Source organism: Triturus cristatus, chromosome 3_2 (genome assembly GCF_964204655.1).
Source record: "Triturus cristatus chromosome 3_2, aTriCri1.1, whole genome shotgun sequence".
Taxonomy (NCBI): Eukaryota; Metazoa; Chordata; class Amphibia; order Caudata; family Salamandridae; genus Triturus; species Triturus cristatus.
In genome coordinates, this window is record NC_140584.1 from 1,214,461,731 (window position 1) to 1,214,750,088 (window position 288,358).

Sequence of the window (288,358 nt, forward strand, 5' to 3'; positions counted from 1 at the left end):
CACTATCTTTCCTTTGGGGAGGCTTTGTAACCCCTTTCTTTTGGTCACCCCCAGTGGACGTCCTAGTTACCCTTGTGTTGACCCAGTGGTCTGCCTTCTTTCCCAACTCTTGGGAAGAAAGTGGACCTAGGTCTACCAGGTACTGATGTAACTTCTCATCAATGCAGTTACTCAATATGTGTTCCTTCATAAACAGTTTGTAAATTCCATTAAAGTCATGCACATTGTTTCCAGTTATCCATCCACCTAGTGTTTTTACTGAGTAGTCTACAAAATCAATCCAGGATTGGTTCTGGGTTTTGTGAGCACCCCTGAATCTAATTCTGTACTCCTCAGTTGGGAGCCCAAACCCTCAATCAGAGTTCTCTTCATGAGGTCATAAGACCCAGCATCTGTCCCAGAAAGGGTCAGCAGTCTGTCTCTGCAGTTAGCAGAGAACAGTTCCCAAACAAGTGCTTCCCAGAAAGTCTTCTTCACCCTTCTGGCTTCACAGGCCCTCTCAAAAGCTGTGAACCACTTGGTGATATCATCACCCTCCTCATATTTAGGGACAATCAATCCCTTTGGAGATTTTAGGATAATAAGATTCCTCTCTATCCTGATTATTTTGATTGCTGCCACCATTGATGGGTGATAAACCCATCTCCTTTCTTTCTTTTTCTAGAGCCAGGAGTCTGGACTCTAGATCCAATCTTTTGTCCAGCCTTGCTAAGAGGCTGTCCTCCACATTGAGGCTGTCCGTAAGGCCCTCACTGGAGCCTGTACCACCTGTGTGGCTTCTAGGTCCCCAGGGGTTGATTCTTGGAGTTAGGGGTATGGAGACCCTTTCCTCCCTATGGATTATTGGGGGTGGGTTACCAGTCCTGTCCTCCTCATCCCTTTTCTCATCTAACTAGTCATCACCATTTTCAGATGGGTGGGCCTGTGCATACTCAGCCAGGAGCTCCTGGAGCTCTTGTTTGGTTGGATGCTGGCCCATTGGTATATTTTTAATTTTACATAAGAACCTTAACTCCTTGAAAGACAAGTGAAGGTAAGGGGTGAGGTCGAGCTTCTCAACCATGTCCTGTATGTCAGGGTTATTTTCACTAATAGCTGGGTTCTGTTTTTGAGACATTCTAACAAAACCTTCTACCCCCTCTACCCTTAGCTAAAGTGACTTTTTATTTTCTAAAATTCTAAAGGTACATAAGCAAGGCCCTAACAAGACTTTTAGTAGTTTGGAAAAAAAATGCCAATTTGAAAAATCAGAATTCTAAAGACAATTTAAGAGTTCTGTTGTGTGATCAGGTGGTAACCAAGTGGTCCAACAAATGCAGTTGTGTATCCCACCGCTGATCCACCAATGTAAGAAACTGGCTCTATATATACTGCACCAAAGTGAGGTACAGTGTGTATAGAGTCCAAGGGTCTCCAGAGATAGGCAGAGGTTAAAGTTAGATAGAACCTTACTCTCTAAAGTGGTAGCTTGGTCGAGCAGTAAGGCAGTATCAGAGGACAGTGTAAAGCATTTGATGTACCCACTCAGTCAACAATTGAATTCACACACTCAGACTGAACTCTGGGCCAATTGTTTTTGTATAAAAATATACTGTTGTTTTATTTCTCGAACCAAGCAAGCCTGGCACAGGTAAGCATATAAATACTATTCAGCTACAAGATGCTGTTGTTGAATACTTTCAAAATACAGTAGAACTTTGTACCAATGCGAGTTTACAGGGGTTGCAATGCAATGCACAAACTTAGTAGACTCAATACATAGGAATCAATAGGCTTTTTCAGAAAAATGCAATTAAATTACTTTTCGGATTACTTTTATTAACACAGTGCTGGATCCTAGATTCAGCACCAGTGCATTTCCTGAAAACAGTTGAGTAAATGCGTTTTAGTTAGTTGTGCGATTTTTAAAGAATATTCTTAGTTTTCAAAAGTCGACATTTCAAAACTTTTTGAGAGAAAAAGTGTCAATGTTATTCTATGAGGAAAAACAGGCTGTCGGTTTCGAGGTAAGTAATCGGTCTTTGGAGTTAGGGTTTTGGGGTTAGATTCAGGGGTCTCCCAGGGTTAGTGATGCACTGTTGTTGCACCCCCCAGTGGCACTAGGGCGGCCGGGTGCAGAGTGTTGAGGCCCAATGTTATCCTATGGAGGATAGGGGGGCTCCGGTTGGTGGCTGCTGGCAAGCAGGCCACGGGGTTGTGGGAGCAAAGCTCCTAGGGTTAAGCTCAGGGCAAGTTGTCGCCCAAGTTAGCACCAAAGGGGCACCCTCAGCGGCACTAGGGCGGCCGGGTGCAGGGTGCTGTTTTGAGGTCGGGTGCCCTGTTGATTTCAATGGAGATTCTCTGGGAAAAAGAAACACTGCAGGCTCGGGGACGAGGATCTTCCAGGAGTGACCACCACTTTGAGGGGTAAGTTGGGATGTTGAGGGTTGGTTAGGCACCGCTGGGTTTGAGCACACAAGGCCGTGGGGTGTCGGGTGCAGGGGTGCCTTGGGACGTCGGATTTTCTTACCCACTCTGGTCGCGGTAGGGGGGTCCTCTGGAATGAGGCTGCCGTCGTCGTCAGGAGGCTTGAGGCAGGTCAGGGGTTGCCGGATCTCGGGTCAGGATCGCCGGGGGGACCTCCTTGTGGTATTTGTCCACTCGAGCTCGGGCCAGATTCGGCGGGTGCAGAGTGTGCGGGATTCGCGGTTCCTGGCTGGCACCAGAAGCTGCAGTTCAAACACGTCCTGTGTTCACGGGAGAAACAACTTGGAAAGTGAAGGCAGGTAGGTCCTCCGGGGTTTTTGAGGTTGCTGTCCGCTGGACACCCGGGGTTATGCAGGAGCAGGTTCGAGGGGAGACAGGCCTGTAGGGCTGGGGCCAAGTCAGTGGGCGTCGTCCTCTTGTTATCTCTGCAAGGCTTCTCGTCCTTCTTCTTCTCTTCTTTTTCTTGTAGTTGCTGGATCTGAGGAAGGAAGGTTGAGGGTGCCCCCTAAATACTAAATTTAGGGGCGTTACAGCTAGGTAAAGGGCAGGGACCACTGGGTCCCTTCCCTGGGGTGGGTACACCCCCTATTCTGCCACTCTCCAGTGGGAGGGGGGCAGGAGCCTGTCCCTGGTTGGCTGAGTCCCCTCATCCTCAAGATGGCGGGGACTCGAGGTTGTGCTTCACCTCGCTTCCCCCACCTGAGGGGTGGAGTTGGCAGAGGTGGGCACACCTTTTATCCTCACTTGTTTTTCCCGCTGGTTCTCCCACCCAAAGTGGGGGGGGGTAGAACCAGTGGGACCAGTTGCTGAAAGCAGCAAATGGTCTGGAGAGGCTCACAAAGGCGGCAGGCCATTGAAGTCTCTCCTTCGTGAACCCTGCCCATCCTGGGGGAGGAGGCTTGGCACCTCGACCCAGGATGTGCATTGTTTCAGGCCCCCGAGAGCAGCGAGCTCTTGACTCAGGGGTCCAGAAAGATATCTGGTGGTGGCAGCCTAAGCAGCCACTCAGTCAGGTCACTAGTAGTTGGTAGAATTTCAGGGGACATCTCTAAGATGCCATCTGTTGTGCATTTTACATTAAATTGTTTAATGTGCTGGGAAGTTTGATACCAAACTTCCCAGTCTTCAGTGTAGCCATTATGGTGCTGTGGAGTTCGTAATGACAAACTCCCAGCACCATATACTCTTAATGGCAGCCCTACACTCACAGTGCCCAGGAATGGACTTGGGCACTGTAGGGGTACAGGGCTCATGCACCTGTACCCTCACCACTGGCATAGGGCACCCAGCTAGAGAGGTGACTGATGTATGCCAGGGCAATGGTTTGTGGGAATGGCACACAGGGATGTGTGCCATGTCGACTCTTCACTTTGTTCTGCACCAAGGCACTCAGTCTGCAAAGGCAGTGTGTGAGTGTCAGGGTGGCACAATAAGTGCTGCAGCCCTTAGAGGCCTTATCTGGTAACAGTGCCCTGGGTACCATTTACCAGGGGCTGACATGTGGCCAGAGATGCCAATTGGGTTTGTTTTTGGGGAAAGAACACAGGCCCTGGGAACCTGATTGGCAGGGACTCAGGGCACACCAAGGAAAAGTGCATCAGTAGTCTGGAAAAAAGTGTGGGGGGTTACTGCAACAGAAACCAACTTTCCTACACACCCCCAAGCAAAACCTCCGGGGATTCCTCCCACAGCTGACACTAGCAGCACATGATGTGAGCAGAGTGCACAGAGGACACAGCAGAGTGGCCCAAATCCATTCACAGTGGTGGAGACACGATCCAAGTAGTGATGGAGAAACAACAAGATGACCCAAATAGCGGCTGCAGCAGACAGGCAAATGGTCAACAGGGGAACAGCTAGACACACTAGACCTCCAGTCCATAGGCACAGACACGGCAAGAACTGGCACACGTGTTTGGGCCGACCGATCTTAAGGTCACTGGTGGGGCTTTGGGTTGCCAGCTTGCTGTACTGTAGATGCTTCTTCAAGTTCTTCTTTAATTTTCAGTTATGTAATGCTTAATAGTTAAAGTCCATTCAGGTAGCACACGCAGGTTCTTCTCATTAAATTTGTCACTAAAATATGTAGTGAATAAAAATGATGATCTGGTTCCAGGTAAATTGGTTAAGTAGATTTATTCAGGATCAGATGTTAAGATGTAAAGCAGAGCCCCACCAGGAGCAGCCTTCCTGCTGCTCAGCCCACCCACCAACTGACTCACACACTCACCAACATTCCACTCACCAACATTCTGTCACCACAGTCACACTGGCTGAGCAGCAGGTATAACAGAGGGCTTTCCAAGCCACTCTAGGCAAAGCCTATGCTTATTATTACCACCCTGTTGAAGCTAGACGAACAGGGCGTCAGAGGGAGCAGCCACGAGGTTCCGGTATGCTTGGGGCAGTTATACGCGGCTCCCGTGTTCAACTAAAGCCTTCTGCCTCCTGAAGGCACTCTAAAATGGCTGCTGAGCATGCGTGGTGTCGATCACTCGTGAGAGATAGAAAGAGGACCACACATCAGTCAGACGTGCATCCTTGTTCCCATCTTCCTCTCCATTGATTGTAGTCGTGGGCGCAGGGCACCCCGTAGGGAGGCAATGCACTCATAGGTCTCTGCGAGCGCCGCTCATCAAATGGAAATGTGCGAGCCGTGCGAACTCTGCGAACACAGAGCCACAAACTAACAATTATCTAAAACATTTAAACAATTCAACCAATGTTTAAACAACACGTTAGGCGTGGGAGTCGCATACATGCAAACATTTTAGGACAGGAACGTGGGAGATTTAAAGTAAAAAATCGGGAGAATGAAAATTCCCCATTGACTTCTATTGTGGAAAATGCAATTTCAGGCGGGAGACAGCTGAAATAAAGCCATTTTTGGCTTGAAAAATCGTTAGTCTCCCACCTGAATCGGGTCTATTGGCCTGTATGTAGTCGCGCAACAACCAGCTATAATCAACAAAAGTCATTAGCATATTTTATTTTATTTGTTGAATTTGTAAGGCACAACAGCTACCCACAGATGGGTTTCCCGGCGCCAGAGAGTACTGGGTGGAATATAAGCAGCTTGGGGAGGTTAATGGTTAAATAGCCAGGTCTTCAGGGATTTGTGGAAGCGGGTGTAGACTGTTTCAGTCTGTATGGCTGGGGGGAGTGAGTTCCAAAGAGAGGGGCCAAGATAGACAAAAGATCTGCTTCCCATCCTTGATAGTTTGAATCTGGGTACAAAGAAGTTCTCATGAGTTGATGAGCGGAGGTGTCGAGCAGGCACGTAGGGGCTGACCAGGGATTGTAGGTACTGTGGGGCCATGCCGGTTTTAATTTTGAACATGTAGCTCAGGGCTTTGAATTTGATACGGTTCGCTAACCTGAGCCAATGTAGGTCCCGTATGTGGCTGAAGATGGAGGTAGCTCTGGGGACCCTGCAAAGGAGTCTTGTCGCAGAGTTTTGTACCATCTGCAACCTTCGAGTCACAGCCTTGATGGACCCAAGGTATAGTATATTTCCATAGTCCAGCCTTGAGGTGACAAGTGCTTGGACCACTGTTCTCTGGGTAGGCTCCGGCAACATCCAGATGATTTTTCAGAGCCACTTCAGAACAGTGAAGCATGTGGCAGTGACCTTGACTGCCTGGTGGTGCATAGTTAGTGAGTGGTCAATGGTTATGCCTAGATTACGGACGTAATCCGACAGCCGCGGTAGTGCTCCCATCTCACTGGGTCAGTAGAGTGGGCCCCATAGATCTTTATTTTTACCAAGGATCAAAACTTCGTTTTTTTCACCGTTTCGTTTTAGATAGTTGGTGCGCATCCATGAGGCTATTTTCCCTAATCCAAGCTGAAGGGGGGATGAAACACCAGTGTTTGCTTTAGAGAGAGAAAAAAATAATCTAGGAGTCGTCAGCGTAGGAAAAGAGAGTTAACCCAGCCCCTTCTGCAATGCCAGCTAAGGGTTTGACATATAAGTTAAAAAGCAAGGGGCTAAGGATGGAGCCCTGGGGCACCCCATAGGGTGAACGATGATTGTCTGAGCTGGTGGTTGTCGAGAAAATTTGGAAGGTACGGTTATCCAAAAAGGAAATGAACCATTTTAAAGCTGTGCCGCAGATGCCGAGTGACTTCAGTGTTTTGACGAGTATTGGGTGAGATACTGTGTCGAACGCCGCCCTTAGGTCTAACAGTATAAGCGCGACAGCATCACCATCATCCAAGTGATGCCGCAGCCGTTCAGTGACCCCCAGTTAAGTAGTTTCTGTGGAGAAACCCGCTTGGAAACCACATTTAGACGGATGGAGAATTGTATTGGTTTCTATGAATTTGAGAAGCATAATCTGAGCCTCCGCAACCTTCCTTCCTGCTATTGAATATAAACCAAGCCCCCCAGATAAATTCAAAATTTGAAAGCACTTCTAGTGAACAAAATCCCGCGCTCTACGCATGCGCCGTGGTCACGGCGCCGACCCATGTAGGAGTTACGAAAGTGATGAACGCATGCGCAGAGTACAGTCACACCCTCATGCGCATGCTCAGTACAGAGTTAGTTCACTGCTCCCCGGTCCACGGCCGAGGGGGCGGGGCGGAGTTGTTTGTACCTGTGAATGCAGAGTGCAGACAGGATGCGGAGAAACACTTCCGGGTCACCTGTGGTTCATGTCCTGTGCATGCGCGGTGGTCATCTTTGTCCCCCTAGGAGCCCGGCAACGCTCTTTTCCCGGCCCTGGCACCGCTCGTGGTCCCGCCCCTGGTACAGCTCGTGGCCCCGCCTCTAGTACAGCTCGTAGCCCCCCCCCCACAGCTCGTGGCCCCGCCCCCGCTCGTGGCCTCCTCTCTGGTACACTTGGCACTCCGTCCTTAGCACAGCTCGTGGCCCCGCCCCCGGCACAGCTCTTGCCTATTGCTTTCTCTTATCTCGGTCCTGCTCGCGGCTTGTCCTGTCTCGGCCACTGAGAGGGGCTCCTGGATCAGCAGAAGGATGCCTCCGCAGTGTCCACAAAAGGTGAGAGATGGCCTGGTCCTGGGCTTTGTGTTTGTAGCCTGAACCCACATATCTGCGGCACAGTGCCCCATCACTGGTCTTTAATTCGACAGAGCTCTCAACTCCAGGGGGTATGACTCAACCTCTAAGATTATACGGTGAGAGATGCTCTGGTCCTGGGGGTTGTAGCGGGCACTCACTAGCATGCAGTCTCAATATTTAAGGGCATCTTGGGTGCTGGAGACTCATAACCTTGGGGTGCTTTGATTAGTAGGAACTTGGTTACTGCTGCCACCGCACATCTGTGCATTATCTCCTCCCCCATCTCCCAGGCCCCACCTTCACCCCTCTCTCCAACAGAACCCCCAATACAGGGTTACATGTGCTGCAGAATGGGCCGTTGTTTCAATTAGTGTCGATTCTGTAAGCTAGAGTGCTTTGATGCCATCTGTGAGCTCGGTGTGTATGAAAACCCAGGCATCAAATAACTAATTTTAATGTCTCTACAGGAAAGAGCTGCTTGCTAGAAGTTGTCTTCACTTTTACTCATGCTATGCTGCACTTCCTGCTGTATTTGCTCCTTAACAACATCTGCATTTGAGGGAACATTTATGATTGTTCATTCCCTAACAAACAAGCCGGGTAAATGAACTTGTCCCACAAAAACACATTCTCACCATTTCAGTGATCGGTGCCAGTCTGTCTGCATCCTAATTAATTTGCATTAATGTATGCATTTTGCCCGTGCTGCATGCTCAACCTGGATTTTTGCCTTTTGCTGGATCCCATATTTTTGCTGCCAGTAGAACTCTGTGCACTTTACCCCTCTTCACCAGAGATAAAGTGCCTGTGCTCCCCCTTTCAGCATCGTGAAATTGGCATTACCCCGATTGATATATCTAACTTACCTATAAGTCCCTAGTTTATGATACAAATGGTGTACTCAGGGCCTGTAAGTTAAATGTCACTAGTGAAGATGCAACACCTCTTGTGCCATCCACTACACTAGTAGTGGAGACCTACTATTTGTAGCCTGGCTGTTGCAGTTTTAAGCATCAAATTTGACCTGTCAAAATAACCCCTTTTGACGCATGAAACCTTTCCTTTTAAATATTTATAAGTCACCCCCAGGTAGGCCTTATTACCCATAAGGCAGGGAACAAGGTATTTAAAGTAGGACATGTAGGAATTTAATGTTAAACATAAGCTCACAGCGAAAAAGCCCCTAAATCTATTTTCCCTGTAGTATGGCTGGCTGTTCCATAGGAAAACACTGGGCTACATTATTACATAGAATAATGCTAATTTCAGCTATGGAGCATCTAGAAAAATAATCAAAACTATTTTTTTATAGTTATTAAAATCCCATTTATTAGTTAAGATTTTTATAAATTTTAAAGAAAAGGTACTTTTTGATAGTTACATTTCCCCCTGCCTAAAACATGTAGAGGCCCGAGCTGCATTTGCTGTCTCACTTCTACCAGCCAGTAATTAGGAGCCAGCAATAGGCTGAACTGATTGGGCTGAGGTGAGCCCTCTGAACCTTACAAAATATGTAGGGTGGGGTTGTGACCATCCTTTATGACATTAAAGTGTCAAATCCTTCTTGTCTGCTGGGGTTTTACATATAACACTTGGGCGCATTTTAAGGAGGCCTCTCCTGTCACAGACAAATGTTCGCAGACATCTGGGCAGGGTCCGTCCTTTGTGCAGCAAACCAGGCAGGCTCCAATCACAGTGGGCTTCTTTTTGATATTATGGTGTCAAATCCTGCTGGAGTGTCAAATCCTGCTTAACAGGTCTGTGGTTTTACATATAACATTTGTATCGCCCATAGGGCACTATTTGACCAAGGACCTTCGATCTCCCGCACTCTGCTATCCCCCTACCACCCTGTGAGAACTTTCTGATCCTCTATTGCCCCTCAGGCCTCAGTACCGAGGATCAGAAAGGTAGACTATGGAGGTCTCTCCTTTGCCTACAATGCGGCTAAACTTAAGAACATCTATCCCCACTCTCTGTGATCAGTCAATTTCAATTTCAAGTCTTTATTGCGATTTTCATCATTAAAGACAACAATTACAATATAACAATTAATGAGGAAAAAAATAAAAATAAAAGAAAATTAGAAATAAACAATAATAAATAATAATAAGGAACCAGATTTGCAGAGATGACATGCACAGCAGTGACACAATAAATATTGAGTTAAAATAACCATTAATCAATAAAATAACAACATAATAAATAGGTATTTCATATTTAAAAATTCATCAGTAATAAAATAGCCATATTATCACATGAGGCGTAATTTATATGCACGTATAATCCATAACCAGTGGAGAAATTTTGCTACAGCAATAATCACAGGTTGTGTGGTGTTAGTTTTGAGACACCGCAAAGCCTCAACACCCGTCTTAAGACCTAAAAGTAAACAGATTGGTTTCAACCAGACCCGTCTAGGAGTTCTGCACTCCGGGCAGATAAATAGGACATGAGCAATACTTTCCCTTTGAGCAGTACAAAAAGGGCAGTCAGGTTTAAGGCCTAGTCGCCATTTGGCTACAAAGCAGTTGATAGGAAGGGATCCCACCCTAAATTGATGATATCGCTTCCTATCTTCTGGAACGATAATGCAGTCCCAGTAGATCTCAAAAGAGGGACTATCCTTTTGGTCCAGAAAGTCCGAGGTTAAAGACGGACCAATACTTGAGCCAAATCTACTTTCCGTAACTACTCGCCAATAAGATTCTTTTAGAATTTTCTTGGGGGGAAAAATATGTAATGTAGGTTCATCCCATAAGCTTGCTAAGCCCATAGCTCGATATAGTAACCTGACTTCGCTCACCCAGGCAATCTTATGCGCCTTATCAACCCCCCTAACATCCAATAATGCACGGCCATATTCACAAAGTTCGGGAGTCACCCAGAGCCGCCTCCAATATGCCACTGGACGATAACGTGCAATATCCTCTAAAAACAAGACCCACAAATCATAATAAAGGGGTATAATGGGGGTGGATGCTGGGAGGCCAGTAATGATACGCAGAAACTTGCTTTGGGCCCGGGTTAATTGGGTAAGATTACTATGACCCCACAGTTCTGCCCCATAAAGAATTGCCAAGCTTATCTTGGCATCATATATTTTAAGGGCTGGTAAGATAGGTCTGGTGTGAGACAGGTGGAGCTCTTTAATTAAAGCGCCCGTTAGTTGGGCATGCTTAGTTAGTACTTGATCTAAATGCGGTTTCCAATTTAGCTTAGACTCAAGAGTGATACCCAGATATGAAAAAACCTCTGTCTGATCTAATTTAACTTTGTTCATAAACACGGTCCCGCCGACGTGTTTAGATTTGTGCAAGACCATGAATTTGGTTTTAGATACATTTACAATAAGCCCATGATCCTTGCAGAAAACTTCAAACACATCAATGGCTTTTTTGAAGGCCCTGTTGAGTTTTAGAAATTAACAAAGTATCATCTGCAAACATCAACAGGGGGATCAACTTGCCATCCAACTTGGGGGCATCAGTAGGAGTATCCTTAAAATAGTTGATCACCCCGTTGATGTATAGGGAAAATAAGGTTGGGGCTAGAACGCACCCTTGGCAAACACCCCTAGCAATTGGAAAATTATCTGTGACATTACCCATATCATTCCACCTAACTTGGGCAAAATTGTCCTCATGTAATTTCATTAAAAGGTTTAAAATATCTAGAGGCATGCCTTGATCTATAAAAACTGACCACATTTTTGCTCAGGGGACTAAATCAAAAGCTGATTTAAGATCAACAAAGGCTGCAAATGTTGCGTCCATTCCGGAGTCTTCCCCCCTGGAGGACAGAGTGCTGGATGGCCATGTCCCAGACAGCACGATCTCCCTTATATATAAAAAACTGATCAACGACAGATCGTGCCTGCTGACTAGTCTCCGCGAGGCCTGGGTTGCCGACGGGCTGGAACTGGACGACGAGGACTGGATTTCCGCGGTGGCCTCTCCGAAGGAGGTGGCCATCCCGGCTCGCCTTCGCTTCGTCCAGCTTAAAATCCTCCACCGGGTTTACGTGACGGGGCCAAGGCTTCTACGTATGGGCTTTGCTGGTGACGGATTGTGTAAGCGTGGCTGTGGTGCCTTGGCAACTTTCATGCATATTCTGTGGGAGTGCCCAAAGGTGGAGCGATTCTGGCGTGGTGTGCATGAGGTCCTGCGTGTGGTGACGCGTGTTGCGCTGTTGCCTGAAGCGAGGAGATGCTTGCTGAATGTGTGGGAACCAAATGACTACTCGGTCCCGCAGACGCGGTGGGTGACTCTGGGATACATGATAGCTAAGCGTGACATTGCCCAATTGTGGGGATCCCAGAGGCCCCCGGCGGTGTTGGCCTGGAAAGAACATATGGATTGGTGTATGTTTCGTGAAAAGGTAGTGTATGTGGCGAGGGGTAAGCCTGGGGCGTGGGTGAAAATCTGGGGCCCCTGGAACGCCTATCGCGGGGGTATTTGTGAGCCGCCACTGCTACCGGCTGCCTCACCAGCTCCGTCCCCCTAGCCGACCCCCTCCCTCAGCCACGGGCACGTGGTTCCCCAGTCCCTGATCTATTCCCATTCCCCTCTTCAGAGTTTGGCTGCTGGTTGGGATCCCCCACTTAAGGAGTACGTGCCGTCACTTTGGCTGCCGGGTTGCCTTGCGGGTGTGGTTTTTTGTGTTGTTCTGTTTTGAAAAAAGGAAACCGTATTGTGGGCTTGGAGTTATGTGGCCTGCGCTATTGATATCTCCTGACTTACCAACCTGCACCGCCAAGAGACTCTTACTGTAGGTATGTCATATGCTTCTGCAACTCTAGCGGCCGGCCGGATGGTTGTAGGCCCATACTTGTAACCTTTTTAAAATGTAATAAACGGTTTCAAAAAAAACAAAGGCTGCAAAAAGCAAACCATCACCCAATAAGACCACCCTCCAGTAAATTAACAAAAACATAAGTACCTGGTCAGTGGTACTAGTGTGACTGCGAAAACCGGCCTGGAGAGGTGAAAGGACTTCCTCCTCTTCGATCCAGCCTTGGATCCTTAGTATAACAAGCCTAGCTATCACCTTCTGTATGCAGTCAATCAGGCTTATAGGTCTGTAGTTACCTGGATCAGAACGTTCACCCTTCTTAAGATCGGAATGGTCTGAGCTCCCTTCCAGGTAAAATGTATGGGTGTGCCTTTGGATATGCAATTTGCTAGGCACAAGATGTACGGTGCCCATAATTCCTTGTCGTGCATAAACAATTCGGCCGGGACCGAGTCTAAACCAGGCGCTCTGCCTTTGGGGAGGGATTTCAAGACATTATTCGACTCATTTAAAGTAAAAACCAGAGGAACTACATCATTAGTTAAAACAGTAATTGATGGACAGCAGTCCTCCGGTACTTCATGAGACGCAAATTGAGATGCGTAATGTGAAACCCACAGATTGGGTGGCACAAAGTTGGTGGGTTCTTCTCTCTTTGAACCCCTTCCCCACCTAATCAAGTCCCAGAAGGAACACATGGAACGTTCTTTGCTGGCAGAGTGGAGGTCCCTCCAGTATTCCTCATCCCATGCTCGTTTGGCTTCGTATTGTGCTTTTTTATAAAATGCACGAGCATTCCTGATCAAGACAATATCTTTAGTTTTTACAGCATCTGACAAGGACCAATATGCACTCCTACAGGATTTCCCATACCACTGGTTCTCCTTTCTGGTTGGTCTGTTGGGTTTAACATGAGTCTGCTTTGTAAAGAAGACACTGAGTTGATTAAAGAATTGGGTATGGATAATATTTATATTACCCAAATCTTCCTCCTGAGCGATAGAATTTTGTAGTGCATAAATAGCCTCGATAGTTAATTTCTTAATAGTTAAAATCTGCTTCTCATTCCCCAAACAATGTACCCATTTAACACGCCTTGAGTCGTTGGTTATAGCTACTTCAACCTTCTTGGAAGGAGGCTCCTGGCATTTGGTTTTTGATAATTGGAAGAAAAGTAGTAGAGGATCATGATCGCTCTCTGCTCTTGCCACCACTTCCATATCCTTAATTCTAGACCAATGTTCTTTGTTAGTCAGTATGTAGTCAATACGACTTTTACGAAGGCCAGTGTTAAATGTAAAGGCCCCTTGCTTATCGGAAACTGATGTGCCATTTATAGCGCGGAGCCCATGGCCAATACAAAGAACCTTAAGCTGTAATGCAGCCTCTGTCCACTTCTTAATTGGCGGTAATGTCAAATGGGGAATATTCCAGGCACTATCCTCATCATACGTGAGGTCAATGTCGTTGGTGTCCAGGGGCTCGAAGCAGGAATTAAAATTACCCGCTACTATGACATAACCATCTCTGCAATACAAGTCTAGGAGCTGGTCCAACTCCTCCACAACCCTTGATGATTTACCGCCGGGTAGTACGTTAAAAACATAAAGATCTTTTTGACCAGGGCACTGGACCAGTACAAGCAAAATATCATTACTTTTGGAATCCAGCTGGGTCAAATGGTATCCGCTGTCCTGTTTAATCCACATTAAAAGACCCCCCTTAGCCCTTCCATGTAGACTAGGAACAGCAGGAACTTAGAAACTAAGATAACCAGGTCTATAATCCAAGCTGGTCGACCATGTTTCCAGCAATAGTATAAAATCCCTATTGTTAAGAAAATTGGACCAATCAGTGGATGCTACCTTATTCCCGAGCCCTGCCACATTCCAAGAAATTAGGGATGAGAGGCCCTTGGACACATCGTAACCTTGGATGGAACTTGGCAAGACTTGTATATCTCCATTGACTTGGACCCCAGATTGGAGTGAACAAGAATCACAATGTGGGTCAGCTCGCGGCGAGACAAACTCACCGGGAGGATCAACAATATGTGTTCCTCGTGGATCTGAGGCTGGACTGTGACCAAGTCAATCGTTGCAGTCTAGTGAGCTCAATACCTCAAATCTATTGCTAGTTGGGATAGGTCTGACATAATTGTCAGGACAAGCGGCTAAATCTCTCCTAATTATTGGAACCTTGGGACAGGAAGGATAGAAATATCCTAGGGGAAGGATATTAACACGATCATGGTGAATAATCAGAGAGCCTGCCTGTCTTAAGATATGTTCAATGAGTATAGGGGATGCGAAATTGACTACTACACAGTCTCCCTCCAGACTCTTTTTGGTACCTCCTATCCAATCCACCCTACGGACCATCTTAAAATTTGTATACAAAGCACCACCCAGCACTGTTCTGGTCTTTAAATGATGTAATACTTTGTTTTTTAGTGAAGACCAGTGTTCCTCCTTCCCATCTGGTATTTTGGGGACATTAGCGAGAATTATAGAATACGGGCACGCCTCTGGGGGGAGATGAAATTTGGGTGTTTCGTAGTGATACAGTGAGTATCTTTTGTAATGGTCCTGGGGATCTCTCTAGCAGAGATAGAATCTCTTTGCTGGGTAGGGTTTGTAGGGACAATAGTTGTCTGAAGTACAATCTGTGCTCCAGATGTATGTACACCAATATCCAAACGATTTACTAAAGGCAATTGCACTGGCACACTATCAAGACATGATGTTGTTTCTTTAGACCCTAGGAGGGAACCCTGTTGGGTTAATATTTGTTTCTCCAAATCTAGTAGTCTAGAATCAATTATCTCAAGTTTGGCCAAAACCGGAGTGATCAAAGCCGTAACGCGCTCCTCCAAGACTACCGCTAATCTAGACACGAAGTCACCCTCTCTAGATATATCAACAGAAGGGATAATCTGAAGGCTTTCTAGTAGGTTGGTAGTAGGATTATCCTGAGGCAAGTGGCTTCTTATTGGTGGACCTTGATCAGTGGTTGTAGCGCTTTTCCTAGCTTGCTTAGCTTTAGATTTGTTACTCATGCTAGCACTAACAGCCTTTCGCTTCCTTTGGGGCTGTTTAGCTCTAGTAGCTGGCTCACCACGTGCCTGCCTAGTACGTGTATTAGGAGGGGAAGGAGACTGGCTAATAGTAGGTGGGCATGAAGTGTGAGTGGAAGTAGCTCTCCTAGGGAGAACCTCATTTGACAGGACAGCTGAACCATAAGACAAGTCAGGCAGCATTAGGACTACTCATGGAGGAAGTAGGAGGGGCACTATGCAAAGTGGTTGAAATGTTGCACATAGGGTCAAGGGAGAGTCTCCTCTCGACCAGTTCAATCTCTTTGGCAACTGCCGTTTCAGCCCGTTTAAGGAAAGCGTCTAAAGTACCAGAACCTCCTTTCGTATTCCTTATGACTTTAGCCATGTTGCAATAGTAATGCACAAAATGCAAAGAGTCTCAGTGTCCAGATAGACAAAACACGCAATCAGGACAGATAAATCCCACTGTATCACACGTTCACATACACGTCAGGGAAAAATCAGAGGATGACTTATCTGAACACAACCGGAGAGTTAAGGCGTCCAATGACAAGAGAGTAGATGTTAATAAGGGGCCCCAGCCCAGCCTCAATCGGCCTCGGACGGCCACAGACGGTCCCGCCCTTGTCCCGGGCTTAACCCGGCGCCACCCGCGCGCGTCCCGCGAGGCGGGAGTTCAGGCTCAATTTTATGCTCCACCGGGCGCGAGATGACGATATGCGGCGTCTGGTGTAACGGGGCTGCGGCGGCGGGGGAGACCGGCAAGATATGTCCCCACAGGTCCCCAACCAACACAGGGATTCAGCAGGAAGTCCACAGCGAAACAGCAAGCAAACAGGTAATGGCCCCATGCTGCTCACAAGGCTACAAGTAGAACTCCCTTTTCGAAAACTACCAAAGACTTGGCTTTTCCAGAATAGATCTCTCTAGTCCCCTCTCTCTGGTCTTGGCTGCACTATCAGCACTGATGCCTCTGGGTAGCTATACACTCCATAAGTGCTGTATAGAATTAAATACAACTCTTTCAAAAAAAGATAGGAACCCTTGGACACCCAAAAGACTAGAGTTAAGACAAAAGGTTAAAAATTGCGTCCTCTGGGATTATTTTTAGTATATTGTTTCGTTCACACCTTCTTTCATATGCCAAACCCCGACTTCATACACACACTCACCATTCATAAAGGTCACCGCTCAACTGGTGGCTACAATGTATTGGCAGAAACACTTATTGCTTAAAGGACGGGAGTACATAATATGACGGTCTTGATAAAGAAGGCGGAATACGATAAAGCCTTCGAAACGCGTCAACGCCTTTTTCTGTTGCCAGAAATGCATCTATACGAACATCACCCTAGATATTGATGATACACGAGGCATCAGGGTGTTTGCATATAAGTTGAACTTTGGATTATGGCGATTTATGACAAAGATTACTGTCTGTTTTAACTCTTGTGTTATGATTTTCTGAAGCATTGTGAATGTGATTAATTGTTTTTAGTATTGTTACATATTTTTCATGATGATTCTATGGACAAAAATGCTTTTAAATTGAAACAAATTCCTTTTTTCTTTTTAATCTTGTATTAACTAATAAATGGTTTTAATAAATTACAATCATTACCTTATGAACAATAGGTGTTTGTGCCAATACATTGTAGCCACAAGGAGAGCGGTGACCTTTATGAATGGTGAGTGTGTGTATGAAGTCGGGGTTTGGCATATGAAAGAAGGTGTGAACGAAACAATATACTAAAAATAATCCCAGAGGACACAATTTTTAAACTTAAGAATTAAATACAACACAATAGAGTTTGGAGTGCACTTCAATGGTCAGGAACAGAATTAAAGATAATGTTTGTATATCCACTGTCTGGTTCCTGGAAAATCGTGATTTTTTCTACCAGACTTCTGTTTTTACATTTATTGGGGTACAGTGACTGCCCCATGTTATGTTTTATTGTTGGATGTGGGAGGACACTAGGATTACCATAGTACACTCTCCACGGCCCCCAGCCCTTAGAGCCCAAGTTTAGTGTGGCGGAAGACTTCTGCCCTCTTGAAAATGCCCAAAGTTGGTAGGATTGACCCCAAGAACCTTTACACCATTGGTTAGTGCATACCCACGAGTAATTCGCACCCACTAGCTCGTAATATGCATAAATGTGGCACCTGCAGCAACCCACTAATAAACACTCCTGTACCTAAGGAAGATCAGAAGAGGACTGAACCTGCTGTGTGAGACCTGAGAAGTGCCTTGGAGAGTTGGATCTGCTCTCTCTTGTATTCAGGACAAAGAAAAGGACTCCAAGGGTCATAAGGTTGACCTCTTATTAAGCCTACAGGGACACAACAATCTGCAAGAGGCCTTTTCTGGCAACAGCTCAGCTGACCAGTGACAATTTGACCTGGTGTTTGCCATCTGCCTGACACCCTGTGAGCCTCCTAGTCCATTCCCTTCGGTCCTTGGGTGGAGGGGCGTAAAAATGCGCTATTGTAGATTAAGACTTAAAGGACTAAAGTCAGATGGTAAAATCTTTGACCAGGACGAGCCTGGTTGGTGTATTGGAGCCGCTCTCCATCTTGGTAAGCGTCAAATAGCGTCTATCTCCCGGTCTACTACAACCATTAATTCTCATTGGCACCTTGTGCTTCTTGGCTCTATTCCAACCTAAAACTTTTAAAATTAATGTCTCCGGTTCCTCTTTATTGGACTTTTGTCGTTTTTGGTGTCTTTTTATTAATTACATTTTACTCTATTTTTCTAATTTTGTTTGGGATTTTTATTGTATACCATTCCAACTCTATTGCTGTTTTGGTATTGCATAAATACTTAACACATTGCCTTAAGTTAAGCCAGTCTGCTCTGTGCCATATATACCACAGGTCTGAGTTTAGGCTAATTGAGTGACTTTAAAGGTTCGTGAATCACACAAAAGGTCATGGGAGGAGTGCGTGCAATAAGTTTAGAGGGTGAGAAATTCTAAGAGTGTGCAGAAAGAAAATGCAGTGCTCATATAGCTTAATGTTGTATTCAAGTGGGGAAGCACTATGTGGTGCTGGAACTTGCGTTGTGTTGGAATGAAGGGGGATTGAATAAACTGGAGAATTTTGTGTTTGGGTGTGTTGTGTAGACTGGCATGGGGGCAAGGAAGACTGTGGTACCGAAGGGTGGAGAGGGGTGATTGCAGGGAAACAAAGAGGACGAAGGAAAAGAGTAATTGTCCCCTGGAAAGGAGGTTTCAGATGCATGAACCTTGTCCCATAGTATATACAGGTGAGCATAGGTTTTTGGTCTGATTTGTATAATACCAGCTGATTTTTTTAAATCCGATCATATTTTATGGGGCTGCTATATCACTTTAGGTTGAGTCCGAGCTCCCGTGTCCCGGCTAGAAGCCGACATAGTTCCTGTACGCAAGAAGGTGAAAGAAATGACCCAGGAACCTATCGATAAGCCTCTTAGATAACAACCAAAAATCTTTGCATGCGCTTTAGTGTCTAGAATAGAGAAATGGGCCAAGGACAAGAGGAGTCTCATACTTAGGCAAGTGTCAGAAGATAAACTGTATATTTGACCAGGCGTTCAGGTTTTATCTACTGCTGGAGAATGTGGAGCTTGGAATACACCACTTTGTGTGATATTTTTGAAACTACATTGTACCTTTTTAGTTTTAAATCTGTTTTATTTGTGTCGTAAGTAGACTCAAATACCTAGGACAGGTAAATTCAGTCACTTCGTTCTGGTTGTGTATGTATGTATGTATGTATGTATGTATGTGTCTTGTAAAGCGCACTGCTGCCCTGAGGCGTCCTGGCGCTGTAGACCGCTGGGGAACCCGTCCTGGCTATCCCTGTGAGATGGTCCCTCCAGGGTATCTCCAAGGTGAAACCAGGCATCCCCGGCGAATGTGGGGGGCCGTTGTGGAGATGAGGCAAGCTAATGCCCAGAGTTGCCGAGTGTGTTCCTGGTTAGAGTAGGTACCGAGGCGAGAATTATCGAGTCCGTTTTGACCCTGGTCCACGACCCTGCCGCGTCGGGAATTGAACCCTGGTCCCTGGCCGATTCTCTGCTTACGGATCTGCCGCCTCTAACCAGTGAGCCACACCTCTCCACACTACACTGTCCGGTGTAATCTCTCAGTTCTGTAATCAGGTCCCGGTCTGTGGCTTTGCGAATCAGCCATTTGTCCAATGGAGTGAAAAATTGTCTAGCAATCGCGACAAAGAAGTTTCAATTCTATTAAGGACACGGAGGCGAGGATTATGCTTCCCAATCTTTACTGACAAAATACAGCAGCCAATAAACAAACTTTAAACTTGCATGACCCCCGGAAGGTCAACCCCCTCCAGTGTCTGCACCAATCGCCATCAAGTCCTTCACATAATTGTCCATGTAAACGCCGCGACGTCCTCTTTTTTTGCGATCCCTTTTAACAGTCCAACCATAACTGGAAATACCACGTGACGTAGAACCTTGTCACAACTGAAGCTGTGCGCAACATCCAATGAACTCCGCACTACATGTGTATTACTCTTTCAGATTCAGGTCTGCTTGCTCTGGTCACCTGAAATAGAAAGGAACACCGTAAAATCCATCCCAAAACGATGGACATGCCACAACCATGAATTAAGGCTAGGGTGGGTATAATGCATTATAATATACACAATATTATCATTGCGCTGTAACCTGAATAGTAAAGGTATAAGAAACGTATAACAATCCACCAAAACATATTCACTGACATTATAGCCTGGGTGGGATAATCCTCGCCTCCGTGTCCATAATAGAATTGAAAATTCTTTGTTGCGATTGCTAGACAATTTTTCATTCTATGTCGGTCCATGGAGGCTCCGATTATGCTAGTTTAAAGTTGTTCCACCACAACCGAAGCCACATCCACAAGAGGTTTATGATAAAAGGTCTTAAACGTAGAATCAGTAGACCAATCCGCCACAGTCATGATGTCCTGCAGCCGAGAGCCGGCACCAAAAGACTTGGAGGCCATGGCCCCTCTAACTGAATGAGCTCCAAATTTAGAGGTATCCACACCTGCAAGTCCCAGTAACCACATGACCCACCTCGCCAGAGTCGCAGACGTGACTGGGCGAAAAGGTTTCTGAAGAGCAATCAACAATTGTCCCAACAAATCATTTCTAAATTCTCTAGTACAATCCTCATAAACTTTTAAGCATTTGACCACACATAATTTGCTGTGATGAGGAAAAGCAGGGTAAGAAATACAGTGAGAATGTGTCTTCGTATGTCTTGAAATCGTGAATGAAACTCCAGAAGGAGTAAATACTCTACCTGCCAAATCCAAGGCCAGTATGTCAGACACTCGACTGCATGAGATCAGGCACAGTAAAATCGTCAATTTTGCCGATAGTTGTTTCCTTGACAGACCTTCCTTATTGGGCCAGTTCATCAAAAAACATAGGACCACAGTAACATCCCAGAGAGTCAAATACTTAGGCTGGGGAGGATTCACCAACCGAATACCTCTCACCACCTTGCAAACCAAAGGATGCTCTCCCTCCGGTTTGCCTTCCACATGCGGATGTCCCGCTGAGATCGCAGATCTGAAATTGTTCACTGTCCTATACGCTAGCCCCGATCTGGCGAGCTCGGACAAGAAATTTACAATCATATGTATGTCGGATCCCATAGGATCGCTCTGTCTTTCAGTACACCAACTAACCCATCGTCTCCAAGCAGATTCATACTGCTTGTGAGTGGAGGGTGCCCAGGCCTGGGATAGAAAAAAGAGAGTGTCCTGTGAAACTCCCGGCATTTGCCAACGACGCCTGAAAGTCTCCAGGCCATGAGGACTAACTGGTGTTGTAGGATCAAAGGATGTTGAAGCCCTTGAGGGTCCAGGAGGAGATCCGGAAATGACTGAATTCGAACCGGAGGCGTGCAAGTCAACTCCAGCGCGCTCGGAAACCACTCTTGTGCTTTCCAACAGGGTGATACGAGAATAACCTCCGCCTTCTGTCTGCGGATTTGCGCCAACACTCTGGGTATCATGACAAATGGTGGGAATGCATATAGAATGCCCATCGTCCATGATTGAAGGAATGCATCCGAGCTGAGCGCTAGAGATCCGGGCGCCAGCTGTAAAACAGGGGAACCTGACGATTGAGTCTGGACGCAAAGAGGTCCATCGTACAAGGACCCCACTTGAGGTCTAAGGCCCTGAAGACTCTGGGGTGGAGTCTCCAATCGCTGGCGTCCCTCAAATATCGAGAGTTCCAGTCGGCTACCACATTGGTCGACCCGGGAATATACTCCGCTGTCACCACAATGTGATGGTCGAGACAATAATGCCAGAAGTCCTTTGCTATTTCCGCCAAAAGGCGAGATCTGGTGCCTCCCAGGCGATTTATATAACTGACCGTGGACACATTGTCCATGCGGAGGAGAATGCAGCAAGAGACCTTTTGAGGAGCTAGCGTACAAATCGCAAATGAGCCTGCTAGAAGCTCCAAGCAATTGATATGCAGATTCAACTCCTCCCGGGACCATCGCCCTCCTGTCTCTAGAATCCCACAACGTGCTCCCCAGCCCCAACGACTGGCGTCCGACTCTATTACCACATCCATGGAATCGTCCATGCTAGGTGGACTAACAGAAGGTCTCTGGACTGAGCCATGATCAAAATGTCGTCGAGGTAAATGATCAGGCGTACTCCCCTTTCTCTTAACCATTGTACCACCGGCTTCATCAACTTGGTGAAACACCAAGGGGCGGACGAAAGGCCGAACGGCATGGCGGAAAACTCGAACCATTGATCTCGCCAACGAAATTGAAGGAAACACCTGTGTGGAGGGAATATAGGAACTGCGAGATAGGCATCTTTTAGGTCCAAGCGAACCAGCCAATCGCCCTCTAGAAGGATGTCCCGAAGGAGGTGTATGCCTTCCATTTTGAAGTGCCGATACACGACCCAAGCATTGAACTCCTTGAGATTTAACACCAGGCGAAAACCCCGCTCTTTTTTGGGGACCAAGAAGATGGTACTTACAAAACCCAGCGTGTGAGGAACGGTCTCTACTATAGCCCCTTTCTGGCGCAATGACTCCACCTCTTTGTCGATGAAATTCTGCTCTAGTAGGGAAAAATGAAGAGGGCTGGGCACGCGTGTCTGCTGTGGAGAGGCATAAAACTCTATGTGAAAGCCCTGCACAGTCTGTAAAATCCAGGGGTCGGTTGTGAGACTTTGCCATCTGTGGAAAAACAGAGTTATCCGACCACCCACCATGCACTCCCTGGGACTTAGGACTCGTACCTGATTCGGAGGCATCTCCTGTTGTGTGCTGTTGTCCTCGATAGACCCCTCTCTGGCCTCTGCCTCTTCCCCCTCTATTACGAGAGGGGTAGAATTGTGGTCTCTGATAGCCTCTGCCTCGTTGCTCTGCTCCTCGTGAGGTCTGACTAAAACCTCGGCCGGACCCTCGACCTCTTGAACGGCCGGCCTTGTCAAAAACACCCGTGTGAAACACTTTTTTAATGTTAGCTTGAGCCTTGTCCAACGCCGAAAAGGTGGCCACATATTTCCCCATCTCTTTAACGAACTTGTCCCCAAACAGCATGCCATTGGCGAGGGAACCTGGTTCGGTAGTGGCCATCTCCGCTAACTGGGAGTCGATCCGCATTAAGAAGGATCTTCGCCTCTCCGTAGAGAGAGCCACATTGGCATTTCCCAGAAAGCATAGAGCCCGTTGGGCCCATTCCATGATATCCGATGTATTCAGTGGGGCGTTCTGATCGTTTGCATTAACTGCCGCCTCTAGAATTTTCGTGAGGGGTCCAGAGACGTCCAATAACTTATCCTGGCATCCCCTCCAAGCCCTATCTAAACCTTTCTTAGGGTCTTTCACAAACTTCCTCATGAACGTCGCCATATTGGGGTCTAGTTCTGGCGTATCCGCCACCTTCCCTATCAAAGAAGGCCTCTGGCATTCCGAACGTAAGGTGGCCCGAACTTCTTTCTCAAAACCCTGGCGCAAATTATTAGCGACCTATTGAGCCACTTTGGGACCCGGTACCCACTCGGTAGACTGAGGATGAACCAAACTTTGAGGGTCAAATAAAAGGTTCTTAGGCGCTTGACTATCATCTGCTTTATAAGCTGTATGTTTAGTTTTCTGGGATTTCTTTTTTGGCAACACCGATTCAACCTCAGAATCTGAGGTAGCCGACGTAGACTGGGAAGACTCCTCAGTAGTATAATGAGCCATGAAGCCATGGTCCTTCATAACATTCTTAGCCATGCGCGCTAAAATTTTGGCCGATGACTGTGAGTGGCCCGCGCTACTATGAGAAGATTTTACCTTCCTTTTACCAGAGCTATGAAGGGGTTTAGTAAAAGGCTTCAAAGCCTTGATCAGGGCTTTATTTACCGAACCTTGAACGTGGGTGTCCAAGACTTCTACCAGATTTTCCTCCTCATCAGGCTCCTGATACTCCTCAAACTGGTTACACTCAACCCACTGATCTTCCTCTTTGGCGTAGTACGCCATTGCCACTCACAGAGAGGATTTGGAGGAACTTTCCAAAAGGGGGGAACAACCCTGGGGCACCTCAGACCCTTCTGCAGTCACAAATGTAAGCAAAAACACAATAAAGATGGTCTTTTGAGGCGAAATCTAATGGTGGAAGGAGACCCCTACACTCCCTTAGAGCAAAGCTCTCATCCGGATACTGCCCCGGTAGGCGTTCACAAGGCCAGGGATTTATGCAGTCCTGCACGCGTTTAAAACGATGAGTCAGTCACTCAAATTTCACACGCGTAAAGAAACGAAGAGTCAGTCACTGAAATTCAAACAGAAACTGCCCCTCCCGTTCGCGCGCAGTGTTTGGGCCAGAACTCGACTGCTCCCTCTGCGCGAGAGTCTCGCGTCTGCCTTCTCCTGCTCCACCGCCCCCTAACGTTAGAATGCGCGCGTCGCGGAAACCCGATACCCGCTAACGCGCTGAGAAACACCCGACACTCGTCAGCGCTCGTGAACGAGTCGGTGCCAACAACACATCATTCGACAATAAAAATCATTTAAAACCATTAAAATACCGTTAACCAACCTCCCCTAACATATATCCCACAGAGAGAAGAAAGGAAAGGCACTTATCTGCTGCTGCAGCAACAAAGAAAGAGGACGTTGCGGCGTTTACATGGACAATTATGTGAAGGACTTGATGGTGATTGGTGCAGACACTGGAGGGGGTTGACCTTCCGGGGGTCATGCAAGTTTAAAGTTTGTTTATTGGCTGCTGTATTTTGTCAGTAAAGATTGGAAAGCAAAATCGGAGCCTCTGTGGACTGACATAGAATTAAGGGACTTTGTGCCAACTCCTATATCGATGGCTGCCTCAGCGTCCCAAGCCCGCATTGTGAGGGACGTAATCATAAACAGGTTGAGATTGGTCGGATGATGGGGGAGTGTCAAAATGGGGTCTGTACCCGCTAGAGTCTTACCCATAAAAAGCCACCGCTTCTGGACTCCGGTCTCGACCACTCCACCTGATAGTTGGGCCGCTCGGTAATATTGAAGCAAACACGGGACACTCAGACCTCTCCTTGACATGGGCTCCCAGCTGCGATCTCGGCTCATTCTGGTCGCTTACCCGCCTAAATAAACTGTTGCAATTCTCTCTGCAGTTGACATAGCATTCCCTTTGGGTGCTGTATTGGGAGGGTCTGAAACAGATATAATATTTTGGGTAATATTGTCATTTTAGCTGCTGTGATCCTCCCAAGCCAAGACAGCGGGTACAATTTCCAGTGCGGCAGGTCACCCCTCACTCTCCGCAATAGGTCTTGTAGTTTAGTCTCAATACCTCCTCTATTGTCGGGGCAATCTGTAAACCCAGATAGGAAATTGCTTGCGAGGCCCATGTAATGGGGAATGCCTCAGATATACTCTCCCGGGTTTCAGGAGCGACCGTCACGTCTAGCGCCTGGGATTTAGAGATATTTATATGAAATCCCGAAACTTCTCCACATTGGTGTGCTTCCTCGGCTGTGATGTTCCCGGTTCCCCTAGCGCTACCAGTACGTCATCTGCATAGAGAGTGATTAGGTGCTCTTCTCCTGCAAAGCTCTCCCCCCTTCACCCCTCGATTATCCCTCACCTTCAGCGCAAATGGCTCCATATAGAAGGCAAACAGGAGTGGGGACAGAGGGCATCCCTGGCAAGTGCCAAGCCTAATCGGGAGGCGTTATGATCTGTGTACATTTACCCTGACCAAGGCCACTGGAGAATCATAACCACTCGGCACCCAAGCTCGAAATCTCCCTCCAAAGCGAAATGAGCTAACGTCTCCATAAGATATGGCCAATGGACCCGGTCAAAGGCCTTCTCTGCATCTATAGAGAGCAGTATGACTTCCCCCTTCTTACGAGTGACCTTATCTATCAGTTGTAGGACCGTTTTCGTGTTGTCTGCACACTGCCTGGGCAGAATAAACTCCGCTTGATCTGGCTCAACTAATCCTGGCATCAGCGGACTTAAATTAGCTGCTTATATCCCGGTTAGCAATTTCCAGTCAACGTTCAGTAGAGAGATGGGTCTATAAGACCCGCATAGGTGTTTATCTTTCCCCGGCTTAGCCGGGCAAAAGAAACAATTGATGGACGGAATGCTGGACAATGCAAGCATTCGCCCCCAGTCACAAAGATCTGGGTTAATCCATCATTATTTTGCTCACCACACCACCCCAGTTTGGACCCATCCATATGCAAATCAGTCTTGACCATGTTCCTTGTGGGAACAGTCCAGCCCGAACTGCCAAGCCAGGTCCTCCCTGGACCGGAAACAAGCATCCTGGGACCGGTTTCAGGGCCTCACCCTTCTTCAGCCAGGCTAGCTTGAATCCAGTGGTGTAGTGAGCACGGGACCCACGTCTGGGCATACCCTTCCCACTTAGGGTGACAAATGCAAAAGAAACAATTGATGGAATGCTGGACAGTGCAAGCATTCTCCCCCAGTCACAAAGATCTGGGATAAATCCATCATTCTTTTGCTCACCAGGGCATCACCCTTCTTCAGCCAGGCTAGGACCTCAATTGAATTAAAGACTGTGGTTAAAATCTGAGCCAGTTCCTTACAGAATGTTTTATAAAAGGCCAAAAAGGCCACCGGGAAGCCATCTGGCCAAGGGGTCTTGCGTAATTTTAATCGGAATATCAGAGATATAACTTCCTCTATCCCTATGGGTGCATCAAGAGCCTCTGATTGCTTTTTCAATAGGGTCGCGACCTTGGCACCCCCAAATAGCGTTGAATAGTGGAAAATGAGCAGTAGGATCTAAACTTCTCCGCCATCTGCTTATCCCCAGTTAGTAAAGTGCCGTTCTCTTCTTTCAGGGCAGTAATCATATAGGATGGCCTTTGGCCCTTGAGTTAATTCGCTAATAACCTGCTACACTTGTTACCCCCAACATAGAAGAAGTGCTTGAGGCGTAGAAGGGCATATTCTGCATAATCTAAGTCCAGTCCTGCAAGTTATTTTCTAGCTGATTTCATTACAAGACCGGAGGCTACCATTATGCAAATACTTTTATTTGCTGCCCAACATGCAACCCTTTAAAGAATGTTAATACATCACAATAAATAGAACTTTAACAATAATATAACAGGACTGTGTACACTCTAATCTTCCTCTTTTATTCGCTGCTCCTGACACAGCTAAGTACTCCCTTTTATTGTGACAGTTACTTTACTTAATTATATACTTTGACAATACTATTATCATTATTTTATACTTAATTCTATAGATATTGTTTTTTCAGTAATGTTTTACTTGATTTCTTTATGTATTTCGCATTGTTAATTAACCTTTCTTCCAGGTCCCATCTCCCCTGTCCAATTTATGGCGGGGAATGGTTTATTCATGTTTGCCCTCTCGATCGCTATCCGATCGAGTCACTCCCTCCTACGCGCTGATATTAATTGCATAAACGAAGCGCATTTTACCTCTTTTCATAAAGGCTCGCCCATCCGATCCTTGAATTAATCCGAGCGTAAGAGAAAACGGTACGCTCAGGGAAGTCACGTCCCCCAATCAACAGGAAGTTATTTTTGGTAAATATTACGCCCCTTGCCCCTCTCTCGCGTCTCCTAGCAACCGGATAGCAACCGGACTGGACCGGAGACGCGAGAGCGAGGCTTTATTTCCAAACGCGTGTCCCTGACAACGCGTCTTTTCCTTCCGACTCGGCAGGTTACCATGGTTACAAATTGAATCGCGTAACGGTGCCTGTCGAGCCGGGGCCTCTCCTGCTTCTTCTTTTTAACTTTCAAGAGTTTACTTGAGATTACTACACCACCCGGTGGCCCCTTTACATATCACAGGCAATATTTCTTTAAAGAGAGCTTTCAACACTCGCTCGGATATTAATTTAAACTTACCAGTGAACGTGAGTAGAATGACATTATATCTGACTGCATTTACATTTATATACTTTTTATTAGATATATATATTGAAAGATCCTCATTATAAAATAGAGATTGATCCTTCACTTCCACAACAGCCCCCTAAGGAGCTAATGGGTGAAACCTTGAAGAAATTTTTGGGGCAAGAACTTAAGTCTTCTGTCAAAGAAGCTGTCAATGCCGCACTAGCTAAAAGAAAGAGGACTTTTCCTGTAGAAGAGATTTATTTCTCTCTTTCAGATGGCGATTCACCCTCTAACTCTAGACATAAAAAAGTTTCACAAAAAAGAAAACATACGAATGAAGCATTAACTCATGCCAATGTGTATGGTAGCCCTCGCGCTACAGTAGATCTGGGTGTTCTTAGCAACACAAAAGAGAGATCCCATTATCTTGTGACAGAGAGAAGAGTTGCCCATAGCGGAATGAGAGATTTGGGTAACCTTTATGGTACAAATGATTTTGACAATCCTCAAATTACTCACTATAATTTTCACGATGTCGAAAAACTCAGAGTTTGATGAATTTATTTTTGATCCTCAAGATAACTTGGAGGATCTTGATGAGGATCTGGAACAGCCCTCTAGGTCATCTTGCATTGTTAAAGACCCCCTTGGAGGAGAGATGTTTAACCCATCTTCTATTCGCCATCCCCTGAGCACTGAATGGTGGCCTATGGACCACATGGGGAGATATTTGTCTCAAAGAGTTAAAAAACCCTTAGATAGGGAAACTCGTAATTTATTACGTAACGAATGTCCTCACCCCTCTTCGGAGGATAAAGTTTGCAACACCCCCAACCTGGATCCAGAGTTGATTACCTTCCTATTAAAATCTGGAAGGGACCCAAGGAAAGGGATCGAAAAATGCCTGAAACAATGCCAGGACAAATTGCTGGACGTACTTGGACCTCTGTCCAAGATCCCGAACATGACGGAAGAGGCTAGGACCAACAATACTCCAGTGAACATCAAAATACTTAGAGGATGGTCACAAAGAGCAATCTGCTTCGTAGGCAATGCGAATGCCAACCTCATCGCTGAACGTAAAATAGCGGTTCTTCTAAAAATGAATCCTAAACTTGCAGACTTATCTGCTGAGGAAGATTTGAGTGATACCAAGGGCCTCCTCTTTGGAGACAATTTTGTAAAATCATTGGGCAATTACGTTTCAACCTTGAACGCTTTTAGCAGAGTTCAGTCTAACATACGCAGAGTCTTCGGAGGACGACCACTTTTTGGAAGGGCTGACAGAAGGGGACAGTCTGTCGGCCGTGGCTTCTATCGGTCCCAATTCTATCCCCAAGATGACAGAGGCTCTTTTCGTTCAAGAGGCTTCCGCTATAATTCAAACTTTTACCTCCAGAGAACAAGGGGTGCAAGATCTCGTGGCAGATCCAGAGCTTCTAACCAAACCTTGCAAGGTAAGTTCAATGCCTTCTCTCCCCTTAAAAGTGTCCGGAAGACTAAAACACTTTGCTCACAATTGGATGAGGTTTACTCAAGATCCCTGGGTCCTAGAAACTATTGTTGGGTTCAAGATAGATTTCTGGCAACAACCATCCCAAAAAAGAATTCCAAGAGAATTATCACTAGACTCGGAGAATACCAAAATGATAGAGTTAGAGATTTGCCAAATGCTAGACAAACGCGCCATCCTGAAGATCCCCTCTTCCGATATCACAGAAGGGTTTTTAAGCAATATCTTTCTGGTCAAAAAGAAAGAGTAAAAAGAGTAAGGTTGGAGACACGTAATAAACCTGAAATATCTGAACAACTTCCTAACCTACAGACATTTCAAGATGGAGGGCATCCATCTCTTAAGAGACATTTTACAAACCAAGGATTGGCTAGTAATATTGGACCCAAAGGACACTTATTTTACTATTCCTATGCACGTAGACTCTCAAAAATACCTTCGCTTTACTTGGAAAGGACTCTCTATCAGTTCCAATGTCTCCCCTTCGGCCTGTCCTCAGTTCCCTGGTGTTTCACCAAGGTCCTCAGACTAGTGGTCACTTATCTCAGGGAAAGAGGGGTTCGTCTGATTATTTACCTAGACGATATCCTCATTATGTCTCAAGACAAAGTAGAGATTTTGAATCATCTCCAAATGACCGTAGACCTCTTACAGGATCTAGGGTTTATCATAAATGCAGAGAAATCTCTCATGGTCCCCACTCAAGAACTGGAATTTCTTGGCTTTCAAGTAAATACATTCTTACCAACCTAATCCTCCCTCACAAAAAAGTTACAAAGATAAAGAAACTTGTCTCTCTTATTTTATCAAAGGATCTAATTTGCCTGAAAGACCTGGCCAGGGTTTTAGGTCTGCTATCTTCTTCTATCCAGGCTATTTCTCCCGGTCCTCTCCACTACAGAGGCCTTCAGAGATTGAAAGCTCATGGGTTGAGAAAAGGTCTCTGGTACGAGGACTCCATTCCCCTATCGAAAGACGCTCGAGAGGATCTTTTCTGGTGGTTGAAGAACCTCCAGTCATGGAATGGGAAAGCTATTTTCTGGAACATCCCAGATTTTACTGTAGAATTTTGGGTTTGGGAGTATTTGTTTATTTAAGTATATTTATCGATGTTGTTATTTGAATCATTGTTCTTGCAAATCTTTATAGTTCTTTCTTTTTTCACTATACAGTTTTTCTTTTGATTCTTTCTCAGATAACAACGTCTAAGAAAAAGTGGAATTTATCGTTTTATTCCTGTGTCATCGCAGCCTAATAGGAAGATTAGAGTGTACACAGTCCTGTTATCTTATTGTTAAAGTTCTATTTATTGTGATGTATTAACATTCTTTAAAGGGCTGCATGTTGGGCAGCAAATAAAATGATTTGCATAATGTTAGCCTCCGTATGTCTTTAATGAAATCAAGATTCTCTCTGCATGAAAATTGGAGAATCGTCATTCTAACTGCCTCCAAATTCTAGGTGCTCCTGCACAGTCATGGTCTCGCTCCAGCTCCCTTACTTGCTGTGGGAGCTGTGCCCATTTTTCATGTCTTATCTTATTATCTCCTGCCGAAATGCTAATCAACTCCACCCGTATGACTGCCTTTAATGCTTCCCACACTGTAGCTAGGTTTCCCCTCAGGGGTATCATTCATTTGCATGTACGTTTCAATAGCCACTCTAATCTGCTCCACTACTTCAAGTTTCAAGTTTAAGTTTATTATGTTTTGGCTCTCAAAGAGGGCCACATAAAATAAAGACACAATTATACAACAATACTTACAATAAAATCACAGACAAACAGATGAGAAGGAGATACATCATATACACTGGTCAGACAATTGACAGATATTTCTCTATATATCATTCAATAAATATTTAAGAAACCTTTAAAAAAGTTAAAAACTTTAAAACAGAACATTTCATTTGGAGGACAGTAAAGTGCATGAAAAAAGGTGTTTACATTTAAAATTCCTAATTGTAAACAAATAGGTTTCAACCATTTGTAACGCAATGAGCGTAAAGCAGGACAGATAAACAAAACGTGATTACGATCCTGTGCAGCATTATGACAAAGATTACATATAGGAGATACACCATACCATTTAGCTAAAAGTGGATTTAGTGGAAGCAAATCTTGTCTTAAAAGGTACCATAACCTACGGACTCTGTGGGGGCTATTCCATGTGAGGTATTGTTGTGGCAGCTTTAATGTATATGTATTTAAAAGAAGTTGCCTTTCCGATTTTCCTTGTTGGGCAATCATATCCAATTTATAACTGAGCTCCCAAGATGCACTTTTTAATTTAGATTTTAGTTCGGAGGGAGTAAGTAGGAACAGAGTACTTACATCCAACTCTAACAGAGTTACTGCTTCTCTAAAGTTTTTTACTAACAGGGAAAACTCATTGAAATTGCCCAGAAGCTCCTTTTTTATGGCTTCCCATAAGGAATCCTTTTTACCTCTAGCTAAGCAAGCTACCCACCTTACCAGGGCTATCAGCCCCTGTACCCAACAACTTCAGAGTCCGAATTCCAATCTACATGAGGATACAGAACAAGCTGTATTAATGGAAGTAATTCTTCTTAATATCTTTCCTTCCATTCTATGTAAAAATCCCCAGTGTTTTAACTCCACTAATTCCAACCCATACAATAAAGTTGCAGGGATCTTTGCCCTAAATACATCCATAAATAGTGTAAGGTGTCTCTTCCCTGTAGCCTTGTACAAGGAGCATAATCCCATACCATGGGCTAATGCTTTACGCGAGTTATGATCTGTATGGAGTTTCTCACTTAAGTTTGCCGAGATTATTTTACCCAAAAAGGTGTATATTTTTACCACCTCTAAATTATGTCCGCCTATTGCCCATCCATAATTTACAGACCTACATTTTTTCTTTCCAAAAATACACATGATTTTACTTTTCGAAGCATTAATCTTCATGAAATCTGCTTCTGCGAATTGATTTAATGCATATAAGCGGTTAGACAAGCCCTTCGGAGTTAAATCTAATATGAGGATATCATCTGCATACATTAAAATTGATACAGGAGATCCTCCAATTATCGGGGCTATCCCACCGCACACTGAAATGGAAGAAGGAAGGTCTGCCGTATAGAGAGAAAACAATATAGGGGCCAATATGCACCCTTGTTTCAGCCCATTAGGTGAGGGAATAGATTGAGACAAACCTCTTTCTCCACCTTGTAATACCTTACACCACGTGTTCGAGTGAAGGGCTTTTACAAGTTCGAGTAAATGTAACGGCATCCCTAGAATAGCGAGCTTTCTCCACAGGGTTGGTCGGTCGACCTTATCAAACGCTGTGGAGAAATCAATGAATGCCGCATATATTCCACCACCGCGAACACGTACGTATTTATCGACAATCACCTGTAATGCTGTTAAGTTATCAAGTGTACCATGCTCTTTACGGAATCCAGTTTGTTCCAAAGGTAGGATGTCATTCGATTCCATCCATTCAGAAATTAAAATCAAAAGACATATTGCAAAAATTTTCCCTATCGAGTCTAAAAGAGCAATTAAACGATAGTTCCCAGGACTATCCCTCTCTCCTTTTTTGAATATCGGGATTAATATACTTCCCCTCCAAGAGTTAGGGACTGATCTCAGTAAAAAGCACGCACGGAATACTGGAAGGAGAATCCTACTCCAGGATGTAACGTCTTGCTTTATTATAGACATGGGCAGCTCATCCGGACCCATAGCTCCGGACGCACTCATACTCTTTATCACCGAAGCGATGGTTTTCTCAGATGGAAGCTCTATATTAGGCTGACTATTTAGGGCTGAATCCCAGCTGTCCCCCTCTACATTATTAGAGGCATACAAACTGGATATAAATGATATCCAGACATTTTCAGCAATAGAGATAGGGATAGGGGAAGTTCTTACCCCACATCCTTTCCCTATTAGGGTCCAGAATTCTCTAGATTTATTAAAGGCCGATGCCTCTCTTAACCTGATCCAGAGAGAATCTTCTTTTTCTCTTTTTAATTTTATTCTAAGTCTAGCTCTCCTTCTTCTTAATAAGGCTATCTTATACTCATTTTCCTTAGTTCTGCTAATGAACTGTTGCCTTACGAGTTTATTTATTTCCTTATTTAGGGGTAGTAATAAACTAGGAGGGAGATATGGCTTCTTAGGTTTACTTAATTTCCTAGCTCTCGTGGTAAGGGTTTCCTTAAGAATTTCAAAATTTGAAAATTCCCTACCCTGCCAATCATCTAGTACAAGTAAGGTTTGGGCAAGAATATTTTGTACATCTTTCATAGTGGAAGGGTCCCAGAAACACCTTCCAGACTTGCAATGAATAGAAACACCTTTATTAATTATAGACCATGATTCAGTATCTGGGGTTTGTATTGAAACTATTATATTAATCACATTATGATCGCTCAAACAAGATTGAGAGATCACCATGTCCTGAACATAAGAAAATGAATCATAATCCGTAATTACATAGTCCAAGATAGATTCACCCCTAAAAGAATTATGTGTAAACTTAGCCGGAGTGTCAGAAGGCATCCTACCATTTACAATTAACCCCTCTACATAACTGAGTTCTTCAAGTAATATCTTTCCTCTTTTGTTAGTTTTCATTTTACTAGGAAAGATTGCTTGGGGTATATTGTATGCTTCTTCCTTAAATTTACTTCTAAACATGTCTATACTCGAAGTGGACACTTTACTATTTAGGTCACCCATAATTAAAATATATGGGGGGTGATCGAGCTCTAGTAGTTGTTTGACATAAGAAAACATTTGCTTCAGAACGGTATTAAAAATCTCTTCAGGTGGGATATATGCATTAAGAATTACAAGAGAGGACCGTCTACCTGTGGACGCTAGGTTATTAATAGTTATTGATTGAAAGAGATTACTAGTGTCCTTATAATGGGAAAATTGCCATTGTAATGAATTTGATAAAAAACAGGCTATTCCTCCTTTCGCGTGCCCTTTTTTTGAGGGTGTGGCAGCGGCCTCAAATACAAAATAATTTTTCCCCCCATAAAGAGAATCTTTGCACCATGTTTCCTGAATACATAGCACATCTGCATTCAGAGAGAACAGATAATCAAACTTCTGAGGACAATTATGTAATCCAGCAGCATTCCAGGATATAATTTTTAATTGTCTGTTAAAGATGAAAAAGCGGTCTTAAGTTGTTCGATGTGTTACTGGATAAAACTCCAGGGAGCCAATTCCAGTGTTGATTATCTTCTGTCATGATTCTTTCTCAGATAACAACGTCTAAGAAAAAGTGGAATTTATCGTTTTATTCCTGTGTCATCGCAGCCTAATAGGAAGATTAGAGTGTACACAGTCCTGTTATCTTATTGTTAAAGTTCTATTTATTGTGATGTATTAACATTCTTTAAAGGGCTGCATGTTGGGCAGCAAATAAAATGATTTGCATAATGTTAGCCTCCGTATGTCTTTAATGAAATCAAGATTCTCTCTGCATGAAAATTGGAGAATCGTCATTCTAACTGCCTCCAAATTCTAGGTGCTCCTGTACAGTCATGGTCTCGCTCCAGCTCCCTTACTTGCTGTGGGAGCTGTGCCCATTTTTCATGTCTTATCTTATTATCTCCTGCCGAAATGCTAATCAACTCCACCCGTATGACTGCCTTTAATGCTTCCCACACTGTAGCTAGGTTTCCCCTCAGGGGTATCATTCATTTGCATGTACGTTTCAATAGCCACTCTAATCTGCTCCACTACTTCTTTCCTGCTAAGCAAAGTTTCCCTCAATCTCTACGAACGTGATCTGTCTCCTACCCTATCGAGAGATAATGGCATGAGAATCGCTGAGTGATCAGACAGGGCCCGTGGTTCTATCTCTGTCATCTCTAGGACATCCAGGACAACCCGTGTCCCCAGTTGATAATCTGGCATAAGATGTATGCACATGAGAGATAAATGTGTAGTCTCTCGTGTCTGGATGCTTAACCCTCCATAATTCATGTAGTCCCAATTCCTGTAGCCATTGGACCCCTTCCAGGGATAGTGCCCCGTGCCGTCCTGTCTCTGTACTGAGCGATCCAACTCGCTGTGCATTACCAGATTGAGATCTCCCCCGAGGAGCACCTCCTGGTCTTTTGTGGCCATAATATCAGTTTTAGCGCCCTGTTGAAACTTTTCCTGCCCTTCATTTGGAGCATACATCGAACCTACCACCACCAACTGTGCGCCTACCTGCACCTGTTATCCCAACAGACGGCCCTTTATTTCTGCTATCTTCGCTCCTAATTTCCTGTAAATGTGCGTGCAAAGAGTATAACTACCCCCACAGCTTTACATGGCATAGAAGAGAACAACTGTTGGGGTAAGGCCCTGGTCCTCAACCTATGCCAATCTCTGGGGCGTAAATGCCTTTCTTGAAGTAGGCAAATATCTGCCTGAGACTTTTCTAGATGAGAAATAATGGCCCTTCTCCTCACCGGGTTATTAAGCCCTTTCATGTTGAGAGTTAACACTTTCAGCCCTTTTAACATAAAAGACTTAAAATGAACATGCTACTTCATACCCTTTCCCCAACCTAAACAAAGGTCCCATTGTTTCCACATGTAGTGTTATCAACAACTAAAGGCAAGGTCAGTACCCGGAAACATCCCCCCAAAAAAACAATAAGTGTCCCTGAAGAGCGGGAAGGGCCAACAGCTCCGACCCCAGTCCAGTGGATAGATTTCATCGGGAGATTTGACCATCACCCTCAGTTCGGTCTCCCCCACCCGAGCCACTTAACATCCTCATCAACCTTATGCCATTAGGTGGGACCCTGTGAGCTTGAGTCTTCCGAGAGTCTTTCCAGCAAAGCTCTTCTTTCCAATGCAATGCACCTCGACTCCGGCCTGGAGCCAGTCTCCTCCAGTGCATGTACCCCTCTGCAATGGGATTCTCCTGCATCTTCACTATCCTATCTGGGTGCATTTGACGTCACGGTGAAACGCACCAGTAAGAATGTATGATTGTGCGATGTCATAATAGCCAAGAAGCTCTAAATGCCTTTCTGTCCTATTATAATGTTTGACTATATGACGTCACAACTTGATCTCCTGCATCTTAAGTATACTGTCTGAGTGTTTGTGACGTCACAGTGAAACGCTCCTCTGCTTTCACTATCCTGACTATGTTCATGTGACGTCACACTGATCGCCAATCCTCCCCGTCTTCCCTATCCTGACTGAGTGCTTGATTGTGTGATGTCATAATACACTAGAGACCAAGCCTTCACGGCCTATCAGAATGTTTGAGTGTGTGACGTCACAATGGGATCCTCCTACTTCTTCACTATGCTATCTGATTGCTTATATGAAACGCTCCTGTGCCTTCGCTATCTTGGCTGTGTTTATGTGACGTCACAATGAGGTGACGTCTCCTCACGACATCTTGAGCGTGTGACGCCATAATGCAGGTGACAGAGAAGGGACTCGGGAAGGTGGGAATGGGGATAACTTCCCCTTTCGTAGCCAATCAGAATGCGTGATACTGTGACATCACAATAAATGGGTGGCCCCCCTGCCTTCACTGACTTAATACAGCGTTTGATTGTTTAATGTCGCCAGCATCGCTGTAGGTGTCATCAGTTGCAGGGAGTCCTTCTAGCCACCCCATTCCATGTGAGGCTCCTCTGACACGGAATCTGTAATCCATTTTTATAATGTGCGTGTTTTCCTGCTGGTCCTAGAAAGAATTCCGTGTGTTGTGAAGCATCTTTGTGGCGCTGCGCACTTTCAGAGTCACACCGGCACCTCTATCACACGCCTCCGCAAACGTGATGGTCTCAAGTGCTAATGAACCAGGATCACACAATGCGGTCAAGTTACTCAGCCAGGATTATGAGACTGGTTTTATGGCTCCGGCCAAGCCTATAATTTAGCCAAAGAGTAGTCTCAGACCTTTCACTGAAGAGGCCCGCGTGGATTTAACGGCAGGAAGCCAAATGTGTGAGTCTTAAAAGAGAGCTGTGGTACCTGGAGCAAGGAGCTGTGGTACCTGGAGCAAAAAGAACAATTGATGGATGGAATGCTGAACAAATTGAACCTTCACCCCCAGTCAAAGATCTGGGTTAAATCCATCATTCTTTTGCTCACCACACCAGTTTGGACCCAACCATATGCAAATCAGTCTTGACCCTGTGCCTCATGGGGACAGTCCAGACTAAACTGCCAGGTCCCTGGACCTGTAACAAGCATACTGGGCCCGGTTTCGGGGTGACTTTCTTGAATCCAGTGGCATGGAGAGCACGGGACCCACGTCTCACTCGGGGTGACAAATGCAACAAGCATTGGCATAGCCAATAGGTCTCGCCTTTGGGACCTTATAAGTGTTTAGCCATGCAACAGTTGATGTTGTTGCACCAATGATATTGTGCTGCATAACTAAACACGTAAAAGGTCCCAAAAGTGAGACCTATTGGCTATGCCAATGCTTGTTAATGTAGGAGGCGGTTTAGAGGGAGACAAAGCGCGTGAGTGGGAGTGGTGAGAGTGGAGGGGCATGGGGACCCTCGTTTCGGTGGCTTAGGCAGGGTCAGCAAAGGGTTTAATTATAAGGGTAAGGCGGGGGAACCAGGCGGCTCGGGAGGAGGTTTTTGCAGATAACAATGGAGTGGGTCGGATAGAGTACATTGCCCCCATGTGTCTGCAATTATGGTCAGCGTGGGGTACTCCGATGAGGCGATGCAGTAAGTTCGCTTACACTTAACATTAAAAAGCCAATAGGTCTCGCCTTTGGAACATTACAAGTGTTCAGCCAGAGCTGTTGGCTTAGCTAATGAGTTTTAGCTCTGCTCTAGAATAGTGTGGTGTGTGCAGCACATTGCAAAGTTATAAGAAAAAAAGTGTTAAAAACATTTTGTTACCCTCTCTATAGTTAAGATGAGATGATGTCTAAGTGAATTACCTAATTAAAAAAAAAATCATATAAAAAAAATGTTCAGTGTTTTTTTGGGGGAATATTAGCAACTTTTTCTTGCCTGTTCTAATGGTTGTTCTAGGTTTTTGTTGTTGTTTTGGATGGGGGAGGATATAAATAGCAGGAGGGTAGAGGTTGGGAAATAGTATGTGAATTATAATTTGAGCAACCGACGGATATTAGGGGAGAATCAACAGATGTCAGATTTTGAGGGCACTATGGAGCTATAGCAAGAGGCAGCAGTTACTCGCGCTACGAGGCCATAACAATCCCAGAAGTGTGTTATGCAAAAACTGAGTAACATAGGAAGCAGCGCAATTTTACCCCTTCTTTACTCTTTTATAGACCCGCCCTCTTATTTGTATGCAACTTAGACCACCGTCATCACCATTGAAAATAAGGAGGGAAAATAAAGAGCAGGGCAAAGAAGGAAGGAGAGAACGCAAGGATTAGTAAGAACAGAGGATGAGAAAAGAAAAAATGAAAAACTGACAAGAGCCAGTAACGGCAGGAAAACGGAAAGGAGATTAAAAGAGTTCAAGTGTAAGAATAAATAAATGAGAAAGGTGGGCAGAAGAGAAGAGAAAGGCGGAAATAAAAAGTTTAAGATGAAAGGAAACAGTGAATACAGACCAAAGGGAACACAGATAAACGGAGCGGAAAGAATGCAGGAAAAAGACTAAGGAGGTAGGATCAGCGAGCACCACGTGGGTGAAGGGGTCCTGCTCCTGGTAAGTATCAGGGGTGTTATCTGCAGGTTACTGGTTCCCACTCTTGCACAAAGACGCAGATGGCCAATATAGTGACATGTGTAGCCTGCTGGTCACTGGTTCTACTGCAGGTCACTGGTTCCCACTCTTGCACAAAGACGCAGATGGTCAATATAGTGACATGTGTAGCCTGCTGGTCACTGGTTCTACTGCAGGTCACTGGTTCCCACTCTTGCACAAAGACGCAGATGGTCAATATAGTGACATATGCAGCCTGCTGGTCACTGGTTCTACTGCAGGTCACTGGTTCCCACTCTTGCACAAAGACGCAGATGGTCAATATAGTGACATGTGTAGCCTGCTGGTCACTGGTTCTACTGCAGGTCACTGGTTCCCACTCTTGCACAAAGACGCAGATGGTCAATATAGTGACATGTGTAGCCTGCTGGTCACCGGTTCTACTGCAGGTCACTGGTTCCCACTCTTGCACAAAGACGCAGATGGTCAATATAGTGACATGTGAAGCCTGCTGGTCACTGGTTCTAAACCCAGCCACACAACTAGGTGGGTAAGTGCACCTACTGCAGAAATCTTGTGACTCCTGCAGGACACAGATTAAAATACCAGAAAGCTCAGTGGGTTAATGCAGCGGACGTTAGTGTGGAACATACTGGTCACCAGTTCCATTGATTTTGAGGCAGCTAGCTCACAGCAGTACACTAGCTACGAAGGCGCTACAGCAGTAGAGTCCGACGAATCTGATGCACCGCTACTGCTTGGCAACTTCTACACCCTGTCGATCCTACCTACAGTACCTTTCATTAAACTGAATGGGCATATGTGTGTGCCTGGGGAAAGCGTGCACTGACGGCTGGTGGTGTGTGCCCGGTGGAAGCGTGCACTGACGGCTGGTGGTGTGTGTGCCCGGTGAAAGCGTGCACTGACACGAGGGAGAGAGCAAGAAAACACAAACTCTCAGGAAGTTGTTGAATTAAACAGAAACAAGCTTTGGCAAAACCAATAGCTCAACATTTGGACCTACTGGCTCCGACAGTTTTGTAAAACAAACAAAAAAACAAAGGTGGGATTGCATGGATTTCCGGTTGCATCATTCAGATTTTTCTGCACATGCATTACCAAGCTTGCGTATACCTATCTACTGACAAATGCAACATTTTCTATTCCTTTAATTGACCAATATAAGATAGCGGACGCAACTTCAGTAAACTGGGGAAAAAAAACTAAAATGTTAGGTGCATTAAAACACCTTTGTTTTGTTTTTTTTTGTAGTGGGGAGCCCAGAAGCAAATGACAGCTGCCAGGACTTCAAAAAGTAAAACGAAAAAGTAAAAAAAAATGTCAATGCCCACAAGGGGTGGGGAAGCAACGGATGAGTGGATGGGGAGGGGGAGAAACTACAAAAAACTACAGACAGGAGAGTGAAGAAGGATAAAAGCAGTATACGAGAGGGAGATCAACATCGAGCACGGGGACAGAAGCACTCCAGAGAGCAGCACACGAGGAAGAAAGCTACCTGGAGCCCGCAGGGACATGGGGAGAAATACACAAACGAGAGCAACAAACAAGACAGAACCACGTGGAGAGTGCAGGAGGGGATCAGGAGGTTAGGGAAAGGAATCAATACACAAAGGAGAGGGATATAATGCACGTGCACACTCATGGAGAGTAGAAAGTAAAAAATTGAGCAGTGGAAGAATCCAAGTCTTCCAAGCAAAATGATGCTAAAAAGGCAATGCTCTTGGAGAGGGTCAACACGATGGATAAGGCAACCACTGAAGAAGAAGCAAGCAAATGAGAGTGACAAAGTCACCCAATGTTAAGCAAAGGGTGGGAAATAAGGCCACGGTAACTTACTGAAGGCGGTGAATGCAAAGCTCTCCAAGTAAAGCATAGCTTCAGAACAGTTGCACGGATGAATTACCAGCTCCTCGATATGTTGTGGAGCTTGGACAAGGCTTAACTTGTTGGATGACACAATTAGAAGTCATTCAGATGAGACAATTTAACATCATTTAAAAATAAATTGTCTCAAATATGCTTTTGTTTTCATAAACAGAATATTTTGTTTATGTTACCAATCATCTGAATCCCCAGGCTCTGTAAGAGATTATGAAGCAACTGTACATACAATTTAAACAGCAACCGGGGCAGACAGGAGCTCACATCTAACCAATGTTTAATAGGAGGAGGAGTTTTATAAAAAGCATGGAGCCTATCACAAACATCTCACCTTGGTATCCAAGAAGACCCAATGCGCTGCAGCAACATACATCTCATAAACGCTCGTAAAATACACGTCGGCTTGCAACTTGAGAGCGACATTGTAACTGTGAAGCCACATGGGCACCTCGTAGAGATAGGCGTCATCCTGCAAAGGCCTCCACCAATGTGCGGGCTATCACCACTCTCCTATCGTTCAAGCGAGCCCTAAAACATACCTCCTGACGTCACTGAACGCCTGAAGAACTGAAGACTACAGAGGCAGTGACGGAAGAGACTTGGCGTCTGCCTTCTGCTGTGTACTGAGAAATCCACAGCTGATCTTCTGCTCGGAGGATGGGGAAGGGCTTCTAACATGAGGAGGGAGGGGGAAAGTCAAAATCATAAAGAGGCAGCGACGGAAGAGAAATTTAAGGTGGGCGTGATATTGCCTGACGGAGATACACCCACTGAGAGAATCCCGAACGCATGTAAGCGCGAAGGCGGGGGAGGGGCGGAGGCAGGGAGCAAGCGAGAGGAAACACAGATGGCGCTGAAGGCTGGCAGTTCACGCGTGCACGCTTGCGTGAACGCAAGCTCAAGGCCAGCCTGCAGCACTTTGAAAACTAACCTACTAAATGCCTCTCCGAGCAGGGCATGCGCGCTGACTCAGCGAGACCTAACTAGCAAGCAAGAACATTGATTAGCCACCTAAAGTATGATCCTTTGCGAGACTGCGTTGCTTGTTTCTACAAAAACATATTTTTCCAAATAACGGTCTCCCCCGCCTCCTTACTTATTACAGTCTAATGTAGATGGTAAAAAGTCCCTCTCTGAGCTAGACACCACAAGGGGGAGTATTACCACTGTGCTGTGACTAATGCTTTCTGGAAGTGCTGCTGGTTGATAAATCAGACATTGATGACATCAATATTGGATAAATCCCAAAGTATGTGTCTTTGCATTTTAGCTTTATTAGTTTGACTTCTCACCCCTGCACTTGGCTCCTCTTGATTTGTTTTGCATTGCATCTCTGTTGACCAACCCCCTAGGTAATTTGATAATACAGTGTTCAAATATAGCTTACTTCTGATGCCGTATGTGATCTCTGGAGCATGTTTTAATGCCCCATTCTTTGACCTGTTAAGGTCAAAGAATGGGGTCAGTTAGGAAACTGGTGTTACTTTGTGAAATGTTTTATTTATTTGTGGTTTTATGCTTTGGGGAGTACAGGATTCCCACTACTGTATAATTTGTTTATCAATGTCGTATATCACGTAGTCCTTAATATGAGCACAAACACGTTGTTGTGTGTGTGGAACTCTGCAGAGGGGTTTGATAGACACAGAAGAGTAAGTAGGTAGTCTAACTGATTTTGAACATGTAGTGCTACAGTAAAGAATAATGTATTTGTTCTTGTGTTCTTAAAAGAACTGCAGGCCATGTTTCTCCTTTCATGTAATGCTTTGGAGGGTGTGGGGTCCTGGTTTGTATGTGCGTGCACAAATAAAGAAAGCAGCTCCATATGAAATGTAGGTAGGTATCACATACTCTTTATAACTAAGGCTCCCAGTTTTCTGTTTTTACTGATTTTTACAGATAAATACAGACAGAAAACAATGTGTTTGTAGTCTGTATTTATTTTTAAAAGCGGAAAAATACAGAAAATTGTGCTCTCCATGAGGTCCTTCATGAATTTTAGGCCAACAGTTGAGCAGATAGACATCGTGGAGAGTAAAAAAAACAAATGATTACATTTCCTTAAATTTCCTTAAATATTTGAATATAATGCTAATATTTACCTATGGGTGTAGTGTTTTGCTATAGTTGGCTGCTTAATTAGCTAAAATGTGACAGGAATCGAAAGCATGACTGCACGTTTATTCAGTTAAATAAATGCGGAAATATACCATTTTACATCTCCATTTATTCTCAAAACACAAAATAAATATGGAAAAATACAGACAGAAATGTTAAAAAAAATAGATACCATAAAACCGGGAGCCCTATTTATAACCTAGTTCTGCCTACCGCTTTCTGCACTACAGTTAGAGGGCACCTCTAATTCTTTTACAGAGCACAGCTTCTCTGCACGTCCTGTACTGCATACAGCTTATATGGTAGGCCTCTATGCTGCCCAGCATTGGAGCTGCTCATTAGTAAACAACAAATCACACTTCTGCATAGGTAATGGCTGCACCGTTCAAAACACCACTCACCAATTCATACATGTTCCTGTGTGCTTCAGAGCCAAACAATTGGTAGCAATGCTCGAAATGCTGTGACTTGCTCTTGAATAATTAATTTTGTTGGAATGTGCGAGAACGTTTATGCCAAATCCTTTAAAGTAGAAGACTGAAATTTGGAATACGTAAAAAAGTGGTGAATATAGTCCTTGGTAATATAATCATATGCCCAGATAGTTGGTAGTCAGAAGGCTCTGTTTGCTTATGTGTGTGTCAGCAATCTTGAAGTTTGGTCGGTAGCAAGATATGTGTCGGTACTTTCGATGAATAAAAGCTGATAGGACAGCTTGGGCTGTGTGAGTCCCAAAGCATGAGAGCCCTAAATGCAAATAAAGGAAAATTCAGACAGGAAAACTCACTCAGGACACGATTCAAAGACCAGCCATGAAAATTAAAAAATATTCTAATTATAAGAGTCAAATCGCAATCTGTCATACAGACTGCACAGTAATAATGAGAAGAAGCTCTGGCAAACATCCTAAAAACAGCAGCACTTTATAGTTTCACACAAATAGTGAATCCCTGCCCTCCATGTAACTTGAGGTGGTAAGATGGGCTACACTATAAAAGTTACATGACCGAAACTAATCGGCATTCCAGAAATAATGTTACATAACACAGGCTGCTCTAGAAAACCTCCCAAAATTAATGATCTATGAGTCCCTTTTCTATACATACCAGAGGCGACCAGAATTTGTATCATCTCCTACTATACATTAATGGAGTGGGCTTAGGCTCCACCCACATGAATAGGACCCTCTCACCTCAAGCTGTTGGGTGTTTGTTGTATCATCCGCCTCCTGTGTGTGGGGTGATTGATTACAAAGCACGATGGACTATCTTACTATTTAAAGTACACTGAATCATCGCACGCACGTTATATTCATTATTTCATAGATGCGTTGTATGCAGAAAACAATCAAGGGTTTTCTTTAATGTTTTAGAACACAAGGTACAGGTCCGGCCTATCGGCTTTGCCAGTGCTTGTTTTGAGTTTGCTTCTCTGACTGAGAAGAAGGAATGTTTAGAAGCACGCATTAACAATAAGAACTCCAAGGATGCGAAGTCACCGAGCCGACCCTGCTTGCAGAAATCTTGTATTGTGTTTTGTCCTGATGGCTATACCGGACCCTCCTCAGGGAGATGACTTGAGATAATAAACAGAAAAGAAGGAAAAAAAGGATCCGGTCGTGATGGTGACAGCTGCTTTCAATGTTTCCCTTTGCCTCTAGCTGCCATCCCCTTGCTTCCCCCAGCTGGCCTCAATTACAAATATTTGTGATTGTGTTGAAGAGCCTGAGGGCTGGGGGCAGGTGGGCGTGTCCGGTTGCTGTCTGCGGTTTTATGGAGGCGCACCAGTTGTTTGGAGGCCCTAGGGAAATGCTAGCAATCTTGCCTGCAGTTTGTGCTCTGCAAGTAACAGAGGCCTGCTCTCGGTAGCCATTGACTCTTAGGTATGTTAATTAGGCCTACTGGACTAGCATTTTGAGAGTGCACGGGTAAAAAAAAAGCCCATTAAAAGCTGAGTGTGGTTTACTGTTGCCGGAGTTATTTATATAGCGCTTAGAACTGGCGGTTTACTGGTTTGCAATTTCGCATTGAGCTTTTCTAATGGTTAATATATGTTTTGCACATGTTCACACACCATGTGCAGTCTTCCTTTTTTGTACCTTCTAGGTCTGGTCCCCATTTTTTAGTCCACAATGCCTATATTTGCATGCGTTAGTAAATGAAACCCAGATCTATTGGCTTTGCAAATACTTCTTGTCAGCGTGTATGAAGATAAAATAGTGGGAGAATCCCGAACGCTTGTAAGCGCGAAGGCAGGAGAGGGGCGGAGGCAGGGCGAAAGCGTGTGGAAAGACAGATGGCGATGAAGGCTGGCGGTTCGCGCGTGCACGCTCGCGTGAACGCAAGCGCTAGGCCAGCCAGCAGCACTTTGAAAACTCACCTACTAAATGTCTCTCCGAGCAGCGCATGCGCGCTGACTCAGCGAGACCTAAAAAGTACAAGTATTGAAAATGGAATAGGTCTCTCCTTTGATTAAGTTAAAGCCATTAGCTTTGCTAATGGTATTGTATAGCAAAGCAAATGGCTTTAACTTATTAAAAGGAGTGACCATTGCATTTTTAATGCTTGTCTATAACTGCGAGTTTTGCGCTGTCAGTTTTTTCCTGCTAGAGCCATGAACTTCAAGAATTTCCCGCTTAGCACTAGGTCCCATCCTTGGAGGCCAGTTATTACAGCCCGCCGACAGATATGTCTTTTCTTATGAAATAGTACTCCAGTGAGCATTTTCTCTCTTCCATCAGTGCTGGACACGTGCATACGATGTGCCTTATATCCTCAGGTACATATTGGCATAGGCGACATGCAGGTGCAGGTACTGGTCTTAACCAGGCAGGTGAGTTCCTAAGGTGTTAATACTGCCCAATCGGTAATGTGGTAACTTCGGCTTAACCATCAGCTTAGAAGTTCTCCCAGATAGACGTGAGGCTTCAGGAAGCTGTAGGATCCATTTGTCATCCTTGCATGTGGTCTTTTTGCCAACAGGGCCTTCTCTTTATTATATTATTGAATCAACCTCCATTCGCTTGTTTCAATTTGCTATAGATTTAAGATCTGCACCCAAAGTAGCCAAACCCTGCCCCCGTAGCCCGACCCTAATCTTATTTGCGCTGGTGATGTATGTCACAGCACACAAAACACCCGCTGGTGGGAGCCAACAATTGCGCTATTGATTGCTATTGATTGCTCTGTGTGCCCTCCCCTTTAGCGCTGCTGATTCGTACGCTAGGGAGGGAGCAAGTTTTGCAGCAATGACTTGAACTCGTGGTTGTAGAGAGAATCCTTAATGGGCAGAAGGCGGCTGGACAGGTGTTACTTTTTCTTATTATTGACCGATTGTGCGTTGTAAAGGAGCCTCTTGTGTCAAACATTACCCCTAGATATGTGTGCACTGGCGCTGATTCCAGAGCAGCGCTTTCCAAATGATGTGTTGACTCCGAGGGTCTTCTTGTGCTGGTTAGCATTGTTTTTATTGCATTGAGATGAACGATTGGACTGTGCGCTTGCCGGTACCTCACTGGGGCCTTTTCTAAGCCTCTGCCGCCCAACCTTTGTATGGCTTCGGAGCACTCGTCGTCGGCATACCTCACGTGTGAGGCAGTAAAGCCCGATGGCTTGGGGGCTAAAGAATATACTTTACTGAGAGCTGTGCTCCGTTCTGCTAGATACAGATTTTAAAGGAACGGGTGAGGACGCAGCCTTGTTTCAAGCCGTTCCTGGTGGATATTTCCCTTGAGCAGTTGTTACGGATCCAAGTCTATCTCAATCCAAGTATTGATGTATTCGAACTGGAAAGCACGCAGCAGGAATCCCCACTTCTGAAGTTTACACCATAGTAAATTGCGCTGAATGGCATCAAAAGCAGAGCGAAAATGCGCAAAGCATAGGTGTCAATTCTGGGAGCAAGATCTTGCCTTACCTATAATTAGGGAGAGCGTTAAGATGATCGTGATTGTCCCCGTAAAGCCAATTTCGTTCAGCGTATCTAGTGAATACTCTGCCCATTCCAATCACTCTGTCAGCAATATTTTAGCAAAGTATTCTGCCTCCTTGTCTAGCATTCCAATCAGTCTGTAGTTTGACATCAGTATCGCATTCCCTGCTTTATAAATCGAAGCTATTATCGATCCCCTCCAGCAGTCGGAGATGACCTGCTGAAAGAGGTCATGGTTGTAAAGTTGTCACAGATGTTTTGACCAGTATTGCGGATTTTATTTAAAGATTGCCTGTGGGAGGCCTTTGGGACTAGGAGCTCTGTCCTGATGCTCAGAAGTTATATCACCAAGGGGAATACCTTCCTGTGCTAAATCCAATTGCATTGCAGGTCGATTGGCTAACTTGTTAGTGAACCTTCTTTCTGGTTTCAACTATATCCTCTTGATGTCCACAAACATTTCCTGCAGACACACGGCCCATACTTCTGATATGTTGGATGAAGTTGGTAGTGGCCTGGGTCCTACTGCTCCAAAGCCTCCAACATTCTCTTGCATCTTTTCTTCTTGTGACTGCTAACTGCTTGTGCTAGTACTAGTCTGTCTCCTTCTTAACTGACTCCAATATTGCTCTCTTGAATGAACTTCTCAGCTTAGTCAGGGTGGCCTTCTGTGGTAGTGAGCTCCTAAGAACATGGTTTAGCTTCTTTTTTGCTGCTGCAAGCTCGACTGAAGCCTTCTTGGTTAGTCGACTAATTATAAATTTGATCCTCGTAGGCCGTGCACTTTATTGGCCAAAAGGACCACAGAAAACTGTCTGTAGTTAGCTTAATTCTACGTTCCCATTGCAACCTTCCATTGAATTTGATACAAACATTTAACTTGTTGTCTTGTATAGCCTCCTATAGTTCATGATGGTGACTGTTACAGGTTCTTTCTGCGCTTGGGCATGCAGTCGACAAAATAGACTTAGATGGATACCTTATGGTTGGTGAACGCTTTCCAACCTGATTCATAGCATGAAGAAATTGACCATTTGGAAAAGGGGGGACACTAAGGTATAGTCTAGGATCGATTGAGCCTTTGCCAAATGGAGAGTAGATTGTGAAGGGACATCGGTACTTATTCGCCCATTAGGCTCTCAACCCGAAGCGCTCGAGGTCTTCCATCACGGTCAAGCCCCGATTATCCTTCCTTTGTGTCTGGGAGTTTGACAGCGGTATTTGCCAGATTTGATTTTGTATTTCCAGAGTTTGTTCTGTTACGACTTGCTGAAGCAGGTTCATGGTAAAGTCCCCTGTCAAGAGAAAATGCAGCGGAGGGTAGGGTTGTTTGACATTTGAGTAACAACGAAGACTTTTAAAGATTCTACAGTTACCAACTTCTTTTTGGTTGAAGGGTGGATGTAGATGTTTATTATTAATAGTGGATTTTCGTTATCATGAAAGCATTCTGTTAGCTCCACGACTTGCAGGTTAGGATGGTCTGTTTGTATCTCTTCTGTTTTGCCTTAATGTCACCCCTCACATAAATAGCTAGGCCCCCAGCAGGATGGCCTAGCACGTGTGTTTTTTACATTCAATTTACTAATTCCAAGATATGCTGTAATATCCAGCGGAACTAATGCCTAAGTTTCCTGTAATGCTACAAGGATAAAAAATGTTGATCCACAATTTTATTTTCTAGGCCCTCCCCGTTCCATGAGCAGATTTAAAATTTTTCCCTTAGTTGCCGACCGGAGTTTGGTTTTCTTGTCAGAGTTTATCGAAGCTGTTTTCAGTTGGCTGCAGTGCACCCGGAAGCCATTCCCAGTCTGTTGGAACTTGACTTAATATACGCTTCACCTCTCTGTTTCTGCTGCTAGTGTTAGCCTCAGTGCTTGATGTCGACACTTAGTGACTTGTTGCCCATTGAAGCACCGAAGATGTCTGGGCCCATTTGTGCCTTAAGGTTGAGACCAATTTCTCTTGTTTCACCTCGCTCTCGGTGATGATGTGAGCAGACATCTCTATTCCGTATGGTCTGGGAACTAAAAATTAAGGGTATGCCGTGTCCTCATGTCGTGAGATTTTAGTCCCCCATTTTTAAAGTGTCAATTTCTTCTTCCAGACCTGCTGGGCAAGTAGTTGATTTGCCAAGGTAGTAACTGTTGACTCCTTGCATACTGCGGCAAGATGCAACTGAGTGAATAACTGTGGTGGTAGTGTGATGCAATGTTGAGATTTCTTGAACCATACGCAGCTTTGTGCCTTTGTTGATTATGTCAAGCTGCCCCAGAGACTTGTATTTTGGCGTAAAGGTTAGTTTTTTTTAGCAACTTGCAATTGTTAGGGTGCTTCAGCTCCTTTTGCATGCCTGTTAAGGGGCTAATCTCAGAGAGTAGAGTAAACTGAATGGTCAGCTCTTATGATGGTATCTGTTGGCTCTGTAGAACCGGAGAGGCGTAGGTTGGAGGACTGCCAGTAGGGAACCTTTCTACACTGTTGTATGTTTGATCTTTTTTTTTTTTTGTAAACAAATTTTATTTGTCAAATACACATTTAGCGAAGCTCTGTAACCCAGAGACTTCCGTAGCATCAAGAAACAACATACCGGCTTTGACATTTTTCTCATGAGATACCAAATACAAAATACATAAGATACGTGCATAAACAATGCAACCCCCCCAATTAAATGAACATAGAACTGCCCCCCCTCCCCCCCCCATCGTACCGCCAATCCATTCAAGGCAGTAAATATATTCGCAGCTACGATTCTGTCCTCACTATGAACCGTGTCCATATAACACAGCTGCGCCCAATACCCAAATGTTGCATGTCCCCCAAAAACGAGGAAGAAAGCGTCGGCCACCCACACAATCATTCCACTGGAATGGGTTCCAGTTCCAGTCCCCTGTAGTCTGCCCACCGGATCTGGGACCATTTAAGTCGTTGTTTGCCATCAATTGGTCTAAGTATACCCTTGCTTGTTACCTCGCCAATTCGTGCTGATAATGGGCCCTGCATATAGACTCAAAGAGGGTTATGGTCACTATATTTGCTCTCAACAATGTTAAAACCATGAAATAAGGTTTGTAGGGAAGAAGAAATTAAGATAAAATCTATGAACGACCCCCCTACCACTCCCTTTAAAATTTGGCACAGAAAAAATATTGTGCGGGCAGTTAAGGACATCAAGGCTATCATATCCAATTCATTTAACAAATTATTCAGCAATTCCCCCTGGACATGATGATCAAAATGAAAACCCCTTCATACGGGGACAGCCCAACTCAGATATACAGGATAATATTGGATTTCCACATGGATGGATGTTGAAATCACTAAAAACCATAAGGTTATGTAGAATAGAACCAAAAGACTGTCTAATAAATGTTCCCAGGGTGGTGATGTTACAGGCACCATATGGACAGGCCACAGAGATGTAAAAATTAATAAGTCCCCATCTAGTTTCTCCCTTTTTGGCTATCAGTGCCAGAATTCCTGGGTTTGTGGTCGGCACAACCTGAATCTGACCATTGACCGCCAAAGATATATATACAACTAGACCTCCTTTGGGTCTTCCACTCGCCGAAGGAGTAGCTGGGACAAAGAAAGCCTTGTAACCTTCCAAAAATAGATCACAATCCACCGACCATGTTTCTTGGAGGCTAATTACAGGGAATGGCTTCACAAATTGCACCCATAATGGGTCTCGGAGCTTAATTGCCAACCCTGCAATGTTCCAAGATATAAAATTATTGGATATTTCTCCTATGGTCCTCTCATCTACCTCTATTGGGAGCTGAGTATGTGCAACAAGCTCATTATCTGAGAGTGTGGGGATCCTTAGTCAGTCACACTCCTCCAACCCTGTTAAAGCAGAGAATCTGTTATTTAATTCCAACGAAGGGCAGGCGCCAAACTGACCATCTGTTGCAAATGATGGATAAACCATGGGAATAGGCTGCAGCCTAGGTATTGTTAATTTGGCCACCCACCTCGAAGCGCTGCCATAGGGACATTATGATACATTTCCCTAGAAGAAACGGGTTTATAAAAAAAAAAAACAATGGAGGGTCCCTGATGACAGATCCAGAATTAGCAGGAGCATAAAAAGTGTCCCTGGATAAGATCCTGCCCTCAGTATGGGGATTATGAAAGTTTACAATGACACAGACACCTGTGCCCGTTTTACGCGAACTCCCAATCCAGCTCACCCTGCGTGCCATAAGAATGTTTTTAGCCACCCAGGCACCCAGAATGGTGTTATGTGCAAACCAATGAGTTGATTTATTTTTCAGCTGCCCAAAGTCCTCACTAGCCCCTTGGGAAGAGAAGGAACACTCCCCAAAACCACTACGTAAGGAGTAGATTCCGATGGCAGATCTATTACTGGGAGACTCGTTGACTGTATCTCCCTTTTCTCCAGCCTCCCAACCCTTGGAATCACAGAACCTGTTCTTGAAGGGGACTGACCAGTACAGGCCGGGATGTCAACACTACTAAGAACAATGTTATTAAAACTACTCTTGTCTGAAGCCTGTCTGTTTGCAGTAGAACTTACAGATAAGCCCTAACCCGTACCTGTCCCCATGATATTTGATGGTTCTGCGCTAGACTTCAAGCAAGCTGCCAGTATAGCTGGGGGTTTGCAGCTAACCAACTCCTCCAACTTTAATAATCTGGCTTCTACGATACTTATTTTTTGCAGGATAGGTTCCAGTAAGGTTGACATCATGGTTTCAAGCCTGCCCCAGAAATTCCCCTGCTGTGTGCTATCGGCGAGCTGCCCTGATGCCATGTGAACCATGGGGATAGGGGTGCCCTTGTTAGGTTCACTTGCAGTAATAATGGGCAGTACTTTCTTCCCAATTATTCTCTGGGCAAGTTTACTTTGTTTTAATATTCCTCGACTCTTCCTTTATTTAGGGAGGGGTTCATTAATGCGATCCTACCTAAGTTTGGCTTTCTGCCCTCTGGTCGTAACTTTAGGTCTAACAGGGCTGGTTTCTGGGTCAGTAGATGAAAAGTAGACAATATCTGTCACTGGATCCAAAACAACATGTGGAGACTGACTAGTCCGGGATGGAGATACAAAAGATTCAGGGATTGCAGGAGTTAAGGAAAGTCTACTCTGCGAAGGTAGGGGCTCAGGGGATAGCCTTCACTCAGTAAGCTTTATCTCGTTAATGAGGGCTGATTCTGCCCTCAATAGGAAAGCATCTCAGGTCCCTGCCACGCCCCCACCTGTGCTAGACTTACGCTTACTCATGTTAACCGTATATAATCACACTATTGTATTATATTATATTAGCCAAGCAATACAATACTGTTCCCAGGAAAAAAAACCCGTAACCAAGTTCTTTAGAAGGTAGCCAGGCCGTCCTCTTGCGGGCACACACTGACGATGGTCGCTCCTCACTCCACGGCAGCTGATTGAGATTGGGGTGATGCAGTGCTGAGCACCCTGGGACGCCGAGTCCCACCAGGGTCTCGTAAGGGCTGTGGTCCGTGCCCCGGTTAGTCCCACTGGCAGAGAGTCAAATAAGTAGCCCACAGCACAAACCGCCTCGGCTCCCGCTTTTAATTGGCTCCTCATGCCGGTTAACATCCTCAGACCTGGGGGTTAGTGGGGTGGCTCTGCCCTGTCTCTTCCTGGCAATGATGGGCAAGGACGGGCCCGCTCTTGGCCCAGGCACGCCCGCGCGCGTGCGTCCCACGCTGCGGGAGGTGAGCGTGACTTTTATGGCGCCTCTGGGCGCGAGTGCAGCGTCAGGGTGGCACAGGGCTGCTGGGGGATGTAGTTTCAGCCGTTCGCCTCACGGAGCGGTGATGGTAATGGTGGCCGTTCCTCTCACGGCAAAAGGTACCAGGTAAGAGCCGTTCTCCTCACAGCAGTGGTTAGAGCAAAGCCTGGCGGCAATACAACTTTTAAAACATCCCCTAATAAGAATGAGTTTATCAAGAGAGTTCTTTGTCAAGTCCCCGAACTTTAAATTAATTTCTCCTATATCACTGTTTGTTTCGGGGATGGAATGAAAAATTTCCTAGCTATCGTAAAGGAAAGTTCAATTCTATTAAGGACACAGAGGTGAGGATTAGGCTTTTCTTTCTTCACTTTATTGCCAGCAGCCTTTCAAAGAAACCATTTTCATGCACATAAACTACGTTTCCCATGAGACATTGGGAAATAAAACTACAAACAGACTGTTCAGTCAGAGTGCTGCTGTCTGTATAACGGTCCTCGCATACTCTCTAGTTTCCTCTTTCTTCCTGCAACTTCCTCCTCATCTACTGGCACTATTCCTGTCTGTTGGAATCCGTCCCTATGAAACAACAACGCTATTCGTGAGTTTTGTCATCTCCAGGTTGATGCATAATTCATCAACACAGCGCAACAGAGAGAAAATGCAAATCAACATTGTACATAGACACTAAAACAACAATGGCATGCATCTGAATCCACTGTAAAATCAAACAGCATAATGACCCTGCATCTCAGTTAGGGTAGAACTTCTAGACGCTAGAAGTCCAGGGTGGGCTAAACCTCGCCTCTGTGTCCTTAATAGAATTTAAACTTTCCTTACGATAGCTAGGACACTTTTCATTTTATGGCACGACCCGGAGGCGTATATTAGGTTAGTTTATAACTGATTCACCACCATGTTTGCCAGCGAGGTGACTGGTTTAAAATAAAAGGTCTCAAAGGTGGCATCAGATGACCAGACAGCCGTGTTGAGAGTATCTTCAAGTCTTACACCTAAGACAAAAGCCGCTCTCACTGAGTGGGCTCCAAAATGGCAAGTGTCCTTCCCCGCTTCCTGTTTCCTGCATGACCCATCTGGCAATCGTAGGGGAAGAAAGCGCTTTTAAAGATTTTGTGAGTGCAATCAATAGTTGCCATTCTTATAGTCTTATCTCATCAGCGACTACCTCATACCTTTTAAGGGTGTGGACTACACACAATTTAGGAATGTGTGAAGAGGCTGGATATGACACCAATTTAGAAGGACATTTTGTTCATCGAGCAATATGAAAAGTCACCCGTTAGGGGATAAAACCTCTACCTGTATAGTCCAAGGCACGGACATCTGAGACCCGGTGGCAAGAGATTAAGCATTACAACATTGTCAGTTTCGCCTCTAGCTGTTTTCTCAACAGGTATTTATTAGAGGGCCAAGATTGAAACAAAGAAAGGACTTTATTGACATCCCATAGTACTGAATACCGTGGTTCAGGGGATACTGACAACCTCATACCCCTCAGCAGCTTACAGACCAACGGATGTTCCCCAACTGTGTGACAGTCCACTAGAAGGTGACCCGGGGATATTGCCGATCTGAAGGTATTAATTGATCTGTAAGCAAAACCTTGGAAAGCCAAGCTCGCCAGGAAGTTAAAAACCTGGACAAAATCTTCTCCCATGGGATCCACCTGGTGTTGGAGACACCAACCCAACCATCTAGACCATGCAGTACAGTATCGTTTGTTTGTACTGTCTGCCCAGGCTTTGGCGAGCAGAGACGCAGCCTCTAGCGAAATTCCCGGAACTTTCTAGGGTTCCCAGTAACCCTCCAGTACATAAGACGAAGAGAACCCGCTAGGACCAGCGGGTAAGGGTTGCTCTCAGGATCCCGGAGAAGATCCGGAAACAGGGGTAGAGGGATTGTAAAATTCCAGGAAAGTTCCCTCATCGCTGGAATAGAGACTTGCGATCTCCATATTCGTGTAATCATAACTAGGTTCACATGCTGTCTGCGATAAAAATGCAACTGGCGCCTCAGTTATGCAAACAGATGTAAGGCATAGGACAGCTACTTGCTCCAGTCCTGAATAAAGGCGTCTGTGGCCGCTGCCTGGAGGTCCAGTCTCCAGCAGAAGTACTTGTCAAGCTGGAAGTTCAGACGAGATCCAAAAGAGTCCATGGAAAACGGACCCCATCGGTCCTGAAGTTGCCGAAAAAAGTTAGGGTGCACCTTCCAGAGGCTGACATCCCTCCAATCGTGAGAATGCCAATCCACCACTTGATTGGAGCGACCCGGAAGGTACAATGGAGATCTGGTTGGCTAAGCAGTATTCCTATATGCTCCTAGTGAGGTACAACTAGGCCTTTGACCAAGTTCCCCCAGATGATTGATGTAGCGAACCGCTGCTACATTGCCCATCTTCTAAAGGACCGAGCACCGTACCCTCTATTTGGTTCAACACTAGAGGGCGAAAGATCTCGATTTCAACTCTAGACAGTTGGTATGTAAAGGCTTCTCTGCGGAGCACTAGTTTCCTCCATTGGAGAACTCTCCATGGCGCGCTCTCCATCCGGAGCTGCTGCTATCGTATTCTATCACCAGATCAGGTTGGGAGCCAAAGATCGTTCAGCCATTCCACGCCTCCATATGGGTCATCCACCACCCCATTTCCTCCTTCACTTCGACGGAGAGCGGAACCAGCTGAGTGTACGAGAGGCCCTACCGAAGGTGAGAGATTTGTAGGCGTTGCAGTGGCCGGTAATAGCGCGGGCCCGGGAAAATAGCCTGGATGGACGACGAGAGGAGTCACATGATCTGTGCCAGTTGGTGAAGAGAGATTTGCGCTTTGGAAATCGTCCTACTGAGCTCATGTCTGATCCTGGTCAGCTCCGAGCCAGGAAACTGAGGGTTGCTGAGTCCGAGTTTATCAAGAGCCCCAGAAATTGCACTGATTGGGTTGGGGTTAACGCTTACTTCTCTGTGTTGATCATGAAGTCCAATGGCTCTAGAAGGTCAACGGCCATCTGCAAGTGTAAGAAGAGGCACTCTGGGCATTGATCCATGATCAGAATATCGTTGAGATAGACGATCAGTCTCACCATGTGTGCCTGCAATTGTTCGACCGGGCTCATCAGCTTGGTGAAGCACCAAGGCGCTGATGATTGACCAAAAGGAAGGGATACAAACTTGAACAGCTCTGAGCCCCAACGGAACTGCAAAAATGTGTCTGTAAGGTGGAAAAACAGGGACCGCCAAGTGGGCGTTCTTCAGGTCCAGCCGAACCATCTACTCTGAAACCTGGAGGAGATCACTCAGAAGATGGATACCGTCCATCTTGAAATGGCGGTACAGGAGCCATGCATTGAACTCCATAGAGATTGATATCCGGACGTTGTCCGCCGCTCCTTTTCTCCACCAGGAAGAGATTGCTGAGGAAGCCGTTGAGGTGAATTGTTGTGCGAACTATCACACCCTTTTCTAACACGTTGGTTATCCACTAGGGCTGCCTGTTCCTGTGGAAAGACTAGAGGTCTGGGAGGTTGAGGTTGAATTGGACACCCGTAAAACTCTATGTGAAAGCCTCCTACCATCCGAGAGACACAGGTATCTGAGGAGAGTTTTTCCCAGTTCATCATAAATGAGGCCAGGCGACCCCCAGTTTGGATCCCCATCGAGTCTTGTATCCTTACCTTGAACATTGTTGAGGTTACCGCCTCTAGACCTGCCAGTGCCTCCGCGACGGCGGGGATATGGTCTGGTTGGGTAGAAGTTCCCAAAATTGCTGGAATCCTGCCATAGGCCTCGGCGAGAGTCACCACCTATGGAGGCTTGATGGAAGGGACGGCCGGTTGAGCGCCCCCTACCTCGACCGACTGCTGCAAAAACATGGGGGTAAATATCATCTTAATGGAGGTATGAGCTTTATCCAGTGAATTAAAGGTGTTGACAAATTTGCCCACTCACAAATAAAGGGATCCCCGAAAAGGTTGCCCTCTGTTATTGTACCGGCCTCAGAGGTGGAAAGTTCCCCTAACTTGGGGTCAATCTTAATCAGCAGCAATCTGCGCCGTCCGGTAGAAATCAGGCAATTCGCGTTCCACAGAAAAATAAAGGGTTGTTGAGCTCAGCTGGAGGGAGGATCGGGAAATATGAGGGACCCAGAGGCTTTTACTTCCTCCGCCATGTCCATGATCTTCGTCAGGGGCCCTGCAACATCCAGGAGTTTATCTTGGCATGAGCGCCATGACCTGTCAAAGGCCTTTTTGGTGTCTATCTCTTGTGTGAGGGCCACCTTCCCCTCTAAAGATGGCTTAGGGCACCCCACCTTGAGGCTGCTCCCCACCTTGAGGCTGCTCCTCACCTCCTTTTCGAGAGGTTTCCACAACCTGCCCGTAATGCAGGCGGCTACTTTGGGCGCAGGGCACCACTCCGCTGAATACTGGTGTAGCAGGGCATCAGAGTCTAGCAGATCTGCTTCCTGGGGCTGTACTATGCCCGTGGGGAGGTCCTTGTCAGTTAGGGGAGTAGCAGTTGGGTGCCAAGGTCTGTTCTCCAGGCTGTGGCTCGCTGAGCAAACAGTAATAAATGCCCTTAGGGAACTAATGTTTTCAAAGAAACTGTCTTGTTTTATTCGAGCGGTAACTGACAAAAGTAAACTCCTCCCCTGTGATTATTACCGCAGCCGGAGCACTTTGCTACAAGCTGTCAGTGAAACTGACGTGCTCCGGCTGCTGGGGGGTCAAGACGTGCAGAACGCATAGCGTGAATGCGTGGGGCCCCCTGGCGGTCGGAAGACAACACCGCCCATGCAAGCCTGTCACAGTGGAAGGTGACCGCATAGGAACGAGAACGTCGAGTGGTCCTTGAACCAGGTTTTTGTCAGGAAGGCGATGTCAATGTCTTCGCGGAGTATAGCTTCGGATAATTTGGTTGCGTTTCGGACCGCCGAGCGGCAGTTTACCAGCATGCAGGAGAGGGGATTTGGGCTGTCTGAGGTAGGATTGCATTGGATGGTCGTGAGTTGAACAGGCGGTCGGGGGGAAGGGCGTGCGGATGGGATTCTGTTGATACCCGTTGTGAGAAGTTGGCCTGGCATATGCTGGTCACTAGTTATAGTGGCCACCTTGCACCAGAACAATTCGACTCTTATGGTAGATAGGTTTAAGACAACCTTTTAAAGAAAGCTATCCTAGTGGTAGCTGTGGAGAGCAGCCTTCAGGCTAAGTCTCGGAGGAATGTAAAACAGCTTGTTTTACCTTATAATCTCTTGAATTACCAAATGAAAGGACACCACACAGGTATATATATCAAATATATATGTATTTATTTCTAGACACACTCAACTAATCTCTTTATGAGATTAGAAGTCAGGAACACATTCAAATATCAACGTTTCACAATAAGTTAAGCACATATATGGCTGGGGCACTAGGGGCGTACCAGACCATATACTAAAAAAGAGGTTTAGGAAAGTCGACTTGCAGAATCACAAGGCCTAGGGCCTGTAGAATCGCTGGGGCTTCACTACTGCAGTGAAAGCAGGTAAGTAACAGACCCACGGGAGACGCATGCAGTGTGTGAACACAGCCGCGGGTTCCCTATTGATTACAATGGAGCAAGTCGCGGTTTGATTTTTAAAGTTTTAGGGTACTTCGAGGAAGTCTGCAAGCAAGCCACTTACAAGGTAAGTAATTCGAGGGCCAACACACACTAGGGCACTGGAGTGCATGAGTTACCTCACCCAGGCAAGCCGGGTGCATAGGTGTCTTTTGGTGTCGGGTCGCGTCGCTGTTTTCTATGGAGACCAAAGAAGACTTGCTGCTTGCAGCGGTTGAAGAAGTGTCTGGTGGAATCCAAGGCTGGATTCTAGATGCAGATGAACTGAAAATTGAAGGGACAGTGTTCACAGTCACTTGCCAGTGACCCGGAGCCAGGAAGATGGATGCCCACGGATGTCGGGTGATTTCAGGTGATCAAGGGTGTTTTGACTCTTCGCTCACGAGGTCCAGGAAAGATCGACGATGACCAGCAGCTGGATTCTGAGTGTCCCACGACGTCTGCAGCTGACTGCGGTGTCGGCAACCGGATTGGAGCCAACAAGCCTTGGCAACCGCAAGTCTTGTGTAGAGTGAAGAAAGTCGATGGTGCAGACCAGCAAGGTCTGAGGGACTCACTCAGCAAGGGTAAGTGAGGGCAGGCCTGGAGCAACCAGGGGAGCCCTTTGAGTCGCTAAAAAGTCTTCGGGGGACCCACAAGCCAACGGGCAAGGGATCGCGAAGACTCCTCTTGAGGAAATGCTTCACAGGAGCCCACGGTCACTCGGGACGGGGTAGGCCTCTGACTTTCGCTGCAAAACCTGCTGGAGGCTTGGGCCACAAGTGGTCCAAAGCACAAGTTTGTTGAACGTCGTGAAGGGGTTGCACTCGACAATTGTGCACGGTACCCGAGTATTGCTGTTCCTCGTCACTCGTGGGGTCCACTTGCCTCAGCTCTGCTGGGGACTCACAATGGCCGTCGAGAAGTCAGGAAATCCACTTCCGGGGCTGCAGGGACTTCGGACTCCGGCGGGAGCGGGAAAGTTTGCGACCGTTGATTAGAGTTTCTGGTGCCTGCCAAGCAGGGGAGTCACTCCTTGACTCCAAGGGAGATTCTTCTGTCTTCCAAAGGTAGTGGAACGTCGAAGGGCCAGGATTCTTCTTTGTAGAGCGTCGTCCAGGGTTATCTCCTTTGCAATGGCAAGGTTTGCTATCTTATACTGAAGATAGGGGAGGGACTAGCTCTATGACCACTCCTCTGGGAGGGTCAGGGTAGGGGGTGGTTACACCCACTTCCTATTGTCCAGTTTCACGCCAGAGCAGGGACAGGTAGCCCCTGAACCGGTTTGAGCTGGCATATGCACAGAGGAGCCTACTGCTCCCCCAGTGCAGGACTTCAAAGCACTCTAGAAGTGCACCACCCAGCCCCAATTCACTAAATCCTGTCTGGAAGGTGGTGACACCTCCCTGTGACAGGATGCCTATTGTTGGTCCTCCTCCACTGCGAGTTTCAGTCAGCAGCAGGAGGGCAGCCCAGTGTCTGTGCTGGTGGCATCCATTTTGTGAGGCCAGGGCTCTTTCAGATTTCTACAGTGTTACCACAGTAGGTACATGTCGTCCCCTCTAGAAAGGTGGGATCATACTTCCACACCAGTTACTGGTGTGGGGGTATGATTCTAAGTTGTTTGACACCAAACACAACATGTTTTGATGCAGTCATTCCAAAGTTAGCATTAACCAGGAGGTTATAATGCACTTAAGAGTATATGGTTTAACCGCATCCACAGCCACAAGGAATAGACCCTGCCAGCTGCAGAGGGGCCCTGCTCAGGCAGAGGCACCTCCCTCACATTGTAAACCAAGCACCCTGCCCTCAGGATTGATAGGGCCTGCCATAGGGGTGGCTGATAGGTTTATATGTGTGTGTATGGTGAGATATAGGAACCTATACCTCAGTGAGGAGTGCTAACACTACCTCACCCAGGCTGCAGTAGCAGGCCTGTGGTGTCAGATTGTGAATGCTTCCCAGGGGTGGCATAATACATGCTGCAGCCCCTGGTAGGCCTGTGAAGTACCAATGCCCTAGGTACCTAAGGTACCATATACTTGGGGCTCATAAAGTACCACAGTATCCAATCACTAGTGCATCTATATGTACACTGTAGGAGAGTGGCATCGACTGCATAGTTGCCCCCAACTTTTTGCTGATGATTTGACTGTTTTTATGACTTTAGCCAGGCTGTGGCCCTGCTATCCAGGACCCCAGCCTATCGGCTTCCTCTGTTAAACGATGTGAGTACCCTAGGTACCAACCAATTGGATGCTGAGGGTGCCCTGACAGTCCCTTGTAGATGGTACCCTAGGTACCCAGGGCATGGGTCCCTCAGTAGGCCTACCAGGGCTGCAGCACTTATTGTGCCACCCTGGGACAGCCATACAAACTGACACCACCAGACCACTACTGTAGTCTGGGTAAGGTGGTGCTAGCACCCCTTACAGGGATATAGGTACCCTATATCCCACCCCATTACAACACATGTACTCTCATAGGTCACCCCTATAGCAGGCCTTGCTAATCCTACAGGGCAGGGTGCTGAGGTATGTGTGAGGGGGGACCCCTACCTGAGTAGGGCCTCTCTGCAGCCTTCGTAAAATCGTTACTGGGTTGTTTGTAGTGTAGCCATACCATATACTCTTAACCGCATTCTAAGTATATCACGATACCAAGATAACTTGAGAATGGCTACACAGAACCATATCGTGTTTGGTGTCAAACATGTAGGAATCATACCCCCAGTCCAGCCATGGGCATGAGGGTACGATTCCCCCCTGCTAGAGGGGCGATATGGGAAAAGCGGTAGAATTTAGACACCAATTTAAAAGTGCACAAGTTTCACAAAATGGCTACTGCCCGCCACCTACACGACCCTGGCTGGCTGTTGCTGGTGAAAACCCCAGCCTCGCCAGCTGGACAATAGGGCTCCTGTGGCAGGGAGGTGCTAGCATCTCCCCAGACAGGATAATGTGGATTGGAACAGGGTGGGTGCACCAAATGTCCTTTCAGAGTTGCACGTAGGCAGCTGCAGAGACCTAATTCTGCATACACCGCTTGGAACCAGTTCAGGGGCATCCTGCCCCTCGCCCAGGCGGGAAACACACAAAGGGGAGAGGGTGTAGCCACCCTTTCCCGCCTCACCACTCATTGGTGGACACTACTCTGGACACTCCCCTAATCTTGGGGATAAAGGTGAATATTGTGGCCCCAGAGCCTCAGATTAATCTTGAACTTTACAGTCTTGACCTTCGACTTGCTGCTGCCCAGCTGACGGAAGAAATCTCCCTTGGGATAAAGGAGTTATCCCCCTGCTTGGCAGGCACCTGAAACACTGCAAGTGACCCGGTTGGAACTTCGCTGCTCTGTCGGACTTCGACGACCTCCAGCACCCTTGAGGTGGGTTTCCAGCGCATCCCAGAGGCCAGTGAGTGTGCTCAACGAGTTTGGGCACCGTGGACCGCGTGGGTGCCGAGATCCCCAATACCCCAGGACACCGGCCACCTCTTGCGTAGCACACGACCCTGACCAGTGGGGAAGTTGTGCTTTGGCCCGTTTTCGAGCCAACCACTCTGCAGCAATTGTGCCAAAGACCAGCACCCTAGCCCCCTCCATTGGCCCGTGGGTGCCCTTTTATGCACGCCAAATTGCCGCCTCCCGCGGTCCCTTGTCTCTCGACTTGTGGGCTCTAGCGGAGGTCTATTTCTACAATCAAGAGTTCCCCTGGTTGCTCCAGGCCTGCTCTACAGTCTCTCCAAAGGAGACCTCTCCCAGACCTCGTGGGTCTGCACTGTAGCTGATTTGTTTATTCGTGGGTTGCGGTTGCCAAGGCTTAGTGGATCCAATCCGGACACTAACACCGCAGCGACCCTCATCCGACGTGGGACAGTCGCCCTCCGGAAGCTGGCCGTCCTTGAAGCCTCCCGGAGCCCGTGGCTGCAGATCCAAGCGACAGCACCTCTCACCTGAAGCACCCGACATCGAAGGGCTCCTTGCTTTGAGCCTCCTGGTCACTGTGCCGTGACCCAGACTCTGTCCCCTCTGCTTTCAGGTTCTTCTCTACAATCTTCACATCTTTGATCTTCACGGCATCATCGACGCTTTTGGCTAGCAGCACTTTTGAACATTTTTCTATAGAAAATCAGCCCGCGACCCGACACCAGAATCGACCTATGCACCCGGCTTCCCTGGGGCAGGTAACAGTGGTACCTCGGTACTCTCGTGGTAGTGGGCTCCTCAAAAGCTTAAGTCTAAAGTTTTAACTTTGTACTCCTGCTAGAAGTGACTTTAATCTGTATAATTTAAACCGCGACATTCTCCATAGGCTAACATTGAGATCCCGATAGCAGCTCTTTGCACTGCACGCGTCTCCCGTGGGTCCCCTTCCTCATAACTGTGGGTGGATTCTAAAGGGGCAAGCGATCCTGAATGCCCTAGGCATTGTCTGTAGAATTGTCGTGGTTCTTATACCACTTTTTTTATATATGGTTTGGTCCCCCCCTGGGGCCCATTGATTTCTGTGCTATTTATTGTGTTTATAAATGCTTGTTTTAAGTGTATCTTTGCCACTAGTCTCATAAAGCGACTGTGGGATTCTGTCTAGAATAAATACATATATTTTATATGTATACCTGTGTGGGCTACTCTTTCATTTGGTTATTCAAGAGGTTATTATGGTAAAACAATAAGCTTAACACTCCTTCAAGACTTAGCCTGAAGGCTGCTCTCCACAGCTACCACTAGGATAGCTTTCTTTAAAGGTTGTCTTAAACCTATCATCAATAAGAGTCGAATTGGACTGGTGCAAGGTGGCCACTATAACTAGTGACCAGCATATGCCAGGCCAACTTCTCACATACACCAAGTCGTTTAGAGAGAACAGAGAGACTGGGGCCCTAATTAGCAGGGACCCAGCCAGACTATAGCCAGAAACCAGTGTATACATCAGAAAAAAAGTGGGGGCAACATAAGTGCAGATCCTACTCTCCTACACCCGTGATCACAGGAATATTGGCATGTTGGGTGGGAGGTCGGGATCCGACAGATTGGGAAGGTAGGCATTAGAGAGGTCCCTGAGGTCAGAAGAGGATAAGTCGCTCACAGTGCGAAGAGGCCTACGAGCTCGGTCACAGGAGGGAGTAGTTTTCCACTTATTGGGTAGGTGTATGCCTTGGGCACAGGAACAGGGGAAGTCCTTGTAGATAGGATGAACCAAGGATTTGAGGGTGTTGTAGTCCTTTCTGAGCCGTGAAAGTTCAGAGGTCAAAATGGAGAGATTTCGCTCGATGTTGGTAAGCTTCTGTGTTAGTAGAGTAGGTGGGGGTTCGGTTGTAAGGGTGTGGGGGATGCATTGGGTTTCGTTCTTGTCTTGGGAGGACGTCTAGTGTGTGGAGGGAGAGGGGGGTCCGGGGGGCAGTTGGAAAGCCCATCCGGCTGTTTTGCAGGATGTTAGGCATGTATAGAGAACGTTAGTAGTAGAGTCATTCAGGACAGAGGAAGGTGGTGAGTAGGGATTGGGGGTGATGGGAATGGTTACTTCCGAAAGAGGGGGGAGCCATTCAGGGCGGGAGAGATTAGCAGAGGGAGTGGTGGGGCAGGAGGTACGAGTTGTAGGGGAGGGGTGGGAGGAGTGAGGTTAGGGGAGGGGAGAAAGGTAGGTGAAGGTTGGTCATGGGTGAGAGGGAGAGTAGGCATTACAGTCTGTACTGGGTTGGTGTGTAGGGGAGGGAGGGGGAGAGCTAGTGGGGGAGGGGACCGGGTGAGGTCGTTGGGTAGTTGGGTCTGGGTGACGTTTAGAGAAGGTAGAGAGAGTTGGTGTGTCAAGGTACTAAATTGTTTCTCAAAGAGGGTGAGAGTGCTGGTCTGAGGCTTGTATGATGATGTTGCCAGTTTTGAAGATAGAAATGTCAATTCCACCGGGAAAGAATGGGGATGGGGAGGTAGAAAGTTTAAAGCCTTATGTAATGTTAGTGGATTTCGAGATTTTAACCCCTTCAGTGCCCGCCCCTTTCCCCGCCCTGTGCCGGCCGTTGCATTAGCGGGCGGGGTTTATGACGAGCTGGTCTCGTCATGGGCACAGCGCAACCGCGGCCCATGACGAGACCAGCTCGTCATGGGCATTGAAGAGGTTAAGGTGGCGGAGGATAGTGCTTTTCCATTTAGAGGGGCATTTGTTAAAGAAAATGTAATTCGATTTAATGGGAGAGGTGAGACTAAGATAGGTATCGGCTATTAAGGTTTCTGGGTGACGAGTAAGTAATTTATAACCTATATATATTTTAGACATGCCCCGGGGGAGCGGTCGTGAGACAGAAAGAAATCGGGCGGAACGCTAAGCTGCTGCATACTGAAATACTGACAATTAGAAAAGCAGAATCAAACAGTAAAGCAGAAGGAGACAGTGCACTTATCTGAAATGTTGCTGGAGCAGCGAAGAAAGAGGAAACTAGAGAGACTGCGAGGACCGTTATACAGGCAGCAGCCCTCCGATTGGACACACTGTTTGTAGTTTTTTTCCCAATGTCTCATGGGAAACATAGTTTAGGTTCAAGAAAATTGTTTCTTTGAAAGGCTGCTGGCAATAAAGTGAAGAAAGAAAAACGTAATCCTCGTCTCCGGGTCCTGCCATAGAATTTAAGAGGGTGGATTCCTAACTAGCTGCAGTTAATTTCGACCGACAGCGACCTCATCTTGACTGTTGTACAGGTGGAATTTTCTTTCCTTCTCTGTAAAGGTAGAACGGAACAACAGAGGGGGCGCTAGGTGGCGCACGAGCGGAATGAGTGAGGCTCTCGCTGTCCGATGTGATTATCCGTCAATAATTCTACACAATGGGGCCAAACTGATGCGAAATTGGTCCGCATCGGCTACTGATCTCCGTGGGCTTCATCAGACAGAATTTGAAGGGTGGGGGCCACTCCAATCCTACTCTCCTAGCGGCCTGGAGCAACGACCGCACAGGAACTCGAAGAGGGACACGCACGGCCTGCGGCGCTGGCAGTTACGTGAGCGCCGTGGCTTCACACGTGGTGTCCAGGCCCACATCGAAGTGCCTCAGCGGAACCGCCGAAGCGGTGAGTACAGCCGGATGTGCGAGAGGCCAGATTCTAGGCTGTGTGAAGGTGCACAGATTTCTCCCAGCTGGAACGCGAGGCAGCCGGATGGACTGACGGCAGGTGTGTCCGCGAGACCAGGAGGGGGCACGCCGTGCGGGTGGCAGATTGGCCATTAGCGGCGGCGCCATTATCCTACATTTAAGTGCCGGGACTGTCGGCTGCCACACCAAAAAGAAAAAAGAAAAATAAAGCGTCCGCAATGTAGTGGGAAGTTACCCTGAATTATTGCAAAGTCTGTTCCTCATTGGAAGTGCTGTGGAGGGAGCGATATTGCTGCGCTGGACGGAGCGCGTTGTGAACAATATTGATACATGCGGGTGCCATTGACTTCATCATTGTTACCACCCAGGGTGTTGACAATCACCGGGCTAGCACACAATAATAAGCAGATTGTACGGCCGGCGCGCCGCGCGGGTGGCGGGTCGGCCATTAGCGGCGGCGCCATCTTCCTGCATTAAATTCCGGGACTGTCGGCTGCCACACAAAACGCAGCGGGAGTTCATTCTGCTCGAGTACTGGGAGTGCAATGGAGGGAGCGATGTTGCTACACTAGACGGAGCGCTTTATAAATCCCTAGCGCACGTGCGGGTGCCACTGTCTTCTCCAGTGTTGCTACTCAGTGTGCTGAAAGCCACTGGGTTGCCGTACTAATAAACAGTGACAGGCAGATTGTAAGGTCGGTGCGCCGCGTGGGTGGCGGATCGGCCATTAGTGGCGGCGCAACCGTTCTACCCCTGGGTGTCGGGCTGGCAGGCTGCCCCAACAACCACCACATGGTGACAGGACTTACCCGGCGGTATTCAAGTGGATAGCCCTCACTACATCCTGCAGGTGTTACAGGGGATGCGGCGCTGCAGCGCTGGTCAACAATAGCCACTGGCTATTGTGCAGGTTATGGTCAACGTACTTACAAGAACCACGGTGGGGTGAGCTGCGTGGTGGTGCTGCTAGACCCTATGCCTGGAGGCTCCGGGTACTCGTGGGGTGGCTGAGGACGGCGGTGCGTACTCCTTAGGGCGGGGAAAATATCCGTTGCACCGATCTCCCTGCTGCAGAAGTCGGGCTACTTGGGGCCCATTCCCTACACGGTACTCTGGTGGTCGACTCATTACCAGGCCCCTCACCTCTTGCGTCACATCGCACTGTGGGCCAATACACGCAATGGGAAAGCCAGACGCCAAAAAACCTCGCCTCCATTTTGAGACTAAGAAGACCACGCGTTCCCAGCAGCCAGATATGGATGCTGGCGCTGAATCCGCGCTATCCGAGGCCTCTGCACCAGCGGGTGAAGACGTGAGGGCGCTCAAGTTCGAGGTCCGACAAGGGCTAGCTACACTTGCAGACAAAATGGACGCCATGAACTCTCGCATGGATAACATTGTGCACAAAATTGAAAAACACGATGAGCGTATCCCCGAAACAGAGCGCCGCATCTCTGATACGGAGCACGCCACGGCACAACTCCAAAGCACAGTAACCCAAATAGACAAACTCTTAAAAATAATAGCCGCCAAGAACGAAGATTTAGAAGTGAGAAACCGCAGGAATAATATTCGTGTCCTAGGGACACCCGAAAGTACCAATGCGGGAAGAATGGAGACCTACATAGAGAAGCTGCTGTTAGAAGTTGTGGGGGTGGAGACACTCTCCCCGCACTTCGTAGTTGAGCGAGCACACAGGGCGCTGGACCCCCGCCCTCCTCTGGGTAGCGTACCGCGCCCCATTATAGCTCGTCTTTTAAATTACAGGGACCGGGATACTGCTCTCCAGGCTGCTCGCGAGAAGAAACAACTACACTACGAGGGAGTACCGTTTACCATCTATCCTGACTTCACAGCCACTGTACAGGAAGACAGGCGGCGCTTTCTTCCCGTGAAGCAAAAGCTGCGACAAACACAGATAGAATATGCCTTACTCTACCCGGCATGCCTGCGGATTACCTACCAAAGTAAGCAAATGATCTTCACCAAGCTTCAGCAAGTTGAAGATTTCCTGAAACGCCTTTAAAAAACAATCTGCGAATCCGCCCAGTCCAGAAAGACCTGATGAAGCAAATTGACCACATTGAAAGAGATGGGCACATGTACAATATTCTTTTTGCTGTGACATTAGGCATTTCAAATGTATGTGGGAGGGGGTTGGAGTACTACACTGAGACACTCTGCTGCAGCTGATGGGCGGCGAGATGCTGGACAAAATCTAGATATATGGTGCGTGCCCATAAGGTATTGAACGCCGGACACCCTCTGACCCTGGTAGAGGTGGACAATCCCAACTAGCTGCCTCAGGGTAGGAGGGGACTGGGTGAGCCACCTAGACGTGAACCCCGTAAGGGAGAACCCCTGACGCGATACGCAAAATTCATTGTTTGTTGGAATGTTCTTATAACAATGAAGCACATGTTGTGTTGAAAATAGGGGAGGTGGGGGGGTTAGGATTCTATGGCATGATTGGGATGCCACAGTGGGAGAGGGTGGGGGGGAAGTTGGTAGTTTTAACTGAGGTTTATTGCTCCACTCAGAAGCACATCGGGCATATCAGAGCAGACACGTACTTCATATGACACACATGCGCCGATGGACCGCAGGCCACATACCTCATGAGTACATCAGGTGATACTCCACATGCGCCACATTTGGGGATCCTCTTGTGGAACGTTAGGGGGCTGGGGGACCCACGCAAGCGCAGACAGATCCTCGCGTACCTAGATCGACACCATATACAAGTGGCTATGCTGCAGGAAACTCACATGAATCCACAGATAACCCCTACTTTTGCCAGCAAATGGGCGGAACATAGGGCTTTTGCTTCATATTCTACATACGCGAGAGGCACGGCGATCCTTATTAAGAAGAACACGCCGTTCACACCCATTGGCACAGACTCAGACCCCCAGGGTAGGTACGTTTTGATGTGGGGACGACTGGGCGCGAAGAAGGCCACACTGGTATGCTGCAACGGCCCCAATGTAGACGCACCTGAGTTTTTCACCACCCTATGGGGGAAGATTCTGGAAGTGGGATCTACACAGCTTATTTGGGGAGGGGATTTCATTGTGGCCATTAACCCTGCCATGGACAGGTCAAACACAGCTCCACGCCATTATACCAAAGCACAGGCTACACTGCTGGAGATTATGCAGGAGGGAAATTTAGTGGATGCACCACCCGGCGACATGGGTGGGAACACACAGTAATACTTGCACGGCTACTTGGGTGTGCATAGACTACTGCATGCTCTCGAAAGAGTTAGGTCCCACCATAACTGCAGTTACACACCTAGCAAAAACGTTCTCAGATCACTCACCAGTTAAGCTCATGATCCTACCGCCGGGATATAACACACCCAGACGCCACTGGCGATTGCAACCTACAGCCCTATTAGATGCAGTCTTTCACGCGGAATTAGGCGAGGAAATCCGTGCCTTCTTTTAAAGAAACAGGGGATCTTGTGGGAAGCCTTTATGGTCACTATTCAGGGGTTTTGTATTTCAAAAAGCTTTGGGGTCCTTTAAGACCTACAAAGAACGCTACGTCAATTGGAACAAGAACTTAAGGCGCTAGAAACTGGGATGGCTGGAGGGGGCGGAGCGCAACTTAAACTTGATTTTCGGGAGAAATTGGCCGATTATACAGAGACTGCAATGCAGGAACCCAACTTCAGGGGGAAATATTGGCAAGCCAGGAAATACGGGGAGGGCGGACGACCCGGGAAAGCCTTAGCGGACATGATCAGGAGGCCCAGGGGGTCCCAACACTTCTTGGAAATTAAAGGGCCCAATGGGGAGATGCACAGAGACACAGCAAGCATACTGACATGCTTTACAGCACATTACTCCACGCTCTACACGACCCAACGCCGCGACCAGTTGGAGCTTGACAGTTTTCTGGGGGACGTGGCGCTGGGCTGGCTTGAGGATCATCAGAGGGAATTTCTCAGTGCCCCGTTCGAAAATCTAGTAAAGCCCCGGGTCTCGACTGCCTTCCTGCCGAATTTTTACAAAACCTACATAGACATTATGGCCCCAGTGCTGAAAGAAGTTTATGAAGAATCCATGGAATGTGGCATCCTTCCTCCTTCCATGAGGGAAGCACTGATAACATCCCTCCTCAAGCCTGGCAAGGACCCTAATTCATGTGACTCATACAGGCCATTATCTCTGTTGAATTGTGACGCGAAAATACTAGCTAAAAGTATAGCCAATAGACTAATACTACTGATTGACAAACTGGGATTGCTTGATCAATCAGGATTTGTGCCTGGCCGCGCCACCATGCACAATCTTCGCACCCTATTTTCCATTCTGCAGAATGTCGCGCCAGAGCTTCCTTTGTCGGCAGTTTTTTTAGATGCCACAAAGGCATTTGATTCAATAGAATGGGACTACCTCATTGGTATACTGCACCGTATGGGATTCCCAGCGATATTCGTGTCCTGGATCCAATTGCTCTACCAGCGCCTCACAGCCCGAGTGCTCATAAACGGCCACACTTCCACGGCGATCCCCATTTCGAGAGGCACTATACAAGGATGCCCATTATCGCCCTTGTTGTTCGCCCTCACGGTCGAGCCACTAGCAAGTCGGCTGCGGCAGTATCACCGGGAACGTGCGCTACACTGCCAGTTACGACAAATACTAATATCCCTATATGCTGACGATATGACACTATATGTCAGAGATCCGCAGACAAACCTCAATCCACTGCTACAAGAATTTATAGTGTTCGGGCACCTTTCTGGAGTCCACATAAATTGGGCTAAGTCGCAAGTCTTGCCCCTTACACCGGCGGTGGTGAGATTCGCACTTGATTACCATTTGGACTGGTGCGACACCGACTTGCGATATCTGGGGATCCAAATCGGGGGCAACAGGGACGAGATACTTGTATGTTGTTCTCATTTGTCTTGACGAAAAACAAAAACTTAATAAACACAAGTTTAAAAAACAGAGCATCTAGCCAAATACAAGCCTTATCTGGGTGAAGTTGAACCTAAAAACTGGTGGAGTGTGCATATTTTATCTAGATCGTGTCACAGATGCCCAGAGAAGGTTTAATACGTAACTTATTTTCTGCTACTTTGTCCAACATTTGCCAATCCAAGGGTAAAACAGCTCAAGTAAATGCTGAAAAAACAGTGTTCGAAGGGTGAATCTCCAAGTGGATTTATTTATATCTGATACTTCAAGACCTGTAGTCTTTGAGGTGTCATAATATTTGTTGGTCGCACAGAAATGGGGAACGTGCAGTCCCTAAATAATTTGCTTTTGCTCAATTACTATGTGAAATCGGTAATACATTTTTTGTCTTCTATTATGCGCTACCCTTCAAGCTATTATTTGTATGGTAATAAGTGCCTGCTGTTTTAAATCTTTTATCTTATACATTATTATTATTAACTTTTTGTACTGTTTTCAAGTCTTTTAGGCATTGGCAAAAAATAAAGTAAATCTGACCTGATTTAATCTCTAGATTTAGTTTCAGATAACCCCAGTAGTTCCGTGGACAAGGCACCTGTGTACGAGGCTACTTTTAGGGAAGATGATGCTGAAGGAGAAGAGAGATTATCAGGTACTCTTGATTGGAGACATTTCACTGACTTGTCCAATTTGCGCCTCCAGGACCACGGCACATTCCAGGATGTTGCTACCTGTTTCTCTGACCAGGAGTGGAAGCTGTTACATGAATGGCAAAAGGGACTTTACGATAATGTGATGAAGGAAATACACCAAGCCTTAATCTCATTGGGTAAAATACTGTTTCTGTTTTCGAGGTTTTCTAAATATGTGGCATGCTTTTTAGGGTTTCTAAAAAATGGCAGCATACACGGCACCTGGCACTTTTACTGAACATACCACCATACACGTCACTGTATACTCTACAGACCTCAGTACAACTTTTGATGTATTTTCCATATTTCCTCATACTTACTCAAAAACGAATATATTTTGTTGTATGGTTGGTACACTTTTATTAGCATTTCTTCCATTCATTAATTTTTTTCAATTACTGTTGAGCATAGTCTACACGTTTCGCTCCTGCTGATTGGTGCCGAAGGTTTGCTAAAGGCTACAAAAGAACATTTCTACTGTATTTAAATTGGTGAGACAACTGTGAAACACAGCACACAGTATATCATTACGTGTTGATACAATTTTTTTATCACTATTGTGTTGCTTGTGTCAAATATAGTGAATGAAGATATGGGGCTTGTTCATACCATTGGGCCCATCGACTCATTAGATTTTATCAGTTAAATGTAGCTGTTGCCTTATAATGAGTACTACTTTTTGCTTATTTTTTACTACAAAGATTTATTGTGTTTTACCTTTAGCTTGTATGTGGTGTTTTAATATATTGTTTGGTGACAGGTCTGTAGAAACCAAACTTTCTATTAGATACTTCTACTCGATGATTCCTCACCTTTTGAATCCTCTCAGGTGCTAGGTTGGATCTAGAAACATAGATCCTGCAAGCGTGTGGGTAGCACCGCCATCGTTCTTTGGACTCCAGTCCACCACAGATATGACGGCACAGAGCTGCATGTTGACCCGCAGCTCCACTTCTACGGATTTATCCCAAAATGTGACACTCTAGCAATGTACCAACTGAAGACTACAGGCTCCAAACCATGCCTTGATTGTTAGGAGGAATTTTTAGTCACTGACACACTCCGTCTTCCTCGAGTGTCTGAGGGCTAAACACGATTCAGCGTCTTGTAGCAAATACTCCCTGATGCAACCGAACTCAAGAAACGAAGCCGTTCCCACTGCTTGTCACTCCTTTTAGGGAATTCAAAGTTGAAAGACAAGTCAAAGAGAAAATTCATCGACGTCCTGCGGTCTCGCTCACAGAGGTGGGCATGTTGTACGCATTTACTTAACCTGACGCCTGCTTTATCTTCCCTCTCAGAGCTCATTCCAAACCTTGGACTCAGTGCCCGAATTCCCCGGGGCATTATCAGCACTGCAGCCCTTGTTGGCTTCTGTCAAGGAGTTTAAACAGCAGATCTTTAACTTTGCTGCTGCTCCTTACACGTCTGTAGCCTATAGAGCTCCTGGGACCTCCAGTTGCACTTCTGCCAGTGGTCCTTCCCCTGGCATGGAGTCTTTGTTCTGCCACCTTCGGAGGCCTGTGCTGCTGTTCATCTGCTGATGACTTATCAGTGCTGTCACTGACTCCAAGGACATTGATGCCAGATCCGTCGATGCCAGCCTCAGAATGGGATCCTTCGTCCGTAAGAGCCCACCCATGCCCCATTAGTACAGAAGTGCAACCCTCTGTTGGAGATGAGCCCCCGGTGGCTCCTCTTTCTTGACACCAGTACTTTGCCTGCATGGAAGCGGTTTTGACTCTGATTCCATTTAGATTCCAAACATAGTTTTACATGATGATGATGAAGATGAAAAGGCTTGGAGAGCTTGGCCCCTCTGCGTTATACTGATGGTGTTCCTCTCCTAGAGTATAGAATGCCAGTGGCCTCCACACCTCGCTCGTTTGGGTCTTGATTTGCCTGCTGCTCCTGCTCAGGATTGTGCTTTGAGGAGGTCATTAGGAGCATCGCAGACGCGTTGGGAATCCCTCTTCCATCTTAGCTGCTTTGCTTGCAGAGGTCCGTCAGCCTGGACGTCTGCTGCTGAGGCTCTAGTTGATCCCATCTTGCCAGTTGGGTCTAAACTCCTTTTGCCCCGGGCTGGTAGCTGTTTAATTGCCAGTTGGCCAAACTGGCACCTGGATGATGGGTTAGTGGCAGCTACACTAGCTGGAGGAAAAGAAACACACGGGGCATGGGTTTGCTCGGGAAAAGATGGAATACATTTGCAGGTATCAATCCTTGTTATCTGGCCAGAGAAGAAAGCGCCTCATCAGAGTCTTCTTCCCTAAACTTTTATTGTCACAACTTTATCCATGTAACAGAACTAGGATAAGTGTCAGCAGACGTATGGGAATGTTGTGAGCTGAAAAAAGGAAGACATCACTCCATAAAGAGGGGTTTAAAAGCAGATTTGAGGTGGAAAAGGGAGGATTCGGAGGAATAGGTGCTGGAAGCCGCTCTGGACACACCATGAAGAACGAGGCCTGTGCTTGGGAAGAGGAGGACAGACCGCAGCTGCCGGGACATCCTTAGAATCATTGGCAACACATGTTAATGGTCCGTGCACGGATAGAAACATGGGAGGAGTGAGCACAGAGAGTAGAACTGTAGCAGCCTTTTGCAAAGAGAGAGAGAGAGCAGTGATAGCTCAGTGGGTTAGGACAATGCGGATGAGAATTGGAGATAGACACATTTTTTCTAACGCTGAGGCCTCAAAGTCTTTGCTGCAGCACCTGCTCTTAGAGTCCAGTAGGTTAATGATCTGAACACCATCTCTTTTCTCCTCCAGACCGTGAGTCGGAATGGATTGATGCAGTGAACCCGAAAGTCTTCTCTTTCTGCGGCTTGGTGTTGCACGCCTCGCATGTTCCTTGGCGTCTAACCCGCCATTGCCATGCCTATTGGGAGATGGTACAGGAGGTTCTGCCTGCCATATCGGAGGACCTTGAGGGTCCAGTGTGAAAACAGTCCGATATGAACAGAATGCCACCAAGTAAAGTTCGCTTTCTGGCCTTGGATGTCCATGCCAGTGGCACTAGCCATCATATTCAGACATGCTTCGGTGCATTGCACAGGATTTTCAGGAGATTTCCTGAATGGATAAGCTCTTCAATGGTGCTTGGCGCTTTGGTGAGAAAGCGGCTCAGCCCTGAAGCGATTTAAGAATATCCATGCAAAGGCATGTTCTGTGGTTTTAGTCTACCTAGCCCGTCAATTCTACCAGCTGTATCGGAGGATTCAAGTTTACGCCACAGGTCTCCTATCAGCATCACCTGCCACAGCACAATCAGTACTGTGCACCAGTTTTAGAAGTTGTGCTAACAAGAGTGCATACCAGCTATTTCAGTCTTCCTCCTTGTCTTGCACCTCAACAAACCCACTTTAGTTCATTCTTTCACAAACTCAAGCCTCCAGTGATCCAATGCGAGGGTTCTAATGTAACATTCCTGTCCCTTGGGCATTTGATACCCTTAGACCAATGTCCTGCAGATGGTGCAGGTTGGCAATGCCTTACCTTTTCTGGAGGCTCCTTCTCACATATCCTGAATTTTCAGCGGCTGATACCCAATTTCTTTCGAGAGAGGTGCCGATGTTGTGCCCTAACTGCGCAATAAGGACAGTACACGAAAAGTGGGTGCTCGGATTGTACATGTCGTGTCCTCGGTGCCTCAGCCTGAAACGACCACACACGAAGGCTGGTGAGTACATGCCAGATTTCCTTTTTCTTCTCCTCAGCACGGTGCACGCAGGCACCTTCTTCCTTCTTTTGGGTGCAGGCAATGAATGTATCCCGTCCTTGCGCCCTGACTAGAAGTGGTGTCCGGTGTCCAATCACCTCACCATCTGTCCTGTGCAGGGTCCTAGTGCCATCCTACACATGTCGTTCTGACATCTCACCCCTTTGTAAACAAAAAAACACTTTGTTCAAGGCATATGAGCTGCATATCATACACTGAGCATAGATCGCCATCTGGTGTTGGGCCCGGATTTGTGCACTTGTTTTTGTCTTGGAAAAGTCTTTGGAAGTCACGGGATCCTTTGGATCATAGTGCACATTGTTTTTTTCCGCCATCGGGCTTGGATGTATTTATCGCGCTCCAGCTCGGTACCGTTACCAATCCCTCTTTCGACACGCAATCCTTCACCTTTTTCCACGGTATTGTTTTCGATCGAGATCCCGTTCCTCGCGCATCTCACCAACTTCGAAGTCCTCGATTCCGGTTGTCGACGTAGGCCTTCGGGCCTACCTGGGCCTCTACATCTGGCTCATGGAAAGGACTCCATTAAAAAAGTGTCCTCAATGTGGGTCCAAATTTCCACACACAGATCTGCATGAGGTATGTAACCTCTGCCTTTCACCGGAGCACGAGGCCAGAGACTGTCCAGCTTGTGCCTCTTTCCGCTCCAAAAAGACATCTTCCAAGAGGGCGTTGATGTACCAGAACAGGAGCGGGTCAAAGAAGTCCTCGTCAGCGCCTCCGAAGCAGACTCTGACATCGAAGACATCACTCCTGGGCAACAGGTCGTATGTACTGCCGTCGACCCCGACCCCCTGCCCCCACCACTGAAAAAGGCTTCGCTGCGCTCTAGACGTGGCAGACACCATCTCACGAGCCATAAACACTAGTGTCCTCCTGCGTAGACCCGCTTGGCTACGCATTTCCGGTTTTAAACCTGAAGTGCAAACTTCCATTCTCAATCAGCCATTTGACCAGGAACACTTGTTCGGACCTACCGTGGATTCATCTCTAGAGAAGATGACAAAAGACACTGACACGGCTAAATCAATGGGAGCCGTGCAATCGCAAGCTCCCAGATGCTCCTTTTGTCGCTCCTCTTACAGAGGCAACTCCAGAGGCTATTCCTCAGACAACCCCTCCACGTCTTACAAGACTCCCACCCAATCCACATTCACCAAGGGTTATCAGAGAGGAGGCTACAGAGGCAATAATAACAAAGGTAGAGGCAAAACTAACAACACCCGCTCTGCCTCCACCCTTACCCAATGACTTCCCTCTGCTTTCCCCGGACCATCCCACACCTGTCGGGGGAAGATTACTACAGTTCCTTCCTGTCTGGAACACCATCACCACAGACAGGTGGGTGAGGCAAATCGTTCAAACAGGTTACTGTCTGGAACTCACCTCTACTCCCCCAAACATACCACCCAGACAGCACCCAATGTCATTAGAACATTTATCACTGCTAAAACAGGAGGTAATCTCCCTCCTACAAAAACATGAAATAGAACCTGTCCCCCTGCATCAGCAAAACACAGGAGTCTACTCCCTGAATTTCCTCATCCAAAAAAAGGACAGATCTCTGAGACCTATCCTAGACCTAAGACCCCTAAATCTCTACATACACTCAGACCACTTTCACATGGTCACGCTTCAACAAGTCCTTCCTCTCCTTTCCGATGGCGACTTCCTTGCCACTCTAGATCTCAAGGACGCCTACTTTCATATTCCCATTCACACCTCTCGCAGAAAATATCTCAGGTTTGTAGTGGAAGGCCAGCCCTACCAATTCAAGGTACTCCCTTTTTTCGGGGTCACCACAGCACCCAGAATATTCACCAAGTGTCTGGCGGTAGTTGCAGCTCACCTCAGAAGATAACACATTCACGTCTTCCCATATTTGGACGATTGGCTCACAAAAGCTAACTCATACGATCAATGTGTACGTCACACTCACGCAACAATCCAGCTACTCCACGACTTAGAGTTCATAGTAAACCATGCAAAGTCTCATCTACAACCGTCCCACATAGAACAGTACCTCGGTGCCACAACAGACACCTCAAAAGCACTTGCATACCCCAGTCCAGCCAGGAAAGCAAGCATGCAAAAACTCCCAACAAAATTTCAGCCGCAACATTCTCTTCCAGCTCGAGTGCTCATGCAGCTCATAGGGATGATGGCTTCTTGCATATTTATAGTGCCTCACGCAAGACTCCAGATGCGTCCTCTACAAGAGTGCTTAGCACGTCAATGGAACCAAGCTCAAGGTCAGCTGACAGATCTGGTGTTGGTGGACGGCCGCACACACCGCTCTCTGCAATGGTGGAACACCAAAATCCTTTCCATAGGGCGACCGTACCTTGAGCCGGTTCCACAGATTGTGTTAACAGCGGATGCATCGCTCTCCGGCTGGGGAGCTCATCGATTACATCACACCATGCAGGGCACGTGGACTCAACAACAAAAGTTACTCCACATCAACCACCTGGAGTTACTAAAGGTATTCTAAAAACAAATATCAGGCAAAGCTGTCCTAATCCGCACCGACAATATGACAGCCATGTACTACATACAGAAACAGGGCGGGACACACTCCCTACAGCTCTCCCAACTAGCGCAAAGCATTTGGAGGTGGGCTATTCCTTAAAACATTTTTCTCCTAGCCCAACATGTTCCAGGAGTCCAGAACAGCATCGCCGATCTGTTAAGTCGTCAAACGCAACAGATTCACAAATGGGAACTTCGTCCACAAGTTCTTCAACCCTTTTTCCAGTTGTGGGGGCAGCCAGAGATAGACCTTTTCGCCACACACGAAAACGCCAAAGGCCCAAACTTCGCCACCAGATATCCACACCCATTGTCCAAAGGCAATGCGATATGGATGAATTGGTCAGGCAGATTTGTGTACGCTTTTCCGCCTCTCCCACTCATCCCACTGGTAGTGCGCAAACTGCAGCAACATTCACTGACCCTCATCCTAGTTGCTCCAACATGGGCCAGACATCCGTGGTACACCACGTTACTGGAACTGTCTCTAGTCCCGCACCTAAAACGACACCTCTCCCCATGCCTCTTAACCCAGAACCATGGGGAGATCAGACACCCAGACCCAGCACAGCTCAACCTAGCGATCTGGCTCCTGAGGTCTTAGAGCTCGGTTACCTTAACCTTCCCCCTGACTGTATGAACGTTATCAGAAAAGCTAGACGCCCCACCACTAGAGCCTGCTATGCAGCCAAGTGGAAAAGATTTGTGATATATTGCCACAACAACACCATCAATCCTTTAAATGTGTCAATTCAACACATCAAAGGTTACCTACTGCATCTCCAGAGGTGTACCTTAGCCTATACATCTATTAGATTACACCTCGCTGCCATAGCAGCCTATTTACAAAATAGACAACACCTATCACTTTTCAGAGTATCTGCCATCAAAGCATTTATGGAAGGCCTCAAAAGAATAATTCCCCCCAGGGTACCCTCCTCCCCTGTGTGGAACTTAAACATTGTCCTCACACGACTAATGGGTCCTCATTTTGAAACTCTGCACAAATACGAACTACCGTTTCTAACATGGAAAGTTGCTTTCCTAGTAGCCATTACTTCCCTTAGAAGAGTCAGTGAGCTACAAGCACTAACTATTCAAGAACCGTTCTTACAACTCCATCATAATAAAGTTGTTCTCAAAACCAATCCAAAATTCTTCCCTAAAGTCATTTCTCCCTTCCACCTCAACCAGTCTGTGGAGTTGCCCGTTTTCTTCTCGCAACCACAGATAGTTGATGAAAGAGCTCTTCACACTCTAGATGTTAAAAGAGCACTGCTTTATTACATTGAAAGAACAAAACCTTTTCGTAAAACCAAACAACTTTTCGTGTCCTCCTCACCACCACATAAAGGCAACCCCATATCGAAATCTGGCATAGCAAGGTGGATTGTCAAATGCATACAGATTTGCTATCAGAAAGCTAAACGCACCGTATCTGTTCCTCCTAAAGCCCGAAAAATAGGGGCTTCAATGGCATTTTTAGGGAACATTCTCCTAGATGACATCTGCAAAGCAGCCACATGGTCTACACTGCACACATTCACAAAACACTATTGTGTAGATGTGCAAACAAAACAAGCTAGTGTGGGCCAGGCTCTACTCAAAACACTATTTCAAATTACTGCAACAGATACTGGTGGTCGCCACTAGAGGCTGGTACTGCTATACAATCTATGCTCAGTGTGTGATCTGCAGCTCATATGTCTTGAACGGAAAATGCTGCTTACCAGTATGCATCTGTTCTTGGCATGTAGAGCTGCAGAGCCACACACGATAAACGACAGTTCTGCCAAGCATCGTCCCGTGGAATTGTGTGGGGTGTTGCGGCAGTCCCGAAGTATTTGACACAGTGCTTGGTCCACTGCCATTTGCGCCAATTTTGCTCGTTGGGTGGCCTTTTTTATGTTGCCCATGAACCTTTCCACCATGCCGTTTAGTTGCGGCCACTGGGGTCTTGCAAGATCTAGTTGGTAACTTAGATCAATGCAAGAGACTCGGTGGCTGTTTTGCGCTCCTTGAGCCAGTTGGCGGGCAGGGGAGGCCACGGCGGTGTACACCTCTTGCTCGCATAAAAGGAGTGCCACCCTAAGTCTTAACACTTTCGGAGCAGCGCTGGATGCGTTAACCGGCAGGTCGGCGATTACTGCTTTTCTTATTCTTGGGCTTCACCGGGTGCGACAGCGTTGGGCTCCCCACGTCGCTTCGAGCACTGCCTACTTCTTCTTTCCGCTGTGGATGGACCAGGGTGGGCTCCTGGCTCTTTTCTGTTCGACTGCAGGGACACAGTGCACATGTGTCGTGGTGCATCGGTTCGTTATTCACCACCTTCGTCTCGGATAACAAGGAATGAATAGTGTCCCTGGACCTCCAGGATACACAATTTCATGTGCCGGAGCTGCAGCTCCACAGAAAATACCTGTATTTTGTGTCTTGTTTTACTCGGCACAAATTTGCAGTCCTCCCTTTTTGCTTCCATTGACCCCTCTTGTCTATACAAAGGTCATGTCAGTGATTGTGATCCAGGTACACTGGTCGGGATCACGCTTGTCCATCTACCTCTATGCGAAGGTCATGTTATTGATCATGGTCCAAGTACACAGGTCGGAAGTACGCTTGTACATCTACCTCTATGTGAAGGTCATGTCTGCGATCGGGGTTCAGGTACACTGGTTGGGAGTACGCTTACCCATCTACCTCTATATGATCGTGGTCCAGGTACACTGGACGGGAGTACGCTTGTCCATGTACCACAACAATTGGCAGTTGAAGACTGGCATGCCAACTGCTGAGCACAATGTTGCTGCTGTTCTCTACTGGGGTTTCTCCATCAACGAGTCTAAATCCCACCTCTCACCCACACCCAGGCTTCCATTTATTGCTGTTATCTGGAACACAACCACTTTGAAGGCCCTTCTGCTCACCACAAGTCCAGGACATTCAGGCCATGACCCCAATGTTTCAGATGAAAGCTGTTCTTCCTGCCGTGTGTTTTTGAAACTGCAAGGCCTGTTCTCCTCAGGCATCCTGTTGGTGCCTTCTGCTTGGTGGCAAGTGCTGCCCTCCAGTGGAACTTAACCCTGTAGTGGGGCCAGCACCGGGAGTACCTTTTGGATAAACATCTAATTTTTGAGGAGGCCTCTCGTAACATGCAGTAGTGTGAGGCAAACCCCTATGTAATGTACAGCAGACCATTCTGCCTTTCCCCACTAGTGGCTGCAGCATTTCTTGGCAGATGAGGTTGCCTGGACAAAGTGCAGACTCAGGATCTCTGGTCCCTGTCAAAGCAACGTCACCACATAAACCACAATCTGCTGTCCCTCAATGGGTCTTTGTTAATATTCAGCAGCAAGTCAATCCGATGCTCACCAACAACACATCTACCATGTGGTACTGCAACAAGCAGTGTGGTGTCATCTTGCCGACCATTAGTGGTGTGTTTATCCAGAGGTGAATAAGGAATCATTTGCCCTTTGGGTTACACTTTTAGTAGACCTGTTTGCCACCTCTGAGAACGCTCAGTGACCAGCCTTTGCATCTTCACTTTTCAATTTTCACTCTCTGGAGGATACATTGTGCCTTAAATCGTGCTTTGGCCTTCCGAACATGTTTTCACCTTTCTTTTTCCCAGGGGCTCAAGCATGGGTCAGTCTTGTGGCCTCGCATTGGCGTGGAGGGTTTAGTGCAACTACCACACATGACCTCAGATGGGAAAGTGAATGAGACCTGTGGCTCTATCACACATGGGCTCAGATGGGAAAGTGAATGAGACCTGTGGCTCTATTGGCTCAGATGGGGAAGTGTGTGAGACCTGCGACTCTACTGCACATGGGCTCAGATGGGACAGTGACTGCATCCCATTCAGGAGGCTCTTCTTTCCTAAAACAGTCCAAGGTTCTACATCTGACCCTCCACAATCCCTACTCTTATTCGTGGAGATTGAGTGGAACGAGCTGAGTGGCTTGGATATTTCGGCTGAAGTTGTTGATGTCATTCTGGCATCTCGCTGCCCTTCCATCAAGTCCATCCATTAGTGCTGTTGGTCTCGATTTGCCTCCAGACGTTTTCAGTTCATCCTCTGTATTTAACCTCCCCAGACAGTCTATTATTCCTTTCTGCCTCACATCCATTCAGGGAGGAGAACAAATGACTGTGGTTGGACCAACAATGTGGCCTTAGCTTCTGTATTCATGGGTCTAAAGAGTATCCGGTTGGTGTTGAGCTTTTTACTGGTTTTGCCAGTGCGAAGGAGAGGAGAAAAAGGCATTCTGGGAGCAAACCGTATCCCAACGGATTGTGCTCTGCATCAAACTTTCGTATGCCTTTGCCAAAAAGGAGACTTGGTCGGGCCTTGGGGTTATTCCACCAGAGCTACTGCTGCTAAACGGTTCTAGCTCCGGAGTTTCCCGTCTTGGACATCTGCCAAGCTGCTACATGGGCTTCTGCATGTACTTTAAGCAGACACCACTGTTCCTTTGGTACTGATCCAACATATGAGGAATCTGCAGGCATAATAATTCATCAAAAGAACAAGGTAAGTACCTTCAGTAGCACCGTTTCTGGAGGACTAGTGGATTGGATCTTTGAGGTAATGAGGGTCCATGGTAATTCCACCCCTGCTGGTTATCACAGCAGTCTCTTCAACTGTGCCCTGCGCTTGAGGGTATGGAAACAAGGAGGAAAACTGACATCAGGGCACAGGTGTGGTGCCTATATGCTGTTTGGAGCTTGAAGGAGTCGGGATAGAAGCTCATAGTGCCACATACCAGCACTACGGCGATATTACAAGCTTCTCCAGGATCTTTGCTGGTGCCTGCGAGGATTCACAAAGTGAGGAATGTGAGAATAGATGCACTATCCACCAGAAATATTGTTACTAAGTAGCTCATTCGTCTGTGCCAGGCCATTAGTTCAATCCACAGTGGCAGGCCTGAAGGAAAGAGTGTTTGTGGTGTTTGTTTTATTCACGGCTTACTGTGTACCTTGCTGTCCCGCTTTCGATTTGCATGTTGCGCTACTTTCTTCAGTCCAGTCTTCCTACCACAACTGGGGTCTGTGCGTTGCTTGTGCTTGTCTGTCTGACCCGTATCGTTGGGACAGGGATGGGGGGCTCTGCTCCCAGAGGTCTGGCTGGGGTTACACTCCTGAAAGATCTCAGCATTGCTCAAGAGGCTACTTTGTAACCCATGCTATCACCTTCAAGAGTTTTATAACGGCTGCAGCTTTGTTTTCTTTGTTTTTCTTTCTAAACAGGTCCCCTTATTTCCAGCTACATCTTTTCATTAAAACAGAAAGAAAAAGACATTCAGGTATTCAAGGACCACCCGGACTCTGAAAAAGAGCACAGTGAAGGTGAGTCCCCGGGGGATTGGGACAGCACCACTGGTGGGATGGAAGATGTGTGACGTCAGATCACGACAGGTTGCATCTGATGGCAACGTGACCTGGGACTGTACGACAGGTGGTATGGAAGACGTGAGACGTCAGACCGCATGATCAGATCCGCTCATAGGTGGCATCTGATGGGAATGTGACCTGTGACTGCACCTCAGTTGCGATGGGAGACATGTGACATCAGACCGCATCATAGATGGGATCTGATGGGAACGTGACCTGTGACCGCACCACAGGTGGGATGGTAGACCTATGATGTCAAATCCGCTCGTAGGTGGCATCTGATGGAAATGTGACCTGTGACTGTACCTCAGGTGCGATGGAAGACATGTGACGTCAGATCGCATCAGTAGATGGCATTTGATGGGAACCTGACCTGTACTTGGACCATTTGTGGGATGGAAGATGTGTGACGTCAGATCACACCATAGGTGTCATCTGATGAGAACGTGACCTATGACTGGACTACTGTGGGATGGAAGACGTGTGACGTCAGATCGCATCATAAATGGCATCTGATGAGAATGAGACCTGTGTCTGGACCACTTGTGAGATAGAAGATGTGTGACGTCAGATTACACCAAAGGTGTCATCTGATGGGCACGTGACCTGTGACTGGACCACTTGTGGTATGGAAGACGTGTGTCGTCCGATCGCATCATTGGTGGGATCTGATGGGAACGTGATCTGTGACTAGTCCGTGTCGTCAGATAGCATCATAGGTGGGATCTGATTGGAACGTGACCTGTGACTGCACCACTTGTGGTATGGAAGACGTGTGGCGTCTGATCGCATCATTGGTGGAATCTGATGGGAACGTGACCTGTGACTGCACCACAGGTGGGACAGAAGACATGTGATGTCATATCGCACCATAGGTGTCAACTGATGGGTACGTGACCTGTGACTGGACCCCTTGTGGGATAGAAGACGTGTGACGTCAGATTGCATCATAGGTGGGATCTGATAGGAACGTGACCTGTGACTTCACCACAGGTGGGATGAAAGACGTGTGATGGCGGATCGCATCATAGGTGGGATCTAATGGGAAAATGACCTGTGACTGCACCACAGGTGGGATGGAAGACATGTGACGTCAGATCGCATTATAGATGGCATCTGATGGGAACATGACCTGTGACTGGACCACTTGTGGGATGGAAGACTTGTGACGTCAGATCGCATCATAGATGGCATCTGTTGGTAACGGGACCTGTGACTGAACCACAGATTGGACGGAAGACGTGTGACGTCAGATCGCATCATAGGTGGCATCTGATGGGAACGTGACATGTGACTGCACCACAGGTGGGATGTAAGACATGTGATGTCAGATCGCGTCATAGGTAGAATCTTTCGGGAACGTGACCTGTGACTGACCACTTGTGGGATGGAAGACGTGTGACGTCAGATCACATGATAGGTGGCATCCGATGGGAATGTGTCCCGTTAGCTCACTCCTTTGATGCTTTGTCTCTTGCTCACTCTCCCCTCTCCTGTGTCCCATTAGCTCCCTCCTTTAGTGCTTTGACCTTTGCTTGCTCTCCCCTCTCCTGTGTCCCGTTAGCTCCATCCTTTGGTGCTTTGTCCTTTGCTCTCTCTCCCCTCTTCTGTGTCCTTTGCTCTCTCTCCCCTCTTCTGTGTCCCGTTAGCTCCCTCCTTCGGTGCTTTGTCCTTTTCTCGTTCTCCCCTCTCCTGTGTCCCATTAGCTCCCTCCTTTAGTGCTTTGTCCTTTGCTCGCTCTCCCCTCTCCTGTGTCCCTTAGCTCCCTCCTTCGTTGCTTTGTCCTTTGCTCTCTCTTCCTTCTCCTGTATCCCTTTATTATTATTATTATTATTTCTGAGTTTGTAGAGCGCCTGGTTACACTTACCAGTGTGTCCCCGCGCTATCAAGGATTGCAACAGCACCTACTCAACGAGACCAAGTAAAGCAGAGGGGTTAGCCTTTAGGGAAGAGAAGCGTCTTCAACTCTTTTCGAAAAGTCAGTTCTGATGATTCTATCCGTAGACGGAGGGGGAGGGTATTCCATCTACGGGCAGCTAAGGAGCGGAAGGATCTCCCTCCCATCCTAGCCTTCTTAATTCTAGGGGCCGAGAGGAGTCCAGCTCCGAGGGATCGCAACTGTCGAGCAGGAATGTAGGGAGAGAGCAAGTTGCGCAGGAAGCCCGGGCACTTCCCCTGGACTATCCTGTGGGCCATGCATAGAGCCTTGAAATCAATACGTTCCTTGATAGGGAGCCAGTGTAATTTCTCCAAGGCTTTTTTTGAGGGAGCTCTTCTTGGTAGCCGGAGCACCAGGCGAGCAGCGGCGTTTTGGATAGTCTGGAGTCTTCGATGGCAACTTGCATTTGCTCCCAGATAAAGGACATTCCCATAGTCCAGCCTGGAGGTGACTAGGGCATGTACTAAGGTTTTCCTAGCGGATTCCGGGAGCAAGTCAAGCGTCTTTCTTAGCTTGCGAAGGATAGCAAAGCAGGTGCCAGAGACACACCGGGAGTGGTAGTCAAAAGTCAGGTTTGAGTCGATCCAGAAGCCTAAGTTCTTCACCTGATCCCTTGGAATCGGCAGTGGTCCCAGAGCCTGTGGCCACCAGGCCGAGGTCCAAACTGAGGGGGATCTGCCGATGATAAGTACCTCTGTCTTGTCTCCGTTCAGGCGGAGGCAATTACTGGCCATCCAGCCTGAAAGATCTTGGAGACAGGATGTGAACTTTCTAGCAGCCTGCTCGGCTGGCTGGGTCAAAGCAACGACCAGCTGAGTATCATCGGCATACGTTACTACCTCAACCCCATACTGCTCAGCGATGAGCGCCACAGGTGTAACATATAAGTTGAATAGGGTGGGGCTGAGGCTAGAACCTTGAGGGACTCCCTGCCTAAGATCAAACACATCTGCTCTGTTGCCCCCTTGCTCCACATAGAAGCTACGGTCAGCCAAGAATGATTCTAGCCATAGCCACGCTTTTCCGGTCACTCCCCCTCTCTTCAGACACTGTAGCAAGGTATGGTGTGCCACAGTGTCGAAGGCGGCACTGAGATCGAGGAGTATCAGTGCTGCTACTTGCCCTTCATCCACATGTTTCCTCAGCGCCTCAGTAGAAAAGAGTTGAGCTGACTCCGTGGAGTGGTGAGCACGAAAGCCTGACTGGCTAGTGTGAAAGAGGCCGTTCGCCTCTATGTGCTGTAAGTTGTTGATTGGCCAGTTTTTCGGCCAGTTTGGAGAAAAAGGGTAAGAGGGAGATCGGGCGCAGGTTGTTGAGCTGAGTGGCACTAACTTGAGGTTTCTTTTTGAGGGGCAGCACGACTGCCTGTTTCCACCCAGGCGGAACCTTGCCTGAGTCAAAGGATAGAGAGAGTATGTGGCTGACATATGGGGCTAAGAAGCTCATAGAACTAGCCAATATTCTGGCCGGTGCAGGATCCCTGGGGGAGCCTGATTTAATTCCTCTCGCTATTGTTATCAGAAGTTCCTCCTCTGGGACATGGAACAGGCTGATGCAGCCTTCCTTCTCTTCCTCCCAACTGACTTCCTCATGGGGGGAGAGTCTATTGGAGCCTGTTCTGGCATCACAGGGAAAGGTGGAATAAATGTCCAACACCTTTTTTTGGAAGAACTCAGCAATTTTGTTACAGGCTTGTGCCGAGGCGCCCACCTGTTCATCCGTGGAAGCTAGTGTCGAGATCTCTTTATAGATCGTGAATAGCTCCTTGGTAGAGCAGTTAGCCCTGTTGATGCGATCGGTATAGAACGCTGCCTTGGTTTTCCTGATCAAGGCATGGTAGTTCTTGAGGCTGACTTTGTACCGCGTTCCTACTTCTGATAGGTAGGCCCTTCTCCAGGCTCGCTCTACCCGCTTGCAGGCAGCCTTGGCTTCTTTTAGTTCCGCATTGAACCAAGGTGCTGATTTAGTTAATCGCTCCGGGCCCTTATTAGACCAGGGAGCTGCTGAATTCAGTGCAAGCGTAATGTGTGCATCCAAGGTTACGCAAGCCTCATTGAGAATGGTGCCCAGCCCAGTGGGGGGACCTTCCTGGATAAAACTGTCCCTGAACGTGTCATGAGAAAATGTAGCCCATTTACTCTGTCTTCTCCTGGTGCCAGTGGTTTAGCTCTGATTATTATGAGCCCTCACATGGAACCAAAATGGGACCAGAAAGTGATCAGTCCATATCAATGGTAAGGGGGATTCCTGCTTAATATTATCCCAATTGCTGAAAATGGGATCCAGCTGATGCCCTAGACGATGAGTGGGGAGGGTAGAGCACAGTTCGAGCTGCATAGTATGCAGCTCTTGCCGCATTTCTTGTGCTGCTGTATTATTGACATCTTCAAAATGTAGATTGAAGTCACCTAGCAGGAGAAATTTGTTGAAGCGCATGGCTGAGGAGATGGTATTATGTACAAAACTGTCAATAAAGGCCCTACTGCCACCAGGAGGTCTATACACTAATAGACCCTTGATAACCGTGTTGGTATCAATCAAGATGGAGAAGGCTCCTGTTTCGCTGTCTGCGATATTGGCGGGCTCTATGGTGCATTTGATACTCTGATAACACATATCAACGTGGGGGGAGGTCTAAGGGAAGTTTAAACAAAACAATAGACCAGCAGGTTGTGTTTCCCCTGGCAACAAATATCAAAACACTAATACAACCTGGGTCAACGATTGAGCCAAGAAATTACACAAAAAGGTCTAGGTGAACCCCATTCTCAACGTGACAACTCTATAAGAGAGCACTCCCTTCAACAGGACCCATCAATCACTTAAGGTGGTTAATTGTTATTATCATCTGGGTCTGTGTACTCCAACCAGCCGGACCAGTTCATGAAACAGTGACCCGGTCACTAGCGTAGAAGGAGCAACCAAGGAGGATTGTCACCTGATCTCTCACGAGTATTGTCTTGGATGAGGTACTACCCATAGATCAAAGGTGGGAGATCCTAAAGGTCAGCAGTAAAATCATAATAGTGTGAGTTAAAAATGGCTAAGGGTGCTCAAAAGTTCTTTAATAGTAGAGGACCCCTGTCATATTTAAAAAGCAAGATGGCAATATTGCATAAATTAAATTGACATTATGCTATTGTCCATAGCAAGTACGGTCAACATGTTTCTGCCCTCAATCGATCAATAGTATCTGGGCTTTCGTCAGGACCTAAATTACTGCTGTGGTTTTCTTTGTGAAAAAACGTGTGAGTAAATTATACAAAAGTGGGGTGCAAATAAATAATTCCTACCGCACCGGTCAAGTTTAGAGGCAATCAAAAACGGATACCTGTGGAAAAATGAAACAGAGACCCAATGTGTAAAACAAGCTCAACTACAGGTCAAACAAGCTCAATGACCAAAGCTAGCATTCACTAACGCTGTATGGCATTCAATACTGTTTGTTTTGAATTGCACTTACCCATAAACAGTGGGTACAGCCCTCACCTTAACCTGGTCTCGACTCAGGGAAAGGGGCCCCGCTCTAAAAGAACAAATTAGTAGGAGAAAGAGAAAACAGGTAATACCTGAAAAAACTCTCCTCATTAGAAGCATGGTTTAAAAACCTGAGAACAGCACCAACATATCCCAGAATGCAGATGCAGGTATGGTACATGAAAGTCATTATGAAAAGAGATATAAAACTGTGCCACATATGCAGACACATTTGAATGTTCACTGTCATACTAGGTGATTGTTAAACTGTGCCAGTAGACATGAAACATAGAGGAAGACACTCACTGTTAAACCAAGTCACATAACTCAAAAAGGAGTTGTCAAAGTGAATGTTAAGCCACGTGTACCAAATGAACTGGTATGCAAAGTAGGGGAAAACAGAGTTAATCACTGAGAACTCCCTTACATAGCGTGTACCCAGTCAAACAAATACAAAATGAGCCTGGACAGACAAAGTGTATAGTAACCACCCAATCAAATCATCTGGAGCTAGCAAAATGAACACTCACCTGTCCGTCGGTACCCCGGGGCGGTCTTTGAGTTAAGACCGGAGGTACCGACGGACCCGGCGTGGAAGTCTATTTATCCCTCCTCAGTTCAAATGCATACAGGTGAGGCGGGCCGATTTAGCTGCCCAAAGCGATGCCTGTAAAGACGTACCGCGCATGTGCGGCGAAGAGATGCTTCTAATTAAATGAGGCGCATGCGTGTAAAATAAGTACCGCGCATGTGCGGCAAAGAGATGCTTGTAATTGGGTTCCGCGCATGTGCGGCGAAGAGATGCTTCTGATTAAATGAGGCGCATGCGTGTAAAACAAGTACCGCGCATGTGCGGCAAAGAGATGCTTGTAATTGGGTACAGCGCGTGCATGGCGGAGAGATCACTAACTCGTTCTCTCACGTCATCATCGCGCAGGTGCAGGATCTGCCCGATATGTAATACAACACCCCTACTTGTTATAGAGCAAAACCGCTCCCATGCGGTACAGTAACCGCAAACGTGATATTGCTTAGAGAGTGTAATAGTATTTTAGAGAACTCAATGTTTGTGCAACCTAGGTTATATGAATGTATACAACAAAGACTCTCTGTCAGGGAAGGTCATCAATGTATGCACATCCAAAAGGACATACATGGAAATAGCCCATCTCTAGTGTGATAATGCTGCAATATAGTAGCCAACTTGTCATCATAATCCCCTCTATAGCAAGCATAAAAATGCACATCAATGTTAGCCAAAAAAGGGGGGGGTGTTGTGTGGATGGGGGGTAGATTTTACAACAACAGCCAAGGAATTTCATCATTCAGACCTTCAGTGTCTGAATGAAGTCTGTGCACCCATCTCTGCTCTCTGACTAGAAGGAACTTCTGGATGTCAGTAATATGAGCTGGAATATGTGGTTGTTCTAGAACCACCCACTGAAGCTCGTTCTCTTTGTGTCCCACCGAAATGAAGTGATTAGTGAGTTTGGTAGCACTCTTTTTACATCGGATAGTGCTCTTGTGCTCCGATATTCTCACCTTAACCTTTCGTGATGTCATGCCCACGTAGTTTTTATTGCATGGGCATTTTATTAGGTAAATCACTCGTTCACTGTTGCAGTTTGTGTGGGTTTTGAGGGACCAAGGTCTATTCGTCCCTATCTCTACCTCAGTGGTGTGTCGAGTCTGGGGGCATACTGCACAATTTCCGCATGGGAAGTGACCTACAACTGGTGGTAACCCCCACAGTGTACTTGTTTCTTGGTTTCTCAACATCCTCGGGCGTGTATGCACTAATCGATCTTTCAGATTGGAGCTCCTTTTAAAGGCAAAAAGGGGAGGGGGTAAGGAACTACCCTCTATTTTAAGAAACCTCCAGTTCTTCAGGATGCTCTTCTTAAGTGCATTGGAATAGTTGCAGAAGGTGTTGACACAGGTAATCCTTTTGTTCTCTTCCATGGGATTCTGTATCCTCTTCTCGAGCAGAGCTTCTCTGTGGTTGTTTCTGGCTCTCTTCATGGATGTTTTTATGATTTTCATAGGATACTGTCTCTCCTGCAATTGTGTAGATAGAAGAGAAGCATGTTCATGATATTTGGCCACCTCAGAACAATTCCGACGAATACGGAGGAATTGTCCAAATGGGAGGTTCTCCCTAAGAGCCCTAGGATGATAGCTCTTGAAATGCAAAAGGGAGTTCCGTGCCATTGGCTTCCTGTAAAGTTCAGTACTGAGGTTGCCATTCTTCGGTCCAATCCGTAAATCCAAAAAGGAAATACTTTCCTTTGAAAACTCGCAGGTGAATTTGAGAAACCTGTTCTGGTTGTTCAACCAGGTGTGAAATTCCTTGATGGTCTCAATGGAACCCCTCCAGACGACAAAGATGTCATCAATATACCGTTTCCAGGTCAAGATGTGACCTAGAAACGGATTCGTACCGGAGAGGATCTCAGTCTGTTCAAACTGGTGGACGTACAGATTCGCTAAAGATGGTGCGAAAATGCTCCCCATAGACGTCCCCGAGATTTGTAAAAAGAGATCTTCTTCAAATTTGAAAAAATTCTCTTTCATGGCTATGGTTGCACATGTCATAATAAAGTCCACTGGTGTAGGGCTCTGCAGTGAAGCACCTTCCAGGAGCATTTTGACAGTGGATAAAGTCTCATCTTGCGGAATGCACGTATATAATGACTCGACGTCAAAACTCACTAGAATGTCTTGAGTGACATCAAATGGCATTCCATCCAGGATGCGTAGCAAATCTTTTGTATCCTCAACAAAGGAGGGCATAGTTCTCACCAAAGGTTTCAAAAAGAAATCTACAAAGGTAGAGAGGGGTTCCAAAACAGACCCTATCCCCGAAATTATAGGTCTACCAGGAGGGGGAAAGACCCCCTTATGTATTTTGGGTAATACATAGAAATACGGGATGATGGGATATGCTGTGTAGAGGAACTGTGCCTCATGAGCAGTGATCCAACCTGCTTCAAGAGCCTCATCTGTCAAGTTTTTAATAGTCGCCAGAAGTCTCTTGGTAGGATCCAACTTGATACGGTGATAGAAATTCGTATTGCTTAGTTGTCTCCTGCACTCTGATTGGTATGCCTCCGCATCCATAATAACTGTCGCTCCCCCTTTGTCAGCAGGCTTTATGATGATAGATTTGTCATCTGCTAGCGACCGGATGGCAGAACGTTCACTGTTAGATAAATTAGAGAAGTAACGATGTTCATTTTGAAAGATAGTTTCAGCATCCCTAAGGACTGCCCTTTCAAAAGTCAGTACTTCTGGAGGGACCATATGAACTGGTGGAGTAAAGGTCGATTTAGGTCGTAAACCAGTGTTAGAAACGTCCTCTTGAATTTCTTCAAGTGGTTTATCCTTAAAGAAGGCCCGTAATCTGACCTTCCTAAAGAAACCCGCAAGTTCTTGTCTGGTACGAAAGGGGTCACCCTTGTGTGTGGGAACATACCCTAGTCCTTTTTCAAGGACTGAGATCTCATTTTCGTTGAGAGTACGGTTACTGAGATTCACAATTAGGCTGTCGTGTTGCTCGGGCCTGCCACTGGAGGATCTTTCAGATTGCTCCGTGTTCGAGATGAAGGCGGGCTCCAATGAACATTGGGTTGTGTTGATCTCCTCCGCCCTCTGGAACGGCGTTGGCCTTGCCCTAAAAAAGGCTGTTGTTGAAAGTTTTCATGATGGAAAGGACCCTGGAAACCAGGATGAGGGTAAAAGGGTTGTGGATAATTGAAAGGACCTGGAGGCCACCATTGTGGTTGTTGTGGACCCCCATAGAAATTGCCTCTTCTCTGACCTCGCTTGTTCCAGTTGCGACCTCTAGATGGAAAACTCCCACCATGATCCGAGTCTGAGGAATCATTCTCACTCCCTGAGGTCGAATAGTTAGAGCCAGGTTTCCTTCCATGTTGATTAAACACCGGAGGGGTGTAGGAATCACTGGTATAGGGATAGATCTTAGTCATGGAGAACTTAGCCAGGTCCTTCTTAAATTTGGCTATTTTACTTGCCAGTATATTATCCCTAAACTCCTTAGTAGTCTTATCTGTCTCCTTAGACTGTTTGTTAAAACTGGAGGTGACTAAAACTGATTTGATCTGGGACTCAAGGAGTTGGATCTCAACTAAGATGTTATCTGCAATCCTCTTGGCTGTTGTTATGATCAAAATGAGCCAGTCGCGCGTGCAGCGCCAGGCCACCAAAGACCAATCTTTTAGGAAACCCTTGTCATCCAGGAATAACCTCGGGGCATTGGTTACTATTAAGCCTGTAGGTGCTCAATCAGACCGCAAATACTCGGTCATGATGGCCCCATGGACTTGGGTGCGTGCATGTGTACGTTTAAGGAAAAGTACTCTGTTCCAGTCCTCATCTTTGGTAGTGACAGTATTAGGTGGTAAGTCTATAATACTAGGTGTCTGTAAAATGTCTAACGCTACTGCGTCATCGAACGATAGACCTTGTCTCTCAGACATCGTGAAGTGTCGATCAATAGAGTAAGAAAGTTGAGTATTACACAGAAAACAAGAAGAGGAAAAATACCATATGCCGAACAGTCAGGGATACAAGATGCATACTCAGGAGGAAACCAGCATAAGAGCGTGTCGATTCCCAAATTTCGGATTCGACAAAACACAAAAACCAGACCTACGGCGAATGCCGTTCTAGCACTGATAACACATTTCAACGTGGGGGGAGGTCTAAGGGAAGTTTAAACAAAACAATAGACCAGCAGGTTGTGTTTCCCCTGGCAACAAATATCAAAACACTAATACAACCTGGGTCAACGATTGAGCCAAGAAATTACACAAAAAGGTCTAGGTGAACCCCATTCTCAACGTGACAACTCTATAAGAGAGCACTCCCTTCAACAGGACCCATCAATCACTTAAGGTGGTTAATTGTTATTATCATCTGGGTCTGTGTACTCCAACCAGCCGGACCAGTTCATGAAACAGTGACCCGGTCACTAGCGTAGAAGGAGCAACCAAGGAGGATTGTCACCTGATCTCTCACGAGTATTGTCTTGGATGAGGTACTACCCATAGATCAAAGGTGGGAGATCCTAAAGGTCAGCAGTAAAATCATAATAGTGTGAGTTAAAAATGGCTAAGGGTGCTCAAAAGTTCTTTAATAGTAGAGGACCCCTGTCATATTTAAAAAGCAAGATGGCAATATTGCATAAATTAAATTGACATTATGCTATTGTCCATAGCAAGTACGGTCAACATGTTTCTGCCCTCAATCGATCAATAGTATCTGGGCTTTCGTCAGGACCTAAATTACTGCTGTGGTTTTCTTTGTGAAAAAACGTGTGAGTAAATTATACAAAAGTGGGGTGCAAATAAATAATTCCTACTGCACCGGTCAAGTTTAGAGGCAATCAAAACCGGATACCTGTGGAAAAATGAAACAGAGACCCAATGTGTAAAACAAGCTCAACTACAGGTCAAACAAGCTCAATGACCAAAGCTAGCATTCACTAACGCTGTATGGCATTCAATACTGTTTGTTTTGAATTGCACTTACCCATAAACAGTGGGTACAGCCCTCACCTCAACCTGGTCTCGACTCAGGGAAAGGGGCCCCGCTCTAAAAGAACAAATTAGTAGGAGAAAGAGAAAACAGGTAATACCTGAAAAAACTCTCCTCATTAGAAGCATGGTTTAAAAACCTGAGAACAGCACCAACATATCCCAGAATGCAGATGCAGGTATGGTACATGAAAGTCATTATGAAAAGAGATATAAAACTGTGCCACATATGCAGACACATTTGAATGTTCACTGTCATACTAGGTGAGTGTTAAACTGTGCCAGTAGACATGAAACATAGAGGAAGACACTCACTGTTAAACCAAGTCACATAACTCAAAAAGGAGTTGTCAAAGTGAATGTTAAGCCACGTGTACCAAATGAACTGGTATGCAAAGTAGGGGAAAACAGAGTTAATCACTGAGAACTCCCTTACATAGCGTGTACCCAGTCAAACAAATACAAAATGAGCCTGGACAGACAAAGTGTATAGTAACCACCCAATCAAATCATCTGGAGCTAGCAAAATGAACACTCACCTGTCCGTCGGTACCCCGGGGCGGTCTTTGAGTTAAGACCGGAGGTACCGACGGACCCGGCGTGGAAGTCTATTTATCCCTCCTCAGTTCAAATGCATACAGGTGAGGCGGGCCGATTTAGCTGCCCAAAGCGATGCCTGTAAAGATCTCCGTACGGACACTGGTGAGCTCCTCCTTAGTATATGTGCGAGGTTGCCGGAGACTGCCAGGGGGTATGGCCCCGTGCCCCGGTCGGCCGCGGACGGGCGCAGACGGGCTTGCCTTAGGCGCGCCTTCGGCGCGCATCCGGCACGCCCGCTGCGCTCGTCCGCTGCGCGTATGACACATGTATGGTTAAGTACCTTCCCTTCCGGCGGACGACTAGACCGCGTCCTGCCGGAAGTGGGTATTGGGTGAATGTGGTGTTTTCTCCCGCCGCTCAAACGGCAATGCAGCCGCGGCGGATCGGGCAGGGACACCGAGAGTGCAAAGACACAGTCACAAAGAAAGGCAGGTATAAAAGCGTCACAGGTAAAATATATACAATGCTAAAAGAGAGATAGAGGACATCTAAGTTCCCAGGCGCTTAGTAGTAAGGAGTGGCTCCCTCCTTTAGTGCTTTGTCCTTTGCTCTCTCTCCCCTCTCCTGTGTCTCGTAAGCTCCCTTCTATGGGGCTTTGTCCTTTGCTCTCTCTCCCCTCTCCTGTGTCTCGTAAGCTCCCTCCTTTGGGGCTTTGTCCTTTGCTCTCTCCCCTCTCCTGTGTCCCGTTAAATCCCTCCTTTGGTGCTTTGCCATTTGCTCTCTCTCCCCTCTCCTGTGTCCCTTTAGCTCCCTCCTTTAGTGCTCTGTCTTTGGCCCTCCCTCGCCCCTGTGTGGTTTAGCTCCCCCTTTTTGAGCTCTGTCTTTGCCCCACCTCTCCCCTCTTCTTTGTCCCTTTATGTTCGAGGCATGTGGGCTGCTGAATTCATATCTGTGCATAGATCGCCGCCTAGTGTTGGGTCCGGATGATTGCACATTGTTGTCCTGGAAGAGTCTTCGAAGTATCACGAGATAGGTGGCTCCTCCCCTGGACTACAGTGCGCATGGGCATCCTCTCCATCCTCAGATTGTTTTTTTCCGCCATTGGGTTCGGATGTGCTTATCTTAGCTCAAGTTAGGAAAACTTTATTTCAGGCCAAAAGCCTTTAGGTATCGTCGGTATTGTTTGCGTTCGGTATCGATAAATTATTATACTTGTTCTCGGACTTATTCACCCTTCTCGGACCGAGTTTCGGTCCGAACTTCGATCGACGTTCGAGGATGGAATCGAGGACTCCCTTCAAGAGATGTCCTCTATGTCATGCGAAATATCCACACATCGATGTCCATCCGGTGTGTAACAAATGTTTATCACCGGATCATGATGAGTCCAGGTGTATGGCCTGCGCATGGTTCCGGTCAAAGAAGACACTTCGGAATCAACGGGCGGCTAGATTGGAGGCCAAACAATCGGCGCCTAACCCGGTAAACATATTCAGCACTGAGGATGAAGAATTCGACAGCGTCGAAGAGATAGACTCGAGCCATGCTTCGGAGCATGAATCCCAATATGACGACGATGACGAGGTAGGAGACGACGATGAGGACCTTGGGGCCGAGGAAGATAGATCAGGCGAGGAGCTAGGCCAATCCGTCGATGCGGAGGCCGAGGGAGATAGTCTTAATAAGGCTCTGGTCTAGGGATGGCCTGCGGGCCTTACCCAAGATCGGTCGGATCGTTCTACAGCCCCGCCAGAAGGCCCGGCTTCGAACATTTCCAAAGAGCCAGAAATATCAAAAAAGACTGGAGTCGATTCAGTGAAATCGAAACCAAAACCTGCACCGGTCAAATCGAAACCGAAAGTGCAACTGGTTCGGGTCGGATCAAAGGCATCGAAGCCATCCACTCCATCGACACAGACGAAGGACGTCGGAGCCGACCAAAAAAAGAAGGACTTCGGTACCGAGAAACCAAAAAAGGACTTCGGCACCGATAAACAAAAGAAGGCCCTCGGTCCCGAGAAGACGCAACGGCCTATAGCACCGAAGGTTGGGGCACCACCGACCAAGGTCAAGGTGGTCGATCCGACTACATCAACACCGAAGAGTGCTGAGACTGCCGAAATATCGGATCAACAGGGCGTCGATCCCAAACTTCGGATCGACAACCCGAAGGCTGGAAAGAAACCGGAGACCGCGTCGAGGCCTGTCTCCAAAGAGCCTATCGGTTCCAAAGCACCGTCTGCATTCACGTTGCAACAGGTGTCAGAGTCCCTAAAGCGCATCAGGGAACGGGCCACTCTCGAACCGAAAACGGGTCCCGAACCGCACAAGGTCGCCAAGGCTCACTCGGCGCCGGCACCGATCAAGTTTGGATTGCCACCACCAGGGGCACCGAAGATGTTCGAACTTAGGAAGAGTATCGAACAACCGAGAACAGTGTCCACGGAAAGAACCGATGTCGAAGACTCACAGGACCAGTTTATCGACGCCGACACTGGTAGGCCGTTGTTCCGCAAGCGGAGAATTGTTCCAGAAAAGGCTTTGGACTCATACAAGATTCCACTAAAAAGAAAAATGGCGTCAGGTTCGACACAAGTGCTTGTAGAACCTTACCACACCTACGATCAAGACCCACCATCCTTTTCTCCCACACACTCGGAGGCGGATGCAGGAGAGGGCTATATTGAGGATGATACCACTTATCCTGTGGATAATGACCCTGATGAACATCAGCAAGACCAAGATCAAGACTCTACCAATGTTAAAAGGGGTTATTAAACATGCTAAGGACATCTTTAATGAGACAACCAGGGCACGGGTATTGAACCCAAGAATAGAGAAAAAATACAAACCAGCCCCAGGAGACCCAATGTACATTAAGGGTCAATTGCCGTTGGACTCCATGGTAGTTTCTAATGCTCGCAAGAGAGCTAACTCACAGACTACAGGCGATGCTCCTCCTCCAGACAAGGAGTCCAAAGTGCTAGAAACATCAGGCAAATGGGTAGCAGCGCAAGCAGCAAACATCTGGCGCATTGCCAACACTCAGGCACTCCTGGCCCGATACGACAGGTCACACTACGATACCCTAGAAACACTGCTAGAACACCTACCAGATGAATACAAAGATGGAGCGGAGCTCCTCATCAGAGAGGGACAACTCATTACAAATGCGTCCATCAAATGCGCACTAGATGCAGCTGACACTGCAGCAAGGGCAATCAACACTAGTGTGATGTTGAGGAGGCACGCATGGCTGAGAATATCGGGTTTCAAACCTGAGATTCAAAATAATATCTTGAATCAACCAGTCAACCCAGACTTTTTATTTGGCCCCGAGGTTGACGCTACACTGGAAAAGATTAAAAAGGACACTGAAACTGCGAAATCTATGGGAGCTCTACAGTCGCAGCAGTTTCGGAGTGGCTCCTTTCGTCGCCCCGGGAATAGGGGAGCAGCTAGAGGTCAGGGGTCCCAGCAGCAGTACAATAAAGGAGGTACCCAGAGTACCTATAATAAGAACAATAGGGGATCCAGCACCAAAGGCAGAGGACGAGGACACAACAACACCAGGTCCTCCGCCAATAACAAACAGTGACGTCTTGTCACTGCCCCCCGCCCACATAACACCGGTCGGGGGGAGACTCCAACAGTTCCTGCCAGTCTGGAGATCCATCACCACAGACAGGTGGGTCAGAGAAATTGTCCAGTACGGTTATTGTCTGGAATTAACATCCAATCCACCCAACATACCACCAAGACACCGTCCTATGTCCGCAGAGCACTTGACATTGTTGCAGCAGGAAGTACTAAGTATGCTGCAGAAAGGAGCCATAGAGCTCGTGCCTGTAGAACAACGAGGGTCAGGGGTGTACTCTCTGTACTTCTTAATCCCAAAAAAGGACGGGTCTCTCCGACCTATACTGGACCTCAGACCTCTCCACCAATACATTCTGTCAGAGCATTTTCATATGCTCACCCTCCAGCAGGTTCTGCCGTTACTCAGTCAGGGAGACTTCCTAGCAACACTAGATTTGAAGGATGCGTATTTCCACATACCCATACACCCATCACACAAACAATATCTCAGGTTCACTCTTCAGGATCAGCATTATCAGTTCAAAGTACTCCCTTTCGGAGTAACAACGGCGCCCAGAGTCTTTACCAAGTGCCTAGCAACAGTGGCTGCCCACTTAAGGAGACAGCACATTCACGTCTTCCCTTACCTGGACGACTGGCTTGTTCAGGCAAACTCAGCCCAGCAGTGTGCCAGCCACATATCCCACACCATTCACCTTCTTCACAGTCTGGGATTCTCACTAAATTATCCAAAGTCACATCTTCAACCTGCCCACGTACGGCAGTACCTGGGCGCGACCATAGACACTCTGGCTGCCAAAGCTCAGCCAAATTTAGCGAGAATCAACAGCATGCAACTGCTGATAAAAAAGTTCAGACCTCAACACTCCCTTCCAGCGCGAGTGTTCATGCAATTGATAGGCATGATGGCCTCCTGCATCTTCATAGTCCCGCATGCGAGACTACATATGCGCCCGCTTCAGGAGTGCTTGGCACGTCAATGGAATCAGACTCAAGGACAGTTGAAAGACCTAGTGTTGGTGAGCGGTCGGGCATACAACTCTCTGCATTGGTGGAATCCACAAAACCTTTGCAAGGGCCGACCGTTCCAAGAGCCTATTCCACAAATAATACTGACGGCGGATGCGTCTCTCCAGGGATGGGGAGCTCATATACTCAATTACACAGTGCAGGGACTATGGACGACACAGCAACAGAAGATGCACATCAACCTTCTGGAACTGATGGCTATCTTCCTGGCAATGAAGGCATTCAAAGTACACTTGTGCAACAAAGTCGTGTTGATCCGGATGGACAACATGACTGCCATGTACTACATACAGAAGCAGGGAGGAACACACTCCACAGTTGTCTCATCTGGCTCAGAGCATGTGGAAGTGGGCCATTCAGAGGAACATGTTCCCCATGGCGGAACACCTCCCGGGCAAAGACAACCAGATGGCGGATCTGCTCAGCAGACACAGCCACCAAATGCACGAGTGGGAGCTACATCCATCAGTACTCCAACAGTACTTCCAGCAGTGGGGTCATCCAAAGAATAACCTATTCGCCACAAGGGAAAACGCAAAATGCCAAAGCTTTGCCACCAGGTTTCCGCATCCACAGTCGCAGGGCAATGCGATATGGATGAACTGGTCAGGCAGATTTGCGTACGCTTTTCCCCCAGCGCCATTAATACCGCTAGTGGCATGCAAACTACAGCAACACTCAATGACACTCATCCTGGTTGCTCCAATGTGGGCACGCCAGCCATGGTACACCACGTTACTAGAACTTTCCGTGGTGCCGCCTCAAAGACTGCGGCTAACACCCAAACTTTTAACACAGAACCATGGCGAAATTCAGCACCCAGATCCGCAACAGCTGAACCTGGCGATCTGGCTCCTGAAGTCTTAGAGTTTGGCTACCTGAACCTGCCTCCAGAATGTATGAATATCATCAAGGAGGCCAGGAGACCCACGACCAGAGCTTGCTATGCGGCTAAATGGAAAAGGTTTGTCATTTACTGTAAAAACAATGACATTAATCCGCTGGATGCATCCATTCAGAATATCATCTGTTACCTGTTACACTTATACCGATGCAATCTGGCATACAGCTGCAGAAGATGGAGAGCGATGACTTCAGTCACGAAGGGAAGGTTTGGATCCAAGTTAGAGCGGAGCCCTGCACGCCAGTCATAAGGAGGTGGTGAAGAGGCTGTGTTGGCTAGTGGTGCGCCAAATCTGCTGCCATTTTGGAACATTCTTACATTATGAAGGACTAATGAAGGAAGCCAGTGAGCATCGGAACCTCCTGATCTCTGACCCCACTACTTCACCCGTTCCCCGCCTGGAAGCACTTCGAAAGAACTGTGAAGTGAGCACAAGTTGAAATTCAAAATAAAATGTTACTTGATCACTGGCTTATTGACTCTAAATGAGGTAACAATATGTCTTCCACTCGTTGCCAAGCACCTTGTTGCCTTCCGAGGCACCCATTACGACGGCCCTAGATTTCTGTTCCATGCTCCCACCCGCGAGTCACTTGCACTCCAGGGGTAGAGTTAATCGAGATTACAAGTGGAACTCTATGGTTTCCTTTATAAATGAGAAATTACTGGGGAAATTGGTGATTTTAGGTCTGATTTCTCCTAGTAAGTCCTCATTTCCCCCAGAATTTCAGCCAGAGATGTTGGCGGCTTTCAGCAGCTGAAAGTTGTGGGTAAAATGTCCCAGGTCTGAGGTATCCAGGGCTCTTGTATTTAAGATGGGGTGGGAACAGTAGTTATATTGCAGTTGCCATCTGTATCAAAATCAAACTGTAACACCCAGTGGGGCCTCAAGAAGGGTCACAACACAGTCTCCGGAGCGAGAGAATGTAATTTGGTGCTTTACCCTCATTGAAAAGGGGGTCATGATCACCTTGGACAGCACTGGTGTACAGGGGTCTAGTAGACACGTACGTTCCTGCACAAAGATTTGTGCTTTTATTAAATCCTTGAATTTAGGGTTTTGCTGTATGTGTTTCTTCTGTCTCAGGCTGCATTGAGAGCTGGTGCTGAAGAAGCATTTGATGTCCCCACTCATCTTGAAGCGTTTAGCACTTCGCAATTCGCAATTCGACCATGGCACTGTCGCAGAGTTCCTTTTCAGTTCTTTAATGTATGCGCCTCCTTGATGGCTTGAGAGGAGCATAAAAAGGAGTCCGTAGTAGTAGTAAGTGGACTCGCCACCACCATCAGACTGACTGGAGGGCCAACTGATATGGCTGCTGTGATGGGTGTGAGTGGAGACATGCTTGACAGGAGGAGACACTTGCCTCCTCTCTATAGGGTGGATTTAATTCCACTTGTGAGTAATGATAAAGGGACTCATACAGAGTTTGGCAGAAGGACAAAGGGCTATTGGAGGTTAGGCCATTCGACTGAACGCCTTAGTTGGATTGGGCAGTCAAATGGCCAATTTCTACTCTCGCTTATCGCTAAGAAAACCATGGCGGTAAAGGACAGTAAAAACATTGAAATGCCTTCCACGCAATGGGAGGCTACTGCTATGGTGTGGGGTCATTAGGTTTTGTATTTTCAAAAATAAAATCCCGCTCTGGAGTTTTGTTTTTTGAAAATTTTAAAAAAAAATGAAGTTTTGGCAGACGGTACCATCATTTTGATAGAGCAGTCAAGTCAGACTTTAAACACATTGAGAGGAAGTGCAGTGACAGCTGTTCTTGCCGATATTAAGCGCTGTCTGCTGGGCCAGTGGACATCTCTAACTTCTGAGTGCAGTTACTCCATTAAGGAGAATGTATAGTTTACTCAGTCGCTCTGAAGGAGTAAATTACTATACTCTGAAGCATAAATCCGGCCCAGAACAACCAGAGCCGTCCACAGTGAAGACACAGAGGTGTCGTTTAATACAGGTGATGTCATTGCCACGCTGACTGTCTCAATCAACCTTAAAGAAGAGGAACATAGTGTTCGAGGCATATGAGCTGCAGATCACACACTGAGGATAAGATCGCCATCTGGTGTTGGACTCGGATGATTGCAGGATGTTGTTGTCTTCGGAAGAAGTCTTTGGTCACGAGATTGGTGACTCCACCCCTGTACAACAGTGCGCATGGGCATCCACTCCATCCTCAGATTGTTTTTTTTTCGCCATTGGGTTCGGATGAACTTTTTTCCGCTCCAGCAGAAAACTTATAGCATTCACTACAACTCTCAAAATTTGAAATCTCGACGTCGAAATCCATATCTGACCGACTCCGGACGCGGCTGATGGAAAGGACACCTTTTAAAAAATGCCCCCAATGTGGAGCAAAGTTCCCTCATAGCGATCACCACGAGGTCTGTAATTTGTGCCTTTCACCAGACCACAACGAATCCAGCTGTCCAGCCTGCACCGCATTCCGTTCGAAGAAAACTATCTGGGACCGAAGAGCTCGACGCCATATCATGGCCAAGCCGGTTCCGGAACCAGAAGACATCTTTGCACAGGATGTCCCTGAGGATGTCCCTGACGATGACTCCGAAGATCTCCGAAGATCTCCAGATCGTATCCGATGCTGACGATTCTGATCCGGGGCAGCCTGTGAGTACCAGCCCCCCTACCCCAACACCACCCAAAAAAACATTAGTCAAGACTCTGCCAGCGATCCAAAAACATCCTCAGGATCCCCGCCCTCGGGCCCGGAAGAAAAGTAAGCCTGCAGGTGGCTCGGGCTCGAGCAAACCTCATATCATTGTGCCTATAATACCTTCGGCAGCGAAGCAGGCTCCGAGACCGAAATCTCCATCGGCCCCGAAACGTCACTCGGCGCCGACATCTCCACCGGCACCGAAACGTTCTTCGGCGCCGAGGTCTCCACCGACACCAAAAGGCTCGTCGGCACCGAAAGGTCCTTCGGCACCGAAAAAGGTTCTTCGGCACCGAAAAATCCACCGGAACCGAAAAGTTCTTCGGCGCCAAAAACATCCTCGGTGCCAAAACAAGTCCATAAAGAACAAAAATCAAAATCAGAAACAAAAAAGTCGGCGCCAAAGCCGCCTTCGGACAGTGAGGAACTCTTTCGGCCTGATCCAAAGCAAAAACGGATTTACATAAATCCGAAAACTGGACATGTCACAGCGGTGCCCTACAAGAAAATGAAGCTGGACACAACACCTCCTCCAGCACCTCCAAAGAAGAAGGACTGTGCCACTTCACCCATACGTCCTTCCTCTCCTACATTACCTCCTATTCCATCCCCCCCTCCCCCACCGCCTTCACCTCTACCATCTCCTTCTCACATACCACCTCCACAGGATGATGATGATTTAGGGGGAGGGGGAGACCCAGATTTCTTTACTTATCCCACTGATCCTACTGATCCCTTTACACTCCCGGACACAGCACCAGTAGATGACTGGACTTACCCTATGCCAGATATGCCTGACCCCACTCCAAAACCCTCAAAACCCTCCCCTCCTGATGACCATTTAGGGTTCGGTCAGCTTATAAACAGAGCAGCATCGTTTCATGGTGTCACCATGCACACCGACACTCCTGAGGAGGATTTTCTACTCGACACTTTTGAGCAGTCGCAGAAAACAGTTCACATTCTACCTATGATTAAGGGAGTGATAAAGCATGCCAATGAGGTTTTTAAAGACCCTGTCAGGGCCAGGGTTCTCAACCCCAGAATAGAAAAAAAATATAGACCGGCGCCACAAGATCCTGCGTACATCAAGGCGCAACTCCCCCTAGACTCACTAGTCGTATCAAATGCCAGAAAACGGGCGAACTCCCAAACAACCGGAGACACGCCACCCCCAGACAAAGAGTCTAAACTCCTGGAGGCTTCGGGCAAAAGGGTTGCCGCTCAAGCTGCTAACCACTGGCGTATTGCAAATACACAAGCCCTATTGGCTCGTTATGATAGAGCCCATTATGATCAATTAGAGGATCTCTTGCAACACCTGCCTGAACCATTCAAAACACAGGCCACTGACCTCATCCAAGAGGGCAAACTCATATCCAATGCCTCCATTAAATGTGCATTAGACGCAGCGGACACCGCCTCTAGGGCAGTCAACACAAGCGTATTGCTTAGACGCCACGCATGGCTGCGCATTTCCGGCTTCAAGCCGGAAGTCCCAACCACCATTCTTGCTCAACCCTTTAATCAGGAGCAACTATTCGGCCCTGCAGTAGACACTGCCCTAGAAAAAATGAAGAAAGATAATGAGACTGCCAAATCTATGGGAGCATTGCAGTCTACTCAACCCAGAGGCTCCTTTCGTCGCTCTTTTTATAGAGGAGCTTCCAAAAATGTGGGAACAGACAACTCTTCCACCTTCAAAGCATCAGGTCAAACATCCCCTAACAGAGGATATTTTAGAGGAGGTTATCGGGGAAACAATACTAAAGGCCGAGGACGGGGCAACAACAACAACACCCGCACCTCTACAGCCACCAAACAGTGACTTGCCACCACTCCCCCCAGACCATTCCACTCCGGTCGGGGAAAGACTTCAACAGTTCCTACCTGTCTGGAATACCACCACTACAGACAGGTGGGTAAGACAAATTATCCAATCTGGCTACTGCCCCGAACTCATAAACCCACCCCCAAACATACCACCCAGGCACCGTCCCATGACGTCTCACCACCTCACGCTCCTCAAACAAGAAATACAGTCTTTGCTTCAAAAACACGCAATAGAACCTGTTCCACTACAACATCAGGGCACAGGAGTATATTCCCTATACTTCCTCATTCCCAAAAAGGACAAAACCTTAAGACCCATACTGGACCTCAGACTACTAAACCAGTACATACAATCGGATCATTTCCACATGATCACTCTCCAACAGGTCCTTCCATTACTTCAACAAGGAGACTTCCTTGCCACATTAGACATCAAGGATGCATATTTTCACATCCCTATGCATCCCGCTCACAGGAAGTATCTACGATTCGTGGTAGACGGGCAGCATTATCAGTTTACAGTTCTCCCATTCGGAGTAACAACTGCACCAAGGGTGTTCACCAAATGCTTGGCAGTTGTGGCAGCATACCTCAGGAGACAAGAAATCCATGTCTTCCCCTATCTGGACGATTGGCTCATAAAAGCCAACACTCTAGACAAATGCGTTCTCCACACTCACCGCACTATTCAAACCCTACACAACTTGGGATTTACCATCAACTATCCCAAATCTCAACTACAACCCTCCCAAGTACAACAATACCTGGGAGCCACCATAGACACAGCCAAAGCCGTAGCTTATCCCAGCATAGCCAGGATAGCCAACATACAGAGTCTCATCAAAAAATTTCAAACACAACACTCTCTACCCGCAAGAGTGTTCATGCAACTCTTAGGCATGATGGCGTCATGCATCTACATAGTACCCTACGCACGCCTTCAAATGCGTCCCTTACAGGAATGTCTAGTACAACAGTGGAACCAGGCCCACGGACAACTTACCGATCTGGTGTTGGTGGACAGCCGCTCACTTCGCTCGCTGAAGTGGTGGAACACCATCAACCTGTCCAAAGGCCGGCCGTTCTTGGAGCCTCTTCCACAAGTTGTGCTGACAACCGACGCATCTCTCACGGGGTGGGGAGCCCACCTCCTTCAACACACCACTCAGGGAAGGTGGACCACTCAACAAAAACAGCTCCACATCAATCACCTAGAACTTCTAGCGGTGTTCCTAGCACTGAAATCCTTCCAAGTGCATCTACAAAACAAGACTGTCCTCATCCGCACGGACAACATGACCACAATGTATTACATACAGAAACAAGGAGGGACACATTCTCTAAAACTGTCCCAACTGGCGCAACAAATTTGGAGATGGGCAATTCCCACAAAACATCTACCTGCTAGCAGAACACCTCCCAGGGGTTCAGAACCAGGTGGCCGACCTCTTAAGTCGCCACACACAGCAGATACACGAATGGGGACTACACCCCAAAGTCTTACTCCCATTCTTCAAAAAGTGGAGACAACCAGACATAGACCTGTTCGCCACACAAGAAAACGCAAAAGGCCCAACCTTCGCCGCCAGGTTCCCACACCCACGGTCAAAGGGCAATGCACTATGGATGAACTGGTCAGGCAGATTTGCGTACGCTTTTCCGCCTCTCCCGCTCATTCCATTTGTGGTACGCAAACTGAAACAACAGTCGCTGACACTCATCCTAGTGGCTCCCACTTGGGCACGTCAACCCTGGTTCACCACACTTTTGGAACTATCGCTAGTTCCACATCAAAAACTGCATCTCTCCCCAGATCTTCTAACCCAGAACCATGGAGAAATCAGACACCCAGATCCTCAAACACTGAACTTGGCAATCTGGCTCCTGAAGTCTTAGAGTTCGGGTACCTCAACCTTCCTCCAGACTGTATGCATATCATTAAAGAAGCCAGGAGACCTACTACTAGGGCATGCTATGCTGCAAAATGGAAACGATTTGCCATTTACTGCGCTAACAATGACATACAACCACTGGATACTTCCATCCAAAACATCATTTGCTATTTATTACACCTGCAAAGATGCAATTTAGCGTATTCCTCTATACGTCTACACCTAGCGGCATTAGCAGCCTATTTGCAAAATAGACAACACCTGTCCCTCTTTAAGGTACCAGCCATTAAAGCATTTATGGAGGGTCTTAAAAGAATTATTCCTCCAAGGTTACCACCTTCCCCGGTGTGGAACCTTAATATTGTTCTAACAAGGCTCATGGGTCCCCCATTTGAACCAATTCACAAATGCGAACTGCAGTTCCTAACATGGAAAGTGGCTTTCCTCATCGCAATCACATCCCTGCGAAGAGTAAGTGAAATACAAGCCTTAACTCTCGAAGAACCCTTCCTACAACTACATCGGAACAAAGTGGTTCTTAGGACGAATCCAAAATTCCTCCCTAAAGTCATTTCCCCTTTCCATCTAAACCAGTCAGTCGAACTGCCAGTCTTCTTCCCTAATCCAGACTCAGTAGCTGAGAGGGCACTTCATACCTTAGATGTCAAAAGAGCCTTACTGTATTACATCGACAGAACCAAACCTTTTCGCAAAACCAAGCAACTGTTTGTTGCTTTCGCTCCACCACATAAAGGCAACCCTATTTCCAAATCGGGTATCGCCAGATGGATAGTCAAATGTATCCAAATATGTTACCAAAAAGCTAAACGTACTCTTACCTTCCCCCCTAGGGCGCACTCCACGCGTAAAATAGGGGCTTCTATGGCATTCTTAGGGAACATCCCCTTAGAAGACATTTGCAAAGCACCCACATGGTCTACTACACACACCTTCACTAAGCATGTGTTGATGTGCAATCCAAACAACAAGCTTCAGTAGGCCAAGCTGTCCTAAAAACTCTATTCCAAACTGCTGCAACTGATACAGGTGACCACCGCTAGGGGAGACACTGCTATAAAGTCTATTCTCAGTGTGTGATCTGCAGCTCATATGCCTCGAACGGAATATGCTATTTACCAGTATGCATCTGTTCTTGGCATGTAGAGCTGCAGAGCCACACACGCCCACCCACCTCTCCGGGTCCCGTATCCGTTCCAGCATTGTCTTAATCAGACACTACAAATTGACATCCTTTCTCTTTACTTCTTATACACTCCATCATTTCCCATCATGGCGAAAAACAATCTGAGGATGGAGTGGATGCCCATGCGCACTGTTGTCCAGGGGAGGAGTCACCAATCTCGTGACCAAAGACTTCTTCCGAAGACAACAACAACCTGCAATCATCCGAGCCCAACACCAGATGGCGATCTTATCCTCAGTGTGTGGCTCTGCAGCTCTACATGCCAATAACAGATGCATACTGGTAAGTAGCATATTCCTTCCATCTGGCCAGTCCGGGCTCGGAGCAAGGAAAAGGCAACTGTGCTGCCACGGGCCAGGGCTTATTTATTTATATTTGAGTCTTATTTTCTAGAATACAGTTTTGTTTTTTAAACCCAGTTTAGAGCAATCCTTGGAGGACTCTGATGGCAGCAGAAGTACTCAACCATTGGCAGTCTCCACTGGAGATGGTGTTGTAGACGACTGATCCTTAGAAGCTGGTGCAGCGATCTATAATGGCAGCAGAGGTACTCAGTCATTGGCAGTCTCCACTGGAGATGCTGTTGGAGACGACTGATCCTTAGGAGCCGGTGCATGTGGGTGGAGGGGGCTCAGAGGGTCCGTCCTTGAGGGGTTCCACGGCTGACAGGGCTGATCCTAGGGGCAATTTGCACTGATTTCAATGGCAAAGACTGATCCTTGGAAAACAACGAGGGAAGTTGAGAGAATCATTAACCGCGGAAATCTGCCGTGGTAGATTTTGAGAGTGTCGGCCTTTGAGGGTTGAACGGTGATAACGGTTGCGAAAGCCGATTCTTGTAGGTTACAGGAGTGGAGAGGACAAAGCCTTCAGAGACTTAAAGGTTATGGCAATTGGGATAAACAATCCTTGGCCTACACCATTGATCATGGGAGTGTGTATCGCTGGCTTTTGGGGCTCTTGCCAGGTTATCAACATGGAGGGCTGATCCTTTGAGTTATCCGCAGGTTATAGCAGCCTCTTGAAGCTGTCCACTGGGTATCTCAATGGAGAGGGACCAATCCTTGTTAAATGTGATGGGTTATTACGATGGTATGGTTTGACACTTGGAGCTCTCCGCAGAGTATGACTTGATCTTCATATGATAGATCCAAGTTTAGATTCATGAAACACCTAATGTTATCCGGATAGGTGAAGCTCCAACGGGTGCTTCATGTGGGGTTTCTCCACCCAAGTAATGCCCATGTCTTATGCTACCACTGTAACTTGGTGAATCCTTGGGGTTTGGGATCATCAAGGTTCTCCCATCCCTGTGTGAGCTGCAAATAATGTGTGGAATTTTCCTTCTTACCCATCATCTTTACAGGGATAGCCTCTGCCAGTTCTGTCATGCCCGCCATCTATCACCTCGCCTTCCACTGTGCTGAAAGTGAGGTGGTGTATACCACCATCTGAATCAGTCTGGCAGCCTGCTAGAAGTAGGCACCAAGATGCCTGTATTGGTAAACAAGCGCTCTATAAATCATAAGAAGTAGAGAAGATAGAGATCTTGTTATAGTCTCTACTCTCGTTTGTCACTCAATCACACGAGCTTCAGGCAGGGTTGGTTCCTTACACAAGCGTGGTAAGGAAAGTCTTTTATGTGGGATGAAAAAATGACCAGGGTTGGTCCCACTGCAGACGCAATATAGTAATACCTTGATGTTTCTTCAATGCAGGGAGTGTTTTCAGCTTGCAGGCTGCCTCTTGCCGTGTGAAGGAGGAGGGACACCATTTCTATGTGGACCAGCAGGGCTCCGAGAGAGACCACGCCATTGGTGTGGCCATAGGTGAGCAATTTGCGCATACATGAAATTCGTTTTACTATAAGGAGAAGTTATGTTCAGTTTCAATCACATTAAGCACAACTTACTGTCACTTGATAACACCGCAAAAGAAGAAAGCTACTGAGTAATTGCTATTCTGCTACTGTAATGTTGTTTACAGATCGGCCATTTTTAGCCTTCAGAAGCCAGAATGTGTCTCAACCTGCAGCATCGCTCACACATAAATCCAGCTTTGAACACACACTGCTGCCTCCTAATAAATGTCAGAATAAAATCCAAAGGGCCTGATTTAGGGTTGGATTAGTGGGCGGAGTAAAGACAGACAGGGTGGTATTTAAATAAACAATTTTCTGATGGATAATTCTGACTGTGGATTCAAAATCTTTAGCATATCTGTGGGTGCCATACTGGATCCAGAGAATTCTTCTAGCCATGCTCCAGCTAACTGATAGGTAGTTCCAAGTGGCGGTTACTCCATACCACCCTGGAATAAAAATGTCACCCTCCGCACTGATGTCAATTCCTTTCTTTCTGCTCCCATTGATGCAGATCTGTTCCCAACTTTGTTGATTCTCAAAAACTTTTCATCAGTATTCTAGAGAATGATGTCCCCTCCCCCAAAACACAGCAAGATTCAAACCGTACCAGGACTGCTGGTAGTAGATGTTGTTCACGGGCCGTGGTGCTTGGGCTGAGGGCATGATTTTAAGTTCTGCCTTCATGCATCTGAAGGCGATTTGGACCATGATAGACAAACTACGTTTGCACAGGTTCCACTCCCTCTCCAAGTTGTGTGCCCAGTCGCAGTTCCGGCCTTGAAGCTGCTTCCACAAAAAATGAATGATTGAAGTCTTCTGGTAAGTCCAACTCGAAGTCGAGACACAAGTGTGAGACGGCCAAGCTTGACTCAAAGTCTAGTAAGAAGGTGCAAGGACATCAGGTTAAAGATGGCTGTCTTCCAAGGTCTCTTGAATCCCAACTAGTCCTGCAGTTAGTCGCAGTGCACCCTGAATTCCCAGGGTCATCGTCGACCCTTTGGCAAATAGCGACCTTGGGTCTGCTTATGGATATGCCTCCACAGGGCCTTCCACTGGGCTCGTGCTGGCTCTGGCACTGACTGCTACACCAAGATCAAGGTCCATGCTGACACCGAGTGATGATCCAAACCAACGTCTTCCTGATCTAGGTGTATGTCATGCTTTGAAGTTACAAAAGTATTTATAAAAAACAAGAGCCACCCATATGTCCCTGTGAACTGGGTATTACTGTTAAGTAAGAAAATGTTCACAAGGAACTTATTCAGAATAGTACATTTGTAATATGGAGTAGAAATTATACTCACAGCTGATTTAATCAAAAGACAAAAGAGTATACCAAGAATTATTTCACTTTGCCAAAGAAAACAATTACTTAATTAGCCTGGAGAGCTTATTTACTTCAGCCGAAGTAAATATAATTTATTACATAAATCACAATTATATCACAAACATTTTATATTTTTCAGGCACATAAGAAAAACGGTGAAAAGGTGAGAAAAGATATAATAGAACCCAGTGAGGTGATCATAGCCTACAAAGTGAACATAATATTTAGGAGGTCTTAAAAAACAATGAGAGGCATGTGATAGTGTAACGAATCTTTTTTGCTCTCCCTTTGTTGGTGTCGACGACGTTTCAACCCACTCTGGGTAAGGGGTCTCTTCAGGACAATTATCTGGGGACTACAAACAGGGGAAAGGTAAGTGCCGGTAATGTATTGGACCCACTAGTCGTCTAAAAGCTCCAGGTTAGAGATTGGCTTACCTAATAGTATTCACAACACGAATTAGAGGTGAGTAGTTGATAACGTTTAATCGTGTCTGATGCAGCCTAAAATAAAAAAGGGTATATATAATTTTGGTGTTTAGAAAGCTAGAAATATATCCCTACATGATGTGTCTATCTCAAAATTATATAGGGCCATCATTTATTAGTCTCATAAAAAATCAAAACTTAATCCTAGTATGAGAAATAATTGAACATCTCAATTGGTTTGAAAGGCCACCTTCATTTATTAGTCTCATAAATAATCAAAACTTAATCCTAGTATGAGAAATAATTGAACATCTCAATTGGTTTGAAAGGCCACCTCTCTGTTGGTGGCTGGCCCTATCTTAGTACACATCGCAACGACCCATATGTTAATATAGTACTATATAATAAGACTGATTGGCCACTACATTTTTACCTCTAGGAATCACTTACTTGGGGCATCTAGTGTCTCCGCTGTGTCTGTGATCAAAAACAAGACATGTAGGTAGAGGCAGACGAGTAAATAGTCTGTATAAAGGGTCTGCAAAGAATATGAAATAAGGGACAAGTCGATACATAAGGCTGGAATGTTCTAAGTCCATACAATCACTTAGGATATATATGTACGGATTACTCACAAGACAGCCGCAATGGACCGTCGTATCCGTAGTCTTGGGGAATCGCTGTCCAAGTCAAACCCGCAGCCGATAGACCTTGTATAATGTTCCCGATGTAATTATATTATCTGTGGAACATTAAGGCAGGGATTAATGCCGGTGTGTCTCATAGGGGTTCAAACTAAGGAGAGCGATATGGATAAATTTGCTTACTTTTCAGGAGACGAACGAGTGAAGCATCCGATCCGGCCGCGCAAGTCGGTAACTTGCAACCTGTATGCCACCCGTAACCCGGAAGTGTTTAAATTAACCCGGGAAGGTTACACATGCGCAAGGGAGGGGGCAAACTAGATTCGTCAGCGGCCATCTTAAGATGTGTCTTGGTACATCATTATACCTGATAGTATTCTAGTTAAATAACCGTAACATCTTGTTTAGAAAGGCACATCAATTAAAAGAGAAAGAAAACAATTGTATGATAATTAAAGCATTGGTTCAGGCAATTAGTATTTAAACATTTAACCGCCTTATCTCTTTACTCCACAGTATCTCATAAATTACATCAGAGAACAGGGAGTCGGCAGAAAAACAATGTCTACAGTATGAAAACTGAGTGTCATTCGTCAGCGGCTATCTTAAAGTGTGTCTTGGTACATCATTATACCTGATAGTATTCTAGTAAAATAACCGTAACATCTTGTTTAGAAAGGCACATCAATTGAAAGTAAAAGAAACCAATTGTATGATTTACAAAGCATTGGTTCGGGCAATTAGTATTCAAACATTTGACCACCTTATCTCCTTACTCCACAAGATCTCATAAATGAATCAGACCTTGAATCGTTCATCAAATACTTACATGAATGTCAATCGTCTTTGAAGTTTACATCGAACTCCGACAAAGAGTCAATTCCATTTCTGGATGTTCCACAGATAATATAATTACATCGGGAACATTATACAAGGTCTATCGGCTGCGGGTTTGACTTGGACAGCGATTCCCCAAGACTACGGATACGACGGTCCATTGCGGCTGTCTTGTGAGTAATCCGTACATATATATCCTAAGTGATTGTATGGACTTAGAACATTCCAGCCTTATGTATCGACTTGTCCCTTATTTCATATTCTTTGCAGACCCTTTATACAGACTATTTACTCGTCTGCCTCTACCTACATGTCTTGTTTGTGATCACAGACACAGCGGAGACACTAGATGCCCCAAGTAAGTGATTCCTAGAGGTAAAAATGTAGTGGCCAATCAGTCTTATTATATAGTACTATATTAACATATGGGTCGTTGCGATGTGTAGTAAGATAGGGCCAGCCACCAACAGAGAGGTGGCCTTTCAAACCAATTGAGATGTTCAATTATTTCTCATACTAGGATTAAGTTTTGATTTTTTATGAGACTAATAAATGATGGTGGCCTTTCAAACCAATTGAGATGTTCAATTATTTCTCATACTAGGATTAAGTTTAGATTTTTTATGAGACTAATAAATGATGGCCCTATATAATTTTGAGATAGACACATCATGTAGGGATATATTTCTAGCTTTCTAAACACCAAAATTATATATACCCTTTTTTATTTTAGGCTGCATCAGACACGATTAAACGTTATCAACTACTCACCTCTAATTCGTGTTGTGAATACTATTAGGTAAGCCAATCTCTAACCTGGAGCTTTTAGACGACTAGTGGGTCCAATACATTACCGGCACTTACCTTTCCCCTGTTTGTAGTCCCCAGATAATTGTCCTGAAGAGACCCCTTACCCAGAGTGGGTTGAAACGTCGTCGACACCAACAAAGGGAGAGCAAAAAAGATTCGTTACACTATCACATGCCTCTCATTGTTTTTTAAGACCTCCTAAATATTATGTTCACTTTGTAGGCTATGATCACCTCACTGGGTTCTATTATATCTTTTCTCACCTTTTCACCGTTTTTCTTATGTGCCTGAAAAATATAAAATGTTTGTGATATAATTATGATTTATGTAATAAATTATATTTACTTCGGCTGAAGTAAATAAGCTCTCCAGGCTAATTAAGTAATTGTTTTCTTTGGCAAAGTGAAATAATTCTTGGTATACTCTTTTGTCTTTTGATTAAATCAGCTGTGAGTATAATTTCTACTCCATATTACAAATGTACTATTCTGAATAAGTTCCTTGTGAAAATTGAAGTTACAAAAGAGCAGCAGGTTCCCATCAGTACCTCTGTGCCAAAGCCAGTACCAACTGCGGATTCACACAATGTTTGGTGCTAATTTGGACTCGGTGCAAGCAGCACCTGAAGTCCCTTAAGACACTGATGACAGGGATGGTGACAGGTTTTCCCCCCCCCCCCATTATACAAAGGATTAATTGTATGCAGAGTTACAAAATGCCAGTGGGATAGTTACATCTCCGAAACGTAGCTAGACTCACCACCTTGGCCACCAATGGAAAAAAATGCTTAAAGTGCCTTAGTGGTTCGGAAGACAGCTGCAGTTGCCCACTCTAGAGACAAGAGATGTATTGACTGAAATTCCTTAGCCAGGGTCAATTTTATCTGAGCCATTATTGTCATTTAATGGATTGCATGTGTACGTCTGTGCCGTGATCAGAGTGCAGATGTCGATTAGGCCAGTGCTGGACATGTGGCTGAACACACAGCAACGGTAGCTGCAGCCACAAAGCTCGGAGGACGGAGCTCATAGTGAAACTGAGGCAGTGAAAGGGGGAAGGAGTCTGGTACATGGATTGAGCTCGAATCCCGTACCTCGGAGGTGACAGCACAGCCTAATGAGTGGTCAGTACAGAGCTGCCCACTCCTTCCGCTCCACTCTTCCCTTTTGCGCAGGGCCCTTCTTGCCCCGGTAGAAAAGTCAATGAGCCATTTAATGTTCTAAGAACGTGTTTATGCTTCCTTTCCTTCACAGTCTGGAAACGGGTCATTCAGGCCTTAATAACATCATGCTCACTTTGCCACTGGATTCAGTAATACCCGGCTGATGAGGGATGTTACTCCGAAACCGGTCCCAGGATGCTTGTTTCCAGTTCAGGGAAGAGCTGGCTTGGCAGTTGGGGCTAGACTGTTCCCATGAGACACAGGGTCAAGACTGATTTGCATATAGCTGGGTCTGAGCTGAGGTGGCGAAGTGAGCAAAAGAATGATGATGGATTCAACCCAGATCTGTGGCTGGGGTGAGTGTCTGAAAAGTTCCAGCGCTCCGTCCATCATCTCCTTGTGTTTGCTTTGACTATGGCAATGCCATGTATCTGGGTCTTCCAGATTTTCTGTTGAATGCATCGAAAGTGGTCCCAAGCACAACAGCGCAGACCCTTCTCGGCTTGCGGGTGAGAGCTCGTGTATCCCCACATCCACGGGTTTTGCACTGGCTCATTATAAAGAAGAGGGTTCTTATTAAGACCCTTGTCCTGGTACATCCGGCCCTCCACCAGTCTGGCGCAGAGTACCTCAGGGCAAGGATTTGTTTCTATGCCCCCTCTAGGTGCCTGCGTCTGCATGTTTTTTGGCCAAACTCCTAGGATCAGGTGTTCTAGAACCGTTGGCAGCTCCTTCTTCTTCTTCTTAGGACCATTAGCATGTAATAAACTGCCTTTTGAGCTACGAGCCATTACAGATAACTCTCAGTTTAGGAAAAAACTGAAAACATGGCTCTTTAACCAGGATAAAATGTTTTGGTCTTATGGAGGCATTGACAGCAGAGCGCCAGGACACTCCCCTGGAGTAAGAGTGCGCTATGCAAGCGCTTCTTCATTTCATTTCATTAAGTGTGTTTGTGGAAGTCCCCAGGAGCCTACCAGGTCTACCTGCAGGAGCTGTCAGTACTGCGGGCTGCTCAGTGACTCGGCAGAAGAGACGTGCAAACTGTTGCACCACTGTACCTTTGGAATGTGTAACTTGCAGTTCTGTGATCCCCTACCCTGCTCTGCCCTTCTACTGACTGTGACGAGTTATCTTAAGCCCTCTGTTGTGCTTTCCCTTGGTACCTCTAACTAGAGGTGGGAGGCCACTTTTGAGGTTGGGGCTAGTAAGGAAGGTGCACGTAGTTTGTCCACTAAGGGGCCAAGAGTATGGTGGAGAGCAGAGCTTGTTGCTATAGATGTAGCAGGGGTAGTAGTTCTGATTAGCAATTGTTGGTATTCTGAGGTTCTTGAAGGCTAATTGATCCGCGCTGTTTGGCAGGTGAAAGGAGTTAACAGCCAGGCATTGGAGTAAAGTCGGCACCAGTATAGCAAAGGGCAGGTTGTAATAATTTTATTCACATACAGAGTACCTGGGGGGAATTTGTAGAGTAAGTGACAATAACTTCAATTTATCAATAGGTTCAAGAAGTTTGGTGTTTGAGAGATGTATAAATATAAGGGATAACTGATACCAATACTGATACGGATAACTGATATCTCTGGCTTTTGTGAAAAACGTAAAGTGCTTGGTGGGCCACAAGTAATTCTGAATAGTTTTTGTCTGTCTATTACTTGCAATACAACTCTTACTCTTTTATTAAAGACTTATCGCCAAGAATCAATATTTCAAAAACAAAAACCCAACTGGACATTCTAGAAAAAATAAAACCCATAAGGGGGATAAGAATGTTACAGTGGAAGCATCAGAAGATACGTGGATTCGATTTTTTAACAGTAAATTAGGATAGTACAAAAAATATATAGAATTCAAAAGAAACTAGCTTTAAAAAGAAGGCTATATTCAAATACGGAGCAACTAAATTTAGATAAAGGTTTGGACATAGTAAAGATTCCAAGGGAAAAGAACAGATGAAAAGGTAGAAACCAGGAAAAAACTTCTTTTATGACACTGGAAAGAAATGGAAATAACTATTTAGATGAAAATATAATGAGGAAAAATGTTTGTAAATTCAGAAAGGGGTCAGGGTAATCTGGATGATCTAGAGACTGAGGTAAATGCTCCAGAAGAAAATCAAATGAATGACTCGGAAATAGAAAAATCAAAATAAGCAACCAACAAATCTGGTAAAAGTATTATTTTTTTTAGATCTTTATAGGAGAACATAGTACTTGTTTAAACTGCTTAACTATACGGTATTCAATTCTCCCATTAAGGAATGTAATAAACAATAGAGAAAATTTAAAGTTTTGGAAAATGGGAGGGGTAAAGGTAAGTTTTTTTAAAGGTTAAAGTAACTTCTACTCACATAAATTGTCAAGGAGATATTAAAAGAAACAGATGAGATCAGGGAACTAGGTTTTGATATTTGGCAATTGCAGGAAGCCATTGTATACAAAGAGCTGGATAGATCTTCAGTCTTAGTACAGCAAATTCAGCAAGAGACGCTGAAGAGAATATAAACATTACTAAAATAGGCACAGAAAGGAAAATACACTTGGACTCAAAGGATGTAGAGGATTGGAAAAGGATAGCCTAAACTATAAATCCAAAGAGACCGCCTAGCAATAACTATAGAAGATTGTGTTGTGGAATATTGAAGACTTAAAACACAATGCAAAGGATTGGTAATACAGTGATAAAAGCTCTACACAAAATTTGGTTAATTTCAAGATAAGAAAGTAGCTAATTTTGTTCAACAAAATATTTGAGCTAAAAGAAATAATAAGTGGAGGGTTAATGGTACTGATACCATCAGGATTAAAATGCACAATCCCGACTATGTAGGCAGCTAGAAAAGTTTCTGATCATAAAATTATCAAAGGGAATGGGAGATTAGTTTAAAAAGGAAAAAGGTATGCCGGTTATTCTGATCATAATGAATATGTACACTCCCTTGGATAAGCACTATGACAATTATCTAAATGAACTGAGCTGAATTCTGGAAGATATAGAATCAAAACCCCCTAATGACCCCATAACTGCTAACTGTGGACTTTAATGCTAAAATTACCAAGTATGGAAAATAAATAAAAATGATTTGGTACAAGATGAGCTAATAGATATACCCCATCAAATGCTGAAAAATAGAAAAGCTGACAGAGAAGGAATGGCCTTAACAAACTCTCTGCAACACCTACTGCATTTTAATTCTGAAAGGAAAATATCTGAATAATCAACCTGCTTTAAACATATACATCAATGGAATGAATAGCTCTCTGTGAGAAGTTGGCCTGGTATATGCGGTCCACTAGTTATAGTGGGCACCCTGTACCAGTCCAAACAACCCCTTATGGTGATAGGTTAAAGACAACCTTTATTGAAAGCTATCCTAGTGGTAGCTATGGAGAGCAGCCTTCAGGCTAAGTCTTGAAGGAATGTAAAGCAGCTTGTTTTACCAGTCTATAATCTCTTGAATGACCAAATGAAAGACCAGGTATATATATAAAATATATGTATTTATTACTAAACACACCCTCCTAATCTCTTTATGACACTAGAGGTCAAAACACATAAGTTACACTTCAATAATCACAGTAAAATAGCACAAATACACGTCAGGCCCTAGGGGTGAGCCAAACCATATACTAAAATAGTGGTATAAGAACCATGACTTAACTAGACACAAGGCTTAGAGCCTGTAGAATCGCTGGGACCCCAAGGAAGCATCCAAGGTAGTGACACAGGGGACCCACGGGGACCGTATGCAGTGTGAGAACACAACCGCGAGCTCCCGTTAGCTTCTATGGGGAAAGTCGCGGTTAGATTTTTAAAGATTAGGGACACTTAGAATTGAGTCAGGACCAAACCCGTTTGGACTTAGGGAGTTCTAGGGCTAACACCCACGGGAGCACCGGAGTACTCGTTTTACCTCACCCAGGGTAGCCGGGTGCATAGGTGTCTTTTGGTGTCGGGTCGCGTCGTCGATTTCAATGGAAGCTGGCGAAGAAGTGCTGCTGCCGTGGAGATGCGAAATGTCCGAAGAGATCCTAGCCTGGATCGAAGATGAGAAGAATCTGAAAGCAGAGGGGACAGAGTCTGGGTCACTTGCCAGTGACCAGGAAGGCGATAAGCAGATGCCCACCGATGTCGGGTGATTTCAGGTGAAAGAGGTGAAGCTTGACTCTTCAGCCACGAGGACCAGGAGGCGTCGAGGACGACCAGGAGCTCGATTTGAGCTATCCCACGAAGGATGTCGAGTGCTGCAGCGTCAGTGCCAGGATTGGACACAACAAGCCTTGGCAGCAGCAACCCACGCAGAAACGAGAAAGATGCTTTGGTGCAAACCAGCTAGGTCTGAGGGAATCACTACTTGGTAGGGAGTCGGGGCATGTCTGGAGCAACCAGGGAAGCCCAAGGAAATTCAAAGTTACCCCCTCAGGTACCCACCAGCCAACGGACCAGGGATCGCGAAAGGACCTCGAGACGAAACAAAAAATGGCGGCCCACGGGTCACTTGGAGTGACCAGGCCGACAAACGTCGTTGGACTCAGTGCTCGAGGTGGAGGCTACAAATCAGCCCAAGCACGACTTCAGGAGACGTCGAGAAGTCAATGCACTTGCAAAAGTGCACGGTGACCAGGAGTTCTGGTTCCACGCTACTCACGAGGGCTGCGGGTCTCAGCTTTGCTGGGGACTCTGGTCGGCCTGTGAGATGTCTGGAAATCCTCTTCCTGGGCTACAAATACTTCGGAGTCCGGCGGGAGCTTCGGAAATGCAGACCGGCAAATTGCTTCGTTGGTGCCTGCCAAGCAGGGGAGTCACTCCTTTACCCCAAGGGAGATTTCGTCAGTTCACTGGTCTTTAGCAGAGCGTCCAGGGTAAACTAAAGTTCTGGTTACAGGGGTTCCTTATACCGAAGGCAGGGGTTGGTCTAGCTCTGGGAACCCACCTACGAGAGGGTTTGGAAAGAGGGGTGGCTACACCCATTTCCTTTGTCCAGTTTCACGCCAGAGCAGGAGGCCCCTGAACCGGTTTAAGCTGGACTATGCACAGGGACACCAAAGGTGCCCCCAGTGCTGGACTTCAAAGCACTCAGAGAGTGCTCCCACCCAGCCCCAATACACATAAGCCTGTCTGGGAAGTGGTTACACCTCCCTGTGACAGGAAACCTATTCTCCATGCCTCCCCTGCTGGAGTTTCGGTCAGCAGCAGGAGTCCAGACCCGTGTCTGTGGCTCCAGCATCCATTTTGTGATGCCAGGGCTCTATTAAGTTTCTACCGGGTAACCCAGTACTGTCATGTCTCTCCCTCTAGAAGGGTGGGATCATACTCCCGCACCAGTTACTGGTGTGGGGATATGATTCCAAGGTGTTTGACACCAAACACGACATGTTTCCATGCAGCCAGTCCAAAGTTAGCATTTACGGTTTGGTTATAATGCACTTAAGAGTATATGGTCAGGCTGCACTACAAACAGCATCAGAGAAGGGTCTCCGAACGCTGCAGAGGGGCTCTGCTCATGCAGGGGCACCCTCTCACATAAGAACCGAGCACTCTGCCTTCAGGATTGATAAGGCCTGCCATAGGAGTGACTTACAGGTTTATATGTGTGTATATATGTAGTGATATAGGTAACCTATATCACAGTAAGTGGTGCATGCACCACCTTACCTAGGCTGCAGTTGCAGACCCGTGGTGTCATTTTGGGTGGCTTCCCAGGGGTGGCGTAATACATGCTTCAGCCCCTGGTAGGCCTCTGGGGTACCTATGCCCTTGGTACTTAGTATACCATATACTAGGGACTTATAAGGGCACCCTAGATCCAATCTGTATTGTACCTAAAAGTACGTGGAATCATTTTAGAGAGGAAGCAGCTAGGCTGGGGTCCTGAATAGCAGAGTCCCAGCCAGACTAAAGTCGAAAAACAGTGAAACACCAGCAAAGAGTGGGGGTACCCATGTGAAGCAGATCCTACTCTCCTATACTCTCTAATTGACTATTCAGTTGTGTCGTCTGAAATGATACAGCAGATTAGAGACAAAGATATTAAATCCACATATTTGTGAAATCTGGAGAAGGGGATGACAACTTGGATGTTTGGAATAAAAACAGGGTAATATAAACTGAAATGACTCAAATGACTCATTTGTGAATAAAAAATAAGAAAAGCATTTAGTAATAGTAGGTGGGAAACAAATCCAGTAAACATTCTCGGGCCTTATCACATATTTATAAGAAATGTAAAAGAGTTCCCGCAGGAGAGAAGCAATTATCTATGAATTAAACCTCAACTGTATATACCAGCTGATATGAAAGGAATATTGAATAAAAATTGTAATAAGCAGATTCGATTTTTTAACTAAATGAAACAGATTTTACCTTTATATATACTAACAAATATTGGAATAAACTAAGGGAATAATGATTTAACAATTTCTATTGGGTTTTATCAATTGTAGACATTAGCAGGATAAAAACTAAAGAAATAATAGTATGAAGAGAAAGTACAAATTATGGTTAAAAACCATTGTGATAATTAAAGGGAAAGACAGCAAAAGATTTTGAAAACTAGTAGGTGATAACCTGGGAAATAAAAGACTAATAACCTCAATCATATGTTGTTAAAACGTATTGATGTGTTATACAGTCTCAGTAAAAACCATGAGGAACTGAAATGTGGACTATACAAGCTGGTCATGACCGTCGTAATATGTACCTTAGAAAGTTTGACTTCTAACTACTGTGTTAGCCAATGAACTTCAGAAAAGGTGTTAGAGAGAGAAAAAGATTGCAATCTCCCTTGTGATCATGCTCGTGCCCGCCCACGAACCTTCGTCGGACTGTGGATTGTTGTCACTGGAGCTATAATTAGGAACGAGAAAGTGAGCTATTTTTACTTTTTGCTTTGGTGAAGAGGAAGTTGAAGGCGAAGTAGAGCGTGCTATGAGCCTAGAACCAGCGATTTCTACTTGGCCCCTCAGACTGGTGGGGTACCCTGCGGAGCGCCCTTTGGGGGTGACGCAGCTCCTTTCTACGACGGAGATATTCATGTCAAGCCTTGGCTCCAGGTTGCTCTCGTGGGTGCTACGGAAGCTTCACGGGAAGCAAGATGAGGACTGGGGGTCTACTGTGACTTGCAGTACCTCTTACTTGGGGAGCCATGGGTGGTGCACGGCATTTCACAGCATCTGAAGGCCCCCGGGTGTTTCTCTTACAGTTACCATTGGCAATGTATTTGCTTAACAGTTCAATCGATCGACTTCAGAGGAAAAGGAAGCAAAAGCCGGAAGGCTGTTGAAAGACTGTGTTTCACCTTCAAAGGCTTTAAAAAGTTTCTGTTTAAGGGTGTAGGCCGCGATTGCAGACTTCTTGGGGAGAGGAGAGTTTGGTGTGATCTCTTCAGATTTATTCTGGACGTTTTTTAGTAGCTTGGCTTTTGCTTTATTCCTCCCTTCCTCATTAGAAGGATTGTTTTTAAGTATGACAATAATGAAACTTACAAATCGAACTGGTGTGATGAAGCGGCCAAGAGGGGTGCAAACAGCAAAGAAAGGGAAGAAAAAAGATTTTCACATGGGTTAATTTGGAGGTTTAACATCCTCAAATTACCTCAGGTAGTATTAGGAAGTGAAAATGTTACAAAAGAAGATAATGGAGTGATTGATACTGAACAGCAAGATGATGCAGTAACAAACAAGACTGCTTCATTTGCAAAGGATTCTTTAGATGCAGGATTAAACTCCCACTCAAGTCGAACAGCTGTCCGCCCCTGAGGTTACTTTAATACATGCTCCTCCGATGGATTCACTTTACCAGATATTGATATGAGTCTCTTACCCCCACACTGCCAGGAATAAACCATTGAAAGAAACATTAGAACTTTTTAGCAGTACACTGAGTACCGACTCTTGAGTTCGCGGAGGATTTATCCCGCTTGCCTGACTTTCTCCTTTCCACCCCACAAAAGATTATGTTCACATTTCTGAAATTGCGCAGGCTTTGCGAAGGATAATTAAATCTATTCTAAAACTTCTAAAAAAGTCATCTTCTAATTCTAACCACACTTTAGAAATTCAAACTGAAATATTAAAATCTTTAACTAATCAAAATATTCTTTCATTACCAGCAAATATTAATAACAAAGTTGGAGATCAGATAGTTACCGAGTCTGTTGGAGCAGAATTGCCATCAGATCAGAATCCCCCAAAAAGTCAAGTGCAACTCAAACAGGCATAATAAAATCACAAGGAAGGAAGGAGGAACGAGAAAGGAACAATATATTCCCTTCGTAAATTATTCTCAGAAACATCATCAAATCAAGAGTTGTATTCTGACTTAGCCCCTCCTCCTTGTTTTCCAGTTTTTAACATGCATAAAATATCCAGGGATAAAGAAAATTTGCTTACTGTATCTAATGGCCCTCCATCATTAAACAAAGTTTCAGTAGGAAATGCCGATAGCACTAAGATAAACGAAAAGAGTAATGGGAGAAAAAGGAGGAAAGTAAATCGCAGAATTACTAAAAGAAGGTCCAGAAGAATCAAATTTAATTCAGAGATTGAGGTAGGTGATCAATCTATTAACGGAACAGATGAGATAAGCTGAAAAATACCTAGAAAGACAGTTACTCTTAAAGTGCAAGAATTCCCCCCACCCCCGTCCCACCTCCAGAAGAAATGCAAATTGTACTAAACCTGCATGCTCCTGAATTTGCCAGCCAAAACGTCAGACGGAAGGTCGGTCAACCACTCAAGCTTCTACATTAGTCAATTCAAACAGCGAGTTACCAAAGGTTGGAATCACTCCTAATACCTTCTGAGTTCTACAGATCATGCGTCTGCTTCCCAGGGGCAATGGACCTCCAAATGGACAAAAGCTGTTAGGGTTACTACACAACTATCCACAACCACAGGCTCTTTCTTCATCTTTTTCTCTTACAGGACTGTGAAATATTATACAACAATTGTTTTGATTATGGAGTAATACATTATAAATCTCCCTTAGTCCAGAGTTTAGGTCAGAGACAGGATAGGGAAGCTAATTTCTCTTCTTCTTTTCCTCATTTCAACGGTAAGGTGTACAATGGGGGTTCTGTTGATTATTATAAATATATATTTTTTACAGAGTTTTATATAGTGCGAACTTGACCCGAAGGTATCGGGTATCAAAGCGCTTTACACGAGCACCAGTTGCGTTACATAAGGACACATTCATTTTTGTTAGGCATGGGTAGATTAAGTGGTTTGCCCTGAATCACAGGATGTTCAGTGTCATTTGCGAGACTCGAACCCGGTTCCCCATATTCGAGGTCGACCTCCCTAACCGTCAGGCCAACTCCTCTTCCCCGATACACCAACAATACATATCGAACTAGGAGGAAGACAACTAAGAAATCAAAAACAGTCAATAACAGCTAATAAAATTACTGATGCCTCTTGGTCCTGGCTTTCGAGGAATCTGAATAAAAAAAAATGTAGTAATGCTTCTCAACTTCCTTTTTAGCAGCAACCTGGAGATAACCTCCTGGAATCTAGCTGCAGTGGTGATAGACAAGCTGAGTAGGTCGATAAAATTCAATCAGTCGATTATTTATCTTCAAAAGACCTGGCACATAGTAAAATTTGACTTGGAGAACTTTTATATGATTGACGTTCCTGCACAGAGGGTTAGGAAAGTCCACACTAGGGGTGGTCTTAATATCCTTCTGCCTGTCGAGTTTCAGTGGGGCTTGAAATAATACCTCTCACCTGCAACAATATACAACCTAAATCAAGTGTTCACCTCGCAGCAATTTTATTTTAATTTAATATCTATGTTCCTCCTTGATTACAATACAATTCCCTGTCGATTGTGATCTTTGAATTAATGGAATCTATCCTTGAGTCTGAAGAAAGCTCTCCGATGATGAGAATGGGCGATTTTAATGCGGACATTTCAAATGCTGCACTAATGGCCCATAAAAATAAGGCACTTGATGAAGCCTGGGAGATTCTCGATCTAGTATTTCCTCCTACGGCAATGGCAGACAAACGAGGGAGAATGCTATTGGATTTGCTGCCAGGCATAAATGGTATCATTCTAAATGGGAGTTTAGATAGGTATGTCCTGGTGTCATTTACGAGAAAGGGGGTGTCTGGTTTTTCTATCATTGATTATATTATGGTTGGCTATGACTTGTTTCATGAATTCTTGTTACTCCAAACTGAGTTTGTTCATGATCGCGGCCATGCAGTATGAAATTCAAAGTTTGGATTGCATATACCACAAATGCCTTCATGGTCGCTAACTGAAGGAAACGGCTCAGCTGCCATAGCCTCGAACCAAGGTTGAATTATTTGGAATTCCATCAGTACTATCGTGATGAATAAGTTGCTTACTCTGCACATTGAAAGGCAGAGGGAACTAATATCTGTTATGTGAAAATTGAACGTTCGTCATCTCTCTCCTATGAAGGAGCACATGCTTTAAAAAAAGATATCTTTGTTTTGGCTTTCTTGGTTTCATAAATAATGCAGACACGCACTCAACAGTAGACTTTAACCTGAAGGTGGCATGCACACACCCACATGTCGAAATCCAGGAGGCATTAACAGGACATTTTGATGAGCATGAGAAAGTATGTGATGATTACAGCAGTGCCCCACCTAAATACAGCAATTCATTTATGTCAAGGGAGTTACAACTCCCGAAGAGAATTGAATGTCATAGTTTCTCAGCCATCCTCCCCAAACCTTGTGAAATTTGTGCGGGCACCCGCTGCTCTTATATGTGACCCTCTCGGCTGCCATATAGATATCCATCCCTCTCTTCCAATACCTGGACACGTCTCGCTTGGCCACCACTGATCCCAGATTTCACAAAAGTACATCATCAGAATATCACTTCATGCCCCCAAACCTGGAGTACTTTCTACAGTAGGTTTAGGAAATTAAATTAAATGCTTGAAAATGGTATTATTTAAGCAAGAAGTTTAAAATTATATTTATCAGTATTTTTAAACAAACTTCGTTGTTGACTGTGGTCCGAGAATACAATTTGAAAAAGTTTTATAATTGTTTTTAATGGATTATGGTATTATTACCAAGTTATAATTATTTTAAATATTGTGATATGTAATTAAACATTAAGCAAACATGAAACTTGATTTAATGAGGTCCTTACTGATGCCCTTCTGGCTACATTGTCTAAATCATGCACATGCCCAACATCTTCTTAAACAAAACACACAAGATGATGGACAGAATGTTGCACATTGGCAAAACATTCACCCCCAGTCACAGATCTGGGTTTAATCCATCGTTATTTTGCTCACTACGCCACCCCAGTTCAGACATGGCCATATGCAAATCAGTCTTGACCCTGTGCCTCATGGGAACAGTACAACCCGAACTGCCAAGCCATGTCTTCCCTGGACCGGAATCAAGCATCCTAGGACCGATTTCAGGGTTTCACCCCTCTTCAGCCAGGATAGCTTGACTCCAGTGGCGTAGTGAGCACGGGGCCCACGTCTGGGCATACCCTTCCCACATAGGGTGAACAGCAAAACACACAAGATGATGGACGGAATGTTGCACATTGGCAAAACATTCACCCCCAGTCACAGATCTGGGTTTAATCCATCGTTATTTTGCTCACCACGCCACCCCAGTTGAGACATGGCCATATGCAAATCAGTCTTGACCCTGTGCCTCATGGGAACAGTCCAGCCCAAACTGCCAAGCCATGTCTTCCCTGGACCGGAATCAAGCATCCTAGGACCGGTTTCAGGGTTTCACCCCTCTTCAGCGAGGATAGCTTGACTCCAGTGGCGTAGTGAGCACGGGACCCACATCTGGGCATACCCGTCCCACATAGGGTGAACAGCAAAACACACAAGATGATGGACGGAATGTTGCACATTGGCAAAACATTCACCCCCAGTCACAGATCTGGGTTTAATCTTAATCCATCGTTATTTTGCTCACCACGCCACCCCAGTTCAGACATGGCCATATGCAAATCAGTCTTGACCCTCTGCCTCATGGGAACAGTCCAGCCCAAACTGCCAAGCCATGTCTTCCCTGGACCGGAATCAAGTATCCTAGAATCAGTGTGCCCGACCTTAAAATGGCCACTGGCACTTCCCTGATTGACTGTCACCATTGCTCACTTTGCCACTGGAATCAAGCTATCCTGGCTGAAGAGGGGTGAAACCCCGAAACCGGTCCTAGGATGCTTGTTTCCAGTCCAGGGAGGACCTGGCTTGGCAGTTCGGGCTGGACTGTTCCCATGAGGCACAGGGTCAGGTTCAAACTGGAACGGCATGGTGAGCAAAAAAACGATGGATGTAGGCCCAGATCTCTGTACTGGGGCGAATGTATGACATAGTTCTGCATTCTGTCTATCAACTGTTGTTTTTGCACCATCTTCTCAAAGCCATAATGTCGCTGTATCAGGGCACATAGGTCAGGATAAAAACTAGTGCTCCAACAGCAACGGCAAAACAGGCTACGTGCTGGCCCTGCTACTTTTTAACCTCTACACTGCTGACCTGCCACATTTCTGGCAGGCGCAAGTCTAATTACACCTAGACTGGGGTCATCACGCCTGCAGATCCTGCAATATGTAGATAACGTTATCATCATGGACCACACTAGATCGAGCCCTAAATGCCCTCCACAGGTAGAACTCAAGAGAAGAAACCTCAGGTGAACCTGTTGAAGACCAAAGTAATGCTCTTCAGCAAACACCCAGGAAGAAATGTACGCAACGGCAAAGAGGTGAACAGCAACGATCCACCTCCACAAGCTATAAATACCTGGGCGTCTGGTCCAACAAAGGGGCAAACCCAGGGGCCCACCCCAAACATCTTAGAACAAACGAAGCTGGGTCATTTATAGCTTGAAACGTATGAACCCTCAGCTACAAAACCAACCGCTGACCCTATACTAAAGGTTTCTATGAGCCAAGCTAGTGCCTGCTTTGATCTACGGTCACTTAGCTCTTTTAGGCTAGTACCTTTCAATCAATAGCATATAAAAAAAATATTCAACTATCCTCGGCACACAAGGTGGCTAGGATGAGGCTGGAGTTGGGACTGGCAAGCCAGACCTATCCTACCTAGGAGACCTAATGAAATATTGCATCAGAACCCTCCGTGCCCCAGCTCCATCATCGAAATCCTAACTTCAAATAATATTTTTAGGCGTGGGCTCTCCATGGCGCTCACAGCTACTCCAAGTCACCAGCGTCTTGAAGATTGAAACGACGAATTTGAGCAATCCGAACATTTCCCTGCCAAATAGAAAAAGGCAGTGAATGCACAAGTTATTCAAGCCTCATTTGAAAGATACATTGAAAGGCTCCAAGACAGGCCGCTCTTCACAGTCCTGGACACTTCCTACACCCTCGCTGTGTCCTCAGAATCTAAACCAAATCATTTACATGAGGCTTCTAGTACTACCTATTGCCGACTTCAACCCACACTGGGCACGCAGGGACGGGCTATCTTCTTGCAGGTTATGCAACTACTATCTCGAGTCCTGGCTACCCTTCCTGTGCTGCTGCCGCCAACTTGCTAACGGCTGACGTCTCCTCCTAATTCCTCTCTGCCGGAGCAATGGCCCTAGACGCTGCAGAGAGACATCTGACATGTGCTGCTCTAACAATACTCCACAGTCTCTTGCAAGGTTAGGGAAATTCATCAACATTATCCGAGCCGCACCGCACACAGCACAGTCCACTGTGCAGAATACGACCAAGAGGTATGAGACTCTTGGTGAATAAACTATAAGCCTTGGCTAACTGATCCTAATAAATGAAACATTTGTAAGTGTTTTTATACCATACTTTTGGACTGCATATTTCTCTATTTCTCACTTCCTTACTTTTACAGCAAACATATGTAATGATTTTAATTAATCTTACAGAAAATACAAAAGATAATGATGTTGGTACACATTGATAGTAGGATGACTGGTAAACCCACTAAATTGAAGATTAAATCAAAACAAGCTTTGGTGGTCATTAAAGTTGTACTTGTAATTACCTTACTGTACTCGGTCAAAGTAAGAACAAAATCAATGTAACCCATTAATATTTATAACTTTTTATTGTATTGCCTCCTTTACTGCCTACATCCTTGCATAAGCTATATCCTTTTACCATATTGCATCATTTGAGATTTGGCAACCTTAACTATCCGCTTATTCTGTCTATGATACGGTGATAAAACAAATAATTCTAGCTATTCTAGCTGCTTCTTCAGCATAAAATACAGCAATAACATAACGTCCATCACCCTTGAAGGATTTCCCTAAACATTAATAAAAATGATGGGTATGCCAAAAGCAAGTCATAATGCACACACACAACATTGCTTCGTGGCATTTGTAATTTAAGATTTCTGCGATAGAATCCCCCAAGAGCCTAGCTGGACTTTGGCGCAAGTTTGACCGTGCAAATGTTGAATAATAGTCATCAAGCCCCTGCAATTCCGAATCTTACAGCAACTTAGGATCTACAGGATCAAAATGATACGTACAAGTAGATTTCCATCATTTCCATGTGAGGAAACTCGGAGCAGAAATATGATATTTAGTCCCATGTGCTGTTCGGGAGTCGGCTTGCTACTAGGGTATAAGATTGGCCAATTGTGCCAATTCTTCAAACCCCTCCAAAAACAATTCTTGCACAGATTGTAGATGAGCAGCCCATTAGGGTCTCTTTTCAGGATTGTCCTTGGATAAGGGAGGTTTGAGATCATTAAGAGTTTGCCAGCACCGGGGTCTTCCATTGGTTTCTTTAGGAGGAGAGCGTGACCTATATTTTTATGCCAGCTGCCAGAGTTTGCAGAATTTGTTACAAGTCGCTCTGCGTGGTTTGGCGGCATTGATTCTTGTGGCTACAGTGTGACTTTTTCCTCCATTTTGGGTGTGAAGGAGAAGCGGGCATATTGAAAAGGTGTGAGAATAATGGATTGATGAGGGCACATTGCAGTGCTCTCAAAGATGGAGTCATGAATATTTCAGCTTTTGTCAGTGAATGAATACAAGTCTCTGCTGTGTTGCTGAAAAAGGATTGCTTTCATCACTTCTGGGTGGGGCATTTCTTGGAAATGCTGACGATTTCCTTTGTTTGGTTGGACCTTATTGATGCATTCAGCCATTTTTGTTTGTTCCCTTTGCTGATCTATGGTATCCCCTCCCTCTTCCGAATCAGCAGTTGCTCTTGTGTGCTTTTGACCGTGAGATGCACCAGCCCACATTTGCATCCTTCCCTCATTGGTGGTGGATATTGTGTTGTGTGAGCTGTGCGCTGGGACCTTTGCGTTGGAGCGGGAGGGGTGGTGGATGTTGTGTTGTGTGAGCTGTGCGTCGGGACCTTTGCGTTGGAGCGGGAGGGGTGGTGGATGTTGTGTTGTGTGAGCTGTGCGCCGGGACCTTTGCGTTGGAGCGGGAGGGGTAGTGGATGTTGTGTTGTGTTGTATGAGGTGTGCGCTGGGACCTTTGCGTTGGAGCGGGAGGGGTGGTGGATGTTGTGTTGTGTGAGCTGTGCGCTGGGACCTTTGCGTTGGAGCGGGAGGGGTGGTGGATGTTGTGTTGTGTGAGCTGTGCGCCGGCACCTTTGCGTTGGAACGGGAGGCGGCGTCAGGTCTGCTGCTTTGTGGAGGTCGTTGAATTCTACCCAAATATTGTTCCGTTGCATGTTGGGAATGTGAGCCCTCTCTGAATTGAAGAGGAGGTAACTCCTAGCTGTCCCTTCCAACACAGGTGATGTGGTTGGCGCGCAGACAGCCTCCTGCCAGATAAAAGAAGAGCCACTTAGCTTCCATGTGCACAGTCACGGCTCTGAGCCAGAACAAAATATCACTGCTTCAGTGGGTGAGTAAAATGTGATCATTTACATTTGTGTCTGCACTTGAAGTACAGTTTCTATTGCCTCACAATCAGGCATCTGGAGCACAGTTTACAACCAAGTTATCACCTTGCAAAATCCAATTGCCATAGATTGGCCTTGCAAAGGAAAACATAGCAGTCTTCGTAAGCAAACATTTAGAACTGCAGTAGGTGTGAGCAGGACCTCCAAAAATCTGCATCAACTAAGACTTTGTTTCGTGTGTTTTGTTAAGAGTGGTATCTACGCAAGTACATTAGCACACATGTTACATATGTTTACTTGCAGAGGTCGCTCACTTGTCTGCGTCAGTACGGACTCAAAGCTGGAATGGACCAGTGAATATTCAGAAAGTGTGTAGTTGTGCACTGTTTATCCAGGTGAAACGGGACAAAATAGGTGGCTAGTTGTCGAGCGAGTGCCGGATGTGCATGCGCACTTGTGTATACATCCTGCCTGGGCACAACCCTATGTCTTGTTTCATTCCTTGGGCCATCCTCCATTATGTGAGGTGTCTAAGACTACAGGGTTCGATGGTTATGCAGTGTGTTTGAATGTGCACATGTTCACCCGAGATGCTCTCCGAAGCCCACAAAGGATGAATTTTGAAAGATGTTTGATTTGTCACTGATATAATGCTAGAGGCATAGAGTGGGCACAAAAGTGAAAGAACTAAACTATGTAAGTCACATGGCAAATTAGACTGATTTTAAACTTCTCTAAACTTCTATTTCATTCCAACCAGAGTCACGTTCTTCCCTCTTCTTCACCAGGTCTGCATTACATATCTACCTCCTCTAATGCACCACCTCCATCTCCAAGTCTGCATCCACAAAGACTGCATTATACATCCCTCCTGCTAGCAGACAGACCCCCCAGAATCATCCCACCATATCAACCCTCATAACACTCCTACTAGTACAACCTACTCCTCTTCCCACACACCATATACCCCCACGTCGTCCCAGCTACCCCACCCTCCTCACCTTGCACATTTTTCTCACAAACGGACTCATCCCCCCACATTCCCTCTTTTCACTCACACCTCTGACACTCCACATTATCTCCACCGACCAGCTTGCAGGCCACTAGTTCAGGCGACATCCTCATCTTAGATTAGTTGACCGACTACTCAGCCATCCTTCCGACTGACTTGTTCCTAAACTTGCACTACTCGCCTTTCGATCTGTCATCCCACCCATACACACCATATACTCAAACATATATTACCCTAGCCTGTCCTTTAGCTCAAAATCACAAACCGACCTATTATTGATCCCTCATTTCCGCACCATATACTCAAGCACAAGATAATTTGACCAGTCCATTAGCACAAGTTACAAAAGTTAGTCGTGCCCTCTCCAAAAACACCACCTTCACAAATCATGCACTCTATAATGCTAAAATAGCGCCCTTGGCTAGCAGGGACAACCATCTCCTTTCCTCAGCTCCATTGAGCGCTATTATCCTCACCCAACTACCAATGGCGCAACAGATTCTCCACTCCCTGATCCCTCGGACAAATCTGAACCCTCACTGCTTCTCCTCACCTTAGAAAATATACTAAATGACTTTGCCAGGGAAATGAAGGGCCTCAGGGTACCTGAAATCCAATACTCCCAATATCCACAAACTCAGCACTGTCCTTGACACATTATCCTACTCGAACCCTACTACATCTACCTTGTCAGACCTATGGAGACGGAGACTCAAACCTACAACCCTCCATCAAACTCTTGTGTGAAACAAAAAAAACAAATACAAAAAACTCCTCTTCAAAGCGAAATATCAAGTAGACAAGGCAAAAAGAATCCAAGCAAACTCTTCAGCATAATCAAAGAACAAGCAACCCGCTCAAATGAGACGGTCACAGACTCCTCATCTGAGAAATGTGAGGAGTTCTTTAACTTCTACATAGAACAGTCTCTAATGAATCTACAGACTTTCTCCCAATTTCAGTACCACTGCATGGTTGTCAATAGAACAACACCAGTGGAGTTCCCTACATTACCACTGAACCCCAAAATCAGTGCCACCTGCAAAACATTTTGGGTGGTTAATATAGTCGAGCTGTCCAAATATCTCTAGTATGAAACCTACTGCCTACATCTGGGACCCAATCAATTCTTCCCTAATCAAAGAGATCATGCCTCCAATTTCATCTCTCTAGATTTCAAAAATCAACTCCTCTGTCCAATCTGTCTGAAATCAGGTCCGGTCACTGTGATTCTCAAGAAACATGTCCAATCTGTCTGAAATCAGGTCCGGTTACTCTGCTCCTCAAGAAACATGTCCAGTCTGTCTGAAATCAGGTCCGGTTACTCTGCTCCTCAAGAAACGCGTTCAGTCTGTCTAAAATCAGGTCAGGTTACTCTGCTCCTCACGAAACGTGTCCAATCTGTCTGACATCAGGTCCGGTTACACTGCTCCTCAAGAAACGTCCAATCTGTCTGAAATCAGGTCAGGTTACTCTGCTCCTCAAGAAACATGTCCAGTCTGTCTGAAATCAGGACCGGTCATTCAGCTCCTCAAGAAACATGTCCAGTCTGAAATTAGGTGAGGTTTCTCTGCTCCTCAAGAAACACGTCCAATCTGTCTGAAATCAGGTCAGGTTACTCTGCTCCTCAAGAAAAATGGAGCAGACTCAGAAGACCTGAACAACTTCTTCCTTGGGACCAACCTCAATCAGCACATTGTAGACTTTGACTTAGAATATAAGTTCCAGCTGGGTTTTAGAGCTGGGTGCTGTACAACAACTGACATTCTTATGATAATGGATGAGAAGATATCCGTTCTTGACAAAGGGGTATCTTGTCTACTGTTTATCCTAGATCTTTCTTCGGCCTTCAACAGGGTCAAGCACAACATTGTTCTCAAAATCCTGAAATCACTTATGGAGATACATGTCCGGCTTGAACTGGTTCTCCTCGTATCTCAATACCACTGCCAACAAATTCAACTAAAGGAGTCCTTGCCAACCCCTGCTCCGGTCAATCAAGGGGTCCCTCTAGGCTACATTCTTGCACACGTGGTCTCCAGCCTCTATATGGAGCCTGTTAAATTGCTACTACAACCAGCCAATATTGCATATTGTCTATATGTAGATAACACACAGCTTTACCTAAAAATCTCATCTCTTGATGGTGCACTTCACCCAAATAATACTCTAAAATGTTTAATCGTGGCTTTCAGCCAATCCCTTAACGCTGATCCTGCTGAAGACTGGATTCCCCCTCACCTCTTCCTGTGACAAAGCTTCTCAAATTGATGGCTGGGTCCGCTGCTTTGTTGTACTTATTTGCATTCCTAAAATCATTGACTGCAATCCATCCCTTGGTGTAACACTGGAGAAAAACAAAACATATCTGCACATATTAACTCCATGGCCAAAAGCGCTTTGTATCAGCTCAGACTACTAAAAAAAGGTCAAACCTTTCATCCCGCCACCTGACTATAATAATTTTGTACAGGCACTTCCAAACTCTAGGCTAGACTAAGACAACGTAATTCTAGCCGGCACACCAAAATCTCACTTCGCATCCACGAATGTAACACTCAGTGAGGCTGCAAGGCTAGTTTTGGGAGCCAGATGCTTTGACCACATTACTCCCTTAACGATTGCTCTAAAGTGACTACTCATAGAAACCTAATGTATGCTCAAGTGGGTTGCATTACTCACCAAAGAACCTCGCCTAGGGACCCTTAAATACCACACCTGCTACGAAGCTCTTACACACTACTTACTCATTGAGCTTCCTGGATTCAAGAAAGAGATTCCACTCATGCTTCTTCGATGGGGAACGCTTCAAGGATCTGGAACTCACTACCTCCGTAGATTTACACAAACAGGTCACTGACACAATAACGTGCTAAACAATATCGTTGACAAAAGTATTGTGTCAAAAATATTGTTTACCAGAATATTGTGCTCCTGTACCTATAATGGTAAGTAAAAAAAATATCGTTGACACTAATCTCGCCCAAAAAGACAAAAATATCATGTTCAAGGCATATGAGCTGTAGATCATATGCTTTTGCATAGATCGCCTTCTAGTGTTGGGTGCGAATGTTTGCACTTTGTTTTTCTTCGAAGAAGTCTTCCCAGTCACGAGGTAGGTGACTCCTCCTTTCGGCAATAGTGCGCATGGGCATCGACTCCATTGTAAGATTGTTTTTTCCACCATTGGGTTCGGATCTGAATTGTTGCACTCCGGTTTGGCACCGTTTCTTCAGGCCCCCTTCGACACACAATCCATTACCCTCGACAGAATTGTTAGCGATCGCGTTTCCCATTCTCCGCGTATCGTTTGCTATCGAAAACCTTCACTCAGAACATTCGTAGAAGACGGTTGGGCCTACCCGCGCCGGGATCGGTAGCAGTTGATGGAATGGACTCCATTCAAGTTATGTCCAGGGTGTCGCGCTATGTTCCCGTGCACCGACTTGCACGAAGTGTGCAACCTTTGCCTATCCCTGGAACACGACAAGGAAGACCGTGACGTCGGTCGTTTCGGTCAAAGAAAACGCCGTGATCGTCGGGCTCGACGTCACGAAATGTACCAGCAAAGCGGTTCGATGCCCGACCGCCCCGAAGAAGAGTCCGAACACTAAGAATCGTAAGCGCAGGAAGCCGAAATGGAGGAAGAGCAAGTCTCCGTATCCGATGCTGACCCCTGAACCCGAAGACCTGACACCGGGACAACGGATCGTGAGTAAAGAGACTTCGTTCCCATACCATCTCCTTTATAAGAAAAAGGCTCTGGTTCCTCCTTTGCCTTTGGGCCAAGGTCGGCACCGAGAAAGGTTTCGAGCACCCCGCCTTCGGGCTCGGCGCCGAAACATAAACAACAGCATTCCGGCTCGGGCTCTACCCGTCCCCACGTTGGCGCCGACCCGAAACCTTTGCGTCAAAACCGAAACACCTTCTGGTTTCTGTGCCACCGTTGCGGAAACCAAAATCTTCAGAGCCGAAATCTTTGACGCCAAAACCGACATCTAAAGAAAGTACGGCAAACAAAGAGCCTCGGATCGAAAATCCACCAGATCGAAACAGAAGGAAATCGTGATTCATCCCGAAACTGGTCATATTCACGCCAAACTTCCTGAAAAGAGGAAAATGGGCCTACTAGAGGACTTACATTCAAAGGGTTACCAGGCTCAGTCCCTATACAAGATGCACAGCCCCATGCGGATGAATCAAATGAATCAAAGTCTGAGTTTTCATCTTCTGTTTGTCTTTGTTAAATTTATTTTTTAACTGTTTACTCCACTTATTCAATTCATTTTATACATTCCAATTTCCCTGGGAGGGTATGCATGGCACAGGAAAGTAAAATGTTTCCACCAGTCACAACATTAAAATATCCAAGGCATTTCGGGAAAAACTCCCTTAGTCAGGGATATCGAAAATACAAACAATTCGTAAGAAAACGATCAGTATCATCCTTTACCCTCACATAGTTGAACAGATATAAAACACTGCATGCTGATTAAGAACACTACCACTTAAAAAATGTTATAGATTCAGACCCACCCCTGAATTCAATACCAAAATAATACCTCACCGAAATTATGCATGTTATAATCTCCCATCGCCTAATCAATTCTACCCCCTCATTTTCAAATACAAGATTTCGGCTACATTGGAATCCACCCGTCACCCTGTTTTCCTACAGGGACTTTCCTTACCATACTTTACTCCCCAAACTACTGCAGCAGAAAGATGCTTACCGTGACTGTTATGTACACAAATGAGGCTCAGTTCAAACTCTTGACATCGCTTGATGACATCTTAAAACCGGTGTAATCGCCTTTGGCCTTTCTCTCGACCAAGTCAAACCACACCTTAAACTATATCGACTGTGAGTAAACTGCCCAGGCGCACATGATTCCTTTAACAACGCCCAACCAACTGTCCACACGTGTAACTTTTAAAGTCACACTCCGTTTTTTCTACTTAACCAGAATCTCTTCCCTCTGTTTACCAAACCAAACTACATTCCCCACCACGCATCATTCATTCTAATACTGGAGATGCCTAATCCCCCACCTTCTCGAGTGCTCAAAAAAGCCGCTCCAATTACATTAGCAAACTAAAATAATTCCTATTGTAGGCTGTACTTTACATGAAATCTATACAACAAACTGTAAATAAAAGTGACCGTGTGTCCAATTGCACGAGTCTGATGTGGATTGTTTAGTGTTCAAGTCTGTATTGTTTCCTTCTGGTCATTAAAACTCATGACCGTTGTAACCTCCCCTGTGCTATAGATGGTGAGTTTCCACTCCACTTTATCCCATCTTCATTTTGCCACTATTTATTCACTCCATCTTAATTCTTGGGTGCAAATCCACGGTGGGCAAGCCAATCATGTAATGAAAAATCAATCTAGATTGTGGACTGCACACCGATGTACTCTCTGTATTCGTCGGTACTCAAATGCTCCATTGTTTCACAACTGAAGTGGCGTGCTAACTTGATAGCCCATCTCCCAGTGTGCTTGAAAGTACTTACTAGAGGACTACCACATTCCTTTAAAAAAGAAAAATGTGGCCACTAACCCTACTCCTCCTTATATTGCACCTTCTTCACCTATTCATGAAGAATTGCTTATTACACCTACACATTCCCCTACACCAACATCACCTGACCCACAGGATACAGGGGATGGGGATATAGATGACTATATAACGCTGGATGCACCACAGGATCCCGACCCATGGGAGGATTGCAATGTCCCTCAAGATAATGATCCTGACTTATATCCATCCAGGCCTTCGCCTCCAGATGATAGCATTGGGTACATTGAGCTCCATAATAGGGCTGCAAAATATCATGGAGTAGAGCTTCATAAGGACAGTTTTGAAGAGGATTTTTTGTTAGAGACACTACGTTCGTCTCAGAGGGCTACACACAAATTACCAATGCTAAAGGCAATGCTCAAACACTCTGAGGATATCTTTAAAGACCCTGTAAGAGTTAGTATCATCACTCCCAGGTTAGAGAACAAATATAAAGCTGCACCTAATGACCCTGTCTATATCAAAGGGCAGTTACCCTTAGACTCTCTGGTCGTTTCCAATGCTCATAAGAGAGCTAACTCCCAAACATCAGGATATGCCCCTCCTCCTGATAAGGAATCTAAATTATTAGATGCTTCCGGAAAAAGGATAGCCTCACAAGCAGCTAACAATTGGCGCATTGCCAATGCCCAAGCATTATTGGCAAGGTATGATAGAGCTCATTATGACGAACTTGAAAAGCTCATCGAATTCCTTCCAGATGAGCATAAGACTAAAGCCAGTGATCTTATTCAAGAAGGTAAACTAATAGCTAATACCTCTATCAGATGTGCATTAGATCAGGCCGATACAGCAGCTTGGGCAGTAAACACTAGTGTGTTACTCCGTAGACATGCTTGGTTAAGGATTTCAGGATTCAAACCTGAGGTACAAGCCTCCATTCTTAATCAACCTTTTGATAGAGAACATCTTTTTGGCCCGGCTGTAGATGTATCATTAGAAAAGATTAAAAAAGATACCGAAGTTGCAAAATCAATGGGAGCCTTGGAATCACCTTCTAACAAGGGTTCCTTTCGTCGCTCATTCTACAGGGGCGGCTCCAAAACTGTATCTACAGAGAATCCCTCTCCTCCTACAAGGGCAACAATCAATCGCCCTCTTCAAGAGGTAATTTTAGAGGGGATATAGAGGAAACAATGGCAAGGGAAGGTGCAGAGGCAATTCAACATGAACCTCTCCTGCAAACACCAAGCAGTGACTTATTTCCCGTACCCCCGATCATTCCACTCCTGTTGGGGGACGCCTCTCACAATTTCTATCCATTTGGAATACGATTACATCAGACAAATGGGTTCTACAAATTATCCAATCTGGTTATTGCCTGGAGCTTACAAGTACTCCACCGAATATTCCTCCAGGGTCGCACCTCATGTCACAAGAACATCTCACCCTTCTAAAGCAAGAGGTTCTTTCTCTGTTGCAAAAGGGGTCAATAGAACCAGTCCCTTTACAATATCAAAGAACAAGAGTGTACTCAATTTAATTCCTAATTTCCAAACAGAATGGCTCTCTCAGGCCTATATTGGACCTCAGAGAACTAAATCTATACATTCAGTCGGACCACTTCCATATGGGCACACTCCAACAAGTGCTTCCTCTCCTTCAGCAAGGCGACTTTCTATCCACTCTGGATTTAAAGGATGCTTACTTTCATATTCCAATACACCCTGTGCACAGCAAATACCTCAGGTTTGTGGTAGCAGGCCAACATTATCAGATCAAAGTCCTTCCCTTCAGAGTGACAACCGCTCCCAGGGTTTTCACAAAATGTTTGGCAGTGGTCGCAGCCCACATGAGAAGACAACAGGTTCACGTCTTCCTATACTTGGACGACTGGCTCGTAAAGGCGAGTTCGCACAAGAGCTGTCTGCTCCACATACAGAAAACTGTGCAACTCCTTCACCAACTAGGATTTACGATAAACAAGACCAAATCCTATCTCCAACCATCCATGTCTCAAGACTATCTAGGAGCTACTATAGACACACAAAGAGCTCTAGCATACCCAACTCCAGCCAGAATCAGGAACATTCAAAATCTACTTTGTCAGTTCCAGCCTCAACACTCCCTACCAGCCAGAGTATTCATGCAGTCACTGGGAATGATGGCATCTTGCATTTTCATAGTTCCCTACGCAAGACTTCAGATGCCTCCCCTACAGGAATGCTTAGCCCGTCAGTGGAACCAGGCTCGAGGTCAGTTATCAGATCTAGTGTTGGTAGACGGCCACACCCATTGCTCTCTGCAGTGGTGGAACACACAAAACCTTTTAAAAGGGCAGCCCTTCAGCGATCCGGTTCCACAGACAGTACTAACAGCAGACGCATCACTGACAGGTTGGGGAGCGCATCTCCAAACCCACACAATCCAAGGCATGTGTAGCTCCCAACAAAAACAGCTTCATATAAATCATCTAGAACTACTAGCAATTTTTCTGGTGTTGAAAGCATTTCAAATTCAACTAGTACGCAAGGCTGTACTAATTCGTACAGACAATATGACAGCCATGTACTACATTCAAAAACAGGGGGGGACAACCTCCCTCCAACTATCCCACCTAGCACAGGACATCTAGAGATGGGCCGTTCGCCACAAAATCTATCTCCTAGCAGAACACCTCCCAGGAGTGAACAATCAGATGGCAGATCTGCTAAGTCTTCAGACACAGCAAATCCACGAATGGGAAATGCATCCTCAAGTTCTCCTCCCATTCTTTCAAATGTGGGGCTTCCCGGACATAGACCTGTTCGCCACGCATCTAAACGCAATATGCCCAAACTTCGCGTCAAGTTATCCACACCCATTGTCCAAAGGCAATGCACTATGGATGAACTGGATAGGGATATTTGCTTACGCTTTTCTGCCTCTCCCACTCATTCCATAAGTGGTTCGGAAACTCAAACAAGTGTCCCTGACACTAATCCTAGTTGCTCCCACATTGGCACATCAACCATGGTTCACAACTCTATTAGAACTCTCGGTAGTTCCTCATCAAAACTACGTCTTGCACCCAATCTCCTCACACAGAGCCATGGAGACATAAGACAACCAGACCCCAGTCAGCTCAATCTGGCGATCTGGCACCTGAAGTCCTATAGTTTGGTTATCTTAATCTACCGCCAGACTGTATGAACATTATCAAAGAAGCTTGACGTCCTACCGCAAGAGCCTGCTATGCAGCAAAGTGGAAGCGGTTTGTGATTTACTATAATAACAACCACATCAACCCTCTAGATGCTTCTGTTCAAAACATTATATGCTATTTGTTACATCTACAACGTTCCAATTTAGCATACACGTCCATACGTTTACATCTAGCTGCTATAGCCGCATATCTCCAAAATATACAGCATCTATCTCTTTTTAGAGTACCTGTCATTAAAGCGTTTATGGAGGGACTCAAGAGTCATTCCCCCGAAACGTCCACCTGCTTCAGTGTGGAATCTCAACATTGTTCTCAGCAGATTAATGGATCCACCCTTTGAGCCATTGCACAGATGTGAACTGCAATTTCTCACATGGAAAGTGGCTTTCCTAGTGGCTATTACATCACTCAGAAGAGTGGGAGAAATTCAGGTATTAACCATAGAAGAACCTTTTTTACAAATGCATCAGAACAAAGTAGTTCTTCGGACCAATCCTAAATTCCTTCCTAAACTCATTTCTGCTTTTCATATCAATCAATCTGTTGAGTTGCCTGTGTTGTTCCCTCAACCAGATTCAGTAGCAGAAAGTGCACTACTCACATTAGATGTGAAAAGAGCATTGCTCTATTATATCGAAAGGATAAAACCTTTCCGAATCACAAACCAGTTGTGTGTCGCCTTTGCTCCACCACACAAGTGCAATCCTATATCAAAATCAGGTATTGCAAGGTGGATAGTCAAGTGCATTCAAATATGCTATGCTAAACGAAAATTACCAGTTTCTCCTAGAGCACATTCTACACGCAAACTGGAGGCTTCTATGGCATGCCTATGAAATATACCCATAGATGATATATGCAAAGCTGCAACATGGTCTACACCTCACAAATTCACAAAATATTATTCTGTGGATGTATTGGCAGCACAGCAAGCTACAGTAGGCCAAGCAGTTTTACGTACACTATTTCAGACTACTGCAACAGCTACAGGAGAGCCACCGCTTTGGGAGATAACTGCTATGTAGTCTATGCAAAAGCATATGATCTACAGCTCATATGCCTCGAACGGAAAATGCTATTTACCCAGTATGCATCTGTTCTTGGCATATAGAGCTGTAGAATCATATGTGCCCGCCTGCCTCCCCGGGTACCTATACCTTTTGCAGTAACATCTTACGTAGATACATGCTGTGGGCTTGAAGAAACCACGGGAGAGCGATGAGGGGGTACAACGGGTTTTATTGGTCTGTTTACACGTTTGCGGAGGTAGGTTGGTCGGTAGTATGGCAACGGTGTCTCTGTAGCGGTGTCAGGAGAGCCCCTCTTTCTTTCCCCTCTCGGTCTTCCCTTTGTGACGGTCCAGTTCGGGTTGGCTCGGCCCGCGGAAGGCGGCGTAGTGCAGGGGGTTGAGGAAACACAAACAAACCAAAAAACAAGTATGAGCGCTCTCTTGTCAAACGATGTCGGTGTGGAAATGGAGTGAGGGACCTCTTGGTGCACAACACAACAAACAGTGCGATCTGGTGCTGGGGGGGGGGAATTCACCGGGATACCCAAAAGCACACTAGGAGAAAGTCGGCCCCTTAAGTATCTAGCGAGGGTTTCCCCTTCCGTCCCACCCAGCCCGTGAAACGCTCGCGTACCTGCGAGAGCCATGCTCCTCCGGGAACGTGGCTGGGCGGCTCTCGGAGTCGTTGGCCTCCTGGCTCTCGTCGCTCGTCGTCCGGTCCTTGGGATGTCGTCACTGTCTTGTTCTCTCTCGTTCCTCCGGAGTTCGCTGTTCTCAGGATTCTCTCTTCTTCTCCGTCTGTTCCCGCTCCGTCTCCTCTCTCTCCTCCTCTGGTGTAAGCACACACTGGTTGTGTCCCCTTCCGTGTTTTTCAGGCCAGTCCTCCTCCTCGTCATCGCTGGGGGCGTGGCTTGGCGGTAATCCTTCCCACTTAAAGAAACAAGGTCCCTTTACCTCGCCCGAGATGGGATAGTGAACTCCCGGGTGGGTCCACTCCTCTGACTGGTGAGAGAGAAGAGGGGAAATTACGTTGGTCACTTCTGAGATCCCGGCAGGGTTTTACTCAGTCTGCTTCCCCCGGTTACACACCACCCCCCTAGGATTCTCCCGATCGGGGAGAGGAAAACGAGAGAGGTAATCTGCACTCCCATTGTCGGTGCCTTTTCGATGTTTAACCGTGAATGAAAAGGGCTGAAGGGAGAGAAACCATCTCAGCACCCTCGGGTTTAGGGAGATGTTCCGGCTCATCCACTGGAGGGGAGCGTGATCCGTGTAAAGGGTGAAGGGACGGCCCTCTAGATAATACCGTAGTTTATCTACAGCCCATTTTATTGCCAGGCCAGGCATTCCAACGGTAGGGTATTTCAATTCCCGGGGAAAAAGTTTCCTACTGATGTACAGGATGGGGATGATCCACGCCCTCGGCGGATAATTGGGAGAGAACAGCCCCTATACCATAATCGGAGGCATCCGTGTGGAGGATGAAGGGCCGGGTGAAATCAGGGGAGGACAACACGGGACTGGGGGTGATGACTCGCTTCAAGGTATTGAAAGCCTTCCACATTAGCGGTGTGGGAGATAAGAGGGTCTGGGCTCTAATCTCTTGTTTGAGCGTGTCCGTGAGGGGGGCTGCTATTTGGGAGAATTGAGGTATGAAGCGGCGATACTATCCTACTAATCCTAAAAAAGCCCTCATTTCTTTCTTAGTACTAGGAAAAGGACTTTTTCTATTTGTGGTTCTATCATGCCGTGTCCTAACACGTACCCAAGATATTTCACCTTTTGATATCCCACCCTTGACTTCTTGGAGTTGATGTGCAATCCTGCTTGGTCTAGTGCCAATAAAATGGTCTGGAGATGGCGTATGTGGGTTTCCCAGTCAGGGCTGAAGATCACGATGTCGTCTAGGTACGCAGACGAAAACGACTGGTAGTCATGGAGAACGGTGTTCATGAGGCGTTGGAACGTTGCGGGGGCCCCGTGCAAGCCGAATGGAAGCACGGTGAACTCGAAGAGTCCGTTCGGGGTAGCGAAGGCAGTTTTCTTCCGGTCTTCTTCTTGCAAGGGTACCTGCCAGTACCCTTTTGTCAGGTCCAAGGTGGTGATGTATTTGGCTTCCCCCAATTTTTCTATCAGTTCGTCTATACGTGGGATGGGATATGCATCAAAAGAGGAGATCTCATTGAGGGCTCTAAAGTCCATGCAGAACCAAGCACTTCCGTCCGGTTTTGGTACCATGACGATGGGTGAGGACCACTCACTCCTAGAGGGCCTTATAACCCCCAACTGCAACATATACTCCACCTCCTTCTGTATGGCTGCTCTCTTGGCCGCTGGTACTCGATAGGGGCGCTGTTTAATAATCCTTCCTGGGGTTGTTTCTATCCGATGTTCCGTCAATGTGGTTTTGCCCGGTTGGTCCGAAAAGAGATGGGCGAAAGGAGTCATGGCCTTCCAGAGGTCCTCTTTTTCGGGATCTCTTAGCTTCTCATTTACCACTAAATCTGCCAGGGTGGAGTGGGAGGGGCCAAGCGTCGGGAGAGTCAGGTGTGCCGCCTTTGGGAGGGGGCCCAACCATTTTTTTAGTATGTTGATGTGGTATGTTTGGCGTTTTCGTAACTCCACTTTTAGCTGGTAGCTGGTTTTCCCTATGGTTCCCACCACTCGATAAGGTCCCTTCCATTCTGCTTGGAACCTCTTCGTGGAGGACGGTAGAAGGACCAGAGCCCAATCTCCGATTTCCAACCTCCTCCATTTTCGCCCCTTGTCATAATAAGTCTTCTGTTTACTTTGGTTCTTCTCTAGATTAGAATAGGCGATGTCTCTCAGCTTTCCGATCTTGGATTTTAAGGCTTTCGTGTATTCCAACATTCCACGTTCCTGTTCCCCTTCTTCTTTTTCCCACGCCTCCTTGGTCATCTCCAAGAGAGACCGGGGTTGCCGGCCGTACAACATTTCGAACGACGCGCAACCAAGGCTGCTCTGTCGCTGTCCCCTTATGACATATAGGGCCAAGGGCAGGAGCTGGTCCCAGTCCTTACCATTTACGGATAGCATTTTCTTCAGTGTGGATTTTATAGTCCCGTTATACCTTTTGACGAGACCATCAGTTTGGGGGTGGTAAACCGACGTTCGGATCTGCCGTAGCTGCAGGAGCCCACAAACCTCTTTCATCATTCGGGACATAAACGGAGTCCCTTGATCCATCAGGACGTCTTTGGGGAAACCTACCCTGGAAAACAATTCTAGGAACCTGTCTGCAATAAGGCGGGTGGTAGGGGCCCTCAACGGGAAGGCTTCTGGAAACCTTGTGGCATGGTCGACTATTACAAGGGCGTACTGGTTTCCCCGCCGGCTCTTGGGAAGAGGTCCAATGAGATCCATTCCCACCCTCTCAAAAGGGGTCCCTATAATCGGCAGAGGTTGAAGAGGAACAGCCGGGGGACGTTGGGCATTCTTCTTTTGGCAGACTGTACATGTCTGACAGTGTGTTTTGATATCTTTGTACACTGCTGGCCAAAAGAAATGGCGCAACACGTTTTGCGTGGTTTTTTCACTCCCTATGTGTCCTGCGATTAAATAGGAATGGGAAAAAAACATGATTTGCTCCCTAAAGGCCGTCGGTACTATCAGCTGATGGGGTTCTTGCTTGTTCCCTTGTCTGTATAACAGCCCATCCTTAATGAGGAATCGGGGATACACTGGGTTGGGACTGTCTTGCTCCCTATGGGCCTGTTCCCATGCGTTAACCAGGGAGGCATCATTTACTTGGGCGAATTTAAAGCTCCTGTCTATTATCCAGGGTTCGGGGGCTATCAGGGCCGGGAGTGGTGTGTGTGGAGTCTGGCCGTTGCTTTCGGGGGTGGACTGCTGTTGTAGAGTGTCAAGGAACAGGTCTAAGAACTTGGGGTTATCTGTCCCTATTATGAGCTCTTCCGGAAGGGAATCCAACACACCCACCCTGATGGAACACTGTATCCCCTCGGGTAGGCCCAGGGATATACGGGCAACTCGATAGGGCTTGACGTCTCCATGCACACATCGGACGTGAACCATGGTCTCGGGGAGGATCTGGTGGGGCATTATGTACCTCCCCTGTATAACGGACTGCCGGCAACCTGAGTCCAGGAGGGCTTTTATTACCGTCCCGTACACTTACGTGGAATGCGCTCCCCATCTCGGCGGTATAAAGGATGGCTTTAGGGACATAGCCGACTTCCATGGGTTCTTCGGACGGTTTCCGTTGGAGGCACAGCCGTGCGATGTGGCCCCAAGCTCCACACTCAAAGCACTAGGGTCCTTGAAAGGATGGTACCACCGGTTTTGGGGAGAGAGCTTTTGAGGGTTCCATCCGGGATTTTCTGTCATATCGGGTCCCTATGGGGCGGCTTGTTTTCTCTGGTTCCCAAAAATGGCAGCCATATCCATGGCTTGTTCGGTGGTCAGACGAGGGTGTTGGCGTAACCATTTCTGCGTGTTATAGGGTAGGGCCTCTAGGAACTGTTCTAAATATATTCGGTCCATTATTTCCTGTTTGGTGCTATGAGTCGGGGTCAACCATTTATCTGTTGCCATCTTCAGCCTGAAAAACTGCGTTTTAGGGTTCTCCCCGGGTGTGCCTCGCTCTTTGCGAAATCATACTCTATATGCTTCTGCATCAAGTCCTAGGTGGTCCAGAATCACCTTTTTGATTTCTACATAGGGGGTGGTACCCCCCCCATTGGCTACCTGATAGGCCGCTTGGGCTTCAGCCGTGAGCAAAGGGGCTAAAAAGAACGGCCATTTTTCCACTGGCCAGCCAAAAGCCAGGGCGACCCGTTCAAAATTGAGCAAAAATGCATCAGGGTCCTCCCCTACTTGGTATTTTTGAAGGGAGATCCCAGAAGGTCCCGGGGTGGGTGTTCGCGCTTCCTGTTGTGTAGGGACCGCCTGGGCGCTTAACAGCTTTTGTAGCCCTTCCATTTGGGCGGTCACGGTATTCTTAAACGTGTCTCTATCGGCTTGGGCGGAGGTTAGTTGCTGTTCCACCACCCATCCAAGTTGATCCTGGCCCTTCACCAGGTGTTGTATCAACGCTTCCATCTTGGTAGTACAGATGGCGGCTATTGTGCCCGCGTTCTCCACCACTTGTGGGCTTGAAGAAACCACGGGAGAGCGATGAGGGTATACAACGGTTTTTTTTTGGTCTGTTTACACGTTTGCGGAGGTAGGTTGGTCGGTAGTATGGCAACGGTGTCTCTGTAGCGGTGTCAGGAGAGCCCCTCTTTATTTCCCCTCTCGGTCTTCCCTTTGTCCGGTCCAGTTCGGGGTGGCTCGGCCCACGGAAGGCGGCGTAGTGCAGGGGGTTGAGGAAACACAAACAAAACAAAAACCAAGTATGAGCGCTCTCTCGTCAAACGATGGTGGTGGGGAGAGGGAGTGAGTGACCTCTTGATGCACAACACAGCAAACAGTGCGATCTGGTGCTGGGGGGGGGAATTCACCGGGATACCCAAAAGCACACTAGGAGAAAGTCGGCCCCTTAAGTATCTAGCGAGGGTTTCCCCTTCCGTCCCACCCAGCCCGTGAAACGCTCGCGTACCTGCGAGAGCCACGCTCCTCTGGGAACGTGGCTGGGCGGCTCTCGGAGTCGTTGGCCTCCTGGCTCTCGTCACTCGTCGTCCGGTCCTTGGGATGTCGTCACTGTCTTGTTCTCTCTTGTTCCTCCAGAGTTCGCTGTTCTCAGGATTCTCTCTTCTTCTCCATCTGTTCCCGCTCCGTCTCCTCTCTCTCCTCCTCCAGTGTAAGCACACACTGGTTGTGTCCCGCTTCCGTGTTTTTCAGGCCAGTCCTCCTCCTCGTCATCGCTGGGGGCGTGGCTTGGCGGTAATCCTTCCCACTTAAAGAAACAAGGTCCCTTTACCTCGCCCGAGATAGGATAGTGAACTCCCGGGTGGGTCCACTCCTCTGACTGGTGAGAGAGAAGAGGGGAAATTACGTTGGTCACTTCTGAGATCCCGGCAGGGTTATACTCAGTCGGCTTCTCCCGGTTGCACATGCATGCATGGACATCTCCTTCTTACTACTCTTACTAACTCCATTATCACCCTCTGTGGGACAACAATCTAACAATGAAGTCGATGCCCATGGGCACTATTGCCGAAAGGAGGAGTCACCTACCTTGTGACTGGAAAGGCTTCTATGAAGAAAAACAAAGTGCAAACATCCGGACCCAACACAAGATGACGATCTATGCAAAAGCATATGACTCTACAGCTCTACATGCCAAGAACAGATGCATACTGGGTAAGAAGCATTTTCCTTTTGAAAAATATAGAGTAAAAGTAGTAAATGTGAAGTATTTGAATTAATGCATGTTATATAATGTAATTAAATATATTCAACTAATATGTAATACAATATATACATATATGCTCATATAAACACACAAATACATACATATGTTTGTATTTATATAAATATATATATAGTGTAACACAATATATTTATTGCATATTATATTTTTATAATTTGTTTAATGATAGGAATATATATGTAATCAAATTAATCAAACTATGTATTTGACACTATATTATGTTTTAATATTTTACATTTATTAATATGAAAATAATATATGTCAATACAATTAATATTATCATAAATAAATATTGCTATTATGCTTCTCTTTTTCTCTCTCCCTCTCCCTCTCCCTCTCCCTCTCCCTCTCCCTCTCCATCTCCCTCTCTCTCACTCTCTCTCTCTCTCTCTCTCTCTCTCTCTCTCTCTCTCTCCCCCTCTCTCTCTCTCTCTCCCCCTCTCTCTCTCTCTCTCCCCCTCTCTCCCCCTCTCTCTCCCTCTCTCTCCCTCTCTCTCCCTCTCTCTCCCTCCCAGTGAGTAGTTATAGTATTGCGTTGCAGAGAGGTGGTCCAGGACATGCCCCTTTTTACACCCCTCTGCAACGCAGCTCTGTGGCGCTTACTGGAGATACCTGGTGGGCTAGGTGGACCACAGGGACCCTCAGGATTCAAGGGAACACTTAATCCCCCAACTTAAAACGTGCCACGGGCGTGTTTGCACAGTGGTGAAGGGAGGGGGCGGGGCCTGAGGGGATGTGTGCAAACACGCCCTGTGGCTCGTTTTCAGTTGGTGAATTAATTCCCCTTCAATCCTGAGTGCCCCTGGGGGCCAACTAGCCCACCAGGTGCTTCCAGTAGCGCCACTGCGCTACGTTGCAGAGAGGTGGTCCAGGCCATTCCCCTTTTTGCACCTCTCTGCAACGCAGCTCTATGGCGCTTACTGGAGGTACCTGGTTGGCTAGTTGGACCCCAGGGACCATCAGGATTCAAGGGGAGTTAATCTCCCAACTTGAAACGGCCACAGGACGTGTTTGCACACATGTCACCTCAGGCCCCCCTCTTTCTTCACTACTGTGCAAACGCTCCCCGTAGCGCGTTTTAAGAGGTACTTTTAATCCCCCTGCCCTATTATGTACTAGGGACTTACAGAGGAGGTCATGCTAATCACAGGGGTACCCCAACGCATAGTGTTCCCTAGTGTATGTAGGTGTTTTCTCTGTATTCTAAGTGTCTTTTAGCATACAACTGGCTCTAGGCCTTGTTAGTTAGTCAGTTACCACCAGTACCCGTCTGAAAAAGTTTTGGGCACAGGATGATTTTGGAACAAGGCCTCTTTCTGCTCCTCTTGGTTCTTTCTGTACATGTCTTGCTTCTTCCTGCACTTTTCTACGTCTTTGTGGACTTCTGTTGCTTCTTTCTGCTTTTCTTTTGCTTCTTTCTGTAAGTTTTTTCTTCTTTCTTCACATGTCCTACCTCTGTAGGCATAGTTAGAAACTAGCATTTGAAAAACCTCTGAAATTACAGGCACGTTATAGTTAGAAATTAGCATTTAAAAAACATTAGAAATTCACTGAAAAAACCATAGGTTTCAGGGGCGTTCTAGTTAGAAATTAGCATTAAAAAAATCTTACAAGTTCACTGAAAAAACAATAGGTTTCAGGGGTGTTATAGTTAGTTGGACATTTCACTCGTACAAAACCAGTGAAATTCCCCCGTTATAGTTAGTTCAGCTAACTATAACTTGCGCCTCCGTAATGCACTGCTGATGACGTCACATATTACATCACTCATGACATGGTTAGTGACATCACTGATGACCTGCCCCTACCCCGGTTCGCTCGGCGCGGAATCTGGGCTTCCAATTCGATGACTCCTTGTCATGTAAAACCCAGATCAATAAGGTCACCTCCGCCTGCTTCATGAAACTACGGATGATAAAAAAGATCCTCCCGTACCTTCCCACGGATTCCCGCCGCACAGTCACCCAGGCCCTCATTACGTCCCACCTGGACTATGCTAATAGCCTCTATGCAGGGGCTCCGCAGTACCTGATTGGTCGACTGCAGATTGTCCAGAATGCTGCAGCCAGACTGATCGGTAACATCCCTTACCGTCAATCTGTCTCTGCATATCGAAGGCAACTCCACTGGCTCCCTGTGGCTAGCCGCATCCAGTTTAAGGTTCTCACCCTTACATATCGAGCCGTCAACAACTTCGGCCCTACTTACCTGAAAAATCGGGCTTCGATATCCTGCTCCACCAGATCCTTGAGGTCCAATGACCTCCGCCTCCTGATCTCGCCCCGTTTTAGACTGTCCAGAACCGGAGGCAGAGGTTTCGGTGTCATTGCTGCCAGACTTTGGAACTCCCTTCCACTTGAGCTGAGGTTCTGCCCCTCTGAAACCATCTTCCGAGCCAAACTCAAAACCTGGCTCTTCTCCGGACTTTAGATTCCCTTGCATCACATTCTCTTCTCTCCCCTTTTCCACTCAGTAACCCCTGGATTTTAGCGCCGGGACACCCCTTCGGGGGTAGCTGCGCGCTCTACAAATTCCATAAAATAAATAAAATAAATAAATGACATCTCAAATGAAATGTAACATACATACACAATAAAACCATAAACCTATAAACAATTGAATAAGAAAAAATATATTAAATAATGTAGACAGTAAATAAAGTATAACAAATTTAAAAACACACTACAAAAAATACCATAAACTTTCAAATACATTTAAAAGAGAAAAACAAAAAAATAAAACATGCTTTAAAATCTATTTAACCTATATTATAAAATACATTGGAGTCTAAGAATGGTAAATATACTATTCCCACTATAGTTGGTGCAATGGTAGGGAAAATGTGGGACTTCGGAGGGGTTAAATTTACTTGTACTATTCCATTCACCGCAACAATATGGAAAGTGTTGGACTTCGGAGGAGTTATATATATTATTCCCACTCCAGTCTACATTACAGAAGGGAAAGCATTGTACTGAGGAGGGGTAAAATGTACTATTCCCACTCCAGTAGAGAAAGTGTTGGACACCGGCATGATTACATTTACTATTCCCAATCCAGTCTATGGAACAGTAAGGAAAGCGTTGGACTCCGGAGGGTTACATTTGCTATTCCCACTCTAGTCTGTACAACAGTAGGGATAACTTTGGACTCCGGAGGTGTTAAACTTACTATTCCCACTCCAGTCTGCACAGCAGTAGGAAAAGTGTTGGACTTTGGAAGGGTAGAACTTACTATTCCCACTCTAGTCTGTTCAACAGCAGGGAAAGTGTTGAACTGCAAAGAGGTTCATTCTACAATTCTTACTGCAGTAGAAGCAGGAGTGGGGAAAATACTTCACTTCAAACACATTACATATATGAGTAACCCTATGAATGTAGGAAAAATATAAAATTATTAATAAAAAATGTTTTAACATAATATGTATTAAAAAAACTAAAAACAATCAATTTACATAATTACTATTTAATTTAAAAAATCATATATTGTTAATTATTACTTAATTATCTTCCTACCCTGTACCCCTACAAACCTAACAGCTCACAAATAACATGAAACGAAAATAAATCAGTATTACATAAATTACATAATAAATATCAATTATATAATCAAATAAAATTAATTAAATACTTCTCAGTTATTTATTACCTAGTTAACTTCCCACCCTGCAACCCTAACAGCCTGCTTAGACACTATAAATTAATATTAAAACATTCTAAATCACTTAAAATTACCAGCTATATTTTGAAAATGTTAATAACATTTATAAAGTCAATAGTAACACATAGAATGATTAAGCTAAAACACATTAAAATAATTTTAAAACTATATTTTTGACCACTATATTTGGTGAAAATGATATTAAAAACATCAATTTTATTTACAACGATATTACTTACCTCAAAAGACGATATTTTTGTCAACAATATTTGTGCATCTCAATATTTGTGTCACGATATTTAATTTCCAATATTTCTGATATTTCTAAAGCTATATTTTGTCCAAACACCTCACAAACCCTCCCCCTGCTTTCTTCAAGAAGAGTGGTGGTCCTTTCTGCTTGCAAGATGTCTACTGAACTGACCAGTCGCTACCCTTTGAATCCCCTCAGGATGACGAGCTGCCTCTCTCTCTCTCTCTCTCTCTCTCTCTCTCTCTCTCTCTCTCTCTCTCAACATTGTGAATTAGTTGTACTTCTACTCTAAACTGTAACCTATTGTTGCTTTGTGTACTGCGGATCATGTGGGGGTTTAACAGCAAGATGCTGAGAGGGGATGTGAAACACAGAGTCAGATATTTGGAAGTTCAGCGCTCCCTTTTGAATGCCTTTAACCTCACCTTAGAATCCGAACCCGAATCCTTTCAGTTCACGAAACCCCTGAGCGTATCTCCCTCAGATGAGGGGTTGCTGTTGAGGAATATTGGATACAATCTTTGCCGTTCTGGCTGGGCTTTAACTCCTCTTGTCTGCACAGTCCCCTACGTTGTTGCTGCTCTAGGGTCTAAAGTAATGAAAAAGTAAGATAGATCATTTTATCAATCTGCATAAATAAACAATTTGGGTTAGGGGTACTACTGTTCAGTAATTTCCCTTTATCTGGCTCTTCTGTTCCAGTAAGATTTATATTAATAGATTGACACGCCTCTCACCTTTATGAAACCCTCCAACCTGAATTAAAGCAATAACTCAAAGCTCTTTGTACGAAAGGCCACAATAAACCTTATAATAAACCTTAAAAGTCTTCATTCGAATTTCCTTTTTTGCAGGAAAGGGCGTTATTGTGCCAGTTATCTCGCGCATCATTAAACGTGAAGAAGATGCGTTTTTGGTGGATCCTCATCACTATGAGATTAAAGGGGCTCCATGTAATCCTTCAGGTGAGTACTCGCTCTCCTCTCATAGTCACTGCACGCTGCTCATTCTTTGTTGTGAAACTTTCTAGGTTTGAGTAACTGTCAATTGTAATTGTTGTGCGTTGGAAGCGTTAGGAAGCTTTCTCTGCAGCAATGACCGGGAGCAAATCGAATAGTGTGTGACAAATATTTGCTGTAAATTACGGCTTCTTTCACATTCATGCCCTATTATCCATCTCCACAGGAAGTGATTTCACTGCATTTCCCAGCACTCATCTGCACAGAAAGTGACATCACTTCTGTCTTCTCATTACCTCATTCAAATCCCACAGCTCTGTAGCACCCAGCTAAGGGCAGACACAGACTAGGGCAGCGATACTCAAAGAACGACGGGGGGGGGGGGGAAATCAGGGGGAGACTTGGGCATGTGGCCCTCCGGTCCTCTACATGCAGCTCCCCCTAGTAAACAGCAGCACATGTATGCTGTTAATTTGACAGAGCACAGAGGGCTGGCAAAGCATTTATTTGCACTTTAAATAAAGTTAAAGTAAAGAAACAAAAAAAGGTGTCCAGCACAATTTTTCTTCAGGAATACCTTCGTTGTTAAAGACGTCTTGCACTCAACGTGTAAAAATGTTAGGAACTCTCTTCGAAATTCAGAAATGTGTATTTCATTAACATGGAGTGGCGTTTCACCCCAGTACATCTGATTATAAATATATTTTTTTACAATTTATTTACAGAGTTTTATATAGCATGAACATGGCCATTGCGGGTATGAGACCGCTTTACAAGTGAGCATAGGGCAGAGACGAAGTAAAACAGATATTGCGCCCAGATGCAAATGGATATAAAAGTACATGCATAAGAACACTGAATACCACAGATATCAAAAACATGGCCTACAGTCGTCATGCGAGTTACAGACGCAATCTGGTGAATTTCCTCGTGAGTAAAGACTTCACTTCTTTCTTTAAGGAAGCAGTTGAGGGGTTCAGTCTGGTTTCTGGGGGCAGTGACTTCCAGATCCTCGGTGCAAGCCCAGAGAACGCTCAGTTGTAGGTTTTCTTTTTGGAAAATGTTTGTGGTTGAAGCAGTAGCGTGCTGGAGGTCCTGGAGGATTTGTCACCACCAGAGAGCAGCAACTCTGAGCCAGATATCTCAGGATCTTGTAGTGAAGGGCTTTGTGAGTCATCCAAGCGATTTTTAATTGTATTTGTGCTTCATAGGGGAGCCAATTGACAGTTTTACGGTCGGGGGGAGTTGTGGCAGTTTCTTTTAGGATCCCGTGACGAGCCTAGCAGCCTAATTAAGGGAGGCTCTTAGTGGAGCCGTTGTAGACCAGGGAGACTGCAAAGCGTTGCACAACCATAATCTAGCCTAGGGATTACGAGGGCTTGTACTACCAATTTAAAGTCACTACAGGTACGAAGGGTTTTAATTTTTTCAGGATGCTCATTTGTAGGTTTGTCCCTTTGGTTGCGGCACTGATATACTTTTGCATGTTAAGGTTCCTGTCGAGTGTTATTCCCAGAGATCATGCTGAGTCGATAAATTGCGGCTGGCAGTTAAGAGCTGTTAATTGTTACAGCCATTTCTCAATAATGGGTGACTCGTTGGGAGGAGCGATAAGGAGGAATTCGGTCTTGAGGGTCTTGAAGGTATTTAGTTTGAGGTGGTTTTCTGCAAGCCAGGTCTGAGTTTTTTGTAGAGTTGAGTTAGGAGATCTGATGTCATCAGGGGAGGAGACTTTTAGGTACAATTGTGTGTCGTCCGCATACATATGAGAATGAATGTTGGATGAACTCAGAATTTCAGTAAGAGGCTTCATTCGTCCGGCGCACCTTCTGTGTGGTTGAAGTTCCTATTATAATTGGAGCAACAATAGAATTAATTAAATGAAACTCAAGAGAAGGTTTTGTACAGCCCACATCCTGAACTCATGTATTCAAAGTGCTGTGTTATGCGGAATTTTAAAAAAAAGGGGGCAAAGTGAAATAAAATAATTGCCTATGATCACACAATTTTGTAAAGGCGGTAAGCCAGAATTGACCCCAGGCTTTGTGGTTTCACATTGTGCAGTTCAGCCACCAGATGAGTATCTCTTTCCTTTTTATGTTTTACATCAAAAGTTAATAATTTGTCTTTAATTCTTGGCATCTGAGGTTGAAGCGTGGGTGGCAGACAAAAGCCACTGGAAAGTACAGTTGGTTGTCCACACCATGAATATGCTTTGCTTCACCCTATGTACATGTTACAGCTCCTAGACCCACACACTGCTGGCAACAATGCAGCCCTTGTGCATGCCACCGACCATACTGTTTGGCCCCTGGGGTAATGTTTGCCAGTACCCATGGACAAGGCTATTGCCTGTTTGAAGCTATTAGGGACCGAAGGCCCTTGTGCCACAACCCATGTAACACTGAAAGCAAAAAGGTAATATGTGATCATGTACCTCATACTGCCAGGCCCCACAATCCCACCCACACCTAGACAACGCAAAACTCTCACAGAGCATCTTTACAACACATAAATGTAACCTCATACACATCCTACTAACTACCATACACCCAGAAACTACAGAACACACAATCCAGCTCAATGCACATTAACTCTCCGTCTGCAGTGCTCCATACACCAGACATCAAAGGTCTCGTCACCTGTCGCAAGCTTGTCGTTCTCTTCATGACATTATTGCGTAAGCTAGATGTCCTTCTTCCGACAAGCCACAGCATCCATCATGTGGAGGGTGCAAAAAACAAGGGAGGAGGTCTTGCTGTCATCCATACGTCCTCCTGGTTTTGCACTCTAAACAAGTAAGTGACAATCAATTCCGTGGAGCTCCTGACATGCCACTTCCCAATCTCTGCCATTCAGACAGTTGCCGTCCAAATCTCGGATGTCCTTGCCAAGTCATCCAGCTGACTCACTCACACGATCCTCCTGGGTGGCATCAGCCTCCCAGGTAACATGGATATTCTCAGTGTGGTATCGCATCATTACCCAACCAACACAATCCAGAGATCACATCTGTAAGGAAAGGGGTGTATTATATGGTGTGGTTGTGCGATCTCACTGTGTGATACACTCACGATATGGACTTGAGTCCAGTCGGGCCTGTCTGTTCTGCTAGGGTAGCTGTGGCTTTCAAAAGGTGTAAAACATTCAGAAGCACCAACACACCGAAATAAAGTCACACAAAAGAAATCCAACACCAATTCATAAAAATAGATCCTATTTTTATAAATTTTTATACACCAAAACAAACAAAATTGACTGGAGGTTTCTGGAATTATAGATTTTAAAGTAAATTGTAAGTCACTGCTTTGTACACAAAATTACAACAAGCATTGGTAATCAAAAAGTTTGGAAGCGTTAAACTTTAATAAATCGGCGGAGACCAGGGTGGCCATTAAGGGGTTGTAGGACAGTTACCTTGTCATCAAAGCAGTCTCAAGTCCATTTCCAGACTCTGTAGGCGAACCACCATGGACTTTAACAGAGTGGTCCTGATACAGAATGCTGTGCAGTCGACAGGGAGTTTCTCGTTACCACTTCTCGGTCCATGGTCCAGGTGGGGTCATTTTGGCCACAGTGGCAATGTCTCTTGAAGTCCTTTTGGATCCAACAAAAGTCTTTTTTCTACTGGAGTACTGGTCTTCAGTCTAAGCAACACCAGTAGCTCCCTCTGGTGAAGGCTAGTGTCCATCTTGGGCAGCCAAACTGCACTCTTCCAGGTCCAGGAGACTCTGGTGCAACTTTTGAGCATCGGGACTGAGTGATGGTCAAGCGATTTAGGCTACTGACTAGCCAGAACGGGCTTTCTCAGCTTTTGTGGCCCTGGTGCTGTCACATGAACTCAGCTAACTGATTCTTGGAGTTCACCTCTTCTGTCTGGGGCTGAGCAGCTACTTTTCCATGAGCCAGGCAGCACAGGCACAGTCCTTTCTTTGCTAGCCCACGTATCAGTAAGTGCAGTCCAGCATTCGGTTTTGCTTTTCCTGCCAGTTCTAGGGAACAGCAGGGCAGTTGTTTGGTCCTCTCTCCAGTCCAGATGTGATCTGATGTCAGGTTGCCATATTTATGCATTGTATTGGGTACAGTCTTTCTCCAGAATTGAATCTTTCATAGATTCACATGCTTGTATCTTCCCTGTTGTCATGGTGGGAGTCTCGCGGTAGTTAGAAAAGAAGTACCATAGAAGTACATAGAAACCACCAAAAGGAAAGAAAAACTTTGACACTCGTCAGCATCTTTATGTAGGTTCAAACTTCGACCAATCAGAGACCAGTCCTAGACCTCAACTCCCCAGTAAGAGCCATCAGACCTCAGCTTTCTAACCGCACGTTGTGTGTAAGGGAGTCTCCCTGAGCTCTGCTCAGTTTGTCAGTGAGTGAACTTTTGACCCTGCTAAAGGTATTGTTTTTCTACCTTCTTTACCTCAAAGATATCTGAGGGTTCTAAGAAGAGGCTTTTCAGGCCCTGTAGATCCTGTGGAAAGGCAATGCCTTTATTGCCTTTATCCTAAACATACAACCAAGGACTGTAAATACTGTAGAACCATTTCAGCAAAAACTCTAAAGGATAGAGAGGCCAGATTGTTGTTATGGCTCCAGAAAAAGAGATCAAAATCAGAATCAGGATCTGACATTGAAGAGAGCCCCGGGCCATCCTCAGTTGAGAGGAAGCATAAAAATGAGAGTTCTACCTCATTAAAGGCTTATTTAAAGAAATTAAAGACAGAGAAATCCTCTACACTCGAAAAGACATCCCTTAAGCCTAAGGATTCAGGCCTGAAGAAATCCTCTAGTGCCGTTCTGCCTGTCACACCTCTCAAGCGGGCTTTGTCGACGAAGAAAGCACTGTTGATGGACCCGTCATTGAGAACTTCATCTAAATCCCGACTTCTGTTGTGACGACTGCTTCGTCAACGGCCGTGGTGACGGCATCGTCAACGAACACAGTGATGACGATTTCATCGTCGACAGCTTTGGCGACGTCAACGTACACTGTGTCGATGATTGCGTCTACGACTTCGTCGATAGGGACGCCGTCGACGAGGTCGTCGACGGCCCCGTCAACGGGCGGTCCAAAACACCCTCTAGGCCAGTATCGACGACGATCACTATCCGGCGTCTATCCTCGTTGATGGATCAAAAACAGGATACTAAAAGTCTCCATTTGGTTGCAAAATCTCCAGGATTGTCACCTTTACCAAGATTTCACCACTTCTTCCCTCTCACCTTCTTGTTACGGAGGAATCAGGGGTTGAAAGTCATTTTTGTCCCGCTTACAGCTCCTCACAGCTCAGAGTTAAATGCCAGGACACTGATGAGGAAGCGCAAGGACAATCAGAATATATGGAAGGGGATTATTCATTTAGGGGTCGCTATCAGGCCCAACGTTAGTCTCTTTTCAAAAGCACTATCCTTATGAGGCTTATGAAGAGCGTCAGGAGGTTCGGAGAGATTCCATGCTGGTGCCAGTCTCCCTGGTCCCGGACCTTGCACATATGTTGAATGACTATTATAAAAGATTTCCGTACCTTCACTCTCTGGTTCCTTTGACACCTGGCAGTCCAAATATTCAAGTTGCTCCACCTTCACCAGTGGTTACTGCGCCGCCTGTTGCGCAGGTTGAGAGACAGGCTCCTCGATGCATTACAATCCAGGATGATTACATCGAGAGTGAAGCAGACGATCAACCTGAGGACGGTGAGCTCACTCAGGATCCAGACCTATTTGGTCAAGAATGGGATTATGTGGCTCCTTCTTCGCCGTCGCCTTCTCCGGCGACATCTCCCCTGGCAGATATCGTGGGCTTCCATGGAATATGTGTTCTTACTTCGCAAACCATTAGTGCGCATACTGTTAGTACACAATTTTTACTTCGCATATGTTGTTACTACGCATTTTTATACTTCGCATGCTTTTACTTTGCATCTGCTTCTACTTCTCAATAAGAAGCAATTTTTTCACAATGATTATGTTCCCATAACTCCAAATCGCTAAATATTTTTATTGATTAATACATTTTTATCAAAAATTTACCTTACTCCTGTAGCGGGATGCAAGCAAATAAGGGGTTTTGGGTGGGGAAGTAAACTAAAACACTACACTACCCTACACTACTGAAACACCACTACACTACACTAAACCCTAAATCACTACACCTTTTACTAACATACACTTTCCCCCACTCCGCTACATACACTCATTCACTACCCATCACAACCCCTGACACTATAATAAACACTTAAACAGTAAACTACACTACACTAACACTACAACACTACCCTAAAACCTAATACTCTACCCCCAGCACAACCCTGCCCATAGCCCCATTCCTGTCACTACTCCCAAACACTACCCCACACAACCCCCTACTTCCCTGAACCCTAAAACCATACACTACCCCCACAACACTACCCTTAACCCTAAAACACTACCCCAGCACGACCCTGCCTCTAGCCCTACACTAACACAAGTACACAACCCACAACTCTACACAACACTAACACAAGTATGACCCTACACAGCCCCACTTACCTCTTACCATGCGTGGATTCCTTCTTCTCTCCCTTCCGGCTTCCTCCGTCGTTGCTACTCAGGATATAAACCTGTTAGTGGGTTTGAGAGCAGGGGCAAAGAGTGGCACCCGGAAAAGCAGCAGCATACCCCTCACTGGAGCAAATGGCCGCCGTGACGAGCTCCAAGAGCGGCGCCTGCCCCCTACGCATGCGGCGTTAGTACGCATGCGATGTAACAGCACGCGTACTAAAGGCAGTGAATTGCTACATCGCATGCGTAGTAAAGCTTGCGAAGTAATGGCATGCGTACAAACAGCCGCGCACTAATGGCTGTTCATCCTTCCATGAAGTGCTTGAGAGAGCATCTAGAAGATTTGATTTGCCTTTGCCTGTGGTGCAAACCGAATGTTTTCTTTACGATTTTAAAGATGCAACTAAGAAATCGGTTAGATCCATTCCGATTGTGGATTACATTTGAAGTGTGCTGCAACATTCTGTACAATTTGCAGCCTGCTCAGAAGTGATTCATTAGCAGATGCAAGTAGCGCACTACAGTAGTCCTGGAGTCCAATGATCAATACCTGCATTAAAGTTCTGCGAACGGACAGAGGTAGCCACTGGAACACTCTGCTCAGTAGCCGCAAAGTATGGTAGCAAGTCCCAGCAGTAGTCATTATTTGATCCCTCATTGATAGCGTAACATCCAACCGGACCCTAGATTTTTCGCCACCGTAGAAGGAGATGGGGTGGGGCCTAACTCAGCGGGCCACCACTTGGGGGACCACGAATCTTGAGCCGCGCCAAACAACAGGATTTTGGTCTTGGCCGCATTTAGCTGGAGAAAATGTTACGTTATCCACAGCGATATTGCTAGCATACCCTTAGCAAAGCGTTGATCCATTAACTCTGAGTCCTTATCAAAGGACAGAAGTAGTTGTGTATCGTCTGCGTAGGAAAACGGAGTGAAACCGTATTCCCTTATAATCTTGGCAAGGAGGGCCATATAGATATTAAACAAAGTAGGGCTCAAACAAGAGCCCTGGGGCACCCCCTTGACCAGCTTCAAGGTTGGTGAACGGTAGGGTTCCAGGTTGATAGTATGGGCGCGCTAGTCCAATAAGCTGACAAGCCAATTAAGAATCTGTCCCTGTAGACCGGCCTCTCTCAGTTGAAAAATCAATTTCTGATGAGAGACCGTGTCAAAGGCCGCCGTCAGATCAGACAAGCAGCACTGCTTTGTTATTATCCAGAGCCATTTTAATATGGTCCGTAACCCCAATAAGGGTAGTCTCTGTAGAATAATTGGGTCTAAATCCAGACTGGGAGAGGTCAAGGATGCCTTGTGATTCAAGGAAATCCATAAGCTGGGTATTAACATAACTCTCCGCAATTTAACTCATAAGCGGCAGAAGTGAGATGGGGCGATAATTAGATAGCACTTCAGCAGGTAACTGAGATTTCTTTTTAATTGGAAGCACTTGAGCGGCCTTCCAATCAAGTGGCATGACTCCTTCTCGTAAAGAAGAGTTGAGGATTTCACAAATTGCGGAGGCCAGGAGAGGTGCAAGTCGAGCGAATAAGTGTGCTGGCATCACATCAAAAGCTGATCCTGATTTTGCTCCTGTAAGCATGGCTTCCACCTGAGAGACCTGGATGGCCTTAACCCGTTAACCGCAGCGTAAAATCCGCCGCGGTGCGGGTGAAATCTTGCGCGGGCGGGGCCGAGTCAGCCAACGGACGTGCGCAGCACTACGGAGGTAGTGCTCGCGACGGCCGTTGGCCGATGCACGCATCGAAGGGTTTAAAATGTGTGAGGCCTTCCCTTGAATTTCTTAGAGTTGTGGGTCCAGAGTTAGAGGGCACAGAGTGACAGAGATTTTTTGTAAATTGATTATAGATTAAATTCATTTTATCGTCAAGATACGTAGCTATACTATCACATAGTCCTTGAGAAGGGAGAATCTACTGAGAGCAAGCCGTGGGATTGGTGAAGGAGTTGAGAATTGTATAAAGTTCTTTTGTTGAGTTTCCTGCTTGGTTGAGTTTACTTATCACATGATCTTTCCATGCTTTTTTAAAGTTTTTGTGATATGCGGTGAGGACCGCTTTAAAGTTAAACTGAGATTTACGCCAGATTTTTTCCAGGTGTTAACATCTAGATTTTTCACTGCATAACTCAGCAGTATACCAATCAGTGCTTTTTTTCAGAGTATTCCTATGTTGATGTTTCAGCGGAGCCAAAGTGTCTATGATTGTTGTGATAGCATCATTAAACACCTTAAGCTTCTTTGTGCTGTCCATATGTTCGTTAAAAACAGGGTGAACAAATTGTTTGCTGAAAAGTCATACGTAACCTAATGCCATTGTCTACGGAGGTTACTCCGATGGCATCCGTCAGTTTGGTTTCGGAGGCAACTATGGATCCTAAATGGGATCATAAAATGATCCGACGATATCAGAGGGTAAGGGGGATCAGAAAGCATGAAGGATGAATTTGTGAGAATGATGTCCAGGGTATGACCTGCCGAGTGTGTAGGACCAGAATTGATCTTCCCTAAGCCCAGGGAGGCCATATCGGCCAGGAAGTTGACAGCATCCGTGTTCTCACTATCTTCACTATGAATATTAAAATCCCCTAGCAGTAAAAAATGTTTGGAGGTAGTAGTGTGAGGGGCAATGTTCTCCATTATTTTTAGATTGAAATCTTTAAGTGGCCGAGGGGGCTGGTAAATAAGAGCTCCCTTTAGAGTTTCCTGCACTTCCAACATACTGCCCGATGTGTCTTCAATAATTGAAACTTTCACCACATCTTTGTATATAATGGCCACCCCTCCGCCCACTTTCCCTTCTCTATCAAGTCTGAGAATCCGATAATTCTCAGGAAGGGCCAGGGCAATATCTGGCATTGAGGTGGGTTTAAGCCAAGTTTCTGTTAGGAAACCTGAATCTGGAGAGTCCGAGTTCACCAGATCCCAGAGTTCCATGGCATGTTTAGGTAGTGAGCGAACCCCTTCCAAATGCACAACCGATTGGAGGTGTGGGGTCTAACTAGACTGTGGGACCCCTCACTTACCCCTGCCAATCTCTCACTCCTACTATTATTGTCCTGTATAACAGGTAAGATATGTGGAGCATCACAACTATGCAAGTGGCAGTACAAGCAGGCAACGGGACCTTCTAGATTAGCAAATGTAGAGGCATATGGGCAAGATATAACACCGTCTCTCACCTGCAGAAGTTGAGAGGATGTATAAGATTGCCTAAATACACATTCTGAGGACAAACAAGCAGGGTCCCTGGCTCCTGGCGACGTCCCAGCGCGCTTGCCTGAGGCATGCCAGCGGTACGCCCGCTGCGCACCCCTGCTGTGTGCCGGCGCCATTCCCAGTTTAAGTATGTGCAGAAGGTCAGCTCAAGAAAACAACTAGAGCGTCACCTCTCCGTAATGGGCCCCGTAATGGCCACAAACAGAAGTGCGCTATGGCTACAGCCTATCTAGTCTTCCCTCCACTCAAACAGCCCAACAAGCTGCGGTGGACTGGGGAGGAGCGGTCCCAAAAGGCCGGTGAGCTAAGCTGTGCTAACTGTACACGTTAAGAGCAATTAAAAAATATAAAACCACCAGTGGAATCGCAGTAGAATTAAAGTAAAAGATAGCAATTTGTACAAGATTAAGTGCAAACAGCAATGTGCAAAGCTGGTTACCGAAAACTTTCCCCCAGCAAAGATCTGATCACAACAAGCTTCCGATACCTTTCAATCACGGGCGCGTCGGCGCCATTCCCAGTTTAATTATGTGCAGAAGGTCAGCCCAAGAAAACAACTAGAGCGTCACCTCTCCGTAATGGCCGCCGTAATGGCCACATACAGAAGTGCGCTAAAGCTACAGCCTATCCGGTTTTCCCTACACTCAAACAGCCCAGCAAGTTGCGGTGGAACAGGGAGGAGCTGTCCCAAAAGGCCGGTGAGCTAAGCTGTGCTAACTGTACACGTTAAAAGCAATTACAAAATGTAAAACCAGCAGTGGAATTTACGGAGGATGGAAAAGAAATACAAGGCACCTGATTCTGCTCCAGCATGTTTAATTGCCCATCTTCGTCCGGATTCAGTTATAATGCAGGCTGGCCAGAGGCGTTCCAGGAATCCGCAATCTCCTTGTTCGGTGCCTCCAGACAGGGAAGGCAAACGCCTTGACAGCATCGCTACTATGGCGGCTACTGCTATCAAGGCCTCTAACGCCTCAGCAATTCTGGGAAGGTATGACCATCAGTTATGGTCAGATCTGGCTTCTCTTCTCGAATCCCTTCCTGAGGATAAAAAGAAAGAAGCGAAAGACCTCCTGCAGGAGGGTACTAGAGCGTCTTCGGAGGTGATTGACTCTGCAATGGATTTGTTTTCTATTGCTTTCAGGCAAATGGCAGGTGCCGCAGTCCTTCATAGACAGGGCTGGCTTAGGGCGACGTCTTTCCGCCCTAAAGTTCAATCGAAGGTTCTGGACATGCCCTTCGATGGGGAAAATCTTTTTGGAAAACATGTAGACGAAGAGCTACAGGGCATCTAAAAAGGATACTGAGACCGCATGTTCCTTGGGCATGCTGCAACAAAGGCGTTTTCAGTCCTTTTGTGAAGGTAGAGGTAGAGGTCCGTTCCAGCAAAGACCGTCTTACCAGTCATAAAGATATAAAGAGAAGACCCAACCTTCATAGACTTCAGAGACTTCTTCAGTGTTCTGCTGTAGGAAAATGGCTCTGTATATACTGTTCCCAAATAGGTACAGTGTGTACAGAGTCCACAGTCCCCAGAGGTTTGGCAGAGCCTAAAGTTAGATATAACCTTACTCGCTAAAGTGGTAGCTTGGTCGAGCAGTAAGGCAGTATCAGAGGACAGTGTAAAGCATTTGTTGTACTCACTGTCAGCAAATGGTCTCACACACTCAAGAACTGAACTCTAGGCCAATGGTTTGTATAAAAATATATGGTTGTTTTATTTTAGAACCAACAATAGGTATCAAAATATACTTTCTCAGAATGAGATGCTTTAGTTAAATACTTTGCAATAGACAATTGACTTTTGAATGCAATAGTTACAGTTTGTTGCAATAGGCAACACAATTTCAAACACAATAATACATTGAGCTCAATGTGAATTCTAAGTTAAATGCAATTGATTACTTTCAGGATTACTTTTCTAACTCCAGGACTGGATCCTAGATTCAGTCCTGTTACAGTTCTTGGAAACAGGTGAGTAAATGCGTTTTAGTTACTGTTGTGATTTTTAAGCAATATTTTGCTATTTTGAAAAGTTGACAGAAACTTTTTCTAATCAAATTACCTATGGAAGGAAATTCACTTAGCAGGTAAGTGGGGTTATGGTTACTTTTTCGGGTTCAGTGTTGGATCCTAGATCCAGCACTAGTGTACCACCTGTAAGCAGTTGATAGAATGCGTTTAGGTTATACAGGCGATTTTTTACGAATATTTGTAAGTTTCCAAAATCGACAAGAAATTTCACAGAAAAACAGTCAATGGATTCCTATGGGAGAAAGTTCAAATTACCGGTAAAGTATGTTCTTGTTACTTTTGTAATCCAGTGCTGGGCTCCTAGGCTCAGTACTGGGACATCTATCTAAAACAGGTAAGTAATTACGTTTTCACAGTTAGTACGATTTTTAAGGAATATTTGTAGTTTGCAAAAATCGACACTTAGAAGAAATTTCACAGAAAAACAGTCAATGGTTTCCTATGGAAGAAAATTGAGTTAGCGGTAAGTATGGTTTGTAATTACTTTTCAGTATCAGTGCTGGGCACCAAGATCCAGCACTGGGATCTCTCCTAATAGCAGGTGAGTATTTCCGTTTTTGTTACTCTGTTGATTTTAGGTGAATATTTTAAAGTTTAGAAACTCTACACTTAGAAGAAATTTCAAGGGAAACCAGCCAATGTTACCCTATGGAAGAAAAGTGAGTTATCGGCTTTTGGGTAAATACTCGGCTGGCAGAGTTAAGGTTCAGGGTATAGACTCAGGGGTCTCCCAGGGTCAGGTAAGTACAGTTGTTACACCCTCAGCGGCACAGGAGCAGCCGGGTGCAGAGTGAGTTCGGCCCAATGTTATCCTATGGAAGGGAGGGGGCCCTTGGTTGGTGGCTGCTTGCTAGCAGGCCACGCGGCTGTGGGAGCTGGGCTCCTGGTCACTTGCTCAGGGCAAATGGGGAAGTAGATAGGAGTAGAAGCTGCACTGCCAGGGCCACTCGGGCGGCTGGGTGCAGGGTGCTTTTGAGCCGTCGGGCGCTCAATGGATTGCAATGGAAAAGCTAAAGAACGAACAAAGGCTGCAAGCTCGGGGACGAAGATTCTTCAGGTGCGACCATCTTTTCTCTCTCTCGCTCTCGCTCTCGCTCTCTCCCTCGCTCTCTCCCTCTCCCTCTCCCTCGCTCTCTCCCTCTCCCTCTCCCCTCTCCCTCTCCCCTCTCCCTCTCCCTCTCTCCTTCTCCCAACATAAAGCTAGCCCTGGGCGGGGAACTCTGCTCTGTTCGCAGAGTTTTCTGCACTCCCTGCTTCATGGAGCTTGCTAAGTGCAGAAAACTCTGGTCCACGTAGTGTAGCTGAGTTTTTTCCGCCACTCACGAACGGTAAGTTCGCGAACTGCCACTCAGGTAGAATTTCTACCCAGGAAGACCAGCGCGAACGGCACTCCGCAGAGGTTTTATTGTCACTTTGCGGAGTTCCACGTAGCTGAACTCCGCAAACTACGCCCAGGCCTGCTTAAAGCCCTGGCTTCTTCCTTTGCATAAAGAGCTGCGGAAGGGAAATGCACAGCTATGTCCCCCCTAAATTTGCTAAAACCCTGATGCCCTCCATGAGGTCCTCACTCAAGCAAGGGGTGACTGAGTCCCAACCAGTCTTGAAAGTGTAAAATAAAATCTACCTCCTCCTGGCTACAAAGGCAAAGATTGTAGCCTCTGCCTTGGAATCAGCAGGTCTTTTACTGATGAAGAGACACCCCTCAGTACCAAACACGGTGCTGTGTGCTCTGGGATAGATATTCTGCTAGAGGAGAGAGAACTGCAAACTTTTGTTATGCCCTCAACATTTGCACCTTCATACAATGCTAAACCAGGAATGACAGTTTATATAACAATACAAGGCATGCGCAGCAAAGGAGTGCACTGTTAGCATGTGCACACACGTGTATTTGAGTGTGTTCTAATACAGGGTGCTAGAAAGGGCTGTTGTGCTCCATGGCGCATTGCAGACTCGCCAGAGGGAAGCAGAGGAACTTGAGGACTCCTATCTTCAGCTGTGAAGGAACAGGCTGCAGTCTAGTTGCTATCCCAGGCATAGGTTTGATGTGAAAGTGGCAGTCTGTGCAGTGAAGCCCAGTCCAGGATCTCAGAAGTCAGAGCTCTGGTGAAGCTAATGTGACCTGCAATGCCAGAGAGAGTCTTTCACCGTTTGGGGGAAACTCCAGGCGCAATGGTATTTTAGGGCAAAAACACTGTCACGAAACATGTGACTTTTTAATCATTTCAGGGGAAAATGGGTTGACAAACACAGACTTTTGACACTGGTTTCCTCAAACCCTCTTAGAGTGGGCAAACTTGCATCACTCCAGCAGAAGGCTAGACACTTTTGGGGTACTATGAAAGTAGATGAATATTTCCTGAGTGTCCTTTTTGACCCTATGTCTTTTTAACAAATGTATCTTAAAATGACGCTATAAAATGCGTTATTCAACCTCATTTTATAAACGTTTTCTGAGAGGGAAGACAACCTCCTTATTTGCTTTGCTTCCTAAAATTCAGCAAGGGTATTACACCCCACTACTTTCAAAGTTCACCACCCGTCACTGTCTCAAGGGAATGTTTGGAGATGCACCTCCTTAAAGAACACTCCATCACAGCGCGCTAACAATTCACAAATCAGATCTCTCTCAATCAATCAATCAATCAATCAATCACAGGTTTGTTAAGTGCAACTACTCCCCCGGAAGTGTCTCAAGGTGCCAGGGGGGGAGGGCGCGCAGCTCCTAGGCACTCGCGGTGTTTCGTCGGCCAAGTAGATCCTGAGGTCTTCCAGGGCCCACCAAGGTTCGTGCAGTTGCCGGACGCTCATGGTGATTCGTCGAAGAGCCAAGTCTTGCGGTCCTTCAGGAACTTGGAGAGAGTTGGTGTCTGGGGTAGGTGGAGAGGAAGGGTGTTCCATGCCTTGGCCGCAAGGAGGGGCCTCCTGTTCTGGTCTTCTTGATGCGCCACACCGTTGCGAGGGAAAGCTGAGCTGAGCGGAGGGATATTTGGGGTGCGTGGAACGAGAGGCGATGGTTCACGTAGGCGGGGCCGGTGTTGTGGAGGGCTTTGTGGACATGGGTGGGAAGCTTGAAAGTGATTCTCTTCTCGACGGGGAGCCAGTGTAGTGCCCACAGGTATTGGGTGATGTGGCAGTGGCATGGTAGGTTAAGGACTAGTCTGTCAGAGGCATTCTGGATGTTCTGGAGTTTGCAAGTGAGGTACTTGTTGATCTCAGCTTAGAGTGCGTTGCCATGGTCCAGTCTGCTGTTGATGAGGACGTGGGTGACGGTTTTCCTGTGTTCAATGGGAATCCAGTTGGAAGTTTTTCGTAGGAGACAGAAGGTGTGAAAACAGGAAGGAGGTGACGGCATTGATCTGGCGGTCCATTTTGAGTTCGGAGTCCAGGATGATTCCGAGGTTGCGTATGTGGTCCGTGGGTGGGGGTGGGTTCCCGAGGGCAGGTGGCCACCAGGTGTCGTTCCAGGCTTTGGTATGTGGGCCTATGATGAGTACTTCGGTTTTGTCTGTATGCAGCTGTAGGCAGCTGCTCTTCATCCACCTGGTGACAGCTTCCATTCCTTCTTGACAGTTGTGTTTGGAGATGTTGGGTTCGTTGGATAGGAAGAGGATGAGTTGTGTCCTCTGCGTACGATATGATATTGAGTCCATGTGATCTGATGATGGATGCGAGTGGGGCCAAGTAGACGTTGAACAGAGTGGGGCTGATGGAGGATCTTTGGGGGACTCCGCAGGTGATCACTGTGTGTTTCGAGATGAAAGGAGGGAGTCTGACCCACTGCGCTCTGCCGGAGAGGAATGAGCAGATCCAGTCGAGGGCTTTGTTCCGGATTCCTGCATCGTGGAGTCTGTGGGCTAGGGTGCAGTGTGAGAATGTCGAAGGCCGCGGAGAGGTCCAGGAGGATGAGGGCCACAGTCTCTCCTCTGTCGAGGAGGGAGCGGATGTCATCTATTGCGGCGATGAGGGCGGTTTCGGTGCTGTGGTTCTTCCTGAAACCTGTTTGGGAGGAGTCGAGGATGTTGTTCTCGTCGAGTTGGCTGTTGACAGCTTTTTCTATTACTTTCGCCGGGTATGGAAGTAAGGAGATTGGTCTTAAGTTTTTGAGGTCGGTTAGTATCCGGAGAGGGTTGATCTCGGAGTGTTTCCAGTCATCGGGGAGGAGGCGGTCTCGAAGGAGCAATTGATGATTCTTTGTAACTCAGGGGCGATGATGTCTGCGGCTCTGTGGTAGATGTGGTGGGGGCAGGGGTCTGTGAGGGCCCCGTAGTGGGTGGTCTTCATAGTCTTTAGGGTGTCTTCGATGCTGAGGGCGGTCCAGCAGTCAAGTGTCGGCTGTGTGGTGTAGGAAGCTGTGGGTGTGTGTTCCTAATGGAGGTTGTTGTTGTCATAGAGGGTCTTAATTTTGTGATGGAAGAAGGCGCCGAGTTTGTCTCAGAGGTCCTGAGAGGGTGGGATGTCAGTGGACTCACTGTTGGGTGAACTCTTTGATGATGCCGAAGAGTTCTTTGCTGTTGTGTACGTGGGTGGAAATTCTGTCCTGGCGTGCTTTCTTCCTTGAGTGAGGCGTCTGCAGGTTCGTCTGGATTCCCGGAGTTCGGTGGAGAACCCGCTGGCCTTCTTTGCATGAGGGTTGGAGGATTTCTTGAGGGGGGTGATGGTGTTGGCGTAATTCCGTGATCCATTTGTGTCGGGTATGGGGGCAGTGGTGGGGTCGTCGTCTAAAGTGGTGAGAGCGGAGCCGCTGAATGTGGCGGCGAGCTGGTCGTCGGAGATCTTGTTCCAAATCCTGCATTGGAGCTGGGGTGGGCATCTACGGGAGATGTTTGCTTCATAGGTGAATTGGACGCAGCGGTGGTCTGTCCATGGGAGTTCGTAGGTGTGGCTGAAGAAGATGGAGTTTCCTGCTGTGAAGATGGGGTCGAGGGTGTGTCCTACTGAGTACATTGGTCCTGGCACGATCTGATTGAGTCCGATGATGGTGAGGTTTTCCAGGAGGGAGGTGGAGTTAAGGTCTTGGCGGTTGTTGAGGTGGAAGTCGAGGTCTCCCCGCAAAGTGTAGTCGGTGGAGGTGATGGCATGTGAGGTGATGATGTTGGGGATGGAGTCAGAGGAAGGTGCTCGAGTCCAGGAGGTCTGAAGATGAGGGTGCCTCGGAGGGTGGTTGTCGGGTTAGCTTGTATCTTGAAGTGGAGGTGTTCCATTAGGTCTTTGGGCCCGTTGGTGTAGGTGCTCAGACGGAGGTTGGCCTTGTGGGCGATGGCGATGCCGCCTCCGGGGCGGGTTGGGCGGTCTTTCCGGGTGATTTGTATCCGGCGGACGTTGAGAAGGATGCACTGCAGGGTTTGGGCTGCGGTGGAGTTGTTGCTGGTCGGTGGAGGTGGGTCCTGAGTCTTGGTGAAGATGAGGGAGTGGCGGCAGTTTCGGAAGGTGAAAGGACCATGGGTGTCGAGAGATGAGGAGAGCTTGCAGTTGTTATACTTGCCGACGTTGAGTGCATGGAGAGCCGCTGAGCTGTAGCGTTGACAGGTTGGAGGACCAGGACCAGGGTTCCTAGCACTGATCGTGGACCGGTGCAGACGGGCTTGCCTTTGGCGTGCCGGCGGCGCGTCCGCACAGCGACCTCCATTAAGTAGAGGTCAGGGGAGGGCAGGACAGCTGGGAGGCAGGAGCAGGAACACGCTGGAGGGGCAGCGGGGGCAGCAGCGGCGGGAAAGCGGCAGAAGGGGCAGGACGCGGGGGAAGAGAGTAGAACGGAGTACAAATAAGTAGAAAAACCAGGGACAGTGTGATGTGAAAACAGACAAGAGAAAAAGACAATGAAAGGAAACAGGCAAGGGAAAAAAGAAAAGAAAGGAAGCAGACCAGGGAAAGAGAAAAGATAAAAAAGAGAAACAGGCAAGAGCAGTCCAGGGGCAAGGCACAGGACCTCGAACCGCGGCCAGCGGCGATCAGAGGCAGAGCACTGTCTGGGTGAGCTGCGGAGCTGTGCGCTGGGAGAGCAGGAACCCAAGGGGTTTTGCCCCTCTCTCATCATTTGTTGAACCTATGCTTGTCTGTGACCCTGGACAGCACAGCCTTTTGCCTGGGATCACGCTATGCAAACAACACATAAATTCAGACACCACATACATTCAGGCATACTTTCATACGTAAATACATACACAAGTACGTCGTGCTACTCCACATATTAACTCATTATATTTACTAACTTCCAATGGTAATTGGGGGAAAATGTCATCTGTTGAGCTGAGTCAACGTGACTTGATTTGATGGAGTGAATTTGGTAATCAGAAAAGATGTAACATGTCTACCCTCACAGGCTGCCTCAGGAAGGTGTTGATCCCCTCATTTAGGGGGCACATTGGCTTAGGAGACTCCCACACGCGCCACTCACCCCATCCTTTGGTTATACACAATCTAACACCGTAGTCGCAAGAATTCGAATGATGGCTGTAATTCCCTTGAGTGAGGGTGTATGTGCCAAACCACTTGTTCTGTCTCAGTCTGCATTAGAAACTAGCGACAGGACAGTAAGAAGAGTTTGATGGAATGTTGCGGCCTCTCTTTGTTGACAGACTAGATTGGAATAACTATTATCAGAAATTTTACAAGAAGATGCTGTGTCTTTATATCAAAGGCTCACTTTAGGTGTGTTCTCTGTTTTCTAGTTGAAACCATTGTCGCCCCCACACCGCCACAAATGAACATACATGAGGAAGAGATTCATTTCCAGGATGAGCAGCGGTCTGATGCTATTAACACGTGTGAGTATCACTAAACAGGACCTGGGAGGATATTAGAATGTTTGATGCAACTTACAACCACCTTCTCCCCCTACTCACCAACCACTGAACATTGCACAGCCAGATGTCTGTAGCGCTTTGAGTTACCCCAGCACAAATGGGTCTGCTCTCTTAAAGAGAAACCCCTCTCGCTTCCGACTATTTTTACTTTATAAACACTTTCTATCACCTTCCAGCCCTCTCTCATTATTTACTACACTGTAGTTTTATGCTCTAAAGTTGTTTTCCACTAAAAGGAGAGTCATTTTCTCAATGGTTCATTTACTTTCATGTTCTCTTCTGAACCCTTCAGATCCAGTTGTCACTGGTGTGTATTCTCTGGGTTGCGACAGTGAAGTAGGAATACGTATAAAAGAGGAGCCAGAACCCGAATGTAGAATCACAGGTAAGTGAGCACTGTTGTAACGAAGTGAAGGACTGCACTTCTTCCAGTGCTCCCAGTCCGCACCATTGAAACAATGACCTGAGGAAGGAGCTTAAAGCCTGGGCGCTCCAAGGTTGTTGTGAATGGCCTGGTGATTGGTTTTCTGTCTGAATGATTCAACGAAGACCTTCAGTGGCGCAATAACTAGTTTCAAAATAACTTGGGCTCTTCTTGCTCTTGTCCTGTGAGGTAGGAATCTTCATTCTCGCTGGATACATCACATGATATTTAAGCGATGAAGAGAATTATTCTATGACACAAAATAAATACCATCCCCCAACCACTGATTCCGCCTTCCTTTTTAACCTTGGGACCAGATCTAAGGCTTGCATGGTGCTTCTGTTTCTAAGATCCTAACTGAGGTGATACCACAGGTAGAATCATCCCCAGGGCGTACATGAATCTTTGAGGCAGTGTCATCCCAGGGTGTGTGAATTCTTCCAGCAGCCTCATCCCAGAGTATATGTGAATTGTTCCAGTAGTGTTATCCCAGGATATATGTGAATTTTTCAGACTTAATCATCCCGAGGTCAAATGTGACTTATTCAGACAGTGTCATCCTCATGTTGTATGTGAATCCTTCAGGGAATGTCATTCCAGGGTGTATGTGAATCCTTCAAGGAGTGTTATCCCAGGGTGTTTGGAATCCTTCAGGCTGTGTCATCCCCAGGTAATATGTGAATCATTCAGGCAGCGTCATCTCCAGATCATGTGTGAATCTTTCAGTACTGGTAAATGTGAATCCTTTAGGCGGTGCCATCCCAGAGTGTATGTGAATCCTTCTGGCAGCGTCATCTCCATGTCCCGTCCCAAACGGATTATCACCGGATCACACATCATGGTATACAGAGGAGCAACTTGCTCACTTGAGCACATGATTAAGACTCTTCTTGTCTGTTCACAGTAAATTGACCTCCATATCTAAACATAAATCATTGAAGGCATCTCATGATAAGACACAGAAACATCCAGGCACAATTTGTTATCTCCACTCATGTTCATCTTTGTTTGAAATTTCAATATGATTTCTTGAATAATTTCTTCCATAATGACCACTGCTGCAGCCCATGTTTTATGGACCACCCGATTTTTCAAGGCTGCACCAGTTACAGGTACCAGATTGTAACTGCTCAGGACATTAAATCTTGTATCCTCTGTACACGTATTACTATGTAATACACAGTTACCAGTTCCGGTCCCACCAAAATTTATTGGGGCCGATTCACCGAACTAATCTGAGGCAAAATCCTAAACGTACTACTTTTGGTATTTACAGAAGGCACTTACGATTTTTGGTATTCACAGAATGCACTTACGACTCTTAACTTTACGTCGGGCTGGAATTTCCGCACCTGGACCGTACTCTCCGCACCCAGACCGTAGTCTCAGCACCCGGACCGTACTCTCAGCTCCCGGACCCTACTCTCAGCTCCCGGACCATACTCTCAGCTCCCGGACCATACTCTCCGCACCCGGACAGTACTCTCCAGCTAGGGCTGTACTCTCCAGCTCGAGCCGTAATCTCCGGCTGGGGCCGGATAAAGTGTAATCGATGGGCCAGAGTGCAATATTTACAATAAGGAACATTAGGAACGTGTGATAAATGGTGGAGGAGGTCATGAAAAACAGTTTGGGCAAGGAAAAGGATACGGCCAGACACTACATCATAACCCAGAGAGGTTTTCTCCTTTGCATCATGGTACATGCAGAGCACAATTTGCGCTCTCCTCAGTGTTGACTGGAGTGTCAACACTACAGTCAATGCGCCCTTAGTGAGAAAACTTTTCTGGGTTATGATGTAGTGTCTGGCCGTACCCTTTTCCCTGCTTAAACAGTTTTTCTGCCTTCTGTGAATACCAAAAGTAGTAAGTTTAGGATTTTGTCTCAGATTAGTTATGTGAATCGGCCCCAATGTTATTAAGAATGAACAATTAATGAAATTATTCAAAATTAGAAATATTTGTTGCAATAAAATTTTTAAATGATTTCCTTGTTCCATTGTTAGATAAGACGTTATGACTCTTGCCCAGAATTACAGATAGAAATTAGGATCTATCAATATTTCCCATTGCATATTTTTGTGTGTATCTCAGATATCCAGTGCGGCACAATCTGTGAAAAGTGATAGCATTTATCAAAGCTGGGAGCTCGATCAAATGTATGAATCCAAGGAGGTTCTTAAGCGGATCTGTGTTTAAAGGTTCATCAAAACAATAACTAGTTATACTAAACATTAACAATGCATATGTATAAATGAAAAAAATGTACAGGCGAGCTCACCTAGGTTTGAGTCCACACAAATTTGTTATCTTTCCATTCAGTAGTGTCCAATTTGAATGTCAAAATACATGAACTCCTGAGTTCAATTACTTTGTCAAGGATGTAAGCTTAGGGTACCTTGAGAAGTACTATATATGTCCTACTGAGATAGCCTTGCCTCTTAAAACCTTTTTTCTGCTTCATCTCTGTGGTCATAAATCGTACTGTTCCCCAATATTCAACTAAATATCTCATTATTATTACCACCATTCACACAATGCTTGCGATACGGCTGAAAAAAATAGGCTCACACAAAAACTCAAATTACAAAACCCTGGTGGAATCCTAATAAATTGTTGTTCCACCTTCATTTTTTCCTCATCATAGCACATCATCTAACTGGATATATACATTCGAAAAATATTATTGATTGCATTGGATGGGCAAGACTTTAGATTAGATCTAAATAAAGCCTTATTGTTACTTTGGGACATTTTTTTGTTTCTTCCTGAAGAGCTTGATATCAGTGACCAATCTATCCGTGATGTATATAAAGAAGCAAAATTGCATTTGGAACGCAGCTTTGCCGAATAGGAGATATTGTCTTGTCAAGACACAAATTTTATACTCGCCAACAAAAGTCAGGAGAGTCAATGGATGACTTTGTGTCAAGTTTGCGTGAACTTTCTCTCAAGTGTCCTTTTGCCCAAATGAGAGAAGAACTCATTTGGGACCAGTCGATTGTTCAATGTAGTAGCAAAAGGACACAAGAGAGATTATGGGCAGCAAAGAATCCATCGCTGAAGGATGCACTCAGCATAGCAAAGTAGAAGAAGAATCGTAATCATATATGAGGGGAATGTGTAATGGCGAGGGGTGGAGATGAGGTATCTGTGGTGTTCAAAAAAGATCTCCATGAGACCACTGGTGTCATCAATTCAAACAACAAAATATGTAACAAGTTTCAGAAAGGGGGGAAGTGGCTAATTAAATACCTCAGTTTGTTATAGGTGTGGGAGTGCTTTCCATTCTGGAGACTTGAAGTCTTGTTATGCTGTCAATAGGGAGTGCAAGAAATGTGGTCGCAAGGCCCACTTAGCCTGCATGTGTAAAGAAACCAACAAGTCACTTCTAGCTGTCACAGAGAAACGAAGAGATGACAGTCAGGAAGATTGTGTATTAATCTTGTATCAGGAAGGAGATAATGAAGGGAGAAAAGTCAGACCAAAAGCAATGCGTTCGATGCATGTGAGCTGTAGATTACATGCTTTGCATATGCCTGCCATCTAGTGTTTGGTCCAGATGTTTGCACTTTGTTTTTCTTCAAAGAAGTCTTTTACAGCCACGAGGTAAGTGACTCCTTCTTTCAGTGATAGTGCACATGGGCATCGACTTCATTGTTAGATTGTTTTTTTCCGCCATGGGGTGAGGACGTGAGATTCTGCGCTCCAGTTCGACACAGTTTCTCGGGTTCCCCTTAGTGCGCAATCCACTACCCTCAACGGTATTGTTTCTCAATCGTGTTTCCTATTCTCTGCGTATCGTATTGGTTCAAAGTCTTCAATCGGAAAATTCGTGTGGGGCTGTTGGGCCTAACCACGTCGGGTCAGCTCGCAGTGGATGGAACGGACTCTATTCAAATTCTGTCCCGGGTGTCACGCTAAGTATCCGCACACCGACTTGCACGAAGTGTGCAACTTGTGTCTAGCCCCCGAACACAACGAACAGGACTGCGACGCGTGCCAATCTTTTCGATCCAAGAAGACGCTCCATGACCGTCGGGCTCCACATCACGAATGCACCAACGGAGCGGCTCCGCACCGGATATCTTCGGAGAAGATTCCGACCATGAAGTCTTCGACGCACAAGGAGCCGAGGAAGAGGAGGAACACATTTCCATGTCCGAAGCCGACTCCGACATGGAAGAAGATGTTCCGCTGGGTCAGCGTACAGTGAGTACTGATACTCCCCTGCCGCAAAATATGCCGGAGAAAAAGGCTTCAGGCCCTCCTCGGGCAAAGGTCAGCACCGAGATCAGGTTTCGAACGCCCGCCTTCCGGCTCGGCACCAAAACACACATCAAAGCCTTTCGGCTCGGGATCGAGTCGGCCTCATTCGGGCACTGAACCGAAACCTTCAGCACAGAAATCCAAGCACGTCATCGTGACCATCCCTTCGGCACCAAAATCTAAATCTTTGGATCCGAAACCTTCGGCACCGAAAATTCCGGCGGCGAAAGACAAAACAGCTCCTCCCCCATCCAAGGAGCTTCGTTTCGATGTCCCGCCTTCCAATATGGACCTGAAACAGAAAGAACTAGTGATTTAATCCAAAACAACTGGACATATTCACGTAAAACTGCCAGTTAAACGGAAGCCAGAGATGAAGGAAGCTTACCACGTTCCACTTAAAAAGAAAAATGTTGGTACTAATCCTTTGTTGTGCAGATTTAGATTCCATATATAGGTTTCCCGATTTATGCCCTTATATAAGTACAATTCACATTGCCCTTATTTGAACATAGAAATCCGGCCCTTATTTAGACATTGTCCGTACAAACCAAATACAGGCATGGCCACCTACATCCGTCCATCCACGTCACAACGAATTCTTGGAAAACCAGACCCGTAAGCCTTTAGGAGTTTCCCTCAGCTGAATATTGATTTCTCCAAGAAATCATTAAGTATGCATGAACATCTATTCCTTAGGGGTTCATTCATGACGTTCCTCTGCCCGACTTTTACGTCAATACTGGCATTCCTGGACACCTTCAAGGTATAAATATACCAGCACTTACCCTGGCAAAATGCGGTTCCCGGAGTATTCGAACCAACCCAGACTACGCGGTTCGCCACGGCAAGTTCGGAAGGAGATTGAGTTCTAGCCTGATGCACTGACCTGACGCTGCCATCCTCCTCGCAGAGAATCCAGCATGTAGGAATCGCTATAATAATAGCGATTCCTACACATTCCTTATTTGCGACTCGTAAATTGCGAGTCGCAAATAAGGTCTGGCTTCCCATTCATTCCTATGGGCCTACAGGCCCATAGGAATCAATGGGAAAATGCGAGCGCAATTTGCGAGTACCAATAGGTACTCGCAAATTGCGCATGCAATTTCAAGGGAGCAAGAGTGTCAAAAGGGCACCCTGTTGCACCCCTGAAATTGATCCGTGCACATATGTTGTTCACACACATGTCCCAAGGACATGTGTGTGTGTAACCTACAACTTTGAAAAATGCACTTTAGTGCATTTTTCAAAGTTTTCGCTATTTACCATATGGTATGATTCCACGGTAAATAGCGGGCCCAAACCTCACCCAAAAACCTAGCGCACTGGTCCTATTTTAAAATCTATGATGAACACTCTATCTCGAGAATTCTTGCCTGCTTAAACCCGAAAAATCACTTCAATGATCCTCTCCTCTCTAACTGCCTAGCTGCCACCTCTCAGGCTATCATCCCTTCCTGGACCTCAATAATCAACGCCTCCCTCCTACAGGGCTCAATTCCTGATTCGCTCAAGGCTGGCCAAGGTGTCCCCATCCTAAAAAAAACCACGCTGGACCCTGCTTCCGCTGAGAACTATAGACCCATATCCAACATCCCACTCCTAGCCAAAGTTCTGGAAAAATGTGTGCAACAGCAGCTGAGCCTACGCATCAATAATTTCCACCTGCTAGGTGACTTCCAATCCGGGTTCAGACCTGGATGCAGCACGGAAACCACCCTCCTCCACATTGTGGATGATGCCCTCCAAGCCCTCGACCAACGCAAAACCTGTCTCCTAATCCTCCTAGACCTTTCCTCTGCCTTCGATACGGTTAACCACGAATTTCTCCTTGAACGCCTCAAACTCAGGATGGGGTTGGATGGCACCGTCCTTGAATGGTTTAGATCCTTCCTCCAAAACCGCTCACAGAGAGTCCTCATCAACGGTAATCTATCCGCCCCCTCTCCGGTTACGGTTGGAGTCCCCCAAGGATCAACCCTTTCCCCTACCCTCTTTATCCTTTACCTTGAACCTCTCACTGAGGTGCTACGTGCCGCCAATATCTCCTACCTTATGTGTGCCGACAATACACAGCTCTACGTAAAAATCTCTTCCCCTGAGGACATTTTCTCCCTGAACGAGGCCCTGAAGCTGACAGTCCATTGGCTCACCGCCAACCAGCTTAAACTCAACGCAAATAAGACTGAATTTCTTCTGATCTCCCCACCCAAACCCAATCCAGACATCCAGGAATGGATCAATACCATTACAGCACTGAACTGCCCTCCTATTATTGTTGACTTGGCGAAATCCCTTGAAATAACCCTTGACGGCAGCCTGAACATGCGTGGCCATATTAACTCGATGGCCAAAACGGCTAGATTCCACCTGAGTTACCTAAAAAACCTTAAACCCTTCCTCGATGTGTCCGACCTTAAAACGGCAATCCAGGCACTAGTCATTTCCAGACTAGAATATGGATACTCTACTCTCGCAGGGCTACCCAAGAACTCTCTGGCCCCATTGAAAGCCTGCCTCAACACCGCCGCCATACTCCTAACTGGCTTAAAGAAATTCGACCACATCTCTCTCCACCTCAAAGTTCGGAACTGGCTTCCCCTAGAGGCCAGAATCTAATTTAAACTGGCCTGCATTACTCACAAAGCTCTTTACTACAATTCCCCTACATTCCTCGCACAAAAACTTGTGATATCCGGAGGAGCCAGAAACTCCCGATCTGCCAAAGACTTGTTGCTGCAACCAGCACGCTTCCGGAAGAAAAAAACCTACAATCGGGCCTTCTCCGGGACAGCGTCAAGAATTTGGAACTCTCTCCCACCTGCCATCAGAAGACTTCCGTCCTTGGCACACTTTAAGAAGGAGACCAAAACCCTTTTAATGGGCAAATACCTCATCTAATGAATACATTACAATCACCTCAGCGACATGTTCCACCCTCCACCTCGGAATTATCCACGGCTTCTATGGATGATACCTATTCCTGCACTCCTGGCAATTACCCCAAGAGTTGAGATTACGCGCCTTCTCGTATAATGTATCTACCTGTTTTAATTTTCATCCCACATGTAGCTGGGACTTTAGACTGCGTGCTTTTCTTGTATAATGTATCCCCTATTTTACCCAATGGATCCCTCCCGTCCTAACTCTTTGTATGCCACCCTTAATCCTGTAAAGCGCTCTGATACCCTCACGGGTCTGGTTCGCGCTCTATAAAACTATAAAATAAATAAATAAAATAAATAAATAGCATAATCACTATTTCTAAAGACATCTTGCATTGCATTTAAGGAATCGCAATTTGCGATTTCTTAAATTGTGAGTGGCAAGGTGTGTCATGCATCGCAAAAGCTATTTTTGCGATCGCAAACGGCCGATTTTTGCGAATTGCAACGTTTGCGATCGCAAAAAGCTTTGATGCATGTGCCTGAATGATCCTGATCTATACCCTTCAAAACCCTCTCCACCAGAGGACAATGTAGGGTACATAGAGTTACTCAATAGGGCTGCCGAATACCATGGGGTCCAACTTCACAAAGAGGCCCTTGAAGAGGATTTTTTCTTTGAGACCGTAAGTCCTTCTCAAAGAACACCACACACTGCCCATGCTCAAGGGTATGCTCAAACACGCAGCTGACATTTTTAAGGACCCCGTGCGTGCGAAGACTGCAACACCCAGACTATACAAGAAATATAAGCCTGCACCTACTGACCCAATATACATCAATAGTCAAGTGGTCTCTAGCACTCGCAAAAGAGCAAATTCTCTAACCCCTGGAGATGCCCCTCCTCCTGATAAAGAATCCAAACTTATAGATGCCTCTAGTAAGATAGTAGCTGCACAGCACGTTATGGCAAGGCTCCATAAGACGAGCTGAAAAAATGCTTCATTTTTTGCAAGACGAACATAAAAATAAAGCGAATGATTTAATTCGGGAAGGAAAGCTCATTTCTAATACATCCATTCGATGTGCTTTAGATGCAGGTGATACTGCAGATCGCACAGTTAACACTAGCGTTCTTTTAAGAAGACACACATAGCTCAGAATTTCAGGGTTTAAACCCGAAGTCCAAGCTTCCATTTTAAATCTACCCTTTGATAAGGAACACCTTTTCGGACCTGTAGTAGTTACTTCTTTAGAAAAAATGAAGAAGGATACAGAGTTGGCAAAATCCATGGGGGCTCTGCAGTTCCCTTCCAATCGGGGCTCCTTTTGCCGCTCCTTTTACATGGGGGGCTCAAAGAACATATCCTTGGACAATACCTCTACCTCCTACAGGGGTAACAATCAGTCACCCTCTTCTCAAGGCTACCATTAGAGGAGGATTTCGAGGCAATAACGGCAAGGGAAGAGGTAAAGGTAACTCAAGACGTACTTCCCTTGCTGCCAACAGTGACTTGACTCCTCTACCCCCCGATCATACCACACCTGTCGGGGGACGTCTTTCTCAATTTCTACCCGTCTGGAATACCATAACTGCAGACAAATGGTTTCTACAAATTATCCCATCTGGTTTCTGCCTGAAGCTTACCGACAATCCCCTAAACACTGCCAAAGGTCACACAAATTGTCACAAGAGCATTTTAACCTTCTCAAACAAGAAGTTCTCTCTCTATTGCAGAAAGAAGCTATAGAGCCAGTCCCATTACAGTATCAAGGGGCCGGCGTATACTCCCTAAACTTTCTCATACCCAAAAAGGACAGCTCTCTCAGGCCTTTACTAGACCTCAGTGGCCTAAATCTGTATATCCAATCTGACCGTTTTCACATGGTAACATTCCAACAAGTGCACCCACTCCTTCAGCAATGCGATTTTCTGTCTACTTTAGACTTAAAGGACGTATAATTCCATATTCCAATACATTCCGCTCATCGCAAATATCTCAGGTTTGTGGTAGCAGGACAACATTACCAGTTCAAAGTGCTCCCTTTCGGAGTCACCACTGTTCCCAGAGTATTTACCAAATGCCTGGCAATAGTCGCAGCTCATCTGCGAAGACAACATATTCAAGTCTTCCCATATTTAGACGACTGGCTCATCAAACCCAGTTCACAAGCAACACACTCACAGAACAGTACAGCTGCTCCACGATGTCGGATTCACAGTAAATCTGTCCAAGTCCCATCTCTAACCCTCCAACATGCAAACATACTTGGGAGCCACTCTCGATACACAAAAAAGCTTTTGCCTGTCCCAATCCAGCCAGAATCCGCAACATTCAGGCTCTAATTTCCCAGTTCCAGCCGCACCACTCATTGCCAGCTTGGGTATTCATGCCGTTACTGGGAATGATGGCGTCTTGCATCTTAATAGTTCCCTATGCAAGACTTCAAATGCGTCCCCTTCAGGAATGCTTAGCACGTCAGTGGAATCAGTCTCAGGGTCAATTATCAGATCTAGTGTTGGTGGACGGCTGCACTTATCTATCGCTATCTGCAGTGGTGAAATCTTCAAAACCTTTCCAAAGGGCGGCCCTTCACCGACCCAGTTGCACAGATGGTGCTAACAGCAGACGCATCGCTCACTGGTTGGGGAGCTCATTTACAAACTCACGCAATTCAGGGCAAGTGAAGTCAGCAGCGAAAGCAACTTCACTCTTCCCTCTTTAGGCCTTCTCTAAGCGCCAGGACACCTTTTGGTAACAGTTGCGCTCTATAAATGCCCTCAACATAACATAGCATAAATCATATTGAGTTCTTAGCAATATTTCTAGCGCTCAAAGCCTTTCAAACTCACCTCGTAGGTAAAACTGTTACGCACCGACAACATGACAGCCATGTATTATATACAGAAACAGGGAGGGACAGACTCTCTACAACTGTCAGACCTTGCACAGGCCATTTGGAGGTGGGCCATACATCACAAAATCTATCTCCTAGCAGGAGTGAACAATCAGATAGCAGATCTGCTCAGCAGGTAGAGACACCAGATTCACGAGTGGGAACTCCACCCTCATGTTCTCCTCCCGTTCTTTCAGATGTGGATCTGTTCGCCACACACCAAAATGCAAAATGTCCACACCCATTGTCTAAAGGCAATGCACTATGGATGAACTGGTCAGGGATATTTGCCTACGCTTTTCCACCTCTACCACTCATTCCACTAGTGGTTCGGAGGCTCAGGCAAACGTACCCCATACTCATCCAAGTAGCTCCCACATAGGCCCCTCAACATTGGTTCACCACCCTGTTGGAGCTCTCAGTAGTTCCTCATCAAAAACTACATCTCCCATTCAATCTCCACATCCAATCTCCTCACACAGAGCCGTGGAGAAATAAGACACCCAGATCCCAGACATCTCAACCTAGCGATCTGGCACCTGAAGTCATAGAGTTTGGCTATCTCAATCTTCCGCCAGACAGTATGAACATTATTAAAGAAGCTAGACGACCTACTACAAGAGCTTGCTATGCAGCAAAATGGAAGCTGTTTGTTATTTATTGCAATAACAACCATATTAACCCGCTTCATGCTTCAGTTCAAAATATGATTTGCTATGTACTGCATTTACAACGTTCAAATTTAGCTTACACAGCTATACGCTTACATCTCGCTGCAATAGCCGCATACCTTCAGAATGGACAACATCTGTCTCTTTTCAGAGTGCCTGTTATTAAGGCCTTTATGGAAGGACTCAAAAGAGTTATTCCCCCACGACTTCCACCTGCCGCAGTGTGGAACCCCAATATTGTTCTTATTAGACTTATGGGTCCACCCTTTGAGCCATTGCATAAATGTGAGCTGCAATTTCTCACTTGGAAAGTTGCTGTCCTCATTGCTATCACATCACTGAGGAGAGCAGGTGAGCTTCAGACACTAACCATAGATGAACCCTTTTTACAAGTTAACCAAAACAAAGTGCTTCTTTTTACTAACCCTACATTTCTACCCAAGGTAATTTCTGCCTTCCACATCAACCAATCTGTTGAGTTGCCTGTGTACTTTCCTCAACCAGATTCTGTGGCAGAACGTGCTCTACACACCTTAGATGTTAAACGAGCATTACTCTAAACAACTCTTTGTTGCTTTTGCTCCACCTCACAAAGGCAATCCCATTTCTAAATCAGGTATTGCACGGTGGATAGTCAAATGTATTCAGACACGCTATGCAAAAGCAAAAAGCACTTTAATAATTCCCCCTAGAGTGCATTCCACTCGCAAATTGGGGATTCTATGGCTTTCTTAGGAAATATTCCCATAACTCACATCTGTACACCTCACACATTCACAGCACACTATTGTGTAGATGTGGTAGCAAAACAACAAGCTAATGTAGGCCAGGCAGTTCTTCTTACACTCTTTCAAAGCACTGCAACAGCTACAGGTTAGCCACCGCTTTGGGAGATTACTGCTGTATAGTCTATGCAAAGCATGTGATCTACAGCTCACAAGCCTCGAACGGAAAATGCCCAGTAAGCATCTGTTCTTGGCATGTAGAGCTGTAGTTTCACATGCGCCCGCTTGCCTCCCCGGGTACCTTTACCTGTTGCAGTAATCTTTCTTAGATACATACACATGGACATCTCTATTCTACTCATACTAACTCCATTCTCACCCTCTGCGGGAACACAATCTAACAATGGAGTTGATGCCCATGCACACTATCACCGAAAGGAGGAGTCACCTACCTCGTGACTGGAAAATAATTCTTCGAAGAAAAACGAAGTGCAAACATCCAGACCCAACACTAGATGGCAGACTTATGCAAAGCATGTGAATCTGCAGCTCTATATGCCAAGAATAGATAGATGCATACTGGGTAAGTAGTATTTTCCTTTCTGATTAAACAGGGATGTCGAATTGATGGTAGATTTGAGATCATTTGTATGCCATCATTCTGAAGAGTATGTTCAAGAAGAAATGGACGCATGTGGTGTTAATGGCCAAGGACATTTGTCCGAGGGGATATCAGGGAGAGAGTTGATATTGTGGCTTATTTCCAAGCCTCAATTAAGTTTTGGACAACAGAAATCGAAGGGAAAGAGTATGTTGCTGAGAATAGACCCCCGATACTGGATTGGGTGCATCAATATGATTTACACATTATCAATCTGCATGCTCCCAATCAGATTACGGTAGTAGATGATATTGGTATCGATGATGTGCTTGCTGATGTGAGAGAGGTATTTAGTGAAGAGTTAGGTCAATTGCTGAATATGTTCACAAAATCATCATGAAACAAGGTGCTGTTCCATTAAAACACAGGTTGAGGAGGGTGCCTGTGGTGGTCAGGAGTGAAGCGAAGAAAATATCGGATAGAGACATCTAGCCACAGATTCCATACTTTTGAATCCTTTCCCAGGCGCGAGTCCGGATCCGGAACTTTTTTCCACAGCACGTCCGCGTGTTGGAAGAGGGCACCGCACGACTCAGTATCGACGTCATCAACCAATACGCAATGTGATGTCGACGGAGTACATATAACCCCCTCACTGATGCGCTGACGTCAGTTCTTTCTTTTCCACGCTTGCAACGCGGATCCGGACCAGATAGGGAGCCTTATTTCGGCCCATCTCCACATTTTGTTTGACAAATAGTGTGCTTTTTAGTTCTCGCCTGAGCCAGCGCATGCGCTGTTCTGCGAGACATTTAGTAAGTGGGGGTTTCGAAGAGCTACCACACGCTTTTGCTGGCCTCGCGCTTGTGTGCCCGTGCACGCGCGCAGCCGCCCGCTTTAAGCGCCCGAGGGGCTATCTGGAGCGCGATTACTTTCACTTTTGCCGCACCACTCACGTGCTTGCCGTCGCGTGGGCGCACCCCTGCTTTCACTTTTGCAGTCGCGCGCTCGCGCACCACTCGCGTCAGTCTCCCGCACAGTTAGGCCCGGGCACAGCAGCACCATGGACCCCAATCTGCAGCCGCTGAGCTCCACGCTGCTCAGGAAGAACCAGTGCTATGAAGTCACCTTGGACCCGGGGAGCCAGCAGTTGTCCTGGAGGGACTGGCAGCCCAAACGCAACAAAGCCGGTTAGTGCAGGAGTCCTTTAAGCTGGCGAAGTGACCCAAGACGATTGCTCTGCTGTTTACCCCTGCTGCAGCCTTTGTACCCCTGCTGCATGCCGTATCGTTTATGTAATTCATGTTCTCTGAAGTCCTTATATAATGAAACTGGTTCTATTGTTTAGCGCTCCGACACCTTCGGGTAAAGTACGCGCGCTATATAAAAATGCATACATAAATAAGTAAATCAATTGTACCGTGCCGTGCCATGAGTGTGTGCTCGTGATACCACACGCTCTGTGTGCCCCAGCCTCGCTACTGGCTCCTCTGCCTGTGCACCCGAGTGGCCTGTGCCTGTATGCCCGAGCCTGTGTGCTCCAGTCTGAGTGGTCAGTTCTCCCCAGCTAGTATGCATGCTTCTTGTGCGACAGGCGGCGTGACCATCTGCACAGAGTAATTGGTGCCCCAGACAAGGCTACAGGCCCTGTATTGAAACCTTTGTGCACTGATTGCCATACACTGTGCCTTCTGTATACTAACCCATGCTCCCTGTGGTCCAGTCGTGGTGTGTGATGTCAAAGGATATACATCCCAAATGTCAACGTATGCCCCCTGCTACGCGCGTCAGAATGCGAGCCTCCGTGTTCCCCAGACTGTGCACCTCTTTAGGAGTGTCAGATGAAGCTCTTGATTGTGGGCACAAATATCCCAAAATTGTGCATAACCAATGATATAGACAATATGCACCGAGTACCCGTCTGCGTGGAACTATGATCTGGTTTAAATGTACGAGGCCCAATTATGTACCAGAGTATCCATTTTCAACTTATGGTTCCTGTTAGACCTGGCACCTTGGCGTGAGTCTCCCTTCCACTTTTTGTCGCTGTGCCTCATGTGTTTTTATGGTGTTGGCCGCTCAGCACACTGTTCCACTGCCAACCAGTGCCACAGTGCAAGTGCTCCCTATGTAAAACGTATATGTTGGTTGGATTCCATGATTGGCTTATTTGGTTTACTGTCAGACCCCAGTAAAGTGCACCAGGAGTGCCAGGGCGTGTAAATACGAATGCCGCTGGTGGGCTTGCAGCACTGGTTGTGCCACCCACAGAAGCGGCCTGGTAAAATGTGTCTAGGTCTGCCATTGCAGAACCTGCTTGCAGTCTGGTACTGTCATGCTGACTGGCAAGTGCACCCACTTGCCAGTCCCTAAACCTTCCCTTAACTTCATGTTAGTCACCCCTATGGTAGGCCCAAGGGCAGGGTGCAATGTAGCATAAGGTAGGACAAGCCCTGATGTGTGTGGCATGTCCTAATAGTGAATTACAGCCTTTTTCGTTTTCACTATTGTAAGGCTACCCTGTTCTCATAGGCCAGAATGGGCGGTTAAGATTGTTACATCCTATGATCCTAACCGACCCAGGGAACATGGTAGAAGATCGAGTTTAGTATGCCTGAACTCAGAATAATAAGGTACATCTTTTCGTAAGGTTTATTTTAATATCCTGGGTTTGCAAATGCCACTTTTAGGAAGTTGGCCTTTGCTTGCCTAACCATTTCAGCCCGCCTCTGCGTGATATGTATCTGCTGTCTGGCTTGTGTGAGTGACAGGGCTGGGGAAACCCAGATGGGCAGGGCTAGGTAGCCTGGTGGTGAATAGAAAGATTGACCTGTAGATGGGTGGGAGGAGTACACCTGGACTCTGAATAGGGCTGTGCTCTGCCACCACAATGCTGGCTCCGCCCCCTGTGGAGCGTCTGATGGCTCTGCCCTGCACCCTGAAAGAAGAAGCCTGCATCGCATCAACAAAGTGCTCCAGAACTGGACTGAACTAGGCAAGGGCCCCCCTGGCCTGGAAGAACAAAAGAAATGGTGTATAAAAGAAGGAGCCCTGCTCCTAAGACGTTAGATCCGCTTTGAACCAAGAAGAATCTCTGCCTGAGGAGGAGGCGCCAGGAAAGCTGTACGGAGGAAGACTGTCCCTATCCTGGGGGACTGGCCTGCAGTGGTGACCTTGCTGCCAAAGGAGAGAAGAAGAACCCTTTACTAAAGACTTGCTCCATTTTTATTTCAAAAACCTTGTGCTTTCAAAAACGATCTCCAAGGGTCTGGAAACGAGCTTGCCCCCTGAACTGAGCCCCAGGACCATTGGGCTCATCCTGACCTTCACCCGCCTACCGCTGGACTGTGGTGTTCCTTCCCTCGCCGGAGCCGTGACCTTAGTGCTCATCAGCCCCTCCATGGGCCGTGACCGGGCTGCTTGGCCGCCCCTGCCTTGAGAAGAGCCTCGCTCGATCCGAGCCGCTCTCTCTACGGCGTGCTGGGCTGCCCCCGTCACCTCGCCCGCTGGAGGCCCGCTGCGCACCTTCACCCCTCCCGCCAGAATCGGCACTGTGAGCATCCCAAAAGCCTTGGACGGCCCGAACGTGGAGAACGTACCCGGCTGCCCCGCTCTGCTCACCTGCCCAACCTGAACACACCACTCCCCCTGTAAGCCTGAAGGACCAGATCCCCCCGTAAAGCTTGGGAGCCCCGGACGCCGCCTCGCCCTTCTGAAGAGCCGCTGGACGCCCCACACCCGCCTTTACAAAGAAACGAGGTACTGTGTCACACGAACTCGACCGCGAGCTCGCATCGGATCCAGGGTCCGCAACGTTTGTTTTTCCTGTCGTCCTACGCGCTCCACCAGGTCGCAGTCTCAGCTCGAAGCGCGCCGAGACCCACAGTTCACCTGGTTGCCCGCACTAAAAGAACTTTCCTCAATACTAAGATATTGTGGCCCAACCTTTCACACGTTACTGGGTCTTGTATTAAGTCTGCATAAAAGATAGAGATATAAAAGCCTTATTTTTATATAAAACCTGCCTGGTGTCCGTTTGTGGTGCATGCGATGTATTTGCTGTGTGTATAATTACAAATGCTTAACTGTGTACGCCCGGAAGTTTAGCCTTCATTGCTCGCGCCACGCACCTAGAGGGTGAGCAGGGGTTATTCTAAAGAGCCATCCTTCGCCCTGATTAGAGGTAAGGGGTCCCTGCTTGTCGCTGGTACTTACCTGCGGCAACCAGAGCCCCCTCATTTCTAACATTGGAGGCAGCGGTGAGGATTTTCGAATTTGCATTTGTAGTTTGTATACAGTAAATCATTGATCGTCACATAGTGAGTGCAGACCAGTAACGCAGCCACAATACTATTAATTTTTTTTGCAAAGAGTCTCCTTTTTTGAGAAACCATGCCTGGTTCACTCCCTGCAGGAAGGGCAGCCTCTATAGTCTCTGGAATGGATGATATAGATTGGGAAGAAGGCACACTTGAGAGCTACATAAATGAGGATTTGAAAGGTTTTTGCTCAAAGTTCAGAATTTCCCAAACTGGATTGAAAAACAAGGCCCAACTCGTAAAGGCGCTGAGGGCCTGGTATGAGTCAAGGGCACCAGAGAATATGGTGGAAGTGGTTCCACCAGAAAGCGTCCATGAGTATGCCAGAGGCCTGTCGCTAGAAGAGTTGCCAGACAGGGCAGCAACCAGGGCACATGAAGTGGAGATGGCAAAGCTTAATGGGCAGATGGATATGGACAAACAAATATTGGCCATGGAAGAAAAGAAAATCCAAATGGAACATGAGATGAAGCTGAGGGAGCTGGAGCTGAAAGCGAAAAGTTTGGAGCTTAATCCCTCTGGTGGCAGCACACCGCCAGTGCCGGCGGAATCAAGGGTATATATTCCTAAAGATGTGGTTAAGGAGTTTTTAAGAATGATGACATCGGACAGTGGTTCAGAGCCTATGAGGTAGCCATGTCTTCCCACCGGGTCCCTGAGAGAGATTGGGGAGCGGGGTTGTGGGGACGGTTTCTGAGTGAGGGGCGGGACACACTGTTAGATTTGCCTGCAGACGTTTATAATTCTTATCCCCATATGAAGGATGCTTTGATGTCTAGGTATGGGTTCACTCCTGAGTTATATAGGCAAAGGTTCAGGGCTTGCACAAAGATTCCTAACAGTACGTATGTTGAACATGTGACTTGTTTTTGCAGAGCATTGGATGGTTGGGTAAAAGGTAGCAAGGTAAATGTTTATCAAGGACTTCTTGATTTAATGGCAAGGGAGCACTTGTCCAGTAATTGTTTTCCTGAGCTACGCCAGCACCTGATTGATAGTAGGGTGACTAACCCTAGGAAGCTTGCTGAGGAGGCGGACCGCTGGGTCAGTACCAGGGTCCACAAGGGTCCCGTGGGAGATTCCGCCAAAGGTGGGCAGGGTCCCCAGCAGAAGAGTGGGGGGGACAGGGGTAACCAGAGGGAGTTCCCAAAAAGGCCCCAAAGTAATCCCCAAGGGAACCAAGGGAAAGGTTCTCAGCCTCGCCTACCCCCGAGACCGACCGGGGCCCCGACAGGTCCTCCTGTTCAGAAGGGGCCCCTAAAATGTTACAAGTGTGGTAACATGGGGCATTTTGCCTCTGATGTAAAGTGTCCTTTGTATGGTAAACCAGCACCCAGTGGTGCTCCACCCCTGCAGATGGCTAGTGTAGCCTTGGGGGAGGAGATGGCAGTCCAAGGTGGGTGGGGTCCCGCAGAGATGTCCCTTGTCTCATTAGGAGGCTGTGAGATGGTCCCCCAAACCCAGCTGCCTGATAACACTAAGAAATACAGGCAGTGGGTGACCATCAATGGCCGTAGGGTGGAAGCTTTGAGAGATACAGGAGCCAGTGTGACAGCTGTCAAGTGTCACCTGGTGTCTCAAGAGCAGGTGGTCCCAGGAGCATTCTATCCAGTTGTTGCCGCTGACAACACAGAGAGTCACTGCAATGTGGCTCAGGTTCCATTTGAGTGGGGGGGGGGGGGTTCTCTGGTACTCTTCAGGTAGCTGTGAGGCCCGCCATGCCTGTAGACTGTCTGTTAGGGAACGATTTGGAGAGCTCACCTTGGGCTAAGGTGGAGCGGAGTGCTCACCTGGAGATGTTGGGTATGCCGGATTGGGCGTGTGTCACCACACGGACCATGGCAGAAAGTAGAGGTGCTCAAGAGGTCCTGGGGCCTGAGAGGGAGGCCCAGGAACCGGCCTTAGAGAGAAGGAGCAGGGGGCGCGGGAAACCGGCCCCTGAAGTTCCCACGGTCCAGGAGGAAGCAGACCTTGAGGGGGATGCCCTGGAGCCTACAGGGGAACAGATAGCTGAACTGGGGACCTGCCTGAGCTGACCCATTGGCAGCAGGAAGGGGGCCCCTCCAGGGAGGACTTTTGTAAGGCACAGAAAGAATGCACTTCTCTCGTGGGTATGCGGCAGCAGGCTGCAGACCAGGCTGCAGGTGATCAGTCTGGGTCACATTTCATTTACTGGGAGAACGACCTCCTATATACAGAGCCTAAGGTTGCTGAGCCTGGGTCAGCCCGTGCGCTGGTGGTACCCCAGGACTTCAGAGCCTTCCAACTGGGGCTGGCTCACGATGTGTCATTGGCAGGGCATTTGGGGCAGGACAAGACCTTTGAAAGGCTTGTCACCCACTTTTATTGGCCTCAAATGCGCAGGAGTTCAGACACTCACTGCAGGACATGCCAGACTTGCCAGGCAAATGGAAAGAGTGGAAGGGAGCAGAAGGCTCCACTCCAGCCATTCCCTGTGGTCGGTACCCTATTCCAGCGAGTGGGGATTGACATTGTGGGGCCACTGGACCCCAGGACAGCCATGGGCAACACGTTCATCCTGGTCCTGGTGGACCATGCCACCCGGTACCCGGAAGCCATCCCTCTGAGGACAGTGACGGCCCCCGTGGTGGGACGTGCACTGATGGGAATTTTCTCCAGAGTGGGATTCCCTCTAGAGGTGGTGTCTGACTGGGGTACCAATTTCATATCCAAATATATGAAATCCCTTTGGCAAGAGTGTGGTGTAACCTACAAGTTCACCACACCTTACCACCCCCAAGGAAACGGGTTGGTTGAGAGATTCAACAGGACCCTCAAGGGCATGATAATGGGTCTGGAAGAACCCATGAGGCGTAAGTGGGACGTCCTCTTGCCATGCCACAGAAGTCTCTAGGGTTCAGCCCCTTTGAGTCTCTGTATGGCCACTGTGGGAGGGCAGGTCGGATAATCAGACGAGGAGGCTGTATATAATAGGATGCTCTGCGAGTTTTATTAGAAATGACAGGTATTGTGCCACTCGAAGGTTGTATAGGATTCTCAACAGTCCCCTGGGGTTCTTCTGATGTTACTGGCCCTTCTACTGATGGTTCTCCTCCTCTCCGGACTGCTCCTAGCTCGTCATTGGATTCTTCCTCTCCCGGTTGTTCATCTGGACCCACATTCGTCCCACGGAGGCTCATAGGAGAGAGTAAAATACGGGCTGTCAGATACTTATACTGGATGTACCAAGAGTGTAAACCATTACCGTCACCGCAACACCATGTGTGAATTGTGACTTCCTATTTTCTACGGGGGGGGGGGGGTGATTTCAGTAGGAGTGAACACGAGCGAGATTTATGAAGGGGAATTAGGGTTGGAGGGTTGATAGGAGTACGGCCGTGACGGGAAGTGCCTGCTGCTAATTTTCAGGGGTCCCCGTTCTCTCTCCTCCCGACAGCGTCTAAGTCCCCAGTCAACCAGTAAGGGGTGAATATCAGGCAAGTGCAGACCTAACTGTAAACAATTCTCAATATCGGCATACCATAGTAAGGGGGCAAATGCAGATCTAACTGCAAACAGTTCTGAATATCGGCATACGATCCCTCCCTCCTTTTATCCGGTCCCACCCTCCACCCGCTCTTCTTTCACCCTCGCTCAGGGTTACTCACAGGCTCCGCCGCAACTCTCCTGAGTTGCCGCCGCTCTCCAGCCTCCTCCGGTGGGGACCACCACTCCTCGCACCACTTCTCGTCTTCTTCGGGATATCCGTCGTCTTCGGTCTTCGTCCCGACTCGTTATCCGTCCTCGCGTCCTTCCTCTTCGTTGCTTCCGCCTTTCGTTTCCTCTAGTCCTTCGTCTGCTTCCTCTCTGATCCGGTGTCTCTCGTCTCTTTTCACTACCTGGTCCGTAGTGCTTCTGGGGTTAGCCCCTCCTCTTACCACGCCCTCATCGTCGATGATTCGTTCCTGCGAATGGGGAGGACAAGGGGGGGTGGTTATCCTTTTCGTCGTCTGTTTGTGCCGACTCTCCCGGCTTCCTGAAATCTGGGGACACGGCGGTCCCCCGAAGGTAAGTGGCATGGGGAACCAGATCCCTTCTCATAGCCACCCAGTGAGAGGACCTCTAAGTCTGGTCAAGGAAGGCTGGGAGCAATCTCCCAGGAAACCTCCCCAGAATGTATATAGCTACATGCTGGCCTTCCGGAATCAGACTAGGCGATTCAGGCAACTTGCTGAGGCAAATCTGGAAGCCAGCCAGGAGGAGATGAAGCGGTGGTACGACCAGAATGCCTCTCTGGTAGAGCTTCAGCCTGGACAAAAGGTATGGGTCTTATCCCCAGTGGAGCCCTGTGCGCTCCAGGATAAGTGGACCGGTCCCTTTGAGGTGGTGGAGCGCAAGAGTCCTGTTACCTATTTGGTGGACTTGCGGTCTCCAAGGAACCCCTTAAGAGTCCTTCATGTCAACCGCCTCAAGCCCCACTTGGAGAGGTCCCAAGTCGGCATGCTCTTGGCGACAGATGCTGGGATGGAAGAGGAGACCGAGCCTCTTCCTGACCTCCTGTCAGCCCAAGAGCAAGATGGGTCAGTGGATGGTGTCATCCTCTCTTCCACCCTGACCCCTGAACAACAGAATGATTGTCACCAATTGCTGGGGCAATTTTCTGATCTGTTTTCCCTGGTTCCCGGTGTCACTGATAGGTGCGTCCATGATGTGGACACTGGGGATAGTCCACCCGTGAGGCACAAGGCCTACAGGGTGACTGACAGGGTGAGGACATGCATCAAGGAGGAGGTCTCCAAGATGTTTGCACTCAGGGTAATTAGGTCCTCCAGCAGTCCTTGGGCCAGCCTAGTGGTCTTGGTCCCAAAGGCTGCAGTGCCGGGAGCCACACCCGAACTCTGGTTCTGTGTGGACTACAGAGGACTGAATTCGGTCACCAGGACTGACGCACATCCCATCCCCAGAGCTGATGAGCTCATAGATCGGCTAGGGGCTGCCAACTACCTCAGCACGTTTGATTCAACGTCTGGGTACTGGCAGATCGCCTTGACCGATGGGGCCAAAGAGAGGTCAGCATTTTCCACCCCCGATGGGCACTACCAGTTCCGGGTTATGCCCTTTGGGATGAAGAATGCCCCTGCCACCTTCCAGAGGTTGGTCAACCAGGTGTTGGCTGGACTGGATTCGTTCAGTGCTGCCTACCTGCATCGCAGTGTTCAGCTCCACTTGGGAAGAACACCTGCGCCACCTCTGGGAAGTGTTGATGGCGCTGCGGAGGGCAGGCCTCACGATCAAGGCGAGTAAGTGCCAGATCGGGCAGGGTTCCGTGGTGTACTTTGGGCACCAGGTTGGGAGCGGCCAGGTGGCGCCCCTTCAACCCAAGATAGCAACCATCCTGAATTGGGAGTCGCCCAAACCCAGACAGAGGTGTGAGCCTTTCTAGGTCTCACCGGGTACTACAGGAGGTTTGTCAAGGGGTATGGCAACGGATGGAGATGACGTGAGCCCATGCACGTCGCCGTCGTGCTTCCTGTCCGGCCGTAGCCACGCCCACGAATGTAACGCCGGAGCTGTGATCTGCCAAGACGATGTACGCTCCATGACTGCTGTTCTATGTCAAGCGAAAAAAGACTGCGAGCATGAGTGCGGTCCGTGCTCTTGAGTTTTTCCTTGCTGCCGTATCGCCGTGATTTATCTTCGTCTTTGTGATTTCGACTTCAGGATTGCTCCGGTACTACTCCGGGACTACGGGGTGCGGGACTGCACGAATATGGAGTGTTGAGCCCTAGTGGCGCACTTAGGGGGAAAAAAACGGAGAGGCGGTGAGAGGCAAGGAGTACAGGAACCCTCTCAGGCCATACTGTTACATCTCCTACCCTGCCCTGCTCTCCACGCTTTCCAGCGGTGTTCCCGCGTAACTACATTGCGCCGGATAATCTCCACACAGAGATGGCGGCAAAAGCAAAGGGCAAGCAGGCCAAACTGGAGTTGCTGATTAAAACCCCGCCAGCGGCTAATGGAGGGAGGAGAAATAAAAGGAACACTCAACAAACAAACGCTCTGAAACAAAAGACTGCTGAGATGTATGCAGATAAAAATAAATATAATGTTTTGAGAGAGCAAGGCGATGAAGATGATGAAGATAACGAAGACGACCAAGAGGGGATCGAGGAGGGCGTAGATGCAGATAATCTGTCCTTGCCTGAACATTTAACAGAATTGAGCCTATTATCTGCTGCCGAAAAAGATGAGAAAGGTGAGAAAGGCGCGAGAGGCGAGGTCGATGGGAAGAACAAAGGAATAAAGACAGGCCGGGTGGATAATGTGCTCAATAATCTACCCCCAGCTAGGGAGATTGGGAGTCAGTCAACCCCTAGGCAATATCCTCTTTTCTCCAAATCCCTTTTCCAACAGGGGGAACTCTCGAGCACTCCTCTACGAGGGGGGGCTAATCGAGAGGGAGGGAGCGACAAGTCGGAACGAGGTGTTTTTAATGCCGGAGGGATTATAACCAGCCTCGTAATCAGTCTCGTAACATCTGAGATAGTAGGGACAGTACAGGGAGCGACGCCAGGCCAAGAAGGCCTTGAAGTCTTTGAAGAAGACTTTGAAGAAGCAATCCCTACAATACCAACTTCAGAAAATAGGAATTCTTCCCACACTGCACTGCCCCCGATCCTCTCTCACCCTCCGGCTCAGCTGTTCATAAGTCCCAGCCACTTGCGCATTACGGAAGCTCCAAGTCTAGAGCTAAGCCTACTGGCATCTCAGGTCTCTCAAGAGGATCGGCTGTTTTCCCTCCCGAATGCCACAAAAGCGAACTCTATTGAAATCCTACTCAGAACTATCCTTCAGGAATTAAGAGATTTTAAAAACTCCCAGGCTCAGGAAATTTCTCGGCTTACAAAAATGGAAGAAAGTTTTGGGAATTTTCCCTTAAGAGTCACTGAAGTCGAAAAGCGGATTTCATCCTTAGAGGACTCTATTGGCAATACAGAAAGATATTCTGGCGGCCAATAGAGAGAGAACCCAGATAGCGGAAAAAATGCAGGACCTTGAAAATTACAATAGGAGGTCTAACTTACGCTTGGTAGGCATACCAGAGGGACTGGAAGATAAGGATGTAGTTAAGTGGTCAGAGTCTCTTCTGAAAAAAGCCATACCTGAGCTTCAAGGAGATTTAACAATCACAAGAGCGCACAGAGTCCCGGCGCATAAACCAAATAATCTGAAATATCCACGTACAATTTTGATTAATTTCTCTGATCTTAGGGTAAAGGAGAACATTTTAAATACTGCATACTCTAAGAAATCATTCAACGCCGATGGTGCGAATAATTTTCGGATTTTTTCAGATATGTCGGCAGCATCTGCTCACAGACGCAGGGACTTCGTTAAACTGATTAACTCTTTTAAAAGCAAGGGAGCCCTAGCTATGATTGTGCAGCAATCAAAACTTAAAGTACTGGCCAAAGGGAAGTTTGTTATCTTTACGAACTTATATGAAGCTCAGGTATTCCTTGAAGGATTAGGTGCAAAGCTTGCAGTTAATATCTTTTTTGGGTGGCGGGGACAGGAAGCACACAAGGATGCAATGACATGGCATCCAAAAAGAAGAAATATCAGAGAAGGACGGAAGTGGGACACAGGGGTACCGTCCGCTCTAGGGGGAGGGTGGGGGGGGGGGGGAGGTGAAGGGGAGGTACTACAGGGGGGAAAAATAGAGAGTTCATATATTGAAGAATCATCTGTTCTAATATTAAATTCAACACAGTTATGGTACGGACAAGGTCATCTGCTTTAACATTTAGATGGATACGCTTCTTTATGGTTTGTCTATCTGCACAAAGAGAGGGTTTGCTGTTATTTTATAATCGCATTCCTGACTTGTCTATTTGCACAAAGAGAGGTCTTTGTTGCTATCATATAACTGCACTGTTTATTTGCACAGAGGAAGGGTTCTTGCTCCTCATCTGCAAATTGTTGCTCAACCGTATTATTTATTTGCCTTTTTGCACAAAGAGAGGTTTTTGCTGGTATCATACAATCGCACTGCTCATTTGCCTACTTGCTCAGAGAGATGTTCTTGCTCTTTATTTGCATATTTGCACAAAGTGAGGTTCCACTGTTAGTATACAATTGCACTCCTTATCTGCCTATTTGCACAAAGAGTTTATTTGCGGTAGTTTTTGTATGTTTATTTATCTATATATGTTGCTTAATGCTCATCTGCACAGGCTGAGGTTTAAAATTCCTTTAGCTTTATCTATTTGTTACGGCTGCCTTTTTCAATGTTTTATCATTCTCCTCTCAAAGAATTAATAGTATGTTGAAGTTTATTTCTTTTAATACAAATGGTCTTAACAATGTTCGTAAAAAAAATGCTATCGAATGTTGGTTAAAAAATTTAAACCCAGACATTATCTATTTACAAGAGACCATTATAGAGATCAGGATGACTCAGATAAAATTTTGAAGAACTGGGCCGGCCATAAGATATCTTCCTCAGCTGGGCTGGCACAGAGAGGAGTATGTATATTGATAGGAAAACATGTAGGTTTTACATTGGCTGGTACAGCCACAGACCATAGAGGTAGATGGGCAATTGCACACTGTAAATTAAATAATATAGACATAATTCTCGCTACAATATATGCACCAATTTTAGATGATTCTTTGCCAATTTTACAGTTAAAGAATGCCATAACAGGGCTCCCTGGGTTAATATTTTGGGGGGGAGACTTTAATTTTCTTCAGAATCCTTCATTGGACTCCTCCAAAAAAGATCGTCGACAAAATAAACCCCAAACCGCTTTGGCTATCCAAACTTGTAAATTAGACCTTGATATCATGGATCATTGGCGATTCTCTAATCCTTTTAAACGAGAATATTCATGCCACTCAGCAAAGTATAACTCTGCATCTAGATTAGACTTTTTTTTAACCTCTCCTGTTCTAGAGCTATATAATTATATACATCTGTCTAATGCTTTCTCCGATCATGTGGCAGTCTCCATGGAGGTAAAGCTGGGATTACAAGATATAAGCCCTGCTAGAAGGTGGTTTTTTAATAATCTTAACCTCCTTGATCCTCAATGGTGTGCAGACATTGAAGAATTTATCGAGCAGTTTTTTGCACAGAATAGAGGCACTGCCCCATTAAATACCATTTGGGATGCATTTAAGGCTACTCTTCATGGGTTAATAACATCTAAAGAAATTCCAAAGCAGAAGGCAAGAAAGGAGGAGAAAATAAAACTTCAAACTGATCTCACGGAGGCAACCCAAGAACACTATAGGGTTAGATCAATGCACTCCGGGCAAAAATTCTACGAGGCTAAGAGCAGGATGAGGGACTTCTACTATGACCTAGGTGAAACTAATAGTAATCTCTATACCCAGAGGATCTATGAGGAGAGCGAATACACCGGGAAGCTCTTGGCCTGGCAAGCCAAAGAAAAGCAGGCTCGCAATAGAATAGATCAATTAATCAACCCCATTACTAAATTGCATGCTAAGACCACAGCCTCTATTGGCGAGTTGTTTTTAAAACACTATGAAGGAGTCTATCAAGCGACCAAAGGGGCCTCACCTGATTCTATTGGGGGGTTCTTAGAGCAATTGCCAATACCGAAATTAGATGTTGGGGGCAAGAAATATCTCACAGAGGAATTCTCAGTGTTAGAATTAGTTGAGGTAATTAGTTCTCTCCCCAACGGTAAGGCTAACGGTGATGATGGTCTTCCTATTGAATTTTTTTCATAAAGAATTTTTACTTTTACTGAATGACCTACTCCAAGGAGGCCCCCCGCCAGACTCTTTCCATTTAGCTGTGGTGGTTAGCATTTAAAAAAAAGGAAAGGACAAGGAGAATATAAATTCATATAGACCCATAAGTCTCCTGAATACAGACTATAAACTTTTTACAAAACTTTTAGCAAACCGATTGAATAAAATAGTGGGAAGTCTGGTAGCTAACGATCAGTGTGGTTTTATTGCAGGCAGGCATCTCCATTCGATACAAAGTTTGTTTTGGAGGCACTGGATTTTTTTAAATCAAATAAAGTGAAGGCTCAAATCTGGCTTTTAGATGCGGAGAAGGCCTTCGATCTAGTGTCATGGGACTGCCTTTTTGTTATTTTGCACAGTTTTAATTTCCCGGAGGTTTTTATCATTATTTTAAAACATCTATATATGAATTCTGGGGCACAGATTATCATCAATAATTCTAATATCGGGACATGTCTGGTCACTAGAGGCACGCAACAGGGATGTCCCCTGTCGCCAATTCTATTTGCGTTATTTATCGAACCTTTGGCAATTGTGATTAGGAATATACGGACCGAAACAGTCCCAGTAACAGGCATGACTAATATAAAATTATACGCCGAAGACATTGCCCTTTTTTTAAATTCTAAACCCTCTAGCCAATTGAAAATTTTAAAAATATTCTCGGTTTTCCAAAAACTAGGGGGTTATAAAATTAATGTTAACAAGACGGAAATTATTCTAGTAAACTGCACTGTAGACACTTTAGTACCAGAATTTAGGCAAATATATAACCCATCCCCAAAGAGGTATTTGGGAATAGTCATATCGGACAATCTGGAAGATCTGTTTTCATTGAACTATTCACCTCTGTTAAAAAAGGTTGGGTCTCTTTTAAAGCGTTGGAATTTATTACCCCTGTCTTTAATGGGGCTAGCAGCACTAATACGAATGTCGGTTCTACCTCTTTTTAATTTTTTATTCGATGCTGTACCTTGTGTAATTCAGGTCTCTTTTTTTAAAAAAGTGGATGCCCCGATTTCCTCTTTTCTCTGGGCCAAAAAATCTCCGAGGCTTGCATGTAACACTTTATACCTTCCTTCTGTTCAAGAAGGGTTGTCCCTTCCAAATATTAGAGAATAGTTCGAGGCATGTGGGCTGCTGAATTCATATCTGTGCATAGATCGCCGCCTAGTGTTGGGTCCGGATGTTTGCACGTTGTTGTCCTGGAAGAGTCTTCGAAGTATCCTTGGATAGGTGACTCCTCCCCTGGACTACAGTGCGCATGGGCATCCTCTCCATCCTCAGATTGTTTTTTTCCGCCATTGGGTTCGGATGTGCTATCTTAGCTCAAGTTAGGAAAATATTTTTTCAAGGCCAAAAGGCCTTTAGTTCGCGTCGGTACTGTTTATCGATCGGGTTTCGATAGAATTTGTTGGTTTACTAACTTTCAGCACCGACTGTTTTCGCATTTACCTGTCCATCGACTACTTCGACGATGGAATCCAGGACGCCATTCAAAAGGTGTCCGGTATGCAATGCGAAGTACCCACACATCGACGTCCATCCGGTGTGCAACAAATGCCTTTCGCCGGACCACGACGAATCAACATGCATGGCCTGTGCCCGGTTCCGCTCGAAGAAGACTCTGCGGAATCGACGAGCGGCGAGACTCGAGGCGCAGCACGCGGCACCGGCCCCGACAGACATCTTCGGCGAGGCCGAGGACGTCGAGGAATTGGAAGTCTTGCCCTCCAGTCCCGTTTCCGAACACGAACCCGGATCGGACGAGGAAGACGAGTCACTCTTCCACAGAGGTGAAGACGACACCGAGGTAGGAGACGACGAGGAGGCCTTCGGGGCCGAAGAAAGTAGCTCCAATGATGAACAAGGCCTACCTGTTCAAACCGTTCAAACACCAGTGCCACAGCCTATGGCTCCGGTCGAGGGATCGCCTTCGGGCCTTACCCGAGACCCATCCCGCAGTTCTTCGGCCCCGCCCTCGGGCCCGGCCTCGGACGTTCAGCGGCAGCCATTACTACATAAACAGGCTGGTTTCCCTATCACAAAACCGAAACCGAAAGCTGCTCAGGTTCCACCGAAATCGAAACTGAAAGTAGCGCTGGTCGGATCGAGGCCTTCGACGCCAGCGCACCGCGTCGGCACCGACCGCACCAAGAGGGACTTCGGTGCCGAACTTGAGGCGGGCGACGTTGGAGTCGACAAACGGAAAAAAGCCATCGGCACCGACAAACCTGCTCGGCTACCGGCACCGACGACACCAAGGGCCGTACCGCCTGCTGTGTCTCACATCGCTCCCTCGACGACACCTAAGCCTCAGGCATCGAAGACTTCGACGGTGATCTCTTCACCCCGACTCGATGACCCGCCGGCACCGAAAAAATCTACGGCCGCCTCTACGAGCCTGGCCGGTGCCAAAGCCTCGAAGGCGCCCCAAGTACGACCTGGTGTGACGCAAGGCAGCAAAACCACACCTGTCCTCCAGGACACATCGGGCTCCGGTTCGGTCGGAGCTCCCGCAGCCTCTTCGGTGCCGACCAACATTACCTTCGGCTTGCCTCCGTCAACAATCCCAAAAATGTTCCAACTCAGGACACGGGTCACCCAACCTACGGTCACACCTGCTGAGACGTCTCCAGCACGTATCATCGACGCCGGCACTGGCAGAATGATTCTCCAGGACCGAAGGATAACTTCGGAGCCGCCATTGGACCCTTTCAGGATCCCACTAAAAAGGAAGTTGCCTGCAGAATCGGAACCTCTCCTTTATGAACCCTTCCATTCATCCTACCAGGATCCACACCGGTTCTCCCCCACACGCTCCGATACAGACGCATTGGAGGACTACATGGCTGACCAAGTCCCCTACCATGTAGACACGGACCCTGATGACCAGCAGGACCCTGATCAAACTTGGGGCGACCCTGCAGACCCCAGTGCACCTCTCGATGCACAGGATCCACAACTCTATGGGGCAAAGACATCTCCTACGGAGGATACTGCAGCGTTCAATGCTCTTATCGAACGTGCTGCCAATAACCATGGGGTGCAGCTTCACTCTGATACCATCGAAGATGACTTTCTAATGGACACCTTTGCATCCTCAGAAAGACATGTAAAGACTCTGCCAATGTTGAAGGGGGTCCTCAAACCAGCCAAGGACATTTTCAAAGAACCCACCAGGGCACGAGTGATAAACCCCAGGATTGATAAAAAATACAGATCAGCACCTGGGGATCCTACTTACATCAAAGGACAATTACCACTCGACTCCATCGTCGTAGCGAATGCTCGCAAGAGGGCACACTCGCAAACGACAGGTGACGCTCCTCCCCCGGACAAAGAGTCCAAGGTGCTAGAGACCTCCGGCAAACGAGTTGCCGCCCAGGCTGCCAACATATGGCGCATAGCCAACACTCAAGCGCTCCTCGCTCGCTACGATAGAGCGCACTATGACACATTGGAGCACCTCCTCCAACATCTCCCTGACCACTTCAAAGAAGGTGCGGAAATTCTTATCAGAGAGGGACAGCTACTCACAAATGCTTCCATCAAATGTGCGCTAGATGCTGCAGACACGGCTGCCAGGGCCATAAACACAAGCGTCATGCTGCGACGCCATGCCTGGCTACGAATCTCAGGATTCAAGCCTGAGGTACAAAACAACATACTGAACCAGCCCGTCAACCCCGACTATTTATTCGGCCCCGAGGTTGACACCACCCTCGAAAAGATAAAAAAGGACACGGACACTGCAAAGTCCATGGGCGCTCTCCAAACTCAGTCCTTTCGGAGCGGCTCCTTTCGTCGCCCCGGAAACAAGGGAGCAGGTAGAGGACAGGGGTCACAACAAACGTATACCAAAGGCAATACACAGACCACCTACGATAAAAACACCCGAGGTGGATATCGTGGCTCCAGTACAAAGGGCAGAGGACGTGGCTACGGCAACACCAGGTCCTCCCCCAAGAACAAGCAGTGACGCCCTCTCCCTTCCTCCCGACCACATAACACCTGTCGGGGGAAGACTACAAAGGTTCCTGTCCACGTGGAACTCCATCACCACGGACAGGTGGGTCAAAGATATTATAAAATACGGTTACTGTCTGGAGTTAACCTCCACTCCACCCACAATACCACCAAGAAACCGTCCTATGTCCTCAGAGCACTTAACGCTCTTACAGCAAGAGGTAGAAAGTATGCTTCTAAAAGGCGCTATCGAGGTCGTACCCATCCACGAGCAGGGTACGGGGGTTTACTCCCTCTACTTCTTAATTCCAAAAAAGGACGGGTCGCTCAGGCCTATATTAGACCTGAGACCCCTGAACCAGTACATTCTTTCAGAGCACTTTCACATGCTCACTCTACAGCAAGTCCTTCCGCTTCTCAAGCAGGGAGACTTCCTAGCCTCACTGGACCTCAAGGATGCGTACTTTCACATACCCATCCACCCCTCACACAAAAAATACCTCAGGTTCACTGTTCAGGGACGGCACTATCAGTTCAAAGTCCTTCCCTTCGGCGTGACAACAGCGCCCAGGGTTTTCACGAAGTGCCTAGCTACGGTGGCAGCACATTTACGGAGACAGCATATACACGTCTACCCCTACCTAGACGACTGGCTCGTTCAAGCGAAGTCAGCCCAGCAATGTGCAAGCCACATGTCCCGCACCATTCACCTTCTTCACAGTCTGGGATTCTCACTAAACTACCCAAAGTCCCATCTCCAGCCCGCACCCGTACAACAGTACCTAGGTGCGACTATAGACACTCTGGCGGCCACAGCTCAGCCAAATTTAGTGAGGATCAACAGCATACAACTGCTGATCTCCAAGTTCAAACCCAATCACTCACTTCCAGCGCGAGTGTTTATGCAGTTGATAGGCATGATGGCCTCCTGCATCTTCATAGTCCCGCACGCGAGGTTACATATGCGCCCACTTCAGGAGTGCCTAGCACGTCAGTGGAATCAGGCTCAAGGACAGTTGAAAGACCTAGTGTTGGTGAGCGGTCGGGCATACAACTCTCTGCATTGGTGGAATCCACAAAACCTTTGCAAGGGCCGACCGTTCCAAGAGCCTGTCCCACAGATAGTACTGACAGCGGACGCGTCTCTCCAGGGATGGGGAGCTCATGTACTCCACTACACAGTGCAGGGACTATGGACAACACAACAAAAGAAGATGCACATCAACCTTCTGGAACTGATGGCAATCTTCCTAGCCATGAAGGCATTCAAAGTACATCTATGCAACAAGGTCGTGCTGATCCGGACGGACAACATGACCGCAATGTACTACATACAGAAACAGGGAGGAACACACTCTCCACAGTTGTCTCATCTGGCTCAGAGCATGTGGAAGTGAGCCATTCAAAGGAACATGTTCCTCATGGCGGAACACCTCCCTGGCAAGGACAACCAGATGGCGGATCTGCTCAGCAGACACAGCCACCAGATGCACGAGTGGGAGTTACACCCATCAGTACTCCAACCGTACTTCCAGCAGTGGGGTCATCCAGAGATAGACCTATTCGCGACAAGCGAAAACGCAAAATGCCAAAGCTTCGCCGCCAGATTCCCACATCCGCAGTCGCAGGGCAATGCGATATGGATGAACTGGTCCGGCAGATTTGCGTACGCTTTTCCCCCAGCGCCGTTGATACCGCTGGTGGCTCGCAAACTCCGACAACACTCCCTGACACTCGTCCTAGTTGCTCCCACGTGGGCACGCCAGCCGTGGTACACCACCTTCCTCGAACTTTCCGTGGTGCCGCATCAAAGGCTGCGGATCAAACCCGCACATTTGACGCAGAACCATGGAGAGGTTCAGCACCCAGATCCGCAACAGCTGAACCTGGCGATCTGGCTCCTGAAGTCCTAGAGTTTGGCTATCTCAACCTGCCACCTGACTGTATGGACATCATCAAGGAGGCCAGGAGACCCACTACCAGAGCTTGCTATGCAGCCAAATGGAAAAGGTTCGTCATCTATTGCGATAATAATGACATCAACCCGCTGGACGCATCCATCCACAACATCATCTGTTACCTCTTACACCTATACCGATGCAATCTGGCGTACACCTCTATACGTGTCCATTTGACCGCAATATCAGCCTATCTGCAAACCAGGCAGCACCTCTCTCTATTCAGAGTGCCTGCCATCAAAGCATTCTTGGAAGGGCTCAAACGAGTCATTCCACCTAGTCACCCACCGGCTCCAATGTGGAACCTCAACTTGGTCCTCACACGCCTGATGGATCCACCTTTTGAACCTCTACATTCATGCGAGATTCAATTCCTTACCTGGAAAGTGGCCTTCCTGGTAGCGATCACTTCCCTAAGAAGAGTTAGTGAACTCCAGGCACTAACCGTTCAAGAGCCATTTATTCAGGTTCACGCCAACAGGGTCGTACTACGTGCCAACCCCAAATTCATGCCCAAGGTAATATCGCAGTTCCACATGAATCAGACTATTGAACTGCCCGTTTTCTTCCAAAACCCACAAACTGTTGCAGAAAGGGCACTACATACACTAGATGTACGGAGGGCCCTCATGTACTACATCGACAGGACTAAACCCTTCAGGAAGACAAAACAACTGTTCGTTGCCTTTGCCCCACACCACAAAGGTAACGCCATCTCCAAAGCAGGGATAGCCAGATGGATAGTTAAGTGTATTCAAATCTGTTATCAAAAGGCAAAACGCACATTAACTATTCCACCACGAGCCCACTCAACACGTAAGTTGGGGGCTTCCATGGCCTTCCTAGGAAATATTCCCCTGCATGATATATGCAGAGCAGCCACATGGTCCACTACACACACATTTACAAAACACTATTGTGTAGATGTGCAGTCAAAACAGCAGGCAGCTGTAGGACAGGCTGTTCTCAAGACACTTTTTCAGACCGCTGCAGCTGGCACGGGTAGCCGCCGCTAATAGAGGGCACTGCTATGTATTCTATGCACAGATATGAATTCAGCAGCCCACATGCCTCGAACTGAATATGCTACTTACCAGTATGCATCTGTTCTTGGCATGTAGGGCTGCTGACATTCATATCGCCCTCCCTCCTCCCCGGCGCCTGTCGCAGCTGCAGCTCTCAGAATTACTGCAAGCATGGTCATCACTTTCTGTATCTACTCCATCACTGCCACAATGGCGAAAAACAATCTGAGGATGGAGAGGATGCCCATGCGCACTGTAGTCCAGGGGAGGAGTCACCTATCCAAGGATACTTCGAAGACTCTTCCAGGACAACAACGTGCAAACATCCGGACCCAACACTAGGCGGCGATCTATGCACAGATATGAATGTCAGCAGCCCTACATGCCAAGAACAGATGCATACTGGTAAGTAGCATATTGATTACTTTGCATCCTTTGCACATCACAGTTTTAGGTTTTTTTTCTCCGACACTAACGAGGCAGACAATTTTTTTTATGAAGAAGATGCTGTCAGAAGTAAAAATAACCGACCCGATTAGAACTACGAAAGATCCAAAGAAAGTTCGTTACAAATCCCTCCAATGGATTTTCAAACAGAAAATTCAGTTTTTGAAATTTTACTCTATTGCTAGAATAAGTAATACAAAGGATTTGAACAACTTCAATTTGGGAGAAGAGGGAGGTATGGACAGTAAAACAATAAATCTCTGGAAAGAAAATGGCTTTGTAAAGATTGAAGACTTCCTTACCGGAAATAGGTGGAAGTCATGGGATGAAATCTCCAGACAGATACACCTCTCTTATTTCACCTTGAATTGGTCTTTCTGTATGCTAAATCCAAGGCTTAAAGAGTTGGATATAGAAAATCTATACTACAAAGAAATTATCTCGACAGCTTTGAATAATAAAATTCAAAAAAAGATGAGCATTTGGATCAAATTATTAAAAGAGTTCAAAGGGCAGGAATCCTCCAATAGGATCATTGAGAGGTGGAAGAAGAGGGAAAATATTGAAATCAACCAGTATGTATGGGATAAGATAAGTAAATTTAATAAAACAATCTTTCGTGGCGCTAATTTTAGACGCATGCAATTTTATAATAAATGGTTGATCTATAGAACTCCCTCCTATCTCCACAGTATCTTTCCCCTAGTTGCTGATAAATGTTTCCGGTGTGAGGAGAAAGGGAACTGGAAACATATTGTCTGGGAATGTCTTAAAATTCAGCCATTCTGGAAGGAAATTGAAAAATACCTCTCCCTGGAGCTTAAAGCCACTATAATGTTTGACGATTTAATTCCTGTACTAGGCTGCTCTACGAGTCCCTTTTCATAGCCTCCCTAATAGCTAAATCCCTTATTTTGCAGTCCTGGAAAACCGATAAAGTACCAACCTTTCAGGCTTGGAAGGCAAAACTACTACGAATCCAGGGCAGGGAAAGGAAATATGCACTGAGATCAGGGGCACTTAAGAAATATGAGAAGTTTTGGAGTGTGTTCAAAACCTAGTCTTTTTTTAATCATATTTTCTGACAGCATTTATTCTTAATTATATCATCTTAACTAACAGTCTGCTAGATTGTTTCTTCTTATGCACTTTGCACTTTACAATTAAGTTCTGACTAGTTGAAATTTTATTATGCTTTTTATTTTTATACTTTGCACTTCATAATTAAGTTCCGAATTGATGCAATTTGAAAATGTTTTTGCACCAACGTGCCCTGTACCGTATTAGTTCTATTATAAATGTGTTCTGTATTATTGATTTTGTCTTTATGAACTCTCAATAAAAAGAATAATTAAAAAAAAAACATTGTTGCCCCCTTGACAGCGCTGACTTCTAGGAAGCAGCCCAGGAAAGTGATTTGGACTGACACCTGTCAGAAAGCTTTTGAGGCCCTGAAAGCTGCTATGTGCACGGCACCCGTGCTCTTGGCTCCCAACTTCTCCAAAGAGTTTATCGTTCAGACAGACGCTTCAGAGCATGGTGTGGGGGCTGTTCTTTCACAGATTAATGAAGAGGGCCTAGATCAACCTGTAGCCTTCCTTAGCAGGAGGTTACTTCCACGGGAACAGAGATGGAGTGCTATTGAGCGTTAGGCATTTGCTGTGGTCTGGGCGCTGAAGAAGCTAAGACTCTACCTGTTTGGGTCTCACTTCCGGGTTCAGACAGACCACAGGCCCCTCAGATGGTTGATGCATATGAGGGGTGAGAATCCAAAGCTGTTGAGGTGGTCCATTTCCCTACAGGGTATGGATTTCACAGTGGAACATCGCCCTGGTACAGATCACGCCAATGCTGACGGTCTGTCCAGATTTTTCCGCCTTAGTGATGAGGAACTCCCTGGGGTAGGGTAGTTCTCCCCACTTTTCAGCTGGAGGGGACACGTGTTAGACCTGGCACCTTGGCGTGAGTCTCCCTTCCACTTTTTGTTGCTGTGCCTCGTGTTTTTACGGTGTTGGCCGCTCAGCGCACTGTGCCACTGCCGACCAGTGCCACAGTGCAAGTGCTCCGTATGTAAAATGTATATGTTGGTTAGATTCCATGATTGGCTTATTTGGTTTACTGTCAGACCCCAGTAAAGTGCACCAGGAGTGCCAGGGCGTGTAAATAGCACCCCAAAAGCCTCGGACGGCCCGGACGTGGAAAACGTACCCGGCTGCCCCACTCTGCTCACCTGCCCAACCTGAACACACCACTCCCCCTGTAAGCCTGAACGACCAGATCCCCCCGTAAAGCTTGGGAGCCCTGGACGCCGCCTCGCCCTTCTGAAGAGCCGCTGGACGCCCCGCACCCGCCTTTACAAAGAAACAAGGTACTGTGTCACACGAACTCGACCGCGAGCTCGCATCGGATCCAGGGTCCGCAACGTTTGTTTTCCCTGTCGTCCTACACGTTCCACCAGGTCGCCGTTTCAGCGCGAAGTGCGCCGAGACCCACAGTTCACCTGGTTGCCCGCACTAAAAGAACTTTCCGCAATACTAAGATATCGTGGCCCAACCTTTCAAACGTTACTGGGTCTTGTATTAAGTCTGCATAAAAGATAGAGATATAAAAGCCTTATTTTTATATTAAACCTGCCTGGTGTCCGTTTGTGGTGCATGCGATGTATTTGCTGTGTGTATAATTACAAATGCTTAACTGTGTACGCCCGGAAGTTTAGCCTTGATTGCTCGCGCCACGCACCTAGAGGGTGAGCAGGGGTTATTCTAAAGAGCCATCCTTCGCCCTGACTAGAGGTAAGGGTCCCTGCTTGTCGCTGGTACTTACCTGCGCCAACCAGAGCCCCCTAATTTCTAACAGTTCCCGCAGGTTGCACCTGTGCTTCCCTTACCCCAGCTTCCCCTAGCACAGACTCAGGCCCACCTTACCACAGGCAATACAACACATCCTGAAACTCAGACTGTTCCATGGGATATGTCTCTCCTTGTCCTGGCTTCCTGGCTGTGTGCCTTGTCCCACAGAGAATCTTATTCTCATAACCAAAGCTATATGGTGCCTTGGATCATACGGTATACTACTGTGTCACCGACTGTGCCCTATGATGTGATACCCCGGGACTCCAGAATGTAGGGTGCCCTGTACCAGACTCCTGCACCATTGACTGAATGAACCCTTTGTACTACAGACTGTTCCCAATCTGTTGTTCATGTGGGCCACATACTGTCTAGTATAATTGCGCAGTGCTTTAAATGGGCCGGTACTGTCCGGTAGGGAATACCAGTACTTTTTTATTTTGAGAGGCAGAGTACCAGCACTTTTCAAGAGTGGCGTATTACTTTTAATTGGTGAGTACCTGCACTTCTATTTTTCTATTTCAAGCACTGTGTCCAAGACACCACTGCGTCACTGACTTTGCCTTCTTCTAACACAGACTGGGCCCCACAGTGGGATGCTCCTGGGCCTCAGGACGTGTTGCTCTTTGACTCCAGGCTATCTGATTGCTGCCTCAATCTGTACCCTGCCTCATCCCAGACTGCTTCAGAGAACCACTGGGTGCACTGTGGCCACGTTTAAGTACACGATGGCTTGGAATGTGCAAGTTTACTTTTATACTTTGCACCCTCACACAGTGTCATTTTCGCCCGAGCCCCAGACTGCCTGGTACTATATCCTAGACCAGCACTTCCTAAACTTTTTAGAATCATGAGCTACTTTTTAGAACAACATGCCCATCTCTCACAAACATACAAACATAGGTGTGGAAATTTGGTTTCAGTGAATATTTATCATTTGTGCATCACCAGGGTCATAGACTGTGTTCTTTGTCCTACTAATATGGCATTGTTTGTTTGCACGCTAAGGGTGGGCACCAGGTCTTGTCGTGTCAGGTACGTTTCATCTTCTCTGCGTTTGTGACTGTCACTCCCTTGGCACTCTGTGTGATCCCTGCACAGCCTCTGCTCCTCCCCGTCCCGTGTCCTTTGTTAGTGCCTTTCCTGCACCCCTTCCAGCTGTGGAAGTCTTTTCATTGCTTGTCATCTGGTAATGAGTTAAAAGCCCTCCTTTCTCTGCCCCTCCCCTCTGCTCTTTAATGGAGCAGTGATAGAGTCGGGCCACGGTCTGAGTCCATTGAAGCTCCCTGTCTTTGAAGGGGGCTGAGGTGTGACTTGGGCCCAGTCTGTTAATTTGTCCGTGGCTGGCAGGCGACAGGCCGCCACCTTGTAATGATGGTGCAGTGTGACCACAGGCTGTATGTATGGATGCAGGAGGCCTCCTTAAGGCCCAGGTGTTCTGTCTTATTTTACTTTTGAAACTGGGCGACCCTCCCCCCACATGCTGAATTTGAGCACAAAAAGTGAGGGCAATTCGAATTAGGTTCATGAGGAGCAGCGACGCTCACCGATTCTGCACTCCGGACACGGGTTAGCATAGCCAATAGGCCTCGCCTTTGGGACCTCATAAGTATTTAGTTATGCAGCAAAATATCCTTGGTGCAACAACGTCAACTGTTGCATTGCTAAACACTTATAAGGTCCCAAAGGCGAGACCTATTGGCTATGCCAATGCTTGTTTGACAATGCCTTCAGGGTTTAAACCCTGTGGATCTTGAGGCAGACAGATGTCAATCACAGATCCTCATATCATCTGTTTGTGGTGCCTGGGAGACCATCATGACTCGTAGGAGTATGATTCCTGTCAGCATTATCGGCCAAAATTGTTGTAGAGAACGTTGAATAAAGCATCTGGTCGCGCGACTAATTGAGGCACCACAGCGTCGTAAGTCTTTGTCAAAGTCCAGAGGCCGGTCGAGGAGCTGTTCGGGTGAGGGGCGTCTCCTTCAACATTGAGGGAGGTTCCGAAGCACCAATGGTCAAAACGTGAGTTTGTTCCCGATGCCGTTTCCCAACTTTCGGTTGCCAAGCATTCTCTGGAGTCCACCTCGTGCCTCCCAAGATATCCTGGAGCCAGGGCAACTCAAGCTCAAATGCAGGAATATTACACTTCCCTGCATAAAGTCTTCAGGCCTCAATTCCCTCTGGCGCACTTTATAGCCCAAAGGAGGTGAGATATACCCTGACTGGATCCTCCCCAGCGGGCTCGCCCTCAGTGCCAGTCGGGCCCCTGTCGAGACGGCGCCGATTGCACAGCCCTTCGGTGTCTTCACCTTTGGCGTAGGGTCAGTCAATGACGTGAGTGGCACCCATCGATGCTGTACTAATTACTCTTACCGACATCAGCACATCACCGCGTCAGATGCGGCACCAATGCAGCCATCCACTTTAAGCAACTTTCTATCTGTCCCTACACATCCTGTTTCTGTTCTTCCTATATGAATGCACCATTTGGCAAGCAAAAGAGTGAATATAGGGTGTCTTTGGGCAATAGTGTCAGCCTCCCTTGAAGGATAATTGGCTCACTGAACTGGGTGAGGCTAGTGGACTTGAGTCCTCCCAACGTTCAGATTTACTTTCTCCGCCTGGTATGGCCACAGAGGTGAGTTCCTCTTATGCTGCTGTATTGAAGAGGGCAGCTGTTGTCTTAGTGTCAGCTTCCCTCAGTGGAATTATCCACAGACCCTTTGGTGGATTTTCTTCACCAGGGTAAAACGGAAGTGGAACCCTTACTTCCTTGTAATGAGTCTCTCCACAACATATTGTTAGGGGCTTGGGCAAAGCCGGTTGTAGGCTTGCCTGTAGACCAGGCTATATCCGAAAGGTATCAGCCCACCTCTGGGGATCCTGATTGTTTCTTCAAACCTCCCTCCACATAAGGTCTGGTTGTACATGCAGCTACAGCTTCTGCGGACACAAATGTCCTCCCTCTGGTCCCACCAAGCACTGAGTCACTATGGCTGGAAAAGTGTAGGAGGAATATTTTTTTTCCGTCAGGCAGCATTAAGGTCTTTAAACACTGCCTGTGTTCTCGGACAGTTTTCCCATGCTTTGTGGAATTCAGTGTGGAGTTTGCTGCCTTTTCTTCCAGAGGAAGCCAAAAGTGAACTGTTACAGGTGGTGCAGGATGGCCAAGATGCGGCAGAATTCACGATAAAATGCATTATGGACACCACTGATTCTGTGGGTAAAGATATGTCTCAGACCATTGCTCTGTGCAGACGTGCATGGCTGCGTCAGTCTAGATTTTCAGAGCACGTACAGAATACCTTGAAAGATATGCCATATTAATGGTGTACATTTATTTTGTGTACCTGCTGATTCAGCGTTATGGCGATTTAGAGCTGAGCGGTGTGATAACAACACCTAGACATTTTCTTGCAGGGTCTGGTTGAATCTTTCTTTCAGATGTGTGTGTACAGATGTGTTTATAAATGTCTCAATTGGAATGTGTATTCTTCTAGTTGCAACCAGTCTGATGGCTCTGCTTACTGCAGGAGTTTAGGTTGTGTAGCTGACCGTGTGGTTCTTTACATGTGTTTACCTGACCCTTACTTTTGGTCAGTAAACATTATAGTAGTGCATTTATTCTATAGAATTATTTTCAGTACATTGTATTCTTTATGGTATATTTCACGATACGTCACTATTCAGCTATGTCGAGGACAGTTTGTTTGCTGTTTTTTTATGTTTGGGTTTTCATTGATAACTGATATACAGCTCTTGCATTTTGCTTTGCTCTGTAGAAGAGCTCAAGAATTGATACCTTCAGGGTACGTTCCGTACTCTACGTGAAGTATCTTTTGTATGCTATGTGAGCATTTCTAAATATATATATGCTGGATTGGGATTCTCAGCTTGTGCACTATTGCAACTTCCTTTGGGGTGCAGAGTTCCGCATTCCGTGTCGGGTATTCTCTGACATACGATATCAAACATTCGTGCAGTTTCGTATCGCTTCTTAAATGCTTTTCATGTTTGTACCTCCATGGGAGTCTCAGTGTATATCATCTTTGTTGGCCACAGAATTATCATCTTGTAAACTCTACAACACTTCTGTCTGCTCTTCATGTCTGTCTTATAGACAATGCTATTTGATTGTCCATTCCACCCTTTCCTGTAGGTATGGTTGGTCTCTACATGTTCCTTGGACATGCTTGCTTCTTTTTGTTGGGATTGTGTCATGCTATTATTAGTCTCTAGGGAGACGTTGTCTCTCTGTCGATTCTAATCCTTTTATTATCATGGTTACTTCCTATTCCTGACTCCTTTGGGCTTGCATTATTACTGGACATTCATTCCCCTCTACCGATGTACCTTTTATTCTCTCTCAAGGTATTCATACACATGGCCATGAGGGGACTACGCATTTGCCTCATAGCTTATATTTTTTATTGATGGCTTTTATTCATTTCTTACTGGATCATTGCTCTTTTACGGGGACAACTCTTTTCTTCAATTTACCTATCTCTAGTTGTCATTAGGTTCACACTTTCTGAAGTGTGGTCCCTAGATGACATATATATATTCATGGTTATCTTCTAGATCGGTCAGATTCTTTTATTATGGAATCCTTTAAATGTTCCTATTCCAATATTGAAACTTTTTCTATCTCATCTGTAGATGGGTCTCTCTTTCATATGAAGGATCACATACTCTCCTTAGGTTTGCTAAGCTTCAAGGTTTCTTATTAATACTGAATATTTTATTCAACCTTATACTTTATTTCATGTTGGCACAATTTGCATTATGCAGACTTTTTAGATGGCTTTTGCTTTCCTGCATGGTATCATAGCCACTATGGTTTCCATGCTATTGTCAGCATTTTCTGACTGATTTTTTTTTGGCTTTACTTTATTTCTACCTGTAATATTTTTCTTTTATCTATACATAGGTGGTTATCTATTTTACTCCTATGTCAATGTATTTCTGGGAGATTCCTAGCGGTCTTTGTATTATCTCTCTAAGGATATTACTGCTTCTGTGCCAGTAGTTGCTATTGTTGGGTCTGGTGGCTTACTGGACTATGCGTCCACTGTAGGGGCCTATGTTTAACTTTTTGGTCGCAGGTTCATATCTCGGCGACTCCGTCTTTCTTCATTCTGAGGTCGATACATGAGTACCATTTAGTTGGGTAACATTTAACATCTGCTATTCAGCACCACAATATCCTTGTGGAGAACATGCGCATTTCAAATACACATTTTGTTAATTTTATCTTTCACTCTTTCTTATAGAGCTTTCATAATCCTTTCCCACAGGTGATAGACCTCTTTCGCTGTTACATTGGGGGTCTAGCTAAGGTAAAACTATATTTGTCACAGAGGTTTTCCTCCGTGGCATCACCTGCTGTTCTGTGTCTCATAAGTATCCAACACTCTGTTTGAGTCTGGATATGTGCAGCAATAGCTTATATTATAAAGTTATTTGGCAAATTGTCCTACTATCATGGGTAACGTCCTTCCCATGCCTTCTAAGTCTTTATGACCTTTCTAAATGCAGTCCTTCCGCAGTAATTATGCGGTGAGCATGCATGGGTATGGCTATTATCTTGTTGGTTGGCTTCTACCACAGATGTCATAATTTTATTCCCATGCTTTTTAATGTTTTGTGACTTTACTTATCTGTGGTTCTTCCATAGATTTTTAATATTGTAAAGCATGTTATTGCTCACCTACGTTATTATGAAGATCCAGTCCTTTTCAATGGTTCTAGACCGGTTTTGTTTTAGTTAGACGCTTTATTATTCTCAGTTTACAGACCCTCCTCTGGGATGGTATACTTTGGTATTTGATTCGAAAGTAAGGAATCTGTGGCTAGATATCTCTATCAGATGAACAAGTTACTTACCATCGATAATGCATTATCTGGTAGAGACAGGATCTAGCAGCAGGTTCCTTACGCCCCTACCTTTCTCCTCTCTCTACAAACTGAGTCCTCTTTAGTCTCTATAATTTAGTTATGAGACTTCACATACTGACCTCAGAGCTCAGTGTTCATTTAGACTTTGTCCTTTTTCTTCTCGATGTGTTTGTTAGAAAACCTACATATTGAATTATAATTTGGTGATCTTTTTACACAAAGGTGTCTTTCTTTGTAGCACACTGTTTCAATAGGCAGTTTCTATATGTGGCTCTACATTTTGAGTGCGGAAAATAGTCACAGAAGAAACTGACGTCAGTTTGTTGGCGAGAGGGTTATACAGACTCCGTCTACGTCACATCGCGTGATGGCGTCGATACGGAGTCATGAGGTGAAGGGAAGAGGTGTGGCGCCGCGGCCAGGGCGACTGACTCCGGAATCTGGGGATCACGGTTCGATCCCCGGCGGCAGATTATCCCAGCACCATGTGACTGTGGGCAATAGCTTGCTTAATCTTCCCGACGGCCCGCAGCGCCTAGAGACCCTTACAGGTGATTGTTCGCGCTTTACAAATGTGGATTATTATTATTATGTCGCCCCCCTCTTCCGAAGCGCGGACGTGCTGTGGAACAAATTCTTGCGCCTGGGAGAGTATTCTTAAATCTGTGGCTAGATCCTGTCTCTACCAGATAATGCGTTACCAACGGTAAGTAACTTGTTTGTTAGAAGATATGATGAAGCAGGGTATTATTGAGCCTGTGGAAGCCTCCAGTTGGATCTCACCGATGGTCATAACTAGTAAAGCTGATGGACGGCTGAGATTTTGTGTGGACTTGAGGAGTCTGAACCAGAATATAGAGTTCGAGGCATGTGTGCTATAGATACACATGCTTTGCATACTCCTGCCATCTAGTGTTGGGTCCATTACTTACAAGTTGTTTTCGAAGAAGTCTTTCCAGTCACAAGGTGCGGTGACTCCTCCTTTCGGTGATTATGTGCATGGTCATCGACTCCATTGTCAGATTGTTTTTTTCCACTATCGGGATTGGACGTGTAATGCTGCTCTCCGGTTCGGAATAATTTCTCGGTTCCCCTCGGTGCGCAATCCACTCTATCCCCAACGGTTTTGTTTCAAACACATTTCCCACTTCTCCACATTTCAATTCGGTCAACGAAATCTCCATTTCCTTACGGAAAGTTTGGTGGGCGGCCTTCGCGCCCAACCGCGTCGGTCCGGCTCTTCGTTGATGGACCAGACTCCATTTAAATTCTGCCCTCGGTGCCACGCCAAGTATCCACGTACCGACTTACACCAGGTGTGTAACTTGTGCTTGTCTCCAGAGCACAGAGAAAAAAACTGCGACTCGTACAATTCTTTTCGATCCAAGAAAAATCTCTGTGCTCGTCGGGCTTGACACAGGTGAGATGCAGCGCCAGCATATCGACGACACACTGGATATCTTCGTTGAACACTCCGAGCAAGAGGACCCCGAACCATCAGCGGCCGAGGAAGAACAGGCCTTTGCTTTGTCAGACTCCAATTCAGAGTTGGAGATAGACCTCGACGATGTGCCGCAGGGACAGGATGACATGAGTACAGAAGACCCCTTGCCCCGTCCACCCATCCCTCAAAAATCTAAGGCTTCGGCACCACCTCCGCCTTCTGGCCAATATCGGCACAGAGACTATGTTTCTGACGCTCCACCTCCTGGCTCGGCACAGAAATATACTGTCAAGTCTTCTGGCTCTGGGCCAAGTCGTCCCAAATCCACTTTGGAGCCGAAACCTTCTGGTTCCAAGTCCAAAGTGGGTTCGGAGCCGAAACCTTCGACACTGAAACGCTGCAAACAACCTTCAGAGCTGAAATCTTCTGCGCCAAAAGGTCAGTCCATCTCAGCTCCGAAACCTTCAGTGCCGAAAACTAAAGAAGTCCTTTCAGCACCTTCAGATCTGAAAATAGACATTGTACCGTCCAAACCGGATCCCAAGCAAAAGTAACTCTATATTAATCCTGACACAGGACATATTCACTCCAAGACGCCATCCAAGCACAAGCTTCCTGATGACGATAGTCATTATAAAATCCCATTGAAAAAGGAAAATGTTGGTACTAGCCCCTTCCATCCACTACCATCATCTCCTCCTCCTCCCTCCTCCCCAACTTTACATCCTTTGCATATTACACCTCATCACTCTCTATTATCTCACCATGGCATAGACGATACTGATGAGGGAGACACACATTTACCAGTGGATCCATGTACAGATTATACCATTGACCCTCCAATGGATAATTAGCAGCAGGACACCTCTGTTGGAGGTAGCTGTGCGCTGAATAAATGTCCATTGATTGATTGATAATGATCTTGACCTTTACCCTGCCAAGCCATTTCCACCGGATGACAATTTCTCTTATCAAGAACTGATTGCCAGGGATGCATAATACCATGGGGTAGAGCTCCACAAAGAATCCTTAGAGGAGGACTTTCTATTTGAGACTTAAGGATCCACACACAGGCCAGCCAGACACTCCCTATGCTCAGAGGCATGATGAGGCAGACAACATTTTTAAAGACCCTGTACGTGCATGAATCCTCACTCCTAGAGTCAACAAGAAATATAAAACTTCCCCAACAGATCCAGTATTTATTAAAGGCCAGTTACCACTTTGGTAGTATCTAATGCTCGCAAGTGAGCTAATTCTTAAACTTTGGGGGATGCTCCTCCCAGAGATAAAGAATCAATACTCAATGATGCTTCTGGCAAACTTATAGCTGCACAAGCGGCCAATCACTGGTGCAATACTAACACGCAGGGGCTTCTAACCAGGTACAATAGGGCGCACTGGAACGAAATAAAGTAATTACTACAATATCTCCTAGATGAGCATAAAGCCAAAGCTCAATACTTAGTCCAGGAAGGGAAATTAATTTCCAACTCTTCCCTAAGGTGTGCTCTAGATGCTGCTGACAACGCAGCTAGAGAGGTAAATACTAGCATCTTACTCAGAGGCATGCCTGGTTACGGATTTCCGGGTTTAAACCTGAAGTCCAACAATTCATTTTAAATACTCCTTTTGATAAACAACATCTTTTCGACCCGAAGTTGATTTAGTGCTCGAAAAAATGAAAAAGGACACTGATGTTGCCGAATCTATGGGAGCACTTCAATCTCCTTCAAACAGGTTCCTTTCAGTGCTCCTTTTACCGGTGAGAGTTCATGTCAACAGCCGCAGATCAAAACACTTCCTCCTACAAGGGTAACAACCAGTCTTCGTTTCTAAGAGGATTTTTCAGAGGAGATTATAGGGGAAACAGTTTCAAAGGTAGGGGTAAAAACTCCACACCCCGTAACTCCCCCTCCCCTAATAAGCAGTGACTTCCCCACTCTTCCCTCAGATTATTCCACACCTGTCGGAGGATGGCTTTTATAAAAAATTCTTTTTATTGGCATTTTGATAGAGTGCAACAAACATTGCAAAAATAAAAATAAAAAAAACAAACCAACTAGCCAGTACAGACTCATGACATAATTGATCCTGTTTCACATTGCATATCAATAACAAGTGTGATGTTTGCGTGCTCGGTCCACAGTGCTATATGGAAGAAAAAATTGAGAGTGGTCAAAGTACAGGTGCAATAAAAACATTAACAAGGGACCATATGAAAACCTGGTTTGGAAGTCTGTGCCCACCCTTTCAGATGATGCATACCTTGTGGATTCTCATGTATGGAAGTGACCCTAGCCTCACCCCTTTAGTCCGCCCGCCCCGCGCTAGCATCTATACTCTCGGACAATATCCCCACTCGAACCACCCACTCCAAATCACGACGGTGCAGTACCACCCTCCACACCACTCCCATGAGCCAACACCACAAACGGCTCCCATATGTCCCTAGGTCTGGACGTGGAGGGCATTAATTCCCAGAAATTGGACAACTGTGAATGGCCATATGTGACATCTCTTATCCATTCATTTAGAGAAGGGATCCCCCTCCGCCCCCAGTGTATGGCAATTTGATGTTTGGCAAATAAAAGGAGCATGGCATGCAACTTGCGGACCTTGACCAGGGTGTCCTTCACATATCCCAGCAGACCCAGCAAGGGGTCGGGATCAGCAGGAGCGGCAATTATCTGATAGATTGCAGTGAAGACACTGAACCAATATGATGTCAGTCGGGGACAGCTCCATGCTATGTGCAGGAAGGTTGCAGCAGGTGCTGCACATTTTTAGCAGCTGTCATCGTCCTTCAATCCCATGTGGTGCAACCCAACAGGTGTCCTGTAAAATCTATGTAAAATTTTAAAGTGAATTACCCAAAGTTTATAGTTAGGGGACAGCGTCGTGAGTTGACCACAACAATAAGCCCATTGGTCGTCTGTGAGTGGACAGGGAAGTTCCTCATTCCATGGCAGGAATGCCCGGGGCTGTGTCACAAGTGCCGAGGTCTGCATATGTGTGTAGACTTGTAATCAGTCTGCGAGAGGAGGCAGTTTTAAACATGTTTTCTAGTGCAGGGACCGGCAGGCGGCACGGAGTTTATAGTAAATAAAAAGGTCGGAAAATGGCACCGCCTCACCCTCCTCCGGAGCCGGGAGCGGCCGGAACACCTCTCCAGGGTATTAATCCGCAAAAGTGTGCAACCACAGTCTTTGTGCTACAGCCTTGCTGATGCTGTCACCTACATTGGGTAACATAGGATTATGAGGCAAAGGCATAAAAGGAGCATACAATATGGGGCACCAGCTCTTTGCCGCAGTTCATTCCACGCCCAGCGCAAGGTCTTCACCGTGTTGACACCATCACGGGGGCGCTTATAGGGCTGATACAGCACTACTTGTAGAGGGACAGGCGCAGCAGCGTCTGTCTCAACAGCCACATGGGGCTTAAACGGAGTGGGGTGTACCCAGTAGTAGAGAAATTGAGCCTGAGCACTCCATGCATACAGCTGCATGTCTGGGGCTCCCAGATCCCCCTGCTGCAGTGGTAGCGTCAGCAAGTCCCACGAGAGGCGCGCCTGTCCGCCCTCCCAATCCAGGGACACAAGAAGGGATCTGACTGATTTGAAAAAACATTGCGTGAGGGGAATGGGGAAGTTGGCAAATAAATAAAGACATTTCGGGAGAACCACCATTTTGACCAGTGCAATTCTCCCGGCCAGGGAGAGTGGGAGCTTAGCCCATGCTAGTACTTTCTCCTCCAGCCAGGTTACGGCGCAGCCGTAGTTCATGTCCCATATTTCCTGCATATTTCTGCTGAGCCAAACGCCCAAATATTTTACCGGTTTATCTGCCCATTTGAGGGGGAACTCAGTAGGGGACGGAATAGTGGCATCCATTAAAGGGAAGATGATAGATTTAGCCCAGTTAATGGAAATGCCCACCAAATTTAATTCGCGGAGGAGTGTATCAAGGTGTAGCTCCGGGTCCTTGACGTACAGGGTGACGTCCTCTGCATATAAGGAAATCAAGAGGCTCCTAGAGTGAAACCCAATCCCCCTGGCAGTGTGATGCTGTCGGATTCGAGCAGCCAATGGCTCCATCGCTATCGTAAACAGCAATGGGGGCAATGAACACCCCTGTCGCGTGCCTAGCAAGATTGCAAAGGGGGCAGATATGAGTCCATTTACCCGAAGCCGAGTCATAGGCCGCGTGTAAAGCAGCCAAATCAAATTAATGAACAGCGGGCTAAAGCCCATGCGACCCAATATAGCAAATAGATATGGCCATTCAAGCGTGTCAAACGCCTTTGCAGCGTCAAGAAAAACCGCAGCTGCTTGCAGATCCGGGTGGAGATATGGCAACACTGAAAAAATGGTCGTAAGATTGTGAGAGGTCGATCTCCCAGGGATAAAGCCCGATTGGTCTTGGCGGGTAACCAAGGGGAGCAGCGGCTGTAGACGATTAGCAATCAATTTTGCCAGAATTTTCACGTCCACATTGATTAATGACAGTGGCCAAAATGAGTCTAATTCGTTGTCTGGCTTCCCGGGTTTCAGTAGGTTTATAATAATTGCTTGGATGGTGGCAATACACCTGATGATTGGGCCTCTTCGAATAGCGCCAATAGATGCTGTGCCAGCTCCTCCACATACGTATTGTAAAAGGCTGTGGTCAACCCGTCCGACCCCGGGGCCTTGTCTAGTGGCAAACTCTAAATCACCTGAGTGATGTCTTCCACTGTGAAGGGAAAGTCTAGATAGTCCCTATATCTCTGGCTCAGCCATAACAGTTCCAGAGAGTCGTGAAATGGCAGCAGTCCCTCCAGTTCCGACTCCTAGGTAGCGGTGTAGAGCTCCGAGTAGAAGCGATGCAATTAATTTAAGATCCGTGTCTGGCCCCTAATGGCTATTCCCTGGGTGCCACGTAATTCGGAAACGTAGGCTGTAGAGCGGGTGGGTCGAATCATTGCCGCTAGAGTTCTCCCCGGCCTGTCCCTCTCCCCATATTTCCTAGCTTGGGCGTGTTTCCCCAAAAATCCTGTCGGAGGAAGACTTCAGCACTTTCTCCCATTTGGGAATCTATAACAACCAACAAATAGGTGCTTGGAATTATCCACCATGGTTATTGCCTGGAGCTTACCACCAATCCTCCAAATATTCCACCTCGTTTTCACAAATCGTCCCCAGAGCACCTGCTATTGCTCGAACAAGAGATGCAATCTCTCGGATTGAAAGGAGCCATAGAACTAGAACCACTTCAGTACCAAGGGTCAGGGGTCTATTCTCTATACTTTCTGATCCCCAAAAAGACTGCTTATTACGACCTATTCTAGATTTCAGAGAGTTGAACCTATACATACTGTCAGAGCACTTTCACATGGTGACCCTTAAACACGTACTTCCTCTTTTACAGCAATGCAAGTTTGTTTATTCTAGACCTAAAAGGCGCATATTTTCATATTCCAATTCATCCAGCTCATCGCAAATATCTCAGATTTGTGATAGCAGGCAATCATTACCAGTTCAAAGTACTTCCGTATGGAGTTACCACTGCTCCCAGAGTATTTATCAAATGTCTGGCAGTAGTAGCTGCTCATCAAAGTAGACAATGTATTCCCCCCTACCTGGACGACTAGCTCATTAAAGCCAGCACTTACCAAAGCTGTCTGCAACACACTCAGATAATAATACAAATACTTCATCAATTGGGTTTCACCATCAATGCACAAAAGTCTCACATGTGTCCTGCACAGATGCAGTCTTATTTAGGAGCTATTATCAACACTCTCAAGCTTTAGCCTCTTCCAGTGCAGCCGGAATTCACAAGATTCAGTCTTTGGTACTACAGTTTCAGTCCAATCAAACAGTACCAGCCAGAGTTTTCATGCAACTGCTGGGAATGAGGGCATCTTGCATCCCAATAGTGCCTCATGCAAGGCTTCACATGCAGCCCCTACAGGAATGTCTAGCAAGTCAATCGCATCAATCACTATGGGCCATATGTAGGTAGAACGTGTTTTGCGACTCTCTAATTGCAATTTTTAGGGAATCGCAATTAGAGAATTGCAAAACGGAATGTAGGTAGGATTAGCAAATAATTTTGCGAATCCTACATATTCCTTAATTGCGAATTGCAAATTGCAATTCGCAATTAAGGAATACCTCCCCATTCATTCCTATGGGCCTAGAGGCCCATAGGAATGAATGGGAAGACATTCTCAATTTGCGATTCTCAATTAGAGAATCGCAAATTGAGAATGCAATTTCAAGTGTGCCAGGGTGTCAAAAGGACACCCTGTTGCACCCCTGAAATGAGCATGGGTGCACATGTGGCACACATACATGCCCTGAGGACATGTGTGTGCACCACATGCCACTTTGAAAAATGCAAAAATATGCATTTTTGAAAGAAATCACAAATTACCACCAACCTGTAGTTGGTGGTGATTTGCGATTCCTTAATGCCAAATTGCACTTTTTTGGTGCTTCTTACATTGCATTTAAGGAATCACAAAATTTGGGATTCCTTAAATGCAATTGCAAAATAAGGAATCGCAAATGTAGCGAATCCTTATTTTTGCACGCAGATTTGTCTTCCTACATACCACTTAGCAAAATTGCGATCGCAAACGCTGAAATTCGGCGAATTTCGGCATTTGCGATCGCAATTTTGCTTTCTACATATGGCCAAAGGTCAATTAACTGATCCAGTGGTGGTGACAGCTGCACCCATCACTCTCTGCAGGGGTGGAACCCACAAAACTTATCAAAAGCGTGGCCCTTCATAGACCCCATTCCACAGACTGTGCTAACAGCAGACGTATCTCTCACCGGTTGGTGTGCCCATCTCCAACATTACACAATCCAGGGTCTGTGGAGCGACAATCACAAAAATCTCCACATCAACTACCTAGAACGTCTGGCGGTGTTCATAGCACTCAAAGCTTTTCAGACTCACATTATAAGCAAAGCTGCCCTAGTGTGCACGCACAACATGACAGCAATATTCTATGTACAAAAACAAGGAGGGGGACACTCTCCCCAACTGTCACGCCTCTCACAAAACATTTGGAACTGGGCAATTCATCACAACATCTATCTCCTAGCGGAACACCTTCCAGGAGTAAATAATCGGATTGCCGACCTCCTCAGCAGACACAGGCAGCAAGTTCACGAGTGGGAACTTCATCCCCAAGTTTTTCTTCCCTACTTCCAACGCTGGGGATTTCCACAAATAGATCTGTTCGCCACAGTAGACAACGTAAAATGCTCAAACTTCTCATCTTGGTTCCCATACCGTCTATCCAAAGCAGAACCCTGTGGATGAATTGGTCAGGGGTATTTGCCTACGCTTTTCCGCCTCTCCCACTACTTCCATTGCTAGCTCGGAAGCTCAGGCAAGCATCCCTCACACTAATCCTAGAAGGCACCACATGGGCTTGTCAACCTTGGTACACCACCCTGTTAGAACTGTCAGTGGTTCCACATCAAAAACTACATCTCACCTCCAGTCTCCTAAAAATCAGACATCTAAATCCCAAGGAGCTCAACGTAGCGATTTGGCTCCTGAAGTCATAGAGTTGGGTTATTTAAATCTACCACCACAATGTATGACTATTTTAAAACAAGCAAGAAATCCACTACCATAGCTTGCTATGCATCAAAATGGGAAAGATTTGTTATCTATTGTAATAATAACAAGATCAGTCCTCTAGACGCTTCTATACAAAATATTATCTGTTACCAGTTGCATTTACAGCAAGCAGGGTTGGCTTACACATCTATTCGTGTACACCATGCAGCAGTGGCTGCTTATTTGCAAAACAGACAGCATTTATCTCTTTTTCAAATTCCAGTAATCAAAGCTTTCATGTCAGGTTTGAAAAGAGTAATACCACCAAGAGTTCCACACGCACCAGTGTGGAATCTTAACATTGTCCTTACAAGACTTATGGGTCCACCCTTTGAACCCTTACATAAATGTCCTCTACAGTATCTCTCATGGAAAGTAGCTTTCCTCATTGCTGTCACTTCATTGAGGAGAGTTGGTGAGCTACAGGCTTTAACCCTGGAAGAACCTTTCTTTCAACTCCATAAAGATAGAGTTGTTCTTTGTACCAATCCAAAATTCCTTCCCAAAGTAGTTTCTGCTTTTCACATTAGCCAATCAGTTGAGTTACCTGTGTTTTTTTCATCAACCTGATTCAGTGGCATAAAGAGCTCTCCACACGCTAGACGTTAGAAGGGCTTTATTATATTACATGGAATGAACCAAAGATTTTCGCAAAACCAAACAACTATTTGTTGCATTTGCTCCTCTCTCACAAAGGCAACCCCATCTCTAAATCAGGCATATCAAGATGGATTGTTAAATGCATTCAAATATGTTATGCTAAAGCCAAAATAACTTTATCCATACCCCCTAGAGCGCATTCTACACACAAGAAAGGGGCTACTATGGCCTTTTTAGGCAACATTCCTCAAACTGACATATGTAAAGCAGCTACATGGTCTACACCACACACATTTACTAAACACTAGTGTATAGATGTGTTAGCAAGACAACAAGCTAATGTAGGCCAGCAGTGCTTAAGACACTATTTCAAACAACTGTGACACCTACAGATTAGCCACTGCTTGGGGAGCATACTCCTTTATAGTCTATGCAAAGAATGTGTATCTACAGCTCACATGCCTCGAACAGATAATGTTACTTACCCAGTAAGCATCTGTTCTTGGCATGTAGAGCTGTAGATTCACATGGCCAACCCACCTCTCCAGACACCTATAGTTGTTGTAGTTCCTCCTACTTACATACACACACGTGGCATCTCTATTCTACACTTACGTACTCCATTCTCACCCTCTTACAGGAAAACTATCTAACAATGGAGTCAATGACCATGTGCACTATCACCGAAAGGAGGAGTCACTGTGTCTCGTGACTGGAAAGACTTCTTCGAAGAAAAAAGCAACTTGCGAACATCTACACCCAACACTAGATGGCAGGAGTATGCAAAGCATGTGAATCTACAGCTCTATATGCCAAGAACAGATGCTTACTGGGTAAGTAACATTATCCTTACAACACCTTTCATTTACCCAACAATAACAAGTTAATCTTATTACTCAAAGGGCAAAGGTTTTTCTAAACTGGATCTCTAAAGTGCATATCACCAGATTCGCTTACACGAGGAATAAAAGAGATTGACATCTTTTGTTACGACGGAGGGCTTGTTTCAGTTTACCAGAATGCCCTTTGGATTATCGTCCGCCTTAAGTGTCTTTCAACACATTATGGCATTTAAAGGGCTCAAAAATATAATCTATTTCCAAGACGACATGCTAGTGTTTGGTGAGACCGTGCAAGAACATAGTTGTGCTTTGAAATCAGTTTTGAACAGGTTGCGGGAGGCCGGGCTCTCCCTGCTGATGGACAAATGCATAGTCCTGGTTGAGGAGATGGAGTACTTGAGTCAAATTCAAGCTAGGGAGTCAAACCCAAGGTGGAGTTACTTAGGGCTATCAGATCGGCCACCATACCTCAAGATAAAGACCAGTTACGATTTTTCATAGGTCTCATCTTATACTACTCACAATTTGTGAGAAATTTCGCTGAGAAGAAGGAGAGTTTAAGGCATCTGTTGAGAAAGGGGTGTGCATTTGTGCGGGTTAAAGGCCAACAAGAATCATTTGATAACGTGAGGAAAGATGTTTGTTAGGTAGGGATTTTGGTGCCGTTTGATACACATTTGAAATCTGTGTTAACTGTTGATTTGAGTACTTGCTGTGTGGGTGCCGTTTTGTCCCAGCTGCACGGAGGAGTGGAGAAAACCGGCATTTGCGTCACGCTGTTAGACTGATACACAAATACTCGGTCGTAGAGCTTGAGACGTTAGCTGCAGCATGGAGTGTTGAGTACTTCAGAACATTTTTGTGGGGTTTGGGTTTCTGTATTCGTATAGATCACAAATCTTTAATCAAGTTACTAACACCAGGAGGGGCTGGAAAAGGTTCTGCACGATTGGCAAGACTTGTGTCTAGGTCACAAGAGTATAGGTAAAAGATTGAGTACATTCCAGGTTGGTGGAATGCCAAGGCAGACTGTCTTTCTCGTGTCGTTGGATTGGATTTAGGTCGACAAGGAGGCCGTGTTGGTAAAAGAACAAGAGGCAGCTGTGGCATGGATTTCGGATGTAGAGGAGTGTGGGTGTGGAGCCTTTACTTCAAGAGGATGGGCTCTGAGTATGGAGACTGAGGAAGTTTTAAAAGTCGTTTAACGGATGATTGTGGTCGGGCGGAGGGAGAGCAGTGTTTCTCCTCCTGTGAGGTCCTGTGTTAAAGTACTTGACACATTTCCTTTGTGTGTCCAGGATGTCATCATGCAGAATGTCTGTTCCACTTTATTGTTTAAAAGGGAAAATCATTGGTATAGCACATGAAGGACATCTGGGACAAACGCTAATCAAGAGACGGGTAAAGGAAAATCTTTGGTGCCCAGGAATGGATGATCATATCAGATCATGGGTTGAAAACTGTAGGAATTGTAAGGAAAGTGAAAAAAGGTTTAAAACTGGTGTGCAGATCAAACCGGGTCATATGGAGCATCCGGCTAAATCATGGAGTACGGTGTGTTTGGATTTCATAGGGTTGTTACCTGGGGTAAAGGGAGAAGTCAAAAGTCCTTTAGTCTGGGTGGATACACACTCCAAATGGTTGATGCTCAAGTTTATGAAAGAAATGACCACCAGGGGCTGTATTACGGAAGTGCCCTGGGGTGCAACGGGCGTTGGCGTCCCTTTGCATGCCTCTGGGGCACTTTGGTATTACTTAAGGGGCCACAGATGCTTGCGTGCCCCCTTTTATAATACAGATAGCACTGGTGTTATCACTAGAGGGTGTTCCCTCATTTCCATGGGGGTGTGACCCATGCAAATGAGGGAATCCTACGCTGTATTATAGATACGGGCACAGAGGCAAAGAAGCTGCAAGGAGGTGCTCTGGCAGTGTGCCACCTAAAAGGGGGTGCTCTGTTAGTGCGCCCCCTGATGGCAGCCCTATGAAGGGGAAAAATGGGTCCTATGGACCTTCTAGACATCCCCCTTCAGGCTTGTGCAGTCACTCACTGCACTCGCCTGCAAAGGTATCTCTCTTCCCCTCTTAAAAGTGCAGGTGGGTTGCCACCTGCACAGTGAAACACGGAGCAGCTGCTTCAAAGCTGCTCTTTGTCACTTGAATGAGCTGCCCCCAGGACAGGGCATGTTCGCAGCTGCCCTCAGGGCAGCGCATTCAATGTAATATGGTGCACTTTTCCTGTTTGCGCATGGCGCACCTGTTTTAAGGTCCTGGTGAGAGTGTTTATGGAGGAGGGTTTCTCATGGTTACTTATTCCCGATAACGGTAATCGACTCACCTCGTGACAAATGAAAACATTTTTGGAACTCTGTGGCATTAAACATTACTGCACGGCACTGTGCAGCCCACGGCGCCAATGGTATAGTAGAGAGGGCGAACAGTTTGGTCAAAGGTGATACTAGGTGAATGTAATGTGGAAGAAATGGTGAATAACATGGACTGGGCTCATCGCACCATAGAGAATGGAGTGACTAAGGTATCACAGTTTGAGAGTATGAAAGGAAGGAAACCAGGTTCGAAATTCACTCCAGCGTGGTTGTTAAATTATGATGGCTGGGGAAAAGAGGAAACATTTAGTGTTGTGACCAAAGGAGTTTTTGATGTGGGAGATTAGGTGAAAGTGAGACATGAAAGGGTATGTGCGGGACTGTCCAGATGTTGGGGTCCATTTAAAATGGAGAAGGTGTGTGAAGGATATGTAGAATTGGAACAGTGACAGAAGGAGCCATCGCAAGGTGGCTTTGTACCAGAAAGGCAATGTTGGAAGCAAGGAGAAGCATCATAGCCAGGAAGGTATTAGCAGTTTCATGTTGATGGATGATGCTGAATGGATTGGAAACTCAGATATAAGTATGTTTAGAGGTGAAAATAATTGTGTGGATGGGAGGAATAGTGAGGATTACATACAGGGATAGTGAATATTTTGTTCTTGCTCAGTTTTCACTATTGCCACTCTCGAGTTGTTTATGTTATGCTTTGTTTTTGTGTTTTTATCATTTTAGTTCTTTGTTTGGTTTTGTGTAGAAAGGGAAGTGATGTGTTGTAAAGGTATGTATTGTTGGTTCTTTAAGACATGGTGCGGAGCCTTTATGTGAAACCTTGTATGTTGTGCATTCCATGTGTTGGTGTTTGGCCTGAGCAGGATTCCTGGCTTGGCAGTAGGTTTCTGTCCGACAGGAGTGAATCACATTCTGGCAGGCTGTACTTTATTGAAGATATTATTTATTATGATTTTAGAGTCTCCAGTGTCTTCACTACAGCAACCTATGCATTTCTGAAAATGGGTACAAGGTGTGGAGTTTAGGAGCAGTGGATATTTGTACATTTCTGAATTTGTGGGTACTCGTACTAGCTTATGATTTAGAGGGTATTTAAAAAAAAAATCTTTTTCACACACTAGCTTACATTTGGAAAGCACAAATGCAAGAAAAACCAATTGGTAATAACAAATGTTCTACTTTTCTATACTCCCACACGTGTGCCTATAAAAATGGTACCTCACTTGTGTGTGATGGCCTACTGCCTGCAACAGGAAACGGTCTAGAACGCACATGAGGGTGTGTGGCCAAGATGGCGAGTGGGTAGAACGCGGTTCGTTCATCTCCCCGCTCCCGTCTGTCCACCGTGTTGCTTCCCGGCACCGTTGACGAGCCGCAGACCCCCAACAGTGAAAGGGGAGAGTGTAGGAACACGGGAGCGTGCTTTGGAGCAGATGGCGACCTCAGAAAAGGGCCACAATAGCGAGTGTAGGCGGCGGAGTCTGAGAGCCAAAATGGTGGACCGGACTGTGATAGAGATCTGAGGGCCGGGCTCGGAAATGATCTGCAGTGAGAAGGTGAGAGCCCTGGCGACATCCCCAGCGACCGCAAGAGCCAGAAAGGCACATATCTAGAGGCAAGCAATACTAATGGCTGAGGACTAAGTTGAGGAATCCGGCAGCGGAAGCGGCAAAAGAGAGAGACCAGAGCGAATGCCCCATCCTGCTGCGGTTGGCGCGAGTAGATACGGCCGGAGACAACGAAGATAGAGGGCCTCCGGACACGTGAATGCAGAGGTGAGAGCCACGACGCCTACCCAGGCGGCAGATAAGGTCGGATAGCCCCCACAAAGAGCCACGCAATACTCACGGCAGAGGATTGCGAGGCAGGAACCGGCAGCAGAAGAGGCATAGGGGAGAGGCCAGAGCGAAGGCCCCGCTAAGTAGCTGATGGCGCACGCAGGCAAGAACGTGCATCAAGACGTGGCGAGCCTAGGAGGCCCCTGGGCGTGAGTATCGGCAGGGAGAGTCGAAACGGCACCTGACCCTGTGAAATAAAGCCACCCGGCGCTGCACTATCAGCGAAGCGATCCACAAGCCCAACTATTTCCCAGAGGATCCTAAAAGGTGCAGGGTCTCAAGCAGGAGGCAGCCCAGGATTGGAATGCAGGGAGGAGGCGACGAGGGTTGCCCGGAGAAGTGGAATCACCTAACACAGATCCGGATAAAGAGGCCATCAACAGAGCGAGACTGGTCACAAAAGGGAGGGGACCAAAGAGAGCGAAGCCTGAACAGCTAGTGCCAGTGAGCCCACAGCAGAGGAAACTGTAATGGTTAGTGACGACCTTCCATTGGCCTCACACTGACTAATCCTTGCTAAGTAAACGCTAAACCGGCAGATTCCAAAAAAGACGACGTAGACCCAGGCCATTACTGGTGACGGGGCACATCGGCGCACATAGAGAGAGTGAAGACGCCCGAACGAGTGTGGCTGAGGGGGAGTGAACGGTTCGGTATACACCCAGGACGAAGAGCGTAGCGGCTTTGGACTATCACCCGTATTTCGAGAGAAAGCCTACGGCCTCCCGTCGTAGCTCCACATACTGAGCTATAGTATGGCAATGTCTACAACGCGGGGGAAGAAGGACAGAAATGTGAAGGACATGTTCACCAAAATGACCGGAGTGAGTGGTGGAGATGGCGCGATTCCCCGGCTACACCAGGAGGGCAAGAGACCGAGAACCTGGAGGAAGCGGTCACACAGGCTTTTCTGGCACAACTATTCTCCACCCTGCAAGAGGACTTACAAGCCCTTAAGAAAGACTTCTCCAACAAGATGAAGGAGGTACGACGAGATATGGACACGGTGGGAGAAAGAGTTGCCACAATGGGAGCACATGAACAGACTCGAGATGAAGAGGTGGAGCAGCTACAGTAAGAGGTGATTCGCCTCCAGGCACAACAAATAGAGATCCAGGCCCACGCGGAGGATTTAGAAAATCCCTCTCGTAGAAACAATATACGAGTGAAGGAAGTGCCTCCCAAAGAAGAAGGAGCAGACATCACTCAATATCTTCAAGGCCTCTTCCGTCATATACTGGAAGAGTCTCAGGACTTTGATATTAAAATTGACAGAGCCCATCGAGTAGGCTTGCAGAGAAAAGCCCCGGCACCTCCTCCAGACCTCTTGGCATACTAGCCAGACTTTCAACTCAAAGAACTCATCCTACGTCGGGCACGAGACGCACAACCACTAACATATCAGGGCCACGCAATTGCCCTATACCACGACCTGGCAACAATAACTTTGCAGAAACGCCGAGACTTCCGTCCAGTCACGACACACCTACGTAACCAAGGTATCTCCTACTCCTGGGGGCATCCCTTTCGCATCGTCTTCAAATGGGTCGTAAAACTGCAGCAAATCAGATCACTACAAGAAGCATGCCGCGTTCTGGGCATCGAGAATCCTTAGCATGACGAGCCAGACAGTGGAGATAAAAAGGGGCAACGAGAGAGATCGTGTCGACTTCGAGGACGGAGAGTGCCGAAGGCATCGTTGAAGCCGAACCTAGAGACCATGGCAAAGGAACATCAAGCGGTGTTGAACTCACTGTCTGACGAATCCGGATCTAGAGATGGCGATTGAACTGACTCAGGGGATCAGATAAGTGGTAAAATGCTGGGCCGAGGGGCATCCGGGGAGCGGGGGGAAATCTGATGGCCAAGAGATGCACCTTACAAACTGGTTCACCAAGGAGACGCAGTCGCGCTTTGCAGCTCCTGGACTTTACTGGGGGCTAATCACTGTTTTAGTAGTTGGGGTTAGGGTGGTGGCGAGGGCGGTCCGGAGTCCACGGCTTACATATGCAAAAGGTTTCTGGTGTCCACAACTCCCATATGCAAAAGATCTCCCGCAGTTAGTTACAGTCCTGACTGGAAACGGGGGAAATCAGACAACTTGGGGGGAACGGAATTGGCCTAAAATTCAGCACATCTTAGTTCACACCCAGATACAAGGATCAGGGAAGTAGTGAAAGTACGTACGCTTAACGTAAAAGGGCTTAACAATCCCATTAAAAGAAGAGCAATTCTCTCCTACTTAGAAAATGCCGAGGCAGATATCTGTCTCCTACAGGATACACATCTCCTTCCCAAAGACTGCCTCCGCATATGCTCGAGGGCGTTTCCTCAGCAATTCTTCTCTTCCACAGGGGAGAAAAAGGCAGGGGTGGCCATTCTTATATCCAAACGATGCAAGGGGCAAGTGAAAGAGAAAGTGGCAGAAATAAAAGGGCAATTACTAGCATATACTATACAGTTTAGGCCCCAACTCATAGTGCTGGGTTCCATATATGCTCCTAATTCGGGACAAGAGGGTTTCCTTAAAGCGGCTTAAGCGGATACCATAGCTCCACAAAATTGCATGACAATGGTAGGGGGAGACCTCAATTTGGTTATGGACTCGGTCAAAGACAGATCAAAATCTACCTACCACCAAAAGGGGGAGATTTCCGGGGACAGGAAGACATGGCTTAGGGAGCTGGGATTAGTTGACATCTGGAGGGAGGCTCACCACACTATGGACAATACTCATTCTACTCACATGTACATAAGTCCTATGCCTGCCTAGATTACTTTCTGGGGACGATGGAGATTAATAGTGTGGTCAAAGAAGTAGATATTGAACCTGCAGCTCTTTCGGACCATGACGCAGTGACCACGCTGATACATTTAACACCACGTTACTGACAGCCAGGATGTTGGAGGCTTAAGGAAACTATGCTCCACAAGAAAACAGTGGGACAGCAAATCACTAAATGTATTTAGGAGTACTTTGCACTCAACGATACCTCTGAAGTAGCCATTGCAACATTATGGGAAGCGATGAATCAGTAATGAGGGGGAAACTAATAGCTATATCGGCAGCCGATAAGAGAGAGCGCAACGAAATGCGGACGACGCTAGCTGCACAGGTGCGAGGACTTGAGTGGATACACAGCCGGACGGGGACGCCTAGAGTGTGGAGGCAACTATGCTTGACTGACGAGCCAGGTGAAAAAGGATCTTGGCAACTGGAGTAGACACCACCTCTCATTATTAGGGGGAGTAGCGGCGGACAAAATGACCCTTCTACCGAAGGCGTTATATCTGTTCCAAATTCTACCAGTGTTACCACCGGCAGGGGTGATCGCCTCATTACAATGCAACATTAACCACTTTGTGTGGGCAGGGCCTAGGCCACGGATGAGCAAGGACATAGGTTACATGCGACCCAAAAACGGGGGCCTGGGGGTTCCGGACCTACTAGGGTACTATAAGGTTGCCCAACTGCGAGATCTAGTGGAATGGACTAGGCCCAAATCTGAAAAGAGATGGCTCTTCCAGGACAGAGCACTTGCGGGAATACCTCTATGGAAGGTCCCCTTCCTGAAAAAAGAACAGAGACCATGAGGTTTAATGGGATCGCCGATTACCAAGTCGGTGATGAAAGTATGGGATGGGGTGGCGACTGCCAGGAAACTAACGACATTTCCATCGCCTTTAACTCCCCTGTTTGGAAACAACAAATTCACACCGGAAATCTCATTCTCTCAGATAAAACTAGATTATGGGATCCCGGAAACGGAACTGCTGTGATATATGCAACTAAGGCATTGGGTACTTCAAACGGAGATGAGATCGCAGGCAAGCCGCCGGCTGACAAGATACGAAAAATGGCTAATCACTAAGCAAACTGATGAAGGGTTGATTTCAGAACTGTATGATATGATCAGGTGTATGCCGCACCCACACGCTACACCCATTCAAAAGAGATGGGGGAGAGAATCTAGCAGGAGAGCTTACAGAAAAAGTCTGGGAGAGGATTTATTACAGAGCGAAACACAAGGCCCGCAACGTGGCCAGTATTGAAACAGCTATGAAAATAGCTACATAATGGTACCTTACGCCGGCGCACCTTCACAGGGGTAACCCAGACAGGAGCCCTACCTGCTTGAGAGGATGTGACAATGAGGGAACACTAATACATTTACTGTGGGAGTCCCTAAACTTACAAACTACTGGACTAAAATCTTAGATGAAGTAGATGAGATATTTGACACGCAGATACCGAGGCTTTCACTGTATGTAGTTCTGGGCCTACCCAAATCAATCACATATCCACTCAAAAGCATAAGAGGACGGCAGATGGGAGTGGCACTGGGGGCAGCCTTGCAGAATATCCTGACGCACTGGGGGTCATCCACCTCTCCCACATACGTAGGGTGGATACATAGGATATGGCCCATCTTGGGGATGGAACGCATTTCGGCCTCCTTGAATAACACCGAAGATTCATTCCAGAAAGTGTGGAGCCGATTTCTAAAACTGCTTTCTGCAGAGTTCAATGAAATCACCCAGCCCAAATATTTAAGAGTACTGCGACTTTCAGATCTAGGGAGAGAAAACCAGCCACTTACAACCGACTAGGATAAGTTACCATTGATGCAGGACCGAAACGTAATATACATGATATTGGGACTACCGGAAGGGGGTGGGGGGGGGGGAGTTCAAGGTATTGGTTTACTACACAGAGATAGACTTATGAGATAAAGCGAATCGCATATTGCAGTCGAGCTGTTCAATTTGTACATTGTATTCAGACTACAATTTGATTATATATGTCCCGGATTATACGCTGAATGTAAATGCTTTGAATTCTATTGCTTATGCTTCTGTATTGCGTCCAATAATGATAATACTAATAAACAGATTTAAACATAAAACGCACATGAATGCATCACATTTTTCCACTCAAAACAGACTCTTTTTCTTTGCAATGTGGATAGCCGTGGATTTTGGGACCTCGCTTTGCCCGCACCTAGGAAAACCTAGCAAACATGCATATTTTTGAAAACTGGACATCTGGGGTAATCCAGGGTGGAGTGACTTGCACTTCTCTCACAAGATTTGTTTGCCCAGAATCCCTTGCAAACCTCAAACCTTAACTAAAAAAAACACATTTTCCTCACATTTCTGTGATGGAAAGTTTTAGAATCTGCGGGGAGCCACAAACGTCCTTCCACGCAGCATTCCACCAAGTCTCTTGATAAATATGGTACCTCACTTGTGTGGGTAGGCTTAGTACCTGCAACAGTAAACGGCCCAAAACCCCACATGGAGACATCACATTTTTCCACTCAGAACAAGCTTTTTTTTTTTGCAAAGTTAGTAGCAGTGGATCAGCCGGCACCTAGAGAAACCTAGCAAACTTGCAGATATTTGAAAACTAGACATCTGGGGGAATCCAGGGTGGGGTGACTTGCGTGACTCTCACCTGGTCCGTTTACCCATAATCACTGAAAATTTAAAACGGTGACTAAAAAAGACGTTTCCCTCACATTTCTGTGTTGGAAAGTTCTAGAATCTGCAGGGATCCACAACCTTCCTTCCATCCAGCATTCCCCAAGATGAAGCCTTCAGTTCTGAGATTCCTGTCAGCTCCGTAGTTTCCAGTCGCATTGCTGTCATTCCAACGGCGCAGCAGAGCTTCAGTTCGTCACGCAAGTACCAGGAAGGGAAAAGCTTTTGACAATTATATCTGTTGCGCTTGGTGTTTATTTAGTTTTCTCTGTAATTAACGAATTCCAAGTCAGAAAAATCATTATATAGACAATGTTGGACATTGAATGTTTTCTTTTGAAAACTTACCGGAGTGTCCTGCTAAGGGATTCCTTTAAAGATTAATTACCTGCAAATGAAGAAAGAAAAGGTATAGTTAGTTCTATTAACAATATACATCAACCACAAGAATTAACAGACTAAAGAAAGTCACTAAGCATTGTTATTTTTCCTACAGTATAAACAACATTCCTTACAAGATATACGGAAGCTATATCCACAGAATAACAATACAAGTAGAGAGGCAATAGTCTAGTCTTAGAGGGTACGTAGTTTAAATAGAAAAAATATAATTAACATAGCAAATGTCAAGTCCTGTCTAGACTATCGTAATGTGTATCTTTTGTGTTACAGTGTTGAGTTGAGAACACTGCACAAGAAAGACAACAAATGTAGCAGTATTAGAAGACACCAGAAAAAGGAAGACCAGGCTGTCTCTTCTTCGTCCCATACCCCTTTCCCCCGGAAGTTTCTTCATATTCCCTAGAGTTTATTTGGGAGTTTGGAGATAAGCTCGGGGAAGCGTTGGGAATAATCACTATTCTGCTCCTATGAAGTTCCTCAAGTAAGTGCTTGTGACAGGTGCGGCCCTCTCTGGACCCGTGAGTGGAGCGTGGTGCTCCGGCTGGTTGCTGAAGGGAGCGGGCGGACTCTGTCCCTGTTACGCTGCGCCTCACGCCACGCACACACTAAACTGCGACCCCGGAGCTGCTGAGAAACACTGCCGCTGGCTCACTCCCGGATTCAGTGGTCAGAGCAGGAGGGCCCGTCTGCTCACGGACTCCCCCTCTTTTTTTTTTCAAATTGCAACTGGCGGCTTTTACAGGGTAATTACCCAGACCACGCAACGCGGCCAGTGGCGGCCATTTTCTGAGACCTGAGGGAAGAGGATTTGCTGTGTTTCGCCTCGCCCTGCAATGCTTCACCTTGCCCAGCGCTGGAACCTGGTGGGGGGGGGCGCGCTCGGCGGATTCTTGGTGTGCACTAGGTCCCTGCTGACGGGCCTGAACTGCCAAGGAGCCCTGTGGGTTTGCCTGGACCCCTAGTGTGCATCGGACATTCAGCCATTGTGAAAGGTGCCCTGCACGCGCACTGAGAGCGCGTTTGAATTACTGCATACTGTCCTTGCAGGGTCCAGGCCTGTTGTGCTTTGCCACCCTCTGTTCCTTGGGTCCCATGTCCAGGTACCCACACCACAACAGTGCAGCAGCCCTGCCCTCACTGCGGCCCGTTCAGTGAACTTATTAAAGTACTTCCCTGTTGCGATATCCGTTGAAGGAGGTGAGCAGACACTATCGGCTACAAAGCCAATTTGCTGAGGGGCCCTGCTTACGTGATTCCTGATTTGCGATAAGCCTGCTGTGCTAACAGTCTTTAGGGTGAGTCAATAGCGCTTATTACTTGTGAACACACGCTCTACACCTCGGTCAGACACTGCCACAGTGCCACAGCTGGCAGCAGCGCTGCAATTATGGGAAGAGTGGACAAGTCGCAGCCCAAACTTACCTTTGATCAACGCAAATCTAGAGTGAGGGAGGATGCCCCTGAAGCTGGAGATGATGCGCAGGAAGCACTGCAAGAAATGCCTGAGTGGAGCATCTGCAGTCTATTGGAGGCCATGGAAAAAAGCTTGCAGAACAGTCTATCGGTCCTTGGTAACAAGCTGAACTCCCTGTCGTACTGTATGGACAGGATGACTGAATGGATGGACAAGCAGGTGGGGAGACTGGACATGGCAGAATGCAGGGTCTCAGAGGTGGAGGAGGCGCAGAGTGACCTAAACTCGGAACCAAAGCAAATGGGCAAGGTGCTTCAGGTTTTGCAAGATAAAGCCGAGGACCTTGAAGCGAGGTCCCGTCGAAACAACGTACGCATTACGGGCCTACCGGAGTCCAAACAGGTTGGGAACATGGTGCTTTTCGTAGAAAAACTCCTGGTGACACTGCTGGTGAGTGAGGCGTTCTCCCCCATGTTCTTGGTGGAGAGGGCTCACCGTTCATGGGGCCTGTGCCCGCAGCGCCTCAGAGACCAATCATTGCAAAACTGCTGAATTACAGGGACCGCGATGAGGCGCTACGTATTGCCCGGTAAAAACAGTCTCTGCAGTATGAAGGCTCTGCTTTTTCCCTGAATCCGGACTTCACAATTCGTGTGCAAGAAGCCTGCCGGCAGTTCGCCCCGCTGAAGCGCCAGCAACATGACCAAAATCTGGACTACGCCATGCTGTACCCTGCGAGGCTTTGTGTCAATCGACAGGGCAAATCGTGGGTTTTCACAGACCCCAAGATGTTGCAAAAACAAAAAACCCTGAACCCAGAGAAAGGCAACAGGACACTGTGCAGAGTTCCTCGGAGAGAGCGGCCGGGAGCGGGCTGGAGGCCAGGGCTAATGAATACTCCACTGGTTACGCAGATAAGATGATTGCTGGGAGAGGTGGCTGGGAGGGCTGCAAGTCTATGTTGTAAGGGCTAGCCATGGCGACTGTTAAAGCTTTATCACTGATACTGGGTTACAAGGGGGCGGCGGGTGAACATGGAGCACTCTGGCTCATTATGCATGAGATGACTCGCTTTGGACTAGTCTCACTTTGGTTCTGGAGTACACAGTCACTCTATTTCATGATGCACCTATTTTGCAGACGGCTCACGGCTGTGAGCATCGTTAGCCAAGTAAGGTTTAGTTAACCTACCAGGCTGGCGATATCCGCCCACACGTGTAGTACACTACTGGGGTGCTGTTTTTTTTTATTTCTTTGTTGAGTTGATGTGTCACGAGGCATACTTAGAGTTAACCCGACATGCCTCTGAAACTAACGACCTTAATTTGTTTATGTTGGGATGGGTTGGGGGGGATCTAATTTGTGCGTGCACAGTTGGGGTAGGCACACTGTGGGTGGAGCGGGGACTGCCCAGAGACCAAAGCCATATGTTTTTAAATATTTCGTTATTGGGCTTGCTACAATGCCATTCGCTGCTTCAACATGTATATTCTTGGGCTTTACATGGCGGCAGTGTCAAGGAATGTTACTTGATTGTTTCTAAAGTCCCGAATGCACTCTCAGACTCGTAAGATAAAAATTCTAACATGGAACGTCTGGGGTCACAATGACCATAGGAAATTGCGGAAAGTACTGGATTCCCTCACTATGCGCAGTGTAGATATTGCCCTCTTGCAGGAGTCACACTTGCCCATTCATAGTGCACTGTTGCAACACAGGGGACTACGGGGTAACATACACTCTGCTGGATTTACTTCTCTTGCCTGGGGGTGTACTAACATGGGTAAATCCCAGCTCGGACCTTCATTTGGAAGCTCGGGAGACTGATCCAGAGGGCCCATTTACAGTATCGAGATGCAGTGGTAAATGGTTTGAATTGGTGAAAGTCAATACCTGTGGCCCTAACTTTGATAACCCCACCTTCTTTGGTCATTTATTAGATAGACTCAGTCGCTATCGTCCACGTTCTTTGCTCTGGGGGGGAGATTTCAACTGTGTTTTAGACCCCTGTCTAGACAGATCAGGAGGCTCACCTAGACGTCCATTCGCCACTGCTAGGGCCATTTTGGCTGCTGCCACCCAAGTAGACTTGTGCGACATATGGCGTACACGCTCACAGGGTCCGGGTGGGTTCACACACTATTCAGCGTATCATAATCTCCACACTAAAATTGACTACTTGTTTATATCCAGTTTTACCCTGTACACTTTCGGACCACGCCCCTATTCAGATTGACATTGATATTCCGCAGACAATTATTCCTCCTTTCACATGGCGCTTCCCCCCTTTTTCCTTATTTGACCCCGTTTTCAAAGCGGAACTAGCTGAGGCCATTGAGACGTTTTTTGAGACCAACATTGGGTCGGTTGACTCTTTCTCTACAGTTTAGGTTGCCTTTAAGATTTACATTCGAGGCATAGCCATGACGAAGCACTCTGGTGTTCTCTGTACTTTACGCAGGCGCCTCTCGGACTTGGAGGTCACTCTGGCAGCACTAGAGCAACGGCTTCTAGCGGGAACGGATGCTGAGGTTACACGAGAATTGCACAGCACACTGGAGGAATATCACTCTACTGCAGATGCTGAATTGAAACACCTGGGTAAATATGCGACCGCCCGCATATATGGGGATGGTGACCGTCCGGGGTCGGTCCTGGCATCCCTGCTTTAAACTCGGAGAGAGAAGTGTCAGGTGACGGTCCTACATGATGCGGAAGTGGAGTCTCTGACTGACCCTCTTGACGTCGCTAACAGATTCAAGCAATATTACGCTTCATTATACAGCTCTGGCGGTGTAAGTGACGACGAAGCTATCTTAGACTATCTCTCCCATATTCAATTGCCCTGGCTGTGGAATGGGCACAGGGAGTACTTGATGCGCCCACTAGAGGCCGATGAAATTACTTCGGCTCTAGCAGGGATGAGATCCAATAGTTCTCCTGGGGTGGATGGACTCACCGTAACATTCCACAAAGAGTTCAGGGAGCTATTAGTCCCTCACTTACAGGCACTGTTTGAAGAAATTATGGAAGCTGGTGAGATGCCACCACCAATGCGGGAAGCGTTAATTGTCACCAATTAACGGAGAAACCTCCTTCCGCCTGTCCCTCTTACCGCCCGCTGTCCCTCCTCAACGTGGCCCAAAACATTTTTGCTAAAATTTTAGCGCCCAGACTATCTCCTGTATTGCCGCTGCTGATCTCGCTGGAACAAGCCGGCTTTGTCCCCGACAGGAACCTTACTTATGATTTGAGGACTGTATTTGGGGCTATACAAAATACCCGTCGGGACACACAGGCAGTGGCTGACTTCCTCCATATGGAGAAGGCATTTGATTCTGTGGAGTGGAGGTTCATGACCCATGTGTTGACGAGAATGGGCCTTGGAAGTGTTTTTCTGCAAATGGTGGGAGTGCTATACCACGCCACCAAAGCCAGGATTAAGATCAGTGACTTGGTTACAGATCCTATTCACATTACTAGGGGTACACGCCAGAGATTCCCACTTTCCCCATTGTTGTACGCCCTGGTTGCTGAGCCTCTCGCCTAGGCGTTGCAGGAATATCATAGTCATAGGGATATTAGGTTTCTGAACTATAATCTAATTATATCCACGTACGCAGATGACACACTGCTATACGTCAGAGACCCTGATCAGAATCTCTCGACGGTACTACGCGAGGTCATTCTTTTTGGGACCAGATCTGGCCTCAAGGTGAACTGGAATAAATCTCTTATTTTCCCGCTGACTACTGCGACTGCCCAGTTCACGCCGGACTACCCCCTTTGCTGGATGACGGAGTCTGTTCGGTACTTGGGCATTAGAGTGCACACTGATTCGAAACTAGTTTTCAGAGAAAATTATGGTATGGCAATGTCCAGATTGGCAGATGATGTGGACAGATGGATGCAATTGCCCCTGTCACTAGTGGGTAGAGTCTCGATAATGAAAATGGTAGTACTCCCACGGTTTTTATTTATATTCACTAACATCCCCATTGTCCTTCCAAGGTTGTTTTTTTGATTACTGACAGCCCTGATGGTGCGGTTGGCCTGGGCTGGAAAGCACGCTTGTGTTAAATGGAAAATTCTGATGCTGCCATACAGTTTTGGGGGGTTGGTGCTCCGGATTTAGAGCTATATTACAGGGTGGCATAGGGAGCTCATGCGCGCCACTGGATGCACTGCCCCGCAGACGCTCTGCACTTCCGCATTGAGAACGTGGTGGCGTCTCCTACCCCGCTGCCAGCACTTTTGTTTAAGCCCTCTGATCGCAGGACTGGCATCCTGGACTCCATTAATGCAGCTACGCATGCCTGGCATCACCTGCTAAAGCTTCAGGTGGGCGTCCTTCAATATTCCCCTAAATTGCCGCTGGAGTGGTGTCACTGGTTGCCCCCGTGCAGAGAAGGAGGGGTTGTTAGAGCCCTTAACGCCATAACGCCATAAACATCCACCATTCTGGGTGTATCTAGGAAGCATGGAGATTACCATATGAAGGATTGCAGACTGTTCGGCTCCTTTAAGGTTAGGAGCTAAGCCTGATGGTGGTGGATCAGCCATCTGATCTAGGGTGGCTGATCCGCCACCGTTCTGGCTGTAGCTAAGAACATGGAGACCACTATGTGAAGGGTGGCAGACTAAAGATAAATGGTAATTATAGTGTCCCAAACATGCTGGCCAGCACCTCGTACGTTGCCAGTGCAAAGATATAGCGCTGGACTTCTACAGCCTAACACCAGCATTGGTGGATTAGCTGTTAGATTTTCTTCTAAGCTTACTGCTGGATAAAGACCTTAGTCTTACGGGACAGATCAGTTCAGTAGTGTCTACCATTTGCCGTTTATTCCTCCGCACCGGAGAACTCCAGGGGTTAATATTGGAATTGTGTCCGGACTGGATTGCGCCAGTGCTAGTTGTTTATGCCCACTAGCATTTTCCTTTTTAAAGCTAGAAGGAGTCCAGAATATGGCAGTCCATATGCCACTTCTGTTTCTGTGGCCTGGTCTCCGAAGCTCATAAGGAGATGGACTGGCTTCCAGTGGCCCAGTAAATCCAGTTCAAGAAGCGGTCCTTTGTTCATAGAGCCTTTCAGGGCATCAGCCCTAATATATTTCTGGACAAGCTTCTTCGATATGTCCTCATGTAATCTTTGTGCTCTGGCTACCTCTGAAAAATTCAGGTTCCTATTGTAGGGAGTTCCAACTGTGAAAGGTGTGTTTTTGCCATCCAACTGCCCCGTTGACTGCATTACTCCCTAAATTCTATCATGAGTTCTGACACCCGGCACCCTGCAAGCCCATCCTCTTCATGTAACCTATTTACTGTTCTGAAGCCTCACTTAACTTTCTTATCGATCTGGTATTGGTTTCCCTTATCAGTAGCATGGTTAACTTTGATAGTCTGTTTTTATGGTGCTGAAGGTAGTATAAACTCCCATGAGAGACAAAGAACAGACAAGGAAAAGTACTTCATTGTAACTGGACTTCTCACTCATGGGACATATTTGTACATTCATATACAGCTCTTAATCGTATCTGTTCGACTAGGAGTCTAGGTGGCAATTACTATTTTATAATCTTAAGCTATTTTACTGTCAAAATGTACTAACTCGGCCGACACTGTGCTACTTTCTGGGACAATGGTGCCACGTGGTAGCTTCAAAATACTAGTGTACAGCTTTGTTTCTTTTAAAAGGGGGGTTAAGATTGGATTTTTCCAGCCTAAAATGTGAAACATTAATTCTAATTAGTTTTAAGTTCACGTAATAGATGGACTTGGAGAAACCTATGTTTTAATAATAATAAATGTATCGATTAAATTGTGTCCATGGACCTCTCACATAGTGTATGAAAAGAGGGACTCATGAGGCAGAGCTAGGATTGCAAGTAATTTAAGTAACTTGTCCATATGAAGAAAGTATTTTCTTTGCTGACCCCTGGACTGAATTCAATGACCGACTCTTCTTTCAATCCAGCAGGCGATGCAGACCTGAACAGAAGAAGGAACAGCAGAGATTCCTTGAGAGGTTCTGAAAGAACCACCCCATGCAAAGAGTTTACAATGGATCTCAGCGCAATAGCGGTGATGAAGCCACTCCCAACCCGCAAAAAGAAAGCAAACTCTCAAAGACCGATGTGGTCTGAATGTTATCGTGAGCTCGAAAGAGAACAAACTACTCGGCGTGACAGTGAATTTGGCAATCCTGTGCCTTTCAGTTGTGCACAGGAAGGCCTGGTCGAAGGAAGATCATATGAGTATAATGAAATTGAAAATATACTCAGAAATTCACACGTTCCCAAAGAGCTTTCAAACGTGCATAGCAGTCAAAGAACATACACAAGTATTGACAGCGATAAAAGCCACAGCCTGAAAGCAAAGATTACCACTCATATGAAAGTAATGTCAAGAGAGAGGCCATTTGCTTGTGCCGACTGTGGGAAACGATTCTTTAAGAAGAGCCATCTTATCACACACCGAAGAAGACAGTATGGTGAAAAAGCTCATGGGTGCATTTTCTGCCACAAAAGATTCAACCAGAAAGTTGATCTAGACTCGCATATAAAAATACACACAGGGGCTAGACCTTATACATGTACTGAATGTGAGGAAAGCTTTGTCCGGAGACGTGACCTAAACCAACATCGAAAAAGACATACTCAAACGTCAAAAACAACCAAATAGGAAGTAAAACACTCAATGAACATAGGTTTGAACAAAAACTGACCTGATTAGACTAAAAAGAAATAGCAATCAAAAAAGAAATATTGTAATAATCCCATGTTGATTAGCAGAATTGTCCAGTGAGTTATTGTGAATAGTAGAAGTAATATGTACAGAACAGGTATAGGACTGTGAATTATTGAGATGATTGACATAACCCCCTGTGTGCAGAGGGAGAATGATGCGCAGGTCAATGCTGATTTTACGAGATATCTTCAGAAAGAGGTGTTTATGGCTGAAGAACTGAAACATACGTTAAACAGTGTGACCCATCTGAGACGCCATAAACTAGACAAAGAAGATGTAAAACACACATTAAACAATGTAATCCATCTGAGACACTGTAATCTAGACTAAGCAGATACTTGCAGGAACGTCTATGATAACTGCTTACCATTGTCCCTAGACTTACTTGGCATATTCCGTGGATGTACGTACATTCCACCACTTACAATTCAATCTGCTGATGGTAGCTAGTGTAGGTTGCTCAGATTGGATTAATCATAGTCAAGGGTGGGATTCAGCCGAGGCCGAAGAAGATGGCTGCTTGAAGCTAAGCCTCTTCATGGACAAAGGACCAGATGTACTAAACACTGGTCGCAATTTGCGACCAGTGTTTTTGCTGTAAGTGTGGTATTTTGCGAACTGACCTACGTACTAATAGGTTGTTTAGTGAAATACCGAATTGTAGGTGGTCACAGTTGGACCTACCTCATGAATAATAAACTGTGACCCACTGCGATTCGCTACCTTCACAGGTGGCCCTTCTGGGGTCAGCTGACCACCATGTCTGGGATTGCTTTTAAATAAAACAATCATTTTTTTTAAAGTATATTGAAGGTAACTGCATTAAAAAGAAAGGTTTCTATTTTTTGTTTGTTTATTTGTTTTAGGAGGCAGTGGTCCCATAGAATATTTGACTCCCCTTAAGCAAGTGCTTTTTTTACATTCACAAACTTTTTTTAAATGTTTTTATTTTATTTTCAAAAACACGAATGGTTTGCCACCTCATTTGAAGTGTTGGTAAAATATCAGATTTGCGACCGGATTTCGCTTGCAAAACATTGGTACATAGACACGGATTCGGTATGTAGAAGGGAGGCCCACTACACGCCCCTTTCAAATAACAAATCCGTATCCAAATTAGTGATTCAGAAACACTTTTACGAATTGCCTAGAACATAGGAAAGTGGGTTTAGCATTCACAAACCCTCTGATTTCACATCCCCCCCAAAGTCCTTGCATGGCCTGGGAAGCTCTGCCACTACATCTCTTCTTTCTACCCTTCCTTGTGTTGTCCTCAGTGGACTCAACAGTCTGTGAGGCATCTGGATAGTATTTATTTTTTAAGACTCAGATGCTTTTCTGTGTTATGACAAAGGACTCCACACACAATGTACTCTGCCCCTGGTGGTCTGTTTTCACCCCATCATACCAGGCTAAAGGCTACTGGCAGATGGTGTGCACCAGTGCTAGTTTGATTGATAAATGTATTTTTACCCATACTTCTAAAGGTAAAACAACCTACTGGCCTCTCCTCGTTTTATGTGACAGATTATCCTGACAATATACTCTAAATCAGGTCCCATGTGTTGTACATCATCTGCTAACGCTGCCAGACTGAACCCATCAACTGCCTAATTCAGGAATTGCACAAATAAGCTTTCTTGTCTAGTAGAGGATTCATTCCCTGTTACTTCTGTTTTTATAAAGCATGCTGATTTCCAAATAATGTGCCTAATGTGTTAGGCACGTAATAGGTCTTATTGCTTCCAGGTCATACATTTGCAGCATTACAAGAGTGATATTTAAGAATTCATGCCCTGATTTAGTGTTTGGAGGATTAGTACACCGTCACAAACGTGACAACTATCCCGTTCACTTTTTTACAAGTGAATTAGGATATAATGCTCTTGAAATAAGGTTGATGAGATATTTCACTTGTGATGTAGTCGCCAAACTTTAGATTAGCTCCTAAGTAACTTTTCTGTTCCATCCGGCAGTTCAACTTAGTAAAAATCTTTTTTTATTTCATAATGAAATCAACAAAAAATATGTCACTGCAGCTTTGACATTGCACTCAATGTACAAAACGTCTCCTCCAACTGTCACAATTTTGTATGCCAATATTTAAAATATGATATCCTTTCAGCCATTTATGTAAAACTAATGCTAGTTAGTTAACAAATTATAAATGAGTTGGATCGAAAGAGAAAGCGCAAGGCAGAGCAAGCAATCAGTGACATTTAACATGTGACCCAACAATAGGGGTAAATGGGAAATTAAGTACTACTTTTGAGTGCAAATTATGAAAATCTGGAAAACCGTACTAAACATAACAGCCTAAAACTCTCTGGCATATCAGAAGGGTTTGAAGAAATGAAAGCAGGTCAAGTCTTGTCCCAACTCCTTAGCATGCGGACAGGTGAAGTTTCAAATCTCACATAGGCTGGGACACCGGTGCAAAGCTCTTTCCTGGTACTGAGTTAGAGGCTTAATTATGCTATTTCATCATTATTTAAAGTTTCTAGATGCATCAAGGTGTCAAGGAAATGGATGAATTGGTATAAGCCTTATGTCTCTGTGATGGGGGAACAACTAAAGTGTTCCCAGCTATTGAAGGCTCACCTGAATGGTAACCCCGGACCGGGTTCAGTTTTCTGGAGCTAATCAGTGAAGTGTAGCTTGAGTCCTCTGGCGCAGCGAGCTCAGTGCCCCTGTCTGGGCTTCTTTGGGCATCTCACTTTGAAAAACAAAGCAGTGCCAGGTGGAACTCTTGAATTTATCTTGGCCATTAATTGGCCTTCATTTCAGTTCATTGGCTCATCACCTTTTCTGTTGTAGATGACGTAGTGGCAGGCATTCCCTACTTCACATATTCTTCTGCTAGGTCACATTAACAACAAAGTCTCATATTTTTATGGAGACTAAATGATGTTGTAGGAAACCATGGCAAGATGATATTGAGATTTTATGACTCTGAGCGTTTCAATAGGTAAACTGATCATTTGTTTCTTGTGTGCTCTGTTTATGGTCATTTTTTTTCTTTTCAACTTTTAATGGTACTATCACTGCTCTTAAGAGGATGTGTGTTTGACCATTTCATTCACCATACTGACATTGGTTCAGTTACAGTCTTTTGCAATCTATTCTTTTATATTTGCGCAGTGTTGTGCTTTGGCTAATTTTATTCTCTGCATTGAGTGATAAATAACCAGAGTCTGTCTGTAGTTATGATGCTCAGCTCTCACACAGCACAGTCATGGTGTTTGAAAATATCTATTCATATGCTCGAACAATGAAAACTTTCCTAGCTAACGTAAAGGAAAGTTTCAATTCTATTAAGGACACGGAGGCGAGGATTAGACTTTATCTCTCCTCACTCTATTACAGATAAAACAATCCAGCAGCCATTTTAGAAAACCATAGACTCCATAAGAAAAACTACATTGCCCATGAATACTAGGGAACTCAACATTAACAGAGTTCATCCAATCATGTCCCAGTCTCGTGTATAATGTCCCGCACAGCCCTTCTAGCTCCCTCTTTCTTCCGGCGACGGCTGTAAATCGCCACTTTTACTGTTCCTGTTTGCTAGAGTCCGTCCCTGTAAACAAAGGGATACACATTACTCGCCACGGTAAAAGTAACTTTAAGTATCATAAGTACAACATGATTCAACATTATGACAACGGTTCCAGCAAGTGGAACGCCTATCTATAAACCATACATCTTCAAATAGTAACATCAACCTGTTTTCAATAATGGGAAAGGGAGAATTTTGTCAAGAACTCATAGGGCGGGCTAATCTTCGCCTACGTGTCCTTAATAGAATTGAAACTTTCCTTTACGTTAGCTAGGAAATTTTTCAATCTATGTCAGGACCCGGAGGTGAGGATTAGGCTAGTTCAAAGTTTATCCACCACCACGCTTGCCAGAGAGGGAACCGGTCTTAAAGGTGGAATCATTTGACCAGTCTGCCGCGTTGAGAATATCCTCAACACGAGCTCCTAAACAAAATGCTTTTGAGGCCATGGCCCCTCTCACTGAGTGGGCTCCAAAACGGGATGTATCAATACCTGCTTCTTGCATGACCCATATGACCCATCTGGCAATCGTAGGGGACGAAACCGCTTTGTGAGGTTTTGTGAGTGTGGACAGCAATTTTTTACTTCCCGTGTGGGCGGAGTTCTTCAGTCATAATTTCATAAGCCTTAATAGTGCGAACTATACATAATTTAGTATTTTTTCTTAAGGCTGGATCAGATACAGTTGTAGAATTACACTTTGTCCTGCGAGAAATATGAAACAAGACCCCTTCCGGGGTAAACACTTTACCTGTTATATATTCAGGGCTCGGACATCCAAAAGTTGTGACAGGATAACAAGCACAGAAGCATTTCCAACTTTGCTGACAGTTGCTTCCTGGGTAGATATTTATTATGAGGCCAAGATTGAAATAAGGATAGGACCTTGTTAACGTGGCATAGCAATGTTATTTGAGTTCAGGAGGGACTGAGAGTCGGATACCCCTTAACAGTTTCCTGACCAGCGGGTGTTCCCCAGCTGGGTGACCATCCACTGGCAGGTGTCCTGACGAAATCGCTGATCTATAGGTATTAATAGACCTATATGCGAAGCTCTGGGAAGCCAGGCTCGCTAGAAAATTTACCACCCCCAAGGGATCGATTTGGTGTTGATAACACCAACACAACCATCGTGACCAGGCGGAATTGTTTGTATTGTCTGCCCAGGCCTTAGCGAGTAAGGAGGAAGCTTCTGCTGAAAGGCCTGGGACTTGGCAACGTTGCTTGTAACCCTCTTGCTCTCACCTTGATTATTGTTGAAGTTGCCTCTTTGGTTCCCCTGCCTCCACGACGACAGGGGTAGGACCTGGTCTGCTAAAAATTGCCAAACTTGCCCGGGGCCTGCCACTGGCTGCGTCTTGAGTCACCACCCTTGGAGGCTGCTAGGAACGGACAGCTGGATGAGCGCCCCCTACCTCGACTGGCTGCGGCAAAAACACGGGGGTTAAACATTCTTTTGATTTAGGATTGTGCCTTATCCACAGAATTGAACGTGTTCACAAATTTACCCAATTCTTTTATAAATGGGTCTCCGAACAAATTCCCTTGCACTATTGTCCCGGCCTCTGATGTAGAGAGCTCGTCCAATTTGGTATCAATTTTAATGAGGAGTGATCTATGCCTTTCCGTAGAGATTCGCAGTTCGCGTTCCCTAGAAATAGGATGGCTCGTTGAGCCCAATTGGAAAGTAAGTCAGGGGATATGAGGGAGCTGGAGACCTTGGCGTACTCTGCCATATCCATGATTTTTGCCAGGGGGCCGGCGACGTCCTGGAGATTATCCTGTCATGACCGTCAGGAACGGTCAATGCCTTTTTTGGGTTGCGGACAAACTTGGTGAGAAAAGTGGCCATTTTGGGGTCTATCTCCTGTGTGGTAGCCACTTTCCCCTCCAAGGCGGGTTGAGGACACTCTGCCTTAAGACAACCCCTCACCTCCTTATCTATGGGCTTCCTAAGCTGGCTGGCCATGTAGGCCGCCACCTCGGGGGCAGGTCACCTTTCCACGGATCCAGGGTGTAGGAGATCATCTGGGTTCAACAAATCCCTGGGGAAGGTGAGACTGTTGTTTGCAGGGAGGTCTGACCCTCCCAGGGAGCTGGCCGTCGGGTGTCATGGTCTAGAACCATCTCCATTCGAAGTGTTGGGGGAGTCATCTCCTTCCCCTGGGTCCGCTTGTGGCGGTGAGAGCGGGGCTACCCCTGAGGGACCTGGTGTCTGGACATCTAAGATTGGTTGGGCTTCTAGAAAGGCCTTAAGGTGCGCAAAAGCATCTAAATCAACCCCGGGGTCGTCCATGCGCTTGCGCTTCTCTACACTCTGGGGTGGGACACTAGATGGATTAGCCGCCTGCCCAGGAGGTAGGGGGGCCAGGGGCCAATTGAAATCTTCCCTTGCTTTGAGGGGTTGCTGGCACTGCACCTGGAGTGCCACCAATCTTTTCTGCAGGGGGGCTACCACCTGCCTCACAGCCCTGAGGATGGATGAGTCCATCACCTCAAAAAATGTATCATCTATTGGGAGGTAGGCAACTTCCTCCTCCTCCATATAATCCCCAGTTTCCTCATATTCCATGGGGCTCCATCTGCATGAGGGAACAGATTTCCTACCGTGACCTGAAGGAGTAGTGCTTGGAAAGCGTCAATAAATCAATGTGGGACTGCCCCCTGAAAATCTGTGGGGTAGATAAGTGCCTGGGGTGTCCCATAATAGATTTTCCTTACCCCGTAGGGTGTTTTCCCTTCAGGCATTGAAACTGTTAAAATACGAGTGGAGAATCTGCTTGTAGAATTCTACCAACTCTGTGCAAACAAAGCCAAACAAACTCTCTCGCTCGAGCGGTAATAAAAACCTTCCCCCGTGTACAGCTGCAGCTGGAACACTACGTCAATGTCAGTGAGAGAAACTGACGTGTTCCGGCTGCCGGGGGTCGGGGAAGCGCACGTAATCAAGTGTACGCGGGCCCTCTGCCGGTCAGAAGACCGCACCGCGTCCAGCGAGCTTCAATTCACTCGGCCGCGTAGGAGCGAGGGCTCCCGTGGCAATAATTACACACAATACAGTAATCAAGGGCAACCGCAGAGGAGCGGAAAGCTCCCGCCGCGGTCGCAGATGTAATTACAATAAAGGAGTCAAGAAAACACTTATCTGCTTTGCTGCTGGAGCAGCGAAGAAAGAGGGAGCTAGAAGGGCTGCGCGGGACGTTATACATGAGACTGGCACATGATTGGATGAACTCTGTTATTGTTGTGTTCACTAGTATTCATGGGAAATGTAGTTTTTTTTTATGGACTCTGGTTTTCTAAAATGGCTGCTGGAGTGTTTTATCTGTAATAAACTAAAGAGAGATAAAGCCTAATCCTCGCCTACGGGTCCTGACACAGAATTTAATCATGCAAACACACAATGAGGTTTGAGAACCCACGAGGAATTTAAGAGTATATTATGGCGCACAGGATTACTTCATTCCTGAAGGTTATGCAACATACAGTTACCCAAACAGTCTCTTCACTAGTGTAATGTCTAAATTAAATTAAAAAAGAAATTTAATGTAATTGGATGATTTCCAAAATGCATGTGGGACACTTAACATAACAAACGTTAAATATTACTGAGAATGAAAGACAGCTAAAATCTTTAGGCCTTCTGCCTCGCAGTATAAATTGAAAAAAACAATTCAATAAAAATACGTTTATAGATAAGGCTGTCATTAAAAACTTGCCTTGGTTCTGTTCTCTGAATTTCTGTTGAAGAGTTGTAAGATTAAATCTTATGTTTAAAACGTACTTCATACTTGTACAGACCAGTTGGTGAGTGTTGAAAATTGCAACAAGCCTCTGCTGCCATATGATCAGTTGACAAGTGTCCAGACGTGCTTCCCACAAATGCTTCGATACATTACATTTCTGTAATATTCGGTTTCCTGTGTCGCTAGACCTATATAGACCTATATAGCTTTTATCATTATATCCCACCACCACTTGATCCTCCAGGAACTTACCATGGAAGCCTTCCGCCTTACAGCCTGGCCGTTCATCCTCATCCAGCCCCAGACCCTCTATGCTCATTTCTGTTATAACCCAGCCCTTCATCATCCTCATCATCCAGCACCTTATACCATGTAACATTCTCTGGTATTACTCAGCCCTTCATCATCATCATCATCATCCAACACCTGATGCTCGACTGTACCCTTCTCTGTTATAACCCAGCCCTTCATCATCATCCATACTTAATACCTATTGCCCTCTATTATTAACCAGTCCAGCTACATCATCATCAAGCCCCTGATACCATGGTATTGGAAAGTCCTAATTCATTATACAGGACCTGATCCTCTATATCATTTTCTAGTATTACCCATCCCTTCATTATCATCATCCAACTCCTGATACACTTTAGCCTTCTCTGTTACAACCAGCCCTTCACCCTCATCCAGCATCTGGCACTCTATGTCCTTCTATATTATAACCCAGCACTACTCCATCATCATCTAGCACCTGACACTCTATACCCATTTCTATTATAATCCAGCTTTTCTTCATCATTTTCAATCACCTGACACTCTAAAGCCATCTCTACTATTAACTAGCCCTTCTTCATCTTTCAGCACTTGATATCCGGTACCCTTCTCTATTATAACCCAGCTCTTTCATCTTCGTCATCATCCAGCATGTGACACTTTATACCATTCTTTTTATAATCCATCTTTTCTTCATCATCATCCAGCACCTGATACTCTGTACCCTTTTTTTTATTATAACCCAGCCCTACTTCATCATCATCCAGCACCTAATACTCTATACCTTTATTTTTTATAACCCATCCCCACTTCATCATCATCCAGCACCTGATAATCTTTACTCATCTCTATTATAATCCAGCTTTTCTTCATCATCATCCAGCACCTGACACTCTATACCCATCTCTACTATTAACCAGCCCTTCTTCATCTTTCAGCAACTGATACTCGATGCCCTCTATATTATTAACAAGCTCTTTATCTTCCAGCACCTGATACCCTGTACCCTTCTCTGTTAAAACTCTGCCCTTCTTTACTATCTTTGTTTTCTGTCTGTAATTATCTGTAAAAATACGGAAAAACAGGAGCCTTAATTAGAGCCCAGCCTTTCTTCATCATCATCCAGCTCTCGATACTCCGTACCCTTCTCTATTATAACCCAGCTCTTCTTCATCACCATCCAGCACCTGACACTTTATACCATTTTCTATTATAATCCAGCTTTCTTCATCATCATCCATCAACAGATACTCTATACCTATTTCTATTATTAACCAGCCCTTTATCTGCCAGCACCTGATACCCTGTACCCTTCTTGGTTATAACTCTGCCCTTCTTTACCATCATCCAGCACCTGATACTCTATGCACTTGTTTATTATAACCCAGCCTTACTTCATCATTATCCAGCACCTGATACTCCGTACAGTTCTCTATTATAACACAGCCCTTCTTCATCTTCATCCAGCACCTGATACTCTATACCCTTATTTACTATAACCCAGCCCTACTCCAGCAACTGACCATACTCTGCAACAGCTAAGCTCTTGTTTATCATCACCTATGTACCCCGTTCTTATTATAACTCAGCCTCACTTCCACATCCAGGACCTGATAGTTGACTTTACCCTTCTCTGTTCTAACCCAGCCCTTCTTCATCATCCAACACCTAGCTGTTCTCTGTAACAGCTAGGCTCATCTTCATCATCACCTATATACCCTGTTCACATTATAGCCCAGCCTCACTTCCTCATCCAGCATCTGGTCCTCTATACCGGCCATTCAGTATTCCCTTCTCTATTATAGTCCAACATTCCTCTTCATCCAGCTCCTGGCCATATCTACCTCTTCTCTGTTTCAGCCAAGCCCCTCTTCATCTTCTGTTTTATTTCAGATGCCACAGGCTATAGTGCACTTTGTAATAAGATGTACAGCATGTCCGCTGTGTTTCTGATGTAGTAACCCATCCATGAAAACCCTAAATAATGCCCGTAGCCCGGCCTTTTCAGGCCAACGTTAGTCTTGTTCTTATAAAGCAGATTGTATAAACCATTTTCAGCGCACACGTGACCTATGTCGAATTTTTCGGTCTTTGAACATCTTCACAACCTCTGCATTTTTCTTTTCCATCATCTTTTGTTGATCTTCTAATCAACAACTTCATTTTTTTCCCCAAAATTACACAGTGAGGGCAGAAATATTAGGTGGTTTCCATATGTCCCCTAACAAAGTGCCACCTACCATACTTATAGATCTCAGCCATGTCAGCAGAGATAATTTTGCCAAAAGTGCTTTTACCCATTCTTTTTATTTTTTGATTCACTGAAGTAAATCTGGGAAGCAGAGTTTTCACTGTGCATTGGGTCCACTAATGATCTTCCATGTCTCGGTCTGCTTTGCCTAGCATGGCGAAATATAAATCATCCCTGGGCGGGCCTTCCAACTTTGTGATGGTTGGGTTCCATCAATGGTTATGCTTCGGTGAAGGCATCACCGTTGCACAGTCAGAGGATCTCTCACCTATGAGTGGGGTAAGGACATGGGGGATGGATAAGGTGGTCCCGCTTGTTGACTTCCCAAATACTTATAGGGTGGGGGGCACCCGATAGAATTCCCATAGGCCTCAGGAATTGTGGGTGAACCTGTGGAGATGGGAAAACTGGCAAGTATTTTCTTTCTCGGCTATGGTTGAAGGATGGGATTGCATAGAGAAGCAACAAAGCCTGCCAGAGACACTGTAGGTTACTCGCTACAGACCTTTCCCCTTTCAGGTTGCTCCCCATGTTTTGGTACACACACTAAAAACTTATAGTAGGTGTGGTGGTTTATTATACGCTATTCTAGTGGAGAAAATGGGAATTAACACTATTATTAGAATTATTAGGGCATTTCCACTGACAAATGCTAACAGTAAATAATTTGAAAATATTGTAAAATTGTGTGTACACACCTTACTGAATAAATGTCTGATTATCTGTCGGGAGAAATGTAGAATTATCCTGTACATGTTGATTAAATCCACTCCAGTCTGCATCCTGCAGAAGTTCATGAGCCTTTTGCTCATCAGTTTAAATGGTGGAACTGGGTCTCTGCAGCTTGTGATTGTCCAATGGCGGCTGCCTGTGAATGGGGGTGGTATGGGGGAGGGAGGACAGAAATGTAAAAAATAGCTTACCTTCTTTGCCTCCGCCGCACACCTCTCTCTCTCGCCCCTCGTCTGTCTTCTTTGCTAGAAGAAGCACCGGAAGAGCCCAGGAGCAGCATCGTGATTGGTCTGAGAGGCCTGTTTTGCTGCTCAGGCAGTGCCTGGGGATGCTGGGCATGTTCTCCACGGGGCTGTGCAACACAGCCCAATGGAGAACATGCGATGTGTGCATGGCGGTTTGGGCGGCCCTAGAGGACCGGTCAAAGTGTTATGCTCGCATATGGAGGGAGCGCAAACCACTCCTGCTCCCTCTGCGTGAGCCATCCCCGCCCGCCCGACCTGGCTGAAGTCATAAAGAAAAATAAAATGATAATGACTTCTTGTTATTATTTTATTTTTATTTTCCACTGCTCCGCTTTAGTGGAGGAGCCGGCACTGTGATTGTCCCATGAAAAAAGACTTGAAACAGATGAAGCACTCATTGCCTAGTGTGGTGGTACCAAAACAGACGTCCTGGAAACACACACTTAAGAATCACCCATTCATATGGCACCCAGCGGACTTATGAGTACTAGCAGTAAAGGCATACAGTGCAAAAGTAAATACAGGCCCACGGTGCAAGAGTGAATACAGGCCCACGGTGCAAGAGTGAATACAGGCCATCGGTGCAAGAGGCAATACAAGAGATAATGCAGGCCCACTATACAGTAAATTCCAACAATACAGAAGCAGAAAGTGATTTTTACAAGGTATTTCTGGGGAAGCAATGCATACATTATAGCATGTGAAATAAAATTAGACAATAAAAAAACATAAGGTGGTAATTTTTCATGGCCAGCAGGTGCATACTTTGCAGGACCGACTGACAGGTCAGAGGTGAAAGGGCAAGGAGCTACACTGCGACATACGGACACATGACACCCTCCAGTACACAGTGGGACTCCTGCTCTGACAATCCCTAAATGACCTCCTTAATCTGTTTATTGCTTTTGTCATTCAACTCTTTATTACCAGTTGTAAGTACACACCAGATGGTCCCAGAATCACACCCTGGATGACACACTCAGAATTCAGAAGGCTTTGCTTGAGACCGCTCTGGGTCGGCAGTCCATGAGCCAACTTAAAACCACTTCATTCTCCTTCTGGCTCGGAAGCTCAGGATGGCGCCAGAGGTTCTTGTTTCAAAGATTTAATACTCTGAAAGGAGTAGTTTTTATTCACATTGTTGTTAAATGTTAAACTGTTTCATTTCTTGGTTGTGTTATCACCCAGTTCTCACTGCCTTGCAGTTAAGAATTAAGCTCTAAGATGCACCTTCTTATGTACTAATTGTCTTTATTGCATGCTAGTGTGAATCATTGTTTAGTGGACTTACTGTCTATGAAGTCTCATTGCTGCCCATCACCCTGCCATTCCTGCATCTTCCCAACAAAGTCAACAAGACCACTACTTGTATAGTTGTGGGCCAGTCATTTAATGTTATTTATAGTGATATATTTCTGTTGGTAAATGTATGCTTTATTCATAAATTGTGTAAGTCCAAAATGTTGGTTAGTGATGTGGTTGTAACATAAACGTATACATGTGAAAACCTAGAAGTAATAGATACTCTGTTGTTTTTCTCCTATTAAACTCTGCTAATTCACATACCCTGTTCCTTTTGTCTTTATGCTAACTAATGTGTTTGAAATATAATTAGTTACCCTCCCCGTACTAATGGGCCTAAGCCGCAGTAGTTACCCTCCCCGTACTAATGGGCCTAAGCCGCAGGTGAGGACGCAAAGCAAGGACAGTAAATGAACAGCTGTTATTGCCCTACAGGTAAGGGTAATACACCTATTGGCTTTCCCACACTAAATAGGAAGGGTTGCTGGAGTAGGAACAAACTCTTACATGAATTCTTGTACTAAAAACACTGGTGTCCTTCCCCCACAGCACTCCCTCTGCCGTTTCCTAGTTATCTCCAGTTCACAGACAGCTATTCAAGCTCCTAATCACCAATCAGCCACAAAGAAAAGTAAAAATAGCTTATTTCCGGTTCTGTAATTTTCATAAGCTGATTGGGCTTCACTTCAGCTGGTGCAAGGGGAGGAGCATAGAGATCGGTCTGTGAAGCAGAGGTGCTTAATAAGAGGCGGAGCGAGTGCCATCTCCAGGAGAGAAGCTGCACCTGCAGACGCCCCTCCACAGAAAGGAGGTTGGAAGCTGCCAGCTACAGAAGTCTCCTCTTGCGGGTCTGTAGCTTTAAATATATCCAGCGAAGGCAGCATCCTGATTTGGCTGGTCAGCCCTACCATTCCACAAGGGGTGCTAATAAGTTATTTTATGTGAATAACGATACTTTGCAACAAAAAAAAAGAGATAGACTTTTCTCTTCCTGTGGGAACTGCCAGCTCAAGCATGTCTGCTGGTGTGACCAAGATTGTTCATTGACCCTCTACTTCCTTTTTCTAGGTTCACACTGTAGAAATACCAGGCACATATATACGTTTAGCAGCCAGAATTTGAGTGGCGGGGACGCGAGCCTTATGCCTGTACTAACCCTGAACATAGGAGTAAACTCAGACTTAAAATGTACCTAAATCGCTTGGTGCATTAATCGGATAGTACCACAGATTCTGCCCTCTTAAGCTAACCGCCAGTAGTGTGTGTGTGTGTGTACACATTGAGTATACTTAGTGCGTCTTGTGCGCCTGTATGCTTTTTACCTTTATCTGTACATTTCGGTGTAAGTGTGTGTCAGGCCATTTCTTAAGATCCTTTGACACGCTCAGGTACGGGGCAGCCATGGTGACGAATGCCGTCTGTAACCTCTGGACTCAAGTGTACTGAATTGCAAAGAACCTCCTTTTGAAGGATGCCAGGAAGAAAGGGAAGACCGTTCTGGAGAGTGATGAAGGTTTAGGACTCACTGAACAAACAAAAGCAGCCATGGACTCAAAAAGCCACACCACCTGGAGTAGGCACTTTATCAAAGCTACCAAGTTGCCCACCTCTAATGGCCAGCTGCTTATTGTCTATACATTTAACTAATTATCCAAAAAGGAAAGGCAACAAATACAGTTCAGTATAGAAAAGTATTTAGCATGAGTCAAAACTCAAAGGTCCTCATAAATGTGGTAGATTATTCTTCTTAATTCAAATTTCTTCAACCACATTGTAAACATTCAACCAACACGTTCCGCCTTACAAAAGCTTCAGCAGGGCAAAAATTGTATGTCAACCGTGTTAACCGTCCGGCTTCTTGTACCCTTTCCCTGCTTAATAACAACCAAAGAAGTACTATTCCCATGATGCACTGCGATGGCTACCACATTGTATGCTTTCCCATGCTGCACTAGTATAGGTCAGGTGACCTTTTACAGCATATAGGCAGCCAGCTCCCGTTCTCAGGTGCTTGGCTTTCTTCTCAGCCAGGACCACTCCCTTCCTGCCTGTTCGAGTCCTAGTTGATGGCTTTCAGTCCCTGTGAGCTGTTCATCCTTCCCGCCATATGTATTTTTTGCTTTAAGACTTCAGTCCTGGAGTTACCCCTTCGTTCAGCCTGGACGGGCTGAATCCTACCGTCTTTTTTCTGTTTGTCGTAAAGCGCGAGGACGCGCTGGAGTCTGTCTCCCTTTTTGTTAATTGGTGATCGCCAGGACCCGTTGCATTCTGAACTCTGGATTTCACTGAGCACGAGGACACGCTGAAACTTGTCTCCCCTTTAATTTCTTACGGAGAGCGTGTGTGCAAGAAAGGAGATTGCTTTCATTTTTTCTTTGGCCTTTTATTTTGGAGAGACCGGATTTAAACTTAATACTGGCATTGTGCAAGTGAGTATGGGGAAGCATATAATCTGAACACTTAACATATCCTGTTGACCAATATTCTGCCTGTTTAGTTGTCCTTTATATAACCTTTGGGTCTTTTGTTTGTTTGTTTTAAGCAGGAGTTCCCGATCTACTGTTCCTCCCTCCTCCTTATTGAAAGAAGTTCCTGGTGGTCCTTTCTAGTCTCTTCACTCCCTGGGGGTATCAGTCTACCTTCGGTGTGCCTAGTTGGCTAGAAGTGACTATACAAGACTATACAAGAGTGAAATGGCACTTTCTTCGCTCCCGTGGATATTGGTACATCTTGCCTGGGACAAGAACCCCCGCCAAACCGGTTCTCCACACAATTGTAAGGCGCAGATAGAAAACAGCAAGTCGCCACTGTCAATTGTAGATACATTTTAATTAGAACATCCCGTAAGGCATTTCTTTGACATCTCAGAGTCCAACAACGTACTGCACCTTGATCCCGCGATCAATTCTCACACATTCCATGTAGAGCTATAATAGAGTTGTCTCCCACAGTCTTCTACTGCAGTCTTTCAAGAGCCCAAACCAAACTAAAACTAACATTTATATAGTGCCAACAGGGTCACTATGTGCTCAGCAATCCGAAGATGAATGTTAATTTTCAAATAAAGAAGTCTTTATCGTTTTCCTAAAAGAGAGATTTTGTGTGGGTCTTATTAGGTTACTTTGCGAGTTGTTCTCGCATTTGCTAGCCATCACTCGGGACAATCTGACTCCTGCAGCTTTTCTCCCTGGTTTGTCTGCAGATCTTAGTAGTCTTGCCGAGCGATATGAGACCAAGCATTATTCCAATTATTCCGGTGGAATTCCTTATAATATTTAAAGGCAATACATTATGAAGTTGGAAGCCATTGTAAGTGGCTTCATGCCACAGATATATGACCTGTTCTTGGCAGATCATACACCAGGTGGACGGCAGTATTCTGGAGCACCTGCAGCTTATTAACTTTTTAGTTTTACATCTTTGCCATTAGGGCATTTCTGTAGTCAGTCCGTGATCCGATGACAGCTCTTGGTATATTAAAGCTGTAATAGAAGATGGCGGACTTTCTAAACAATGTAAATTGAAAGTCACAAGATTGTATAACATGAATCACCTGATTATCCATTGACATACTCTTTATCCCAAAAACGTCTAGGGTTTTCACATCTTCTTAACAGCAACATCAACTTTACTCACCATGAATTAGAAATAACTTGCGCTGAGTCTTTTCCACCAGTCCCAAGTACCAACTAATAGAACCTCAGTCTTGGAGGCATTCAAACTCAACCTACTAGGCTTCATCCATTCTTACGCCACGTATTGAGAGGGAGTACAAACCTTCCCCCAGTGACCATCTGATATTAAGGGGCATCCAACAGCTGATTTCTTGGTAGTGACAACAGCGAGGAAGAGACCATCTTCCCAGAGAAGTTGAGACGTCCCTCTTCCAAATAAAGAAAGTAGATGCATTGATGCGACAGGGAAGAGGGTGGCAACTGGACATGCCAAGCACTGGTGTGTTGCTAATTCGGTAAGACTCCTATCTAGATATAACAGGGCAACATGGGATGAGATGGAAAGTATTATTCGACATCTCCCTGAATAATATAAAAAGAGTGGAAAAGACCTAGTTGCAGAGGGTAGACTAGTTTTTAATGCAACCATACGTTGTACTTTAGACAGTGCTGACAACGCTGTGAGAGCAATACTTTCCTCTATTTTACTACGCAGACATACATGGTTACGCATCTTGGGTTTAAGCTGGAGGTGCAACAACATTTACTTAATAACCCATTTGATGGGGAACACCTACTTGGACCAAAGGTAGACTCCTGAACTAGAGAAAATTAAAAAAGACATTGAAAGTGCTAAATCAGAGTGCTTTGCAGTCTACAACACCTAAGCAACAGTTCATTCGGACGGATCAGGAAAGTGGAGCTTCCACAACCCCGCTCCTGACACCCAAATTTACCAAAAACAGCATCAGCAGTACCATCAACAAGCTGAGAAAAACTATTACAGTGGAGGGTTTAAAAAACAAGAGGAAAAGGTCGAGCAATGCCTGCAAGGGAAGCCTCTACCTCTAAGCAGTGACCTACCTTCCATTCCTCCCCGATCATCCAACACCTGTCGGGGGAAGGCTACAACAGTTCCACCAGTTGTGGCCAGAAGTTACATGAGACTGGTGGGTGCTGGACATTATCTGCAAGGGATATTGCCTAGAACTAAAAAGCCACCTACCAAACATTCCTCCTCTCTAACAAACCCTTAGCATGTACACCTTATCAAGAAAGATGTAAAACCTCTGCTGTTAAAGGGGGGGGGCATAGAGCCTGTGCCACACAGAAACCGAAACAAAAGGGTATACTCCCTGTACTTTTTAATACCCAAAAAAGATAGGACACTAAGACCAATACTGGATCTAGGACCGCTCAACCTGCACATCCTGTCAGAACACTTCCACATGGTGACACTACACGATGTAACACCGCTACTACAAAAAGGCAACTTCATGACAACGTTACATCTGAAGGATGCATACTTTCATATACCAATTCATACCGCACACCACCAATCCTCCAGTTTGAGGTAAGTGGCCGTCGTTACCAGTTCAAAGTACCAACTTTTGGAGGTAGCAATAGCCCCAAGAGTATTTACCAAATGTCTAGCAGTGGTAGCAGTACATTTAAGGAGACAGAACATTTATGTCTTCCCAAACCCTAGATGATTGGCTGATCAAGAAGTTCCAGCAAACAGAGGTGCTTGCAAGACACGCAAGCCACCTTCAATCTGTTACACAAACTGGGATTCACAGTAAATGCTACAACATTCCACTTAAAACTTCTTCAAATGCAGCCCTATCTGGGAGCAATACTCAATTCTACCTCTGCCAAAGTTTACCCCAATTCGCAGTGTTCTCAATGTCTAAAATCAACAGACTCTTTTTCAGCCACATCGTCGCCTGCCAGTCAGGGCAGTGGTGCACCTTTTAAGCATGATGGCCTCTTGTATAGTGATATTCCCACATGCCAGGCTACACATGTGCCAGTTACAGGAGCTTCTAGCATCTCTGTGGTCCCAAGCAGGAGGCAAATTGGAGGAACGAGTGTTGGTTTTACCCAGGATCCATCAATCTTTAAAGTGGTGGAACGCACACAACATCCTGAAGAGCAGATCTTTTCTGGATACAATCCCGCAAATGACTATTACCGCAGATATATCACTCATTGGATGGGGCGCACACATGGTGGACATGACGGTACAGCGCCTATGGACTGTTTGCCAACGAACATTCCACATCAGTGTTCTGGAGCTCATAGCCATTAAGATGGCTCTCAAAGCTTTCCTCCCTAGTATATCTGGGAAGAATGTTCTTCTACGCACAGACAATATGATTGCAATGTATTACATTCAAAGAACAAGAAGGAACACACTCAATACAACTGTCTCAATTAGCACAGACCATTTAACGCTAGTCTGGTCAACACCACATTCACCTCCTGGCGAAATATCTTCTGGGAGTGGACAATTCAGTAGTGGATCTCCTAAGCAGGATGCAACAACAAGTCCACGAGTGGGAACTCCAACCTCAAGTCCTCCAAGAGTACTTACAGCATTGGGGAACACCAGAAATAGATTTATCCACCACCGAAGAAAACGCTAAACACCAAAACTTTGCCTCCATGCACCCAAATCCACAGTCCATTGGCAAAGGTGAATGGATGAACTGATCAGGGATATTTGCATATGCTTTTCCACCTCTCCAGCTCATTCCATATCTGGTCCGAAACTCGACAAACATCACTCAAGATGATTCTCATCGCGCCAACCTGGGCATGACAGCCCTGGTAAACGATGCTATTAGAGTTGTCCCTGGTACACGAGAAACTTCCGAACATATCAGATCTTCTCACTCACAGCAAGGGCAGAGTCAGACACCCAAACCCCAAACAACTCAACCTAGTAATGTTATGCAGTGTTGCTTGAATATGAATTTATCTTGAAAATACAAAGATAAGGTGTTCGGGCAGAATGGGACCAGTTGGTTTAATCAAACACTACGGCCAGGAGTGCAAGATACAGAAACAAGTCTGAGGACTGACTCACTGTACAATTGTTTTGAATGTCTTTTTATGCATGTCTTGCAGCATCATAAAACAATTTATAGATCATGTTTCAGGAGTGTAATGTGGACACGAGGGCCAATGGATAATATGTCCAGATGTCTGGCATGGGGAGGCCATGATCACTGCGTGTGTAGTGTGTGCTGTGTCCTGATTGGCTGTGTGTTCCTAACTACATGTAGCAAGGCCCATGACTACTGGACGATGATTGGTGGCCATCCAAATTAGGCACTCCTCGTTAACCAAAAAAGATGGACATAAAAGCTTGGCATCCTAATTGACGACAGCCTCACAATGAGGGAGCAGGTGAAATCTACATGCAGCACCTGTTTTGGTATAATTCGCATATTGAGAGTATTTCAGTGGTTGCCTATCCACACAAGAAAGACTCCCACGCAGGCTTTTATGGTTAACTGCTTTGATTATGGAAGCGGCCTATTGGTAGCAGCTAATGATTCTCTCCTGTCAAGACTACAATTGGTTCAGAACACTGCAGCCCTTCTTGTCCTCAAGCTCCCACCTCGTACCTCCTCAGAACCTATTCTCAGATAATTGCACTGGCTTCCTATTAGGAAGCAGCTATTTTTAAGCTACTGTGCTTGGTACACAGATCGATTTTAGGTAAAGGGCCGGCATATCTTCAAAATAAGCTCTCAATTTATCGGCCCACCAGAAATTTGAAATCCAAGGATCAATTTTTGCTTTGCCCAAACTATATTCGTGCAGTCTGATATGGCGGTCGATCTTTCTCATACCTGGCTCCTTTTCACTGGAACAGGCTTCTGTTTCACATTTACATTTGCTCTGATTTTATCAGTTTCAAAAAGCTACTTTAAACCTGGCTCTTTTGGCCACATTGCTTCTCTTCCTCTCTACTCTTGGTCAGCGCTGAGATAACCCTTTGGGGCTGATTAATTGCGCTAAATTGGGTTTTGATAGCATTAACATCTAACATCTAACTTTATGGTGTTTTAGGAATGTGCGCCTTTCTGGCCATGAGTGTTTTATTGGGACCAATCTCCTAGGACCATTGTGGTGTTTCTGTGGGGCTAAACTGGGTTTTTCCTGTTTGCGTGTTTGGCCTGCGGGTTATGTGCCACCTCACCTGTGATCTATCAATCAGTAGCCTTATGCCTGGGGCGCAGGACCTGCCTGCCCACATATTTCTGACTCCGGGTTGATGGGGAGGTCATATCGGGGGATTTCAAAAACTGTGATTCAATTTTGTTATTTGTACATACACGCATCAATATTAACAGAGGCCAAAATGAAACGTTTATACACCATTGCATAACTCAAGACATAGACCACTTCCACTTCCATAAGACTGCATCTAGCAGTAATTGCAACTTATCTGCAGAATCGCAAACATCAGTCACTTTTTCAAATACCAGTCATCAAAGCTTTTATGGAAGGGCCAAAGAGAGTAACCATGCCACATACACCTCCAGTCCCTTTGTGGAGTTTAAATGTTGTGCTCACACAACTCATGTCCACATGTTTTGAACCACTGCAGCCATGTCCTCTAGAGTTCCTTTCTTGGAAGGTAGCTTTCCTTGAAGCTATAACTTCATTAAGGAGAGTTAGAAAAATTCATGCACTAACCATTGAGGAACATAACTTTCAAGTTTTCCAGGATAAGGTTCATCTACTTGCAAACCCCAAATTTCTCCCAACGGTCATCTCTCCCTTCCACCTGAATCAAACACTGGATTTCCCATTCTTTCCAAAACCAGAGACCGTGGCAGAAGGGGCCCTTTATACACTTGATGTTTTAAAGAGCACTCCTCCACTATATAGAGATAACCAAGAATTTTAGAAAGGCACAACCGCTATCTGTAGCTTTCTCAAACCCTAGGAAAGGTAACGCCATCTCAAAAGCTGGAATTGCAAGATGGATTGTAAAATGCAGATTTGCTATTTAAAGGCTAAATAGCTCTACTAACAGGTCCAAGAGCTCATTCCACAAGAAAAAAGGGTGCATCAATGGCTTTGTTAGGGACCATTCTTTAACAGATATTTGTAAAGCGGTCACACGGACAAACCCGCACACATTTACAAAACACTAATGTGTGGATGTTCATGCCAGACAGCAATCTCTGGTAGGGCAAACAGTTTTATTTCAAACAACGGCACCATCTAATGCCTAGAGCCACCGCGAGGGGAGTACTGCTTTACAGTCTATGTATAGCATGTGTATCTGTAGCCAACACATGCTACTAATGGTACTTACCCTGTAGGGATCTATACGTAACTTGTAGTGCTGCACTTTCACATGTGCCTTCCCGCCCCAGGCAGGTATGGCATGGTGTCAAATGTACACATATTAAACACTTTGGGCCTCATGTAGGTAGCGAAATACCGGTCGGTAACGGCCGATTTTCGGTAAATATGCCGTTACCGACCGGTATACAGACAAGTGAGATGTAGGAGTCCAAAAACCACTTTTCGGTAAATATGAGGCGGTAAATACCGATTCATAGTTACCGAATTCTAAAATACCGATTCATACTTACCGAATACAGAATTAACGAATCGGTAAACATGAAGTGGTAAATATGAAGTGGTAAAAATTTAAAATGACATGTAGGAGCAGTCGGTAATTAAGAAATCCATTAAAATCGGTAATTAAGAGTCGGTAATTAACACGGACTAAAAGCAGGTGGTAACCATCAACAATGGATAAAAGCAAACCCAAAATTCAACAGCGTGGACAACATGGCCGCTATGTACGTCATTGCAAGGCGCCTACGTCTACAGGCAGCAGGACTGAGGGTGTGGCGACGGGAGGAACAAATCTACAGACAGCGCATCACACTATTCCAGCTGACTGATGCAGAGATACATGAGAGGTACAGGCTACACCCCGAAACCATCATGGACTTAATCAGGGACCTACACCCACTCCTGGACCAGCCAGTTAGAAGGGCGCACGCCATACCCCCACATGTGCAGGTGCTCTGCAGCCTACATCTGTTGGCATCCGGCAGTTATCAGGTGGTGATAGCTGCGGTGGGTGGGGTATCCCAAAGTTGCCTGTCCCGTTTCTTCAGGAAGTTCCTGGATGCCATGATGCAGAGAATGCACCACTACATAAGCTTCCCGAACTCACAGGCTGCACTGCAGAAAACAAAAACTGACTTTTATCACATGGCACAGTTCCCCCATGTCCTCGGCTGTATTGATGGTACCCACATCCCAATCTGTCCACCAGCAGATACAGAGCACATCTACAGGAACAGGAAGTCCACCCACTCCATCAACGTGCAGGTGATCTGTGATGCAGGGAACATCATCACAGATATTGTTGCAAAGTTTCCTGGGAGCACCCACGACTCTTACATCTTCCAGAATAGTGGGATTTACACACGACTGAGTGCCGGAGAATTCGGAGAGGGATACCTGCTAGGTAAGTAACAGTGACGCCCCTTGAAACATGCAAACATAGTGTATAGAGGCATGTTACTGATGGTTCCCTTTCACCCATCCAGGCGACAGTGCATATGCATGCCGGTCATTCATCCTCACTCCCTACCTACACCCAGCTACCCAGAGTGAGAGACGATACAACGTGGCACACAAAACAACACGCAATGTGGTGGAGCGCACGTTTGGACTACTGAAGAGCAGGTTCCGCTGCCTGCACAAGAGCGGAGGCGCACGCCAGTACAAACCCATCACCTGCTGCAAGATCATTGCCACTTGTGCAATGCTGCACAACCTTGCCACGAAAAAAGGTACAGATGTGGAACTAACATATTTTGAGGACAACGAGGATGAGTCAGGCCAGCCAGAGGGCAACGCAGCTAGAGTGCCAACTGCAATCGATGGGAGAGAGAGACGGGCAGAGATCACATCCAACTATTTCTGAGTAAGTAAGGGGACACAGCGAGTTGTGAGCAGTCATGACGTAGTTTAATGTGGCACCACGCCATGAACACATGATCAGGCCAATCTGGCAATATATCATCTATACAAGGAGTATGTCCAGGGTTACGTCACCCATTGTGAAGTGGCTAGGCAGGGCGACATCAATGTTTGCGCATACGCGCTGCAGTGGTGGATTGCACGGCCTGTGCATCCTCACTAGAGCCAACCCCAAGCCGCCTGCTGCTCCTGCGTGTTTCTGGGACGGGGGGTGTGATGCTGCTGGTGGTGTCGATGCTCTCCGCAGGATCCCCTGCAGCAGTTGTCGACGCCTGACTCGTCAATAGCACCCCTAGTGCACTTGTCACCTGCACCATCCCCCGAGACAGGTCGCTGCAGCACTGTGTTAGGCCCTCCTGCATCGTCACAGAGCGCCGGCACAGTAGGGAAGTGGCAGTTGCCAGACGGTTGAGTGCCCTGCTGGTAGTGTCCCTTCTCTGGCGTTCCCGGCGCCGTGCTTCGATGTCAGCATCTAATTTGCTGCACAACTGCTGGATAGACTGGGACATGTCCCGAATGCCCGCAGCCATGCCGCCAATGTTTGTGTCCATGTTGACTATGCTTGTCTTCATCACCCGCATGTGCCTCTGGACTGACATGACTGCCTTTGATTGCAGGCGCTGTTGCTTTAACATTTGGCCCTCGAGCCCAAAGAAGACACCATGGCCGTCAGTGGGTGCTGGTGGACTCTGGACACGCGACCTGCGGCGCCCTCTTGTTTCCGTCTGTGCTGCCTGTGAGGTGTGGGGCACAGTGGCATGGCTCCCTTCCTGGGGCCCGGTGCGGTCTTCAGGGCCCATGCTGTCGTCTGACGAGGTGTCCAAGGCTCGTAGCCTGGCTGCTGGACGCCTCCTCTGTCTCACGCATGCAAGCGGAGATGTGGCCGGTGAATCGAACATGAGTGGCGAGGCTGGCTCTGGTGGTGGTGATGCTGGCTCACGGTGAGGTGATGCTGGCTCTGTGTGCGGCGATGCTGGCTGTGTTGGTGGTGCGGCTGCCAGTGGGCCTGCTCCCCGGTCTGTACTTGTGCTGGCTGGAGGTGTTTGATGTTGCCGTGGTGCCGTCTCTCCTGCAGCATGCCCTGTCCTGCATGCTGTCACATCTGTGGACAGAAATACAACATTGGCTCAGTGTCCCCGAAGGGCTGCATTGCAAGCGGCACAATAAATAATTTCACATTCCAACATGTCCCCTGTCTCCTTGTGCCTCGAGTGCGTGACATGCCTTGTTGCCCTGTAACATTTACGTCATGGTTAGTGTTGCCCTGACTACATCTCCCGAAATGCATTGCCTGTCTGCACTGACACGTGTGGACTGCAGTGTGATTCTCGTTTCACATTTGGGGGATGTGGGATGGGGTAGGGGGGGGATACATTGCTGTGCTTTCGTCTTACCTTGGTGTGTTGCGGCTCTGGCAGAGCTGTCGGCGTCCCCAAGACCCACGACGCTCTCTTGCTCGATTGTGGCCGCCACCAGCTCCTCCAGTTCGGTGAGGGCAGGTGCCCTGTTGGTTCCACCTCCGGTCTGGCTGGCCTCCTTCTGGATGTCGCCCATCTTCCTCTTGGTTACAATCCTCAGGTCATACCAGCGCTTTTTGAGGACCTCAATGTCCCTGTGGGTCACTCCCACAGCATTGACCTGCGCCTGGATGGCCAGCCATATGTTGCGCTTTTCCACCTCAGGCACTTGCAGGGATTGCCTGCCGAACAGCTTCTGGTGCTGTTTCACGACCTCCTCCACCAGCACCTGGAGTTCCTTGGGGCTAAATTTCAGCTTCCTCCTCCTTTCCCCTCCGTCTTTCTGTGTTCTCTGGCTGGACATGCTGTTCGTTTACCCGCTCGCACATGCAACTGCTCCCTGCCTCTCCTCTGCACTCCAAGCCTCTCCAGGGTCGGCTAATTATGTCCACCTGCCTGGGTGTGGCCACTTCGGCTAATTGAGTACACCTGCCTGGGTGTGGGCAGTTCCAGGTTGGGTGGGCTGTCGTTGCACTGGATTCGCTGTTTCGTCAAGTCATGTGATTTTCTTTACCGACTCCGTACATACCGAATCGGTATTTTCCGAATCGGTAACTACCACCTCGGTATTTTGCGATTCGGTAACTTCCACCTCGGTATTTTCCGATTCGGTAAATACCACCTCGGTATTTACCGATTCGGTGAATTCCGATTCGTGATTACCGAATGTTACCGAATCGGTAACTGTTACCGAATTTTTACTTACATATAACTTACCGATTCTAATTTACCGATTCGGTACGGCTCGGTATTTACGAACCGGTAAAATTTATTTACCTACATGAGGCCCTATATGTATATATATTGCCTGAAGAAAACATAGGTTTCAGAGGCGTTATAGTTAGTTGGACATTTCACTCGTACAAAACCAGAGAAATTCGACCGTTATAGTTAGTTGAGTCAAGTATAACTCGCTCTGCACTGCACTGCTGATGACATCACATATTACATCCCTCATGACATGATCAGTGACATCATTCATGACATATCAAATGACATCAGTGATGACATAATTTCTGTGAAGTTCAAGTATGTTTATATATATATAGTCAAAGGTGTATTGAAGAATGAGTGGGTGTATGACTGTCTGAATGGATGATTTAGTAGGTACGTGACTGTATAAGTGAGTGATTAAACGTGTCTTACTGAATGCATGGGTTAGTGACTAAACTGTGTGAATGTCTGTATCAGTCTGTCTGTTGGTGTGTAAGCGGCTGCATGGGTTGGTGAGTAGCTACATGAGTGTCTGCATGGGTTATTGATTGGTTGTCTGAGTATCTGTATGAGTGCCTGAGTGTCTGTGGGTGGGTGGGAAGCGTGTGACTGTGCATATATGTGTGTGTGGGTGATTCACTTGCTGTATGGGTTAAAGAGTGTATCTGTGAGGGGCTGTATGGGTGGGTGAGTGTGTGTATGGCTGTGTTGGTGAGTAAATAGATGTCTCAGTGGTACATGTGTGAGTAACTACATATCTGAAAGGCAGTATATGTGAGAATATATGTGAGTGTTGGAGTATATAAATGACTGTATGTGAGAGTGAGTGATGTAATATGTGATATCATCAGCAGTGCATTGCGGGGACGCGAGTTATATTTAGCACAACTAACTATTACGGACGAATTTCTCTGGTTTTGTACGAGTGAAATATCCTACTAACTATAACGTCCCTGAAACCTGTGGTTTTTTCAGTGAATTTGAAAGGTTTTTTAAATGCTAATTTCTAATTATAACGTTCCTGAAACCTATGTTTTTTTCGGTGAATTTCAAAGGTTTTTTAAATGCTAATTACTAACTATAACATCCCTGAAACCTATGGTTTTATCAGGGAATTTCAAAGGTTTTTAAAATCCTAATTACTAACTATAACGTTCCTGAAATCTAATGTTTTTTTCGAATGTTTTTTTAATTCTAATTTCTAACTATGCCTACTGAGGTAGGACGTGCAGTAAAAGGAAGAAATGTGCAGAAACAAGCAAGAGAAATGCAGAAAGAGGCAACAGAAGTCCAGAAAGAGGAAGAAAGGTGCAGAGAGAAGCGAAAGATATGTTGAAAGAACCAACAGGGGTGCAGAAAGAGGCCTTGTTGCAAAGTCATCCTGTGCCCTGGGCACCCCCCAACTTTCTGCTAACTGGTACTGGTAGTAACTGACTCTGACTAACCCTGGGTTCTGCCTAACCAGGCCCGGAGCCAGTGCTATGCTGAAAGACACTTAAAATACAGTGAAAACACCTACATACGATAGGGTACACTGTGGGTTGGGATACCCCTGTGATTGGCATGACCTCTCCTTTAAGGCCCTAGTACATAATAGGGCAGGGGAATTAAAACTACCTCTAAGTCCCTATCATATAATAGGGCATGGCAGTTTAGAGGCCAGCAGCCGTTTTCTGCACTTGCATGTGTGCACTGCTGAGCCTGAGGTCAGTTTAAAAGTATCCCTGTATGTGCAGGAAGAGGCAAGAGAGGTGCAGGAGGCAAGAGACGTGCAGAAAATGACGAGAACTGCAGAAAGAGGCAAGAGGGATGCAAAAAAGGGAAGAAGGGTGCAGAAAGAAACAAAAGTTCAGAAAGAAGGATCAGAGGTGCAAAAAAAAGAAGAGGGGTGCAGAAAGAGGCACGAGGGGTGCAGATAGAAGGGACAGAGGTGCAGAAAGAAGCAAGAGAAGTGCAGAAAGAAGCAATAGAGGTGCAAACAAGAGTGATGAGGGATGGAGAAAGAGGCAAGAGAAGTGTAGAAAGAAGCATCAGAGATGCAAAAAGGGAAACACGGGTGGAGAAAGTAGCAAGAAGGTTGCAGAAAGAAGTAAGAGAGGTGCAGATAGAAACAGAACTGCAGAAAGAAGGAACAGAGGTCCAGAAAGAGGCAAGATGGGTGCAGAAAGAAACAAAAGAAGCGCAGAAAGAAGCAACACAGGTGCAGAAAGAGGCAAGAGGACTGCAGAAAGAGAGATGAGGGGTGCAGAAAGAATCCACTTCGCTGCTGGGAGTCCTTAGGGGCCAACTAGCCTACCTGTTACCTCCAGTAAGCCCCACACAGTGGGATTGCTGAGAGGTCTTCACAGGCCACACCCCCTTTGTCCACCACTCTGCAAACGCGCCTCCTGGCTCGCTCTTGGTTTGGGGGTGAAGTCCTCTTGCCTCCCGAGGGTCCCTGAGGGCCAACTAGCAGTCCTGTTACCTCCAGTAAGCCCCACACAGCTGGATTGCTGAGAGTAGTCTGTGGCCATGCCCCTTTTTTACACCACTCTGCAAATGCTCCGCCTGGTGCACTGCTGCTCGGGGGATGAAGTCCACTTTAGTCCTGAGGCCTTGAGGACACAAGGAGAACCTCATCACCCCTCCAGCAGTGCCCAAAGAGGCACGTTTCCAAAGTTGTGTAAAAAGAGGCGTGGCCCCGTACCACCTCTCAGCAATCCCACTGTTTGGGTCTTACTGGAGGTTCCTGGTGGTCTAGGTGGCCCCCAGGGACCCTCACTAGCAACGGGGACTTAATCCCCTAACGCAGAGCGCACAAGGAGGCGCGTTTGCAGCGTCATGCAGGGAGGGGGCTGGGCCTCCGGCGAGTTGCCGGTTTCTTTTTTCTTTTTTTCTTTTATGGGAGGGGGGCCGCATTGCCTCATTTCCCTGAGGCCAATTTTGGCCCCGGGGACCCCAACCCCTGGGGCCAGGCCAGCCTTCTAGTTTTTTTATTTATGAGGGGGCCGTGTGGACCTCTCCAGAGGCCAATTATGGCCCTAGGGATCCCATCCCCTGGGACCGCCCTTCCGTATTTAAAATATATATATATATTTAACTTAAAGGAGAGGGGGGCCGAGTGGGCCCCCTCCTCGGCCACTTCTGGTCCCCAGCGACCCCATTGCCCATGGCCTGGCCTCTTTAATGGGAACCGTGGGGGGAGCCCCAATGTCCCCACGGTCCCTTCCGGCTCCCCGCCTCCTGCGGGAGCTGGCATTGCTTTTGGGCAAGGGAGCTGCTAACATGCAGGTCCCGTTGCCCAAAAGCAATTCTGCTTCACTTCATGGAAGCGAGAGCAGGTTTCCTGCTCTCGCTTCCAAGAAGCAAAGCAGTGTTTGCTATGACAGGGCGAAAGCCGTGCTCCCGCCCTGTCATAGCAAACAGCAATGGCCCGGGGCTGAGCACCCCGGGACAGCTCAGGAGCCGGCCCTGGGGGGTGGAAGTCCCCAGAGCCATGAAGGGCTCCAGGCGGGCCCCCCTCTCAATGTATGCAAAGCAAGTGGTGGTCCCGGGTCCCAGGAGTCCGCAACTAACCTCTGTATTTAAATAATTAGTCCCCGGGGAGGTGGTGGTCCACGGAGCAGTGTGCCACACTTCATAATTTTAATTTAAGCCCCGGGAAGGTGGCGGTCCCCGGGGCTTTGGGGCACCCGAGAGGCCCTCCGCATATAATGAATAATGCCCCGGGGCAGAGTGGGGGGGCAGGAGGTGGTGGTCCCCAGGGCTGCTGGGGGACCGCGTTCCCCCACATATAATTGGCATAGCCCCGGGGAGGTGACGGTCCCCGGGGCTGCAGGGCCCCCGCTACATATTTACTCATTTCCCCCAGACATATTTTTTTTTATTTTCTCGGCCGGATTCACGCACCCAGCACGAATTTGGCCTATATATTTATTCTTTTGGCCCTGGGGGTCCTTGTGGGACCCCCTGAGCAGGGCTAGGGGGTCAGGGGGTTTCTACCCTGCCCCCATTTCTTGTTTTTGTATCCTTGTTTCATCTTTTTCTTGTGACTCTGTTACCGTGTCACAAGATGGCTGCCAACACTTCCTGGTTTAGAGTGTTGGCAGCCAATCAGAATGAAACTCTTGCTCGGGAGGCTTCGCGAACCCTCCTCGGTGCTCAGATATATACATTTTTATTTTTTACATTTCTCAGCAACTATTGAACGGATTTACACCATTTAAAAAAAAGGGCGCTTTCTGAACCAAGAGCAACCTTTTTGCAAAATTTGGTGTAATTCGGTTCAGCAGTTCGGGCTGTAGCCTGTTCCAAAATTCCTATGGGAATTAACATGGGGAAAATGTGTTTTGGGACCCCCTTTTTTCTCGGCCCGCGCTTGACGCATCACCCCAAACCTTTCAAGACAGGAGCTGACCTGAGTGAACCATTAGTCTGGAAATTTTCGCGAAGATTCGTCAAACGTTGCCAAATATATTGGCAAAAGAAAAACGCTTTTTGAATAGAAACAAGGCCCTAATTATAACTACCTACTGGCGACTGCCAGTAGGTGATACATGTATATATATATATATATATATATATATATATATATATATATATAGTGTGTGTATAGAAATTATCAAGATGTTACACGCATGTTCAACAGCAGCTACTATCCTGCAAGACTACATTGTCTCATGCCAACATGGCATGGGGAAAAAATGAACCTAGCAAAAGAGGCGTTGGACATGCGCATTCCATCGAGGAGGTGGAAACTCAACGTCACCCCAGCAGTAAAAAGTCTTCCTTGAGAAAAACAACTTGTAAAGTCCGACACCAACACTAGATGGCATGTGTGTGCATAGCAAGTGAATCTGCAGCACTACACGCTACAAATAGAGGCCTAAAGGGTAAGTAATATACTTCTTATTCCAATACTATGCGCGAGAGTGTTTTAAAGAGTTTTATATTTTTCTTAAGTGGAATTTATTTGTCTAAATAGATTGGACAGGTATACTAATCCATCAATCAATCAATCAATCAATCAATCAAAAAGAATGTTTACGTAGACCCTTGGTCCTTAAACATAAAAGAGCATTTCAATTTTTTCATAATACAGTGGCATTAGGTAATTTATACATATTAAATATACCATTCCATGATAAATCAAGATTCTTAGTTATTTTATTTCCTATCCTAATTTATTTTTATCATAAAATATAATTCATAAAATTCCCATTTCTATAAACTCTTAAAAACCTTTTCAACTTCAAACACAAATCTCCGAAGCGCACATGCTATGTCCACATTGTACATTTTGTTTAACAAATCTACTGCCTGTACATGATTTTTAATACTATATTTTAAAAATACTGGTCGTAAAAACAGTTTCCGTGCAGCAAGAACCTTAAAACAATCTAGTAGTATGTGCACAATATCGCATTTTGTGCCTAGGTTGCAGGTACACTTCCCTTCAGAATCTATCATAGTCCCTTTTATCCCGTCATTCGCATAGCAGGGATTATTTCCAATTTGTGATCTTAATACTTAATTTCTAAGACAGCGATTGGGTAATATATCTATGTACGGGAATTGGTGATCAGATTGCGTGACCTAGTCATTAAGTTCACAGATTTTTTACCCTCCAGGTACCTGCGATCCTGGTTTTGAGAATTTTTTTTCCCTAGTAGCTTAAGATCTCGCCCTGCGACATCGATTTGCTAGTCCTCAGGGTACAGTTTAACTCCCAGTTCCCTACATACTGTATCTAACGTTTTCCTAACCCCCCTCTTCACATTTCAGATCACTTTGCAAAATTTCACGTTTGCACCGTTGTGCTATTTTTTGCTCCTCCCCGTTCCCCAGGCGTAGCCAGAATATTATTACTGCCATACACGCCATTACCTTCCAAGATACCATACCAATTGCTTTTCTTACTGCCTGAATCATAGATTACCTGGGTCGGGACAATAGATTTATACATTTTCCCTCTTCGATGTCCCACCCTCTTTTGCCACTCATAACAATATTTCGGCTCCATAATTGAACTGAGGCGATATCATGGCCACATATGCTTTCAAGAAAGGTCTATCTGACCTTTCTCCATAATTTCTTTTACATCTTTTCAGCCCACTAACTGAGGTCAACGCTCATATTCTCAATGCATTCAAATGGGATTTCCATTTTAGGGATTTTTCTAATCACATTCCTAAATATTCATGCTCTTTTACTGTATCCAGCTTTGTGGAGCCCAGGAACCAACTGAATTCCTTCCTTTTCTTGCCAACGCTCAAAACCTTGTTTTTTTCTAAATTTCTGACTGCAATATTTATGAAACATATCCAGCTTCCTCGGCAAAGGGAGAAGCAGTGATCTATTGTATAGTGCCCCTTCTTAAAACCCCCCTGTTCTGGGGGTACTATCTGATTAGCTTCTACTCATTCCTTAAGATTTTCCAGAATTCATTTTACAAAGACCTTCTGTCCCACATCCAAGGGGTTAATTAACCTGAAATTTTTAGCAGTCTTTACATCTCCCTGTTTATGGATAGGCCAGATGATTGCTCCGTTCCAGGTTTGGAGCATCTGCCATGATTTGAGAATACCTGCAATGTTTAGCAGTCTTTGCATCTCCCTGTTTATGGATAGGCCAGATGATTGCTCCGTTCCAGGTTTGGAGCATCTGCCATGATTTGAGAATACCTGCAATGTTTAGCAGTCTTTGCATCTCCCTGTTTATGGATAGGCCAGATGATTGCTCCGTTCCAGGTTTGGAGCATCTGCCATGATTTGAGAATACCTGCAATGTTTAGCAGTCTTTGCATCTCCCTGTTTATGGATAGGCCAGATGATTGCTCCGTTCCAGGTTTGGAGCATCTGCCATGATTTGAGAATACCTGCAATGTTTAGCAGTCTTTGCATCTCCCTGTTTATGGATAGGCCAGATGATTGCTCCGTTCCAGGTTTGGAGCATCTGCCATGATTTGAGAATACCTGCAATGTTTAGCAGTCTTTGCATCTCCCTGTTTATGGATAGGCCAGATGATTGCTCCGTTCCAGGTTTGGAGCATCTGCCATGATTTGAGAATACCTGCAATGTTTAGCAGTCTTTACATCTCCCTGTTTATGGATAGGCCAGATGATTGCTCCGTTCCAGGTTTGGAGCATCTGCCATGATTTGAGAATGCTAGAAAACATTTTTACATAGAATCTTGCCCACCGGTCTGATTTAGTCTTTATAATTACTGCCGGGAGATTATCAGCCGAAGGAGTTGATAAGGGGGGCTAGGGAGGACACATACACGTTGAAGAGTGTGGGACTCAAAGATGACCCCTGTGGAACACCGCAAGGCAACTGAACAGAGTGGCGTAGAAATCACCCAATGCTACAATTTGCGATCTTTCGGAGAGGAGGGAATTCAATAATTTTTAGGCTTTTCCCTGAACTCTGCATTCCCGCAATCGATCCATCAACAAATCGTTATGGACTGTGTCGAAGGCCGCAGAGAGGAACAGCATATTCAAGGCGGCCTTACCACCCCGATCAAGGGCTACCCTGATCTCATCCGTAGAGTGCGGACTCTGTGCTGTGACCCTCTTTGAAGCCATATTGAGTGGGATCCAAGGCTTGGGCGTCTCTCAAAAAAGTACTCAATTGGGCATTCATTCTTTTCTCCACCATTTTTTGCCGGGACAGGGAGACGTGAGATGGGGCGGAAATTATTTGGATCCTTAGGGTCCAGACTAGGCTTTTTAAGGAGTGGTAGTATTGAGTTTTTTTTCCAAGATCTAGGAAAATGCCCCTCTGTGAACAATGAATTAAAAAGAGAGGTGAGTGTCAGCACAATAGGTTCAGGAGCCATTTTTAACACTGTGACCGGACACGGGTCATAAGTGGATCCTGATTTAGTGGACATAAGCAGATTATAGGTGTCCAAAGTAGATACACCGAACACTGTATGGGCAAATAAGGGATAGAATACAGTACGACAGAACATATGGTTTATATTACTTTAATTATTTTTGTAGATTGTACCCCCGTCCTGAGGAAGCCAATAAGAAAGTGGAGGCTGAAACGCGAACGCGTCGACACATAGACGAAGGAGGAGTCCACCCATTGTTTGAACTAAAAATTAGTCATTTGGCATAACAAATTAAGATAGAGGGCCAATACCCCCCCTTTTTTGCCAATAGGACTACCTTCGAATGTACCACTAGGATTGAGAAGTGTACATTTTTAGGAAATATTTTAGGGGAAAATATTTTGGATGTAGCCGTTGTATATATGATTATGTATATATGGATTGTTTTGTAAATTATTTTTTTATATTCATAATGAATGCATTTAGTTTTGTGTACTATTCGTTTTGATGCGCACCGATGGATATTTGTGCTTAAAAAATAATTTTTGAATTTTCCATAAGAAATAGTGTGTTGCCAAGGTAATTAATAAACTCTTGTGCAAAATAAAAGAGAGATTTATCCCTCTATACCAGTTCTGTATATATTCAAAGTAGATAGTGGAGCAAACTTGTCAAGAGTAGGCTGAAAGTCAGCCTACAGCTTATGACCCTTTAGTTGGTCCATAGTAACCTTTGGGGTTGGTCCTTTAAATAAAGAAAAAATGGGCTCAACTTTTTCCAAGAAAAACCTGGCAATTTCGTCACAAAGGCCATGGCTCATTGGGATGTTTGCTGGGTGAGGGTGGGCTAAACTAGGTGCTGTTTTAAACAGCTCTTTGGCTGAAGTTTTAGCTAAGTTAATCCGGTTAACAAAGAACTCCTATTTAGTCTTAAAAATAAGTTGTTTGTAAATCCTGAGGCTTTGATTGTAAATATTATTTTCTGATTCTTTGTACTCTTTCCTCCAATTTCTCTCCAGGCGTTTGCAACACACTTTGTGGTCTTTAAGTTCATGTGTGTACCAATGGGCCGAGGGTTGTGCCCTATTAAGAGTAAGTATTTTCTATGGGGCTAGTTTATTACATGCTACTTCTAGCCTATTGGTGTATAGCGTGGTGGCTTCCTCCACATCTAGGGGCATAGGATGTGCTGTGGGAATGTCACCTAATTATTGGCTCTGCTGGAATGACCCTAGTTTCCATATACACTCCTCTGTCATACAGTAGTCACCGATCTAGGGATAATTGTATCTCTTGATTTTATATTTCTTCCAACTATCTTGACTCTAAGTGGGAATTGATCACTTCCCTTCACCCTCATCACCTCAAAATCTCTCACCAATTCAAAATTCCATCCATGGATAGAGATATAGTCTATAGGGCATAGTTGTTTACCTATCTTAAAGTACGGCTTGCTGGCCAGTCTGACTCCATCTTTCCATTAGCGCAAACCAGGCACATTGAGCCCATAAAGTTGCCTAGGGACGTATCTCGTGCAGCAAGTCCCCCCTTAGGAATGTTGGCAACGTTTATATTCTCCAGCATTGAATCTTTCATAGATTCACATGCTGGAATCTTCCCCGCCGTCATGGTGGGAGTCTCATAGTATTAGAAATCTAGCAGTATAAAAGAAAAAATCCATGTAAACCAATACAAAGGTAATTATACCTTGGTAACCCATCACCATCTTTATATGGTCCAAATGTCAGCCAATGAGACACCAGCCCTGAGATCACAATCCCCTGAAGAGCCACCATACCTCAGATTTGTAACCGCACGTCGTGTGAGGAGTCTCCCTGAGCTCCGCTCAGTTTTCTCTCTATGGTGAACTTTTGACCTTTCTATTCATCTCAGTATTGTTATTTTCTTTATTTTGGGAATATGTCTGAGGGCTCTAAGAAGAGGTTATTCAGACCCTGCAGATCTTGTGAGAAGGCTAGACTGTTCTCTGAGGACTCGCAAAAAGATTGTTTATATTGCTTATATCCCAAACATGTTCCTAAGGAGTGTAAGCATTGCAGGACTTTCTCTGCCAAAACTCCAAAAGACAGAGAGGCACGTTTGCTTCTGTGGCTACAGCAGAAGAAATCCAGATCAGAGTGTGGTTCAGAGGCTGAAGAGGCTCCTTCCACTCCAAAAAGAAAGCTAGAGCCTACTGTTACTAAAGCTGACTCTAAAAAACCAAAAGTCAATAAAACCAAGGACAAGGTGCTAGAATTACTGCTTCCTGAAGGCACACTCCTCATAAAAAAGCTGTGGAGAAAAAGGCCCTGTCAACGGACCCGTCGGCAGCAGCCTCGTCTATGAGAGAAGCGCATTCATCTTCACTGACGGTGTCAATGGTGGTTACTCCAACGATGGCTTCGTCGACGGCAGAAATTTCAACTCTGACGATGGCCTCGTTGGCGGCTGCCACGACGACAGCCTCGTCGGCGGCCACCACGACGATGGCATCATCGACGGCTGCTCTGTCGACGACGGCATCGTTGACGATGGTATTCAAGTCTCCAAATATACAAAGCTCATTGATGACCATTTCACTAAAGAGGTTTCCACCGACGGAGAGAAGAAGGTACTCAGTAATACCTGATTCAGGAAGATTTACTTCAGAATTAGCATCTTGAAGCAAAGTCTCGCCGCTACCACCCTCTCATCTCTTGGAAATGCAGGAATCAGAGGAGGAGGGTTCTTTTGGACCTGCTTATAGTCCCTCTCAGCTCAAGGTGAAATGCCAAGACACGGATGAGGAAGACTATCAAGACAAAGCTGAATATTTGCAAGAGGATTTCTCTTTTAAAGATCGTCTTTCATCAAGATCAGAGAGTTACGAATCTTTTCAGGACACTTGTGAGTATGAGGAAGAGGAGGATAATCCTCCACTGCCCAGAGAAGATACTATTTCAGTGCCAATCGCATTGGTTACGAATCTGAGGCACATGATTGAGGACTATTATAAACGCTTTCCGGAAGCAAATGCTCCTTTACCTAACACCCCAAGTAAGACGCAGAGCGCACCGTCAGCTGAGAAGGCAGCACCACCGCAAGCCTCACAGAAGACAAGTCCTCCAACAGCAATAGCCATCAGGGATGACTATATAGAGAGCGATGTGGAAGAACAACCAGAAGAGGGAGAGCTGACACGGGATGAAGAGCCTGTGGGTGACGAATGGGATCAGTACATTGCTCCATCACTCCTTCACCTTCCCCAGCGAATTTTCAGCTGGAAGATATTAGAGGGCTCCACGAGTTAATGGAGCGAGCCTCAAAAAGGTTCGATCAACCTCTTCCGGGGAAACAGGCAGACTGTTTCTTACATGATTTCAAAGATTCGGCTAGGAAGTCGATTTGGACCATTCTATTGGTGAGCTATATATGGTAGGAAGGTCTAAAAATTATGAGAAATCCTGCTTCTATTTAGGCATCACTTCCGAGAATGGAGAAGAAATATAAAGCTCCAGAATCGTCTCTGGTATGTCTGATTGGTCATCCTAGACCGGAATCAGTGGTCATGCAAGCGGCGCAGAGGTGCTCTAGAAATCCGGCCGATAGATGTTCTGCTCCACCAGACAAGGAAGGTAGAAAACTAGATGGCACAGGTAAATGATTTGCAGTTATGGCAGCCGCATCCATCAAGGCATCAAATGCTTTAGCCGTCGTAAGCCGGTATGACAGACAAATGTGGTCTGACTTAGGGCCTTTCCTAACTCACCTTCCTGAGGATAAGAAGGAAGAGGCGACACAAATTCTTCAAGGTGGGGCTAGGGCAGCCTCTGAAATGATTGATATAGCCATGGACATTTCATCATTGGCTTTTAGGGAGATTGCAGGGGCTATCGCTCTTCGCAGACAGGGATGGCTCAAAGCTACCTCTTTCCGTCCTGAAATTCAAGCGAAAATTGTTGATATGCCATTCGATGGTGAAAATCTATTTGGTAAGCATGTGGATGATGCTCTTCAGAGAATTAAGACCAATACAGACACAGCACGTGCTTTAGAGATTCAACAACAACAAAGGTTTCAGTCCTTTCGTGGTAGAGGCCATTACCAACAAAGGCTGTCTTTTCAATCATATAGGTACCAGCCCTACTAGCAACAGGGGTATCGCCAATACCCTAATCAACAGCAGTTTCGGTCGTCCAATGTGCCTTACCATCAACAGGCGAACAGTAGAATGACGGCGACTAGGGAAAAGTCGCTGGACAGTGGTAGGCAACAGTGACATTCTCAGGGCGCCACCCACCTCGTCAGAAAGCAAACCTCACCAGAACCACTACCTCTCTCTGTATTACCAACAATGGCTGTCAATAACATCAGACAAATGGGTATTGGACATTATACATCAGGGTCACACCATAGAGTTCATTCAAAAACCACTGGCCGGTCCTCCCATTCCCAAGAAACATCAACACCTATCCTTACTAAAGAAAGAGATTTTGAATTTCCTTATAAAAGGGGCAATAGAGGAGGTCCCTCAAAATTATCGAGGGACAGGATTCTACTTGTATTTTTTCTAGGGGTGGGCGGAATTTGCGTAATCGCGTTACGCAAATCTCCGCGAAACGGTAAAAAATCTCCGCGAACACGCAGAAATTCCGCGAACACGCAGAATTGCTTGTTCGCGATGCTTTTTCCTGTTCGCAATCGCTGTTTGCGTGCTCGGGGAGAAATATCTCGCGAACACGCATTTTGTGAACGCGAACAAGCAAAAAAATTCGCGAAATCGCGGAAAGCAGAATTTTGGGCAATTTCGCGTTCTCCGCGGAACGCGAAATTACCCAAATTCCGCAAATTCCGCGAGCGGAACGGAATTTACCGCCCAGGCCTAATTTTTTCCTAATTAAGAAAAAAACAAAGTACCAAATGGAGGCAGGTGATGGATCTAAGAGGTTTGAGCAAGTATATCAGAAAACAACTCTTCAGAATGTTATCGCTGCAAGATACTCTTCTAATGCTGTACAGAGGAGACTATATGACATCTTTAGATCTATTAGATGCATACTTACATGTTCTAATACACGACAAACACCAACGGTATTTGAGATTCCAGGTGGCGGGGTGCCACTACCAATTCAAGGTGTTGCCCTTTGGTTTCTGCTCAGCACCAAGAGAGTTCACGAAGTGCATGGCGCCAGTGGCAGCATATTTGCGACAACAAGGACACCCGGTCTATCCTTATTGAGACGACTGGCTGATAAAAGGTCCAACGTATCATTGCACTCAAAACTCCTTAAGAGCTTGCTGCATGCTAGTCGTAACCCTAGGTCTGAAAATAAATATGGAAAATTCCTCTCTGATACCGTCACAAACTCTACAGTTTTTAGGGACAGTGTTGAACACAAGAGAGGCAAAGGCGTATCCTTCAGAAAAACGCATTCAGAAGATTTTAAAGCTGTGATCTCGGATTCAAAAAGGAGAGTCAGTTTCAGTGAGAATGTACAAGTCCATGCTGGGAATGGTCTCATCCTGCATTCTGTTAGTTCCAAACTGTCGACTCCACATGAGGCCACTTCAGGAACTACTCGACCTACAATCGATTCAGGCTCAAGGATCTTTTGAAGAGCTAGTCCTTGTCACTCCACAAATAAAGAAAGCTCTGTCATGGTGGGGGGGTAAGGAAGAATCTTTCTGCAGGCTACTTTTCGAACCTCAAACTCCCAGTTACATAATGACAACGGATGTATCCTTGCAGGGATGGGGAGCGCATCTGCAGGACTTGGAAATACAAGGTCATTGGAACTGGCAAGAAGCAAAGATGCACATCAATTGGTTGGAACTAAAAGGGGTGTTTTTAGGTCTTCAGGCTTTTCTCCCCAGAATTCACGATTCCCCAGTACTTTTCAGAACGGACAACACGACCACTATGTTTTATCTTCTAAAGCAAGGGGGAACAAGGTTGAAAACTTTATCGGCCCAAGCGCAAAAAATCTGTCAGTGGCTTCTAAAGCACAATATCACTCTACAGGTTCAGCATGTCCCAGGAATCCACAACACGAGGGCAGATTCTCTAGGCAGATCGTCAAGCCTATGCCACGAATGGGAGCTAGATCAACATCGGATTCTCCAGATATTCCATCTATGGAGAACTCCAGGGTTGGACCTATTTGCCACTTGAGACAAGAAATGCAAAAGGTTTGCAAGCAGATTCCCTCAAAAAGGCTCATGGGGGAATGCTCTTCAGCTAAGATGGACGAGAATGTTTGATAATGCATTTCCTCCGATCCCTCTAATTCCGAAGGTGCTGAGGAAAATGAAATCGGAACCGTGTCACCTGATCCTCATAGCTCCGGCATGGCGGAGACAGTTCCTGTTCACGGAGCTTCTACGAATGTGTGTATCGCCTCGTGTTCAATTTCTGCCGGTGCACGATCTAATATCTATGAACAAGGGACAAGTGGTTCATCCTCAAATAAGCTCGCTAAATTTATCAGCTTGGAACCTCATGACCATGATTTCCAATCCTAGAATAGTCCTCACTCACTCAAGAGCATTTTCTACCAATAAAACATATGCGGTGAAGTGGAAAAGGTTTTGCCAGTGGTGTTTGGATCACTCTTTACACTCTTTGCTTTTAATGCCACATCAAATCCTACTGTATTTACTGTATTTAGCCAAAGCAGGTTTAGCCCCTTTATCTCTGAAGGTGCATCTTGCGGCGATCTCAAGATATTGCAGAACGCCGGGGCAACCTTCTCTTTGGTCTGACAGAGTAATAAAGGAGTTTATGAAGGTTCTATTGAGGGTTTTCCCTCCAATAAAACGTTCAGCGGTACCTTGGCAGCTTAACACAGTCCTTGCACAGATGATGAAGCCACCTTTCAAACCCATTCATAAGGCTGACTTGAAGTCAAAAGGGGTCTTACCCTTACAACACCTTTAATGTGTGAGACACTGCTTTCTATTCTGATTCAAGCATGTGAATCTATGAAAGATTCAGTGCTGGAGAAAAACAAGTTACTTACCTGTACACTTATGTTCACCCCCTGCATATAAAGGTTTACGATAATTATGCCATCATTCTCGAGGTTGGGATCCAAAAGGAGGGCTCTACCGGCCACTGTCCACTTACATTTAACTTTCAGAGGAACCACCTTCTTGGCTGTTTTAGTAGGTATCATCGTTATTTGTCTGCCAGCCGGGCAGCCAAATTGACTTCTCCTAGCTGGTGTATTCAGTTGTACATAGCCTTCCTGCATAGAGGTTTCGTCGCACAGCCAAGTTTCTTGCAGGCACACACTATCAAAGTGATAACTTACTTTTTGTTAACTTTTCTAATTTAGATATTCAATTGTAACCATTAATATTCCAGGTAAGTATGCCAAGGCTGTGCAGTGACCCTTCCTCCTAGTCGATTTCACTTAACCACATTTTTTCATCATTCCCTGGTGATGCTAAGGGCCTATATATATTTACTCATTTTAATCCTTCTCTGTCCTCATCTGTTTCGTAGGGTTTCAGCGTGAATTTTAGGTCTTCCTTATCTTCGTATGCCTGTTCAATCAATCTAACCTGCCCCGTTCCCAGTCCCGCATGATTTTCCAGGGAGGGTTTCTTACTTACGTCCCTATCTGATATTTCCTGATCTTTGACCAATCTGATACCTTCTTCAAATAAGTCCTGTTCTACATTCATCAATGCTACCTTAAACAATTGTGAATATAACAAGATCTTTGTTACTTCTTGTCCTTTTCTATTTACTGTAAATCCTACTTGTCTGTGGACTGCCTGTCCCCCACTGTGCACTGCCTCTGCCTGTCCCCCACTGTGGACTGCCTTTGCCTGTCCCACACTGTTGACTGCCTCTGCCTGTCCCCCACTGTGGACTGCCTCTGCCTGTCCCCCACTGTGGACTGCCTCTGCCTGTCCCACACTGTGCACTACCTCTGCCTGTCCCCACTGTGGACTGCCTCTCCAACACTGTGCACTGCTTCTGCCTGTTCCCCACTGTAGACTGCCTCTCCCATACTGTGTACTGCCTCTGCCTGTCCCACACTGTGGACTGACTCTGCCTGTCCTCACTCTGCACTGCCTCTGCCTGTTCCTCACTGTGCACTGCCTCTCCCTCACTTTGGACTGCCTCTCCCACACTGTGCACTGCCTCTGCCTGTCCCACACGGTGGACTGCCTCTGCCTGTCCCATACTGTGCACTGCCTCTGCCACAATGTGGACTGCCTCTGCCTCTCCCATACTGTGTACTGCCTCTGCCTGTCCCACACAGTGGACTGCCTCTGCCTGTCCCACACAGTGGACTTCCTCTGCTTGTCCCACACTGTGGACTGCCTCTGCCTGTCCCATACTGTGCACTGCCTCTGCCTGTCCCATGCTGTGCACTGCCTCTGCCTCACTCTGCACTGCCTCTGCCTGTTCCTCACTGTGCACTGCCTCTCCCTCACTTTGGACTGCCTCTCCCACACTGTGCACTGCCTCTGCCTGTCCCACACAGTGGACTGCCTCTGCCTGTCCCATACTGTGGACTGCCTCTGCCTGTCCCATACTGTGCACTGCCTCTGCCTCACTCTGCACTGCCTCTGCCTGTTCCTCACTGTGCACTGCCTCTCCCCCACTGTGGACTGCCTCTCCCACACTGTGGACTGCCTCTGCGTGTCCTATACTGTGCACTGCCTCTGCCTGTCCCATACTGTGCACTGCCTCAACCTGTCCCACACTGTGCACTGCCTCTGCCTGTCCCCCACTGTGGGCTGCCTCTGCCTGTCTCACTCTGTGGACTGGCTCTGCCTGTTCCACACTGTCGACTTCCTCTGCTTGTCCCACAGTGTGCACTGCCTCTGCCTGTTCCTCACTGTAAACTGCCTTTGCCTGACCCACAGACTGTCTCTGCCTGTCTCCCAACGTGCACTTCCTCTCCCTCACTGTGGACTGCCTCTGCCTGTCCCTTACTGTGGACTGCCTCTACTTGCCCCACGCTGTACAATGTCTGCCTCTCCCTCACTGTTGACTGCCTCTGCCTGTCCCACACTGTACTGCCTCTGCCTGTTCCACACTATAGACTGCTTCTGCCCTCCCTTGCTGTGGATTGCCTCTGACTGTCCCACACTATAGACTGCCTCGGCCGTTCCACACTGTAGACTGCCTCTGCCTGTCCCCCACTGTGCACAGCCTCTGCCTGTCCCACACTGTGGGCTGTCTCTGTCTGTCTCCCAACGTACACTTCCTCTCCCATGCTGTGGACTGCCTCTGCTTCTCCCACACTGTGGACTGCCCTCCCACACTGTGGACTGCCTCTGCCTGTCCCACACTGTGGACTGCCTCTACTTGTCCCACGCTGTACAATGTCTGCCTCTCCCTCACTGTGGACTGCCTCTGCCTGTCCCACACTGTGTACTGCCTCTGCCTGTCCCACACTGTGGACTGCCTCTGCCTTTCCCACACTGGGCACTGCCTCTGCCTGTCCCATACTGTGCACTGCCTCTGCCTCACTCTGCACTGCCTCTCCCTCACTGTGGACTGCCTCTCCCACACTGTGGACTGCCTCTCCCACACTGTGGACTGCCTCTCCCTCACTGTGGACTGCCTCTCCCACACTGTGGACTGCCTCTGCCTGTCCCATACTGTGCACTGCCTCAACCTGTCCTACACTTTGCACTGCCTCAACCTGTCCCACACTGTGATTAAAAGTAACGATGGAGTGGAGACACTATTCCAGATAATTTCAGTTAGTGCATAACTCCAACTCCCTCGAGTGTGGTTCTTCGGTTCTACAAGACCTAAGATTGACGTATCCTAGGAGAACCCAAATGAGTGAAGCTGGTTCCAAGCACTGCTCTATCCATACGTTGGGCGGGAAGGGTCCGGCCCTCGTGCTCCGCTGCTCATCCTTTGTATCTTTGAATGGGCTGGGACAAGGAGTTGCTCTAGCTGGCCTTAAGGGTTAGATAGCTAGAGCTGGCCTTGACCAGAGTGTGTTTGTCCAAACAACAGCCGCACCAGTATGTTGTCTCTAAGGGCTAAGGCCTGCCCAGAACAAAATAACAAGGGGCATTGTTGTTCGACCTTGCTCATAATGTTCAGTCAAAATCCTAGGAACATGCAGAGATCGAACACAGCCATGAGTTCTCATGTGAAAGCAGTCATTGAAACTATTGCAAAAATAAAGATGTATAGTAACATGCGCAAAAGCAGCAGACAAGCTGCGACGTGCACATGCTAAGTTAGTGAAGATGACAATGTCCCTATAGGCCACGTGACAGGAGTACCTGGTCTTAGCTGGCTTTGAGTAATAGTGGACCCATTGCTTGCTTAATTGCGTATGGGGCCTAGCTGACGTCAGTGGGTAGGGGTTCCTTGCAGGCCTCCAGCATTAGGTGACCCTGGCTGGTCTCCAGGAGTAGGTGACACTAGCTGGCTTCCAGGAGTAAGTGACCCCTGCTGGCCTCCAGGGGTGAGTGACCCCTGCTGGCCTCCAGGAGTAGACCTTAATAGCTGACTGATCTCTAGGAGTAGATGTCCCTAGCTGGCCTCAAGGAGTAGGTGACTCTAGCCTAGCTGGCCCGAAGGAGTAGGTGATTCTGGCTGGCCTCAAGGAGTAGATGACTCTAGCTGGCCTCAAGGAGTAGGTGACTAGCTGGCCTCAAGGAGTAGGTGATTCTAGCTAACCTCAACGAATAGGTGACTCTAGCTGGCCTGAAGGGGTAGGTGACTCTAGCTGGCCTCAATGAGTAGATGACTCTAGCTGGCCTCAAGGAGTAGGTGACTAGCTGGCCTCAAGGAGTAGGTGACTCTAGCTGTCCTCAAGGCAAAGTTGACTCTAGCTGGCCTTAAGGAATAGGTGACTCTAGCTGGCCTGAAGGAGTAGGTGGCCCTTGCTGGCCTGAAGGAGTGGGTGGCCCTAGCTGGCCTAAAGGAGTGGGTGGTCCTAGCTGTACTGAAGGAGTGTGTGGCCCTAGCTGGCCTGAAGGAGTAGGTGGCCCTATCAGGCCTGAAGGAGTGTGTGGCCCTAGCTGGCCTGAAGCGGTAGGTGACTCTAGCTGGCCTCAAGGAATAGGTGACTATAGCTGGCCTGAAGGAGTAGGTGGCCCTAGCTGGCCTGAAGGAGTGGGTGGCCCTAGCTGGCCTAAAGGAGTGGGTGGCCCTAGCTGTACTGAAGGAGTGTGTGGCCCTAGCTGGCCTGAAGGAGTAGGTGACCCTATCTGGCCTGAAGGAGTGTGTGACCCTATCTGGCCTGAAGGAGTGTGTGGCCCTAGCTGGCCTAAAGGAGTGGGTGGCCCTAGCTGGCCTGAAGTAGTAGGTGGCCCTAGCTGGCCTGAAGGAGTAGGTGGCCGTAGCTGGCCTGAAGGAGCAGGTGGCTGTAGCTGGTAGATGACCTGAAGGAGTAGGTGGCCCTAACTGGGCTGAAGGAGTGGGTGGCCCTAGCTGGCCTTATGGAGTAGGTGGACTTAGCTGGCCTGAAGGAGTTGATGACTCTAGCAGGCCTGAAGGAGCGGGTGATTAGCTGGCCTTAAGGAGTAGATGGCCCTAGCTGGCCTGAAGGAGTGGGAGACTCTAGCACTTCTGAAGGGTGCGGGTGACTAGCTGGCCTGAAGAAGTAGGTGATTAGCTGACCTGAAGGAGTAGGTAACTCTAGCTGGCCTGAATGAGTTAAGTGACTCTAGCTGGCCTGGAGTAGGTGAACCTAGCTGGCCTGAAGGAGTAGGTGACTCTAGCTGGCTTGAAGGAGTGGGTGGCCCTAGCTGGCCTGAAGGAGTTGAGAACCTACCTGGCCTGAAAGAGTAAGTGACTCTAGCTGGCCTGAAGGAGTGGGTGTCCCTAGATGGCCTGAAGGAGTGGGTGACTCTAGCAGGCCTGAAGGAGCGAGTGACTAGCTGACCTGAAGGAGTAGGTGACTCTAGCTGGCCTGAAGGAGTAGGTGCCCTAGCTGGCCTGAAGGAGTTGGTGACTCTAGCAAGCCTAAAGGAGCGGGTCACTAGCTGGACTGAAGGAGTAGGTGACTAGCTGACCTGAAGGAGTAGGTGACCCCTGCTGGCCTGAAGGAGAGTGTAACTCTAGCAGGCCTGAAGGAGCGGGTGACTAGCTGGCCTGAAGGAGCAGAGAACCTAGCTGGTCTGAAGGAGTAGGTGACTAGCTGGCCTGAAGGCGTAGGTGGCCCTAGCTGCTCTGAAGGAGTAGGTGGCCCTAACTGGCCTGAAGGAGTGGGTGACTCTAGCAGGCCTGAAGGAGCGTGTGACTAGCTGGCCTGAAGGAGTAGGTGGCCCTAGCTGGCCTGAAGGAGTAGGTGACTCTAGCTGGCCTGAATGAGTAAAGTGACTCTAGCTGGCCTGGAGTAGGTGAACCTAGCTGGCCTGAAGGAGTAGGTGACTCTAGCTGGCTTGAAGGAGTGGGTGGCCCTAGCTGGCCTGAAGGAGTTGAGAACCTAGCTGGCCTGAAGGAGTAAGTGACTCTAGCTGGCCTGAAGGAGTGTGTGTCCCTAGATGGCCTAAAGGAGTGGGTGACTCTAGCAGGCCTGAAGGAGCGAGTGACTAGCTGACCTGAAGGAGCAGAGAACCTAGCTGGTCTGAAGGAGTAGGTGACTAGCTGGCCTGAAGGCGTAGGTGGCCCTAGCTGCTCTGAAGGAGTAGGTGGCCCTAACTGGCCTGAAGGAGTGGGTGACTCTAGCAGGCATGAAGGAGCGTGTGACTAGCTGGCCTGAAGGAGTAGGTGGCCCTAGCTGGCCTGAAGGAGTAGGTGACTCTAGCTGGCCTGAAGGAGTAGGTCACTCTAGCTGGTCTGAAGGAGTAGGTCACTCTAGCTGGTCTGAAGGAGTTGATGACTCTAGCAGGCCTGAAGGAGCGGGTGACTAGCTGGCCTTAAGGAGTAGATGGCCCTAGCTGGCCTGAAGGAGTGGGAGACTCTAGCAGGCTTGAAGGGTGCGGGTGACTAGCTGGCCTGAAGAAGTAGGTGATTAGCTGACCTGAAGGAGTAGGTAACTCTAGCTGGCCTGAATGAGTAAAGTGACTCTAGCTGGCCTGGAGTAGGTGAACCTAGTTGGCCTGAAGGAGTAGGTGACTCTAGCTGGCTTGAAAGAGTGGGTGGCCCTAGCTGGCATGAAGGAGTTGAGAACCTAGCTGGCCTGAAGGAGTAAGTGACTCTAGCTGGCCTGAAGGAGTGGGTGTCCCTAGATGGCCTGAAGGAGTGGGTGACTCTAGCAGGCCTGAAAGAGCGAGTGACTAGCTGACCTGAAGGAGTAGGTGACTCGAGCTGGCCTGAAGGAGTAGGTGCCCTAGCTGGCCTGAAGGAGTGGGTGACTCTAGCAAGCCTAAAGGAGCGGGTCACTAGCTGGACTGAAGGAGTAGGTGACTAGCTGACCTGAAGGCGTAGGTGGCCCTAGCTGCTCTGAAGGAGTAGGTGGCCCTAACTGGCCTGAAGGAGTGGGTGACTCTAGCAGGCCTGAAGGAGCGGGTGACTAGCTGGCCTGAAGGAGTAGGTGGCCCTAGCTGGCCTGAAGGAGTAGGTGACTCTAGCTGGCCCAAGAGAGTAGGTGACTCTATCTGGCCTGAAG

At 46.4% G+C, this 288,358-nt stretch overlaps 1 protein-coding gene across 2 annotated transcripts; it reads left to right on the top strand.

The window, feature by feature from the left end:
- Positions 1–7,003: 7,003 nt before the first annotated feature.
- LOC146859481 (uncharacterized) lies at positions 7,004–243,019 on the top strand. Of its 2 annotated transcripts, none has more exons than XM_085650210.1 (9): positions 7,004–7,471; positions 70,913–71,039; positions 82,431–82,529; positions 108,950–109,060; positions 130,038–130,148; positions 152,020–152,130; positions 170,607–170,702; positions 171,034–171,126; positions 241,406–243,019. In XM_085650210.1, the coding sequence occupies exons 1-9, from the start codon at positions 7,448–7,450 to the stop codon at positions 242,110–242,112; spliced, it is 1,479 nt and encodes a 492-aa protein (XP_085506336.1). In that variant the 5' UTR covers positions 7,004–7,447; the 3' UTR covers positions 242,113–243,019. The 2 variants fall into 2 exon arrangements, with proteins under 2 accessions (XP_085506336.1, XP_085506337.1); XM_085650211.1 differs by having other exon boundaries at positions 7,119–7,471; positions 241,409–243,019.
- Positions 243,020–288,358: the final 45,339 nt, after the last annotated feature.

Excerpts from the sequence above, each read along its gene's own strand:
- LOC146859481 (XM_085650210.1), top strand. The coding sequence starts at position 7,448 with ATGCCTCCGCAGTGTCCACAAAAG. Across the intron at positions 71,040-82,430 it reads CCAAGCCTTAATCTCATTGG|GTCCCCTTATTTCCAGCTAC; the intron begins GTAAAATACTGT and ends CTTTCTAAACAG. Across the intron at positions 109,061-130,037 it reads CGCCATTGGTGTGGCCATAG|GTGATGTGGTTGGCGCGCAG; the intron begins GTGAGCAATTTG and ends CTTCCAACACAG.